Source organism: Argentina anserina, chromosome 2 (assembly GCF_933775445.1).
Source record: "Argentina anserina chromosome 2, drPotAnse1.1, whole genome shotgun sequence".
In the NCBI taxonomy this organism is placed as follows: Eukaryota; Viridiplantae; Streptophyta; class Magnoliopsida; order Rosales; family Rosaceae; genus Argentina; species Argentina anserina.
In genome coordinates, this window is record NC_065873.1 from 22819521 (window position 1) to 23079934 (window position 260414).

At 38.2% G+C, this 260414-nt stretch overlaps 34 protein-coding genes and 1 pseudogene across 43 annotated transcripts; 13 read left to right on the top strand and 22 right to left on the bottom strand.

The window, feature by feature from the left end:
• Positions 1-3741: 3741 nt before the first annotated feature.
• Positions 3742-11149, bottom strand: LOC126783321 (DNA (cytosine-5)-methyltransferase DRM2-like; annotated as a pseudogene).
• Positions 11150-11762: 613 nt separating this feature from the next.
• On the bottom strand, positions 11763-15357 carry LOC126783323 (protein disulfide-isomerase-like). The gene is made up of 11 exons (XM_050508775.1): positions 15110-15357; positions 14549-14579; positions 14153-14440; positions 13874-14062; positions 13628-13753; positions 13307-13444; positions 13089-13208; positions 12877-12994; positions 12567-12679; positions 12168-12371; positions 11763-12084 (listed from the first exon to the last, which is right to left on the bottom strand). Exons 1-10 carry the CDS (start codon positions 15280-15282, stop codon positions 12171-12173), a joined length of 1497 nt encoding a protein of 498 aa, XP_050364732.1. The 5' UTR covers positions 15283-15357; the 3' UTR covers positions 11763-12084; positions 12168-12170.
• A 968-nt stretch (positions 15358-16325) lies between these two features.
• LOC126782636 (nitrate regulatory gene2 protein-like) lies at positions 16326-21149 on the bottom strand. Of its 2 annotated transcripts, none has more exons than XM_050507929.1 (5): positions 20900-21149; positions 19085-20706; positions 18225-18418; positions 17864-18087; positions 16326-17413 (listed from the first exon to the last, which is right to left on the bottom strand). In XM_050507929.1, exons 2-5 carry the CDS (start codon positions 20598-20600, stop codon positions 16618-16620), a joined length of 2730 nt encoding a protein of 909 aa, XP_050363886.1. In that variant the 5' UTR covers positions 20601-20706; positions 20900-21149; the 3' UTR covers positions 16326-16617. The 2 variants fall into 2 exon arrangements, with proteins under 2 accessions (XP_050363886.1, XP_050363887.1); XM_050507930.1 differs by having other exon boundaries at positions 21055-21123.
• Positions 21150-43348: 22199 nt separating this feature from the next.
• Positions 43349-45723, bottom strand: LOC126783141 (uncharacterized). Of its 2 annotated transcripts, none has more exons than XM_050508550.1 (2): positions 45113-45723; positions 43349-44624 (listed from the first exon to the last, which is right to left on the bottom strand). In XM_050508550.1, exon 2 carries the CDS (start codon positions 44502-44504, stop codon positions 43491-43493), a length of 1014 nt encoding a protein of 337 aa, XP_050364507.1. In that variant the 5' UTR covers positions 44505-44624; positions 45113-45723; the 3' UTR covers positions 43349-43490. The 2 variants fall into 2 exon arrangements, with proteins under 2 accessions (XP_050364507.1, XP_050364506.1); XM_050508549.1 differs by having other exon boundaries at positions 44842-45723.
• A 10769-nt stretch (positions 45724-56492) lies between these two features.
• Positions 56493-59777, bottom strand: LOC126783568 (probable L-ascorbate peroxidase 6, chloroplastic/mitochondrial). 2 transcript variants are annotated; one of them, XM_050509055.1, is made up of 11 exons: positions 59388-59777; positions 59169-59289; positions 58979-59079; positions 58792-58879; positions 58584-58651; positions 58422-58508; positions 57936-58010; positions 57746-57823; positions 57567-57671; positions 57037-57108; positions 56493-56742 (listed from the first exon to the last, which is right to left on the bottom strand). In XM_050509055.1, exons 1-11 carry the CDS (start codon positions 59775-59777, stop codon positions 56590-56592), a joined length of 1338 nt encoding a protein of 445 aa, XP_050365012.1. In that variant the 3' UTR covers positions 56493-56589. The 2 variants fall into 2 exon arrangements, with proteins under 2 accessions (XP_050365012.1, XP_050365014.1); XM_050509057.1 differs by having other exon boundaries at positions 56493-56900.
• A 2579-nt stretch (positions 59778-62356) lies between these two features.
• Positions 62357-70321, top strand: LOC126783566 (aldehyde dehydrogenase family 3 member H1-like). Of its 2 annotated transcripts, none has more exons than XM_050509050.1 (10): positions 62357-62716; positions 67201-67269; positions 67390-67486; positions 67571-67777; positions 68333-68448; positions 68564-68668; positions 68766-68932; positions 69049-69139; positions 69547-69696; positions 69847-70321. In XM_050509050.1, exons 1-10 carry the CDS (start codon positions 62492-62494, stop codon positions 70084-70086), a joined length of 1467 nt encoding a protein of 488 aa, XP_050365007.1. In that variant the 5' UTR covers positions 62357-62491; the 3' UTR covers positions 70087-70321. The 2 variants fall into 2 exon arrangements, with proteins under 2 accessions (XP_050365007.1, XP_050365008.1); XM_050509051.1 differs by lacking the exon at positions 62357-62716 and adding an exon at positions 65526-65883.
• Positions 70322-70414: 93 nt separating this feature from the next.
• LOC126784199 (uncharacterized) lies at positions 70415-71247 on the bottom strand. Its single transcript, XM_050509680.1, has 2 exons — positions 71063-71247; positions 70415-70856 (listed from the first exon to the last, which is right to left on the bottom strand). The coding sequence occupies exons 1-2, from the start codon at positions 71245-71247 to the stop codon at positions 70415-70417; spliced, it is 627 nt and encodes a 208-aa protein (XP_050365637.1).
• Positions 71248-76214: 4967 nt separating this feature from the next.
• On the bottom strand, positions 76215-80817 carry LOC126783564 (disease resistance protein RPV1-like). The gene is made up of 6 exons (XM_050509048.1): positions 80537-80817; positions 79886-80403; positions 78667-79771; positions 78012-78491; positions 76976-77920; positions 76215-76888 (listed from the first exon to the last, which is right to left on the bottom strand). The coding sequence occupies exons 1-6, from the start codon at positions 80543-80545 to the stop codon at positions 76370-76372; spliced, it is 3576 nt and encodes a 1191-aa protein (XP_050365005.1). The 5' UTR covers positions 80546-80817; the 3' UTR covers positions 76215-76369.
• A 911-nt stretch (positions 80818-81728) lies between these two features.
• LOC126783567 (aspartic proteinase Asp1-like) lies at positions 81729-84897 on the top strand. 3 transcript variants are annotated; one of them, XM_050509052.1, is made up of 9 exons: positions 81729-82029; positions 82722-82839; positions 82932-83158; positions 83379-83609; positions 83689-83827; positions 83915-84109; positions 84203-84275; positions 84369-84456; positions 84541-84897. In XM_050509052.1, the coding sequence occupies exons 1-9, from the start codon at positions 81845-81847 to the stop codon at positions 84635-84637; spliced, it is 1353 nt and encodes a 450-aa protein (XP_050365009.1). In that variant the 5' UTR covers positions 81729-81844; the 3' UTR covers positions 84638-84897. The 3 variants fall into 3 exon arrangements, with proteins under 3 accessions (XP_050365009.1, XP_050365011.1, XP_050365010.1); XM_050509054.1 differs by having other exon boundaries at positions 81730-82029; positions 84546-84897; XM_050509053.1 differs by having other exon boundaries at positions 81731-82029; positions 84369-84897.
• On the bottom strand, positions 84678-94083 carry LOC126783565 (kinesin-like protein KIN-7C, mitochondrial). Of its 2 annotated transcripts, none has more exons than XR_007670883.1 (26): positions 93700-94083; positions 93478-93575; positions 93195-93284; positions 92952-93004; positions 92567-92632; positions 92437-92490; positions 92232-92291; positions 92072-92150; positions 91805-91872; positions 91485-91544; positions 91234-91338; positions 90763-90867; positions 90509-90616; positions 90246-90392; positions 89447-89629; positions 89116-89286; positions 88207-88449; positions 87843-87983; positions 87626-87751; positions 86967-87017; positions 86833-86880; positions 86526-86750; positions 85658-86407; positions 85370-85459; positions 85144-85219; positions 84678-85009 (listed from the first exon to the last, which is right to left on the bottom strand). XR_007670883.1 is itself a non-coding variant. In XM_050509049.1 (26 exons), the coding sequence occupies exons 1-25, from the start codon at positions 93951-93953 to the stop codon at positions 85199-85201; spliced, it is 3396 nt and encodes a 1131-aa protein (XP_050365006.1). In that variant the 5' UTR covers positions 93954-94083; the 3' UTR covers positions 84678-85009; positions 85152-85198. The 2 variants fall into 2 exon arrangements, 1 of the variants encoding a protein (XP_050365006.1); XM_050509049.1 differs by having other exon boundaries at positions 85152-85219.
• A 3429-nt stretch (positions 94084-97512) lies between these two features.
• On the top strand, positions 97513-100322 carry LOC126783569 (replication factor C subunit 3). Its single transcript, XM_050509058.1, has 9 exons — positions 97513-97776; positions 98108-98324; positions 98457-98536; positions 98625-98784; positions 98893-98974; positions 99194-99323; positions 99411-99474; positions 99552-99620; positions 100077-100322. Exons 1-9 carry the CDS (start codon positions 97584-97586, stop codon positions 100174-100176), a joined length of 1095 nt encoding a protein of 364 aa, XP_050365015.1. The 5' UTR covers positions 97513-97583; the 3' UTR covers positions 100177-100322.
• A 229-nt stretch (positions 100323-100551) lies between these two features.
• On the bottom strand, positions 100552-109576 carry LOC126783563 (protein CELLULOSE SYNTHASE INTERACTIVE 3). Its single transcript, XM_050509046.1, has 8 exons — positions 109482-109576; positions 109015-109194; positions 108587-108685; positions 105283-108352; positions 102593-105137; positions 101803-102257; positions 101450-101566; positions 100552-101009 (listed from the first exon to the last, which is right to left on the bottom strand). The coding sequence occupies exons 3-8, from the start codon at positions 108646-108648 to the stop codon at positions 100848-100850; spliced, it is 6411 nt and encodes a 2136-aa protein (XP_050365003.1). The 5' UTR covers positions 108649-108685; positions 109015-109194; positions 109482-109576; the 3' UTR covers positions 100552-100847.
• Positions 109577-115231: 5655 nt separating this feature from the next.
• On the bottom strand, positions 115232-117176 carry LOC126783570 (NAC domain-containing protein 2-like). Its single transcript, XM_050509059.1, has 3 exons — positions 116927-117176; positions 116571-116845; positions 115232-116044 (listed from the first exon to the last, which is right to left on the bottom strand). The coding sequence occupies exons 1-3, from the start codon at positions 117084-117086 to the stop codon at positions 115619-115621; spliced, it is 861 nt and encodes a 286-aa protein (XP_050365016.1). The 5' UTR covers positions 117087-117176; the 3' UTR covers positions 115232-115618.
• A 4523-nt stretch (positions 117177-121699) lies between these two features.
• LOC126782326 (E3 ubiquitin ligase BIG BROTHER-related) lies at positions 121700-122573 on the bottom strand. Its single transcript, XM_050507546.1, has one exon. The coding sequence runs from the start codon at positions 122472-122474 to the stop codon at positions 121821-121823; it is 654 nt and encodes a 217-aa protein (XP_050363503.1). The 5' UTR covers positions 122475-122573; the 3' UTR covers positions 121700-121820.
• A 554-nt stretch (positions 122574-123127) lies between these two features.
• LOC126782327 (proteasome subunit beta type-3-A) lies at positions 123128-125595 on the bottom strand. The gene is made up of 7 exons (XM_050507547.1): positions 125436-125595; positions 125162-125343; positions 124966-125073; positions 124722-124811; positions 124459-124543; positions 123866-123960; positions 123128-123420 (listed from the first exon to the last, which is right to left on the bottom strand). Exons 1-7 carry the CDS (start codon positions 125439-125441, stop codon positions 123372-123374), a joined length of 615 nt encoding a protein of 204 aa, XP_050363504.1. The 5' UTR covers positions 125442-125595; the 3' UTR covers positions 123128-123371.
• Positions 125596-127918: 2323 nt separating this feature from the next.
• On the top strand, positions 127919-133190 carry LOC126782333 (beta-galactosidase 16). The gene is made up of 18 exons (XM_050507553.1): positions 127919-128092; positions 129066-129161; positions 129287-129399; positions 129533-129599; positions 129710-129802; positions 129896-130039; positions 130178-130272; positions 130415-130523; positions 130600-130684; positions 130784-130902; positions 131010-131440; positions 131538-131629; positions 131717-131826; positions 131944-132036; positions 132138-132236; positions 132376-132521; positions 132618-132978; positions 133059-133190. The coding sequence occupies exons 1-18, from the start codon at positions 127919-127921 to the stop codon at positions 133164-133166; spliced, it is 2535 nt and encodes an 844-aa protein (XP_050363510.1). The 3' UTR covers positions 133167-133190.
• A 1767-nt stretch (positions 133191-134957) lies between these two features.
• Positions 134958-137002, bottom strand: LOC126782324 (N-glycosylase/DNA lyase OGG1). The gene is made up of 3 exons (XM_050507541.1): positions 136248-137002; positions 135934-136144; positions 134958-135728 (listed from the first exon to the last, which is right to left on the bottom strand). Exons 1-3 carry the CDS (start codon positions 136913-136915, stop codon positions 135510-135512), a joined length of 1098 nt encoding a protein of 365 aa, XP_050363498.1. The 5' UTR covers positions 136916-137002; the 3' UTR covers positions 134958-135509.
• A 4115-nt stretch (positions 137003-141117) lies between these two features.
• LOC126782311 (SWI/SNF complex subunit SWI3C) lies at positions 141118-148706 on the top strand. Its single transcript, XM_050507529.1, has 9 exons — positions 141118-141303; positions 141396-141911; positions 142745-143286; positions 145157-145520; positions 145606-145679; positions 146175-146308; positions 146646-146716; positions 146804-146988; positions 147947-148706. Exons 1-9 carry the CDS (start codon positions 141273-141275, stop codon positions 148409-148411), a joined length of 2382 nt encoding a protein of 793 aa, XP_050363486.1. The 5' UTR covers positions 141118-141272; the 3' UTR covers positions 148412-148706.
• A 227-nt stretch (positions 148707-148933) lies between these two features.
• LOC126782315 (desmethyl-deoxy-podophyllotoxin synthase-like) lies at positions 148934-150729 on the bottom strand. The gene is made up of 2 exons (XM_050507534.1): positions 149792-150729; positions 148934-149653 (listed from the first exon to the last, which is right to left on the bottom strand). Exons 1-2 carry the CDS (start codon positions 150719-150721, stop codon positions 149015-149017), a joined length of 1569 nt encoding a protein of 522 aa, XP_050363491.1. The 5' UTR covers positions 150722-150729; the 3' UTR covers positions 148934-149014.
• Positions 150730-155744: 5015 nt separating this feature from the next.
• Positions 155745-156686, bottom strand: LOC126784200 (MADS-box transcription factor PHERES 2-like). Its single transcript, XM_050509681.1, has one exon. The coding sequence runs from the start codon at positions 156684-156686 to the stop codon at positions 155745-155747; it is 942 nt and encodes a 313-aa protein (XP_050365638.1).
• A 3144-nt stretch (positions 156687-159830) lies between these two features.
• Positions 159831-164002, bottom strand: LOC126782313 (metal transporter Nramp5-like). The gene is made up of 13 exons (XM_050507532.1): positions 163712-164002; positions 163500-163578; positions 163348-163388; positions 163033-163111; positions 162749-162853; positions 162465-162574; positions 161834-162015; positions 161633-161702; positions 161349-161522; positions 161141-161245; positions 160920-161051; positions 160706-160801; positions 159831-160416 (listed from the first exon to the last, which is right to left on the bottom strand). The coding sequence occupies exons 1-13, from the start codon at positions 163841-163843 to the stop codon at positions 160090-160092; spliced, it is 1632 nt and encodes a 543-aa protein (XP_050363489.1). The 5' UTR covers positions 163844-164002; the 3' UTR covers positions 159831-160089.
• Positions 164003-172179: 8177 nt separating this feature from the next.
• Positions 172180-173513, bottom strand: LOC126782323 (pentatricopeptide repeat-containing protein At1g77405-like). The gene is given in 4 exon segments (XM_050507540.1): positions 172180-172418; positions 172421-172618; positions 172621-172840; positions 172842-173513. Coding segments are annotated over 4 exon segments (1329 nt in total).
• Positions 173514-174129: 616 nt separating this feature from the next.
• Positions 174130-175042, bottom strand: LOC126782329 (uncharacterized). Its single transcript, XM_050507549.1, has one exon. It carries the CDS (start codon positions 174997-174999, stop codon positions 174424-174426), a length of 576 nt encoding a protein of 191 aa, XP_050363506.1. The 5' UTR covers positions 175000-175042; the 3' UTR covers positions 174130-174423.
• Positions 175043-176168: 1126 nt separating this feature from the next.
• Positions 176169-179664, bottom strand: LOC126782325 (replication factor C subunit 4). Of its 3 annotated transcripts, none has more exons than XM_050507544.1 (12): positions 179531-179664; positions 179376-179454; positions 179222-179301; positions 178789-178911; positions 178612-178681; positions 178455-178528; positions 177947-178067; positions 177777-177839; positions 177546-177605; positions 176879-176992; positions 176707-176790; positions 176169-176496 (listed from the first exon to the last, which is right to left on the bottom strand). In XM_050507544.1, the coding sequence occupies exons 1-12, from the start codon at positions 179572-179574 to the stop codon at positions 176401-176403; spliced, it is 1008 nt and encodes a 335-aa protein (XP_050363501.1). In that variant the 5' UTR covers positions 179575-179664; the 3' UTR covers positions 176169-176400. The 3 variants fall into 3 exon arrangements, with proteins under 3 accessions (XP_050363501.1, XP_050363502.1, XP_050363500.1); XM_050507543.1 differs by having other exon boundaries at positions 176171-176496; positions 176879-177004; XM_050507545.1 differs by lacking the exon at positions 177546-177605 and having other exon boundaries at positions 176170-176496; positions 176879-177004.
• A 1194-nt stretch (positions 179665-180858) lies between these two features.
• LOC126782316 (cyclin-A1-4-like) lies at positions 180859-185708 on the top strand. The gene is made up of 12 exons (XM_050507535.1): positions 180859-180963; positions 181066-181293; positions 182284-182683; positions 182850-182986; positions 183562-183654; positions 183916-184049; positions 184204-184279; positions 184390-184466; positions 184557-184593; positions 184839-184988; positions 185078-185212; positions 185375-185708. Exons 2-12 carry the CDS (start codon positions 181090-181092, stop codon positions 185444-185446), a joined length of 1515 nt encoding a protein of 504 aa, XP_050363492.1. The 5' UTR covers positions 180859-180963; positions 181066-181089; the 3' UTR covers positions 185447-185708.
• Positions 185709-188921: 3213 nt separating this feature from the next.
• LOC126782318 (cyclin-A1-1-like) lies at positions 188922-191904 on the top strand. Its single transcript, XM_050507536.1, has 9 exons — positions 188922-189231; positions 189732-190149; positions 190264-190493; positions 190639-190772; positions 190901-190976; positions 191079-191155; positions 191255-191438; positions 191558-191692; positions 191777-191904. The coding sequence occupies exons 1-9, from the start codon at positions 189034-189036 to the stop codon at positions 191834-191836; spliced, it is 1512 nt and encodes a 503-aa protein (XP_050363493.1). The 5' UTR covers positions 188922-189033; the 3' UTR covers positions 191837-191904.
• A 759-nt stretch (positions 191905-192663) lies between these two features.
• LOC126784201 (uncharacterized) lies at positions 192664-195473 on the bottom strand. The gene is given in 8 exon segments (XM_050509682.1): positions 192664-193111; positions 193113-193152; positions 193155-193223; positions 193226-193500; positions 193502-193895; positions 193898-194010; positions 194012-194408; positions 195368-195473. Coding segments are annotated over 8 exon segments (1722 nt in total). The 3' UTR covers positions 192664-192783.
• Positions 195474-199452: 3979 nt separating this feature from the next.
• Positions 199453-200478, top strand: LOC126784202 (agamous-like MADS-box protein AGL92). The gene has a single exon (XM_050509684.1). It carries the CDS (start codon positions 199453-199455, stop codon positions 200476-200478), a length of 1026 nt encoding a protein of 341 aa, XP_050365641.1.
• A 2066-nt stretch (positions 200479-202544) lies between these two features.
• Positions 202545-206561, top strand: LOC126782328 (chloroplast processing peptidase-like). The gene is made up of 6 exons (XM_050507548.1): positions 202545-203080; positions 205165-205227; positions 205342-205410; positions 205593-205679; positions 206023-206090; positions 206217-206561. The coding sequence occupies exons 1-6, from the start codon at positions 202853-202855 to the stop codon at positions 206284-206286; spliced, it is 585 nt and encodes a 194-aa protein (XP_050363505.1). The 5' UTR covers positions 202545-202852; the 3' UTR covers positions 206287-206561.
• A 17334-nt stretch (positions 206562-223895) lies between these two features.
• Positions 223896-226335, top strand: LOC126782320 (amino acid permease 3-like). Its single transcript, XM_050507538.1, has 5 exons — positions 223896-224353; positions 224467-224700; positions 224806-224899; positions 225005-225219; positions 225340-226335. Exons 1-5 carry the CDS (start codon positions 224248-224250, stop codon positions 226131-226133), a joined length of 1443 nt encoding a protein of 480 aa, XP_050363495.1. The 5' UTR covers positions 223896-224247; the 3' UTR covers positions 226134-226335.
• A 6659-nt stretch (positions 226336-232994) lies between these two features.
• On the top strand, positions 232995-235005 carry LOC126782322 (amino acid permease 3-like). The gene is made up of 6 exons (XM_050507539.1): positions 232995-233106; positions 233289-233516; positions 233630-233723; positions 233816-234030; positions 234120-234262; positions 234352-235005. The coding sequence occupies exons 1-6, from the start codon at positions 232995-232997 to the stop codon at positions 235003-235005; spliced, it is 1446 nt and encodes a 481-aa protein (XP_050363496.1).
• A 1526-nt stretch (positions 235006-236531) lies between these two features.
• Positions 236532-239686, top strand: LOC126782319 (amino acid permease 3-like). Its single transcript, XM_050507537.1, has 7 exons — positions 236532-236630; positions 237511-237628; positions 237718-237951; positions 238069-238162; positions 238270-238484; positions 238589-238728; positions 238811-239686. Exons 1-7 carry the CDS (start codon positions 236625-236627, stop codon positions 239456-239458), a joined length of 1455 nt encoding a protein of 484 aa, XP_050363494.1. The 5' UTR covers positions 236532-236624; the 3' UTR covers positions 239459-239686.
• A 2085-nt stretch (positions 239687-241771) lies between these two features.
• LOC126782314 (auxilin-related protein 2) lies at positions 241772-245944 on the bottom strand. Its single transcript, XM_050507533.1, has 9 exons — positions 245132-245944; positions 244550-244791; positions 244266-244474; positions 244052-244187; positions 243872-243969; positions 243361-243426; positions 243102-243191; positions 242571-242747; positions 241772-242298 (listed from the first exon to the last, which is right to left on the bottom strand). Exons 1-9 carry the CDS (start codon positions 245695-245697, stop codon positions 242260-242262), a joined length of 1623 nt encoding a protein of 540 aa, XP_050363490.1. The 5' UTR covers positions 245698-245944; the 3' UTR covers positions 241772-242259.
• A 1686-nt stretch (positions 245945-247630) lies between these two features.
• Positions 247631-249767, top strand: LOC126782312 (probable receptor-like protein kinase At1g11050). Its single transcript, XM_050507530.1, has one exon. It carries the CDS (start codon positions 247744-247746, stop codon positions 249637-249639), a length of 1896 nt encoding a protein of 631 aa, XP_050363487.1. The 5' UTR covers positions 247631-247743; the 3' UTR covers positions 249640-249767.
• A 7199-nt stretch (positions 249768-256966) lies between these two features.
• On the bottom strand, positions 256967-257542 carry LOC126784203 (uncharacterized mitochondrial protein AtMg00310-like). Its single transcript, XM_050509685.1, has one exon. It carries the CDS (start codon positions 257540-257542, stop codon positions 256967-256969), a length of 576 nt encoding a protein of 191 aa, XP_050365642.1.
• Positions 257543-260414: the final 2872 nt, after the last annotated feature.

The following is a 260414-nucleotide window of genomic DNA, read 5'->3' on the forward strand; positions in this document are numbered from 1 at the left end:
TGTTAAAATCACGTACAATAATCTCACATCATATTGTACAAATCAAATCACATGCTCAATAGAATCACAATAAAATCATAACAGTATATTATATAGCAAACTATATATATTCGTACTTATTTACCATTTATACAATATATATATAGTCCACTATATCTTATACATGTCATATATCACCACACATGCTCAATTCACAAACTTCCGTCATCGAAATGACTATTTTTAATGAATTAATAACAGTACGTAATTTAATGAACTATATATATATGTACTTATTACCATTATACTGTATATATGTAGTCCACTAAATTATATACATGTTGTAATTCATTTGATAAACACACGAGGGTAGATTCGTAATTTAGTGAGATTTTACTCACCTTATAGACTTGAGCGTAATTCCACAATTCCCGACGATAATTCCTTTCCTTGATTTAACGATCACCTTGAAAAGATAAGAAAAGAATTTAGAATCGTTTCGTAAACCTTTAAATGCCGAAACAGTAATAATCGGTTACTGTTCAGCAATTTTTCGGTTTTACGAAATTACTGTTCAGTGTTACTGTTCACTGTTACTATTCCCGAATACTGTACAAATATGCAATTAATACGTATTTCTGTACGTATAAATATTATATACGTATTTTCTGTACGTATAAATATTATATACGTATGTCTGTACGTATAAATATTAATACGTATTTCTGTACATATAAATATTATATATGTATTCATGTACGTATAAATATTAATACGTATTTCTGTACGTATAAATATTATATATGTATTTCTGTACGTATAAATATTAATACGTATTTCTGTTCGTATAAATACTAATACGTATTTCTGTACGTATATGTACGATTTAAATGTAAATACAAATTCAGTAAATAAAATTTACTAAATTACCCTTTTACAAAATTACTTTTTACATTTACTGAAAGTAATTTATATTTACATTTACCGAAGGTAAAATTTAATTACATTTACCGTAGTAAATAAAAATTACATTTACATTTAAGTAAATTACCAAAATACCCTTCTGTCGAAACTGTTCCCACCGCCGCGCGTGGGGCCCACGCGCCGAGGCTAACCACGGCGCGTATCACGCCACCGCCGCCTCCAAAACCACCCTCTTCCTTCCCTCTGCTTTCCCACGGCCTCACACCGTGCCTAGCCCCCTCTATTCGCCCACACGCGCCGCCTAAGGCGGCGGCATCTCCCCCAAAACCTCATCCTCCGATCTTCTCCAATCAATCCAAAATTTCACCAACAATCACAACCAATCCATTAATCACATCTAATCATACCTTAATTGAAGTTTAGAACTTCGATTTAACACCGGAGAAGCTTGAATCGTCGGCAGTGTTCCATCTTTCGGAATGAAGCTGAGTTGATGCGATTTGGCCCCCCAATCGCTCGTAGATGGTTCCAAAGGTAAGAATCGGCGTCAAGGCGCCCTCCTCCACGCTCTTGCGTCGCCGGAGATGATGGGTCGTGCAGCGGCGAGTTGCAGCAGCTCGGTACGATTCGGAGAAGCTTCGGCGTGGCGCACCCCTGCGTGTCGCATCCAGAGATGGTTGCGGGAGGTCGAGCGGCGCCCTTGGGATGGGCGGTGTGACTCACGGCGCTCGGAGATGCGAGATCGGCGCTGAAGAAAGAGAGGGCTCGGGGAAGGATGTCGCGAGGGGTGAGGGAGAGAAAGAGAGGCGCGGGTGAGAGAGGAGAGGAGGGTTTCCATTTTTGGAAACCCTATTTCAGAACAAATTCCTTTTATACCCCTTTTTCCAAATCGGAAACTCACTTCTATCGTTAATAACTTTCACGTCCGACGTCCGATTAGAACGCGTCACATACTCACGAACTCGTAACGACGAGCCCTACAACTTTCGTGAAGAAAGTTTTCGCAACCGAGCGACGGAATGAAAGTCGATTTTTACGTCGCGGAAACGTAACGTTTTGCTAATTAAACGTTTCGATAACATTTCCGTTTACGATATACTGCTTCGCAAGAAATCAAAATTCGTTTATATAAATTTCACAAATTTAAAATCTTACAAACTATCCAATACTCGTTTTGAAAAATCGGGTTATTACACTAATTTTCGTCGTTAATAACTTTCTCGTACGACGTCCGATTAGAACGCGTGACACGTCCACGAACTCGTATCGACGAGCTGTACAACTTTCGTGAAGGAAGGTTTCGCAAACAAGCGACGGAGTAAAAGTCGATTCTCGCGTCGCGGAAACGTAACGTTTTCCTAATTAAGATTTCTGATAACGGTTCCGTTTCCGATTTCCAACATTGCAAAGCGAAATAAACGCGTTTAATAAATTTTACAAACTTAATAAATTCTAAAAACAATCCAATAATTAGTTTCCGAAAAATCGGGTTATTACAGTTTTACAGGAATCCTTTGAAGCTCTTACGTTCAAATTTATTCCTGCAACTAGATTATCATTTGAGAGAGAGTCAAACGGAAGTGTTGTATATGTAAGTATGAATTTGCAGAAGGCGGTGTTGGTCAAATAATTTCTCTTTTGGGCATCTCGAGGCTGACTACATTTTGTCTGTGGTTGCAGAGATGTCACTTGTGCCCCTTCCGTCAAATATCCTGCCAACTTTGGAAAATGGTGAGCCTTCAACCGGGGCCAAAAGATGAATGTATCATCTGGGGCATTAATACAGGTAAGAGTTGTGCAAATAAACCCCGCTGCTATGACCGGCCCTAAAAGCCCGTCCTGTTTTGCCATAATAATAACATATTTTTTTTCTATTTTTCACATATGTTTCTTCCATTACATATGTAATAGAACTTATCTTATTTTGATTATTGATTTTATAATTTTTATTTCTATTTATGTTTTGTTAAATAACCCTTGATTTTGAATAAAAATTCATTAAATATATGAATACAAGCACTTCGGCTTATATTTATAACTTGCTTAATCTAACTCTATCATATATATGCATGTAAAATATGATTATAAGTTAAAAAGAACAATCTTATATTACATGTATAATTATATAGTTAAATATTGAGAAAAAACATAACTTCAATATATTTATTTAGAGTTTTTTTAATAAACATAACGTGATTTCCAACATTTTAACCATATTTGGAGGGCCGGCTTGACTCGACCATACCAGCCTTTTTAGCCTTAAAGGAATGAGCTAGTAGGACTAGCCGATGACTTACAAATTAAAGTCTTAATCCGGCCCTAAATTTTGTTGACTCAGTTAAAACCCTACCCGGCCATACTCTAAACCCTAAAATTTAAGGTAGGGCTAGCCCTAGCCCGGCCCTTGACGACCCCTAAGTCAATGTCATCATACTTGTTACGATCGTAAATGGGGTAGCTTATGAGTTGTACCATTAGTCATCAGCATCTTGTAGGAAAATATGAATGGCTGCTAATGAATCATCAGAAATGTAATAATTTGTTCTCAGTTTCTACTTTCTTGTGATATACGATCCCTGTATCATATTATCTTAACTCATACAAGTAAGATCCCACAAGGATCATTCATTCTAATGTATATGCATGTACCTTATGCGATTCAGAGGAAGACAGAAAGAGATGAAAGATCAATGGCATCTGTTGTTCACTCATATAAATTAAGAGCATAATGTCACGTCCCGTTTTCGGGAGTGTCTACTGTGGGCATTACTGGTTAAATGTGCTTCATGTATATGTGGGATTGCTCTAAGGCCAGAAGTTGTGGGAGATATATGGCTGCTCTTTCCGAAGGGTTCAGGCAGGCCAACCCGGTTGAGTTTGGGAAGTTTGTCGCTAGTCGGGGACTTAACGTCGAAGAAGAGAGTTGGCCGCCCTACACACTGGTCAGGGTCTGAAGCCGATCCCCTGATGAGCCCAAGACATGGCGAAACCAGTGCATTGCCCCGTTAGATAAGGCTAGCTCCATGAGGATGGAGCGCCGCATGGACCAAGTGTGACAGCCGAATGGCTAGGTCCGTGACAATAAGCAACTAGAGAATCAAGTTTCTAGATCTGGAATTATACATGGATCAGCTGTATCTGGGCATAAGATTCTTCACTAAGTCTAATATACGGACATAATGAAAGAACAGAGACGATTCTTTTCCCCCAAGCTCATCCCTATGATGTATGTTGCTCCCGGCAAGATTGTTGCACGGGCACCAACCACAAGATCAAACCCTCCAAAGGTATTGATGTAATGCTTAAGCTGGTCTTTATTCAACTCTTGCACATCGGCAAGGTGATACAAGTTTCCTTTTTGGTTGGTTTGCTCCCACCAAGACCTTACCACTCTCCTGCTAGCCTTTGAAATCTCAACAGACACAACATTCTTCATACGTCTGCCAAGCCGATGGAGGGCTATCTCTGCACCCCCAATCCCGGAGAAAAGAGAAAGGACATGATGCCATTGGGGAACCGATCTTTCAACACAGAGAGATGATAGGCAACAGTATCAATCTGGAACGAATTGAGCTCATAAGTGAAATGTAATAGCCGAGTAGACAAAAGTTTGGAAGTCTACTACTCCAAAGCAACTAATTATCAGTAGATATGAAAATCTACACAGTAAGGCATTTGAAAGAGATTAATGCCAACTATATGTAAGGAGGTCCTTATCTTAACTTAAGGTACGAATTTTCATTTTTGACTAATTTTTCGATCGAGTTTTCATATCTCCACTGTTCAATATCTTGGTTATAACGTATAAATCATTTCCACAAAATTTCAACCGATTTCATGATCGACACTTTAACGAACTAATCAAAACCAATGGACGCATTGAATTTGTCAAACATAAACCGTTCATATTTTGAGTAGAAAATCGAAGTTATGAGTACCTTAACGGTTATGGAATCGGCTGAAATTTTGTGGAGATGATTTATACATTATTACCTAGATATTTGACAGTGGAGATGTGAAAACTCAATCAAAAAGTTAGTCAAAAATGAAAATCCGTACCTTAAGCTAAGATAAAAACCTCCTTACCTGAAAAACTTTGTATATATATATATATATATATGAGAATTTTTAGGTGTGGACGTCTGTACCTTAAGTAAGGTATGGATTCGCGATTTCGGCGACAACAGGCTGCAACGGTAGGGTGGACCAACACAGGCGCACTCCTCACCTCCCGGCGATTCCGTCTGTGTTGGTCGGAACTCCATCGGTGACCTACGGCGGCCGAAACCGCGAAATCGCCAGAATCTGTCTAGAAATTTTAGTTTTGCAGATTCCGGCCTCCGTGGGTCGCCGATGGAGCTCCGGCCAGCACAGACGGGATCACCGGGAGGTGGGTAGTGCGGTTGTGTTGGTCCGCCGCGCCGTTGCGGCGTGCCATCACCGGAATTGGCAAATCCGCACGGTGCGGACGTCTGCACCTGAAACGACATATATATATATATATATATAGTCTCTATCCGGAGTGAAGCTTCACTCTAAAATTACAGAGTGAAGTTCCAATTTTGGCACACTTTTCGGTCAATTTTTTTCACCATAAGCGATTCAATATTTAGGTATACTATTCAAGATCATTTATACAAAATTTTATCTAATTCAGACATTTTTATATGGATGCCAAGGAACCCATAAGCAAACTAAAAGCCCAGAATATCTAACAAATAGAAGTGATTTTAGTTTTATGACGTTGGGATGTGCGAGAATTGATTGTAAGGTTGTTACAAAAATAAGTCAAAAGTAAAGTTGAAACATACCCACTCAAAAAGTAACAAAACATACACACCTTCAAACCAAAATCAAACGTATCGAATTTTTCGAAGAATTCAGGAATCACTGCATATCTATCACGGATTATAAAAGCAAATGAAAGCAAACAGAACTTTACCTGGAATGAATTCCCCAGTGACTTGTATCTATCCATCGTACTTATTCCCCTTGTATAATTCTCCGCGAACCCCAACAACATTTCCACCTCATCGGGCTCCAACGGTGCAACCTTGTTCTTCCCTACCCACACAATTCCAACGGCATTCATTTAGAACATAGGGCCGAACGCTTTCTGGTGGAACCTCATCTTCATCAAAGTCCTTGAGAACCAGCCAGATCCTCTCAGTCGACTTTGCACTAGCATGGCAAGTCTGTAGGCAATTCAGCTGTCTGAGCTCGTCCCAACAAGGCCACCATGTCCTTGAAATGCATCAAAAATACTCCGCGGTGGCAGGGGAATAAGAGGAAACCTGTTCTCTATCGGGAGATTATTAACCTCTTTTCCTAGCAGCCGGACAAAAGTACTTGGAATCAACAAATTCAGGCCGGATATCATACAGATTTTGGGATATTCTGTTCCATTCTCCTTTAGGAGTTAATGCCACATTTTCATAGTAGAAAAAAGGAGGTCCTGTGGCTGCCTCTGGAATACTCCTGTGGATTTGACAAGAATGTGTTGGAGTCCCGAATCCAATCATTGGTTTTGGGAGAGGAAGTGTCTCATCATCTTCGTCAATGATTCCATTTCCAAGGCTCACCTTCTTTTTTCTTTTTGTCATAGCATATTCACAGAGTTTCCTTTTCTTTGTGTCATCAATGTGATGACGTCTAGGCTGTAAAAGTATAATCCCGCCATCACAATCCACCAACCATGGCTAATATATTAAACTGAATCTTTAGATAAGTGAACATGTCAGTAACAACCAATAAGGAAATCATACCTTCTCTTCAAGGGGAAAATGGGCATCTTCTGCTTTTGAAAACTGAGCAGCTGATATGAAATCAGTCAATTCCTCAAATGTAGAGTCAACACCTGCAATGTTTGAAGGAGGGAGAACAGAGGTAATGCAGAAGGAGGCCACAAATTTATATGGATGGCATCAGTAAGTGACTGAAATAACAATAAACCAGATTCGCTTGCCCACTAAACAGAGAATATCAGGATTTTAGAGGCCAACTAGTGTGGTAACTATCCTGGTTGAGTTTCCAGGTGTGTGTGCGTGTGTGATTCACTTTCCCTTTTGATGAAATTTTAGACCCTATATGAATAAGTTCTATATATACGTCTAGAGATTGTTTTAGTTTAAAGGGATACACTTAAAAGAGTATACTTCGCAGTTTACAGATTACCAACAGAATCCTTAAAAATAAGTCAAAGCAAAACGATAAAGCTGTACTGGAATGTGCAAAAAGAAAATAAAGCTATGCAAACTGAACACTATAGTGTAATTTAGTGTTACCGCATCTTTCTAATGCAATTGAAGCCTCCAATTCTGTGTACCCCATATTGACCAAGGACACAAGTTTCTTCTCCTCCTCAGATGTTGGAATGAACTGAAAGGAATAGTGTAATATAAATCTCTATAAAGTTAAGTACACATATGTAGATTACACATGCAGAATGGTGAGGAAATACTAGGTTTAACAAGATTGCAGAACTACATAATGTCATGTAGCTTGTCGAATAGAGCAGAAAAAGCCTCGCAAAAAGGATGGCATCTATAAGTATTTAAAAATATAAACACACACACAGACATAGAATACTCATACAAGACAAAAAGGCACTAATCCTTTGGGAAAGAAAAAAAGGACACTTGCCAGACAAAAACGACCTCATTATCAGAGCTATCGATCTGAAAATCCATCCAGAAAGCCACCCTCATAATCTGAAGAAAAGGGATCGGAGTCGATGTGTTGCTGTTGTGGAGGAGAGCACTGTTCCAGAGGAGAATCTGGAGTTGAATTTTCAAGAGCCTGCAAAATAATTGTAAAAAAAAGAAGGTTGAATATAAATATCCTCTGCTAGATGAATCTAAACTCTTGATTAACGATCAAGCAGGGTAGCCATTGATATGTCACCCAGCAGAAATCTTAAAACTGAATTGTGATGCCTATCAAATACTCATCAATATCAGAGATAGGAAAGAAAGATGGAAGGAATGACAATGTTCAGCATTAAAGAAAAAGATAAGGTAGTGCTTCCTCCAGTGGAACAAAAATATGTGACCATTAGATTAGATTGAATTGAGAAGACAGTAAAAAAAAGTACTATAAACATGTATTAGAAGTAAGAAACTGAGGTCAGATGAAACTAGATAGTAGAGAAATAAACGAGGATACCACTAGAAATATGATCAAAACAAGAGTAGCTGAAGTATAAGGTAAGAACCAAGAGGCCAACTTAAATAAAATGCGAAAGCAAATGAATGAATGAGAATATTGAATACACGTTTAATTGAAATCCTAGTCTAATACATGCATGCTCAACCTAACTGAAACTAGAATATCATTGTTTTCAACCAGGAATGCAATGGTAGATGTAAACATGTTTAAACTCAGTGTATAAGAGGAGGCTTTCCAGAATTGAATCTGTGTCATCCTCACCTGGATATTTCATCAAAGTTGTGTGTTAAATATGGTAAAACTGAAGCATTGCAAGCATAAGAAGCACAGAGAACAATATGGTACAGTGCTCTTACCGTGTTCCTTAATGGCTTTGGCAACCATTTTGTGAGAAAATCCCATTCTGACAAAATGATCAAAAACTTTGATATTGGAAGGTTCTGAACATGAGCACCTCTGTAGATTGGAAAAATAAAATCAAAATGATTGCATATTCAGGGTAGGTATTATATCTCCATGACTCCATCTAAATACCAAGCATGCTTCTACATGCATCTTTTATAAGTATATGTTTACAAGAACATCAAAACCATAAATATTAATGAGACAAAAGAGGACTTCAGTTTGCTCATGGAAATTAAATTGGCAACGTATTCAACAGACAGCAAGCCACGGTAAAGTAAAGCAGGAAATAGAGTTCTTCAGTTTGGTTGGAAAGTATATAAAATGACTCAAATGAAACTTATCACACCAAAGATTCATTTATCAATCTCAAAACAATTGAAGTCTTAAGGTTGCATAAAGTTCCCCTTACGAATTTACTAGTAATAAGCTGACCTGCATGTTTTACAAAAACGGAACATTTACCTCCCCATAACCCATATTAGCTGAAGAAGAAAATACAGTGAAATTTTCAATCTCGTCAAGTTCATCTTCAGTATCCCAGTCAAGCTTATTTCCGTTTCATCCTAGATGAATTTCCATCCTGAAAAGGTTAGAAACAAAGTTGAGCAATCAAAACAACGAGCGGTCATGTGATATTCTTTAATTTTTATAAAGAAAGAAAAGATTAATCAATCCAATGAGAATAAATAACAGCCCAGTGCCCCAGACCACAAACCAAAAATCAAAACAAAAATATTAAATAACTGCCGCGGCTCTACAAGAAAATCTTTAGATTTGGAAGACAAGAGCAAACAACGGGGAGAAGGTTTGAAACAAACTGCACTCCCACCATTTGCAGAAACCATCATTAAGCACTCCGCTTTTGAAGAAGATCAACTAGTTTCTTTTTCTTTTCTTTTATAACATCTTGCTTTTCTTTTCTTTGTTTGGTGAACTTTTGAACCTATTTTAAGGTCTGTCAACACTACCAATTTTAGTATTTTCTATGAAGAATGTTAAGGTGGGACTACGAGAAGATTAGGGATATGAAGAATAGAGCAGAAAAAACATACCATCTCTTTATAATGTAATGGTCACCCGCACAAAGGTTTACAAGCTTTCCAAGTAAAACAGGGAAGAATTAAGTGCCACACAAAAGAAAACATTAATCATAAAGGCAATAAACAATAACTTGCATATAAAGCTCTATGAAGAAGCAACTAGGAATATATAGTTAATGTCAAGATATTACTTGAAGAGTGAAGATGTATAGAAGCACAGAGTGGAGAAAAGAGTGACGAAATGATGCCATAATAGGCTCAGGTACACAGGTCTTCTCATATGAGTGTTGATGACAGAAACTCACTAAGATGCTTCAGCAAGATCAGTCTCTGGCTAGAGTATATTTCCTCAAACAGTGTTGCTGCATAGGTTAAATTTTTAATAACAAGCAGTCAGAATGCAAAAAAATAAATGATAATAATATTATACAAAATGTATTGATAGGTAAACAAACAGTAGCAACCAGTAGAAAAACAAATAAATTAGCTATAGGAACAATCCAGGAAGCTATCAACCATTTCCAAAGGGTGTTCAAGGTAAAGGGAAACATTAGTGTGCCAAATTGCTTCCGGCAGATATGCTCTGAAAGATTTCTATGTTGACTCTTTGCTTGTTTTCTTTTGTTATGTAAAAAGTTATGAATAGGCTGTACTAGCAACCAAGACAACGCTAATGGAGTCCTCACAATAGGATTCGTTGCTACTTCAAATTAACCCACAGGTGAAAACTTTCTACCGAGGACATTCTCAGATTAACATTCAACACAAATTACTGGTATAATAGCCGAATCTAAAGAAATCATTTAGAAATCTATTCAATGAAGACACATTATCTTCTTAACTTTCTTTTATTGTTCGAGATTTAGCGTCTCCTCGAAAGCTTTCTAGGCCCAAAGATTAATCCGTGCTGGGAGATCTCATCAGAACACTTTCTCCCTCCAACCACCAAGACAATTAAACTTCAATAAGCGGCAGGAGATTTTCTTAACTTAGGGGAAGACACTAGACAGCTTAATATGATACTGTCAATTGCCACCATTTGCGTACACCATCACTAAGCACTCGGCATTTCGATTTTTTCATTGATATACTAGTAATACTACAAATCCAAAGCCACTCCTACTTTTACAAGGTCTCGCCTAATCCTAAACACAACAAATCCCAAACAACTCACTGCCAACATTTCTACTACCATAACATGCATGACATCAGAAATTGAATTAAACTACACATTAATAACCTAATAAATTTGCTTCCTAAAAAAATTTCACCTATTTTCAAATTTTCGTCAGCAACAAAACCCCGAATTTAACACCAATCAACCAGCAATTCACCTATTTGCTTTTACTTGACATGAAATTTACCCGAATCTCTGAAACAAGTTTACCTCCCCGGAGTCCAATTCCGACGCCGTCGTCGTAATGCACTTCGTCTCCGTACAAAGGCCGTTGGAGAACCGAAACCGGAGGCAGTGGAATTGAATAGAAGCTACAACATATATAAGAAGGCACCGAACTTTAGAGAAAGAAAATGAGAGCGTTTTAGAGAGAGAAATTCCGGTCAAGTCTGTGATGGACTTTAAAGCTGAACTTCAGTTCGGAGAGCTCAGAGCTTGTTGGTTTCGGTTTCAACTTTCAAGCCCAGCCGCCACTGTGACACCCTCGGATTTTCAAATACTCTTGCTCTTCTACTTTAATATTGTTTTTGATATTTTCCATAAAATTAAATATAAAATCAATATAAATATTCTCGGTATTTGGTCCAGTAACACAAAGTCTAAAATTAAGACTGATAATTAAATTAGAAAAATAAATATGCAGACCACTTAACTGGAGCACACTTATAGTGTGGTCCGGTGAAGTGTTATGAGTGGTGAAATTAAGCAAGTATGTTTAGTTTCATACTCTCAAGAGATTGAAAATGAGACACTGGAAGAGAGATGTTATTAAATTATTAAGAAAATAAAACATAGTAATGTAGAATATCAATACTCAATGATGACGTCATAAGTCATAGCTTATGCACTACTCTCTCTCTCTCTCTTGCATGTATTGGCTTCGTCTGTTTGAAGAGACTCATCAAAGGTTTTCTTGCAAAGGTACGTACATTACATAAAGAAAATCCCAATTGTTTGTATATGTTGGTGATCCAATATTCCAATATTTGCATACGGTTTTAAGTTGGTTTGATTATCTGGATGACTGGATGAGCTGTGACTTGCAGATATCAAGAAGACAAAAGAGCTAGTAAGGGATAATGACAAATTTTATAGAAGGACGCTGAGAATATAGTAACTTCAAATTTGTTCAAGGATCACTACACCAACAAAACTGCACACTATCACAACTACGCTATCCCTCAAACTATTGTAGTTGTTGAAAGCACCTCCCATCTTATTCAAGTAAAGAAAAAGAACACAAACTATAACTAGTGGGTAGGACTTAAGGAGAACTTAGGGGGGTACGCCAGATATTTTATGCTCTACCAATCTCTCAAAGTCAGATTGTTTCTGCCGCCATCATATCTAACTGGTTGCCCAATTCTCCATTCTCCATTAAGGGTTGCTGTCCTGTTCAACGATAAAAGACATTCGAATTAGCAACGCCGGATAAGAGATTTGTGATTGAATTCTAAACACATAGCTGGGCTTACCTCTTAGAGCTCATCTTTTGATGATTCTTGGTTCTCAGTTTTAGTCTCAGTTTTGTCCCGATTCTTTTCGATGAAAGTAATGAGACCTTCCTTGGACTTGTCATCCTCATCATAGGGCAAAAGCTTTCCACTTGCTGTCTTGAAGTACAAAGTTGGATAGTATTTCACATCAAACTCACTGGGCACGTCATTTGCAGTAGCGTCCTGAAAAAGACAACGTAATAGATAAATAACAACAAAAACTCAATGCATCAGATCACATATCTCAACAATTTGAGGAATACAAATGGTTTGGTATCAACTCAATGCATCAGAGTACACAAGGATGGCCATTTATATTTTCTATTATTACGATGATGATCATGGAAATAAGAAGCAGAGTAGGATGATAAATCTTACAAATTTTGCAATAACAACATCAGGATCCTTCTCAAAGGATACAGCAACTTCATCCAAAATTGGTGCAAGCTTCTTGCAGTGTCCACACCATGGAGCATAGAACTCAACCAGCACTGGATAGTAAACAAAATCATATCATACACATTCTAGCATAAACACAAGGCAAGCATGTATGAAGCTTGTTTGCTTTCATTATGGTATGGCCAAAATCAAATCCCTATTTTCCACTTGATTGCGAGGTAAATCCTACCCTGTCACAATCATTATTTTTAATAGAAAAAAATGAATAATAATTTTTATCACCACGCACCATTTTTCCCGGACTCGAAAACTATGTCCTGGAGGCTCTCAGCAACTACAACTTTTACAGGCTCATCATTCTTCTCAGGGATGGGTTCAGACTTCTTGTATGGTGATACTTTCCCATCCTGCAAGTGCATATGAGTCAATAAGTCTCAACAGAAATACAGTAAAGAATTAAAATTGGAAATGGGAATTGCTAGATAGAAGTAGAAGCCTGACCTTGTACTCCTTCACCCAAACTGAGATATGGTCTGGCTCCAAATGTGGTTTCAAAAACTTTTGTCCGTCATTGGTCTGGATGATGATCAGAGGCACTTGATCTTCTCTAAGTCCAAAGTACTGTTCATAAAAGGAAAATTGACATGTAATCTAATGCATGTTGATAGATGTATTTGAGTATACAGATATATAAAGACTAGATGAGTAAAATAAATTACCTGGAAGGCACCTTGACTAGCCTCTAGATCCCCAACCAAAAAGCTTATGCCTTCTCCTTTGTATTTCTCAGCAACTTCACGATACTTTGATTTAAAAGCATCAGCAGCATCACTGCTGAAGTTCAGAAACAACATAGCCTACAAAGTTGAAAACACGTGTTAGGACGTGTAATAGTTATGATAAATTGGTTAACCTCGAACATAACAACACCACATTGTGATAAAACAGAACGTTACATTCAAAAAAAAAAACAAAGAACCAGAACACAGTAACTAATAAAGTAGGAGGAATTAAATCATGCCACAGAATATTCAAAATACCTTAGCATTTGGACCATTGAAGAACTTGATCACAAAAGGGTGGTTGTCTGGGTCATTGTTGAATTCTGTAACAACTGGCAAGCTAGATTCTTCAATGAACTTCTCAAGAGCTTCTAGATTGAACTCCTGAAAACATAGTCACCTCCTTAATGATTGCCAATCATATACATGCGTGTGTGCGCATCTATATAGACACCTATCAATTGTCGTTAAAACCCACCTAATTAAGCAGAAAGTATGCCATACCTTGAAATCAACAAAAAGTTCATCAAATGGCTTGAAAAGCCTAACTACTGGCCCAGTCACAGATGAATCCCCACGGGGTAGGTGCTTCGCATCAAGAGTGTGACCAAATTCATAATCAGAACGCAATTTCTGAGCTAGAGCCAAGAACGTCTCATACTCGTCTCCAGAAAACTTCTCGAACACACCGACCTGCAAGTTACAGAAGAACAGAAATTATACCAACTCACAATTTTCAGGAAGATAATAAAAAAATCACAACACCAAACAAGGAACACGTACAACAACTATCTTCTTTTCACCAACAAGAGTAGTTGCATCATCGGCACTCTTAATCTCAACAGAAGCTGGACCACTTTGTTTCTTCAAATAAGAAACAATGCCATCAGCTTCACGAGGACCCTTGTATTCCTGGATAATCTTCCCACCATCTCTAAAAATCTTGATTGTGGGGAAACCCTTAACATCATAATCAGTAGCAAGTCCCTTGTTTACTTCCTCATTTGCATCAACTTTTGCTAGAATGACCGGTGGCTCGTTGCTGCTCAAGATAGACGCAGCTTTTTCAAACTACACATCATTAAATCAAAGATTATAGAAACATACTCTCAGATAATCACAAAACAATTACAAAACAGCATGCAAAACAAACGCTCCTCAAATTAAACAATTCTGTACCTCTGGAGCCAGCTTCTTGCAGTGGCCACACCTATCACGAACAAAACCAAATCAACATTAAGACAGAATTCATAAACCTGAAAAGTATCACCATATACATGCCTAAAATTGCTGTAAATTACAAAATATCCCCATTCATAACTCAAAATGATATGAAGGTTTCCATTCTTCGGCGCAGATAAGCGATTACAGTTACACATGCATGAAACTCATAGTCCTATCATGTTGGTTTGGTACAAATATTTTGCAAATTTGAAAAAAAAAAAAACGCAGATTCAAGCATTTGGATTGATTTTATGATCTAAAAATGATAGTAGGCCGTATTCAATCACTGCATGCAGTTAGATATACTAGAGCTGAAATCTTGATTTTAAATCCACCTATATTCACCAAAATTTCAACAGCTAAAGCAAATCTACGATGCCAATTGCAAATTGAATCGTCTAGAAATGCATGTCAAATTTCCAGATCCATACAATTAACTAAAACCAAAGCAAAACAAACACCGATTCAATTTAAAACGAAATCGAAAGATCGAGCTGTGAGATTGTGAGTGATTACCATGGAGCGTAGAACTCGACGACGACGAAGTTGTGCTTGCTGATAGTGTCAGAGAAGTTGGAGCTGTCCAAAGTGAGGACGAACTCCTTGGAATCAGCCTCGTCGGCATGGATCGCGGTGAAGCAGAGAGCGACGAGCAAGGAGAAGCCGAGAAAAACCCTAGATGACGCCATTGCCGGAGCTCGGTGCTGGTTCGTTTTTTAGGGGTCTCTGAGAGTCTCTCACAGTCTCTCTCTCTCTCTCTCTCTCTCTGGGTTTTATGGGGAGAGAAGCAAAGAGTGTGAGAGGAGAGATCGGGTTAGAGAGAGAACGAGACAAACATGGTAGTCACACGTGACACTCTCGTGGACGATTTACGTTACTACTCGCGCGTGTGTTTCATTGGGCGGCTACTCGCTGTACGTGCCGTGGATGTTTGACGTGGAGGACTGTGATTGGTTTAGACTCGTCACGGGCTGGGCCTAAATTGGAATTGTCCAAAGTATTTAGTGGCATTTTGACTCGCGGGTTGTGGTCCGTGGGATTAGATTACTGACAGTGCTGATCCAATAAAGACATGACACGTCATAGAAATTGATCTCGTGGCCGTTTTGTATAGGGTTCGGTGTGTGGGTTGGGATGCAGAAAATTCAAAATGCTTTAAATGAGGATATATATTTCTTTCTGTTTTTGGCTTTTTGCACATTTTATTCAAACAAAACTGATTTGTTTTTCTGAATCTGTAATTAGAGAAGCTTAAAACGCTTCTCTTCAATGGATCCGGCAATGATTGAAAATTAATTTACTTCTAATATTGATGGGATGTGAATTATAGGCCGGGTAATTTCATAGTCAATTATTTTCTTGAAATTAATATCAAGATCCATTTTTAAGATTATCCTAATTCATGTTTGAGATTCATGTTTTCCAGATCTTTTTAGTGCAGTAATGCATCACCCTTTTCATATTGTCAGACCTTCAATACTTGCAACAAATGCGGACAATGTGACAAAGTTAGATATTAGGCTCTGACTGTGAGCGTACAATGTGACAAAGTTAGATATTAGGCTTTGAAATTGTCAAGCTCGACTAGAGCACTTTCGTTCGAGCTGTGGAATAGCCTACAAAAGCATAACACGAGAATAGAAAGTAGAAACCATTTTGTTAATGGAATAGCTTTCATTCAAAACAGAAACACTAATCTCAAATGCCCCCATCAACATATTTCATAACAGACCACAAAACAGCCACCTGAGAACAAATCAACCAATGAATGAATTTTTGATTTTCTGTACAAAGTAGCTATCTGCTAAAAGGGGTTGTTGGAGAACTAGAGATCAAGTCAAAATGCGAAATGAATCAACTTCCAGGCAACCCAAGGGATTCTAAAACCCTACCATTTCTTCTAATAAGCATCTTCTATATCTAGTGCCCTTATCTCTTCTCAGCTAATCTTACAATTCTAGATGTATCAATCTAAAGGAACTGAACTGAACTGAACTGACTGTACATATAAATAAGGACCTAAGCTATGAGCCTCCGACATTTTGAACTCTCACCTGCTCGTGAACCTTCAAAGCCTCTGAAGTAAAACTACCCAAAGTCTCAAATATGGGGATCAAACCCATCTGCAAACTATTGGAAGCAGCACTGTTGGCCTCTTTGATGGCATCTTTGTGCCTTCTCTTTTCCTCGGAAAATCTCTGCCTCATTGAATCCAAATCCACTTTTAGATCATCCAGTGCTGAAACTCCACTTTCAGAAGTAGACTTTGAGCGAGTAGATTTTTCTGATAATGCTTCATGGCCATGCTCCCTTCTCATCCTATCCATGCCCAGTTTCTTAAGTTGGTTCTCTAAATCCTTGGAGAGGTTTTCTGCTTTTATCCTCTGACGTTGCACCACATCCTGCTTATCCCATAACTGATGTAAGGTTGTCGCGAAATCATACATAGCATCTGCCACTGCTTGCTGTGAAATTCTTTCCATTGCTTGGAACCAATCGTTGCATATCACAAAAATTGGAGGAGCTCCCATCCGACTCGGGGAGAACGGGGCAACTCCATCGGGAGTTTCTTCAGGTTCACTACTGATGCACCTTAAGAGCCAGCCATTCAAGGACTGTACATAAGATTTCTGGGCGTTAACCCAATTATTAAAGCTAGTACACCAACTCAAAAGCTCCATTTCAAGTTCAAGAGTAGCTTTCAAACCAGAATCTTTCCGAAGGCTGGCATTCCCCTTTAGGGAACGTATTTTGCTCTCCATAATAGCTTGAAGCTGTTTCTGGTGGCAACTGAGCATGCATTTCCACATTCTTATCAATCTGCAGATGAAAAGGGTTTACCATCAATAATTGAATTGCATATAATCAAGTAAAAAGCTAGCATTACAAAAATAACTAAGCACGGACTACGCTGCAACAAAATAGAAAAGGGATAATGCTTGAAAAAGTGACATTATCAGTGTACCATATCCACTAGTGTAAGATTAAATAGGGCCTAAAAAGGAAGCATTAGCAAAACATTCAAAATGTACGTACCCTGAAGCCTTTCTATGATGACTACCAGCTTATTAATTAAACTTTATGAGAAACTCAAACTCAGCAGATGAACTCCTAAATGACTGCTCCCTATAAAAAGGGTATATGACAAAGAAATCAAAGCATGGGCATATTGCCGACTAAAACTCATCCCTTTAACTCGTGGACTAATATTCGACTGACAACCAAAGTCGTGTGCAATTTTAAAGAAAACAGGTTGAAAGAATATGTTACCCGTGAATTAAGTCCGATACTTGGGGCAGTAATTCTTCATCCCTCAACTTATGTATTCTTCTTGATATGGTATCCACAGCTCTGATACAAACATTAATCTTTGTATTCAAATTTCGTACAGAAGCCTGTGCAGCATCAATTTTAACTGACTCAGCTCCAGCTGCATCTAGTTTTTTCAGTCTCTTGCACTCCTTTTCGTAAACAACACGTAGCTTTTCTTCATCCTAAAATGAGGGACACCAATATGACTTAAAATATTGCCAACAAAAGCACGAATCAAGGCACTTAGAGAGTCAAGGAAATTGATGAAAAACACAGATATCAAAAATAAATCGAGACAGAATGACGAAAGGTCTCTTACCCTAACTTCTTTGTAAAGCTTTTCCTCCCAGGCATAAAGTTTCTCCAAAGTCGATGAAAGGTTCCCAGACTTCAGGTTAATATCTTTCCCAGGTTCTCCACGATAACCTTTGGCCATCTTTATCATCTTAGAAGACATTCTGATTGATGACTGTGATGGAGGTGCTACAACGCACAGGATCCTGGAAAAGATCACTGCATATAGGTGCAAATGTCATATTAAAGCAGCAAGAATAATCGTTGTAAAGATCATCAAAACAATCATCAACTATATTAGAATGAGATTAGCAAGCCAAAAGTATGGGATTGTCAAAGCAAACTGTAAGGCATAACTCTATTTTCCACTAAGTAACCTAGCAAAGTAAAGTGTATGCATAATAAATATACATCTATGAAATGTGACATTCGAATGGAATCTTAAACTGTAGCTCCTTTACATGTATCCTACAGACATCAGATTAACCCTGTTTTGGCACCTATGTGCAGTTCCTAACAAAAAATTTACTTACTAGTATATACGGTTTTGTACTTGTCAAAACTCAAAACCAAGGCTTTTGATTACAAAAACATATCTAATATTGAACAATTCAAAAGACATGCAAGAAATCAGTATCTTCCAAGCACATTAGTGACATTGCTTCGTAAAATATATAAATATTTGGACTAATTAAGCAAACATGTGGAATCATCTTTGAAAGTGTCATAAAGTGAATCTTTTTTCATATATGTTGATGTATACCAGACTTTTAGAAACTAAAATGTCACGAGTAATATGTGGTCAAGTAAGATAATAGAAGCAACCACAAGAAGATCCATGAAGTCATAATAAAATATCGAGACAACTATAAGCGGAAGTTGTACCTTTAAGAGCAGCAACTCTGGACTGATAAGGCAGCTTCCCCACCTCAAGCAACACAGCAACCTCTTTCCCAAAGCTAGAGGCAGTCTCAAACTCATCCCTGATTTCCTGCACAACCTCCTGAACCTCCCTCGTACCATGAACAGACAATGTGGTCAAGCTACTCCCTTTCGAAGATCCAATATCCATAGTCGATGCCTCCTCAAACTCAAAGCTCACCCTCTTTTTCTTCACCTGCTCCTCAAACATCTTCGGCACTTCCACATCAGGACTGCTCTTTATCTCCTTCTCATGAACCGAGTGCAACGAACTCTCGCTGCTGTGCAAGTGAACCGTCCCCGAGCTCCCCTCACTGCTGGTCTGCTTCGGCACACCCCTAGAAGTCCCTTCCCCCGAATCCTGCTGCAAATTCCTATTCCTAGAAGTCCCTTCACCTGCATTATAGTTCCTATGAAATGTACTATCCTCATTGGCCTTCTTCTTCTCCTTCCTCACCTCCTTCAACACTTCCAGCTCTTGCTCCGTCTCGTCCTCCAACTCCGGTATCCCCTCCCTCTCCCTCACTTCCTTCGAGTCAGGACTACTCGCCGCTGAGCTCCCATTCCTACTCCCATACTTACTCCCTGGAAAATAACTCGAGTAACCCCCACCATTGTCATAAATATCAAACACATTGAAGAAATCCCACCCGGCTGAAGCTTTCGGCGGCGAAGGCGGCTCCGGTGGAGGTTCCGACCTCCGCGGCGCATTATACGGATCCTCCCTCGCCGCCGGTGAGCCCATCGGATACCCGAAAAACCCGCCTCCTCCTCCGTAACCCGACGGCGGCCCATTTTGGACCGGAAATCTCTCCGGCTCTCCGTAATAAAACGTCTGCGCCGGTGTCTCTGATCTTCTCATGTAATACATGCTCGAATTCTGGTAAGTTCCGATATTCGGGTTCTGGTTATTCCCGAAGAACGAATTCGGGTCATAACCATACCCGGGCTGATTCGGGTCGTAACCATAACCAGACGACCCGAAACCAAACGAATTGGGAGGGTAAACATTACCGGAGGAATTCGGAGAGTAAACGAAGCTCGGAGGCTGATAATTAGAAGAAGAAGAAGACGGTACCTCCGCCTCGGGGCTACTCTCAATGTGGATATGGCCCGACTCCGAGTCCGAATCCGTATCCGACAAATGCAAGTGAGAGTCTTCAGCGTCCTCGAGGCTATGCGTGAGCGAAATCGAAGACGACGACGAGCTTTTCCCCTTCCCTTTCCCGGGCTTGCCCTCGTCGGACGGCAAAGTCAGGACGGGGGAATCCGGCGGGGAGAGCGACTCGCCGCCGATGACGAGGTCCTCGTCGACGAACTTGCAAAGCGCGTCGCCGATTTGCTTGAGAGACAGGAAATAAGTCAGGTGGGCCGCGGCCAAGGCGTAGCGGGTATCCGACGCCGTTTTGATGTAGTCCCTCCGCTCCCTGCAGAGCTTCACCAACGGCAAGTCGTCTACTTTGGAGCTGCCACAGCCCATATCATCCAACAATTAACCCCTAAACGCGACAATAAATTACCACCCAATGCCACTCCTCCACCGCCTCTGCGCTCACCGCCGCTCTCCCTCATCGCCTCCCTGCCGCCTGTAGCATTGTCAACAGAATCATGACTGATTTCCAATAATTTCCACAAACACTACTGAAAATTAAAACCCTAGATCAAATACTGAAAACGGGAAGAAGGAGTGGGAGGGTCAAAAGAGAGAAGTAATAAATGGGGGTTGTGCGAGTGAGTGAGATTTGGCAGCCATGTAAACGAGGGACGAAGAATCCTGACCGTTGAGATGGATGGGGATGAGTAACGGCTGTCCATGCGAGGAGGGGACAGAGGCTCAGAGAGCACCAGAACAATCGTCTATCTCAGATACAGAAAATTATAGAATACGAATTATGAATCGAAACACTTTTTTTTATTTTATGTGAAAGTTTAACCCAGAAAACAAAATAGGGCGTGGAGATGCGTGAGGCGGTGGAAGAAGGTTTATCGAGAGAGTTGCAGGGCCAATGGGGGTTTTGTTTATTCGGGTATTTTTCCAGAGGTGTTTGAATTTCAGAGTTTTTGAGAAGAGGAGGAAGGTGTGTGAGACTGTGGGTACCCGCCATACTGACAATAAATCGTTATTACCATTTTCAGACTCCTTTCTTACCGCTCGGAAAGGGGGTAAATATCCTGGGGCGTGTATATTTTCTGACACTTGCCCTTTCTTTATGCATTTAGCCAGCTCGTAATCTTTTTATTTATGACAAAAATTTATAGTTAATCAAGGGGAAATCTGCAGCATCTAGAATGGTAGATCTAGGGGTGGGCATAAAAAACGGAAATTCCGATCCCGTCTCGAAATTCATAGGGACGAGACGGGACGGAAGTCTAAAAACATTCGTTCCGTCCCGTTTCATAATAGTGGAATGAGACGTGGGACGAATAATTTATATCCCGCTTGGTCCCGTCCCGTCCCACATTTAATGAAAACTTAAAAATTCTTATATATTTGTATCAAAATGAAACTAATTTATGTTCTTAATAACTCCAAAATTATATCAACTCAAATAATAATGGTAAATTATAATATTTTGAACATAACTTGTATTTTTTTTGTTAAAATTTCATTATTAAATGTTATTTTGTTGATAAAAAATAAAAATATAGGTTTTTATTTAACTTCATATGAATGTGGGATTTGTCCCGTCCCGTCCCAACCGGGATTAATCCCGAATAGGATGTATTCTTAAAAACCCTCGTCTCGTCCCGATTTCGTCCCGATTCAAAAGAGTGGGACGGAACGTGGAATGAGCCTCGTCCCGTCCCGTCCCATCCCGTCCCGTGCCCACCCCTAAGTAGATTTTCAGCATCTGATTTTACTAGTAACGATTAACGAAGCACTCAATATTTATAAAACTTGTAGAGATCGTAGTGGTCATGATATTATTTATGTGAAAAAAAAATTCGTAATGAAACTATACCTCAAAATCTCACCCGGGGTCATAACGATTGCGAGTTGATGCAGATCATGAAGAGATGAGAGATGTCGGGTAAGGGAATGAGTTTTAGAGTGTGGGAGCAAATTTATAATTCACACGGGTATACAAACTCTAAATTTAAGGAAAAAGAGAAATCTGTAAAACTAAATAATGGTACTCAACAAAATTTGAACTGAACATTTTATTTCATTGATACTTTATATATGGCAAACCTCAGAATTACCTAAGAGATGATCAATGGCCCCGTCGTAATATGGTGGAAGAAGGAAAAACACATGCAATAATCCCACTTAAGATATAATTACATGAACAAGAAAATAAATCTTTTGTGTATATATGATCGAAAATCCTATTAGCTTTTGGAATTTGGATTCACATATATGGACATATTGGTCGTGTATCTAACTCATTCATATTGAGCTGGTCAAATCATCGTGTTTTCTTTCTTATTGGCTTTGGGTTCAAATTAGGAGTTAATTAGTTATGCAATGCAAAGTGAATGGAGGTCATTGTAAAACAAACGTCAACGAATAGGTCGTGATCGACTTGTTTCGGTTTGGTGAACCAGATCGAATATCTTTAATCATTTGCCACCACAAATCATGTCTAAAAAAGCAAAGAGTAAAGTGAAAGCAAACACCATTATTAACCCATGAATTTATAACTCTCACCGTGCTAATTGGGATTGTATCAAATTAGGAAAATATAATCATTATATAGCTAGTGAAAATACACGTGTAAAACCAAAATCCCCCCCCCCCCCAACAAGTATACTACTTACTGTTTTTCTTCCTATCATTTTAAAATTCTCATTCGTCATTATTTAAATGGTCATCATTCACAAAACATATAAAGTCGTAGTATATCAATATATTCCTGAATTCATATTTCTCGTTCAAACAATTTAATATTGATATCACCGCTAAACCTTAAAGGACTCCGATCCCAACGAGATGGAAGGAAATGAAAACTTGTATTAACTTTGGTGGTTGGTCTATGATAAAGACATGAACAAAAGCCTAAAAAGAGAGTTGTTAAGTTGGGCTGGTTTGGACTTTCTAAACCACCTTACTTTCGTTTATCCCTAATTTACAATACAAACTCAAAAAGGAGTTTTTTATTTCATGGGCCCACGCCAATTACCCAGAACATTGGTCGACACTTTGCTTTGGAGGCCCACCTACGAGGATGGCACGTAGGCCGCGGGTGAAACCAGGAGAGTGGGGCCCAGAAGCACAGATTCCCGCGTTAACTGAGCAAGGGCATTATCGTACTTGTGTAGAATCTGTTTACCGCGAATTTCCTTCTGCCTGTCCTATTCCCGCCACTTTTTTCCTCTCTCGGCCTTCCGGTCCTTTGCCCGCAAGAAATTTCGACGACGTAAATCCTAAAAGACGACAAGGGCCAAGGTTTAGGATCAGAATCAAACATCAAACGTCTATTTTAAGCAATGCAATAGCATATTATTTGACTTGAGAAGTGAGAACATGAAAATATTGGCTCTCCTCTTTACCTTCACGACAAATACTTATATATTAATTGACTTGATCGAAAGAATCTTTGTCAAATTTTCTTTCGTTAAATTGTTCTCAAATTGAACGAAGATAGCTATCTAGTATATACATTTCACATAGATCATGTATTTTTGTTTATGATGATTTAATGTTGCTCCATAGTTATTTTTATGCCATAGAATAGTGACGGAGTATGCTAACACTCCATACCAGACCGGGCGTAATTTACTACTGTAACCCCTCTGGCCCTCCCCAAGTAACGTTGTGCACGATTTGAGAAGACCAAATGGATCGTCCGCCCCGTTTACAGTATAGCATGCATGCTGGAGCTAGACAAATTTTATTGGCTACTGTTTTCAGTGTATTGTCACTGAGAGCTAGGTTGTAGAGATCGTGCATGTAGTTTCGACCTTTCGGACCACACTATGCTGGAAAAGGTTAATGAAGCAAAGCGATGAGTTATTACGGCGGACCTACTTTGACTTTAAATGCCGTGAACGACGGCGTAGGGTCGCGGTGGACCTCTGTCTACTCATGTCGTCTGACGGGGAACGACGTGTGCAGGGGGAAGTTAATATGACGGCCCTCCCATGGCGTCGACGACACTAGCTAGATAGTAATCCATTATTGCATGCAGTGCCACGTGTCTCATCGTCAGACTGAAAGCACCCGACTAGGGCATGATGAAGACCGATCACTGCACTTATGGCCTATCTATTCAGTCTGTACGTGGCTTTGGAAACACATGGCTCGAAGCCTCGAACTCGATCTCTAGGTTAACTATTCAACGACAGATTCAATTTATCTTAATTTGGTGTAATTTTCTTCACGAGCTAACGCTACTTGATGCTGGACTCGGTTCGTGTTTTTGAATGTTTTAGATTATTCTCGATTAATCGATAAGATAAAACGATTGATGTATGTGTTTATGAATTTGTTTATTGTTTATAATTGTTTGATTTGTGTGTTCTACATTCGCTTTCGGTTGTGATCGAATGAGTAGGTGATGCACATGTAAAGAACTTAATTGGGGTGCAATAGTCCCCCCCCCCCCCCCCTCCATAGGGCAATTGGAGATGTCACTGGTTTTGACTAATATATAGCTTAGTTGGGATTGAGAGCAAAGTTGAAAGGGACTACGTTATGTACGTGAGTAGTAGCTACTTATACTAGCAAACTCAACTTGGACAATAATCAAGTAGAAATTAACAAGATGTGACACGGTTCAATCAAATGAACAATATTGAAGAAAATTTGGAACCCAAAATGTTTTTTTTTATGCTGATCCTGAATTGATTACGAACGATGTCAATCCATGCATGATGCATGCATAGATTCTTTTGTCATCAATCCATTGTATATATGAAGCTAGGAAGCACCGAAACGTCCTATCACCCACGTTTCCCACTTTCGAAGTGGAACCACTCCGAAAACGTGACGGAAATGTCTAGAAACGTGTTTTTAGAAAAATGTGTTTTGGAAATGCGGTGGAAACGCGAGTTTCCTAAAAAATAAAGATTTTTTATGTTTTTTATGTTTTTTAAATGAATGGGTAGACATACATTCGTCGAGTCAAATGACTTATTTCGATATATTTTTGACCTCTTGCCGAGTCACCGACCCTCCTTCTCTCTTGTTGATACCTAGATCTCTCATTATATTTGTATTATTTCGAATGTTGAACACCAAGTTATTTAAGTTATTTGAGATTTTGAGTTACTTAAACTAAAAATTTATTATTATATTTATTTTTGATATAATTTATATTTTTTTTATTTCGACGTTTCCAAAACGTACTCACTTCCTAAAAATTTTGAAAATCATGTTTCTGTATTTTCAAACGTTTCGCTTTCACGTACCCGTACCCGATTCCGTGCAGCGTAGATATGAAGTATGAACGATTGGTTTTTAAAGATATATATCTCTTGAATTACTACTCATGAAGTAAAATTCGTTGGCCTGCATCAGCATACGTGGGATGAGACATGTCTATTGTTGTTGAGCAATTTTTTAAATCACCACTAACGCGTCGAATTGACAACGTTCTGGCGAAAGATGAGGAGATTTGATTAGTCCCATGATCGCTTGTTGTTTATCATATTACATGAAATGATTTTTAATTTGCATTCAGATAGTAAATCAGAAGAAAATAACTAGCTCAAGGTTAATTAAGCCCTCATAGGCTCATAGTCGACTCCATGAACAAAAGTTCCATAAAGAAAGACTTCATCCCATGAGAAAAGTTACCAAAGGGGGAAGCAACTTTAAGATATCCAGGCTTTATTCAGAAAAGGCTGAAGAAGAGCAATGATCGAGTTCATTTCACTCTAACGGAATTAAGGCTCTCCAATCTGGTGAGAACAATCATCATCGCATGGACCATTTGTGCCTCCCAAATTGAGCTCGTAACCTCACAGCTATGATTTCTTTATCTCATTCTTTGACTTTTTCTAGGGTAAGCTTTAACATCTTATTGTTACTTACCCGCGAATCTTCATAGAATTTTCATTAGGTATTCTGCAACCAGCATGGCTCAAGGAAAGTATTGGATAACACTTAAGCATTTTGTAAGCATCCGAGTGGCTTTAGAACTCTAGAAAGTTATAAAATGTTATAGAATACTTTGGAATGTCGTATAAGCCTCTAGAGAATCATAGAAGGCTCTAGAAAATTTTAGAAGTCTCTATAAAGTTTGGGAACTTTTGGACATTTATGGAACTCTCTATAATCTTGAAGAGCCTCAAGGACCTAAACCACTCCGGATGATTCTATTTCTCTTGGAGAGGCACCATTCCCATTTGGATGATGAAGAGATAGAGGCATCAAGCAAGAAGCCATCAAACATACTTATAAACACTCTTGTAAGTTTTTTTTACTTAATACAAGTTTTTTTTAGAGATATTCTATTTATCTTTCAATTGTTCTAGCATAATGTTTGCGAGAGTCGGACTGATTTAGTATAACGGAAGTGCTAAGGCCGCACGAGTACATAGCAAATGAGTAAGCTCGGGACATTAATTTCCTAATCAATTTTCACTATTTACTTTTGACTAGAGCAGACACCATGATTAATTACCATTTTCTGCTTAACAAGTGAATGAACTTATGAATGTTCACTATAAGAATGAAACAACATGAAAATGCATCATGTATGTTTCTGTTCTTTGGGTTTGAGCTCAGTCCCAAAGACGATGGATATATAACGATACTTATGTGGGTGCCCATAGGTATATGTGTCTGTTATGAACTTATGATCTTCCATTTCCTTAGTATTTGATAATAGCAATGTTCCAAAAATATGCAGTAGGCAGCGGGGGATCTTAGAGCAAATGCCTAATCGGAGCTTCTGGGCGTTTTAAGGTCTAAGTGGCGTCCAGGCGGCCTAGGCAGATGCTGGTCGGGGCTTAGGCGGTTCCAGATTCTTTTTACTTGTATGCACTTAGCACTAGTCCTTGCATAATGTCCACTTTTATACCCACTTTATAGAAGTTCTAGCTAACAAATATACTTAGCTAAGAATGTCATGCTCATGCCAAACTTTGAGAGTTTGAGTAAGAATCACCGTTTCATTGATGGCATATCGCTAGAATACTATTCATGTAGTTAGCCCCAGAGTTCTATTATTCTTCCAAGATCCCTATCCAAAAAAACAAGTTTGACGGAGTAATCATCATAATTATTACTGAAACAATACGTCAACACATCAAACTTGGAGGACCTGGCGAACTTGCGAACCAGCTCTATGCCCTTATGCATCTTATCCCTGAACAAGAAGAGATGGTAAGAGTTTTGTCAGTCTTCATGAGTCATAATTAACTAGATATCTCAGAAAAGCTTACAGAACATTTCCCCCACTATCAGATTCAATAATGTAAGTTTTTAAGAATAACAATATATATATATAATGTTTGCGCTTTTGTGGTATAAATTAAGAAATAATGAATTTAGAGGTGTTAGAGAATAGAGATGCATATAACTATATCATCCATACACCTTTGACATTTTCGTTGAAGAACCAAGATTTCATTGATTTTTTTTTTTAGAAAATGAATAACTTCATTCGATCTTAGCCAATTACGACTAAATATTGCTAGGTTAGACAAGAACAAGCTCCGATACAAGAACAATCTCATTATTAACTACCAAATTACCAAAGGAAAAACCAAAATAACCAAAACAATTCTGGCAAAAACAAAAAACAAAAAGCAATAAAAGAAATAACCTACAATTTAAGGGAATGACTTGAATTCGAATGTGTCTGCCTTTAGACCGGTGTACCTTTCAACCAACACGCACTGATGGAAACCCTATCCTAGATGAAGGGATCTTCCCTCGGGCACCAACTCAAGAGTCAAGACCTACTAGAAGTCCCCCAACTTAACTCAGCCCAATTTAGAGAGAGATAAGAAAATGGACTTGAACCCGCAGGCCCAACCCACAACCAAAACCTGCAACCCTTCACCAAAGCCAACCATCGCCGGAATACCAATAGAGATCCGTCAGAGCTGGTGCCGTTAGCAACTAATCAGGTGACCTTCCCCAATTCATCCTCCCTTAGTGAACGAAACGCCGGATTAACCCCTACTGACTCAAGATCAAGGCTACACCCAACGATGTAAGGAAGCCATGCAACGACAATATGCGATCTCGAAACCGAAATCAACACCTGCAAATCGGAGACTTAGAGATGTGTCGTCTCAGAAGAGCGACGTCACCAAAGTAGTGACCTTCGTCCTCACCAACAACCTTCTGCTACCACTCTACCAACATTGGCTCGCCCCACCACAAGAGCATCACCACCGTACTGTCAAAACCTCATGACCCGCACCGGAAGGTGCCTGCATGCCAGCAAGGAACGACCCCGACACCGCCGCTGCTATGTGAAACCCTAGGTTTGTTAGAATTCTGGTTACTTACTGACCAAGTCCTAGCAGTTCATGGATTAAGTTTGTTGTGTTTCTGTTGAATAACCCTGGTTTGTAGGGAGTAGTTGTTTGTTTTGAATTGTTCTTGTTTTATCCTAGCCACGATATAGTCTTGTAAATCGTGGATGCATCTTTGAATCATTCCTGTTTGTAATGGCTATATAAGCCACAGTCTGGTTATTCAATAAACAAGCTTTTACAGCTACAAACTCTTGCATTCTATACTAGAGTCTTTGAGTTACAAACAGTGGTATCAGAGCCCTGAAACGGGCCTGAGTGTGAGTGCAGAACAAAAGAGTGAAACACGAGAGAGAGTCGATGACTGAGAGTAGTGCTGTGCAATTGAAATTGCTAGCTGAAGGTCGTTCAGCCCTTGTGTCTGTACCTATCTTCGATGGGTACTATGACCATTGGTCTATGTTGATGGAGAACTTCCTGCGTCAAAGGAAGCTATGGAGGCTTGTGGATGAAGGCATCCCTACCACAGCACAGGTGGATCAACAGGTTGCTACCTTCTCTTCAGTCGTAGCTGAGGGAAGACAACAGACTGAGGCACAGAGAAAGAGAGAGGAAGAGCTGCATCAAAGAGTGGAGCAGCTGAAGGAGGATGATCTCACAGTCAAGAACTTCCTCTTTCAAGCCATCCATAGGACTATCATGGAAACCATACTTGATAAGTCGAGTTCCAAGAGCATTTGGGACTCCATGAAGCAAAAATATCAAGGCACAAACCGAGTGAAGCGTGCACACAGACAAGCCTTGAAGAGAGACTTTGAAGTGCTTCAAATGAGAGAAGGAGAAAAGGTTGATGAGTACATTGCTCGTACACTTACCTTGGTGAACAAGTTGAAGATGAATGGTGGAGAAAACATGTCACAAGTTGACATTGTTGAAAAGATTCTGAGATCATTAACTCCTAGATTCGATTATGTGGCTTGCTCCATAGAAGAATCAAATGATCTAGACTCAATGACTTTGGATGAACTGCAAAGTAGTCTTTTGGTGCATGAACAAAGATTGAATCGAAGCAATGGAGTTTCAAGGGAAGAGCAAGCTTTAAAGATCACCAATGGAGAGGGAAGCAGTAGAGGAAGAGGACGTGGAGCTTTTAGAGGCAGAGGTTGTGGAAGAGGAAGAGGAGGTTTCAACAAGGAGACCGTGGAGTGTTACAGGTGTCACAAGCTAGGACACTTTCAGTATGAGTGTCCTAGATGGGAGAAGAATGTTAACTATGCTGAACTTGATGAGAGTGAGGAGATGTTGCTAATGGCTTATGTAGAGGTGAACCAGTCAAAGAGAGAAGATGTATGGTTCTTGGATTCCGGATGCAGTAATCACATGAGTGGTGATAAGCAGTGGTTCATTGAGCTTGATGAGACATTCAGGCATATGGTGAAGCTTGGCAACAACACAAAGATGAGTGTCATTGGGAAGGGGAGCATCAGAATGCAAGTTCAAGAGACAACTCAAGTAATCACTGAGGTATATTATATTCCTGAGCTCAAAAATAATCTGCTTAGCATTGGTCAGCTCCAAGAGAAGAAGTTAGCCATCTTAATTCAACATGGTGCATGTAAGATCTTTCATCCAACAAGAGGTTTGATCATGCAAACAAACATGTCAGCAAATAGAATGTTTGTGTTGCTTGCTTCTATACCTACAGGTTCTATACCTACAGGATCAACGTGTTTTCAGATGACTTCTGAGGATACAAACACAAGTCTATGGCACAGGAGATTTGGGCATTTGCACATGAAAGGGTTGAGAACATTGGCATACCGAAAGCTAGTCAACGGCTTACCAATTCTCAAAGCTTCCTCCAAACTGTGCGCAAAGTGTGTGACCGGCAAACAACATCGTGATCCATTTCCAAAGAAGGGCAGGTGGAGAGCTACTCAACCTTTACAACTTGTACACTCCGACATTTGTGGGCCGATCACTCCTGAATCAAACAGCCATAAGAGGTACATAGTTACGTTCATAGATGATTATAGCCGTAAGATGTGGACATATTTCTTGCATGCTAAGTCAGAAGCGCTTACTATGTTCACAAATTTCAAAAGTGTGGTAGAGAAAGAAACAGGGAACTTCATATGTTGTTTACGTACTGATCGAGGAGGGGAATTCACATCTTTGGAGTTTAACAAGTTTTGTAGTTCAAATGGGATTAGTAGACAACTCACTGCAGCTTATTCTCCACAACAGAATGGAGTTGCAGAGAGAAGAAACCGAACCCTAATGAACATGGTACGTTGTATGCTCACTGATAAAGAAGTTCCAAAAGAGTATTGGCCGGAAGCTGTCAATTGGGCGGTGCATGTCCTCAATCGTTGTCCTACAGTAGCAGTGAAAGATATGACCCCTGAAGAAGCTTGGAGTGGATACAAACCTTCAGTTCATTATTTCAAAGTATTCGGGTGTGTAGGTCATGTTCACATTCCAGATGTCAAAAGAAAGAAACTTGATGACAAGAGCTTCAGGTGTGTGTTTCTGGGTGTCAGTGAAGAATCCAAGGCTTACAGAATGTATGATCCGGCGGCAAAGAAGATTGTCATAAGTCGTGATGTTGTGTTTGAAGAGGAAGAAAAATGGAGTTGGAGCAAAACAAAAGAAGAAGCTATTAGTGATGTGTTAGAATGGGGTGACACTGAAGATAATGAAGTAACTATAGAAGAAGAAGTAGAAGAAGAAGAGGGTCCAACCGTGGAAGAAGGTGATATTGAAGGACATAATGCACAAGGTGGTGGTGGTGGCTCAAGTTCATCCACATATACTGACTCAGGTGAAATTAATGTGAGTACACCGATCCAGGGGAGGGTTAGAAGAAGACCAGATTGGATGGAAGACTATGTGAGTGGTGAAGGCCTGTCCGGGGAGGGTCTGATCCAACAGCTTGTCATGTTCACTTCAGCAAATGATCCTGTTACTTTTGAAGAAGCTGTCAAGAGCTCAAAATGGAGAGATGCAATGAACTTGGAGATTCAGGCTATTGAGAGGAATGGGACTTGGGAATTAACTGAGTTGCCTAAAGGAGCAAAGAAGGTAGGTGTTAAGTGGCTCTTCAAGACCAAGCTGAATGAGAAAGGTGAGGTAGACAAATGCAAAGCTCGGTTGGTGGCAAAAGGGTACACTCAACAACATGGGGTTGATTACAATGAGATATTTGCTCCCGTTGCTCGATGGGATACTATTAGAGTGATTTTTGCACTTGCAGCAAGTAGAGATTGGTTGGTGTATCAGCTTGATGTGAAAAGTGCCTTTCTACATGGAGAGATCAATGAAGAAGTGTTCATCGAGCAACCAAGAGGGTATGAGGTAAAGGGTGCTGAGAACAAGGTGTATAAGCTCAAGAAAGCATTGTATGGGCTCAAGCAAGCCCCACGTGCTTGGTTCAGCAGAATTGAGTCATATTTTCTCAATGAAGGCTTTGAGAGGTGCTCAAGTGAACATACTCTCTTCGTGAAGTGTGGGGAAGATGGAGCTATACTTATAGTCAGTGTGTATGTAGATGACCTCATCTTTACCGGGAACAATGAGGAGATGTTTGAAGAGTTCAAGAGGTCAATGATGAAGGAGTTTGACATGTCCGATCTTGGAAGAATGAAATACTTTCTTGGAGTAGAAGTTATGCAAGGTTCAGGTGGGATTTTCATTAGTCAGAAAAGATATGCCAATGAGGTGCTTAAGAGGTTTAAAATGGAAGAGTGCAACCCGGTTAAGACTCCCATTGAACCTGGCTGCAAACTCACGAAGGATGAAGGTGGTGTAAAGGTGGATTCTACTACTTTCAAGCAAATGGTGGGTAGTCTTATGTACTTGACTGCCACCAGACCTGATCTCATGTATGCAGTGAGTCTTATAAGTCGCTATATGGAAGCTCCTACTGAGTTACATCAAGCAGCAGTAAAAAGAGTCTTCAGGTATCTAAAGGGAACAACTGCTTTGGGAGTACTCTACAAGAATAAAGGAGAAGAACAGTTGGTTGCTTTCTCTGATAGTGACTATGCAGGAGACACTGAGGACCGCAAGAGTACTTCAGGTTATGTGTTTAAATTAAGTTCTGGAGCTGTAGCTTGGAGTTCAAAAAAGCAGCCAGTAGTAACACTTTCCACTACAGAAGCTGAGTTCATATCAGCTGCTTCTTGTGCTTGTCAAAGTGTATGGATGTTACGAATTCTTGAGAAGCTTGGTCTCAATCAGAAAAGGTGTGTTATTTACTGTGATAATAGTTCAGCTATTAAGCTCTCAAAGAACCCTGTCATGCATGGAAGAAGTAAACACATAGATATCAGGTTCCATTTTCTTCGAGACTTGAGCAGAGATGGTGTAGTGGATTTGGTGCATTGTGGCTCTAAAGATCAGTTGGCTGACATAATGACTAAACCTTTAAAGTTAGATGCATTCTTGAAGATGAGGGATCTGCTGGGTATGTGCTCTGTTCAGGAGGTAAACTGACTGCTTGAATGACAGTTCAGTTTAAGGGAGGGTTTGTTAGAATTCTGGTTACTTACTGACCAAGTCCTAGCAGTTCATGGATTAAGTTTGTTGTGTTTCTGTTGAATAACCCTGGTTTGTAGGGAGTAGTTGTTTGTTTTGAATTGTTCTTGTTTTATCCTAGCCACGATATAGTCTTGTAAATCGTGGATGCATCTTTGAATCATTCCTGTTTGTAATGGCTATATAAGCCACAGTCTGGTTATTCAATAAACAAGCTTTTACAGCTACAAACTCTTGCATTCTATACTAGAGTCTTTGAGTTACAAACAAGGTTTTGGTCTTGGATATTTTTACTGGTTTCAGATCACAGATTGATTGGCAATACATGATTGTGTATTATTTATTTCAATATAAGATGAATCATCCAACTTGTATGTTTCTTCGGGACTTGGATACTACATGAGGTTTTAAGGTTTCATTGATCTTGGTCACACAAAAGCAGTCACTAATATACCATTCCAAACCAGTAGACATAATATATAGCAACACGAGACATTTAAATATACACCCAAAAAAGTAGACATATTTTACATTCAGCTCACCTTTTAAATTTATACCCAATTTATTGAAGGAAAAACATAATTAGTGTGACATCGTTAAAGTAAATAACATGACGTTTATGGTCAACAGACGTAACAGATCAATCACCATTATGTAGTTTTAATTACTATTGTAATTAACATTTATTTATATTTTAATCCTGACCTCTATATAAAGGGAAGTATCAATGAAATGAGTAAACCATTCCATATTTTCTACAACACGTTATCAACATTTTGCTTTACCTTTGAGTTTTCAGGCAAAAAAGAAAAGAAAAGAAAACAACCATAGTTTTTGAAAAATCCCTCCTACCATAAAAAAAATATCAAACAGTAGACGAAAAAATTTATGCCGGAAAAGAAAATAACAAGAAAAATTGCAGAAATCGATATTTTTTTCCAGTAGGGCACCCAACCATCTCCTCCGATATGCATCAGCGCCAACGTCGACCCCATGCCGGCGAGCCTCCTTGTCTCTGGCGACCAGATTGCACCTTGCTCCTCTTCGTAGATTCGACGAGGATGAAGATCGACCCATCTACGACTTCTTGCGACGCCACCAACCCAACCCATGACGTCGACCAGAGGACCCCGATCTTGACGAGGCATCGATGATCCTCACCGGCGTAGTAGTAGTAGCAGCATCAGCGATAATGGCGACCTCTGATTCAACGCTGTAACGACGACCTTACGGCCGCCCCAAAATCGGGACTCCACCTTGGACGCTATCACCTCTACACCACGTAGCAGCGAAATACTGGGTTTCGACACGGATCGTCTCCGACGACCTCTTCCTAGCCACTGCTGACGTCGCCTCTTCCTCATCGACGACCTTCGACGCTGCCGCCACAAGCTCTAAAGCCTTGATGACGCCTCCTCGTAGTCGTACCTATCACAGATCTGTGACTGCAAATTTCGACCCGGCCACCCCTAAACCGGATCTCCTAGACACGAATAAAATTTTATTACCTCTGGTAACTGGTTAAAAGAGGGGCACATACGGTAATTTTGCCTCCAGGTTTAAAGTGGTTTAACCCACAAATATTTATTTCTAATAACCTGATTTTACTTTCACTGATTTTATATATGATTAACGTAATTAAATAATTAATCATACGTTTTTTCATTTTGGTGACATTTAATTGCACGATGAATATGATCGAATGAGGAGAGTTACTTCACGACGTAGATTCGTGGAAAGAAGAGGATTATACTTTGGTAATTCAAATTTGACCTCTGACGGTAAAAAATCAAAGATAATTGTTTTATTACTTTACCAATCAATGAATCATATTTACTATTCACTATTATTGATCTACAATTTAGTAATTTTAGTGTGTAAATGGAAAATCAGAAATCCATTTTACATTCATTATATAAGCTAAATTAAAATAAAATACAATTTCATTACATATGATTAAAGTGACTAATCATGTAAATATTGTTGTTGTTGTGATTTATCACAAACAATATGACGGGCAACATGAAATCATGAGATCAAGAATCGCTCAATATGCAGTTTATTTGGCAAACTTGAAAGTAAGATCTAAATTAGTGTTGCCTTTTTTATTAAATTTCATTCATATACATGAAATTATACATGTTACATGAGCAAAGTAGTCTATGAATTTATGACATGTAATATTCTTTGCATATTTAAATTTTTAGACTTTGACTGCTTAGCATATAATTAAATCGTAATGTTATGAGTTTCAAGCATTATATTTATATATACATGGTATTTGACATGTAATACGATAATTGCCTAAGTTTTGTTAATTACTTAACCATGTTAATTGATATGCTCTATTTGTGCATATGATATGCCTAAAATTATGTTATTAAGCATATTGTATGAGCATTGTCATGATAATGAAATTTCATGAGAATTTTATAATTCCAAAACAAATAGAGGACAAACATATTACTATGATAAAGTATTTTCACGAAACATCAAAAAATGCGATCATTTCAATTCTTGGTCTTGCAATCCGATTTTTATTTCTTGGAAATTAATTAAATTGTATCTCATTATTGTGATAAATCAACTTCATAAAGCTATAAAGTGTCCATAATGTATCTTAGTATGTTTAATTTTCGTGTGAGTCTATTTAGAATTTTAGGCTGCAAAACTAATAAGTCTCGTACTCTATTTATAGTTGGTTAAACCAATGCAACATATTTTGGACTCTAAAGAATTTGAGTGCTAACCTCCCCTGAAAGCCAACTAAGGCTCAACTATGATTAAATTATGCAAAAAAGTTTCCTGCAAATAGTTTGGAAGCGTAACTAAAATCTTGAATAACAAAGTAAGGTCTCTTAGGACAAAGAAATTTTCCCAAAATGAAATTTACATAATACGGCAGTAATAACCCCAAAGCAAAGGGAAATTATTATGAACATATAGTTCCCTACAAACGGATCAATGACAATTGATACCAATGTACCGTGTGACAAAAAGGTACAGGGGACATAACATGAGTAATTAAGCATCTTATTATGAAATGAATATAAAATGATGAGAGTATGATGATTTGAAAAAGTATATTCAATATCGATCAACATGATTTAAAAAGAATCAATTCAAAACAAGCAATAAGAATCTAGCTCAATTAATGAAGTTTCAGACTTTGATTATAGTCTGCCACTAAATTTCTAAAATATATGCCTAAAATTTCATTAGACTTTGATATTGAAGTATTTTTGGATTGGACAAGACCTTGATGCAATCGTTGACATACAACCAAGGTTATGAATTTTTCTTTATGAATTGAGAATATAAGAATATTAATCGAGATATAGGCGGTTCGATTTTTAATATTTTGACTTTGCGAAGTACCGCATAAAGTAAAGCAACTTCACAAAATATTAGTATGACATGAATAACTGAATGCAAATGAATGCATCATGTGATCCCCACAGTAGTAGTATTGAAGAATAATAGTACTATATCAGTGGATATAAATAATAATATCAATAATGATCAATAATGTATAATCTTTTGGGATTCAAAATGTACATGCATTATGAGATGGAGATATCGTTTTACGATTCTATCAAATTACTCTAAAGAATTTGATTTTATATTCCATTTTCATGTCTTCACTATATACTTCATTGACACTTTATGTAACAAGAACCAACAAAAGACAATCGAACCCTCATACGTTTTAAATATTTATGTCAACGACTTTCCATGTCAAAAGAATAAGTGAGATTACAGTTTATTTCCTTTGCACTATCTCTAATGAATGCAAATGTAACTGAGTATTAGAGAAGTTCATAAATCCATTTAGCAAGTATATAAGAAATTGCTTAATGAATCCAACAACGTCAAAAGAAATTGACCTTCAGGATTTTGACATATTTGGGCTTTGACACGATTTACTAGAATACCTAGGTCGTGATATGTGTGTCTATATATTAGAGGCATCCAGGACACTCATATTTTAGATAAATAGAAGCAAGAAAAAAAATAAAGAATTGTGAAAATTCTTAAAATATAATTTTATGGAGGAATTGAAGATGTGATTTCATTTCCATATTGCATCGCTCATTTAAGAAGGAACCGTTAAATGTTTGATACACAAGTATATGCACTAACACCATATTATGCTTCTTATATCTATTGTGATTACGTATGTAAAGCTAATCATTCAAAGCTTATCGATCCCTTAAAGAAATTTGGATTGAGATCATCTTTTATGCAAAGAACATGTATTGTCACTATGTTCAAAGATTGAATCCAACGAAAATTATGTGGATTAATTCAACCAACTTGCGGACACATTAAATAATTTATGGTGTTGGTTGATGTGTTGACACGCTGGTCACGTGTCATCACATCATTCACTATTAAAACTAATGTTACTTATGTCTCACGGAAAATGACTAACGTACTAGTCTTGATATTGGTAAATGGTAATGTGCACCAACCTTTCCGTTTAGGGTGATATAATTTTTGCATACATAACTTAGTACTCACTAGTTCTTGGCTATCACCTTAATCATTGTCAAAATAATTATAATCCATAACATCGAAGGAAATACTTGAGCTTTCCAGGATTGACACGGATCTACAATCCTTGAGCTTAAACTAGATTAACCTACGTGCCAAATTGCGATGCCACATCGCATAATGGTGAAGCCAATTAATGTGAATAAGTGTTCTTGTTGGAGACGAACATCCAGATAGTCTACTATATTGCAACCTTGACAAGCGATCTTTTTTTCCGCTAGATATGTGTAATATCACTTTAGTGAGGCAGTATTCCCGTCGTTAGGGGGAGATAATAACAAAGAATGTTCAAGTGGAACGACATGAATTGTCGTGGTTTGTCCTTATTGTGTCTCATCTTGATCTCTACTATTTTATGATGAAATCAAAGATATTAGCTGCAAATATGCTTGTAAGGTTCAATGTCCTAAGAAGAGGACATGACGCCACTCAAGGGGAATTGGGCATTGCGTTGCCACCATAGATGGTGGCATGTTGACATCATAAAGTGGCATAAATGGTGTCATAGGCCGTGACTCTCCAAGGAAGAGGGGGATACCACCTTATGTTCGATATATACTCAATTAAAGGAAGAAAACGAGTTTGGCACAATTGGATCCATTGATCCATAATCTCAAATCCGCCTCATAAGAATTTCCTGGATTTTGGTTATCACTGGGAGAGGCCTCAGATGTTAGAACAAATCCTTGCAAATGCATAGATCTCTACAAATACAAACCACATGAGGATGTAGGATATTGAGTCTTGATATCAAACCATAATTCGTTGAGAAATACCAACGTAGTAATTTTGGCCTAATGGAAAGATGCGATCCAGCATGAACTAAGATTCACTAATAAAGAGATAGATATTTGGACAGGTGAAGCCGACACCGTAAGTGTAAACCCTATCATATATCTTTGTTAGGATGCGTATGAGAAATAAGAGTTTAGACTCACCTTATGACACAAGGTCTCTCACTATGGCACTAGAATCAACTATGAGAAAATATTCATTTGTATTGGACCACAATGAGATATTCTCGTATCAATTTGGTAGTTTCTGAAAAACTGACAAATGCAGCTTATGAATGTTGTAACAAGATATCTTTATGGGGATCAAAATTCAGAGATATACATGAAAGTCATAGAACAGACTTTATCCACCCAATAAATGGTTCTAGACTACGTAGTGCTACAAAATGAGTTGAAACGTACACGAAGTAAATACTTGATTTGGAATAGGGATCAAAAAAATTATGTCATTGCGTATTCAATATGGATTTGCATAGTCTTTTGTGAACTAAAAAAGATGTCGCCATTACAAATCCTAAGTCGAGAATGAAAGAAATCTTTGGAAAAACACAGACTCGAAATGGATCTCAATGACTGTAATATTGATGATTAACCATCAATTGGCTTCAAACACTCTAAAGGTTAAAAGTGAGGCTTTTATGCCTCCCATGATCAGTCAAAGTCTTTAAAGATAGATCCGTCTTCGTCTAAATGGAAGATGACGAGTAAGTGTTGGGACATGAGATTCTCTATACAAGTGCAAAGACGCATCATTGCACTTAACACAATATGTAAGACTTGATCTCTCATTCGTTGTATAGTTCTGCGCCCACGCAATAACAATACCTACAAATTTAGGCTTATTTAGTCCCTATACAGAAAAGAGAATACGACATGGTAATGATGAACAATATCTACGTTCTCGCCAGATATGCTTAAAGTAAATATGCAAAATTTATCAAAGCTCCCACGATTAATGTAAAGATCAGTGAGAGGTGCAGACATTAGGGGGAATCTAGCACATATATTTTAATCTCAAATGTAATAGGTTTGTTATACTTTTTTCCCATTCGACCAAGGTTTTATTTTCTCCTATTGGGTTTTGTTTCTTGGCAAGGTTTTTAATGAGGCAACACCTTATGCACCATTATATCTTCAATTCGGCACAAGGGAGAGTGTTAAAGTAAATAACGGAATTAGTTAATGACGTTTATGGTCAACAGACGTAACATATCAATCATCATTATGTAGTTTTAATTACCATTGTAATTACCATTTATTTCTATTATAATTCTGACCCATATATAAAGTGGAGTATCAATGAAATGAGTAGACCATTCCATATTTCTTACAACACAACTCTATTTATTAGGTTTATATTCAGCCCACTTTTTTATTTCTAAATTACAAAATATCACTATTAAAAGTTGATTTACATTAGTGATAACTCAATCATCAAATTATGCTCTCTCATTAACTACCTTAATTACTCCTTAACAGTAGTAGTTTTTATTTTACTTTTTATTATTTCTAAAATTATGGAGCATTTCCTTACATTTCTAGAATTTTGAAGATTTATAAATTAAAATTAATTCGAAATTACTTTATGTAATTTAAACTTTTTATTTAAAATGTTTGTTCATTTTCAGCAATTTATTTACAACCTAAATTTGAGGTAAAAATATAAAATTTTCCCTTATTTAGTAGGTTTTTTAGTTATAATTACAACCTAAAAATTAGGTACGTATCTATATAGTTTAGGTATGAATTTTTACATCAACCTGCTTGTTAGGTATATTCTCTCATTCCAAATATCTTTTTCATAATTTGAATTTTAAATTTATACCAATACACGTACGCATGTCCCTATTTATGAGGTAATAGTAGTGTGAAGAAAATGAAAAGTAGAAACCTAAAACAAAGGATTTACTATACGAAGAATATATCACGGTACAATGATACGAAAAGAACATAATTGAGAAAATATATATATCTCATGGGTAATATACCTTATTGAAGGATTCAAAAAATTTAAATGAACGAATGATACAGGTAAACACAACAACTTTGAAATTCTCTCGTATGATTTAAAAAAAATCGTAGTGTTTGTATTTTGAAATTTTGATAGTAACTACTCTATATATAATAAAAAATTTCTCAAAAAAAATTGAAATCAAATATTTGAGCAATTTAAAGTAATGAAAAATCAATGAAATGATTAAATTAGACATGATTTTATATGGAAGCTAATATTAAGGAAACAAAAATGATCAAAAGGGTAAAATAGATTGTTGAAAAAGAATTTAGGTGTAGATTAAAAAAATATTTAAGGGTGAGTTTAACTTCAAATGAGGCTCCAATATTGGGTCATAAACACACACATTCAAACACCACCATTGTATCGTGAACACTAATTTAAACCAACGAGTAAAGCTAACCAAATAGTTATGAGCAGACTATTTTGCTAACACGTTAATTGAATTGATTAAACTCAAAAATACACACACGCACACATATATATAACCAGATATCGATGACATAAATCTAACTGATATTGCAATTGGTAACTCAGTGTGTGATTCGAGTGGTTACCACAATATATATTCTGTTGAACAAACTGCATTTCATTCATCATCAAAGTCCGGCTTGAGCCTTTTTTTAGCTGTACTCAATCTTCAACTGCCAGAGCCAGAGCCCTTTCAACTCTCTCCATCAGCGGCTTTATATTTCTCATCTCAATGATTTCTTCCCTCACCCTCTCAAACTCTACGTACATCTTTCTTCGGAGAGATTGATTCAGTCCGAGAAGTGCGTTGATGTACTTATACTTTGTGTCGTAGGAAGCCCATTCACCAACCTTGCAGCACTCTCGAACCATCTCTGCACCATTGTTCATTTCTACACAAAAACTTTCTAGTTCCTCCTTGGAGTGCCACTTGACATCATTACTCTTTGGTTTTCCTGAGTCGTGGACTGTCACTATGAGATCCCCAAGGATGGGTTTAAGTATAGTTGCACTCTGCTCCTTTATTAGTTCAATACTCGAAAGCAGGCTCAAATATGCTGACTCTAATGAACCAAACGATTCCCCCTTGCCTTCCTCTTCCTTTCGATCCTGCACAGTTAGCACTGTTTCGGTATTTCTTAATGACAACAAGGCTTCGGACAAACCTTCCTGCTTCTCTAACATCTCCGAAAGCTTCTCTTTAACAATTAGCTGTGATAACATCTGCGCTATGACGGATTGTCTCCTGTTCATTTCAGCAACCAGTTGCTCCCAATCACGAGTTTCATTTTTCAACAGCAAATCTGATAGTTGGTTAAAATATCTGTCTAATTGAACAAGCTGGTCAGTGTAATTATATCTGCGGTGGTAGTACTTCCATATCTGAATGTTAGTGAACGTGCCTACTACCTCTATGCCCCTGCGAATTTTTTCAACCAGATCTAGACCTTCTTCATTCACGAGGTCCTCAAGTCCCTTGCAGTCTCCTTTGATCCATGGCTGGAGATGGTCAAGCGTGGACTTGAAGTTTCCGATGAGGGATTCGAACACGGTACAACTCTGCATTGCTTTCTCAACTCTCTTGAACAGAAGCTCGAACGATGGCCTGATTTCAGCCTCTGTGATCGATGCTACTGTCATATCTCTAACCGGAACTTAATTGTATGTGTTTCACTTTTATTATTATTATTATTATGTTTTATGTGTTTCACTTTGAAAGCTTGAGTCTCGGATTCCTGATATTGAAAGGGCTCACGAGAGATTTGTTAGGGACTTGATTATTGGTATGATTTATATGTCACAGGACAAACATTTATAAATACGAGATCTGAATTTAGAAAAACACGCACTTTTCCTCTTGAACGCAGGAAAACCATTTATAAGTTCCTACTCCTTAGAGGAAACGGATCCACCAATTACACATTATTTCCATCAGCATGATGTGGAATTTCCTATTTAGTAGTGGAAAACTACAATGAATAGAGTTAGGATACCGACTCTTGCTGCACCTCCTTTAAATGAATCGATTGACAAATCATTTCAAATCTGGACTTTTGCAATATCAGTGAAGGCTTTTGTTTGGCATTCAAGGAAGGTATTCTACATTTCTACTCAGATCATATCTTCACCAGACATATTCAAAAATCACAACTACCCCTCAGGCGAATCTTATTTTGATTACAAAAACATGAACTGCCGATTATCTGTAGTTATAGCAGGAGTACTAAAACTAAGCTTATAATTTGCGAGAAACTTACGGTAGCTCAAAAGGGTAGTTGTTCTAGGGGTTCTCATCTCTCATCCTAGACCTTTGTGATATGAAGCTGAAACCAAGGACCAGTCCACCAGTGTGATCTGGAAGCAAGAATTTAATCATTGTTCCTGAATTTTAAGATGGTCAAGCTTTTCCCTTACCTCTCCGGTTTACAACACCAAAAGATTATGTACAGCAGGAGAAGATGACCTTTCTCAGAGTAGTGTTTCCTCTAGCATTTTGTAACATGCTAACAGCTTCTCACTAAAAGTGACATATCATCATCACCAAACTTGTCAAAAGACAGTAAATACTACAGATTCATCTACTAGATTTTACAGAGATCAAACTATAACCCCATCCACGGGCCACTCAAAGCCCACATTTCTGTAGTTATACAGTACGGAGGCTTACAGTCGACTATGGTATTCAGATCATTTTCTAACTAGAAAGTGGTGGAAAGCCATTCATTTCCACCCCTGAAATTCATTCCCAAATAACTAAGGGTTCTTAATCGATTAGCATCAAAGTATACTCAAAAGTCACAATAAGGGAGAACAGAGTAAGGCTCGGGGCGTACAACTTTAAGGTTGGAATGCTTCCACACCATAACAATAACCAAAAACGATTTTGCAGGAATTCAGTAAAAAGGAAAACGACAATGATAAACCAAGTGAAGATGGAGCTAAAAGAACCAACCAACAACCAGATCAGAAAGGCAATAAGCAATAACTGATGTCTGATGATATGTATATAGTATATACAGAAACCATGTCAGTACATTTACAATTTCAGGATGAGCATTCACAAGGCACTAAGGCAAACAAACACAGGGTCCATAGTCACCTTAATTCTCGATATTGATCAAGTTATCCCAGAAACTCCTGCTGGAGCAAGCAGTCCCACACTGCTCACAATCTCATTCACCGCCTGCTCCATTTGCCTCGCATTATCCAATGCCCGACTCGCATTCTTGGACGTCTGCGATCTCAGAACATACACATATCTCTGCAGACACTGATTCAGCCCCAACAGCCCACCAATACACTCATCTTTTCTCTTACTATACCCCTCCCACTTCTTCGCAACCTCGTGGCTCCTCCTCACTACGCTCATCCCCTCCATCATCTCCACCACCAAGCTCCTCAGCTCCTCCTTCGGCCGGGCCAACATCCTATTACTCGCCGCCATCTCCTCCAAAAACGGCTGCAACGAGTACATTGTGCTCTGTATATCGGAAATCAAGAACCTAAACATCCACCGCCTCCTGTTCTTCTCCCCGGCCTCGCTCACCGCCTCAAACAGCCTCCGAAACACGAAAAGCGCAGCCTCCCCCTCCTCATTAGTACACTTGCTCTCCTCCTCCACCTCCTCACTAGTACACTTCCTCCCCTCCTTCACCTCCTCCGCCTCCGCCGCAGTTACCAACTTCACCGTGACGGCATCCAGCACCTTCTTGTAAGAATCAAAAAAGGCTTCCTGCAGGCGGTTGACCTCGCTGTTCTGCCGCCGCACAACCCCAATCTCCTCAATCCAAGTCCACTCCAGCAGGTCTCTCAGCTTCCTATCCAAGTCCAGAAGCTTCGCCGCGTAACCTTCCAGACACAGAGACCTCCATGACCGGAGCTTCGCCACCAGCTTCGCTCCGTTCTGCAATTCGACGACGACGGCCTCGATCCGCTCGTTTTGCTTGTACATGACATGGCGGCCTTCTTGGACCGGCTCGATGATTCGTGCTCTGAAGGAAACGAGCGTCGACTGGAGAAACCCTAGGATAGTTTTGAACTTTGCGTCCTTCTGCATCGATTGGTTGACTTGATCGCAGAGGAATTGGAAGACCGGAGCGAGCGACGCCGCTCCGATTGTTGCCACCGCCATGATTCAGAAACCCTAGATTTGTTGATTTTGGGAACCCTAGGTTCTTCAATTTCGCGATTTCACAATTTGGGGAAGAACCGATGAAGATATGGATGTTATGAACCGGGTGAATTTTCTGCTCTGTTTTATATTTGAAAAAGAAAAATGACCAGCATTTCCCGTCAGTTCAAAACAGAATATTCCGTCTACAAAATTCTAGAACATACCAGTGATCAATAGTAGATGATGTCGTGTGTAATGCTAACCATAGTTAGATATAAAAATAATAAAAGATAATTATATATTATATATGAATGAAATAATATTTTAAAATAATATAAAATTTGTTCTCACAAACCTTCAGGCTTCAATCCAAAGCACCCATGCCTTACTACATGAATAACATATATAGCATGTTAATTAATAAGACTAAAGGGCAGAAGGGGTTTGGTTTGATTATTCTGAAGAATACAGACTTAAATGTATTTCATTAGTTGGTCATCGCATCAGCTTCAATATGAAATTTTTGATAAGCAGTTCATATCCTGGTCTCCTGAGTATCTTGAAGAAAATTAATTATTTTGTTCCAGTTTTCTGCAAAAAAAATCTAGTTTATCTACGAATCTTACGGATTTTTAACTTGCCGGGTGGAGCAAGAAGAAAGAGAACCTATGTAGCACGGACTCTTGGTTGTCCGCGTATCGCGTGTCGGACACGAGCACGAACACAGACACGTTGGGACACGCTCTGATACGCCCCGACACGCATATTCAAGTTTGGACACTATGTCGACACGTTCGTATCCTCAACGAACACGCAATCAGACACGCGAACAAGAAGGTGATGGGTCTGCCCCGAACTTCTTTGATTCGGTAAATCCCAAAAACAAGAAGGTCATGAGGTTGGAAGGTTTGCTGTGGATCGATCATGGTGAGGATAAGGTTCAATTGAAGGTGGGATTTGAGGTTGGCTACAGAAGGTGAGATCTCTGTGCATGTAGGGATTAGGTTCAACTGAAGGGGGATTTGAGGTTGATTGAGAGGTGGAATCTTGGTGGTAGATGATAAGAGTAGATAAGGGGTTTTGATCACAAAGCCATCTTTCCTTTGATAATATCAAGATGGCTTTGATTCGTTTAATCGGAGAAGGAAGAAAGGAAGACAGAGAGTGGCGGTGGTCGTACCTATTGGAGGATGCTCTTGGCGGCTGAGTTTGGAGATCCAATTTGCCATGATTGGTGTTAATTAGAAGAAAGAGCAATCTTTTGGAGTAGTATCGAGGGCGTTTGATGCTATCAAAATTACAGCTACATTTGCTTATATTTTTCTCTTTATTTAGATTATACATATATTTATTTTAAATATAATTATAATTAACGTGTTTAAAACTTGTCCGTGTCCAATAAAAATTTCATTTAGCGTGTTCGCGTATCGATTCGTGTTTATACCCGTACCACATAAAAGAGAACAAATTTGTTAAAATAAAAGTGAAAATAAAATGGTTAACATGATTAAACATAAGGGAGAAAAGGACACATGGCAACAAGATTGGGCATATGCTGGGCAAATTATGGGTGGACGATAAATTTGTTTCCGTCTATGTTGTAGGAGAAAATGCAATAATATAACAATAGAGAGATGATATATTATTCATTGATAGATACCTTCATTTATAGAGTCCAAAACCATAACTAAGCAGGATTCCTATCACTAATTTGTATTAGTAAATTTTTTACTACATGAAATGCTAATTCCTTATCCTATATGAAATAAACCCAAGGCACATTTAGAAGTGAATATCCTAAAACAATCTATATGTTAATTTTATGTTATCTAGACGTACGTGATTGACCGACATAAAAATTGTGGTATGCAAGTCGTTTTAATTCGAATGTATAGGGGTGTGTTATGTGATGTCAAAGTAATTGTATTTTATTCGAGTGTATAACATTTTTTCGTGTCATGAATACGACGTCGTCTTATGAGGCGATCATATTTTAAAGCATTTTATTTGTTATATGCACACTAAAATTTATGAAAGAGTCAATTGGGACAAAAAAATGGCGTCATTTTCTTGCCCCTATTGACACTTGATTAAAGTTTCGACTTTCTATAACCTGACACATGAGAAAAATTGTGATAGTGGTTCTTGAATACAAGAATATGACTCAATTTTATGAGGTCATCGTATTGTAAGTTAAGTTATAAATACCTTAATCACACTAAAAATTGAATAAGAGTCAATAGTGCCATAAATTTCAATGTTTTTCAGGACCTAATATTTGAAGAATATTATGATGGAGGGGATTGGAGGCATGTGGTGCCAAGAATACAACACTACCATATAAGTTATTGTATTTTATGTCAAAATTATAAACGTTAAGCACGCTAAAATTTGAGTAATGTTCCGGGAGAATTACTATTCTACCCTTGTGTGTGTCTTAGCCTAATAAGTTTCCTGTTAGGAGATAGATTAGCATCTCCGTAATAGATTAGGACTCCGAATCTTATGGGATTATGGTTTTGTAATGCCTATATAGGCCCCCATATCATTCAATAATACACAATTATTTCATCCTGAAACACGTTATCAGCACGTTGCTCTAAAACCCTGAACTTTTAGAGCCCTAGAAATTTTTTCTCTTCTCCACCGCCGGCCTCCGGCATCTCCTCGTCGGAGCAGCCCCTGCATGCTGCCCCTGTAGCCCCGTGCGCAGCCCCTGCATGCTGCCCCCGCAGCCCCGCGCGCAGCCCCTGCATGCTGCCCCCGCAGCCCCGCGCGCAGCCCCTGCATGCTACCCCCGCAGCCCCTGCATGCTGCCCCCGCAGCCCCGCGCGCAGCCCCTGCATGCTACCCCCGCAGCCCCGCACGCTGCCCTGCCCTGCAGCCCCCGCACGCTGCCCTGCCCTGCAGCCCCCGCAACGCAGCCCTGCAGCCCCCGCAACGCAGCCCTGCACGCACGCACGCAGCCCCGCATGCAGCCCCTGCGACCCCCCCTGCTGCCCCTGCACGCAGCCTCCGCAGCCCCGCAGGGTATCCTCCGCATTCGCTCCGCAAAAACATCTTTTTGCCCTGAAAAACCCCGCATCAGAGGATTCAAAATTGCTCATCCCGCATATATACGAAATGAACGCAAACTGCACAAGCAAACTCTTCGCTCAAGAGAAGCTACTCCCGTCTTCTCTACCCTTTTGGGCCTTTAAACTATTTCTCTTTTTTCCTTTTTATTTTCCTATTGCTTATTAAATCGTTTATTTGCACATTTTTGTTTTCTAACTATGTTTCACGTGCTTGCATAGGAAAAGTGATCACTCGTCGTACTATGGTGATGACATTCATGCCGAGATGGACGATACTTTTGTCATCTACATATGATTTTGATCGTATCCTCCCAAGATGTTTATGTCATCGGACGAAGATCGAAAATGAATTCAACAAGCAACTTCATGCGTGACGATCGATTTGCAGAGCAATTTACTTATATGCGGTCTATTTGGCAGACCAACAAGTATGTTTTTCTTAAAGTTGCTGCTTTTGAAGATATATATATAAATTATCGGGCGCTATTAGCCTTTTTCATGTCTTCTTTTCCGGCCTTTCTTATAACGCCGATGAGACCAAAGAGGGATATGATTCCCCTCTTGGTCGACGTTTTTCGTGTGACGGTCCTGGGGGAGTCACGTTATTATTTAAAAGGAAGATATCGATTTCGTGTGGTCGCCTGAGTGCACCGCTGTTTTGGGTGCGATCATGAGAATCACCGATATGCATCGATTATTTTGTGACCATATACATCACAACCTTCTAATTCCGGTTATATACTTGAATAGTTTCGATTATTTGAAACCTATACAACCCTCGTTTCTTATGGATGCGTCGCCATCGCGACTGTTATTTGAGTGTATGAGTTTTCTTAAACTCATGTCTATAAACGATAATCTCAAGGACTACGTACTCATTTATTTGAGTTGATTCATTACTCTGATGCAGCACTATTTGCTGACAAAAAGATCCCAAATATAACGAATTCTATGGGACACACTTAAAAGTGATTTAATAAACGTCTATGACATTGTATTATCAGAGTTGACCTTGATGCATACTCCACATCAAAGAAACGCATGCCATTTTTGGCACCTGTATCTATTTCTTGAGGGAATTTTGGAGATGGAAACGTAACATTCTTCCATTCTCAAGTAAACACATTTTTGAGTCTCAGGCTAAGGCTCCGCCCAATCTGATATGCAAGATTTTGTTGCTACAGACTTTTGATTAGTCAATCTATTTTGACTATGTCTTCTGCTTACTATTTTTCAAGTATGACGTTGGCATTGCCATGATTATTGCTCGACTTTAGCTTAAGTCGTCTATTGGAATTAGAACCTTGTTTGTGTTGTATTAAATATTGGCATATTCTATAAAATTTATTGTATTTCTTGTTTACAAGATTGACTCGTGAGAATTTTATTTGCCTTGGCTTAGCATGCATGGTCGACGTTTGCAACTCACGTGGTTTTTAAATTGGCCACTTTTGGGTTACATGGGACCCCAATAGCACTACATTGTGATTTTGGACTTTGAAATTTGGAAAACGGATCTCGGAACGTCAAAATTGACGTCGTTTTTCCCGGTTACTGTTCCGGCGTTTCCGGAACGTTTTTTGACGTTTTACCGGCGTATTCGCCGCCTTCCGGCCATATTCCGGCATTTTCGGCACCGCCATCCGATTCCGGACGGCGTTCCCTGTCGGACATGAAGTTATGGCCTCCATACCGGCCAGGTCCAGCCACTGCCGACTGGATTTCCGGCAATCGGTGCCGCCGGCTTCCAACGTTTTTTTTTTTTCGTCGTTTCTCGTCATTTTTCCGGCATATCTCAGCAGTTCTTGCTGCCATGTTTTCCTAGTCCAAAATTCACCCGGTTTTGAGTTAATTTGACATGGTTTTCCGGTTAATTTTCCGGTTTTCTCCAAGTCGTTTCATAGCTCAAATGATTTTATTATTGGTGACCACCCGCACCAATTGGATGGTTTTTACCACCCAAATTGTTTGGTATTCAACTGCTCCAATACCATGTCTTTCCAACTCTTGAGTTGAAGAATGTAGTTCTATTGCCATGTGATACATTCGATGAGATTGTCATTTGTTTCAATCCCCTCTCTTACAATATCCTACGGCGTATTGTGTAGAGAAGTTCACCGCGTTGTTGAATCTCTTAATCTTCATTTTGAGAATGTCCCGCCGTGAAATCGAGTGTCTTGCTAATTGCGTAACCACCCACACTGTCCTACGGCGCAGGTAGTTGTTTTACGGAGCTCGTGCGGAGATTGTGTTGTATATCTTCGTGCCTTGCTAAGTTTTAAAGGCCATACATGCCAATGATGGATTTTCATCTTGATATTTGTGTTAAGAATGGAGAGGAATAAATCTGTCAGATTTCATTGACAATATCTTTTTCAAGTTTCGACAGTAGCTTTATTAGCTTGCAGACATAGTTTTGCTTGCCTGCAGCAGTAGCTTTATGTAACTCAAGATTCTTTGAATCATGGGTTCGGTTTTACTGTCTTCTCGGTTTTGTGATCGTTTTTTGGTCATTTTGAACAAGATATGATGATTCGAGTTCTTTCAAATTCACATTATCATCTATTTTTCATGTTCACGAAGCGATTGGAGGACCACCTCACCCATGCTCCACACGGTGAGGCCGAGCCTATCCGTGCCATGCACGGTGAGGCCGAGCCTGCCTATTTCGGCGGCTCCATGGCATTAAGGCCGTCGGTGGCGGCATCCCCTCCTTCACAGGAGCTTGTGATGCCTCCCGTGTTTTCTAATGCCTCCATGGTAATCTCTGATGCCCATCGCTCATTTTGCAAAGCTTGTTCTTTTGCTAGATTTCAAGGAAGTCCTTATTTGCTAAGGCTCCAACCGAGAACATTCCATTCTTACGAAGTATTTAAGGTGACATTAGTGGACCCTATCCAACCGAATACGGACATTTTTCGGTATTTTTATGGTATAGGTTAAGAGCATCGACGCGTTGGTCACACGTCGCTTTGCTTTCCATAAGAAACGCTGCATTCGCTAAAGTTTTTAGCTATGATCATCATACTAAGGGCTCACCACCCTTCCCATCCTCTCAAATCTATTTGATTGGATACCGTTGGAGAGTTCACCTCCACGACTTTGATGATTTCGTTTTGCATATCTACTGGGATCGTCGTTGAACATATTATTCCTCATGTTCATTCACTGCACGATCTAGCAGAGCTCGGACTTGGTTATGGGTACTAACCTACCGATTTTTGCATGGAGATATGTAATGATGTTGCATGCAGCGACACTTATTCGTTTTAGACCCACAACTTGCCAAGCGTTTAGTGTGTACCAGATGATTACTGGATACGATCCCAACGTTCTTTTCCTTAAACGCCTATTTGGTTAAAGTTGTTTATGTGCCTCTATTGTAGTTATCTCAATGGGTCTACTTGAAACGATTAAGTATTCTGGTTGGTTATGATTTATGAATCACCAACACTTGTCCGCTATTTTCAATCTACAACCGTTGATCTCTATCCTGCGATATTAGCAGACGGTCACTTTTATGAGACATACTTCCCGTCGTTAGGGGGAGATATGGAATGCTCCCATTCTGGTTTTAACGCCAGGAATTGACGTGGTGTGGCACTATGTCTCATTAAGATCCCGCACGACTCAAAGTGAGCAAATGTGCAACGCATTATCGACCTCCAGAAAGTCAAAAATTCGATGCTCAATGACTTTACCGATATTGCGAAAGTGACGAGATCGCACATAAATGCTGTGATGTGCCGGTAAGGTTGGGACTCTCAGAATATGAGAGAATTTCATATGACCTGGTCCTAGCACCGTTGGCACCATCCCTGACAGTGGGAAGGAAGCCGGCGATGGCACCATCGTACGCTGTGGTGTTGTCGGCGCCCGTGGCATTGCACCACAAAACAAGGGAGGCAAATGCAAAGATGGACTAGTAAGTGTCATAGCTTCGGTCTTGGCTCCTGCCTAGATGAGGGGGAGACCATTATTCTCTGGAATCAAAACCAGAAAGAAGCGAAGTGCGTAGGCACAAGTATTCCGCCCATCATCAAGAGATATTCTCTAAACATGTGTATCAACTAAGTTATGTGGGATGCTACAGACTCATTTTGTTGATGTTAGAGAAGAATAGAACTCTCACGAATTGATCGTATACAGCGCGCGCGTGTGTTTAATGTATTGATCTCCCATGATTGATGATGTATTCGCTTATGCTCTTATTCCGTTGTAAAGCATCAACGATGAGCAACTTGACCGAAGTGGAAAGAATCAATACAGGCTGAACTAGACTTGTTATGTTGGTCGTTGTTCGTAAGTGTAATGAGAAAGATGAAGTCATGCGATATACGCAGGACTTATGGCGCAAAGATTGTCTCATTATCCTAGTATTGAGTACGATGAGTTATATTCTCTCGTTATGGACATAATTGCTTTCCGCTACTTGATCAGTAGTAGTGTCCATGAAAACTGATTTGCAGCATATGATAGTGGTCATAGAATATCTGTAAAGGGATCTTGACGCAGATATGAGAGTGCCCGAGGGACTTTAAATGCCTCCAGACCACGGAGAGCTTATATAATTAGATTGCGATGTTCGAGAGAACGTAGTACAATCGGTTGCAAGAACTCATACCCATATGTGTTCATATGAAGCTAATTCTTGATTCTCTATTCCGTCTAAGTATAGATGATGAAGAGATTCAATGAGCTATACATTCATGCATGCTAGTGTTGTTGGGACACTATTGCTTTCATTATGACGTGATTAACTATGCGCCTATGCATTGTCATTGGACTTGCATTGCTTCTTTGACATGGGTTTAGTTCTACACTTAGTGAACCAACACAAATCCTATCCACACCAACGCCGTCAGCAGCTTCAGCAACATCAACGTACGCCTTGGTGTAGAAGTCGACACTGGTAGCGTAGACGATGCATACGGTTTCGTCTTGGACCAAAATCAGTCCTTCATTGGTCCATTCCCCCATTCTTTTTGCGAAAGACACATTAAATGTGACAAATCAGAATCTGTCTAGTTTCGTAGGTCAACTTCAACGAGACCTACAGGACAGCTCGCTCGATGAAATATGGTGAAATTGGTACCGTTGGAAAGGTCTATGTGTCTACTTTCCAGGGACACTAACCTTTCGTTCATAGCTATCATATTGAGTGAGTTATGGCCGTTTTAGCAAAGTAGGACAGTCCTGTCCGGAAATTTGCAAGTCAGTCAACTTCGACAGAGCATTGTGAACTGCTCCGATCGGATGAGGTTGTGAACCTTATGTCACTGGAAAGCCACGGGTGTCTACTTTTCAGAACATTTTACGATTCGCTGATACCTATTTTGACGAAGAAGTTATGGCCGTTTAAGTGAGTGAATGTCATTCTATCCGAGAATCTGATTTTCATTTCAAACTCTCGTTTTGAGTTGTTATGCAATCTTGTTTCCTAAGATCTAAGTTTGGCTAAGTATAGCATGTATGATCTAAGGATGTGTGGCTAGATTAATGATTAATCATTAGCCCAAGACTACGTTTGAGAAGCATGTAATGAACGTTGTATACATTGTTCTTTGTACTCCATGATTATGACACTAATCAAGGGGAGTTGTTTCGTAGACTTCAGGGGGAGTCTACCTCACATGATGCTATCAAATGTAGACGGTGCGTTGTACTCTTTTTCCCTTCGATCAAGCTTTTGTTTTTACCCAAGAGGTTTTTATTTTGCTTGACAAGGTTTTTACCGAGGCAACGATGTGTGCACCATGCAACCTAGGCATGCGACACAAGGGGGAGTGTTCCGGGAGAATTACTATTCTACCCTTGTGTGTGTCTTAGCCTAATAAGTTTCCTGTTAGGAGATAGATTAGCATCTCCGTAATAGATTAGGACTCCGAATCCTATGGGATTGTGGTTTTGTAATGCCTATATATAGGCCCCCATATCATTCAATAATACACAATTATTTCATCCTGAAACAAGTAATAGTTTTATGGTGTGTTCTTTTTGTCGTTATTAACACTTGTTCAAGTTTTAGTCTTTCTAAAGCACAACCCATGAAAAAAAAGGGTACAATAGCATTTTTTATTGTTAGGAATACGACGACATCTTATATATGAGGCGATCATATCTTATGACACTTTATTTGTCATATACACACCAAAATTTATGAAAGAGTCAATTGAGACAGAAAAATGATATCAACTTTTTGTCTCTATTGACACTTGATTAACGTTTCAACTTTCTAAGGCCTGATACATGAGAAAAATTATAGTAGCGATTCTTGAATCCAGGAATATGACTCAATTTTACGAGACTATCATATTCAAAGTTAAATTATAGATGTTTTAATCACATTAAAAATTAAATTAGAATTAATGGTGCCAAAAATCTGTGTTTTTAAGACCTAACATTTGAAAAATATTATGATAGAGCATGTGATGCCAAGATTACAACAGTACCATACAACTTATAGTATTTTATGTCAAAGTAACTGTTCATGGTGTGTTCTTTTAATCTGTTATTGACACTTGTTTGATGACGGTCGGTAGTGTTAGGAATACAACACCACTTATTCTATTTATGATGAATACCTTTCTTACAGTATTGGAGTATGCAAATGCAATATATTCGCAAGTAGATTCAAATTATTTAAGTACTCTACAGTACCAAACGTATATGAACTAGAATGCTTTGTACTTCTCAAAAGCTAGACTATTAGTAGGTATGTTAATTAATACTTCTTAGAGATCATGCATCGTCTTAAACTTTTAGTTTTCCAGCTAATCTATACTAACTAGGATGAATGGATTAGGAGTTTAGGACTAGGGCTGCTGATGCTAACTTCTGCAACCAGAATCGAATAGAAGACGCATCTCACTACTAATTAAATCATCTAAAAGCTCAACGAGGTCTACTGTTACACCATTTTGGGTGCAATCAGGGTAATTAAATATTCAAGCCAAATCTCAAACTCAAAAGTTTGATCAAATCATTATAATCAAGCAAACAAAGAACATGTACGAAACAAAACCACCTGACTAGTTTGATTCTGCACCACATCACTGCATCTGAATTCATCCATAGCCGTCACCATCACATCTATAAAAGCCAAGACCTTCCTTGCATTCTTTTTCATCAGCTCCCTCAGTTGATTCTGCGCCTGGTAACTGCTTTTGAATTCATCGGAAGCCGTATTCATGTTTTTCGGAGAAGCAAGTCATCCCTTACTTTCCTTGCCACCTCCCATCTCGTTATACATAATAGTTTTTCAAGAGATTGATCCAGTCCGAGTAGGTTGTTGATGCACTCATACTTTCTCTTATTGTAGCCACCCCACACACCAAACCCGGAGCTCTTTCTTAGTTCCTCATCTGCGCCATCAAATGCTTCTGCCTTCTGTTCCATAAAGGGTTTCAACAATATGACTATATGAGTCTGGCAAAAATATCACGGAGAAGCAAGTAAAACATCGATGGTGTTTTCTCGTTGGTCCACACTTCATGAACCGGTGTTTTCGCTCCTCCGGCCGCATAGTTTCTGGCTGGCATGCCTTTTCAAAACTATCTACGATTCTCTGAACCTTTTCATTCAAAAAGGTGTATACTTCGGAGCTCATCGGGTATTGCATATGGCCTATGATATCATTCAGTCCTTTCACATCACTTAATTCCCTCACCGACGACATCTCCAACAGACATCTGAAACGACTATCCAAATCAAGAAGTTCGAGGGCGTAATCATCCATGCAGAAATAAAGGTCCCAACGTCGGAGCTTGGAGAACTTCCCAGTTATTAGCTTTATGCCCTTCTACACTGTTATCATCAAATATTCAATTTTTGCATCTGCGGAAGTTGGGTTGGCTGAATGTAGGTCTTCTTGTAAAGGCGGGATGATTCGTTCTTTCATGGAGTTGAGCGTGCACAGCAAGTAGCCCAAGAGCGTTTTGAACTTGCTATTCTCATCCATCGATTGGCTGACTTGATTGCAAAGTTCTTCAAATACAGGTCCAAGCGAAGTCGCTCACATTGTCGCCACCGCCATGATAAGTCGCAGAATCCAAATTTAGATACACAGAACTCTATTATGTAGGAGTCAAGGTCTTGTTCTCTAAGACAGAATATCTACCCCAGTAGATTGTTCTATCCTAAAAACGGAAATATACACATTTAGTAGGATTACACATGATTTTCTTGCCTTTTATGATCAAGTTGGAGAAATGGGAGTGAACTTTAAGTTAGATCACTTAGATGCATTAGGAAAAGCACCGCGTGAATGTCAATCTTACTTGCCAAATCCTGAAGCACAACTTCCCAATAGCAGAGGGCATCATGTCATCGACCAGGAAGCAACAAAAGAACGTAAATATTAGTCATCTACTGACGGTATGTTGCAGCTGGATCAATTGGCTATCAATCTATTACAGGATAATTTAAAACTCATCATCCAACAAAATTAACTCTATATATTCGGTAACTGTATAAAGTGACTAATCAGATATTAATGTCAATGAATCATAGCCATCACTACGCGTTTATGTTACATTGCTGGTAAAAGATGTCATATATGCCCACTACTAGATTCAGAATATCAAATAGATTTCCTTGCTGCACAGTAGAATACAGGAGCAGCTTATGTTGAAATCAATGCAGAAACCACAATGACTCAAATCAGCCAATTATACTCTATTCACTTTGGGTGATATTTGTGTCATATAACCTTAAAAAATTTCCATCAACATTCTTTTGTTTTGCCATCAACCCACCAGAACATGAGTTTTATAACGAGTGTAATTCTGAGATAGCTTAACTTTCTCTGCTGTAACCAAAGAAGTGTGGTATGGCAGTTATCTACTTTTTCACAGATCGACAGTGTAAAGTATAAGTTTCAAACAACAAAGAATATTTGGCGTACTAATTTAAGCAAAAAAGATCAACCTCATGTAACCTTTGGGATCACTTCTATTTATATCAGTATGAAGTGTAAGCTAACATTGCAATTCAATTTCAATTTGTAAGAAACAGAAATCCAAAACTTAGTTCCCAAAGAGTGATGTCAAAATTGCCAAAACAGAAATCACAATAATAATATTTAGAAAATAGTTTGTCTGTAGAGGCTTATCTGGGCTTCCACCAATAGCTTGATACTCCGCCCGGATCTTCTCCTTCATAGAGTCTGAAAGCTCTCTCTGCAATTCACATAGGTAATACTATTGAATTTTTATTCCTTTCTCCTTCATTTAAGACTTCCAACTATTACATGTGAGTTTGACAGGAAATGAAATAGCTTCATCTTGTATTATTAAAAGAGATGCCACAACAAAACATGACTCTTTTTTTTTTAGTCCTGCAGAAAACCATAAATATTAAAAACCATGAAAAATTTGTACACCAAAAAAAAAAACCCACCAAAATTGTCTTAGATGCTCAATTTATAATCATTGACCAAAGAAATAAGGAGGTTAGAGTTCCATGTTTACAACCTTGCCGGATGAGTATTTAGCTGCCACAAACTTTTCTGGTACAGGTTGTGCACCATCATCAATCACGATACCCTAATCATCAAATCAAGAACAGTCTAAGGTGAATAGGCAAACTGTATGTAAATGAACATTAACATATGTGAACAAATGAATTTTTGGGTGCCATTAACTGAATGGGGACAGAGCAATATAGGCCAACCCAAAAGGAAACAAACAAACAAAAAAATTTTAGGAATACTAAAATGGACTTCAGTAGAAGAAAAAGAATACTATATGCATATCATCCAATAATTTTGAAACTAAATGTTGCTCAAGCAAATCGACATTGAAACAAATAAAAATATTGTACATCATCGTGTCTTTTTTTTCCCATTTTTTCAACAAAGACCTATGTGAGAACTGGGTTCCCCTCACTTGAGCAATAAATTAGATGTAGGGTTGTGGTAATTAAACTGGCTGTACAACTGTACACGTAGTTAATTCCTATAAATAAAAAAACAATAGTGACAGAGGACTGAAAGCTAGCAAACCTCTGGAGGATCAAACTTGGCTCCTATGTCACTGAGTTTAGCATGAGCTTCAGCATAATCCTTGAAGAAGGCTTCTTGATCTTCAGCATATTTCTCAGCAAATACCTGAAAATTATGTTAAACTTACATGTCATCACATCTGAGAATTAAAATGCCTTCCACTTCTATTTATGTCTTACCTTGAATGATGGGTCTTCAAAAAGAGCAGCATCAGTGGGCAACACTAGTAGATCTTCATCCCTTTTTTCCTTGATATCCTGTACAGAACAACAACAATAAAAATAAGAAAAACCAGTAATCAGCCCGCATCTCCATATAACCTCCTGTTGGGAGCAGTGTCAAAAATTAAGTGTATATTCAATTTCAAACCTTGAAGTATGAATTATCAAATTTCAACCATTGTGCTGTCCAAGATTGTCCTCCTGGTGCGCCTGGCCCATCTTTCTGTTATGCAAAATAGTGATAGTTAACTTGCTGGTTAAAGAATCGAAATTATTGTTCTTATTATTAGTATGTTCATCATAGCTGCTGCTACTAAGAAATATCTCTAACATATGGCCAACCTAATTCATGTTCTAAGTAGATTATCACCAACTCAGCATAAGTAGGGAGATAATTTCACCTAGGAAACAATCTCTCCATACTATTTCAAAAACTAAAGAAGGGTTATTCAAATACATGGCTAAAGAACCAATATACAGTCGTATGCACATATTTACCAATTCTACAAGCACATAATCTGGCTGTTACTATAATCCCACAACCTCAAACAAACCATTTGAATGGAAAAGGTCCAACCTAAGCAACACTTATGTTATTCATATATGAACATGATATGTAATGCTTATTCCATACCGTGTACTTTGTCTCTGGCTTGCCCCAACCACTGCGTTCAGGTCTGGACCTACCCAGAGTGTGTGCCCCTGATAATGCAACTATTTCCTACACGTCAAACAGCTTCATAAGCACATGCACATTATGATGAGCCAAAAATATGTAAACTAAACTTAAAGTCACCTTGTCATTTAATCCCATCCTGTAGAAAACCTCACGCAGATGATCAGCGGGTGAAGATGGGCCCGCATCTAAACAAACACCATATAGATATTTCAAAGAATGAATTCAGAAAACAGAGCACCAACTAATTAGGAATTCCATGTTTTCCTAGATAATGCATTTATAAGTTGCAGGATTTCCACATTAACACAACACATATCTTACTAACCCGGAAGCCTTCCTTCTTCTGGGCACTGCTCTGGTGCTGTAACATCAACTCTTCCGTACTTCATGGGAATCTTTGGGCCCCCAGCCTCCTGAGAAACCCAATCAAATAGAGCCACATTAAGAAATTTATAAACTCTCAAAAACTTCCACATTCAATTGACATTATGCAAAGAGAGAGCAAGACAAACCTCCACAGCGCTAGCGCTAGCCAATTGGAACAAGTCGGCGTATGTCACACTGGAGTACTTGTCTTTGATAGGCTGAATAAGCTTCAAAGCATTCACAAGACCTAAAATGCCATTATCATATTAATCATCATCAACCAACATTTCAAATGCTTAATTTCAATTTTAATCCAAATCAGCTATAACTAATCACCTGCATTAGCCGCGTGCTTAAGCTCGACCTCAAACCTCAAGCTCCCATTAGCTCCGCCTCTCTGCGGCCACTCCTCAATGTTCTTGTTGTATGTTCCAGAATCGTGCCATCCCAGCCGAACCTGCCAACAGTAAAAACCACTCCCTCAATCTCAACCTTTCACCACGATCGCCATCACCGCAGTAAAAAAAAATCTGTAACAAAAAGTCGATTACTTACCAGAATCGGATGGCAGAACTTAGTCCTGAGGAGTTCCCTGATGTCCTCTCTCGCGAGCTTGAGCTGCTCGGGATCGGAAGCCGCGCATTTCGGGGCGGCGGCGGCGAATCCGCGGCTGGAGGAGCAGGCCACCGGCGAGGCTTTGCGGCCGAGGAAGAGGTGAGAGATGAGCGGAGAAGAGCCGAGGCCTTTGCATTTGATAGAGGAAGGAGAGGAGCGAGACAGGGAGAGGGAGGCTCTGGAGGAGGGGATGATGCAGCGGGAGGAAGTGGCGGCGGCGCCGCAAAGAGCGACGGAGGCCATGGGTGGAGTTGGTGAAGAAGTGGGAGAGCGGGAGAGTGTAGGAGTTGTTGGGAGTGATGGAGAGAGAGGAGCGTGATAGTGTGGCATTGTGGATCACACGATTTGCTGCGGGCGTCTCCTTTTGTTTTGGATGGGCTGATATTGGGACGGAACAGATGGCCCAATTGGTTTGTTTTTGTTTGCTTTTGTCCCTATCCCACCTTCAAGAGCCAAGGAGAGGAAAATATTGAACATGTCGATCGTCATCATACTATTAGCTGATAGTAGGAATGAATACAGGATTGAATTCTACTTGGATCATAAATTCAAGCAGGTGTTCGAGTTGGTAAGATCGTAAGAGTTTACATGTGTGGCCAACACGCATAGATTCATATCCGGATTCAAATCTTTATACTCTTGATGGTTAAGGGAGACAAAGTGTACGTTATAGCAACATCCATCTCCATTTTGATGTTTTGTGGGTGGAGTAGATCATTGCAGAAGCAGATTGAAAATGAATACAGACTTCGTTTATCAGTACATTAGTTCTTTTATATGTACATAAGTTGGTCATTGAATTTGAGTATGTACTAACCATATCTTAGCTAGTAGTGCACGATTATCTAACATTGTTTTTTTAGTACCGCATTTATCTCATGTTGTGTGACAACTGATGAGGTGCTAATTACGCGTCATATGAAAGCAACTTTTTGACAGATTTGGATATTGATCTGTCACATATGCTGCCACATATAAAGTGGGAGGTATGTAGTCATGGGCGTAGCCAGCTAGGGGCGAGAAGGATCAATTGACCCATCTCAATTTCTAAAATGTTTAATTTGCCTTAAATTCTATTGAATGTTAATGAAATGATTTATAAATTGCCCATTATAAGTTTTGAAAAATACTCAATTAGATTTAAATATTTATGACATTAATGAAATGAAATACAAATCTATACCACTAAAATGCCTAATTCAATCAATATAAATCATTTCGAAGGTTTCTTGCCATATTAATATATTTTTTAAATGTTATTTAATCTAAATGGAAACAATATATTCGTTATGATATTTACATTCCAGACATTCCTTAAGATTATTTGATGGTCTCTTGTACAATAATGTTATTAACAAAAGCTAGTGTTATTTGTTTTTTTTTTCTTGTTATCGTCTCATTCTCGAGAATAAGTACGGGGAAATGATTTTGGTTTATTCATAATAAAATTTGACCCTCCTAAGTGTGATTCTTGGCTACGCCACTGTATGCAGTACCAAAAAATATCCCCTAGCTAGGTGGAAGACAGTTTTTGTGTGATATATAAGAGATGAGCCTCTTGCTGCATATTTGTTTACCAGCAAGAAGAAGCTGAAAGATCACTTTGTGAGGACTAATCAAGGACTAATGAATGATCAGTCCCATTATTTTCAGCTACTCGATCAACAGTCCAACTGATATTGCTAGCTAGCTAGGTACCGTATATAACACTTCAGTAATATAGTTTCCAAAGTTGCAAGCGTGGTTTAAATGATTTAAGGTACGGTTAGGTATCAATTCATACTAATCGATCACCATTCACGGATTCACCCATGCAATATATTCATGCATCGAGTTTGTTGGACAGGTTAGATAGGGCGTTAGGTTAGCTCTAAGTTTATAACTGTATATGCGATTATGCGTAATGTGTTGCCATTTTAATTTAAAAAAAAAGCTGGGAAATCAGTAGAGGGTACGTAGTGTATATGCTTCCGGATTGAATCAATAATTTGAGTAATTATTTTGTGTATCCAGACCACGTCACTATCATATGTCGTACTTAACTAATTAAGTTACTCTATGATATAGTAAATATGCACGTAGTGAAATGATAAAAAAATTATTTAAATATGAGTAACAAATCATAAACAAACACAATAAAAAATAGACCAATAACATTAAATAGTACGCCACGTAAACTATGTATCAGGTACACATATAATTTTTCTAGTTGAAGTTGAATACAGGTTTTCCGTTTTGTAAGTTAATCAACCAAGTCGTTAACCTAATCTCTAACCCTAGGTTATTCACTAATTTCAAAGGTCTAAACCCAAGTGGGTGTTGACTACGAAGTTGGGCCAACCAATTAACTTAGGGGGGGGGGGTGACTTCAATAATGGATTAAAACTAGACACGTACACAATTGATTAGTATAAGTATAAGTTGTCATGCATGCATGAGAATTATTTGATAAGACTAGTCCAAATAATGCAACAGTCTTCAAAGGATCAATAATTGAATCGACTATGGTACTTGAACAAACTCAAATTTACTATTCAAATGTTTTAATCCTTTCCGATCAAGATTGCCCGCAAGGACCATTCCGGTGACATCTTATCATTTCCTGATTCTCTTCCGAGATGGAGAATCATTCTGTTTAACTCTCTCTCTCTCACTCAAACACTTCAGCCTTTCGTCTCCGGCCTCCTTCAAACAAAACAAGAAGAAAACGATGAGCTTCACTAGGGTTTACACAGTAATTTCATCCTACAGAAAAAAAGAAGAAACCAAACCAATTAGCATCTTAAGCCGTGAGGCCATTATAAAAACCACTAAACGTGTCCAGCACTCGCAACTCTACCCCACTACGTCACCCCCACCTAATCTTCAAGCAAACGCACGAGACAGAGAGCAAACCCGATCTCCTCTTTCGTATCGCTTGCGGGTAACTTCTCTTATATATGTTTCCCGTATAGCCTCGCGGGTACGTCGTACTATTCGATATCATTCATATATTCCTCAAAGCTAGCTAGCCCTTTGCTTGTTTGGAATCGTTGGCTCTAGAAATGGCGACGACGGAGGTGCAGAGGGTAGTGTTCGATTCGGGAGCGGCGGCGTCGATGGTGGAGGAGCTCAGGGGGAGTTATAGGTCTGGGAAGACGACGAGCTACGAGTGGAGAGTGTCGCAGTTGCAGAAGCTAGAGAAGATCACCGAGTTTCATGAACAAGAAATCGTTGAGGCTCTCCGGTCCGACCTGTCCAAACCGGAATTCGAATCCTTCGTTCAAGAGGTTGGAAACTCGATCTCTAGCTCCTTATCTCTCTTTTCTTCTTCTTTTTTTTTTCTTATCAAGTTTTATGTTTGTTATTTCATCCGTTGGCTGTTTGTGCTTTGGATTATTATTGATCATGTGACTTATAAGATTCTGTTTCGCTGGACGGGTCAGGTTCTGTGCGAACATGAACCCGGTTCAATCCTGTTAAAGTAGTTGTATCCTCGGACGACGTCGTTTGAGGTTATCAATTTTTGTTGTGCAAGTAAATGAGTAAGTCAGTAACCATTACACAAAATATATGGAATGTTATCATGTTAGTACGTGGAACTAATTCGGCATATAGTTTTAGAGTCTACCTCTAAAATCTAGAGGTAATAGATATTGATTTTCGACTACAAAATGAAAACCAGTAGTAATTAGAGAAAACAACAAAAGCCTTGGTGATAAGTATCCGGAAAAAGGAAAAAAAAAACCCCTAAGTTTGAAGCTCAAGAGAAACAATCTGTGCAAAATCAACATACTAATCAAAATCGTAGTATAGTAGAAACTCGATTAGAAAGGTGAGTGATGTTTTTCCTCTCTCCTAAACATGATGGGAAACTGTAATGTGCACTCATAAAAAAAAACTTTAAAGTCCCTACATATTCAAAGTGTGATCCCAGAAATCTAAGCTGATAAGAAATATTTCCAGAATGATGATGGCATTATTGGCATATAGAAATCCCAACACTGATATATAAGACATGCATAATAATTGAATGAAAGTGCAATCTTGTTGCGCTAGTTTTCGCCACTTTGCTCAATCTGGCAACTCACAATGGTTGGTTCTAGTTCTGCATGACCTCACTTGTTTATGTTAAACAGCGACAAGCGTGGCTCGTGGACCAACTGTACCGATATTGTCTCAACTTAGCCACCTCACAGGTGTTGGGTTTTAATCACAAAAGGCCTCGGTACAATTGGTTATTATCCACCCACTTATAAGCTTTATTTTCTTTGTCACTTCTTAGATGTGAGATCTCTCCTCTCCAACACGCCCCCTCACGTGCAACCTAATTTTTTAGGTCTGCACGTGACAGATTAACATCCCACATACTGGGATGAAAGAAACTAAGATCCAGTAACCAACGACACTTAGTGGTCATCCAATCGGAAATCCTCCGATGGCATAACAAAGTGGCACCCAACTCGGGCCCACGAAAGATTGGAGACGCGACTGGAGAGGGACCCGCTCTGATACCATGTTAAACAGCGACAAGCGTGGCCCGTGGACCAACTGTACCGATATTGTCCCAATTTAGCCACCTCACAGGTGTTGGGTTTTAATCACAAAAGGCCTCGGTACAATTGGTTATTATCCACCAACTTATAAGCTTTATTTTCTTTGTCACTTCTTAGATGTGGGATCTCTCCTCTCCAACAGTTTAAACGTGCAAGTTATAAGTTCCGACTCATATAACATTGTATGATTCTACATTACAGATCGATATCTCTCTCGACATACATAACGTGTTAGCTATAAGAGGGATATCTCTCATAAATTAGCTATTAAGAGTAAGGTAAACCTTCATATATCTGATTTTGACACTTAGATGATGGTAGGGCAGCTCTGTTTCAATAAGAGAAGATGATTTTCCTTGGTTCTGTGGTGTCCTAACACTCACTCTTTGATTTCAACACGCTTCGGCTAAATTTTGCAATTATGATCTGATCTATCATTTCTGTTATGCGTTAGAGCATCAGTACAGTTATGACGTTTGATTGCAACACTTGAAGTCTCCTCTTATTAAAAACATTTATTTTCAATTTCAAAATATATGGGTCGTTTTCGTTATTTGATTCAAATGCATATAGCTATTGTTTTTGAGTTTGTCTACTATACATACGATGCATGTTATACATTTTATGTCAAACGGTTAATAATATATATTATTTTTATGATCTCACTCACAAAATAACGTCGACCATCGGATATGGAATTTATAGCATGCATCAATATATATTAGAATTTTCCATCATTTTTTGTTCATGACGAAATATAACCATATGCCGGTTGTCTTGTGATCTTGCTTGGCATATTCGAGTTTTCATCAAAGTTACGCAAATCTGAGTTTTTCCATAGTATTCTTTCCCAAGCATTTTCATTGTGACTTGTAAACTTTGTGGCTTTGTCTCTCTTGGTCACGCTAATCATGCAAATCTGAGTTTTTCCAGAGTATTATTTCCCAAGAATTTTCATTGTGACTTGTAAACTTTGTGGCTTTGTCTCTCTTGGTCACGCTAATCAATGTCCATTAAATTGTGATTTAGTGTCGGTTGTGATACATTATACAAATTATAGAACACTGAACGTGCTCGCACATTAGCTGTCTAGGCGGCTCATTTTTTCGTTGAAAAGTAATCAAATCACGAAAACGTGACAAATTAAACAGATGAATGAAATTATCCATATATATATATATTTTAGAATAACGAAACTGAAATCCGCATATTACTGTTCACACAAAATTTATGCTAGATTGCTAGTTTACTACACACAAACCTCTGCACGGATTCAATTTTAACTTCATCTGACCAAAATTCATCAACGTCAATAAAATTAACAAGCTGTGCTAACATGTTAGTCACGTTATTTGATTTAAGGAAGAGATGACAACACAGTAACAAACTTTTGGCATTATAGTAGTGGAGATTTAATTGTTGAATCCAAACCTTTTACCCGTACCATCCGGACCCGGTTCTTTGACCCAGGACGAGTCCGAGTTTCTCACTCACTACAACCTGCTTTGCTTTTTCTGGCTTTCTTCCCAAGTCAGATTTTCAGACCTTGATTATTTCATACACATAAATACACGCACCATTTTTGCTTTTCTCTCACACATAAGTCAAAAACCCACACACTAATCTTTCGGGCTTTCCTTCTTCTTCTTCTTCTTCTTCCTCTCCTCGTCTTTCTTCTTCTTCTTCCAATGGCGGCGAAGGTAGCTTTCGACGGAGCAGCCGCGGCGGCGCTGGTGGCGAACCTCCGGGCGAGCTTCGCGTCTTACAAGACCCGGAGCTACGAGTGGAGAGTGTCGCAGCTCAACTGCCTCCTCAAGCTCGCCACCGATCACGAGGCCGAGATCGTCGATGCTCTCAGCTCCGACCTCTCCAAGCCGGAATTCGAGTCCCTAGTCTATGAGGTTTCCCTAATTCTCCAGAATCCCACTCCTCTATTTTATAATCTATGACTCTTCACTATCAGTATCGTAGTTCTTGATTTTGTGTATTTAAATTCGTTGTTCGTTATGATTACGCTTTCGGTCTTGTTAGTTGCTGAAGCATGAAATGCGTGACGCTATCACTATTTAATCTGCAAATTAGGGATTTTCAAAGTGAGGTCAATTTTATTTGGTAATTTAGATCTTCTCTATTGGTGTAGATTCAGGCAATTAGGTAATAAGATCTTGTCGGCAATTTGGTCCAAAGAAGAAGAATGGAGAACTAAGTGGGGTATGAAAAGCTGAAGCCTGAACTACCTACTTGAGACGCTTCTTTTATTATAACTAATTCCATGGATTCATGTTCGTTCTGGTTTATTTGCACTTTCGATTCGATATTTTGGGTGTCTGACAGAAAGGGAGTTATGAGCTTTGGCTACTGTATGTTTGTTTGTTTTGTCAAGTACCAGGCTCATTTAAGTGGTCACAGGAAGAGTTTAAGAAGTAGGTGAACCACAGGAGTATTTAAAGATAGTTATACCCTTTGTGGCTTGAGACTGAGTTGACACTTGACAGATGTGAAGTCTCTGAGCTTTCTGCCTTGTTTTTGATAGGCAGGCATTTATTTTTCTTTCTATTTGTAAAAGAAGATTTGTATTTAACACTTGGGATTCATTTAAGTTCTGTGGGAATAGTTAAGAATAAAAAGGGGCGCTTTGTGTCACGGAAAAGTGAAGAATGAACTAGTTACTGACAACCAGGTGGTTTCAGAGGATTTTTGGGAGCTGAGTCTAAATTGACATACAAGTTGTGCTATATATTATTATTATTATTTTTTTGGTAATTCAGGTTGTGCTATAATATGCAGGATTATTATGAAATGTTTGTTTTCAGGAATATAGGAGTATTAAATCTGACTCCACGAAATATACTGCAGTGTTTTGCATATGTGGTAGTTTACCTGAATTGAGTAGAAGCTTATTGTTAAGCCTACTAATTATGAACAATTCATGATCACTTTAAACAAGTTTCTCGGTTGATATTTTGTTCATAGAAGCATGGGATACCGTTCATATAAACAAGCAGTTTCTCTATGAATGTATGACTACTGACATTTACAACCTGTTGTACACGAATATTTGTGTGATTCTCTCTCTCTCTCTCTCTCTCTATATATATATATATATATATATATATATCTCTGTTTTAGCGTTCCTACATATGCAACATGTAATTCTTGAAAAAACCACACTCAGTTATCAAATTAGCAGTTATATGACTGCTTCATTTGTTGTTTAGATAGGCATGCTGAAGAGTGCATGTAAATTGGCAATCAAACAACTGAAGTCATGGATGAAGCCAGAGAAGGTAAAATTGTTCACAAATTATGTTTTATATGGCAAGTTGTATTGGCTTGGGCATTTCTTTTGAGTTTCAATTTGCATTCAACCTTTTCGGATAAGTAATATTATACATTTTTAAATGAAGGTTGCAACTTCAATGACCACTTTCCCTTCGTCAGCTGAAATAGTGTCTGAGCCTCTTGGTGTTGTACTAATAATTTCAGCATGGAATTATCCTTTCTGTACGTTGATTTCAGTTGTTGTATTTTATCATTGAGAGTTCTATTTCTAAAGATTAGTGATAGCGTGACATCTGTATTTTCCAGTGTTATCCCTTGATCCAGTTGTTGGAGCAATTGCAGCCGGTAATGCTGTGGTTCTGAAACCATCAGAACTTGCTCCTGCTACATCGTCATTGCTTTCAAAACTACTGGGAGAGTATATGGATAGCTCTTCTGTGAGAGTTGTTGAGGGGGGTGTTGCTGAAACATCTGCACTATTGGAGCAAAAATGGGACAAAATATGTTACACAGGTACTTATCATCCTCACTTTATAGCCTATTAATTACTGAAAGATTTTGATCCACTGGTTGATCAATGTTCCATGTTGGTTCTCCTTCTGTATGGAGATATAATGATAATTCATAAAGATGGCATTGGAAGAAAGGAAAATGAAATCTTTAACTCAAAAGCAGAGAGCTCTGTAAAGAAGCTACTTATCGAGATGTATAACCATAAGGTCCTTTTATGATGTAGTGAAGGGCTGCTTTTGTGCTCCTCTTCGTTCTAGGGTTGCATTTTCACCTTTCTTCTGATAATGAAAAGCCAGTGTCAAAGGACGGTGCAGAGTTAGATAAGAGTGCTGATGTTCTGTTGGATGGAACACACATTTTATTTTTGTTGGATACCTGAATTGTCTTTGGCCGTGCCTGCTTTCTTAAGATCTATATTTACCTTCTTCCAGTTTTAAATTATTTTCTACATTCGCATATGAATTTTTATTTTGTTTATTCTTTTGAAATATAAGTTGAACAGTAGCATTGTACTTCAAATGAAACGTTGTTTGAACCACAATTTTACTATTGTAGGCAACTCAAGAGTGGGAAGGATTGTGATGGCTAGTGCTGTAAAGCACCTTACACCTGTTCTTTTGGAGCTTGGAGGAAAATCTCCTGTTGTTGTTGATTCTGGCATAAACTTACAAGTATGGAGATGCTGTTTCTTGCATAAGCTCAGTAATCTGTTTTTTCTACTTTCCTCATAATTGTTTTGTGAATTTCAACTTCTGTCTAATATACATTTATTACATAATTTGCTAGGTCGCATGTAGGCGGATAATTGTAGGAAAGTGGGGATGTAATAATGGACAGGCCTGCGTTTCTCCTGATTACATTCTAACAACAAAAGAGTTTGCTTCTAAGTTGGTAAGGTTACCTACTGACCTACATGCTCTATTAGAGATCTGGAACTTGAAATATTATCTGTGTGTAACTTCAACGATTCTTTATTCTCATTTCTCAGGTAGATGCCTTGAAAAGTGAATTGGATAAATTTTATGGGAAGAATCCCCTACAATCAAAAGACTTGTCTCGTGTTGTGAATTTTAATCACTATGCTCGCTTGACAAAGATGTTGGATGAGGTTTCTGATAAGGTCATCCATGGAGGTGAAAGAGACGTGAACAACTTGTAAGATACTCTCTCTCTCTCTCTCTCTCTCTCTCTCTCTCTCTCTCTCTCTCATTGTTTGACATGATTATGTATCTTACATGTGGCTAATGCTTATGTTTTTTTTTCCATACCAGGAGGATAGCTCCGACCATCTTACTTGATGTTCCACAAGACTCTTTGATCATGAACGAGGAAATATTTGGTCCCTTGCTTCCCATTGTAACGGTAGGAACAAGTATCTGATTTTCCTGAATGTGTATTTTGGAATTCGATTATCAAAAGCATATCCCAACTGATGGAAAATAGATTTAGCCTGTTCTGTATGATCCTCTGCACAAAAAAAAAAAATACAGTAGAATGAACTTGCTATGAATTCTGAACTAGCAACAGGGCATCTAACGTGCTGCATGTTGCTTGTTGGGATGATATTTATATCTACCTTATCATATGATCACTAGAAGGAGGGTACACTTAAAAGTTTAGCCACTTCTTTGGACCTTATATATTCTGGAACAATTATTACAATGCTTTAGAAATAGGAACTTTTGAAACAGAAAAATGTTTTTATGATTGAACTTCTTTTGTAACCGGCTGTAAACATTGATAGAATATGCTCCCATTGTTCACTACAGGTTGAGAAGATAGAAGACAGCTTTGATTTGATAAATTCTGGAACAAAGCCACTTGCTGCATATTTGTTTACCAACAACCAGAAGCTGAAGGATCACTTTGTCAAGAATATCTCTGCAGGAGGTTTGGTTATCAATGACACTACCATCCATGTAATAATCCTCTCTCAAGCTTCTTTAAATACCATCCATGCATGTTCTACATGTTTGTGTCATTGCGGGATATGGCATTGCTATTTCTATTTGTATATACATTGTTCAGAACTATAGTAGAAACTAATTTATATGCATTTGATTGTGCAGCTTGCGGTTCCTACCTTGCCATTTGGAGGAGTTGGGGAAAGTGGAATGGGTGCATACCATGGGAAATTCTCTTTTGAAGCCTTCAGCCATAAGAAAGCAGTTGTTTATCGAGGTTATGCTTTAGATGCTTCTGTGAGGTACCCTCCTTACACAAATGGGAAGCTCAATCTTCTGAAGGCTCTGGTTGGTGGGAGTCTGTTGGGCATAATCCGCGCTCTGTTCAGATCGTCCAAAGCTTAAAAGAGGGCTTGTTTGTATCGAAAGTCCTCTTGTGGTTCAGATGTCAAAGTTGATAAATCTTACAAGTTTTCAGTACAGTATTTTGGTTTCGTTTAGGAGTTGTGTCCCATCTGGGCATCCGTTGTATTCCTTTTTAAAGCTCTAAAGCCTGAACGCTCGTTTTAGTATAGAAACATTGGGTTATTTACCCTGCAATATACAGGACCCCAATCTATTCTGTTTTGGGTGAAAACTATCTCCTCGAGCTTCTACCTATCTCTTACAATGGGGTATTGGGTTCTATACTTCTATACATTGTGCCATGATCTTTTTACAGAGGCACTTCCAATCAAGAGTCATCTAAAATGTTAATAACTTCTGATCTTTGCTCCTTTGTTAGAGAAGTAGGGAACTCAACCAGGAACGTGACTTTGAGATTTCCTCTCTTCCTTTCCCCCTTAGAGATTGGCATACCTTGGTCTGGAATGGTCTTTTCGTAGCCCGGGTAGATGATATCTTCTATTTTCAATGTCATATTTTCTCCACCCAGAAGAGGAATAGAGATTGCGCAACCTGTAAGGGCGTGTATCAATGAGATTTCTACTGTCAACTCTAGGTCATCTCCTTCTCTTACAAACAAAGGGTGCCTCTTCTCAGCGATCACAAAAATTACGTCAGCTGGGTATGCACCAGGTCTCTCATTTCCCAATCCTTCGAATGTAATCTTCGTTCCTTTCTTCCATCCCGGCTTCACATTTATCGTCACCAGTTCCTCCTCTTGAGCCATTTGCCTACCATAAGGAAAAAATATCAATAACTTGACAAGATCATATATAATTAAGATATAAACCCCTTTGATCCAATTGTATCTCCTATATGCGCATGTTTACATTTATCACATTTTGCGGATCACATTGCTTGTCACATTTTTAATTTTAGAGCAGCACTGCATCGCATGTTAGTTAATGATACTTTTCATAATGCTATGGTGACCTACCCGGTTTCTTTGACAATCACCCTTATAACCTTCATCTTCTTACTGCATCCAAAACACAGCTCCTCCATGGTGCACTCGAGCTGCTTCTCAATAGCCGGGGGTTTCAACATCCCGGAGGAGTTGGAAAACATGATAGTAGTGCTCCTCCGGCTCTCGCTTTTCAAGAGAGGCCCGCTTTTGCACATGGGTGTACTTCTTGAGATAGGCGTCGTACTGGCTGAGTCGTTAGAGCTTTTCCTATCCGATGAGGAGGTTTCCGGTGAGGCTGGACAGCTTTTCCGAGTCTTCTTTTTGTGAGAACGTGAAGGCGTGTGACTCGCTGATCGAGTACCACATCTTGCGAGATTATGACATGACATGTTAAATAGATTATCGACGCTTGAGTGCTTGAAGAAGCTGCTTGAAGATCTAGGGCTACCGGTATCATTTCTTCCCATTGCTGGAGTTGGAGATCTAAAGCTCTGATATTGAAATCCATTCATGCTTTTCTGATCAATACCAATCCTTAGATGATCAGTTTATGTAAATATATATGTATGTCCATGCATGCATGCAAAGTAATTGAACGTTTTGACCTATCATAATCTGAACTCATTTCTCTTGCAACGAAACATATAAAGATCGGATCGATTTCTTAAGATAAAGACGTTCTTAGTTTACCTCAACGGGTACATTGTTGTCTACAACCTTGTGGACTTGATCAACTTTGAGTTCTTCATCACTGGAAGCCGATTTCTGCTTATATTTTTGCCATTTTCTGGTGATGGATATGTAAGCTGCTCTGTAGAGGTTTCGAATGGAGGCTACACCGGAGGCTACTGCACCGGTTCGCATGGATATTTTCAGGCCACCATGAAAGATAGCCAGATTGGAAGAAGAAACGAAGAAAACCAAAAGAAAGATATTACAAGTGGGAAACTCTGTCCGCAAAATGTTTACTTTTTTCTTTTGGGTAAATAGCAAATTAAGAATTCTGTGTTTTGTTTCCCAACAACTATATCCACAAGAACTAAATGTCTCTTTTGCCAAATATATATGACAGCGTTTTAGAAGGGCTTTCAATCAATTAGCTCCATCTGTTAATACTTGATAAACAGGATTAGGAAAGTTATAGCTTGTGGAATTCTGTTCTAGCTAGTTTAATTTCTACTGTTGTTACATTCATGGCCAAACCTTCTAGCCGTACGTACTAATCCAACTATAGCCATGCACGTACAACGGAGAATATGTATGATTTGAAGACTACGTTGTTCTGAATATTGATCTCAATGTCTTTGACTGTTAGTTTTACATTTCAAATTAGTTACTAAAAAAATATGGGGTATTTTGTTATACACCCAATTTTGTAGACACATTTTAAATTAAACCCACCTACAAAATTCAGCAAAACATATTAATCAGGCCGTCATGTAAGATTAATAATAATATATATTTTTATTAAAATTACAAGAATTACCACTGGAAGAATATTCAACACATATAATTACTCACGCTAATTTATCTCTTTTTAACAAAAATTAATATTTAAGAATTCCCTGATTACAACTCGTTTTATCAACATCTTAATTATAGGTTCCTAATTATATATATAGTTTCTCAATTCCGAACATTTGGACCGTTCTGATTCATCCGTTCCGACACCATTCGCGTCGTTGTTGCGCGAGGTTGGCACCGAAACAAATGAATCCAAACACTCCGGACGTCCGGATTTGAGAATTTATGTATAAATATCTATATATAGGTTATTTTTCCTTAATTTTGTTCTTGTAATTTCTGTTCTTTTTTCTTTGTAAGATTTATGTTTCTCACGTTCAGTGTACCAGCTGGTCATGTTTTCATTGTTCTTGTTTCTTAAAAGCTTGCGCAAGTTTTCTCAAAAAAAGAAAAAGAAAAAAAAAAGAAGCTTGCGCAGGCCGTAGCTTAAAAGAATTCTCAATAGATAGATCGGTCTACAATTAAGGAACACATAGGCCCGGGGAGCTTCAATTATGTATTTACTATTTAGTGTAGATTAAAAGCAAAGATTATAAGGGTTGGTTTTTTCTAAAGTTTTACAGAACAAAAGGGACAAAACGGGATTAAAGACGTAATTAACCTGATATTTTGTGAATCAAATCCAGATAGATTGGCTGCTGCTGCTGTCAAAGCTTCTCTCCACAGGAACACCTGATCCATCTTGTCCCTCAACTGTTTCTCAATAACTGCAAATGCATTTGCATAACTCCTTTCCTGTTTCCGTACATGTGAATGATGTGATGGATCTATGCCATAGAAAACGGGTATAAGATGTTGACCGTATTGTCATGAGTTTACGCTTTTGCTATGTTATTTGTGCAGCCTTAGCAAAATTTTTATGTTAATTCAGTCTTACTCCTGCAACACTTGGCTAGAACAATTGAAAGACAACTTATGCTAATTCAGCCTTACTCATGCAACACCTGACTAGAACAATTGAAATGCAAAGAGAATATCTCTAAAGAGAACTTGTATTGAACAAAGAAAACTTACAAGAGTGTTTACAAGTATGCTTGAATGCAACTTACTTGATGCCTCAAATGTGAGGGGTGCCTTGCTATTTATAAGCCTCCCCATCCTACCTTAATAATTCTAGAGAATTTTAGGACTATGTACAAGTGTATTTACTTCTAGAGAGTTCTATACAAGTCTATACAAGTCTAAGTGATACCTTGTGTATTCTAGAGACTTCCGGAGTGGTCTAGGTTCTTGAGCCTTTCCAATGTTCTAGAGAGTTCCAGAGATGTCGAAAGGTTCCCAAACCTTCTAGAGACTTCTAAAACTTTTCAGAGCCTTCTATGGCGCTCTAAGGTTTCTACGATCTTCCAAAGTCTTCAATAACCTTCTATGACATTCCAGAGGGTTCTAAAGTCTTCCAGATGCTTTCAAATATACTCAAGTGATCCCTAATACCTTCCTTGAGCCATGCTGGCTTCAGAAATTCCCAAGGAAAATTCTATGAAAGTTGGCGGGGCGTGACAATATGCTTCCTTGCATTCAAGAATATACACAAGTTCATTCATGCACCACTTAGAACGAGCATAGTGCTTCGAGAAAATGATTATGAAAGCTCGGATTACTCGATTGTTGTCAATAAGGCAGGTGCAATTTCATCTCCTCTCTCAAGTGATTTGTCATCCATGTAGGTATGGATTTTCTTCTCCTTCAAAGCAGCATAGAGATGGCTTGTGAATTTAGTGCGGGTGTCCTCACCTCGAAAACTAAGAAAGACATCATACTTGTGCTGAGGGAGGATATCTGAAGAAGCAGCAGAAGAGGAGGGAGATAAACAACACGGTGAAATTGAAGCTGCAGCCATACTTGATCAGAATCTGCCATTTAGAGGTGGCAAGTGGGCCGAAAAGCCCAAGTCCGGCACGTGACCGGTCTTGTCAAGTCCGAGCATGTTATTGTAATGGGCCGAGTTGTGCCTAGATATTTTAGCCCATGGGCTCGACCCGAGCCTATTTTGGGCCCGGCACGGTCCAAACACGATAAATTCATGGCCGGCCCGTTAAACACATAATTTTATATTGTTTATATAAATATTTAAATAATTATAATAATAAAAATTGAATGTTAGACCTTTAAATATAAACCTCTTGATATTTCATTATTTTATTTACATTATGTCACAAAAATATCATCAAAGTAATAATAAAAAGTCATAGTTTTGACATATGTAATGTTTTAGAAATAAAATTATCAAATGTGCTATTCTAAATAATCATATAAAATAAATATTTTAATAACACATTTTTTTATGTTAATTGTGTCTTATAATGCTAATGGGGCGGACTGGTCCACTTCTTGGCTCGGCCCGGGCCCGGACCTGGCCCGATATGAACTGAACCGTGGACCGAACTGAACCGAACTTAATATTTAAGCAAATTAGCCGGCCGAACTCGGCAGGAAAAATAAATAGACCGGCCCGTTTGCCACCTCTACTGTCATCCATGCAAAACCCAGCATGTTCATATGTCTTTCAAATGTACACGATCTTAATCAATTAATTATATAACTCCTTGTGTGTGTGTATGAAACTATAAAACATTCTGTATACAAATACGTACATAGAGTGATAACTAGATATTAAGAAGTTGCAGAGATGTTACTTAATAGCTAGGGCAGGAAGTTCCACAGAGATGGAAAGAAAGAATGAAGTCATATTCAGGAAGCGAAGAGCAAGAAAGAATGAAGTTGCGGAGAAATATGTGTAATCGGTCTGCAGTTATTGTAAGAAAGAAAATGTGATGGTAGCTGTACGTGTATATATAGATACAGATACGTACCCTCTATCCCTACGGGACACTCACTAAGTCACTATAGATGTACCTACTTTATGTACTCAGAATCTTAACCATTCATCTATGTTATTTTTTGTAACCAAATGTTAGTCAATAACTCAGTAATTATTTAGATGTTATGTGTACGTACACTGCTATATACTGAAAACCTTCCAGGAAATTAATTGTTCAGTACCCGACAAACAGATGAAAACTAGCAATATCTTCTATTGAAATTTTTGTGAGAAATGACTCATGTTCTAACCCATTAAAAAAGACGATTTGTTGTCTAGTGGAGGATTTCGAGTCTTCGTTAGTCACGTGAATCACTTATTTATCAAGTGAAATAAGAATGAAATTAATGATGATAAGAAGGAATAGGTACTTTTGTATTGTTTCAGTTATTATATTTACGGGAGCAATATGTAACAAATACCAAAGCAGCATCCTAGCAAGTTGATAACTTAAGGAATTTAAACAGAGGCCATTGCCGAAAGAAAGGGGTACGAGGAACACATGCTACCAAGTTAATTCAGAGTTGCACATGTTGTTTGGTTCATTAGCATGTGGTACATGTGGTACCTGAATAAGTTTCGGTTTAAACAATATAGAACACACCCGTCTTTATAGTTTATAGCGTATGCACTAGTGTTTCTGATAATTGAATGAAAGAAGGGATTTGTTGAATACGGTAATCAATCCGTTGTACTAATCAATCCATTAAGTTTCGGTTCCTAACCTGTATTACTCATATTCTAAATGATTATGATATAATTAAGCTAGGTAATTGCTCGTACAAGAATTTTGTGGGATGGATAAAACAGAGGAAGGAGTAATGACTAATAAGTTGGTTGACGAAAATATTGCTGATGGATTAAAAGGCACGAGCAGTAAAACTTTAGACGGCAGTTTCATGCATTGTGAAACAATTTTGCCTCGAATGTGCGTGCTACAAAATTTAAGAGCCGGAAAAGGAGATTCATGATAGCCGTGGCCGGGTATCATCTTACAACACGTGAATGCCACACTTCTTCACCTTTATCAATCCCAGGACCTTATTTTCAGGATCGTTGTAATATTTAGGGTAGAAGCGAAACGACGCCTCAGTTACCTTGTTGAGAGGGATGGCATCACTGCTCATGTTTCCTTTGCGCCTAAACACGAACCGTTCAAAAAACACCACCACGTGATCCTCCTTTAAAAGGAAGCCATTATTAACACGACCCCAAATATATGTGGATTCGAACTGGTAGTGATAGGCTTCCCCGTCGGTGTTGGTTTTGAGACTGCACTCACATACCAAACGAAATCCGATTGAAGGGTCATCCTGGGGGAATATTGCGCATTCGGGATTTGCAATGACAGCAGATGCAGCAAAATCCAAGTATGAGTATTTCTTGGTTGTTGTTGGATGAAGATCATGAGGAAACTGGATGTTTATTTCACATCCCTCCCCTTCATACCTGAACCATCTTGGAATTTCATTTCCCGGACAATCCACCGTTACTTGATGAAAAGAATGCGCCTGTAGGAAAACAGCATGTATATAACTATATATATATATATATTGAGAGAGAGAGAGAGAGAGAGAGAGAGAGAGAGAGAGATGTACCTCTTTTAATGATGCCATTTGCATACATCTAAGCTGTGCATCACCCATTATGTTGTTCCTTGCAGTCTCATCCAACTCGCAGCAATCAGTAAACCTAACCCTCACGAAATGGCAAGTATGCCCCAGATTTTGATGTTGTTTGCAAGGTTGCATTGAGCTTGCAACGCTCTTCAATGAAGTGCAGCCTCTCGCGTCCAAATCTTTTAGCTGCGACGGGAGCTCTGGTAAAGATTGAAGCTTCTGGCATTTGTACAAGTCTAGCCTGAGCAGCCCAGAAACATGCTTGATGCTTGCAGGTATCTTCTTAATCATGGTTCCACTTAAATCTAACTCTTGTAATGTGGATAAGCAAATGAGATTATCAGGGATTTCCAATACTTTGCAATATCTGAGCCTCAGAGTTTTCAAAGAGCTCAAACCACCGACCACTGACCACGAGGAAGGCCATCTTTTGCGATGCGAGAGGTTAGAAAGATCCAGAAATTCAAGATGATTCAAATTGTAGATGCACTCCGGGATAGACACAGCCGCTGAACAACATAAACTCAAGTGTTTGAGCCCAATTCGATTTTGATTAGTACCATACACATTCGGCTGACAACTGTTGGTGCTGCTTGGAAGATTTTTAAGCTTCCGGCAAAACGAAAGATTCAATGTCTGAAGCTTTTCGTGAGACCAAATTGATGGCGATAATTCTTCTATTCCGGTGAAACTCAAATCTAAGAATTCTAAATTGCACGGTATCTCCCGGAAGGTTTTCAGATTTTCGCACCCGTTCAGATTTAAGTAAGTAAGATTCTCCAGACTTTGGAAATAGGAAGGAACTTGAACTCTTGAACACCTACGTAGATCTATCCTTTCAATATATCGACTACGAGAGAGATCTGGAACTACAATAAGTTGTTTGGAGTAGCTAAGATTTAAACATTTCAAATTCCCAAGATTCTGTGAGCAAAAAATTAGTAACAAGATAAATTAAAAGAATAGCAAATTAAATAGAGAAGACGTAAAAGTGGCAAAACTAATCCATCCATACCTGGACACTATTCCAAAGTCGCTCGACTTGGCTATGGGGCATATGAATCTCAACAAGGTTTTCAGGAAAATATTTTGATGGCAAAGATTTCCAAGGGTATCCATCCCAATACAGATATCTGAGCCCTTCCGGGAGAGACTGTAGACCTCTAGGAAATTGCACTTTGCAGTACTTCTTGAAAACTTCATAATCATAATCACACTCCTTGCCGTAGGAACCTAGCAATCTTAAGGACCCCCAGATCCTTGATTTGGCAAGGAGACACTGCCATGCTTTGACCACAGGAAGCCAAGAAAACAAGCTCGGTTGCTTCTCCTCGATAGTCCATCTTCTCTGACGTTTACATTTCTCATGCACTTCTTGTGGCACATATAACTGTAGCAACTTCAGGTTCTGCATATCCATGAAGGCTGTAGGACTTAATTGTATATCTCGAATCTTAGACATGTCAAGGTACATGGCTTCAACTGTTGAAATTCCCTACAAATTAAGGGTAAAGTATAAACAAGCAAGCATACAATGTCAGTATAGGAGGCAATGAATTCAACATAAGATATTCATACATCTAGAAACTGAATCGGCAAAATTAAAGAACCAAAAACAATGTTTTTCTTTTTCCTAGCTAGTTTGAAAATTGTCAAGGACTATGACTAACCGATTTGTGACGCAATATTTGATAGGCATCCTTAGCATTCCACACTCTTTTGCGTTTTCCAAGCTCCACGATACCACCTTCTTCAATTGCCCTTCCCATTTCTTGCAGCAAATCATGCATCTCTACTCGGTCGTGTCTAATAGAAATAAGAGACATATCAATGAGAATTCCAATTCCTGATGAGGGAAAGAACCCACGCAATTCCAGTACTCTTTTTGCATCAGATATATTCTCCCCTTTGAGAAAACAGGCAATATCAAGAAATATTCCCTTTTCATTTTCTTCTAATCCATTATAACTCAATCTCAACACATTCTGTATATTCTGGTTTGGAAATGTCTTCATTTTTTTAAATTCATCTTCCCAGACTATTTTACTATTGCAATGAAGGAATGAGGAAGCCAAAACTTTAAGAGCTAATGGAATGCCTCCAGCATAATCTACCACTTCTTCCGACAACTTTGAATAACCTTGTTTAGAAGAGTCATCTTCAAATGCAATCGATTGGAACAGCTGAAGAGCTTCATGATTAGACAACAGATTCACCTTGTAGATATGATCCTCATGCACCCTCTTCTTCAGTAGGCGCCTATTTCTCGTTGTTATAATAATTCTACTTCCAGGGCCAAACTGAACTTGATCTCCAAGTAAAATGTCTAACTGGCTCAAGTCACTCACATCATCAAGAACTGCAAGGACCTTTGTACGAGAAAGCCTATCTATGATATAACTTGACCCTATGGATGGAGAGTCAATACATAAATGTTCTTCCTGTAGCAACTTACGAAAAAGTTCATTTCGCAAATGATTAAGGCCATGTTTCTCTGATTGTTCCCTAACATTTGCTAAAAACACACAAGCATGGAATTCAGATGAGTTTCGGTGAAAAACTGCATCAGCAAGGGTGGTCTTACCACAACCACCCATACCCCAAATACCTACTGTGCGAATGCAAATATCTTGTGCAGGAATGCATAACAACATCTCCAGTTGTTGAATGTGCTTTTTCATCCCAACCAGGCCCTTTGCAAAATATGACAATTTACCATTCATCAGTTTCATCCAAATATCCTTGACAATTTTCTCAACTAGTGCATTCTCATTCCTGGAATATAAGGATCAAGATAACAAATCATAGAGTTAGCAATCCTCTATATATCAATCAAATTGTAACTCACACTAACTACTAGAATGAAGTTACTAAGTATACGTTAACTACCTCATATCTTGTGATTGTGAATGAAATCCGGATAGATTGGCTCCTCTTGTTAAAGCATCCCTCCATGTGTGGACCTTGTCCATGTTGTCTTTGAATCTCTCTTCAAGAACTGCAAATGCATCTGCATATGTCCCTTCCTGCCACCGTACATGTGAAGGATCGATATCATAGAAAACAGGTATAACAAGCTGTCCATGATCTTGATTACATTTCATTATATGCACAAGTTCATCTAAACACCATGCAGAAGAGGCATAGTGTTCTGAGAAAGTGATTATCGAAAGCTTGGATTGCTCGATTGCTGTCAACAAGGCGGGTCCAAGTTCATCTCCTCTCTCAAGTGACTTGTCGTCCATGTAAGTATAAATTTTCTTCCTCTCCAAAGCAGCATAGAGATGGCTTACAAATTTAAGGCGGGTGTCCTCTCCTCTAAAACTCAGAAAGACATCATATTTCTGTTGAGGGAGGACACGAGCAACAGAAGTAGAAGATGAAGAAGCCGCAGCCATGTTCGTAACCTGTACATTCATGTGAGGACTAGTTTATGAAAAAGCTAGCTAATACAAAAATCTGTATGATTGATAAAAAGCAGAGGAGTGTTGACTAATAAAGTAATAAGTTAGTTGATGAAAATTTTGAGTGCGGATTTACCTCTAACATGAATCAACGAATTGCAGGAAGATTGAGAAGTTCAACTAGCAAGAACAATTCATAACCAGCTTCGGTTTCCAGGGAGATTACTTAGCAAAGATGGAGGAGTTGCAGAAAGCTATGAATTTGCAAAGATCGGATTATGGCAATAGTAGACTGATACTTGTGTGGTGTGCATTATTGTATTGGGTTGCTATTTAATCAAATAGAAAGTCTGACCTAAATTTTCCTCCGAAATAATCAATGAGCAATGGGGTAGGATGGAAATGGAGCTTAATTTTATGGTAGCTTGGAAGAAGCTCTCTGGTCCCGTGGATGACTTATGAGTCTTCTAGTATGAACTGCATTGTATGGTAGAAAGAAGAACGGTAGATGTGACTGAGCGTGTGATATTTCTTGGATGGAGAAGTCAATTCATGAATTTATCCTTATCTCATGCTAAACAATCCATCCGTTTTTGTCGATACATTTTTTTTCTATAAGACATTCTAACAAGTTTTCCCAAGTCCAGAGACTAATTTGTATCGATAGATTATATCAACTGATGAGTCATGTCAAAATCCAAAACGCTCATTGGCTATCTATTTATCTCTCTTTTATTTTGAGAGGGAATCACGTACTTACTTAGCATCACTTAGAGTTGGAAATTACAACAGTAACTCGAGGATATAGCTTAGAATACTCATGAAAATAGTAATTTTTAGAGACTGAAACTTAGGCCTTGGATTGTCACTAAACCCTACAGCCACTCCACAAAAGTAGAATTATGGAACCACAAATATGAAAGAGCATATTACAAGGAAGCATCCTAAGAATTTCCGCGTAATAACCCAAGGGACTTCTTCAAGCTTCACAGTTCAATTTGTCAAAGAAAAAAAAAGCTTCACAATTTAAAGTCTGATTTCAGGTTGCAATGTTGATTGAAGTTATTATTATTTAATTATTTTTCTTGAGAATGTATTATTATTTGATTTTCAACAGACATTGTTTTAGAATAATGTATTTCACTGTATTTGGGAGAAAACACATTTTGTGTTTGACTGGCACACCTGTTAATGACCATATTACCCTTACGAAACAGCGAGTAACTCAACGCAGTGGGGCAGTTTCGACCTTGACACCAAGACAATCAATCCGCGTTGTCTTTCTCTGCTGGCGCGGTGAAACTTCCTCAGCAAAATTTTCCAATAGACTCTTCCTCGTAGAAAACAAAGTGGAGACTTGTTCGACTACTGGAGAAGCCTCTCCTCCAACTCCCTCTTCGATTTCCCAACACCTTAAACCCCACTGTTTCATCCAAACTCACAAATGGGTCGCAGCGTTAAACCCCGATTAACATTGACGGCGTTATTGGTTCTGTGTTTGTCTGCAACGTTTTTCTGTTGCTGTCTCTGCGAAACCAATCAGCCCCAGACGAATAAGAAGTCGGCCCACTTGGACACCTATGGTTCTTCTGCTGTTTTCCCTCTTCAGGGCAATGTTTATCCTCTTGGGTATTAGATTCTTCCCACCTCTTTGCTTTTTAATTCGTTTGTGTTTTGTTTTTAATTCACAGTTGAATCTGTGTTGAGTTGTTGTGAGGGAATGGATGAGGATTTGTAGAGCTTGTTGGGAGATTAAAGCTTAATCTTTCCTTTCTTGGTTGATTATTTTGTTGACCAAGTTTTAACTGTTCTTGGATTGCTGGATGCTTTTAGTTATTGGATTATGTTTCTCTGTTTCGGTTTAGATTTTTCTGGGATTACAGTATTGTTTTTGCTGAGCAGTTGGCTTTTCGTTTAGTAAGTTGATAGAGTAGTGTTTCTGTGCTTAACTTTTGTATACCCTTTTTCTCTTTTGTATTTTTTTTAATTGTCTGATTGCTTTTGGCAACTGAACTTGATCACAGTACTTTCCCTTTGTCTTGATCAGTGTTTCTGATATCCACTATATTGTATATGTAAAAAAAGTTTCAATCTTTCCTTAATCACTTTAGAAAAGGTGCAGAATTTCCTCCTTTATATTTTCTTATAGTGATCTACTTCATTTTGTTTTCATATACGATCTCCTGTGCATTTTGGTTGATTAGATGGAAGTACATGGTAGTCTTTCTGTTTCGGCTTTTCCGTTTCATCCAAACCCCTTATTGATATGGTGTGTGAATTCCTTACAAGATTTGATTGTGAATTGTGATTTCATTCTGCAGGTACTACTCTGTGTCCCTCAGCATTGGCAACCCAGGCAAGCGTTTCGACCTTGATATTGATACTGGTAGTGATCTCACATGGGTCCAATGTGATGCTCCCTGTACCGGCTGTACCAAGGTGAAGCTTTTTATATATTATGGGACTTCTGGACCGGCATTATGACCATGTTCTTACCTAGTGCTTGTGTGTGTGTGTGTATCTTTGTATAGCCCCGCGAGCATCTTTATAAACCAAAAAACAACCTTGTTCAATGTGAAGACCCTCTTTGTGCGGCATTTCATTCACCGGCAAGTTATCCGTGCAACACTCCAAGTGACCAATGTGACTATGAAGTTGAATATGCTGATCAAGGTTCATCTCTGGGTGTGCTGGTCAAGGATTACTTTCCCCTGAAATTCACCAATGGCTCTCAGCTTGGTCCTCGTTTGACATTTGGGTGGGGTTTTAGTTGTCATCTTTTCATATCCATTACCAGCATTAGAAACTGTTGATGTTGCTCATTTTATTTTGAACCCCTTCAATTTCATAATAGTTGGGAGATGAAGCTCAAAAATGCAAGTAAACCAAATTTTATGCAACAGATCAAGCTTGAAAAGAAAGCTCATGACATTCTACTTATGATCTAAAAGATTTAATTCTGTTATTGTTGGCTGCAGGTGTGGATATGATCAAAAACATTCTGGTCTAAGTTTGCCTTCCACCACTGGAGTTCTTGGCCTTGGTACTGGCAAAGTGAGCATTGTGTCACAATTAAGTCGCCTGGGTTTGACTAAAAATGTGGTTGGTCACTGTTTAAGTGGGCAAGGAGGAGGATATCTGTTCTTTGGGGATGATATTGTCCCTTTTTCAGGAGTCATGTGGACTCCAAGGTCAAGCAATTTGTTGGAGTAAGTAGCTTCAATTTATCCCATGTTCTTTGTAATTGAGTATTGTGTCTAATTTGTATTCATCTTTGCCTATATATAGAAATCACTACTCATCTGGACCAGCAGAACTTGTCTTTGGTGGTAAGCCCACTGGTGTGAAGGGCCTCGACTTGGTTTTTGACAGTGGGAGCTCCTACACTTACTTCAATTCCAAAGCTTACGGAGCATTAGTTAAGCTGGTGAGAAGAAACAGTTGCCTGCCATTCTTTTGTAGTTAATTGTTCGAATAATCTGCAAAGAAACTGAATTGATGATCATGTATGTAGTTGAGAACTGATTTGAAAGGTAGGCCTCTGAAGGATGCAACTGAAGACACATCCCTGCCAATTTGCTGGAAAGGCAGCAAACCTTTCAAATCTGTCCGTGACGCACAAAGTTATTTCAAACCCTTCTCACTGAGCTTTACTAATGTCAAGAATGTTCAGCTGCAAATATCACCCGAAGCTTATCTCATAGTTTCAGTAAGCAGCCAAATTTTATTTCTTTACCTCCTGTTAGCAGTTGACAAACAAAAAGACCCTGAAAAGCATATCTGACAAAATTCTTCTTTTCAGAAACATGGCAATGTGTGCTTGGGGATATTGAACGGCTCTGAAGTTGGACTGGGAAGCATGAACATTATAGGAGGTATGCTGACAAAAAAAAAACCCTCATTCAGTAATTTCTTTTCTTCTCTTCTGTGGTCAAGTTCCTTATCTCTTTCTTTTCTTCTGTTTACAGATATTACTTTGTTAGATAAAATTGTGATATATGACAATGAGAACCGGCGAATTGGATGGGGTCCGGCAAATTGCAATAGGCTTCCCAAGTCCTGATCCTTACTCTTACAAATTTATTTTTTTGCCATAATCTCTGGTGAGGGTTTCTCATCAAGAAACTCTCTTTTTTCCAGTGTAGTTCGTGAATATTGTGAAGGTGTTTCCCAGCTCTATGTAGCCAATTTGGGTATCTTGGAGGAGCGTTGTCCTGCTTTTGCTTCTGATGACTAGTGATGCCATGTACAAAGAAGTCTCCGTTCCAAATAGTATATGCAGAAATCTATTGGATTTATATGTAGCAGATACTGGTTACAACTTTTTGGTGTTAAAGAAGCTTTGTCTATTTTAAGCAGAAGCACCACTCATCCGTGGTATGTTGCCTGTAATAGAAGTTACAGGCTGGGAAATGCAAGTGGGTATATATCCCAATAGATGAATGCATGTATTAACATATAGTATATAATATTCTTCAGTAACCATTTAACTTTTAAGTTACTGGACAACTGCATCACCTACAATATTGCTTCCTCGAGTAGAAGGAAGTCAGTTGATCTGGTTACTGTTACCAAACTGTACAAAGCACATTAAACATCTGCTGACTACCTGCAAGTGCAAAGGTTCATCAGTACTATCTTCTAGTTCATGGCACCCTTATTCCATGATTTTGAGGCTTTGAGCAATGTCTAATGAGCAGTTAGCAACGTGCATTTGCCAATAAAAGATCGGACAAAACTAACCTGAATACCTAACTACGTCAATCTGGGATTTCGCTAAATAAGTGCTCTCAGCTTGCTACAAGACACGATTTGCGCACTGCATATAGGAAAAATCCAGCATTATCAATCAAAGTTACGGCTCCGATACCTTTGTCCAAGCAACAAATATTCACGAACTTTTAAGGTGTAAATGAAAAAAAATGTGGATCTTCCTACTTTTCTTCCAGCATGTAGACAGAAGAATTACCTTTGCATGGCAAATCTTTGTTATAGCCTCAACATGAAGGTTCTGCAACTGTTCAAGAGTGGTGACATCAAGACCAGCAACATCTTCACCCTGAAAATACTCTTTTTAAACTCTATTTATGTTTCCATTACAGAGCTCTGTGAAAATGAACTAAAATTGAACTGATAAAAATGATTAAAAATAAATTATCACAACTACAGCTAAATGTTTTAATATAATTAGTAGATGGGGGTATTTCATAAAATAACCCACAGGATCATTTACTAGATTAGTTAACACGGAACATACCTTGAACCTGGAAATATAGGACTCCAGCTCTTTGCGTCTTCTCTTTTCTTCCATATAGCTGGCTCTTAAATCTTCAAATGTACCCATCTCATTCAAGTTTTCACTGCTTTCATTGTCCTTGAACATAGCGTATGAATGATCAATAGATGGCACATTCCCATCTCTAAGTCTCGTATGTGAACTTTCAGACTCAAGAACCCCTTGAATTGACACATCATCAGCAATATTACCAGACTTCCTCAATTTCGCAACCCCCATCCGCATATTTTCCAGCTCATTTTCCAAATCAACTTCACGTTGTTTCACATTCTCTAGTGTAATCCGTAGATCATGTTCTAACTGATCTCTTTCATATAGTTCTTTCTCTAGAGCAGCTTCTCTTAGACATCTTGCACTAAGTTCTTTCTGCAGCTCCTCAACCAGAACTACATCCTCCGACTTTTTATGGAATCCATTAGCTCGGGCCCCATTTCTGCTATTTTTCTTCATATCATATGAAGTAGACCTTTGGCAACAGTTTGATCGGCACTGAAGCTCTTTTGCGGCAGCAAGATCACCAGTCAGCTTGGCGTTTTCATAAGAAAGCTTTGTTACTTCTTCAGCCAAGTTTCTAAGCTCCACCGCTGCAGCTGAAGCCAACTCTTTGGCATACGAAGCTTCTTCCGAAAGTTTCAGATTCTGAACTTCGAGCCCCTCCTGTTCTTCAGACAGTATCACCCTCTCTTGCTTCATATCTTCTATTTTAGAAGCCTAAGAAAACAAATTAAAATGCCATTGGTGACCACATAGCAATAAAGATACAGAAACCAAAAGGAGAAAGGATAATGGGTTTCCCAGAGCTGGAGATGCAAGGAAAGCAAAGGATAACCTGTGCATGGATTTGTGATTTAAAGTATGCATCTTTGTTACACTGTTTGGAGTCCTCCAGGGATAGGATTCTGTTTAAGCTCATCACACTGGTCGGTGTATTTTCATCAGCACAGGTTTCTTCAAATGGAGCGATCCTATCTCTTTCATCATTGTTCTTTTCTTTAGAACTAAGTTGTTGCCTTAGCAGCAGAATTGTCTCTTGCATTTCTGCGTTCTCTGAACTCTGCAACAAAGTGAATTTCTAATAAAGCACTTGAAGAAAAAGAATAGAGTGCACAAAAGGAGCCACACATCTATACGAGTACCTTCATCTGTAGTTGCTCCTGAAGTATCCTATTGTCTGCTGTCTTGATCTGAATTAATATCAAATGACCAAACTGATCAACTTAGTAAATGGTTTCAAATTATCAGTGTTATGAAGATATAATCATTAACAAACCTCGAGTTCAAAAGTTTTCTCATTTAACTGAGTAGTGAGCTTGGACAAAGCCTGCATGAAAATGGAGCAAACTGATCAGAAAGCATAAAGTAATGCCTTACTAAAATATTTTAAAACGAGCTCATATTCTGCTAAATAACACTTGACATACCAATAGAAACCCTAAAACTGAGAAAAATAAAAGCTTATTACTCATTATCTTAATATAAGTGGATCATGTGAAATGTAGCTCCGATCATCAATTGATGATATGGCTAAGGTCTGTAATCAGAAAATTTCAGGTAAACATAGAGCAACACTTTTTTTCTTTGCTTTTTAAATTCCCTTGCATAATCAATATTGTTAGATTTGAATATCCAATATCCCTCAAGTAATGACATGTGCTTGTGTTTTTGTTCTATTGAAATATGCTTAACCATGTTACACAAAAAGGACCAACAGAATTTCACTTTTTTTTTGTAAGAAGAGAATTAAGGATCTTCTGATAAGAGGAAAGACATGTAGCAAGGCGACACTCTCTGCGGTAATGGTATTAATAAGTTCAATAATATAATTATTAATTTTGTAGAGGCCTAAAAGATATCTGATCCAAAAATTTTGCATAAGAAAGACATGTTCACCCAGATTCTCTTCAAATTATTAGCAAAAAGAGTAGTTACCTGAGACATTTCACTATTGTTAGACCTATGCGCAGTCATCTCAAGTGATCCAATCATGCGTTGCTCAAGAACACGTATCTGAAACTTCTTTTCACTGATTTCATCCTTCAACTTTTGCATTTGTTCCTATTTTAGCCAACATAAGCATCGAAACGTTACCACAAGGATACCAATCAGATTAAAAAACTTGGCCCTAAAAGTTAAAGTGATTTCTCACCCTAAGTTTTGAATCTTCTGGGTTGGTAGCTGTTTGCTCGGACAATCTTTTCAGAGAACTTGTACACAATGCTACCTCCCCAGCTAACATTTTAACTTGCTCACGAAGGAGATCCATTTGATCGGTTATTGTGAATCCAGTCTGCAAAAGAGTAGTATAGCAAATCCAGTTAGCATTATATCATCATGCTACAATGTAATGCAAATGCTACATATCAGACTGATATTACACTTATTAGTAATACCAAAGCATGCATGCATGCACAATTGCTTCTCATTATATCATTCCATAATCTCGTACTCACTTGGAACATATAATTATCTACTCAAATCAGAAGCTAAAAAAAGGATAGAGTTCCCCTAACTGGAGGCAAATGCCGACCACCAACTGCAGCACCAAACAAATCACCAGCTTGGGTTCTTTCTGGAAATGAGTCAATGATGGTATGATCATCTCCCCTTCTGCTGACAGACTTTCTTCGTCCATCCTTCAAATCAATGGAGTTGACTTTATTTTGAGAAGACTTTGAACAAGGTGCTGGTGAACCACTAGTAGAAGAGCTCTCACTATCAGCACTTGGTGACAATCCCATGAGAAGCTCAGGTTTCTGTCGAGAAAGCAGTTGAGTGTTGTCTGGATGAGTGTTCAATCCATATAGTATAAATCATCTTGCCACAAGTAAATATATATTTTCCTCTTGTATAACTCAATGAATCAGAGAGTTTTAGTGGTGTACATTGACAGAGAGATGAATGTATACTATACAGATAGTGGTTGAACTAACTAACTTATAACTTATGGGGAATGAAATAACAAGGCTTAACAATATAGCTGAGCTATCAACTTGATCATCTGACAACAATGCATCCCTTTCATGTTGGGCCCACCTATTTGTATGATATTATGTCAACAAGATATGCAAGTGTTTCTCCCAAATCTACAGCTAACCCTAACACTTAAAATATGCAGTCGAGACATTAGCATAACAAAAAAAAGATTAATTTTAGATATGGCCAAATCTATTTTAGAGAAGCAGTTTTTACAGAGTAGTTTATTTGACGCCTTGACTGGCATCGACCATCCGTCCATAAGTTTTATTGAAAATTCAGAATAAAGAAGAGAAACAAAGGTCTAGCTTAAAAGTAAGCACTGAATTACAAAGGTGAAGGAAAATTGTCATCGCATTATCCAAATTCTATATTTTGTCCTACAATAAACAGTAAATATCAAAGCCATACTGAAGTCAGAACTACAGAAACAAATGTATACTTACTTTCAGTTTAAACCATCCAAGCATTCCACGTCTTCTGTTTCGTTTGTAATCCTTGACCAACTCGTCAAGATTAGTGACCTCATCTCTTCCTTCGACTGAAATCTCGGAAGCATAACTTAGAGCATCATCATCAATCACATATTCCCTTTTTTTATCAGGCAGATATGCTAGCTGCATTGAAAATGGGTCAATTATTAACTTGATGAGGAAGATCACAGCAGTTGTCTACAGTTTCTATTTGAGAATCATAATCATAAAACAAGTTCCCCCTTAAAACAAATTTCAATAAATCTATATTCCATCTAAACAGCTGAACTATTTGACCACATACCTCATCTTCCCCAAATGAATGCCTCCGTCTATTGCTAGGCCTTTCAGATATGCTATGTGGTATGTTATTTTTTGTGGAGACTAAGATTAGTTTAGTCAATCGTTGTATTCTTCCCATTAAAGCTGCCTTGGCTTCTTCCTCCTCTTCCAATCTTGACCGCAATCTCACCTGTCCAGCTTCCAGCTTTTACATGCAGAAAACAAATTGTTAAAAAAAAATAAATCATTGGATGCAAAAAAAAAAGAAAGGAAAAAGACAAATGGCATTATTGATTTTTTAGAAGAAATAAAATGTAAAATAGGAGAGAGAGAGAGAGAGAGAGAGAGAGAGAGAGAGAGAGAGAGAAAGAGAGAGACTAGAGAGTATTATTGATCTAGCACCCTCATATTTTATTCCCAAACGTCCGTAAACCTCAGATTGGTGGGCTAGCTTGTCAATTTTTACCCCAAAAAAAAGGACTAGAGCATCAAGCTGTAGTGCTACTTCTCAGCTCTTTGATCAACTATGGACAGTTTGTTATCTCCTAGACGCCTTAAACCTCAGATCAATAGGCTAGCTTTTCAAGTTTTGATACTATTTCTCAGCTGTTTAATCAATTATGGATGGCTGAAAGGCACAATGCTAAGATGCATCCAAAAGTATTTAGTCTAATGATTCCGAATAGAGAAGTGCTACCTCATTTATTGTTTTGACAAAAGGATAATTTTTTATTGATTTCCCATTTAAAGCTTTATTGTTAGATAATTAAGTATTAACTCTAAAAAAAAACTTATAAGAAAATATGATCACATGCACAAACCTGAAGCTTCAAATTAACCAGGTCTTCCTGTGTAGATGCAGGTACATTTGGTGTTTCCATCATGCCACGTTTTAACAGCTGAAGCTCTTCCTTTAAACTGGTAATTTCCCTTTGATACTTTTTGATAAGAGACTTTTCATCGATAATCTAAAAGTAAACATAAAAATAAATAAAAGAACCATCAAAACAGGTAACATTAAAACAAATAAAATTGTATTTTCATGCTAACGCCACCCAGGATAAAAATTCAAACTGATATTCACCTTATTTTGGGCAGCTTTTACTTCCACATACTTGCTCCGATGTGCAAACTTCAGTGTGTTGTGCGTCTCCTCAGTATTGCTAGAAGCAGGGGTCAGAGTGCAAATGAGCTAAAATGACCATATCAAGAATGTTTTCGGGTGTTAGTACTGCGTTACTAGCAAAAAGAGACTTTGCATGACAGCTACTTGAATAGTTGAAAACAGAAAAATATGATCATATGAAGACTAGAAAGTATGAATTGAATGAGACTTACAGATATACGACCATGACCGCTGAGGGAGGACTGCAACAAACGGGTGAGTTTTGAATCTCGATAAGGAATATGAGTTGCCTTCCCATCTGTGAGTTTGGATATCACCTGCAACAAGAAACAATTATAAGATTAAAAGAAAAAATTCACATGTGTTGCAATGATTTCAAATGAGAATTATCTAATAACTAAATGCAATCATATATGCAAGTGGAAATTCATGAGCTCTACATTGTAGCATATCAGCTGTGGTTGATCAGCTCTCCAATATAAAACCATGAATGGCAATCAAAGATGAAAACCAAGTGTTTTCAGGCATATTGTGCCCTTGAATTGACAGGTATGGGTGTGGGAACTGGGAAGAACATAATACTAGAGAATAGATAAGTGTATATTTGTGTTCATAGGAGGAATTGTATGTATTGAACTAGTGGAACTGAAAATCAAAGAGACCGACAATAAGAATTATCTTACAGTGCCTAGCGTGAGCAAGCTTTTATTGATGTATGAGCCCTCCTTTCTCCTCAATCCAGTCGTTTCAGTTTTAGAACTTTCAGATCCTGCAAGATCAATTAAGTGCTGCCAAGGAATGAAGGAAATTTGAATTATATATGGCTCACTGCATAATAAAATTCCAACCATTGTTGGACACTTGGCCTGGATAAATTACACTATCGGACAACACAAATTAAACTTTGAAAAGGAACAACAATTTAAGAACTAACCAACTGGGACAAGGTGACATCTTCTTCTCCATTTTCACCTCGCGGACTGCTTTCTATAGTCTGAAAAAAAAATTATAGCAAAGGTGGAATAATGAGCAATGCAATCTATAGAATAATAATGATGAGTTAATTCGCAGAGATTCCTAAGCTCCATCATCTCTCAATTTAATCAAGCTTTTAATTGACATAGTACTCAACCAATATATCTAAAAAACAAGAAAAGACTTGTGGTAAATAATGATTGAACCTAACAGAATATGGCATTATCAAACTACAAACAGAACATATTACCAATTTAATCAAATATTAAAGGCAGTTACCAATGTGAAGATAGTATGGCTGCGACTGCTTAGTAGATTAAAATTGTTAGAACCAACGTGTCTATGCTCTGCAATCAACAGAAAAGAATGTTACCGATCAGCTGCACAAGGTACAGAGAATAAGGGGATGGGAGGGAAAAGCAACAGCAAGATAGGGAAAAGGATAATAGTGTTCCCTAATTATTATTATTTCTGAGTTTGACTCGGACACAAAGATTAATAGAGACAAGAAAATTTACACCCAGAAAAAAGTGTGTGCTTCTATACCTTCTCCAGTTGCTATTAAGGAAAGAGCATGAGCAGGAGACAAAACAACTTCCTCTTTGATTCCTTCAACATAAGTTCCCTGCCCAATAAAGTAGCACTTTCAACACAATTCGAAGGCCATAAACAATGACTTGTAGGTCTTTTATGATCATACACACACCTGAGCATCCTCTCTTATTCGTAGGTTCTGTCCTGTTGAATCAAGTAAATCGTTTATGACCTGTCAAAGAAACAGGATGAAAAGCAACTTGAGCTAATAGATACAGCAGCATAACAAAAGTGGCTTTGTTATGGTTTAAATTCTTCTTTTCTGTTGGATAAAGGCCTAAATAGAATAGTAAAAAAATCATTAAGATAAGACTAACCTCATTGTAAATTTCAAGATATGAAACACGGAGAAGAAACTCTCGCCCAGGTGTCTGACATCATAAGCAGGTTAAAGTAAGAAACTCATTATATAAATATTGCAAATTAGCTTAGGAAAGCATCTGCAACCTCTTGTATAATTCCAAACACATCCTTCACTGCCAGAGGAATAATACCAGGTGACTTCTGCTCCCCCTGGATTAAAGAATGAAACATACTCTATAACTTGCAAATACTGAAAGATAAGACGCAGAATGTCTATGACAGAAAGGTCAAAGCAAAATTTGAGCAACATACGGCCTTGAAGGGGGATGTATTATCATAATGGATTAAGAAAAACAGTCAGTAGGCATTACAATTTGTTTTTAAAGAATCTCCATTCACCATGGTGAAATGTAAAGAAAACAATAGAAGGATAAAGGCTGCATATGACATAGACTTATGTCAATGGATTACAGAAGATGTTGGCCCCCAAAATGACTAGTGCTTACTATATTCACAAATGTCAACTTACATGCATTGTATGAGTCTTCCCACTACTAGTAACACCATATGCAAATACAGTACCTGCACAAAAACAGAGCAACATCAAGCCAACATGAAATCACAAGTCTTCACCATACACATACATTCATATAGCTCACTGACTACGACTGTTAACCGTAAGCTTTCAATGTTACAGAGGCATCAAAAGACAACTAACATTGAAACAAAGTATATGTGCAGCGGTTAATTCAAGTTCAGTAAAAGTATTTACCATTAATCCCTTGCATAACACCACTGATAACATGCTGCGCCGCGATATCGTATACATGGCGCGTCGTGGTTGCTGGACCAAAAACCTTATCTGCAGCAACCACCACAAATAACATAATCAGTTACAAAACCACTCAAACATTAAAGTCCTTAATCTCGAAATGTAGCTTAAGAGTTAAATGCTTTTCTCTATATACAACTCAAAAAATTAATGAGAGTATATTAGCAACAAAAACAATTCTTATATAAAAAAATGTGAAGAAAAATTGTAAAAAATTACTAACCAAATCCATAAGCAATGTCAGCGTTGAACTCATTCCTCACTGTACAGTCACCATCAGCATACCAAGCAATCTCATCTCCTTTGTTAATCTCACGAGCACTGCACCAAATTCAAACCCCACATTTCATCCCCAAAACTAAATATTCAAAATTCAAAAATTCCAAGGCACCAAAATTTCAACACTCAAACGGTGACGGAGCTGGAGCTGAGAGCCCAGCCGTACCTGAGGGGGCGAAACCTAACGGTGACGGTGACATTCTCTTTAGCCTTGGAGACATCGGGCGGGGTCAAGCTGGAGGCGGAGGCCGGCGAGGGGGCAGAGGGCTTGGACGGCGGTCGGGAGGAGGAAGATGATGTAGAGGAAGGCGTGGCGGGACGGACGGGAGGCTTGGACGGCGGCGCCGGCGACTTGCGGGAACGGAATGGCGAGATTGAGGATCTCTGGTGGGACCTGGAGGCGGAGCCGCCGGAGAACATTGCGGCGGTGCGAAGAGAGAGAGGGAATTGAGGTGTAGAGAGAGAAAATGGGGGTGGAGAGAGAGAGAGAGAGGCGTCTGGGGTTATGGTGGAGACTCGTTCTTCGCTCTCACAGTAGTAGAGGACTCCTTTTTCCCTCCCTCCAAAAACCATGAGCTTTTTGGACTTTTGGTCATTTTGGTGCTTTGAAATTTTGTTTTTTGGCTGCTGCTACTTGGCTGTGGGAATAGATTCATTTGAGGGGAAAATGTCGGGAATGCCCCTGGAGGATCTTGGGGAATATTGTCTTCGGCCTTGGGATGGCCAATGGGGCATCTCTGTCTGGTGATTATTTTTTTGTTGTTGGGAAGAATTTGGAAGTAGAGGTCATACCGTCAATTTCATCAAGTTTGTGTTGAATTTCTAATACGAATTTCGTCCGTTAAGTAATGAGAATAGAAATTTAGGACTGTCTCCAACAATTGTTGTGTTGTGACCGGCCATATCGATGGGGGTGGAAAATTCAAATATGAGTAGTGTGTCAAGAAAACCCATTCAAGATGCAAATTCAACACATGTCAAGAAGAGATGTATGTTGAGATGAACCAAATAACAAATAGATATCCATTTTGTTGTCGCGAGGTACAAAACACCATCACTCACATATGGCTGAATTGCAAATAGTGTGAAGACGAGATTATGACCAGTCTCGTTAGTACTGCTAAGCGGGTGCTAATCGAGCTAGGCGGGAACTCATTAAACATATTTTGGGAACTCAACAATCCCTTGTGAAGGGATCTCAGGATCTTAGGGAGACATAAATGAAGTTGCAGCTTGGTTTTATTGATGAAGGCATGACTATACAACTGCTGGGCCTAGTGCCATTAAAACCATGCCCTACAGAGAAAAGAACAATTGGGATCTAGAGTATGAATTTTCAAAATCTGGTGCATTGTGGTGGAGCATCATTATCAAATAATGGTGGCTGCAGAATCACATTATATTTGTCCCAAGGCATTTTTCATATCCGTCATAACTAGCTTGATGTAAACTCGTCTCAGTACAAGTGCGGAATCGCATTACATAACCCATAAACTAATGAAACTATTTTTGAAAGACAAGTTATGGATCAGAGGCTGCTATTAAGCTCCTGCTTTGATAATCTGAAATTGCACTACCCTTGGCTTGACAAACTCAAAGATGACAGTGTCCCCAGGTGAAGTTTTGTGTTTTTTGAAAACCTTTGACAATCCCGGCCTCATCATCAGAGGCTTACCACCAAGTCCAACAACCCAGGAATTCCCAAATGCATCTTTGATCTTTAAGGTCATCCCAGCCCTGTAACCATGCTTTTTGACTACTTCCATTGGAATCCTCTGCATTGGAAAAAATTCAAATCAGGGGGAAAACTAATAAAAAGATCATGCAATCATGCTAGCCAGAACTGTTTTAATTGAAAAGTTTCAATCATTAACAAGTAATGGATATTTCAAGATTAATATGATGAAGATGTAGATTGTATAAATTTTATACTTTATATCGAAACTGTGCAATATTTAATTTTTCAAGTAACATGGAGCATAAAGCACCTATTATATTGTACTATTAATCAGAATAATAGTTGACTTGCACAGTTGAATGTATATTGGGCAACCAAGTACTCACCACCCCAAACAATGTATGTTTCCTCAAAGTTCTACAGACAAAATGATTCTCTGACTGGAATGGAATCGGTGTTTCTTCTACATGATCAACTGCTGCAGTAAAAGAAGTCATTACAAATTAGCACATAATCAAAAACTTCCAACAGCTGACAGCTGTTGAGAAGTAAAAGAGAGTATAACCCAGCGACTTACCCCTCTTTTTGTCAGCACGACTGTCACTTCTAACGGCAGCAAAACCATTGCTCTCACTTCCCCTCTTGGCTGCTGTTACATTCTTCTCACATAAAGTTTTACCATATATTGTCACTTTGAACATTGACACACCATCATAACTGAAAATCAGAAAATCCCCAACTTCTAGAGGATGATACTTCACAAAATCCTCCCAACCCTTATGGAAAAACAATCGAGGACCTCTCTTATCTAATTCCACATCCCAACATTGTCCACTTGGGCCTCTAAGACGATATACTTGCATTGAGCATCTGTTCAAGTTCTTGATGAATGTTGATGGTATACGCTACAAAAGTACAGATTTTTTGTAAGTTCTTATTCACTTAAGATCTCATATGAATCAAAGCAATGTCATTAGTCATTACATCTGGACGATGTTCGTAACCAAGGATTGGCAAAGCTATAACTAATTTCAAAACAGACAGAAAATATCTACGGACCAAATCTTTCCAAAGCATATGCAGGGTCTAACACGAAGAAGTAAAATAAATAGAATGTACTGTATGTACTTTAAATAGTGGAGTATAAATGGGATAAGTGTTGAAAGGGGAAGTGAGACACATTTCTGCTTTTTTTGTGGAGAACTCCTAATTTGGTTTTAAACATTCTCTTCGACTGTTTAAAACTGCTTTTTTTAATTTTTTTTCTAAGGATATTAACTATTTCGTTATATGCTATGAAATCTTTGGTATATGGTAATGTATTATCCTCACCCTAATCCCAGCCATTAGAAAGAATCAAATACAATTTGAAATTCTTAGCCAAAGAACATCATACATTTCAGGAAGAAGTGGACTCAAACAGTCAAAAGTTTAGCAAGCTAGTAATCATCAAATGAAGTTTCATGAGTGTCAACCAGAATCATTCACCTATAGATGAAACGAAGATCTTAAATGACAAAGGGGAAAAGAAAAGACAGCAACATACACAAGTAACAGAAATGAGAAGAGATCAGAATGATACCAGTTCCCTAGAAAAATCACCCTTAAGGGCCTTGAAAAAGGATGGTCTTCTTGTTGAAAGCTGAATCTTCCTAGCCATTTGAAGATGCTCTTGTCCAAAGTACCCAAACTTTCAGCTCTTGAATTAAAACAAACAGGAAACTGAGAAACTGGTAGGTTCAATATATAATATAATTAATAAAGAAAAACCAAATAAACTAATGAACACAAATATGTATCAAAACCAAAACTCCTACCCTACAAGGCTACAATCAAAGGAAGCAGAAACCAGAGAGAAGAAAAGGAGAAGAAGAAAAAAGATCCAACCTTGAAGCTTGAAGATGAGGAAGAATGCAGAACCAATGGCAAAGGTTGTATATCAAATGCAAGAAGTAATGACAATGGAAATAGAAGCCAATCAAAAGGCTGAAAGAACTGAGCACAGGGTCCAAGAGTAGATACACCAGAATGCAGAAGTAACCACCCTGCCATTAGCATTCATGGTTAGTGATGACTGTTTTGGGTTCTGAATCCTGAAGCTCTGGTTAACCTTCAATGAGTGTCTGCCTATTCTTGTACAAGGCTCCTCTGTTTTATCATTTATGCAAATAGCGGTAAGTGGTACTTTATGTAAATTTCACAAACTTGCTGGGCTAACACTCAAACGGTTTTATTATTTTCCCAAAAAAAAAAAAAGGCGAGCTACAAAGAAGGGCGGGATTACCTCAAATCAATCCAAGTTGGCGCCATAGTTACTACCTGAGATCACTAAAACCCTCGATTCCGACTGCCCCTAAAACCCTAGACTGACGATGGCTGAGCTCATCGCTCCCATGGACATCGACGGCGACGACACCAACCCCTCTCCTCTCAAACCCAACAACAACAAGGGCAAAAACGTCGTCGTTTCCGACCCCGTCCACGGCGAAGCCACTCCCTGGGTCGAGAAGTACCGCCCTCAGTCCCTCGACGACGTCGCCGCCCACCGCGACATCGTCGACACCAGTAAGCAACTCCCGCCCACTCCCTTAGATACTAAAGATTTAACCTTTTATGTAAATTTCAAGGGTTTTGCTTCTGGGTTTTACTGTCTGATTTTTACTTCGATTTTGGATTCATGTCAATAATGTGGGAGCTTATGTGAATATTGCATGGATAAATCTGAGAATCTTACCAGTTTCTTAGTTTCTGTGAAAAAATGAGGTGAAATTGGGGTTTAGGGTTTTGGTTTGTGTTGCAGTAAAATTAGGGGCAGAAATGTTGTTAATGTTTTATGTTTGAGGTTCAATTTAGGTTGTCAAATGATGGAAATTGTTGTTGTGGTTGTGGTGAATAGTTGATAGGCTGACTAGTGAAAACAGATTGCCACACCTCCTACTGTATGGCCCTCCTGGCACTGGAAAGACTTCCACAATTCTGGCCGTCGCACGCAAGCTCTACGGGCCACAGTATCGTTCGATGATTCTCGAGTTGAATGCATCAGATGACAGGGGAATTGATGTTGTGAGGGAACAGATCCAGAATTTTGCCGGCACACAGAGTCTTTCCTTTGGGTATGCATATCTCAGAGGAGGCCCTTTCCTTTGTTTTTTGTTTTTTTTTTTTGTTCTTTGATCCTGGCATTTTGGTTTCTGGCTTGAAAGCACTGGATTAGTAACTTATTAGCTACGATTTTGGATTGACAGTGCAAAGCCACCTGTAAAGTTGATCTTACTGGATGAGGCAGATGCAATGACTAAGGATGCTCAGTTTGCTTTGAGAAGAGGTATAAATTATTTGTTGTGCATTATATTTTGTATGTTTTAAGTTTTTCTGCTGATTCTCGTTTGTTTTCTATATTTTTTGGGGTGCAGTTATTGAAAAATACACAAAGAGCACTAGGTTTTCTCTAATCTGTAACCATGTCAACAAGATTATTCCAGCATTACAGTCAAGGTGTACACGTTTTCGGTTTGCCCCACTTGATTCATTTCATGTGACAGAGCGACTCAAACATGTTATAGAAGCTGAAGGGTAAGTACTATCTTTTCTATTTCGTTTTTGCAAAGTGCAGATATGTAAAGATGTGAGTGACTTTTTTTATTTGGTAACTTGTCTTTGACATTTTGTGCATTGGACTAGGCTTGATGTGTCTGAGAGTGGATTAGCAGCAGTTGTACGGCTTAGCAATGGAGACATGAGAAAGGCTCTGAACATTCTGCAGGTTATATTACCTCTATGAGGATGTTTCTTGTTTGTGTGTGTATTCTTCTTTCTCTCTTCACTTTGTATATATGTTAGAAATTTTATAAATAATTCACCATTTATAGAATTAATCATGAGGACCCGTAGACTTTGTAACTATTATTGGTTGTGTTTTAATGTATTTTCTATCATGTATGGATTGTAAATAACACGTCCAGTTCTGCTTCAATGAATGCAGTCTACTCATATGGCTTCACAGAAGATAACTGAAGATGCAGTTTATCTTTGCACAGGAAACCCATTGCCCAAGGACATTGAGCAAATATCTCACTGGCTTTTGAATGAGTCCTTTACAGAGAGTTTCAAACGTATTCACTACCTTTACTTTCTTTAGTCTTACAAGCAGGAATATGTCTCAGAAAGTTTTTTTTACTTATATACTTCTTCTATTGCAGGAATTTCTGATATGAAAGCAACAAAGGGATTGGCTTTGGTAGATATTGTTAGAGAAGTGACTATGTAAGTGCTGCTTTATTTTCTATAATCCCTCTGGGTGCTTATTTCATTATCTCATTTACACTGCTTTATTTGAACAGGTTTGTTTTTAAGATTAAGATGCCAGCAGATGTTCGAGTTCTGTTAATCAATGATTTAGCTGACATAGAGTATGTATCTCTGTCCCCTACCGTCTTTTCACTTGCTGACTGTTCTTTCAATCTGGGCTAAACATAAAATGGGGGACCCAGCTTTTTGGCATTGTGATAATCAATGTAATTGTGCACATAGTGAAGAATAGAGGTGGGTTTGTGCAAGCGCGTGTGTATTAACTTCCTTCTGAACGGTGTAGCTTAATCGAATTCAATATCTGGCCATGTATTATATGGTTAGATTAGGTTTATAACATTCACTAGAGAAGCACGAATCTTGATTACTGAACGGGTGAGCATATAATGCCAGTTGCAGAAGATTTTTCAGGCTAGGATAGGTTTGAGAGGTTATGGTCAATATGATTGACCTATTGTTGTTATTAGCCTTGCCAAATTCTTTATATATGGAAGTTTTAGTTGATAAAGCGTGATTAGTTTGTTTATTGATCAGCAAAAGTTGACTAACATTTGCAGGTACAGATTGACCTTTGGATGCAATGATACATTGCAACTTGGATCAATGATTGCTACTTTTACGAAAGCTCGCTCTGCACTTGTTGCTGCTGCAAAGTAGCATTGCTGTGGTCTTTTTAATGCTGAAGTCTAAGAATGTGAAGGTGTTATCTCGTTAGTTTGAAACTTTGAACTGTTAAGACTTCGGCTTTCATAATAGTTTTCAACATGTACTTTGGATGTGCACACCATTGTTGAGATATCCAATGTTTTTTCCTAGTAGTTAGTCTGCTTCTTCAAACGTTCAATCTATTACCCTCTTTTTCTCTCGCTCGATGATTCGATGAAAACGGGGCAGTTTGATAATCAGCTTTTGATCATTCTAAAGGCTTTCGAGTTCAATATAAATTCGCGTGGTTCCTCTCAAGGCATTTACATTGCTAGCTAAAACAATACCAGTGCACACGTAGTGAAAGCAATTGGTACAGAAAGCTACTCCAACTTTCCAAGAACTTCACGAATGCTAAACGCCAATCTTTGAGTATCTTTAACTTGCTAGCTAGACTGACCTGTACAAGAATCTAATGAGCTTTTATTCCCCGTGTATCGTGGGAATTTCCAATCTATTGTTTCTGCAAGCTAATGATATAATTTACACTTCCTCAAGCCGATTGATCTTTCAAACTACAAAACTGGACTTTTCAAAACATAAAAATAATTACAAGCAAACCAGGGTCCGCATGGTTGGGATTATTTTCTGGCAATCTCAGCTTTATCAGAAACACCCGATTCTCACATTTCATCATCAGGCATTCTGTTGGACCAGATAATCTCGATTTCAAGTGTACGTGAAGATCCATCTTTGTTGTTGTCATGGTTTAGGCTGAATAATCCACTGTATACTCCTTCGGACACAACTTTATCTATCTGGATAGTCACTCTCCCCAGTGTGGACTGAAAATAAGGAAAACACACCATTATCAGTGTTGCAAAACAGAGATTAACCCTAAAATAAAACTAACATTGCTGTATTAAGGCATGAGGGGTACACAATGTGTTTAAAAGTCTGAGTAAAGATCCATCATTTTATGAAGGGTGTAAATAAAAGATTGGTAGTGTTGCCTATTGTTATTAACACACCCAAATTATAACTAACACCCGGTTTTGCATTTTTTAATTTTTTATTATAAAAATAGTCAATAATTATAAGAGACCAATGGCCTTCTTTGGAAAAATTGCTTTGAAAATGAATAGGTGGTGCAACTAATAACTACTAGTCTCACAACTGTTCAGAGAAATGGTAATAAAACTCTTGTATGATGATGAGCATAGCATAGAAGATTCAAAATCACAATAATTAATTCATTGGCCTATGTAGGTGGAGAAATTATTACCTTTCCAAAGGTATTTTTGCTTTTGCAGATGATATGGAGCTTTTGTCCCTTTGGGGGCACATCAAATGCCCATGTAAACCCTTCTTTCCATTCGGGAGACGTACTGTGGCTCACTACCTAATGACCGAACATTAACATTAAAAGAATCTGTAAGTATCAACTTGATATTTGCATCATACAAAGACAAAGTAAATCTGTAATGCTCACTTGGAGGACAAAAGAAAAGCACAGGAAATATTTCCAGAAATAAAGATCAATTTTTATCCCAACACCCTTAATGTTAGAGCTGATTCAGCCAACCCTATAAGATCATGAACCAATTACATAACTACTAGTTTATGGAACTACATTACCTTGGTTTGTCGAGGAGGACCATTGCCTATCGTCAGTCGGCAAAAAGCATTTGTGCCTCCCATAGCCTGTTTAAGGTTGTTACCACGCTTGATTGTAACGGTCAAACAACCTGGTAAGCAATGCAACAGGCTGTCTGCTCTCTCATGGAAACTTGGTGGGCAAGTTTTCATAAGCATTTGTAAGATGGGAATGGCTTCAGCAGCAACAACGGCCTGAGACTTCGCAATTTCTATTGGCATGGTGGACCAAGACTGTCTCAACAAGGATAGGGTGTCCAACACAACATCCTGAGCCGCCTCACTGCCAGATTTAAGAGCTCCAATCAAATTGGGAATGCATAGGGTGGCTGCCTCGGAAATATGTAGCTTAGGAAAGTTGATGAATATCATATGTAGGGCTCTCAAGACCTCTTCATTTATAGTTGCTGCTGACCACAGTTCTCTCTCTAATGCGGCTGCATGACAAAACAATCATTGTCACAAGGAGTTTTGTATGTGTAACTTGCACCCTACATTCTAAATCACGACTTCAATGTCTACAAAACATCTCGATGCAAATTCATATCCAAAACATAAGCCTATCTGGCAATCATTTCATAAACAGACACCAATGAGACGACAATATATGGTAGATCATAAAATTAAAGGGCAGAGTAGGAACATATTACTAAAACTGCTATAAACTCGTAAAGATGTACAAGAAACGTATCATATATTTAAATTTGAAACAAACGCAATTTTATACTACAGAAGAAGAGACTAGTGCTCAAACGGAAGCAATTCTGATTACCTGTCAAAGATCTGATGAGCTCGTTTGACACATATTCTTGAAGTGTGTGATTCGAAAACAAAAGTTTGATAAGCAACGCTGCCTGCCCAGCAACTTCTGCATTGAGAGACAGTAATAGTTCTTGAATAACCAGTATACCCCCTGCTTCTGCAACAGCACGCCTATTTGTTCTGCTATTCATGACAAAATTTTGCAAAGCACAGATTGCCACCATTTTCATATCTTCTGTGGGCTGATCTTCAAGCAAGCTTACTAATGCACGACATGCAGAAACAGAGTCACTGGCTCTAGCGAGCCCTTCATGTTGGGATAGGTCTCCAAGGGCTAGAGCTACGAGAAGTTTTCCAGGTTGTGACTTGGTTTGTGAATCCAACAGATACTGTGATAAAGGCGCTATTGCATACTTGGAAACCTTCATTGCCCGTATCCTAACATTGTTGAATAAAGCTTCAAGTAACCTTCCAGATGCTTCTTCACACTGATGAGATCTTAAAAGGTCCAACAAGGCATCTATAACACCATTTTCAGTCATCTGTTCGGCACTTAGCTTATCACTCCGTTCATGTACAAGTAATGCATTGAGAGCCACCGTAATAGTGCTGTCCACTGTTGAATGCAACATTTTAACAAGAACCACCACAGGAACCTTAAAGTAGTACTCAGCATTGAAGCATAAAACATTAGAGAGAACTAAAGCAGCTGATTCCCACAATGCATGAGGTGGCTGAGGATCATCTTGTACAATAACCTTTCCAAGCTCAAAAATACCTCCAGCATCAGCAACCGCCTTCGGCCAGCTTGTGGAGATTTTTTCTAATGCCATTATCGCTGTTTGCTGTAAGTTCAGGATTCCAATTCCAGCAAGTTGCACAAGAGGAACAACTGCATTTTTAGTTGTAATATCTTGCTGAAAATGTTCTTGTGCAAGAAGATGAGATAGCAATTCTGTTCCGAGCTGCTGGATGGCTGGAGATGGGGATTCAAGAAATGAAATTAGAGGCTCAATGACTTGGCTAGGTGTAAGCTTTAAAGTAGCAAGGCTTTGTGGCTTCTCCAAAATATTTACTAGTGCTTGCAATGCACTGTGCTGTCCCCACATACTGAAATCTGGACGCAGTAAAACTAGGAAAAGGGGTTCTACAATTGTTGCAACAGCTGAACTTCTAGCAATCGCATCAGTATTTGTTAAAATGCGAAATAATTCAGCAATAGAAGAGCATAATGAACTGGCTGCAACAGGGAGTAGCTCAAGACAGTTATCAATAATCCCAGCATTGATCATATCCGATTTGCATCTGGTCCTGTCTTTGCCCAGCTTTATGAGAGAACAGATGCTAGCCTCAATGAGCTGACTGTTCGTACCAGAAACTAATCCAACAAGGAGATTGACAACATTATAGTTCACTGCAAGCTCTACCTGGTGTTCATCATCCAACAATTTTTCAAAGGCACACACCCCAGCTTCCACAGCTACATTTATACCAGAAAGCATCAAGGAAATAAGAGGCTCTATACACTCAGAGGCAATTGGATTTCCCCTGACTTTGGTACTATCAAACAGTACACAACATAGTTGTGCAGCAAGTCTCTTCAAGTCCAATGATGAAGCAGAAGAAAGGATTTTAAATAAACTCTCCAGTGGATTTCCCTCCACATCAGTCAACAAAGCTGCAGTAGAAGAATTCCCTGAAGTCAGCTTAATTATAGCAATAAGAGCAGCCTCCTGTTCATTCTCTGATGCAGCATTAAGCATGTCAACAAAAGGCTGAAGAGATTGCCTGGCTAAATCAGAATCTCTGATGTTCTCAGCATCAAATAGTTCGTGAAGAGCTCTTGCAGCACTGTATCTAGCATTTCTTGACCCCAGACGCAGAACGGCTATGAGTTGATTTAACGAACTAGCTGATGCTTCATTACGAATCAGATCAGGATGGCTAAACAATATTCTGAATAAATCAGATATTGCAGCTTCAGTCAAATCTTGTGGGCTCAAAGACAGGTACTTTGTCAGTGCATCCAGAGCTCCAGCTTCAGCCATAACTAATTTGTTTGTATCACTTCCATCAGCAATACAGGTCAAGAGTTTAAGAGCAACTGGAGGGGCACCAGGTCTATCTGGCATTGGTCTCAAGAGATCCACCAAGAGAGGTATAGATTTACGTGCTGTGGAACCAACTCTTACATCTTCAAAATCAAAAAGGTACTCCAAGACAACTTGATCAGGGTTTTGCACCAGAGAAAACTCCTCCGATAAAGTAACAAGGTTAGGTATATCAGATTCGACATAACCAATGAGGGTTATCAATCCAGCAACAGCACCTGAATTTGCAATGGCAAGAATTATTCCCTTATTACCAGTGCAAACAAGACTGGCCATCGACTGGGCGGCAAAGAACCTATCAACCACCTCATCTGATCTCAGCAGAAGTGCAAGTGAAGCTATGATGCGCATTGTTGCAGGAGATGAAACAACATTGGCTTCTTGAAAGAGAATAGCTAGAAACAGGGCACTAATCCATATACCTTCAGTATCCTCAAATTCTGCCTGTACATGATCATTACCAATTGAGTAAGTACGTAGGTTATATTTTGAGAATGACTACCAAAAAAGAAAGAACAAAAAAAAACTAGAACAGTATCAAACAATAAGAGTTAAATAAAGCAAACTAGAAAGAGTAGTTTCTGTATACCTGTGGATTGGAAGTGTGGCTCTCAAGCTTGTCAGAAAGAGCCTCAAGACCACCGGCTTCCATAATGGTGAGTTTACTCTTTGCATTACAAGAACCAATTATACATAGCAGCCACAAAGCAACAGAACCCCCCAAGACAACAGCTGGATCAGGGACATCATACTCAACCCCTTCATGGTATGCAGGTCTTTCCATAAAGACTTTAGAAGTTCGGACTTCAATTTCTAGAGAGGAGCAGCAGTTAGAATTTTTCTTCATCATATCCACTAAAGCATACATTAGTGGTTTTAAATATCCTGACACCTCAAGTACTTCCATCCACTGCTCTTTGTGCTCTTTTGCTGCACAAATGAGTAATGCAGCCCCTCCAACTCTGACTTCTAAACTGGATGAGTTCATTATTCTGTTAGCCAGTGAACCAAGGGATCTAGATCTTGCTACCAATAGATCACCAAGAACAACTGGTTGCTCCCCACAAAGCCTAGACAATATTTCTATTGCCTTATCCTGAAGCAAAGGAGGCCCTTCAGCCAGACAGCGGACAAGAGGTTCTAAGCTCAATTCAACTTCAGCCAATACAGACCATGGAGGGTAAGTGAAGTTCACACCCATTTTGGTTCTGACCAAAAGTGCTACAACTTCTAAAGCATCAGCAGCATCAGTGTCATCCATATCCAATGCATTTAAGGAATCAACAACAGCAAGGATGGCAAAACGGCAATGAGCATTTCCTGTGAGCACATCACCTACTGGAAAATGCTTTAACAGTTGATGGAGGGCACGGGATGCATTCTTTTTACCTTCTGTAGTTCCATCTCCCAGTACCCTTATCAAAGCTGAAACAAGATCTTCTGCCAGAGCTTCTGCAGCAATCTGGGGATCAGAGAGAAGATTTGCAAGTGCAACAACTGCAGTTTGAGCCGCGTCAATTGAAGAAGTTTTTGCTAGTTTAATGAGGGGTTTAACATCCCCTTCTGCAATATACGACATCTTGCTTATTGTTTTGGTCTTCATAGGACGTGAAAGAGCACCCAAAGCTCGAGCTGACTGTGTTGCAACAGCTTGCGTGCTGCTGGTCAAAAGCTTCATGCAAGGATGCACAATCTCATCAGTTGCAAGAGAATCACAAATATCTTGTCTTGTGCTGAATAGATCAGCTAGGACAGACGCTGCATACTCTTGAGTTTCTTCATTTGATGAATTGAGAACCTGAACGAGAGACTTCAACCCTTTACTAGCTGCTGAGCCCTTATGCACAAGATCCTTGTGTGATGCCATTGTAAGTACGTGACCCAACACCCTGATAGTATGGGCCTTTGAGCATGGAGAGTCACCTAGGAGCAAAGCTAACAACTGGTTAATAGTGGCAGAATCAGCTGTTTGGATAAGCTTTGTAAGGGCCATCGCTGATGCTTCTTGCCCCTTTGTTCCACCACTTTTTAGAAGCCATAAAAATGCTGGAATGGCTCCCGCACTTTCAACACAAGCACGAATATCCTCACTGTGACAACACAAGTTCCACAAAACATGAGCAGCGTCCTCCTTTGCCTTCTGAGACCCTGTCTCTAACAACTGCACTAGAGGAGGAATCCCACCAGCAGCAGTAATAGCCCACTTGCTGTCATCAACCTGGTCAGTTAAGATCCCCAACAACTGAACAGCATATTCTTGATGTTGCTCACTGGATAAGCCAAGCAATGAAATAAGTAGCTGAATTCCCTCTCTCTCGCCAATGGACTCCCAGATTCCAACACCATCACAGCATAAGCTTGTCAAAGAGAGTATTAGAGACTCTTGTACATCGGCAGCAGCCATTGTTATAAGTCCTATAAGCACTTTCTTTGCTTCTGCATGATTGAGCCATTTTGAGAGATGACTGTTGCCATAAAGACTAGCCATGGCCTCAAGGACACGCTCTTGAACAACCTTATTATCACAAGGCTTTAGCAGCATTACGAGAATATCCTCTATCTTTGTTACCTTAAAAGATTCCTTACTATCACCAGATTGTTGCTCAAATACCATTAAAGTGTATGCAAGGGATCCAATAATATCAGCAACTGGGGCAGATTGGCGAGCTGACTGTGAAAGCTCTCCAAGATAAAGTATAAGAGCAGACACCCCACCACAAATATTTGCTAAAGCCCTTGTTGAATGCTCCTGGAGGGCCTGCCCGCATTCACCTTGCATACATTCCTTGGATGGAGCAACAATAGCCCCAATCAAAACTGGAAGACCATTTGCATCAACAATAGCTTTCTTAGCACCAGTTGACTTTGAAGAAAGAGCTTCCAGAGCATCAGCAGCACTGGCACGAACAGAAACGTCATTTTCTTGACCCACGAGCCGAAGCAAAGCTTTGACAGCTCCAGAATCTATTACTTTAGGGATGCTATCACTGAAAGCCAACATGAGACGGGCCAAAAGGGACGCAGCATTGGACTGGGCAGCCGCATTGTCAGAATACAGGAGACCCACAGTGATATCTACACCACCAGCCTCAAGTGTTGCTCTCCAGTAACCATCCTTGTCACCACAAAGATTTCTTAGAGCCCCTGTAACAAATCCCTCTACTACTTTGTCCTGGTTGCTGCTCGGATTCAGTTGATTCCACAAATTTGGAACAACACCTTCTGTAATAAATATTTTCATGCCAACATGATCATCTGAAAGCCCTCCAGAAGAAACTTCATATATAGCTTCAGCTGCAGCCTTCCTGGCCTCAGTTGATTCGGATTTCAGAAGTGAAAGTAACGGTGGGATGCACCCCCCAAGAAGTACTTTAAGACGCAAGTCTTCATCTTTACACAGAACACTCAGAGTTGCCGCAACATTAACCTTTGCAACTGGGGTGCCACTCCTGAGAATATTTATGAACAATGGCATAGCCTGGGAATGTGAACCAATTATTGTTCTTGCATCCTTCCTTGCTTTGGCAATACTTAGCAGACGTGCTGTAATGACTTCTTTTTCTTTCGGTGAAGACATGCTGGCATGTAGTTGCTCAACAAATTGAGCAACACTTGCCATTGTACCTTCTTCATCATCCATGGTTGTTTCATCTACATCCCTGGGTGTAACATGAACACATATGAATATATATTGAAAACAAATAGTGAATTGTTTATATCATAACAATAGATCCCACCGAAATGACTTTAATTTTATATCTCATCTTTGATTTCAAATATTGGAGTAAAAACTTTATGGAACCCCTTTATTGGGAAGCATTTGTTTTCTAAGCTTATAATACCCATTAGTCACCCACTTAGAGTAAGGACTAAGAAGATAGAACATCGCTAACCTTGACCGAGAAGTAGACGAAGACACAGGTTCCCGTAGTTCAGGGGAGGAGGACTTCGACATTTGCACTGCACTCCTCTTTCAGAATTCTCCTTGGCACCTGGAAATCACAGTAAACATTCAGCTCACTAAACTAGTCAGACTGATGAAAAGTTTGGAGTTTCACTTCGATTAGCAAATGTTGAACCCCCGGACCAGTGGACAAAAAAAACCTCGCAAGAGAGACCTACATCCTCTGCTCCCCTCAATTTTTTAGTTCTACGTATATCTAATAATCTTACCACTCCTTCCTTCTTTTCTTTCAACAGGAAAATAAAAAACCATAACAGCACTCAATTTTCACTCCAAATTCCAAACTATGAGCACACAACGATACAGCTAAAACATTATAACTTCGTAAACAAACACATCAAGATCATCGAAACTCACCGTCACTGTTAATGCAAATGCCTAAGTCCTCCCGGCCTTCTGACTACTTCGAAATCCAGCTCCACTTCCTCAGCAGCATCCCAACCAAGCACGGCAGCACTGTTGAAAAAGTCACCGCTGCTACAGTGCAAGCTCACACAATGCCAACCTCCATCTGAGTCCAAAACAAAACCCAACTCTCTGCGCCACCAAACACAAATCAAAACCGAATCAAAACTCAGATCTCTATCTAAATCACCATGACGAATAATTGAGCACAATAATAATAATGCAGCCAGTCACAAATTTCCATTGAGAGCGAATCAACTAGAGTAAAGGACAAGTAGAGAGATCGGATCAGAGTAAACATCACAGAATCTAGGCAAGTAAAACGTCGATTTCAAGGTGTCACCGGAATTAGATAATATTATTATTATTATCCAGAAATAATAATAATAGCGTGAAAATGAAAGGAAGAAGGGAATTACCTTGAAATGGAGGGAGTGGAGCGGCGGAGAGTGACCGGAATTGAGAGTAGAGCAGCGGCGGAGATATCAGAGAGAGAGAGAAGAGTGAGAGAGAGAGTAGTGAAATGGAGGGCTGACAGAGAGCAAGCGAGTCCCAGTCTTTTCGTTTCCTTTCCATGTGTGTGCATATTTGTTTGTTCTCTCTGTTCCCCATTTTCCCTTTTTCTTTTCTTTTTCCTTTTTTTATATTTCAATTTAATAACCTCAATTACCCTAGTTAGTTGGTAACGCAATCACAGTGTCAGAGAGGTTCGCAATGGTATTTTACTAAAATCGGACTAATCCCCTCGTCCGCATCATGTGTACAAACTTGACTTAAGATATGTCGGAGGTTTTGATGTGTAATGTTATTGAAGTGGTTCTCTTTTTGAGATTGGCGTCGAGTAGGATATCGACTATTTCTGGAATCGATTTTTCATTGGTTCGGGATTTAATCTTCTTAGTTTATATCTATTGTTTCTTCCAGTAGTTTTGTGACTATTTTTTTTTAAGAATGAGTGTAGGGGACTTTATTTTTACACCGAGTGTTCCTCTTGGTGTCATTGTAATATATTTTTTGGTAAAATATAGTTTCTTTTTCTCTAAAAAAAACATACCTAAGATATGCTTGTTACGAATTAGAGTTGGGACTCAAACGCTAATATATTGAGTTTTTGAGTTACGTTGTTTTAATAATTTTATTGCACCAAGTGAGTTTTATTTTTTTGTTATTGTAATTCGGTAATTATTTAATATATTACTGTATTTAGTTTTTCCTATTGGCTAGAGAAAGTGCGCAAGTGTCAGTTGTAAGAAGAGAGAGTTGATTGGCCCCTGGCCCCCGGAGGCTCGGCTCCTGACTCTGAGCCATGTACGATCTAACCGGCTTGTTTGGCCTAGGGATTTGTGCTGGCTTGGATTTTTGTTGGGTAAATTATTTTCTTTATTTGTTAGTGGTTTTAGGCTTTTAGCATGTAGTGAATTTAGGTTTTTGGTATTCCATGTAGTCATCTTAGTTTCCCTTAGTTTTTTATCTCAAGAATAAAATGGAAGAGTCATGTTATAGTGGGAATGGATGGGTGTGAGGTAGGACGGATTTGAGTTTGCCGATCCATCGGCCTATCAATATTCATAAGGTCTTGTGATTATATATGTTGAGGTTTTCAAGCATTAAGAAGGTAGCGGACTTTTAATTAATGGTCGATGAGGAATTTATCCACTTGAAATATATATTTGTTCTAATTTTGATGAGATTAATATTAGAATATACAATATAAATGAGAAGTTTTTGCAATGTGTGATCTATAATTACAGGTACACTGTGTGTGTGAGAAATATGGACTTAATATGAATTGTAATTGATGTGATCTGATAATATATTAGTTTCTTATGCAAGACAGGAATTCTAGTTATCTTATTAGTAATGTGATAGTTACTTTTAATTAGTACGAACAGAGTATGATGGTTGCTTTTGAACCACCTAAATAATGGTGTCCTTCTTTCATTGTTCATACTAATCAAACAGAATCATTGAAATTTTCCCATTTATGATACTTTTGCCAAACATGTGAACCCAATTGTTCATAGGGTTGATCAAAGCATAATGTTATGTGGTGTTATATAACTCGAACCTAGATTCTATTAACAGTTACGATGTCCGTAAGAGATAATTTTCATTTATCAAGAAATCACAACATATAAATAAGGATAGACATTGAACTCTCAATAATTCGATATTCATCTGCTTATTGATATCATCAACTTAATTAAGTTCTTATTTCCAGCTTTCATTCAACTACATAATGAAGTGTGAGGATCAAGTAATCGATATCAAAAGGCCATGTTAACTGGTGTAATCACATCTTTAGTTGTATACTTTACAGCAAATTTTGTGAATTTAAAACTGCGGTACAGGGGCCTTGAATCTTCATCAAGCACGCTACCAAGTAATATGAAATGCGGTATAAGCTAATGGTACCACTTTATTTGATCAGTCTGCATACCAGTGAAAAATAAATTGGGTATTTGCCTGCATCACTGCATGTCTATCACATTTATTTGTTAAATAATTTATATTGGATTTCAAGTTTTTAAAATTAAATATAACCCTAAATTGTGGTATAATATATACTATTAATAACTCAAACACATTTTGTCAACCAAAATGACTGTGAAAAGACATAAGAACCCTTCGATCATATTTTATTTTTAATATATTAAGGATATATATGTAAATAATAAAATATAGAAAATAAGTACAAAAAATAATAAATAAGTATCAACAACTTTGCTCATTATCTTTATATGTGGTTAACTTTCTATTCTTTTTATATTCATATGCGTAGCTTGTGTGTGAAATCTGGTGTATATTTATAGATGTGACAAAAACAATATAACTAACAATTATATATACGTGAAAGCTTAAAAACCATGTCCATGTAATAGTTTTATGGATGTGGATGTTTATCAAACCACCCATTTGGTCAAGTATTAGGTAGAGACCCAATCTAGCCATGACCCATGCATAAACCCCGAAGAAAATATCAAGGCACATCCCACATTCCCACATAAATCAACCATTCAAGTATTCAACCCACATATAATATCCTCAAACAAAAAACCCACATATAGTTAGTTTATAGTTTTGGGTCATACTCGTACTATTGTTGATGTTTGGTTTAATTCTTTACTCTTTTTTGTGTCCCCAACGTTGTTTCGTTTTTAGTTTGATAAAAGAGCAGTGTATGTCATTTGCCCATATAGTTGTAGTTTTTGTTTTAAGAAGTCTGAACAATGTTGGATATTATACTCAAATTTTGATACATCTGTTGACACAAACCATGCTAGATCAAATTTCAGTAGCCGGATGTTCTGAACAATCTCGTAATATTCAAGAGGAATAAATTGCCCAAGTTTTTTTAGAAACAAAAAGAGTAACAATAACAATTTTCAAATGACAATGCTAAAAGTTTTGTGAAGGTAGGTTAATACGAGAGACAGCTGAGCGCAAATTTTGGAAATTAATGAAGGCAAATGCATTTTCCCACCTAAACAATCTAGTTTACTATGAAGGGATATCTTGTTTCACTTGCAGCATCATTATCAAACAGTGTTGTTTTATAGTTAGGTATTAAGTTTCAGGGCACATAAATCATCCCAGATTCTGATATGTACAGGCATGTGGTATGTCTGGTTTATTGATCCTTCACATCAGGACACCATTAATGATTTTTGTACATGGAGTAGAGAAAGCTTGAATTACATGTTTGATTCATGTAATGTGGTAATTTAACTACTGGAATAAGTGGCGTAGCTAGAAATGTCATTTAGAATGGTCAAAATTATTTAGATACATATATAGTAACAAAAAATAGCAGCTATCCATTCTCCAAAAAATATAATTTTCTACAAACAAGTGCTATATCTTGATATGTTTTCATGATAGATTTAGAATATATTGCTTATTTGAAGAGTTTTATTCATGAAAACATAAAGTAGAATAGAAAGATGATTTCCAATGAAAATGCCACTAAGATCTTGAGACAAAATCAAAATGTATAATTGTTTAAACCAAAATAAATATAGGACTAAATTATATTATTCATGTAATCCTCAACACATTATTATAATTTAATGAATACAATTGCTTTTTTATGAAAATTACATTTTAAATCTAAAAGAAGATGATTTCATTTAAGTTGATTTTGGGCTTGTGGGAATGAAATAGAACATTTATATATAATTCTTAGCTTTCCTTTTAACTTAGGAGGGTCAATCATAAGATTTTATATGATAAAAGTATGCAAATGTTCATAAATCAGCCAATCAAATAATAACACTTATAAATTGAGAAGGGTTCTGGCCCAGTGTGGCTACGCCTATGATAGCAATGATGTGCCTTATTTGTTTTAATAAAATATTTGATGTGTCTTCTAAAAATAAGAGGTATGTTGGCTAGTTTCTTCTCAATTTTATAAAGGGTTGCTGTCATATTACAGACACTAGCCCAAACACACTCAATATGTGTGAAAAATAAAATTTAGCAGTTAACTAAATGTGAGAAGAGAGAAAATTGGAGATGTAGGAGAGAGATAAACATGAAAAGTAAGTAGTTGTAGGTGTTGTAAAGTGGGATTAGATTTTTTTCTTTTTTAAATTTTTTAAATTACATGACTATCCTTGAATTTTGAAAATTATTTAATATTTTAAAAGGTTAAAAAAAACTGTTTTGGAGAGCGAGTTTAATTTGAATTATAAAAGTATAGATTAGTATATTCTTATCTACCTTATCAGTGATCAGTTATCACTGGTTAGCCAATCACTAAAAGCAATAAGAATAATGATTAGGTTGACTGATAAGGGATTAAGGCAGTGATTAACACTCGTGATGCTCAGCTTGGTTGCTTTAAGTGAGAAGTGGGGGATCACGGTCACAAACTATGAGTAAAGTCACTTTCCAGAAGTGACGCTTATATTGGATTATCTTTATGATCCTTTAGTTTATTCTTAGTTTATTGATTAATCCTTGACTTACAACGTTAACCACTGTTACACCTGCCCACCTTTGAACTTTGAAGGCTTAAAAAACTGAACTAATATGGAGTTTAGTAAAGTATCACAAAGACACAAACTCATTGCTTACATGAAATCATTGAGATTTAAAACGTGGTTCCTAAGCCCTCCGTGTTACCTTTTGCTAGGCTAGCTTGGGATAAGATTTAGATGAGTAGACTCTGATTCAACTTTAGTCGTTTACTAATAAGTAAAAAGTAAAAAAGGTAAAAACAAATACATATCCCTTCATTGCAAGGCCTGTGCAGGATTCAGAGTTGGTAGGTGCTACATTTACTTAGTTGTCGAGTTTTACATTAGGTTAGTTTTTTGTTTGTTGTGCATGCATGATACATACACATAAAGGGAAGAGATTCCTTTCCCCTCGATTTTTTTTTTCATGCAGTAGTTACTCATTTTACATTAACTACGACTAATCTTGATCAAGTTTTGAAGCGTTACCATTAACTTCATTCCCCTCTTGCTCTTGAATGAAGCTATTTCGATCATATGTTTAGAGAGGCTAACTTCCCCATCAATACATTTACTTTTATATTTGGCATTCTCTCCTTAAAATGAGATTCGATTCATTCGACTAAAATCTATGTCTACTTGAAAGTTCTTAACTTTGCATTTCGACTTTGTAAGTTCGGATAGTTTGTTATGTCGTAAATTTATTTTGGTGATGTCACTGTGAAAACTACAAAAGATGTTTGTTTGTTGTGTGAATACTTGTGCTGGATTGGACCAAAGCCCAACCAAACTTCAACAATTGGGCCATCAACCTAATTAGTAACTTTTTTAATTTTATCAAAATCTTGAACTCTTGAGTTACAAGACTATGGAGTTCTTTTTTTCTTTGTTTCTGTTTTGTTTAGGCAATACAAGACTGTCTAAAGTCTAGTGAAATGAACACAAGTTTCTAAATTACAGAAGTAGCTACAGAGCTACAGGTTAAGGACAATCCACACACCGTGAACATGGATTTGGGACTTTGGGGTATATAACTGTAAACCCACCCACAATATCATTTTTTCCAATCATTTTTAGGTTAGCAGATAACCATGAGACTTGTCACATTAGTGACATTACCACAAGCCATATTATTCCTTTGATTATCATACGGATCATCCTTATGGACCTTATCCTTCGTAGCAAACGTGTAGAGTCAACATATTCGATTGAATGTTATGAATGAGATGCTTAAGAATAGAGAAAACCCATCAATTGCACTACTAAATGAGAAAGATAGAAACAAAGGATACTTGGATTTGTAAAGGCGCCATCAAAATCATCTGTGACAACATTACTATATCTATATCGACATGCTGTACGCATACTACGTTTTTATTAACCCCCTAAACGGGCATTCTAATTCAACGGCTTCGTTTTACTCATGAATCCAAATGGTGGACGCACGAATAAAACCCCAATCGTACCCATCAAACTCTAAACGTCCAACTCAAACGCACTAGAACTCGCAGAAGGCACACTCATTGACTTGGGTCTCCTGTTGCCGTCTGATTCACCGAAATGCGTCCGACCCCATTCCAATCCAACTGTCCAAATCAATAAGGCTTCTGCAGGTACATGAATATATCCTGCAGCGGCGACATCTGATTCCCGCCCTGGAACTCCGCGCCGAAATTATTTCCTAGAGTGGCATCCCCGTAATTATAAGGAAACTCGAGGGCCTTCTCCCACTCCTTCCACTTGGGCTCGCTCTGCACCTCGCTCTGGAACTCCGGCGACACCACGTGCTCCGAGCAGCTCGAGTCCGTGTGCAGCCGCGGCACCGAGTCTGAATTCTCAAAGTAAACATACTCACTCGGGCGCGTGGAGGCCACCGCCGGCGGCGGAGGTGGGCAGGCCATCAGATTCCCCGGCTTGACATCCTCGAATTCCGATCCCCCACTTACCGCCTGCTGACTTATCGGCGGCTGTAGCGGAGAACCTTTTTTGTTGTATATGCGGCAGAGAACCCAATCATCCAGCTGTAAAACCACCATTAATAATAAATGATTAGATACTAATCACAAATAATCAAAATGATCAGATACAAATCACAATTAATGAGTTAAATATGGTCCACAAAATTAGTTATACACAACATCAATCTTATCTTTTTCAAATAATAAAAAAACATCAATCTTATCTCTGAAGAACGAAAATGACGGATATGGAATAATTTCCCGATAAGGAAACTAATAATCTACAAAGTACAAATAACTACGCCAGCTTGCTTCCATCTCCGTATAGAAAAAGAAATATCGTAATCATTCCTAAAATAGAGAAATTAACAACCCAAATTAATACATGATTAGATTAACTTTTCACGGTTCACACTACGGCCAGCAATTCATAACAACGACAGCGTGGGGTTCCTAAATCAATTCGGCAACCTAAGATAATTAAGAACGAACGAGACGACGTCGTCTCATGCGTCATGCATAGAAAACAGTAAAAAATGTCGATAATGCCCCTAGCTTATCGAGAGCAGATTATCATTTGATTACTTACCCTCAAGCTGTTCTTTTTGCGCGGAGTTCGATCCACGTCGGCGAGGCGATACTCGTGCATAATCCAATTCGTCTTCTCACCTCTAGGAGCTTTTCCGGCGTAGAATACCAGAGCCTTTTTGATCCCGACTGGCTTCGGAAGCCCAATCGGCTTATCGGCTCCGGTCGCCTTCCAGTACCCACTCCCGGCCGCCCGGTTCGGCCTTGAACCGTTCGGGTATTTCCGGTCCCTCGGTGAAAAGAAGTACCACTCTTTCTCTCCGTACAAAGCCAAACCTGCACATGGAATCAAAATTAACAAATAGGATAGATTTTGATTAAGGAATTTAGTTTTGGAGATGGTTGAAAAAAAATTACCAGGAAGCTTCCAGGGGTCGTATTTGTAGAGATCAATTTCGGCGATAATAGGCACCGAGATTGGCTGGGACTGACATTTCCGGCAGAGGTAGTGCTTCACAAGCTCCTCGTCGGTGGGGTGGAACCGGAAGCCTGGGGGTAGCTGTAACTCCGACGACATTTTCACAGCGATGGTAAAAATTTGGCAGTAGTAACTTTCTAGACTCGCTCTCTGGGCTAAGCAAGTTACTCGGCGCTTGAAACTTAAAACGCAAGGGAGAGCGACGAATATATAGGGGGAAGGGAGGGACACGTGGCGGTGAGAGTTCTAGAATACACGTGGGCGATAACGTTTTTTCTCTTGGACAAACCGTGAGGGAAGGTGTGGGAGCTGACGTCATCCATCCACGTGTCGACGGATGAAGTGCGGTGCGGTGGTGTCGATACCCTGATGTGGGGGCGGGATGTAGTCACTGCTTACGCAACATGTTTTGGACGGGCTCGCGAGTCGGTCTTTGGACCGGGCCTAATTAGCGGCTTAGGGATCCGTTTAATATTCGGCGGGTCAGGTCAAACAATTTTTTCACGGTGGAATCGAGTGTACACGTCAGCAGTGTTGCCTTACACGTGTGATGGGATTTGTCTGCTGATTAATGCGATTAATATTCCCATGGGAAAATCCGGAAAATAACACTGTTTTAGTTGGTTACACGAGACTATATGAACGACCATAATGTTATATGTGATTTCTATGTGCGAAAGCGAATCACGCACGATATTACTTAATTTTTTATGATTAACTAACCACCTACTTTTCGATCTGACGCATGTAAACAAAATTATTTAATTATATTTTTGTGGTGCCATAGGTGATATATAGCTTAAACTACTAAGTTGATGATAAGCCTTTCTTCATCACCAAAGGAAAAAAAATCAATCTAATAGTGGAAGCATGCTGCAAGTAGCGCAGATACTTCCGGTAATAAGAAGTCTTTGTTTCGAAAACCAACTTGTGAAAAACACTCCTTAAAAGATACATTAAATTGCTCTCAGCTTTAGAACCATAGTTAACCCGCAATTGTAAATAAAAAAAAAGATTCTTGAAGCCCATACGACGTCGTGGAATAGACACGAAGGTCGGGGACCAGGGAAGGAACATGGAAACCTCCAACAAAGTCAGGTTTTTTCAGCGATTCGCTCGAAAAGTCCTCGTCCATTTCGAAACAGACGCACAAGAAAACATCAGAAAAGGCGTCGATCCATATGTGGCCGCATCCGATCCGGCGACCGTTAATGGCCATCATTGCGCCAACTCCGAGCTAACTTCCCCCCAAAAGCCTCTTCTCCATTCTGATGGATAAGTCCTCTGCCACGTCATCCCTGACTCAATAGCTTTAGCCGCGAGCTTTGTCGACGACACGTCGACCACCGGAGAGCGACCGCAGTATAATTATATATGTGTGGACGTATGCCCTAATGGGCTGCCACCATGCATGCTGAGTTGCTTTTAAACCTGTCATCCATTAATATGATCTTATCTCAGTTAATTATGCATGAACCTATGATGCGTTGTCTAATCCATGGTATTGTGGAGAACTCGGAGATTGATCAGGGAATTTGAGTGGTGCTTCGTCCAACTTAGATCGACCTTTACGTTGTTGAGGTTCTTCTACTCATCTGTTTCCATATTAGGGTTTTCTTCAGTGAGTGTTATTAATGCTTCTGGATTGAGTTGCTTACTATATTTACGTGGGTTTTCTATGCATATCCATACACTATATCAATGGCAAGATACTTTTCTCGATCCATAATTCCATATTGTCCAATACTCCAATTCTGTATTAGTTGCTAATTGATATAGACGTATGGTTTCTGTCAAAGATATGACGTACATATAGAGGTAAGGTGAACTAGGGTGCGGATTATTCTTCATGATCATTATTTTTGTTTCAATGTAGTTCAAGCTCAAAAGTTAACCAGTCTGTTTCTTAATCTATGTCTCTATCCATGCCAAGCTACTGCTTATAAAAAAGATGGAACATAATTAAACCATTAGGACAACCGCAAATTATGCAAGAATGAGTAGTGAATCCTCTGGGAAATTAAAACATCGATTCATCCAATTACTTGAGTAAACAGGTCAATTTTTTCCTCTCTTTTTTATCCACTCATTTCTTAATTTGCACGAACATATGAAAAAGATCAAGGCATCGAGTATTAAGTCCAGTATGTTTAATTAAGGCTGCTTATTGCCTAAAGGAGAAACATTGCTGCTTTTCAACTCTAAAGTTAGTCGTGTGATCCTTAATCAATCTCCAAATCAATGCTTGGTAACAATAAGTCAATAATCCACACTGATCTAAGATAAACATAAACAGGTTGTCTGGGGTGTTAAACCAGCGGGAGAATGGGGCATACAAATATCATATACTAAACAAAGTGAAATGTAAAACAGAGAAACTTTGGTCCTAAGTTTCTAAATTGATCGATGGGGATCGAGAAATTAGGGCTAAGTGACCAAGTGAAATGAACACGTTTTTAATCGTTCATTTTTTTGGTTTGTCAAAACTTGACTACAGCTACCCAAATGACAAAGGGATTAGAAAGTTAAAATTAAGGGGGCCGCACTCAAAGTCAGCCGCCAATTTGTCTTATTCTTCATTCTCTTCCACACCTCCAAAGATTTAGTCGCAAACTCTATGCAGAGTTAATCCCTAGATTAATATCTAACTCTTTCTTTTGTTAATCGTTGCCGCCGGAAATTGACAACTTGTTCGTGAAGTTTCTGCAACTTGAGAATTCATGGATCTGTTAAAATACATGAGATATGGGGTAGGCATTATGCACCACTCGAACAACCTGGCTTTCAAGGATTATTAATCATCTCAATGTGATATTAAATTGTCATCCTTTCACGGGAACTCCGAAGGCTAAATAAGTTCTTAAGATCTAGAATACTCTTGTAACTTATATGATCTAAAAATAAGCTAGTTAATTCTTTTATCACTTCTCCGTGGTATCATTGGGAATTTGGGATTCATTGCTTAAAAGTAACATATGCTTGTGAAATAATACGTTAATTAGTGGACTAACCTTTTTCTATACTTTCGTAATTTTATATACAAGGTCTCAATAGTTAAAACTCATTAAGGCTTGGATGACGTGATTATGCTTACAAGAACTTAATTATGGTTTGGATCTAGGAGCTGGTTTTCAAGTAATTAGTATAGCATATGTGAGTGATGGATCGTTAATCGTACGTTGTTACCAAATAAGAAAAATTAGGTAGAAATAGAAACGGTTTAAACACTAGTTACAGATCATCGATATAGAAACTTCTACTAAATTAGCTTCATTATTTTTACCGTTGATGTAACACTCGTACACTATAGACATAAAACACAAGGACTGATTTTACATCGTCACATTATCACTCGTCTTTATGTGTGGATATGTTTTGTGAAGCACTAAGCATGCTAGCTCCACGTAAAGGACAAGAACTTCTTATCACTTCCACGCTCGACAATCTTTTTCTACTCTATGCATGTATTGTATTTACCATTTCCAATTTAGATACGTTGAACTCATTTGGGTTGTCAGATCGATCTGTTTTGGCATGTTGCCTGGGGACAAGATAAGGCCTGCCCAGAGACTACTGAGACTTTGAAACTAAGAAACTAAGAAACTGATCGAGACCACAAATGGCAGCTACACTATGGCAAAGGCGGCGCCTTTGAACTTTGAAATGTTTTGATTTTTTTCCTGGTCCTCATAAACTTCATCACCTTCTTGTTTGTGGCTTTGTGTCATCGTGTTGCAATAATGATCATATATAAGAAATAAACTTTCGTATCCTATCAAGGACTAATTTAAGATTTTCTAGTTAATTATTAATTATATTTATTTTTTAATCACAATTTTTCATTTCAACCGTTTAGATTTTAGGTCTATATAAGTTAATTACTTATACAAATTTTCAATTAATTTAGTAATAGTTAAAGTATCAAAATATATTAAATTAGTGAACGGACTAAAATTATAAAATATGAATCGTTTAAGTTTATAATGAGTAAATCTCATTTATTAATATCTTAACGATTTTCAATTTAGACAAAAATTTACATGAACAATCTACTCATATATAGATACAAACTAAAAGGTCGAGATATGAATATATGATTGAAAAGTGAGTGAACCAAATAACTGAATAAGTCTTCAACTAGTCTTGAATAAGACAATCATCATCGGAAAAACGCCATTTGTTTATGTTGGTCGTGGACAAGATAAGAAGCTTTGACAAACAGACATCTAACTTTGCTCCTTTCCTTGCTCTTCAAGATTCGATATCTTTTCTTCTTTAACTTGTATATTCTTAAAGCATGGATTCGCAGGCTGTGAAATTTGGTGGTTTCTGGGGCTTTGGCTCCTTATTAATGTTGCATTGTGCTTGCTCGTTTGGAAAATATTTTCCCTAGCTAGCTCTGAATTTTTTTATCAACACATTGTTGTGATGTTGTTAACAATTAAAATAACAAACACCCAGCATCAGGGGAAAAAATTCAAGTACACATATGAGGAGTCGACCGTTTCTATATGTCTTCAGATGACCCGTCATTGTTGCAAAGGGATTACGAATACGTAGAATTTAATCTTGAAATCTAGCTCAATGAGAAACTAGATTGTAGAAGCTTTCCTCGTTAGCAAGAAATTATTATGCTGCATCGTGTGTTTGTCTGTACATAATAAACTTACAGAACAACAATCTCAGATCAGATAATGCTCTTGGACTGAGGTAAAGCGTAAGCTATTATCTTTTATTTCTAGCATAGAGTTCAGAACAGAGATCTTGTACATGGATTTACAAGTTTTACAATCAGACGCAATAAATAATGAAATTTATAATTGTAACAGGCAGCTATACAATTTTGGTTTTGGACGACGATGATGAAACTTCTGTGCTGCAAATCGGGCAACACTTTTTGATCTGAAGCCAGTTGCTTATACACTCCAAATGATAAGGGTGCTCACAAGGCAATGCAGCCAAAGCTTCGCCATCTTCATACTCATATTGACATATCACACACTTATCAATAATGCTATTCTTGCTTTGAGAAACTGGAGATAATCTGTATGTGTGGGGATGCAGACATGTAGAAATTTCATTGCTGGGCAGACCTCTTTTCTCTTCCCCTATGAACTCTCCAAGCGCTAACAATTCCTCATAAGACAGTTCATCCACATCGAGATCACCAAATTCGTCTTCCCCCATTTCTAGGTCACTGTCGCTTCCATTTTCGTCCTCGAGAAGCTCAAAGAAATCAGCATCATCTTGATGATAGAATTCATCAGAGGAAGTAGTATCATCATCATCATCATGAATTTGATCATTGTCATCCTGGTCTTCTTCATCTTCTTCGCTTTCACTTTCAATTGTTTCTAGCATCCTGTATGCCTGCTCTTGCTCGTGCATACTCATGGCTAGAATGAAATCTGAGCTGACTTGGTTGAGCTCGGAGCGAGGGATTAAGCTCCGGGGATTTGGTTGCTTGGACTCGTCTTTTCCCTCCATTGGAAACTGAGATGATCAACCTGTTGCAGCATCACAGTGCTTATGCCACAATTCGTTTCAGGTATATGATAGAAATATGCATGTATTATTATATGAGGTTCCTTGCCAGGAGAGGTGAACTTCCATCGCAAGCAACAAGAAAACATTTATCCTGGATTTCAGTATTCCAAGATTCTTAGTTCAAACTTCAAAGCCTTGTTCAAAAGAAATATGGGAGTTCTCATCATCTGTTAGTTCTTTTCCAATATTCAAGTCGTAGATTATACATACCTATACGCAGAATTGCCTATCCTCTAGGCAAAAGGATTCCCATGTCAATTCAACCATGAGCACAACATCCAAAGTTGGTTCACATGAGGGGGGGGGGGGGGATGAATCATAGGGCTTTATTCACTAGACAAAATACAGCAAACAGCGAAGGAGACACTTCTAAAACATGACAACATCTGTATTTCATTTTTGTTGATTAGAAGGGATTGCAGATCCCAAAGTCGACAACATTTATACTCATTTCTCTGGATTAGAAGGGAGTACATATTCCTTACGGAAACAAGAACAATAAATGAGAAATGCGCAAAAGAGTTGAGGAACGAGAGTAGATGCCAGTGTCGAGAATAAGGACCACATGTGACCATGTATCAGAGAAGCAAATATATGTGTGATTTATGTGGACAAGTGCATTCTCATTAAGAAACAATTTAGATCATACCGACTGTTTTAACTTTTAAAGCACATCTGAATATCTTCCCTACAATTCCTCCAGCAAAAATCTAATTTGATCACATTACATAGTTTTGTCAACACATAACAGAGCTTTGAATCACCACGAGCTCAGAGCTACTCCTCGAAGTTAAAGACAAACATGAAAAGGAAAGGATTCAATACATCCATGCAGCATTAATCCATCCGTCCCTTCAAGATCCTCTCCTTCACCTCGGTTGGTGTCCTGCAAAAGTTAGTATACATATTAGACAACAGCAAAAACTCTCACGTACAAGGAGATTTAAAGATGAAGATGAAATCCACTAGAAGTCTAGAAGGTGAAGAAGATATCATTTCAGATGGAGTAAAAAGACGGTCAATTCTAGAAATTGATCACTGGTATAAAAAAGAGATAAGAAGCCTGAACTAATGCTCAATTCCATCACCAATTAAAAGCATGTTATGGTATTAGTCCCATCTCTTTTATATGCAAATTTACAGCCCTGTCACAGCAGACATTGCAATGAGGCCTAAGAATTCAAAACCAGACCCTGCTTCTCACATATCACTAAAGGTATTAACATTTTGTTTTCCTAACAGTGTACTAAACTGAAACAAGCCCATTAATTTGATACAATTCGTATATCAATTGCTTAATGAGAAAAAGTATGGAGCAAGAAGAAGCTTACACAACATAGATATGGCCACCCCATCCACTCAAACAGTCTCGATCCACTGATGACAGAAGTGCTTGAGATACAGTTTCAAACAATTCCTCTGGTTCCTGAATGACAATGGACAAATACCATAGATCAGAATTCATCTTGCCATTTTTTATCATCACTCAACTGTAATTCACTTCATGATATTCCAACAAATTAGAGTAACACTGATAAAGAAAGAAAAAGCCTATTGAATCCTCAGAGCAATTATTCTTATTTCTCTCCAAAAACTTGTTTCTATTATCCAGCATTTCAATGCCTTCACAAGATGGAAATATAAAGGCATAACATCAGATTTTATCTTTAGGTTATTTCTTTTGATTTTAATGTTTTCATTCTGTACCACTTCTAGAATTTCCATTCATGGCAATCATTGCAGTTAATTCATCATATATTACAATTGGTCTATGCCATTACAGAGTAGCCAAGTTATTGACAATTACTAGTTTTGAAAAATACGATGGTCTAAGGAATCAAGAACTAAGACCTCGGAGAAATATAAGAAAAAAAATACAAGCAGTTCTATAACTAATATTGATAAACTGAGTAGAGAAACAAACCATGTCAGGCTTGAACATTGCCTCACAAGCACCATATAGGGACTCTGATGCAGTGCCAGCAACAACAAAATCCTTTGCCAGCTCCCTGAATATACATAGCACGATTGACATCACTATCGGAGGCAAGTTAACGCATGTATGCATCTACACTCAAATGAGGAGAAAAGATGCATCTATACCCTATCCGGAACAATTGAAGTCCTAGCATCTAGGCAGTTCTAACACAATGAGAAACTCAAAACAAAAGAACCAAAAAAACTTACTTGGCTCCGATTGAATCCATAGTACAGATGAATGGCTTGTTTCCATCTCCCAATCCAGCAATCACAGGCTGAATGAAGTACGGACCAAATCTGTATCACAAAAGCGAGTTCACAACTGGGATGATGGCATTATGTAACATTAACATTTATAAATTCAAAAACCCTAATTTTCCCTCACTAACCCCTAAAGCAAACAATACGAATCAAATCGCTAATACCCAACAAACAGAACCAAATTACAAACCTTTTCTCATACAAAATAGCAGAAACAAGGCTAGCAAAGGTCTCAGGCTTCATAGGCCTCTCTTCCCTCAGCTTGTACAGATTGTGCTTAAACACAAGCCTCTGTTGCCTTCACCAAAAATCAACCCAAACAATTAAACCAAAATCAAAATCAAAACTTTCAAAACCCTAATAATGCTAAGACAAGAAACACTTACAGTGTCTGGGCATCGGTAGCGAGGCCGGAGAGGCCGAGAAACAGCCTGTCGTCGACTCTGTAAATCTTCTGGAAGTCGGTGGCGACTGTCTGGAGCTGAACGCCGAAACGGCGATCGGAGGCGATGGCGACGCAGTCCTTCCCGACCATTGCGATTATAGCACCTCCATTGTATTCGAAGATCTGTCAAAACAAAATTGAAAAAATCAAATCTTGCTGCGATTCTGTGAAGCTCTAAGGGCGTCGGAGAGGGTGTAATACACGCTCGGACTTACCGACATCGGAGACAGACTGCCGGGAAATTGGGTTTCAGTCTCAGAGGGTTTTGTGAGAAATTGGGAATGGTTTTTGCTCAGGTAGAAAGAAACTAATGTTTCTAATAAACAAGTTTCAGCTTTATTTCTTCTTGGCTACTCCAGCTTGTTTGGGCTGGGCCACAGTCCCGTATCTAGTCCGTCTAGCCCCATATTCAGTCTGCCTAGCGTCGTATCCAGTCCGGGGCTAGGCGTATTTGGACCCCCTAGGCTCCAACATATTCTTTCTTCTTGATTATATATGATGCCAATTCAGTAGCTGTTACTGATTATACGGTTGTATGACTTCTATCATCCATCTCCTTAACTTTTGTGGATTTCATCTGTAATTATTAGATCTTGTGCTATATTTCCTTCTTGGTTTGTATCTATTCTACAGTTTTATTTATTTATTTATTTGTATCTACAGGACTTGCTTCTTTGTTAATGCATGCATGCTACTGCTTGGAGATGAAATCTGAATAGATCATCACGCTAGCTTCACTTGTATTCAAATTTCAATCAAGATCAATGTCTAATTAACCAACAAAGACATCATTCAGCAAGAAAACTGAGCCGCCGATTGATATTATGGTTTTTTATTTTAGTAAAATCTATGTAGATCGATAAATAACAGAACATGCATTAGCAGTGGCGAACCCAGGATTTTGTACGAGGAGTGGGGGCATATTACTTATATGAACCAAGTAACTACCATAACTAAGGCCAAAATAATAGATTTTGAAGAAAAAGAGAGAGGTTGAAATAGGCTGCTTGTATACTAGAAAACCTGAAGGTAAAACATATGTGTGGGCAGCAACACCCATTAGACACTATGTAGGTCTGCTAGTGTGTGCATAAGCTGGTTGATTTTGCACATCCGTATACAAATCAAAACACAATTCAATTGCTTGCTGACATATTAAACAAGCAGCAATTCCAGTCATCTCTGGTTAAGAAGAATCTGCCGTTGAGCTAAGAGCAATAATTCCGTGACCAAAACTAAGTAATTGGCATGGCATTATAAGATGTAGGTAAAAGGAAAGCAACTAGTAATTGTAGGTCACACACAATAACTCTTATTTACGTGCCTTAATGTACAAAATCATATAGTCATCACTTTGTATATACTACTCTTATTCGACACGTTAATTTATCGATATCAAAAAGTTCACGGCAAGGCATATATATGAAGGTTGTTTCTCGCATTGTATAAAACTTGATAGGAGTATACTTGCAGCGATAAGTCCCAAATGTCGGCCAATTTTGTTTTAGAAATGATCTAACGCATTAATTCCCTAATGCAAAAAATCCATATTTCCGGAAACAAAATCACGTCTAAGTGCAAAGATAGGACAACGTCCTATAAATTGGATCCATTGAATTAATTTAACGATATTAATTGCTTAATTTAGGGGATATTATCATTACCATATTTCCTGGCCGGACTATCAGATTCTTAAACATGAAATATATATATATATATATATATATATATATATATACATACGAGTTTTTCAGGTAAGGAGGTCCTTATCTTAGCTTAAGGTACGGATTTTCATTTTTGACCAACTTTTCGATCGAGTTTTCACATCTCCATCGTCCAATATCTAGGCTATAATGTATAGATCATCTCCACAAAATTTCACCAGATTTCATCACCGTTAAGGTACTCATAACTTCGATTTTCTACTCAAAATATGAACGGTTCAAGTTCGGCAAATTCAATTCATCCATTGGTTTTGATTAGTTTGATACCTTAACGATCATGAAATCGGCTGAAATTTTGTGGAGATGATCTATAAATTATAACCTAGATATTGGACGGTGGAGATGTGAAAACTCGATTGAAAAGTTGATAAAAATTAAAATTCGTACCTTAGCTTAAGGTACGGACCTCCACACCTGAAAAGCTCCGTATATATATATATATATATATATATATATATATATATATATATAAGGCTTCTCGACTGCGGACGTCCGCACTGTCCTTACGGTGCGGATTTGGCAATTCTGACCACCGGCGAAACGCCGGAAAGAGGAGAGTGCGGTTGTGCTAGTCGGCGTCGTCGTTACGCGTTGTCGGTAGCCGGAATTGCCGAATCCGCACCGTACAGACGTGTGGACGTCCGCAGCTGATAATTTCTATATATATATATATATATATATATGCTTATGGACTCAGACAGAAACCTGCAGTGAACCACTTCGTATATATAAGTGAAAACCGGAGCTGTACGCAGTTGGAGTTCAAAAGCGTTATGGAGCTGTTAAAGAGTTGAAGCGTCTGAATTCACAGACCAACCCAGTTTTCTATTATCTTCTCTATCATCTTCTCTATTATCATTTGAAGTGTGATATATTCACAAATCAAACAGAGCTTTTCTCACAACAATAACCCGTCCTCATAGTTCGACACTTCATTTGGGGACAGAACTTGGTGAACAAGTGTCTCGTAACTCATGAAGATGGTGTGGTTTGTTCTTTGTGGTTTTGCATTGTTGTTTTTGACCCCGGCGACCTCTCTCGCCGGCGGAAACAACAACGTCACGTACGACGGCCGGTCTCTGATAATCGACGGTCAGCATATGATTCTCTTCTCCGGCTCCATTCATTACCCCAGAAGCACTCCTCAGGTTACATATATGCACTTCTTCTTCTTCGTCTTCATCATGATCATTGGTTTGTAATTCCTACTGCTTTTAATGATTCCACGTTTGTTTACGTTTCGTTTTCTTGGGATTTACTCTGTTTGACTGGACACGAAGGGTTCATTAATTGACATGATTAATTTTATCTCTGGATAGGAAGATTAATTTTTCCTCGTAGTTGTTTCACTTGATTGTATCTGTCCTAATTAGCAAGTTAGGTAAGGTAAAGAATCAACGTTGAGATCATTTTACACGTGGAAAGCTACCACTGCATGATTAATTAATTTGTGGAAATTTTAGGCCCAAACTGGGGGATATGCTTAATTTCATAAATCGAACTAATATTACGTTGTATATATAAGGCTGATAAAGAAGATTATCTACTCTATAACTATATTAGACAATAGTGCATCGTAGATAACTTGTACAATGAGCGATTGGTATGTCATGAGGTCCAGCCATACCGGCCAGGAAATGTGGCAATTTGCATTGGTATGGCTAATTTTGTGAAATGGATCTGAAAAATAATAAATGGATATTTTATAACGCATTTATCATATTTGTCAAAATGTGTTCGAATTATTATTTTTTCTTTGTATTATGACATCTTTGCTGTTAGTTTTGTAACAACTTAAAGAAGCATGAGATGTGCTGCGTACCCAATCATGCAAATCCAGTTCTTCACGAAATAGATCAAGCAACTCGACCATGTTTTAAAATGCCACCTTTTCCCTTTTTTTCTTGTTTCGTTGGTTTGGTTAACAAACCCTTGCCTTGTGCGAGAAGATAAGATGATAAGGCAAGACAAGTAACAAGCTGAACTATAGTGATATGCATACATTTTATTTGCTATTTTACTCCAAACACCATATCTTTATTACTATGTAATTAGAGAAAAAGCAATGGGGTGACAACGTTATTTTTTGTTTATGGATGTAACTTATTAATGTAATTTCAGATGTGGCCATCTCTGATAGCGAAAGCCAAAGAAGGGGGAATAGATGTGATACAAACATACGTGTTTTGGAACCTTCATGAACCCCAAAAAGGACAGGTCAGAATCTCAGAGTTTTATTCCACTCCCTCTTTTCTCAGTTTATCTAATCATATGATAATTGGCGAGAGCAATAATGCACAAAATTAGCCTACTTCTGAGTAACATATCTTTGTTTTTGGCAGTTTGTTTTCGACGGAAGACGCGACATAGTTGCCTTTATAAAGGAAGTGCACAGACAAGGCCTATATGTGTGCCTCAGGATTGGACCCTTCATTGAGAGTGAATGGACTTACGGGTAAACTTAGTCCCGATTTCTACCAAGCTTAATTAATGTTCTAAAACTTTTTTTGTCAGATTAATGTTAATCTCAAGCATTGGTTACACATATTTGGCATGACATTGTTAATGTAATGGAGTTGTTGTTGCAGTGGTTTTCCTGTTTGGTTAAGGAACATTCCGGACATTGTCTTCCGGTCTGATAATGAACCGTACAAGGTATATCTTTGTTATATATCCACACAGTACTGCAATTCAACAATGTAAATGTATGGACTAGAAGTTTACTTCAGTAGCTAACAGAGTTACCATTTTGTTAATCATGACAGGCTGAAATGCAGAGGTTTACAGCAAAAATAGTAGACATGATGAAATCAAATGAACTGTATGCTTCACAAGGCGGACCGATTATATTGTCACAGGTTTAAGTCTATCAGAAACTTGAATGCTTGTAACTTCTGCATAAATGTTTTCCAGATGTTGGGCCTCTCTTCTCATTTCTAATACGTGTACAGATTGAGAACGAGTACAAAAATGTAGAACCGGCCTTTCATGAAAAGGGACCTCCTTATGTTCTTTGGGCTGCTAACATGGCTGAGAGCCTTCAAACTGGTGTGCCCTGGGTTATGTGCAAGCAAGACGATGCTCCAGGAGCTGTGGTTAGTAATTGTCTAGTTGATATTTGTTAGATAGTCTAAGATGTTTGGACCCAAAAAAAAAAAGATAGTCTAAAGAAGATGTTATATTGCGGTCTCAATTTGGACGTTTATAAATTTTGGTTTGTTCTGATTCTGCAGATCAATGCATGTAATGGGATGAGGTGTGGAGAAACCTTTGCTGGCCCAAATGCCCCTAACAAGCCAGCAATTTGGACAGAGGACTGGACAAGCCAGTAGGTCTTTTAGTCTTTATGATCTGAATTCTGAAAACTATCTAGATTTTTCATTTTCTAAACTTTTTAAAATGAGATGTTTAAGCCAATACCTTGTACTCAGCTGATCCCTACATTTGGTTTCTGTAATTTTATTTTCAAGATACCAGGTATATGGTGAAGAACCATACCTCAGAAGCGCTGAAGATATCGCCTACCATGTTGCACTCTTTATTGCAAAGAATAAAGGAAGCTATGTAAACTACTACATGGTATGTTTACTAAAATAAAATTCCAATGAATCCAGGATATAACATGATGTTTGACTTGCATTATGTTCTGCTGTAGTATCATGGAGGAACCAATTTCGGAAGAACAACTTCTGAGTTTGTGACTACTAGTTACTATAATGAAGCTCCTCTTGATGAGTATGGTAAGATTTTTCGTTAATTCTTTTTCATTGGCAGTTGACACATACTGACATAGTTTTTTCGTATGAAAGTTTACACTGTCTACCTGATGAATTCTGTAGGCATACCAAATGAACCAAAATGGAGTCATCTGAAGGAATTGCATGCTGCAGTGAAGTTGTCCATTAGTCCTCTGCTCGCTGGTGAACAAACCGTTGTCAATTTGGGTCAATCTCAAAATGTAAGAGCAATCATGAGAATTTCTAAGCATGTTAGTACGTGTCTACGTAATTATTTTCCTTGAAGCAAACTGACCAACTTCATTTTCTTTTGTTTTTTGTAAACTAGGCCTATGTCTACAAGGCTAAATCTGGAGAGTGTGCTGCTTTCCTGGTGAACAATGGTTCTACTGATGCCACTGTCCAATTTCAGAACTCTCCTTATCAGTTGTCCCGAAAGTCAATCAGTATCTTACCAGACTGTAAAAGAGTATCTTTTAACACTGGAAAGGTAAACAAGTACTCCTCACCAGTATTCATGCTAATTCATATGCAAGCTGATACTAACTTAAAATTATTCATATGGCTTGTGCAACAGGTAAGCGCACAACATGCTACAAGATCATGGACACCAACTCAAAAGTTTGATTCACCTCAGAATTGGCAAGAGTACAATGAAGTCATTCCCACTTATGACAATACCTCTCTAAGAGAAAACATAATAGCAGACCAAATGAGAACTACAAATGATCTTTCTGATTATCTGTGGTATACTTTCAGGTAAGATCAATTAGATATCTAGAATGAGGATCAAGTAGGACGAATGTGAATACACCATGTCATTTACAAATATCCTTACAACTTTTTGTAAATACAGCTTTCAGCATGACTCTCCTAATCCAGAATCCACATTAAATGTTCAAACACGAGGACATGTCTTGCATTCATTTGTAAATGGAGTACTTGTAGGTAAGGTTTACATCTCAGTATCTGAAGGATTAGTTTACCACCAATCCTTCACCTTCTTATTCAGAGATGCTTTGCTCTATCGTATAGGATCTGGACATGGAGCGCACAGGAATTCGAGTTTTATCTTGGAGAGTACGGTTTCTCTGAATAAGGGGATAAACCATGTCTCCCTACTAAGTGCTATGGTTGGACTGCCGGTATTGTTCTATCTTAAAAGAAAAATAACAAATATATCTTAAAATCAGATTTATTTACTGGTTTTTGATCGTCAAAATCTGCATGCAAACTGAATTCGAATTGAAACTTATGTGAAGGACTCTGGAGCTTATCTAGAGCGTAGGGATTATGGATTACATAGTGTGAAGATTGATGATAAAGATTTCGGCACATATGCATGGGGATATCAGGTGATTTTCTTAAGTGAATGTATTTTCTTCATCATTCTTATTAAGCTCAACTGATTAGGTTCAACAGTCTCTTATTAAATTTGCATTTTTATTTTTTGAAGGTCGGTTTGTTTGGAGAGCACTTACAGATCCAAACAGATACAAGCAAAGTTCAATGGCATAATTTAGGAAATGCAAAACAACCAATGACATGGTATAAGGTAAGGAGGAGTGTCCATGGAATGATGGAAATGCAATGTTTTCATTCAATTGTAACTAGCTAATCAAAATAAATAGCTCTTCTCTATTGTCTGTGGCCTCCACCGTATATAACCTCTTCAATTAATGATCAATTTCCAGACTTTATTTGATGCACCAGCAGGAAATGACCCTGTTGCATTAAATCTTGGTTCCATGGGAAAAGGTGAAGTTTGGATCAATGGTCGAAGCATTGGTCGATACTGGGTTTCCTTCCACACCCCGAAAGGGACTCCTTCACAAACTTGGTATGTAGACTATGTAGTTTATATTTTGGGACAAGTTTGGTATGCTACATTGTTATTTAGACTGTTAACCGTTTATCCATACCCTTTGAATTTCAGGTACCATGTACCTCGATCTTTCCTGAAGCCTACTGGCAACTTGTTAGTTCTAATTGAAGAAGAAACTGGAGCAGATCCGGTTAAGATATCTCTGGACAAAGTTTCAGTAGCAAAAGTTTGTTCACGTGTATCTGAAACACATTTACACCCGGTGAGCTCATGGATGTATCAGAGGTCTGAGAACCTAAGTGTTAACACTACAAAGTACCCCGGCAGAAAGGCAACCGCGAAGCTCAGGTGTCCTCCAAATAGATACATTTCCAAAATCTTATATGCAAGCTATGGCAATCCTTCTGGTGATTGTAAAAGCTATGCCACCGGAAGCTGCCATTCTGAGGATTCTACAGCAGTTGTACAGAAGGTGAGCAGTTGTGCATTTACCAAATGCAGTGTTAATATTTTGAAGTTATGTGTTCTGATACTGATTTTATATATTTTCAGGCTTGTCTGGGTAAGAGGAGATGCTCAATCTCTGTATCAAGTGAGAGGTTTGGTGATCCATGCCCAAGAACCAGCAAGACTTTGTTGGTTGATGCACAATGTGCATGATACTAGTGTAATTTTGGATCACCTCATCATAGAGGAACTCAGAAAGTGATTATCTAGCTAGTTCAGTGACCACTGTAGACTAGCATTGAGCTATCATGAATCTTCAAATTATAATTTAATTACAATAAATTTTGGATGAGTGATTGGAGTGGTATGCCTGACAAGGTCAGATATCAAATTTGCGCTAACATAGTTGATTCAAATGATTCATGTGGAAAATCTTGAATGAGATACAATAACAAGCGTCAATAATATTCTAGCCACATCAACAAAGTAAAATAGACAAATATAGATTCACCAGGACGATGTCAGGATGAAGAGACTAGCTCAATCATCACTTTTCTTTTGTTGATCATCTTGGTTTTGATCTTTTGATGCATGTTTTTAGATACTACTGTAAAGATTATAAGATAGGTATTCCAACTACTGTGCATTTTGAAAGCTTTTGATATCACGCATTGCTAGTAGGCTGGGTTTGGGACCTACTTATGCAGCTTCAAATATATGAGACAACAGATGCAGACATGATATATCATATATGCCATATCTTGGTTTTCTTTCTTTTCTATAAATGGGTTTTACCTAGAAATAGGAGTAACCAAAAATAGACTGTTTCTTTTTCTTTTTTTTTGGAAATGAAAAATAGACTGTTTCTATTCATTCATCTTTCTCCTATTCTCATAAAAAGATATCGACTTTTACATGGAAAGAATGCTGTAAAAAACTAATGATATTGTACCATTGATTCATTGTAAATTAATTTCTTTCATGAAGATGGAATGCAAATCCATTTACTATTTTGATTTAATGCATTGTCATTATATCAAATATTATGCATTGATTATATTTCTTTATTCAGTTTATTGTTACATCACAACCTCTTATAAATTCCGTGTGGTTGATACCTCTATTTCATCAAACATCGAGGCAAGAAAAAAGCATCATCTGATATCTATTCTAATGGCAGCTGTCATGAAGTTCATCTGTATTGCCATCTTTTGTAGTCTTATTTTGGGAGGTAAACTTTTACCTCTATGTAATTTGTTCCCATTCTTCTGATTTCATATTCGTATGTTGCTTGTATCTTGGTACTTATTTTGCATTTGGTTCTTATTATTTGTTATGCAGGCAATTGTCAACCTTGCAGTGAGAATAATTTGAGTATTTCACAGTCAGCAACGGGAAAGTTGGTTCAAAATAAGCCGGAATGGAGCCTAACGATCACCAACAACTGCATATGTACTCAACTAAGTGTTAAACTAAGTTGTGATGGCTTTCAAACTGTGGAACAGATTGATCCTTCCATCTTGAGCAAATCTGGTACTGAGTGTCTCGTCAATGGTGGCCGACCTATCTATGGGAATAGCAACTTCAGTTTCACCTATGCATCGGCCAATTCGTTTCCTTTTAAAACACTCTCCTCTCAAATTGCTTGCTCTTGAGGGGAGTTGTGCAAGCTAGAATTAAGCTTATATTGTTTCATGGAAACTTGATTTAGTTACCTGTAACGTTTGATAATTCCTACAAGTAATAAAAAAAAAAAAAAAACAAGAGGAATTTTGACAAATGACCCTTTTATGTTGATGAAGTTAAATTTTAACCATGTTTTTTCAAACTAATGAAAAATGACCATATTCACAAGGGAAAAGTCGTAACCATCCTTGTCAGAATCTAATTCCCAAAGCTATACTGCTCATTACTCAAGAAAAAGATCAGAAAAAGCTGATGGATTGACAATAATAGTATCGAAATATCTAAGAAAAAGCTGATAATACTAGAGAATTTTGCGAGCAATGAGAACTTAATAAATCATGTATCATGGGATCAACGATCGGGATGGTTAGATAGATCCTGTAACCTGAGCCAATTCAATCTATGTCTGAGAATGGCCACATTACAGCTGCGCAAGTATATACACGAACGTACCTAGATTCAAAAATATGTTGATACTAATAATCTTGGGTGAGGGTACAATGAGGTTTTCCAATTCCTGAGTGATTCCCACAAGAATATGGCTACTGCAATGGAGATATTGGTTCAGTGGTTGTGATACAAACGTAAGAGCAAAGGCAATAATTTGCGACTCATTTCCAACCAGCAGTCCAGATACTACTTTCAGTCATCTTTAAGAATCCTGATATGCGAGGAGCTGATAATTCTGGAGAAAGCCCCGTGAATACTGAGCTTCAAAATTGGGGCTTCATATTATAGGCCGTGCAACTGAGATGCCATTTGCTGAACAAGCAATTCTACTAAACCAAGTGTGGCTCCAGATTGTAGTATCATGTGTATACGATATTAGGTCTGTTATTCACTATTTGAAGCATCTGCTACAGCCTGATCTTAGCGGCCCTTTCCCTTGGTAGATTTACTCTCTTTGGCATTTGAGAAATGGGGCGGCAGTAGAGCTTTTTGTGAAGGCAATTCAGCAACAAACAGCAGAGTTTGAGCCCATCCAGCATATTTCCCATATTTACTTACAAAAGCCTCCGCCACACGGCTGCAGAGCTTTGGTGTCAGACGAGCTCCTGCTAGCTCAGGTATGAGGTATCTTGTAGCAATCTGACTCAATCCCCAAAACAAGAAACAATCATTCACACAAACACATTTTTCTCAAACACAAACATCAGTAAGAGAACCCCAAAACTAAAACACACTGCTACAATCTATATGGCCTACTTTCTATTAGACACCATCACCCTAACAAAATCCAACTGCAGCATATCATATCATAATAGTTTTACAATTTCAATCTTAAAAGCATTACCTTCCACACATGCGTATCAACAGGAATGGCATCATGTTGATCCAGCGAAAAAAGAGCAATACATGCCGCCACCTTCGGACCAACTCCAGGCAATGTGGTAAGAGCCTCAATCACTTCTTCAAGTCCAAGTTTCCGAAGATTCAAGAGCCACTCTTCACCTCCCCCAGGTTTCGCCCGCAGCGCCTTCACAGTACCAGTCAAGTACTTGGCCCTGCCAATCACACACCCATCCAACAAAACCAAGGCTCAATCTTTACAACCAAAGACAGAAACTTTTCAACACAATGCAGTTACATAGAGCAAGAGCAACTGACCTGTAACCGAAACCGGCTTCTCTGAGCTCTTGTTCCGAGACCATTGACAACCGATCCAATGATGGAAACTGATGGAACTCAAAACCTGCGACAGAACCCAAGTGGGTCCCCAACGAAGACACAAAGTCCACCATTTTGGTGATTCTAGCAATGTTGTTGTTTGAGGAACACAGAAACTGAACCAAACACTCAAGTGGGTCTTGTCGGAGCACTCTTGCACCGGCCAAGTGTGTAGCCAGCTCAGCAAACCGCGAATCGGAAGCCGAAAAGACCTCCCAAATTCCGGCGAGGGAGATACCCATGTTGAGAAAATCGAGGAGAGCCGACTCGGCATTGGATTTGGGAGTTGAGGAGGAGTGGTGGAGGCAGTAGGAAACGTCGCCGTTTTGGAGGTGCTGAAGGGAGATGAGGTGGGAGCCAATGACGCCGGTGTACTGAAGAGGGCCGGTTTGTCTCCACCGGAAAGTTTGGCCGGTGGGGAAGGTGAGGGGGAGGGAGAGCTCAGACTGGGTGAGGTTGAGGGGGACCCAGTTGGGGGATTTGAGGAGGGTTTTGGGTCTTTTGGAGGTTAAGGATTGTGGGGTTGGAGGGGTTGGTGGGGGTGATTGGATTGGGATTTGTCTCTTCTTAGACATGATTGAGAGATGTCCCAGTTTGAGTTGGAGCATGAAATAAATTGGAGTTGGAACTTGAGGACTGTAAATTGCAATTACCTCCAATCCCAGAAAGAGGGGAAAAGAGGAGGAGGAAGAGAGTGAGGTGTGCACAGCCTGTGGGCTACATCAATGGGCCAATAAAATTTCAGATACTTCAAATAAAGAATAGGGGCACAGCCGCACAGGTTAAGATTTTTATTTTTACTAGTTAATGCGCTTTGCTGCGGCTTTGCACTCACACCCAAAATTTGGATGAAAAGTTTGATGATGAGTGAATGATATTAATTACTGAACATGAAGCTAATAGTTGGCATTAGCAGGCTGCTCCATAAATAAGCACCGAGACTGTGAAAGAAGATACCTCTTGTTTCATGCTTAGACAACGAGAATGTTAGATAAGAAACCTTGTTTGATGGTATATTAAAAGTGGTACTGCATTTCTCAAAAGGCACGCCGAACATTTAACATTTGTTCTTGCACTCTCAACAGTAGCAGCATATATTGTTTTTCAAAACATTCAATAATAGTAGAATATTTACTGTAAAGTTGAATAGTCTAAAAATGAATTAAGATTGTTATTAACCACACTCAAAATGAATATTCCACTATAAACATTCAGAAAAGCTAAATCATTTCCAAATGATAAGATCTAACATTAAGGAAGAAAATACAATCTCAACTAATTATATGAGATCCAAACTAATCTCTGGCCCCAAATAGACATGAAATAGTTGATAAAAAAAATTAGACATGAAATAACTAATTGTAAAGGTCCAAAAATTGTGTTCAACACCAAATCAAAAGGTTAGAGACTAAAGGAGTGCTTATGTTCATTCTTCTCCACTTTCCACTTAACTACCTCTTATTTCTTATCAACTATGTTCTTCTTCACTCCTTAATACATGTGGGAGATTGGTGAATTATGATATGTGCAAGAGCAAATTTCCCAATTTATGAATTATCAATCTCATATTTTCAACCTAGAAATAAAACAAACAAAATAATTTCTCTTTCATATCACAAACAAATATAAACATAAAAATATTGCTCCATAACAAAACCAAGTTGTCACAAATTCATTGGTAAATAGAGAACATATGTTAATCAAATTTGTTTGTAACTTTACAAACTTGAAAAAAAATCCAAACATTGGAGGATATAACCGCATATGGCTATGATTCTTTAAGATATCTTAACCAAAAAGCAAATAGGTTAATCATAGAAACCTACCCCAACACATATGCAGTTCAAATTGGCCTCAAAATCAGATATAAATCAAAGCAAAAAGACCAAACCCAGAGTTTTGTGATCTAAACCCAGTTACCTTTATAAATTGGCAAAGAAGAAGGAACGCAACACAACCAAAACCGGCAATTCTTTGCCGACCGAACTGTGTCCTCTTCTCCTCTTCTCTTGCAGGCTGAACTCCCTCCTCTTCCTATTCTATGTTTATACCTTCATTTTGGGTCTCTGTATATTGGAATATAACTTCGCTAAGTTCGATTTAGGCCGCGATTGTAAGTGAATTAGACTTTTTGGGACTTATTTAAGCGAACGAAGCGAGGTACAGGGAAAACACAATCAAGGAAATCAAAGAAGGGAAAGAATGAGGCCCAAAAAGAATAAGGAATTTACCAAGTAAGTATCCCAGAAAGATGAAGTTTCTAGAGACCAAAAACTTTGGCGGAGGAATATCGGGTTGAAATATGAGAGCAGTGAGAGAAGGGAAAAAAGATCGCGAGGTAGAAAAGAAGAAAAGGAAAAGACGTAGAAGAAAGTAGACCTTATGAGTAGAGCTTAAGAACAGTTTATCACCAAATGATAAGTAGTAAATTAGGATTAAGTAATTGCATTCATTCCTCCTTAAAAAAAAGTAGTTGCATTTTATTTTTCTAATAATTTTTTTTTGCATTCATTCAGGTTTCAAATAACTATCTCTCCAACATTGATAAAAAATATCAAGATGCTCCGCTCATTGTGGAGCATGTTCCCAAGTCGCAACCTAGGGTTTGGAATCAAAGTGGTAGCGTAGGGGCTTGTGCTCCTAAATCCGAGCAAGGTCCCCGCTTGGGAATGCCTTCTTTGTTGCCGACATTGATTTTTCGACCCATGAGATCCTAAGATCGGTGGATTCCATCGGGCTTCGATGTGTGGTTGCGAGCTCAAGGCGATGGGGGGATGTTGCATCTCTAATGGAGGTGTGAAGGACAACGACGGCTGCTCTGGGCTCGAGGATCGTGGTGTGGATCGGGACTGATATTGCATAGTCGGAGATGTTGTCGGGAGTGGTTGCGTCTCCTTAGGTGGTTGGGTTGTGTTTCAACTTGGTTGTGATTCAGATTGGAGGGTCTGAGTCCAAATTTGGGATCCGGGCCATCGTCGAGCCCTCGGTGTTGGAGGAAATCGGTGGAGAGCCATGGTTGTTCATTGACGTCTAGGCCTTTGGTTAACAAACTCTTGACCAAGGAAGATATTGACGACGACGGCTTTTGTTGGTGGTTACCGACCTTGGTTACTAGTTCCCTTGCGTGGGGTGCCCATAGTAGATCTGGTGCTACATTTCAAGGTTGGGCTGATGTGGGCCTGTTTGGGGGTTTGGCTTTGACTTTAAGGCCCATCCACTGTTTGGTTCGGATATGGGACCCAGGAGGTTATCACTTGATGTTTTCTCTTGTTTTTGTGTTACGTGTGGTGCTTCATTACAAGGTTTTGCAACATTGAGAGTATCTTTCCTTAGTATTTTAACATAGTTCTTCAATGGCCCACAAGAATGTTCCATGTTCATGTTGTATTCCTACATATTACACTCTTTTGTGTGACTAGCTCCTTTAGTTTTTTGGAGACGATTTATGTGACTATACTCAGAGATTCAACATAGGAGTGATTAAAGCTCTAGTAGTTAGAGTTTTGATTATTCTACACATTTTAATTATGTCGTAGTTTGCGAGAGAGGAATGTGTTCATGTTGTATTATACTTTACCCGGTTCTAATATATGGCTTTCGTCATTAAAAAAAAGGTTTCAAATAACTATATTGAATTTGCAGTGGTGGTGGATTCTATGCTTAAAGTTAAAATGCCCGATTCAAAAAACGTAACCCTAATTATCGCAATATATGAATATATGTCCGAATGAATACCATGTACATGGTATCCTATCAATAATATCGATTTCTGCTTGAATAGTCAACAAGTGGATCCAGTGATGCCAAGCCATGTGAGAAATGAAGACAAATAAAAAAAGAAACATATTTTAAAATTTAATTGAAATTATTGAAATTCATATATGAGTGAATTGAATTCGCAAAAATTTCTATAAGAATACTGAAATATCACTTACATAATGGGCATTGAAGCAAATCCATACAATCAATTCCTTCATTTTTTTTCTCTCACTCATGAAATTTTAAATTACTCTCTTTCAATTGTACAGTAAGAACTAAGAAGCAATCACCATACGCTACAATCTTAACTTTGATTTACCTATGCCAAAATCAATTTGAACGAATTCCCAACTACTCACTCTAGATCTCGCCATCTTGGAAATAACGCATAACGGTATAAGGAAAAGGTGTCCAAGTCACAATCTCTTTAGCAGCACGCGTCAAACATACGCCATGTTGCGTTTCATACTTATAGATATTTATAAGCTCACAATAAAAAGTGTATATACGTATGTGGTGCAAACATACATATACAAGCTAACGGACATGAAACAATATAATATGAAAAATTTGTGTAGGCAAATGAAAAAGAAACAAATATTTATTAGAATGAAAAACAATCCAAATTAATTACGTTTCACATGAAAATTCATAATTTTTGAGTTCAAAATGCAAAAAGACGTTATTTATGCTTAATATATATTTGTTAAAAAAATTCCTTTTACATTTTTTCTCATCATCTAATCAATAGTATTTAAATAAAAGAGCGTTATACTTTTACACATTAAAGTCTCAAAGAATTTTTAACAACTCACACTCTCGTTATACGTTATTTTTCATTTTATAAATAACTCATAAAGAAAAAGCCATCAAACCCGCAATCACTCCGGCAACACCCGTCAAGCATGCCGGAGAGGCGGAGACTATAAACATACGTAGAATACACATATACATACACACAAATGCAAACATAAGAAAAAGGAATAAGAAAAGAAGGAAAATAGCAAGAGAAAATAAAAAAAAGGGGATTTGCTGAGCAAAAAGCAAAGCAAAGCAAAAACATGACAGAGAGAGCGAGCTGAAAGACAGAGCAGGCAGAGAGAGCCCCCCTCTTACTCTTTCTCTCTCACTCTGTTCGGATTCTATTTTGCGCCAATCAAACCATCCCCACACAAATCTCCAAATCAATCTCTCTGCCTCCTAAAAATGCCAGCCTCCCCTTCCTTCCCGTCTTCAGGTAAATAATTCTCTCTATACCTAAAACCCCTCCTGCTCTATTCCTCGATTTTTCAATTTTGACCCCAAAATATAATGTTTGAATTTCCGCAGACGGGCGCGGTAAATGGCGCAAGCGAAAGCGCGACCCCCAAATCCGCCGCCGTCCCCGCGACAACGACGACGAAGACGACGACGACCCCGCCGCCGCCGACGACACCAACAACCTCGACCCCGCCGACGACTCCGACCCCGCCGCCTCCGATCCCGCCCCGCACGAGACCGAGGTCCTCGACGGCGGCGTCCGCCACCAAGATTTCCCTCCCGTCGTCCTGCGCACCGTCAACAGGCCCCACTCCTCCGTCCTCGCGATTGCGGCCGTCGAGCGGGCCAACCACATTCACTCCTCCGGCGACGGCAAGGGTCCGGTGAGCCCTCTCGTGCTGGAGAATGTGTCCTACGGCCAGCTTCAGGCCTTGTCCGCCGTGCCGGCCGATTGCGCGTCGCTGGATCAGGACCGTCCGGATGGCGCCAGCTCCAGCTACGTCGTCACGCCGCCGGCGATTATGGAAGGCCGCGGCGTTGTGAAGCGGTATGGTAATAGAGTTCATGTGGTTCCAATGCACGCAGGTATACAACTCTTGCTAATTACTTTGTCTCTCTAATAGCTCACATTGACTGTGTTTATGACTATTTCTGAGCTAGAAAATGATTAAACTTGATTGACAAAGTAATAGAATTCGTTGCGATTTTCGGTGTCTAGCTGTTGATTATCGATTGTTAATTTGAAATTTCTGTTGCGGTTACTTTGTAGTGGCAGCTTTGTCTTGAGCTCTGCGATTGAGCTTGGGGTTTATTTTCTGAGTTGCATTAATTGTATCTTTGTTTGCCTGTGGAAGTACTGCTGTTGGCTTTGTGAAGTTTATTTAGTGGAAGGATTCCAATTCTGTCAACATTTTTTGTACTGCAAACTTTTGTAATATCGTCTCTTGTGGAATCCGAGTGAGGGTGCTGATTGTTTGGATTATCTCCTATTATACACCCAAGAAAGCTGCTGAAAAGTTATCTGTCATTTCATATTTAATTACTTTTTAACTAGATTGCTTTATCTGAAAAAACTACCTTGGTACTTCTATACAACTCACTTATGTGGAATTGTAATGGTGGCTATAATTGAGCTGATCTGACTCCACACATGTAATTTGTTTCTGGGGATGACTGGAATGACATTGCAACAGTTGAATGATTATAAATGGAACCTGGTGTGTAAAACAATTTGCAACATACTTAATATGATTTCAAAGTTGCAGCATATGAAGTGCAGCTTATTGAATTTTTTTTTCCATCTGTCCTTGGGCTTTGTGATTGCTTATCTTCCAAATTGCTTTGCATGCTTCTATGCAGTTTTATGAAGATGTATATTGATGTATGGGTTTTGGTTTTTGGGATTCTTCTCTTGGCAGATTGGTTTTCACCTGGAACAGTGCATCGACTGGAGAGACAGGTGGTGCCACATTTTTTCTCAGGAAAATCACCAGAGTTTACTCCTGAGATGTACATGCAAAGTAGGAATGAAATTGTTGCCAAGTACATGGAAAACCCAGAGAAGAGGCTTACAGTTCCTGATTGCACAAATTTATCAAGCCATCTAAATAATGAAGATTTGACTCGAATAGTTCGGTTTCTTGATCACTGGGGAATTATCAATTACTCTGCTGTCACACCAAGTCCTGAGCCTTGGAACGGGAATTCCTACTTAAGGGAGGAGCAAAATGGTGAAATTCATGTTCCATCAGCTGCGTTGAAGTCGATTGATAGTTTAATCAAATTTGACAAGCCCAGATGTAGGCTTAAGGCATCTGATGTTTATAAGTCATTGTCCTGTCATGGCGATGATGACGACCCCTCTGATTTGGACAACATAATTCGAAAACGTTTATGTGAAAACCATTGCAATTATTGCTCTAGTTCTCTTCCCAGCGTCTGCTACCAGTCACAGAAGGAGGTACATCTCTTATTGCTCTTCATGCGATGTTACCTCTCTAAGTCCTTTATTTGTGAATTGGATAGATCTTTTGCAGTTACAGTTAAAATGTGATGAAACTGCAGGCAGCTAAAAGCCTAAAATCCCAATTTTAGTAAAAAAAGCTATTTTTTTGTTTGTTGTAATTGAGACAAGAGTGTTCTAGTTGGCATGACTTTCTCAAAAATAAAATAAAAATTGGCATGTTGCTTTCATCTTGATGCCACACTTACTCCTAGTGCAAGAAGTTGCTTGAATACAATACGTTTCCAACTTTCCATTGAAAATTACCTGCCTGTATTAGACATGAATGAATCTTTTTTGTCTGAAAATCCTATTGAAGTTCACATCTTATGGTGTCTAATAATGATTAGTGTTATGATACTTAAGTCACTTTCTGTTGATTGAAGTAGCTAAAAACCGTACCTGAATGGTTTTCTGGATTATGATGTGCCTACTCTTGTAATATGGTTTCGTGGTGATTCAGTTTGACCTTTGCTTTCAATTGGTGACCTTCTCTTTCTATTAGTGACCTTTGTTTGAACCTGTCTTGTAAAACGTGCGGCGGTTGTATAGGCGGTGAGGTGTAGTTGGGATGCGCAGTCAATGCTGTTCCAAAGTGCATTTTTTAATATCCTGAATTTTCGAAGTAGGTTTCATTATTTGGTAATTCACACAAACATCTCAATTCCAATTGCTTCCAGTTATCACTTTCCACTTTACCATCTTTGACTTATAATGTTATTTACATATGTGCCAGCACAACTTATTCAGTAAATGCTGTGCTAGTTCAAGTTTTTCAAGTTTGGGCATGGGTCTGTCACTATCTTCTACATGATTTGCGCCCTAGAAGTTGGGGGATGGCCAACGTAATCTTCTATCATGATTTTTGTTTGTTTGAAACTTTAGATTAGATGATATAGGATTGTTGAAAAAGATAAAACAAAGTGGTAATTTAGTTTAAGTAAAAGTATCATACTATAAGGAGAGGTCTAGTTATTTCCATAATAGGATATAGTTTGGCTAATACTCAAGGATTTACATTTTATTAGTCTTTCCTGATGCCTGATGGATGTAACAAGTGAACTCTTTACATTTCAATAGTAAGTAGTTAATACCTTACCCACAGATTTGTATATGGCATGTGTAGAATCCCCTTAGGTTGTACCTGTCCACCTGAGTTTGGTTGAGAGCAGTGACGGAGCTTAGTAGAACACCACCCGGGCTATAGCCCAGAGAGAAATTCTGAGCCAACAAAATTCGTACATGTAAACATTAGGTTTGATTATATCAATTACAGTTACAGCCCAACCAATCTTTTCCAACAAGTATTGGCATCTCTCCCTCCCCCTTTAATTCTCTCTAACCTTACAATATTTTCATTAAATTTGACTTGTTAATCAGTAATAAAGTGAACATATTGATATGTTTTTGCTTGAACTTTTTTAATTCGTTTTCACTTATAAGAGAAAAGTCTATTTGCGTATGTCTTAATTTGGTTTAATTAGTCGGCTAATCATATCTTGTACAAAGAGTGCTATGTATGTATCATTTGATATAATTTCTAGTTTTTAGTACTAAATTTTTAATTACCATTAATACATTAAACTATCTTTTTCAAAAAGAAAAGGAGCAACACCAATTTTATTTATAAAAAAAAAACTAATAAAATTTATCATTTAGTTTAGCCCAGAGCATTTTGAGTTTCTGGCTCCGTCCCTGGTTGAGAGTTATATATGCTAAATACATAATAGGTGATCTTATATGAGCTTGTTTACAGACTAATGGATTCTGGAGCTGAGTCCAACTGGTGGAGTTTATCCGTATTACTGATCATCATTCTGTACTGCAGGTTGATGTACTGCTCTGCTCCAATTGCTTCCACGAGGGAAGATATGTTGTGGGCCATTCAAGCGTTGATTTTATAAGAGTGGATTCAACTAAAGATTATGATGATCTAGATGGAGAAAATTGGACTGATCAAGAAACCCTACTACTGCTTGAGGCAATGGAAATCTATAATGAGAACTGGAATGAAATTGCAGAGCATGTTGGTACAAAGTCAAAAGCGCAATGCATTCTTCATTTTTTACGCCTGCCCGTGGAGGATGGCTTGTTGGAAAATATTGAAGTTCCAGGGATACCTTTGCCATCTAATTCGTCACATAGAGATGATCATGGAGGGTTTCATCCAACTTCAAATGGCAATTCAGCAGGTGTTCTTACTTGCTTATGGTTTACATCCCTCAAGTAATAATGGTCTTTTTCTGACATTCTGCGTCTTTTTTTATAACTTTGTAGGACCCTGCTTACAAGATGGTGATTCTGAAAGCAGGTTCCCCTTTGCAAATTCTGGGAATCCAGTCATGTCCCTGGTAGGTGACTATTCCCCAGCTTGCACATGGTCTTTTATTCAAAAGTATTTGTCTAAATAGCATATGCACGTGTAAAAGTACTATTGCAGAAATACAAGGACACCAAAATAGAACTAGGTGGACAAGGACTAAGACCATAATTTGTATACCAGAAGTTATTAAACTTTGAGAATAATTACCTTACATGCTCAAGAGTCAAGAGAGTGGTTTTGTGGGGTGGATATCTTAGGACTCCAAGCTCAAATGACAAAAAAGCAATTGAACACTAGATAAACTGATGTAGTGGGGTGAAAGGATGTGATAGTAGATTTCACAACTGGAGGATCCCTAACATGATCTTATGATGTATATATATTTTTAGCTGATTAAATAATAGCATACATTTGGATAGGGAAAAACACTTAGATATATAATTGTAGAGCTCAATAAAAGGGATAACGGGTTTTCCTTACTTCACTATGTTTTAAATAGCTTACTTTTGGAAACTCTTTATAGGTTGCCTTTCTGGCCTCTTCTGTTGGGCCAAGAGTTGCTGCATCTTGTGCCCATGCTGCCTTGGCAGTGTTGTCTGAGGACAATGGCTTGTCTACTTCTGGAAGTAACTTGCACGAAGGAGCTGGAGGACATAGGTAATTCCTTTGGTTTAATATTTTGCAGTGCAACTCATTTTTAAGTGCTTGCCTTCTTCTGTTCATTTTATCAAAATAATTTCCTAGTCGGAGGAATATTGGAGATCCACAGTTTCACTGTTGCACTATCGTGTTGCTACCCACCACCCACTTCCCCGATTTTAACTGGGGAACCAATTTCTAATATCTCCGGTAAACAGGGGTTCTCTTCTACTGCTAGTGTAATAAATGCTCTCAAGATCTCAACAGAATTTCATTAACATTGTTGTTCGGGCTTCATTGATATTGCAAACTTTGTTTTGTTTGCAGAACTAATATTTATTTTCCGTCGATGTAGGATGAACTTGGAGAGCATGCATGGTCAAGGTGGCGCTCTGGGAAATACTGCAAATTCAGTTCAGCAAAAGGGTAGGCCTTGGAGTTTTCATGTTCTTTCCATATTCACTCTCTGTTTTCCCTTTCTTACTTCCAATTATTCCATGTATCAAACTTCAGGAGAGAACTCAGCAGGTCAAGGTTCTTGGGGTACAAATGAGGCAGGGGCAACTCCAATACCTGCACAAAAAGTTAAAGCTGCTGCCAAAGCTGGCCTTGCTGCTGCTGCAATAAAAGCAAAATTGTTTGCTGATCATGAAGAACGCGAAATTCAGAGGCTATCTGCCAATATCGTAAACCATCAGGTAAAAATCCATTGCTAAATGTTGTTTTCTAGTTTCAGTATTAATGGTTTTAGTAAAGTTTCAATATCATTAATTATTAATAGCTTTTATCTTATCAATGTCTACTTGTTAGTTACTAATAGTTTGAACATGGTGTTGGACATCTTAGAAGGGCTTGAACCAGGCTAAAGGATCCTCTTAGAACCTGAGTTCAGCTTATAGAAAAAAAAAGTGGTAATTTAATGTGCGTCATTGTTTGAAAGATTTAGAGAACAAATATTGGCCTGTTTATGGTTTAGTGCTATGTGTTTGGGAATTTTCTTAGGTACCCACCTGTATATAATACCTACATTTACAAATATGACAACAAATTTTTCGTCATTGTGGTAAAACGAATCATTATTTAGGTAATTGTAGTTAATTATAGGTAATTACTTCACTTACAACATTTTACCAGTTTTTGAATAAATTGTTGTAAACACGGTAATTTTGTTCAATGATATGTAAATGTGTAAAATGAATCTGATAATTTTGTTGTCAATGTCATAATTTAGTTCAGTTAAATTGTTGTCAATGTAGTAATTTTGTTCAATTAGTTGTAAATTATTGTATGGTATACAACCCTGTACCGTAGACGACCCCATGTGTTTGACCCTTGGATCAGCGTAAAATCATTAATACAGGTCATAAGGGTATTCTTGTCAGTGTATTTAGTAGGTGACTAGGTGTCCATTCTTGTCAGTGGAAAATTCGTATAAGCTATCTGAACAGATTCAATACATCTCACCTCTCTCTCTCTCTCTCTCTCTCTCTCTCTCTTATATGCCGTTGACTGGGTTACATTCACTAGTTCACCCTGTAGTTCCCCCTAATATCTTAGTAATCAGGGTGTATTTGTTTCTCTTCTGAAGTTCATATCAAATTTAGTTGGATGAGTATTCTTACTTGGGCTCTGGTTTGTATTGTAAATTTAATGTAGTTGAAGAGATTGGAGTTGAAGTTAAAGCAATTTGCAGAAGTGGAAACTTATCTAATGAAAGAATGTGAACAAGTGGAGAAGACAAGGCAGAGGATGGTTGCTGAACGTACCCGTTTGATATCAACTAGGTTTGGACCTGGGGGAGTCGCTCCACCCATGAACTTAGCAGGTGCAGGTCCTTCCATGGCCAATAATAACACTGGTACCAATAGGCAACAAATTATGTCATCTTCAGCTTCCCAGCCAAGTGTATCCGGATACAGCAACAGCCAACCAGTCCATTCTCAAATGCCTTTTATGCCACAGCAATCGATGCTAGGGTTGGGACCGAGGATGCCCTTAGCATCCATACAATCCTCCTCATCAGCTCCAAATGCCATGTTCAATTCCTCAGGGAGTGGTCGGCCAGCCCTAAATCATCCGATGCTGAGGCCTGTCCAAGGTACTAGCTCCGGATTAGGTTGAAAGAAAGCAGGATAAATTATGGCTTTTAATGGTTATTCCTTGTGGTCGTTGCCTTCTGCACTGAAATCAAAAGGAAAGGATAAAGGATAAAATAGATGTAATTCATTCATGATCCATGTCATACTTTGTAGTGTTGTTCAATATAGGAATATCTTAGCAGTATGTAGCCTCTGTATGTGCATACCTTAATTTTTACAGCTAATTCAGTCCATAACAATTGTGTTCTGAAAGTGAGGCCACTTTGTCTCCTTTTCCATATATTCTGGTTCATAAGGGAGTAATTTTACTTCCTAAAGTAAGCAGTATGCCCGTAAGCTTAGTTTGCCTGAGCAGGATGAAAATATTTAGATAATTGGTAATTTGGAAATGTATTTGGCAATATTCTGTTAAAACGTTTATTGAAGGAGACTCATACAACACCTCAAAAAAATCCGAGACTCGTACAAGTGATACAACACCTAAAAAAAAAAAAGGAGATTCATACAACTTAAAGGAAATACACTATATAATAGTAGGCTCAAGTAAGCTACACCTGGTCACTTACCCACACGATCACTCACACAATCACTCAGTGACCCAAATCTCTTTCTCATGTGCCATATTTTAGGACTTGGTCTCGAAATGAGGGGTGGCAATGATGTACAAATCATCCCTTTTTCTACATGTTGCACCCCAACTCTCTGTCATGTCTAGTTCATCTGGTTTGATCCCATTAGCCAGTTCCCAATCAAAGTGGTAGAGCAATTGGAAAAGAGTTAGCTCAATCACTGCATTTGCAAATGACATGCCCGGACATATTCTTCGACCGGATCCAAAGGGAATGAGCTCAAAGTTACTTCCTCTGAAGTCGATTTTGGCAGTCATCGAGTCATCAAGGAACCTCTCTGGCTTGAAGGAATCAGCATCATCCCCCCATTGTTCCGGATCTCTAGCCAGTGCCCATACGTTGATGATTGCTTTCGTTTTCGCAGGCAACTCGTATCCATCTATCTCACATCTTTCCCTTGATTCTCTTGCAAGTAAGGGTGTAGGAGGGTGCAACCGCAGAGTTTCTTTTACAATTGACTTCAAGTAATCCATTTTGTGCTGAACATTGTCTAACGTGTTATCTTCACTTGTAAGCAGTACTGATTGCCGCACCTCAGCTTGGGCCGCCTTCATCACTCTTGGGTTCTTCAGCAACTCTGACATCGCCCATTCTAGGGTTGCAGCTGATGTCTCACTTCCAGCCACGAAGATTTCCTGCATGTATAAGGAACTTGTTCATATATCTTAATTTACTATTTAGAATTAATAGAGAGATTTTATCATGCATTTAAGCTAGATTGTTACTAATGTAGTAGCATGTATATCTAGCTAACAATATCTACATTTACATACCATAACGACATCTTTGATCTGGCCGGTTGTCAATTTGAAATCAAGCTCATTATTTGAATCTTGCAGTTTTAGAAGTATGTCGACTAGATCTTCTTCCTCTTTACCATCATGATCAGCTCCTTCTGGTCTATCATTTTTCAATGATCTTTTCCTCTTATGTTCATCGATGATACTGTCAAGTGCCACTCCAATCTTGTCTCGCATCTTCCTCATGGCGGTTATGGTCCCAGTAAAGAAACAGAGAAATCGAAGTGAAGGAAACAAATCAGGTATGTCGAACCCTCCACCGAGTTTCAATGCTTCATCGAGCACTGCTAGGAACTCCTTTTGATATTTGCACTTGTTTCCAAATGCTGCCCTCGATATAATGCCGTTTGTTAAGAGCAAGCTTTCCTCGCTGAAATTGATGGCTGCTGATTTTGATGATGATGTGGAAATGGATTCAACAAAGTTCTTTACCTCTTCTTCTCTTATGAACCGAAATGCCTGCACATGCTTAACGCTTAATAATTCGGAAACACAAATCTTGCGCATCTCTCTCCAGAAATCTCCATACGGAGCAAAGGCAATGCTTCCACGGCCGAAGTTGATGGTTTCGACTTGCAAAACCAGTGGCCTTTGAGCAAAAGTGATCTCATTCGTCTTCAGCACCTCTAGGGCTGCATTGTGGGATGAAATAATAACAGCAGTCGACTGCCCTAGTTTCAGGTGCATGACGGGTCCATATTTCTTGGCTAGGTCTCTCAATGGATAGTGTGGCAGTGGATGACCAGCCAACTGTAGCAAGTTGCCTAAAATAGGCAGCTTCCATGGTCCTGGGGGTGACTTGAGCACTTGGCTTTTGCCTAATCTGGAACTCTTCCAGAAGAGAACCGCTAGGGTTGAGAGAAGGAGATATGTTGAAAGAGAAAAATCTTTGATGGGTAGCATTTGTAGCATTAAGGACCACATTTTGGATAAAAGAAGGTGGATTAACTCTTAACTTGATGATTTGTTCATTGCTAGTTAGAGGTTTCTATATATAGGAACATGAATATTGTATAAGTTAATTAGTGGGGCTGCAACTTAATCACCTCAAATGTTTCCCGTGAAGATGGGTTACCAACATACTGACGATCAGCGGTGGCTAATCAGAGTTGTGCACATTCTTTAAACAGCGGTAGCTGCATGTTGTTTTGGATTTAAGGTAGAGCAGCACGTTAACTAAATTGTTGATGCATGTTTTATCATTGTGGTGCGTACAGATTCCTCTGCAACAGAAAATCATTGTTTCCGCTGGTTTGTCTTGATTCAATCAAAGTATGTGTGCGAACGATAACGACAACAAATATCAGTGTCTTAATTAGTGGACGTGAGTGAGACATTGAACTCATTATTGTGTGGGACGGCTCCCTTCCCTCTAAAGAACTAATTGCACGACAGGCTCATTTTATAATTTATTCGTTTCTATAAAAATAATCAGATTACAATTAGGGTGATGCTATTAACATAATTCTTTTTGCTTTTCACACATTTTCTTCACAATCTCCTTGAAAACGGGTGTGTATTGACAAAAAACAGGTGTGTTATGGAAAAAAGATTACATGTTTATTTAGAGACCATGATTGTTTCGTTAAGCTTAAAGTTATTAATAAACTGTTAGATTTTGTATATCATGCAGCAGCCACTTGCACTTGTACATCTTTCTATATAGTGCATGTGTGTGTGTACAGATTAGAGTTGGCACTTGAGCTAGCTGCTTTAAGTTTTGGTATAAAAATTATCTCTCGGCTGTTTTAAGTTTTCACATCTCTACCGTCTAATCCTTAGGTAATAACGTATAGATTACCTCTTATAAATTTTAGCCAATTTAGTGATCGTTAAAGTATCTAACTAAATTAAACCAATGAACAGATTAAATGTGCCGAACTTGAACCGTGAATGTTTATAATAGAAAAACACAGTTTTGATAACGATTACCAAATTGGTTAAAAATTTGTATAGGTGATCTATACATTATTACCTAAGGACTGGACGGTGGAGATGTTAAAACTCGATTGAAAAATTGGCGAAAAATGGAAATCTATACCTTAAGCTAAGATACGGACGTCCGCATAGGAAAAGCCCTGATATATATATATATATATATATAGGTAGATTATCAGGTGCGAACATCTGCATCGTGCAGATCCACCCGTTCTGGTGATCGGCGACGCGCAACGTTGGCGCAGATGGTGTTAGTCGTGCTCTCCACCTCCTAGTGCTCCTATATGTAATAACCCTAAATTTCAATACATTATTTGAATTAATTTGAGTTCTATAAAGACATGAATTTCAGTTTAAATGAATTTGATTTGTTTGCAAACATTACGAAACGGAAACGGAAACGTTCCGAGAACGTTTAATAAGAAAACGTTACGTTTCCGAACGACTTTATCGACTTTTATTTCGTCGCTCGGTTGCTAAAACTTTCTTCACGAAAGTTGTAGAGCTCGTCGATACGAGTTCGGGGATATGTGACGCGTTCTAATCGGACGACGTACGTAAAAGTTATTAACGACGGAAGTTAGTTTCCGATTTTGGGAGGGGGTATAAAAGGAAGTTTTTCAGCTAGGGTTCCCATAATTGGAAACCCTTTCGTTTCTCTCTCACCCCGCCTCCCTCTTTCTCTCTCTCTCTCTCTCTCTCTCTCTCGGTTCCCTCTTCCCTCCGAGTCTCTCTCCCTTCTCCTCCGAGCGTCGTTCCTCACCGCCGGCAGCTGCGAACTCACCACCACGACGCGACCTCCCCACGAGCAAGGCGCGGTCACCAGCGACGCCGTGAGGCTCGGCGTGACTCTCGGATACAAACGCAGGCGGTCCGAACCAACCAAGGAACTTCAACGACTTCAAATCGTGTGTTTAGGTAAGGGTTTTGGTTAGTTCGATTGTTGGATTGCTTTTTGCTGTAATTGTGATTGTTCTGGAGAGATTTTGAGGTAGATTGGGGAGGGGGAGCGGAGAAGGAAAAGGAGGATTACCGCCGCCTAGAGGCGGCGCGTGTGAGGGTGTGGGGTGGCTTGGAGGAGACGTGAGACAGAGGGAAAGAAGAAGGGAGGAAGGAGGATGATTTTGGGGCGGCGGTGGCATCACACGCGCCGTGGGTGGCGTCGGCGAGTGAACCCCACGCGCAGCCTGCTGACGGGTGGCGCGTGTACCCCACGCGCCGCCACGTGCGGCGGTGTGACAGTGTTTCCGATAGGGGTATTTTGGTAATTTACTTAAATGTAAATGTAAATTTTATTTACTACGGTAAATGTAATTAAATTTTACCTTCAGTAAATGTAAATATAAATTACTTTCAGTAAATGGAAAAAGTAATTTGTAAAAGGTAATTAGTAAATTTTATTACTGAGATTGTATTTACATTTAAATAGTACGTATACGTACAAAAATACGTATTAATATTTATACATACAGAAATACATATATAATATTTATACGTACAGAAATACGTATATAATATTTATACATACAAAAATACATATTAATATTTATACGTACAGAAATACGTATATAATATTTATACGTACAGAAATACGTATATAATTGTATATTGGTACAGTAACCGTGAATAGTAACAGTGAACAGTAACACTGAACAGTAACTTCGTAAAACCGAAAATTGCTGAACAGTAACCGATTATTACTGTTTCGGCATTTAAAGGTTTACGAAACGATTCTAAATTCTTTTCTTATCTTTTCAAGGTGATCGTTAAATCAAGGAAAAGAATTATCTTCGGGAATTGTGGGATTACGCTCAAGTCAATAAGGTGAGTAAAATCTCACATATATACGAATCTACCCTCGCGGTGATTCAAGATTTTGCAAGAGTATTTAATAATGAATTACAACATGTATACAATTTAGTGGATTATATATATATACTGTATAATGGTAATAAGTGCATATATATATAGTTCATTATATTATAAACTGTTATTAATTTATTAGAAATGATCATTTTGATGACGGAAGATTGTGTATTGAGCAAGTGTTGTGAAATATGACATGTATAAGATATAGTGGACTATATATATATATTGTATAAATGGTAAATAAGTACGAATATATATAGTTTGCTATATAATATACTGTTATGATTTTATTGTGAATGTATTGAGCATGTGATTTGAATTGTACAATATGATGTGAGATTATTGTACATGATTTTAACATTGAGATTGTTAAAATATTGATTTGTCCTCGGACGTGATTTGGTACAATATGATGTGAGATTATTGTACGTGATTTTAACATTGAGATTGTTAAAATATTGATTTGTCTTCGGACGTGATTTGGTACAATATGATGTGAGATTATTGTACGTGTTTGGCAAGTCGGAACCTAGCCTTTGGCCGGGCGAAAGTTACGATACAGTTAGAGCTCTAGTCTGTCTGCCTTAGTACTGCATGTGAGGTAACGGGTGGTTATCTGCTCATGGGTACTCAGATTGTTTGGATGTTAGGTAGCGGGTGGCTATCCAATATCGGCGGTGTATTACGAGAGGGGTAACAGATGTGTACCAGCGTTCTTGGTACCCGTATTATAAATGCATTGGGTAACCAGAAGGGTTACTTAATTTTCTCATGAGCGTTTCATTTCATATTTCTTTGGGACAACCAGATGGGCTGTCCATTGACTCATGAGGGCATTTATATTTGTTGTTTTGTGATCTTTCGTATATTTTGGTATGCGAATTATATTTTGATTTTACTCATACGAGCTATAAGCTTACCGGGTTTGTGTTTACAATCCCGGTGCACCAATTCGATGGTGTAGGGGATAATTCCGCAGGTGCTGATTAGTGGAGGTTGAGTGACGACTACAGAGGCTTGAAGTCATTCGTATCCTACTGTGGTGAGGTTTTAGCATGGATTTGTGTGCGAGAATTTGTGTAATTTTATTTGTGAGATTTGTGAATGATTTGTGAGGATTATTACATTTCCATTTTATGTATGGATTATAAATTTGGGTTGTAATAATTGGTTGTCTGAGTTGGATTGAGAACTCAGAATTGATCCGCTGATGCACTTAATAATTTCGATTTATTTGAGATTATTTTGTGTTTAACGACTTTAGAATTTTGAGTTTTTAAGCTCGAAATTTTGGGGTCGTTACACTATATGTGCCGGCCGAAGCTGTAACGCCGGCTCACGACGGTCAGAATCTCGAATTTTCTGCACAATGCCGAAAAACTTAAAATTTTCAGAAATTTCGAGATTTCGAAATTTTCAAAAATTTCAAGTTTCTCGGCACCGGCCAACACAAACAGAAGTGCCGAGAGGGGGGAGTACGGCCATAACCATCTGCGTTGCCGGAATCGCAGAATCTGCACGGTATGGATGTCCGCACATGAAAACCATTATATATATGGGGTTAAGCTTTAACCCCCAATTACTTGCATTCTTTAGAGACTGTTAACACAGGAAAGTATGTCAAAATATATGATTATCTTATTCTCATATATATAACCTGTGGCAGTGTAAAGAACAAACGAAAGAGAAGTAAATCATAGGAATATGTCAATTGTGGCTATACATAGTTCGATCAAGAGGCCTGGTATTGCTGACTTTAATGAAAGGGGGATGGAGTGATGGACCTTGAATTAGTTTTCGTAGAATCAGTGAATCTGAAGAACTAATTCGCTAGCTTGAAACTAACTTAACTCAGGTTGGAGAGTTCCTCTCACCAAAGAATCTGAATAAGTTACATATACAGAAAACCAAAGACAACTATTCAAGTATACAAAGCTCATTAACAAGAGAAAATTAGATATAAACCCATTTTTGGTGAACCTGTTGAATTATTTTAAGAGAGAAACAAAACATGCACAAGTACTTTATCCCAAAAACGAAACTGAATGAGAAATCTTGCATTCTAACGGAACTTGCTATGTCAAAATACATATATAAACTAGATAAAGCATAGAATCCATCAAACCGTCTTGTTATGGATCAGATCATTATCTTCACCATCTTCAACTTGAGAAGTTTCTAGTTGTGATGAAATTCTTGAAATACTCATGGGGTACGGAGTGTACGACAGAGACTTCTGTATTAGCTGAGAATACCGGCTCATGGAGGAACTTGCAACACCATTAAACATCATCATATTCTCAGCAGGAGACTGGATCATCTGATTCGCCCCACTTGTGTCAAAATGAGTGCTTGGATATCCAATTAACGGATTAGTCATCATCGAATTCAGATTTGAATCATATTGAAACATTTGAGAATAGCTACTAGACTGATCAGAGAAAGGCATGTGCATATCCATCATACTCATATAGCTTGGCTTTTGGTCCTCATATTCACCAAGGTAGTGTGCATAATTTTGCATGTGATTAGAGAGCTTTTGGCCAGTTGCACCGGCAACATGGTTGCCTCCTAGAAGCATTATCGGAGGTGGTATCAAATTATTTAGAGTTCTCTTACCGGATTCAATCTTTTGATCCAGCACATTCAAAAGCTCCTCCAATTGATCTTCTGAAAAATCATTGATGCGGTCGTCCCAGGTAGGGTACTTGGTCTCATACATATCACTCCTCAGTTTGGAGATTTTTGCATCCACCTTGCCCTTTTGCTCATGCAACCAATCAGACAAGGTGTACATTTTGGAGGCTGGTTTGTTATTGAGCTTGAATTTTCCAATGACGCTATTAACCTCATCTGGGTTATCTGGCCATGTATGGAATTCTGTAGGCCGCCGATCAGACTGTTTTGGGCCGTAGATTATCAAGCACATATCTACTCCACAAAGGGTTTTGAACTCAAAAGCTTTCTTGAGAATGCCTTTCTTTCTCTTTAAAAACGTAACTCTGCGAGATCTCTCATCGGCAATGAGTTGCATGTTCAATTTTCCACCACCGCGGCCCATGATATTTTGATCCAAGAAATAGAAAAAACCTATATATAAAGTTAAAGAACAAATGAGGACATTCAAACTAGAGAAAAGAGAACAGTATAATTTCTACCTCAAGAACTAACAAACGCAATTTAAAGCATCATGTATATTCTTAAAAACTAGAGAGGACAGTTAGCGCCCAGCAAACTTCACGAAGAAGTACATAAGCAGGAGGAGGCATTCTACATAGCATTCCCTTGTAATTGAAACAGGGATTCTTATAAGTTTAGATAGATAATTCAAATCCCATATGCATATGAATCCGACCAAGGATAATTAGAACAACTACGTATTGAACTGAAATTGGAGGACATGTACTGAACTACTTATTCACAAAATGCAAAGCATTTAATAATGTCTTTTCTACGTCTTTTCATTCATGGCTCTATCTCCTGCTTCTGAAATTCTCTAACAATTTTTTTTGTTGGAAGTCCACATATCTTGTAGTCCCTTGTACTCAGCATAATCATACTATCCAACTTACTAACCTAAAAACACCAATCCCGCACACACCCTATCTCTACCACCACAGCCTCGCCCACCATCCCAACCCGACTATAGATAGACATTAATCTAACAAACCCTTGGGTAAAGCTCCAATCGTACAACACAAACCCTAGAAGAACCCGAAACAAAGTATTCGATAAAAACCCTGAAACCGTTTTGAAGTCTTCAACCGTTGAGAGAATCTTGATAAACCCCAAACATTAAATTAACTCAAGAGAATTCAAATAAATGAAAACAAGAAAATTGAGAATACACACTGAAATGAAAGCAGATTTAGAGGCCACTAGCTACCTCCTGGATCTTTCTATATCAAAAAAATTGCCATGGTGAGAAAAAGAGAGAATAACACCTTTTTATTTTTGGTCACCTTCTTCAGGACGTCAGACGTCAAGGTAAGCATGTGTGAGAAGATCGAATCGAACTAAAGATAAATGGGTTTTTCTTTTCTTCCTTTGGGCCGGTTATGATGATCAAACACCTTCAAAACTCAACTTAAACTAATCGTAAACATAAATAACTAATTTTTTGGTGTTCCAACAATTAAGGGATTGCCATTATAAGAAAATCACATAATTATTGCAAGAAATCGACCAGTAATGAGGATCGAGGAAACTATAATCCTTCAATTAAGGAGTCGATCATAAAGAAGCTTCTAGTTAACCAATTGACATAACTTTCGAATTTGCCGTACTTAAAACAACTAAAATCACTAATTATTAGATATACATAGTAATTTGTGGAGTTGATTGGCACCTATATGATCGCTTTGATTGGCACCTATACCATTTTGTGATTGAAGGTAAAAAATGCATATCTAGAGCGCCATTGACTTTTCTCTAATCGTGATAAATGCATGTAATGTAATTGGCAACAAAAGGAATTACTCCAGCACTCTGATTGACTGTTGTAGATGCTGATCTCGGATAAATCATCTATTGTAGTACACTTGTACGTATATGCTGTAGCCAAATCCTATTAGAGTCTCAGTGCGTATTGTTGCTTGCTTAATCATACCTCCTAAAATCAGTGGTGGATCTGAATTGCTATACATGATGAGATGAGATGTTTGAACTTCTTTTTTGGTTTAAATTTTATTAACTTCAACTATGCTATAATTTTTTTAAAAAAATTGAAAGTCAAATTGATACATAGTAAGGGGAATGCATTGAGCTTAATCCCTCAAATGCATAAGTAGAAGAACTTAAACTAAATAAATCTAATATGTGATTTTTTTTAAACTCTCCACTCTTTAATGACCTCTAATCTCTTATGCTCTTCATTCCCTGTAAATTCAACCATTTTTTCAATATAAATTAGCAAATAAAAACCTAGTATTCCAAAATGAACAAAGCATAGATTGATAGATACATCAATCAAGCATTTAATGAGAATGAGAAATTAAAATAAACCTTAGACAAACCCAGGTTACCCAACATCAACAATTTCCAGCAAGTAATCCCAATTGAGAAATTCATCCCTCAGTCCCTCACATCATCACATCCCTCCCAACAATTTGTGAAAACTAGCCTCATTGTTGACACATGCCGGTGGTCGACGGAGGTGCATCCGTGGAGGACGTTGGTGGTTTTGGTAGAGATGGTTCAATCAGGGGGCTTTGAGAGATTGAGGTAATCGGTTGAGGAAGAGAGAAAGTCATTCGGTAGTGGTAGGAATTCAGTGTGGGGATGCTTTAGTAGAGCCAATATTAAAAATAAATTAATTAATTAACACTAGCTCTTGTTTTTTTTCTGTTGGTTGGGGGTTGCTCATGCATAGTTGTAGATCCGCCCTTGCCTAAAATGGCACTTGGGACCTTCTTCTTTTTTTTCCAAGATAGTTTTGGCTTAGTCAATCAATATGAAATTACTAAAAAACATGTAAGAATAAAAATACAAAAAAGGAAATAATTGTTAACTTACCGATTCTAAAATACAAACGTAGATTAATTTCTTATATATTTATTGCTAGCTAGAAAATCCCAAAATGGGATATCAAATTTGCATAGAATGATTTAATTGATTACTTTATTCTTTGATAAACATCATTGGTCAAAATTTTAATGTAGATGATTAACATCAATGTGAATGTAAACGATTTCTATTTAGAATTCTCATAAATTTCTATTTGAGCCAAAGAACAAAAATCATAGAGGTTAGAATATTTCATTTACGTTGATGCTATTTCTTGGTGAGTTGTATATATATATTAATGAATAAAAAAATAGTTTACCAATTTTACTATGAATTTATAAAACGAGTAGAATAGTGAATTTGTTTGAGAAGATAGTTTATGTGATTATTATGTATTTTTTGAGTTGTTTGATTTGATATATGAAATTAGATCATGAACATTTTAAAAAAACTATGGAAGTTTAAATAATATTTTAGTTATCTGTAAAAGTAAAATAGAGGTCTATGCCACTTAATAAGGATGTTTAAATACCGTTTTTGGAGGTATGAATAGAACCTCCATTTGTAATATGGCGGCCATATCTTTTTTATGTATTGATGTTGAAATTTCAATCCTCTTTAATTTGATTAAGGACAATAAAGAGTAATAACGGATGAATGTTCATGAAATTGCTCCATCTTGTCCGACGGTTGAATAAAGAACGCCAAGCTGAACGTAGATGATATCATAACTAATTAATTATGATCTCGTTAATCTCTAATATAGTGAAAACTGGGAGGTACGTACGTACGTATTTATTACATATTATACTATATTCCCAAATACCATATGAACAACATAAAGCTACGTTCACTATTGAACAAAACAGAAGAGCCCTGCTACTAGTTTAAGAGCATTGCTTTCGACTATATATATTGAAGATGCAGCATAATTAGCTGAGCTGATCTTGGATAATCCTCTATGCTGGAAGAGGAACGTCAGCCAAATCCTCTCTGAAAGGTACCGGTGGTCCATGCGTGTTGATGATCCCACTTTCCATTTGGATCTGGGCAGCTGGGTCGTTCTTTGTTGGCTCAATGAATGTTACAACAGTGTCTTTTCTGACAGTTAAGTAAATGACTGCAATGATGTAAATAGCCATCAAGGGGAACACCAAGATCCCAATAAACACAGTTGCGACTTTGGGGAGACTGCTGTGAATAATCCACCCAACGAAACCTGTGCTGAGGTAGTAAATGTTGATTCCGATGATTCCCGCCCCTAGAATCCATGAAACAACAATGATCTGCATTCAAAGAATGCCAACATGAACACATGATTTCATCGTTACTTGTATTAGTTATATAGCTTGATAAACATTGTTGCCTAGACTGATATATTGATATAATTCGAAAATCTGTACGTAATCTTAATATACACATCAACACACACACACACACAGACAACCGAGGTGGACGTACAAGAATAGCGTTCGCACTAACTTGAGCTTAGTTATGAAATGAAACTAATAGTTATTTACAGTGCATATTCGAGCTCAATGATTCTCATATTAAGTAAAGAAAACATTTACTCACGTAGATTGAATTCTTGTGAGGTCCCATCTTCGTGGCACTGCTGCTAAACTTGAGGAGTGGGATCAAAGCAAATGGAAGCTCAAAAGATAGTATCATCTGCCAAATTCCAGAATATGTTAGCTCTTTATTTTTCTGAAATTTATAGGCATGTAAAAGACAGAACAAAAAGAAGTTCATTTTTTGTATAGATATATAATCACTATATATGACGAACCGATGCAATGATAATGAGTCTCCCTGCTCCTGAAGCCCCACCGATAATGGAAACAATGAGACTAGGTGTAATGGCAATGCACCTAGTCATCAGGTTTCTGGTCCATTTTTTCATCTTAATGTCCAAGAAACCCTGCAATCATCATTAGTTTTACATCATTAGAAAGACAGGATTAAGTCATTGAAGCATGTAGGTACATAATAGATAAAAAAATGTATAACCTGCATGACAAATTGTCCCGCGTAAGTGCCTGTAATGGTTGAGCTTTGTCCTGAGGCTAATAGGGCAACAGCATAAATGACTTTGCTCGACTTTCCTAACACATTCTGTGAGATCAAAAAGTAGATTAGCAATTTGATGACATGCATGCATGGTTATGTTACTTATGTATAAATATTGAATATTGGTGCATGTGTCAAAGATTTGCACCTGGAGAAGAAAAGAAGCATTGTTGAGTGTGAGATCGCTACATGTTTTAGCGTCATTGGCAGAGAGGTCATCCGCGAAGCAAACGGTTCCCGACACAGAGATAATGGCAACATTGATTAGAAATGCTACGAACAATGCAAATCCACTCTCTATCAAGAAATATCGACATGCATCCTGCAGTTAAAACATCTTGTAAGTTAGTGATCTAATACAGATTTTATGTGCAATTGAACTATTGAAGATTGAGGGAAGCTCATGGGAGTATATGAGCAAGGTTTACGTACATTGATGCCGCGCACAGAGTTTGGGACTTTCCTTGAAAGCACAAGAGCAGAGTGGAGAAAAAGATTGTGGCTGGCGAAATCAATCAAACAAAAAAGCATTGGTACGTATGATTTAACCCTTGATATATACCTTAACATGCCTAATATTTTGACTAAAGAGATGATTAGTTACATTATATAATATAAGAAGAATGTGCTTACGGCATGACAAGGGCACCCAAAAGGGCGATAGCATCACCGGTGGCTCCTTGGCCGCTGAGCTTGGGGACAAACATGCCATTGATCACACCGGATGCAGGAGGCTTCACAATACCCATTTCACCAAAGAAACAGGCTGCCATTATAAACACCAGTACTGCGATAAGCATTTCCAGCTTCCGAATCTGCCCATTATTAATTCAACGACAAAAGTTAACTATATATTCATGATGCATTGCAAGCGATGATCGATATTTTAAGTGTACCTAGTTAGGGTTTACGTACTGATACTGGTATATAATTTATCACAGTAAAAGTTTATCTTGGCAACATTATGTTAGAGAATGGACTATCAAGTTTTAACGAATTAATCATTATAGTCTTTTGCAAACCAATGAACAGTTCAAAACCATTTTCACTCGAATTTAGTTAGAAAAAAAAGGGTAATGTTTCTCGTGAAGTACTAGTTTAGCTCTGTAATTGAAATTAGGGACAATTGTGAGAATAAGACCACATTAGGTAGAACCGTAGAAGCTAGTACAGCATGATTATGCAGAGTACAATTTTATAATTGAAGATTGATTTGTCTATATATGCATGCAGCTAATTAATTATTAATGAATCAATTAATTACCCCATATCTTTGCAGGCCAAGAAGAAGGAGAGTACTTAAACCAGTTAATAGTACCCCAGTCCAAACTGGTATGTTGAACAATATGTTTAGAGCAAACGCTGTGCCAATCACTGCATATACAGTATGTCAAAATTAAGACTTAACCACGGAACATATTAAGCCAATCAAAGTTTTATAATTCATATGTCTTGGATTCCAAAGTCTGACGTACGCGGAGGTTTCCGTCTGTCAATTATATAATACATAGGGTTAAACTGAATTATGTATATATATGTCTGGCTTACCTTCGGGTATATCAGCAGCTATGACAGCAACCTCTGCAAGCAACCACAGGCAGTACTTGACAAATGGTGGGTACTCCGCCTTGCATAGTTCCGACAAATGTTTGCCTGAAAATTTAAGAAAAGCAAACGAGTGTGTGTATAATTATTGAAAGTTAATAATGTTTACACATCAGAAGATATGATATACATATACACACGCATATATATTGAGTTAAATAATATTAAAAAGAAAACCTAACAGATTGGACCGATCTGCTTAAGCTCCTTATTGTTTGTGCCGTTACCTGTGCTGACTCCAAGGTTTGCTGCCAGAGATTGGATTATGAGAGCGAAGATCAATCCAATGAGTATCACCCAAAGCAGCTGGTTATCAAAACATATAGAAAAATAATATAAGACCGCTGCTTTAACCTTCTCCTTCGCATGTTTACAGTTTAGTCATTGAGCAAAAACAAGTTACAAGATTCTTTTAGCCTTTTAGGATTCATTTTCTTCTAAATATAATCTAGACTTCGTTGGAATCGTAATTGGCACAACGTTAATTAGGTAATATCCGCATTTGATATCTGTTTTGATTCTCATATAACATCTTATTTTACCTCGTATCGGTGATTTGCTCCAGCTTGTAGATCAGTCTCCACTGTAAGATGATGGCATATGTGTAAGATTCTATTTGGTCAGTAAACAAAAACGCGAAATACATATTCTCGATGAAGAACAGTATGGAAATGAAAAGTAGAACGAGATTTACAGTTGCCGGGGTCAAGGTAAGCCAAGGAGACGAGAAACCCAGGTCCTACATGCTCCACGAACTTCCTCCATCCAGGCTTCTAATCATACATAACATCAAACAAGTCAGATATCTTGTCATAACGTACGTACTCATCATACACGAGAATCAATCGATTCGAAAGTGCGCAAGAGAAATGATATACAAGAATATTTATAAATGAAGATGGAAACCTTGTTTTCAGAATCATCATGGTGGTGATCATCAAATTGTTTGATGTTGGAGGGTGGTGGTGTTCCGGCTGAATATATGCGGTTGCTTCCACGCTCACCAACACCTATTTTCTGCTGCTGCTGGCTTTCCATCGCTCTTCTTCTTCTTCTTCTTCTTATATGTATGTAGCTCTATGTAGCAAGCAGAAGAAAGAGAGAGCTGGTAGTAGAGCTTTGACTAGTGAAGCTTGAATATTGGAGTGAGGAGATAAAGTGGTGGATTGTGCATGAATTTATAAAGCATGGGAATTGGAAGATGGTTGCCATGAAGCGGTGAAGCTAGGCACAATGATTCCCTGCCTTCAAAGACAAGTGAGCTGTCCCTGTCTTCTTCTTCTTCTTCTTCTTCTATTCGGTCTTTGTCCATGTGTATTAACAACAGGTCGCTAGCTATATTTTTGGAAAAATTCTAATGGACATAAATATATGTTATACATCTCAAATTATTAGAGTGAAATATATCCATACACCACAAACAAATTATAATTTACACACCCTCTTTCATTTTTCCGTAATAATTTTTATAAAAACAAATAAACATGTCACTAAACGACAAAATGTATATTATCATACATAATTTTCATGAAGATTTGAAGATGTTGGAAAGCTGGCCGGCCGGTAAGTTGGTGTCTATTGTTTTCCAGATCAAATGACGAAATCTTATACTCTCTTAATTTACTTCATATCATGTGCATGTGATATTGCATGGTGCAAAAATAGTAAGATGTAATTGTAAGTTTCATGCTTTAAAGTTCAAACAATACTTATTACATCGCACCCATGTTATTTCCATTTTCTTATCTATCTAGGTCACCATCATAGAAAGAATAATAACTATCTTACTAAAATACAAGATCATGGTATGATACAAAGTAACAAAAAGGTACAGAAACTAGCTACTATCCATTAAAATTGTTACAGGAAAATTAACTCACTTTTACCTACTATGTACTACTAGAAATTACGCAATTCATGAAAAATTACGTTATACCCTAGTCTATAAAAGTACTAAATTTTTGGAAGCGAAGCTAGCGTTCGCCAAATGCAACACATACATATCTGGGAATCTAGTACAATACGGCACAACGTAATCTATGTCTCGTTAATAAGTAGCTAGCATTTAGCTGGTAAGAGAGTAGTGCCTCGTTTTTGATCTTGTCACTCAGAAGACCACTCAACGAAGTCAAGAAATGCGCTGTCTCATTAGAGCATCTATGGTACCAGGACGGCAGGACATGGATCCTCTCTGAGCAAGAATTCCCTCCTGAGCTAAAATGGATGATGACACGTGGCTAATGATATCTAATGGTTCACAATAGTCCCACGTAGTGATTTTCATCCTTCGCGTTTTCACGAGTTCAGTCTCCCCCTCTCTCATATGTTCTTGTTTACTGGTATGCTGGGCTCCCTCTCTCTCTCCACCTTGTCCACCTTTGATTGCATTCTCTAAATCCAATTGCGTATGAACTGTAGCAGAGCATCTCCTCCTTTCCTCTCATCTCTCTATTACGAAATCACCAGCAACTTTGCTTGAGATTAGAATCATTAGATGCTGATGTTGCAGAATATTATTATGGTTTGTAAAATTCCATCTGATCTGGGTTAATCAAATTTTGAGTCGTTGTTTGCTATAATACCCAGTACCCATCCAATTCTTTTCTCTTCTCAAAAACCTTTATTTTCATATTATTTCCTTTTCACTTTTCAGATTCAGCTCCAACCTCCTCACTAAAAGAAAAAATACATATCCCATAATCCAGCAACTCCAGAGCCCATTTGACAAAAACTCCAAGCTGATCCCTCCCATCTTCTTGCAGAGATCTACCAAACCTCACTACTCCCCACCAACTAAATCAAGTGGAAATTTTTAAGGGGTGCTCTTCATTTTTCTCAAATTTCAATACATTTGGTTACATGATGATTAACTGTGAAAGATAGAGAGAAAAAGAAGAGAATTGAAAAAAGGAAGGAGATCGACCAAAAAGAAGAAAGGAACGGGAGGAAAAGAAGAATTGAAGTGGAAACTTGATCCAATGGCTTACAATCTTTTTGGACACGTGTCGCAATCCTGAAAAAGATCAGGAAGGTCAACTGAAAATCTTGCTCAGGAGAAGATCCGGATCCATGGTACCAACCATGAGTCCATGACATAGTCCGACCATCTATTGCAAAACTAGTAGGAGGTTACTGTGACAGAACAACTAATAGTCTAATACCATAAACAATAAGCAACTAACACCACAACTTAAGGCACCAAAGCTCACCAACAAAGGACCAAGATTCTTGGATTTTTTAGTACCATTTCCGTCAACATAATTAACTCTTCATTTTTAATGATTCGTTCATCTAAAATATATATATGTACGTAGTGACAATCCTCCCCATGACTTCATAAAATATAGATTTTCAAATAGTAACTTGCTATAGAGAAATGGACACCACGGTGGTCATCAGTGGAAGCCATTCATTTGGAATTTAGTACAAGGTAGTGAATATTACTTGTGGCACTGCGTAGTATCGATCACTAGTATCTCAGAAATGCAGTTTGCCAGAGAGCATGCATGCCCAGTGTAGCCAGAAACATAAATTAAGAGGATCAAAGTTAATGAGTTTTACAATTGTATGATGAGAGAAAGATCCCAACTCTAAATTAATAAAAACTTAATGGGAAGGATAATCTTTTCGTATAAAAATGAAATGAAATTGAAAACATTACATATACTAGTTTACAATACACAAACTGAATAGGAAAAAACAATTGTAAAATCAATATATATATATACAATATTATAGATTAATCAATTAATGATGGTAACAAATCAATTATATATATCAATACAAATATCTGTGTAAGTAGTTTTTTTATTTTTTTCCTAATAAGTGAGTGTCGTTTTAGTTTTGAGGCACTTTGGTTATTGGTTCTTTTAGATTCACGCCATGATTTGTCAATATAGAGACAACTAAAATTAATTTTTAAGTTTAATTGTTTCATATGAGTTTTTTTTTTCTCGAAGTCTTATGGAGGATATTCCATGTTCATGTAGACTTTCATATTTTCTAAAATATGACATTATATTAAAAAAATGATGGTAACAAATCTAAAAATAGTTGAAAATTGGGTCAAAACCCAGGTCCTCTGGTCCTAGTGTTGCTACGGGCATGTGCATGCTCACTGCTATTTCCACCATCACCTCATTAATTTTGTCAATGGACAAGACATGATCCATGCCTTCATCTTAAAGATTCCGAAGTTTCGTATCTATCCGGCCGAATAGGAAGGGCATCAATCTCTCTCCTTAATAAATAGGACTGATTATAAAAGGATTAGTTTACTCTAGATGATTGCTGTGATCAGACCTTCAAATAAAAATTTACTTAATTAATAGATTTAATTCGGAGTTTAGTAAATGATGTCGATGGACGAGGGTCAATGTAAATTAAGGCTTACATCAATTCTATACTTAATAGCGTATCTGTGGAATTCAGTAGAGGCGCCTAAACTCACGAATAATCGAGTTTTGATCGAATATATCTAAGACATGGAGCTCAAGTTACCTCGTTTACAATTGATCTCTCGTACATTAACGACACGATATTAGTCTTATGCTATTAAATAAACCTGCTATTTTAAGATAAAGTCCTACTTCTATTAATGGATTGCTTTAATGTAACCACTACGTACGATCCCTGCCGTCATCAATATTTATGGATGGAGATTCAATATTGAAGTGATTTTCAGACCTGTTGTCTCGTTCATCTTGTAGTTTACCTGCGCAAGAGCATCATTACATACGAGGGATGATTGAGTTAGAACAAACAACCAATTAAACAGATCAATGGAGATTAATAAGATAGCTTTGGCAAAGTCTCGATCGACATGCATGAGCTAGCAGATGGACATGCAAGCAATTAACTTTGGTAAAAGTTTCTTTACTTATCAATTAAAAGCAGCAGGTAGATGATTCGCGAATATATACATGGTTTAGGAAGAGGAGTTGTTAGGAATTCGATCATCATGGATTACACGCTGTTGAGGAGTTCTTTAATAAAGAAGAAATAACATTAGGAATTAATTATGTTTATTATGCCCTATAAGAACCCTGCCATCTACAGTACGCAGAAACTTTTTTTTTTCCCGCATTTAAGAAATTGCAAAACCGAACCTATATATGCTTTTCCAGTCTACACGGATCGTTTATGCAAAGTTTCAACTTAATTGGATATAATACTAACAATAGTAAACTTATGCACTAATGGATTTTTTTTTGGTTAGTAATAAAATCTATTCTACTATACACTATTTGATGACAATTGTCACCTTATAGTTCACTAAACATTAGGGCCAGACATCTGAATTTCGGTTTGGGTTTGTAACAAATTCATATCCAATCCAAATTAATTGGTTTTTCATTTTATCCACATATATCTGAATTTTAGAGATCTTGATCCGGATGTTCAACCAATCCGAATTTTTGGATTGGTCTAGATCAGTTTCGGTTAAAACCCAAATGAATTTGAAGTCTATAAACTCAAATTTAAAGATATATCAAACAATTCAATTATCTAAACACTATAGACATACAAATTTTAAACATATATCTAAAGAATAAGTTTGTTACCATATTATGAAATTCATTATTGTAATCATAAGTTCAAACTTTTATTTATTAACCAATAATGAAGTGTCATGTATATTAAAAACAATATATTTGTAATTGAAGTAAATTATGATCATTTTTTTTTCGGATGGTTTAAAAGACGGATCCGTATCCAGTTCGATTATAACCAGATCGATCGGACCAGTTTTCTTTATTTTTTTAACCTAAATATTTATGATTAGTTATCCGATTAAGAAAATCTGAAGATCGATTTCAGTTATTTACCCGGCCCTACTAAACATCACATCCTCATTCTGTCATATATAATATTGTAAAGCAATCATAATGTCAAGAGGTCAAAGAGGCATGGAACTGGCAATGCTATAAATGTGGAAGGCACAACTCATAAGCTAATAAACTGCAGCAGTCTATATATTGTGTGACCCATGCAGCTCGATCATTTCTTTCAAATTTTAATCAGCAAATTATACATATGCAGACAGAACAAGGATCTTATCTATGTTAAAACTTAAAACTAGCTATCATCCAGGGGCGGATCTAGGCTTCTTTAGGGGTGACTCAAGCATCTCCATTGGTCAAGACAAGAAAAAAAATTAGGTTTTAAATCTTTTGATTTTGAGATTCTCTTTAGCGAAAACATCCAAAAATAACCGACTCTACTCATTTGTTTCCCTTCTATACTTTACTTTTTTCTTCCTCAATAGTGTATCTTCAGCCAAGTATCTCTTATTCTAAAATGCTAGATAGGTAGATATTACATCGCTAATCTATTCAATTGTGTATTAATTGTGTTGTGTTAGATTTTGACCATATACATAGTTTTTTCTATAATATATATAAATATTTTTTTTCAATGGTTATAGGTGTCATTTGGACTAAATTGATAAATTTGAGTCCAAACCGAAGCGTTCGAAAAAAAATTCTTCATGGTTTCAAAGAAATGTTCAGTCTACATTTCTCAAAAAAAAAAAAATTCTAGTCTACAATTCCAAATCTGAATCATTTTCATTTCTTATCTTTCCGAAGCTTTATTGATCAATCACGATCTTTAATTTAGTTTTCATTGATCAGTCTTTAACCTTTCAAACCGCTAATAGAATGTTCTTGTAAATGATTTTGGATTACGATATGCTATATGAATATTTGATTGGTTAATTTATCTTATTTGTATATATGCATTAGAAGAGTAAGCCTCATTACATTTACCGACTAAGTATATTGATTTTGATTTCAATTAGTAAAATTTCTTCACTATCTTTTTATAGTTAAGTTCAAGCATCTCTAATGATCCAATCCTAGATCCGCCACTGCTATCATCTTCTATATTATTGCGTATAAATTTTAAGTCGAAATGACCGCCTTGTGGCCCCAGCTTGAACATTAGTTTTTGTCGTCGTTGTTGTTGATAGCTAACATTAGATTTTTGTTTTTGCGTAAATTAAATATACACGTACCAATTCGCATTGTACAGGAGTGCAAAATGCATAAAAATATAATTAGATGAATTAGATTAAGAAACAAACCAAGTATAAATGTACAATATATGCTACTTTTTCTCTCGAGTCAAAATCTACCAATTAGCGCAATGAATCAATTCAAATCAACTCGGAGAATATAACTAGTTACAGTCTCAAATACCCTTGTCGACTCGTTGGTGAACATTGAGTGCAAGTTATTTTCGGAGAGAGCAGAACGACAGAACATAGCAAAGCCAGCCGACTACCAAAACAACATGCAAGCTATATAAGCCTATCAATAGCTTGTCAAATCTCTGGCGCAGCCACCCGGTCAAAACTCAAAACGCCGACGATAATGATACACACACCCATCATGATTCAAATCACTATGTGTGTAGATATATGGATACATCATAGGAGATATTTTGAAGATGATATATGTGTGTGTGTGCGCGCCTAAGTTACTAATTTTGAAATATTACAGGGTGGGATTAGCGATCATAATTCATATACCTTTGTTTGAGATAATGTAAACTAATAAATGATGAAGCTAAAACAATATAATACTTAGACAATCAAATAAGTCTTGGGTTAGTTAAAGAGTGAACGTCAGCCATTTCTTAAAATTCAGCATGATCGAGTAGGCAGTGGCGATGGTTCAAGTACGTACGTAATACTCTCTAATTTAATTGTCTGGCATAGTTGAGGATAATACCAATCAGCTGTCTGCAACTTCCAATTGAATTAAGAGAACTTGATAAAGTATGCAGTTATGCACAAGTTGGAGGTTGATGTATTGAACAAGAGGAAGAGGATACGGTACTAGGTGGTCATGAATTTTTTCAAGATAGGCTAGGACTATGATACGCTAAATTTGAGAATCGGTATCCTTCATCTTATTCTAAAATGTAAAAACTACTTAAACTTGGTATTATCGTGCATGACAATTACTCTAATTAAGAATTAAGAAAATTGAGTCAACCATTATCGGTCACAAATGTCTTAATTTGTTTCTGATGTTCTGAGATGGAGGCGTCACTAACAAAGTCAGGACGGAGAGGATACCGCCATACCGGAACTCTAATTAACCTGGACGTATGAGATGATACGTTTCACACTAGCTGAACCATGCAACGTACTAACAATTGTTTATTTGTGTTAAGGTTAAGACATGAACTAGAATCATAGTCACGTACTGATTCTAAATTATGCATTTAGTTTTTGTGGGATGAAGCATGGTGTAGTGATCCAGTTCATGATCACGTCAATGTTTATAGTAAATCCACAGCTCACATGCAAATCACACAGCCAAAATTCTTAGTATGCGAGTCTTGCAGTGTATTCACCAAATTAAAGTCTTGCAGTGTAGTTCATCGCTCCAATCGCCATTCCTGATCGGAGCTGAAATACAAGACTTACACTTTGAGCATTGTGGCTTACATTTCCAGTAGTTAAGCATTTACCTAGACATAGCAGCTAGAGTTTTTTATTCTCATTTGGAGATAAGTAGATAACTAATTGGCTTTCCGATAACACCCAAGTGGCTCCTTAATTTGTTAGGCAACTAAAACATCATTGCATACGAGTGGACCTGTAGCTAGAATTGATTTCTTCTAATGCTGTATTAAGAGGTAGGAAAGGATCTGTACTGGGCAGGCTTGGGTCGTATGCTAGTTCACTGTATTTGCCGGCCGGGTCCTCTATAGGACCTCGTGCTAACATTTTTCATTGTTGTATTAACGCAGTTGATGCCTATGTGGCCACGTATCTTGCTTAAACTGGGAATTCACTACATGGCCAAAAGCAGACCGATTTCCTCTAATATACATAGATACATAGAAGTGATCGATCAACTGTGAACTGTTCGTATTGACTGAAAATGACAGAAATCCCAGAATCATGTTGCCTATCTTACATAATCAAAAAAATATGTTGCCCGTCTTAATGGCAGCTCAACTAATTATAAAATGATGACAATGATCAGAAATAGGTTGACATATAGCAAATCCAACTGCTTGATGGTGAATGAAAATTGCTTCATACTAGATACATCATGCGAATCAAACAATTACTACACAAATTTATAACAGGAGGACAAGGATCACTAATAAATAATGTTATATCAGTTACTCTTTGAGATGAGATTTTCGTATGCCAAACCAAAGGAAGTGCATGAATTTCATGTTTAGTACCTTCATTTGTAACCAAAGAGGTGCAGCCGCACATTTGAGTACATGTACATAGCCTTGGCTGCTCAGTAACAAACATGAGAACTCCATCAGGGACTCTTGCCATCCGCAGGTCTTGATTGTTCTTACAGATTATTAGAGCATAACCTCTCTTAAGAAAATGATCAAGTTTCCACCACGCTATCATACCCTTTTCGAGTCATTATGGGTTTTACCTTCATTATGTGCTTGTATCTCCTCTGCATACCGTCTTCCATTCTTTTTCGCAGGCTATCATCAAGCATATTGACCTCTCCAGCTGAACTCAGTGCATTACAAACTAAGCTATAAGTATATTCTCTAGGTATTGACCCTCCATCAACCAACTCAACAAGAATATCCCGGGCCTCTGTAACCCTTCCCCCTCACACAAGGCATGAATAATTGGAGTATAAGAACTTGACGTAGCTATTCCATGTTTCATATTCTGCATTCTTCTTAACATATCCACAGCCTTATCAATCTCATTAACAGCAGCATAGTACCTAATAAACGAATCATAAGTGACCCGGTTGGGGGTACAATCCCTCTTCTTCATATCCTCAAACAACTCCAACGCCCTCAAGTCTTGCAGCAACCATTGATCAAAGCATTGTAAGTGACAACATCCGGAACAAACCCTCTAAAGACCATATTCCGAAACATATGATTGGCTTCCCACAACCGCCTCCTTGTAGCCTTCCTACACCCAGTCTCCAACCCATATCTACAATAAGAGCTTAACAAAATCGTAAACGTATCCGGGGGGCACCTAAACCCCGGCAGCTCCATCTGCTCCAGCAGAAACCCGGGCCTTCTTGAAATTTTCAACTCTACAAAGCGCGTAGATAATAGTATTGTAAGCATACACATCCGGTTTGCAATGAAACTGCTTCATTCTATAGAAAGCCGCCAATGCCTCATTGACCAAGCCCTCTTCTCCTAGGCATTTCATCAAACAGGTCATGGACTGTGTCGTAACAAGAGCGCTTCCGGCTTCGCCGCAGCTTCTCTTTGACATGTCTTTGAGAAAATCCCAGAGGGCCTTCAACCGATTGGCCTTAGCCAAAAATAGAGCCATGTCTCTGCAGGTTCGCTCATTATGGCGAAACCCGAAATGGGTTTCGACCCAGTAGTAAAAGTCGAGGGCTTTGTCGACTCCGAGATTGACCTTGTTGAGGTCTCTGTGGGCAGCTGGGCCGAGAAGGAGGATGTCATTGTGAAACTTATATGTTTCTTCCCGGAGGTTGCGTTGTGTTAATGGAGCGCGGTGGCGGAAGCCGGCTTGGCGGCCGATGGAGCGAGGGGAGTGGAAGAAGAATCTGGGGATGGAGGTTAGGACTTGGGAGACTGAGTCGGTTGTCCATGGTTGAGTTGAAAGTGAGGGGTTTGGGTCGAAAGGTTGGTTTTTGAGCATGGCGGTGAGGACTTGGTTCACTAGAGATGCGTAAATGCGGTTCAGAGGTTTAGAGGGGTTCATGGTTTACATTTTTTGGAGGGAGATTAAGATGGGATGAGATGCAAAATGAGTTATGTGAGGGGTCGAGGCTACGCATGCTGCCATTGTTGGAGTTGATGGGAGATTGGGAGGGAAGGCAGTAGCAGGTGTCTGAAATTTGAAACATGGGACGTTATGAAGGACGATGGGTTTGGTTTAGGTAACAGCCCGTCCTTGTTGGGTTAGTTTTGTAGTTTCATACTATTTTGGGCTTTTGGTCACAATTGAGATTCATGTGGATATCAAAAATCGGATTCATTTGCTTCATGGAAAACACGTTTAAATTCATAGACTTAGAATGATCTAGTAAAAATTTATCCTCATTGCAAACGTACATGCATTCTAATATGGGAAAATCTAATTGTTTTCAAATCACACAAGTTTGGGCGAGTTTTACCTGGTTGCATTATATTAGTTTGTAATTTCAAGCCTTGCAATAATGAATTGAATATCATGATTGGGTAATTTGAAGTTTGTGACCTACTGATACAAATTAAACAATTTCACACCCATGTATTGTATGATCCCCAATTCAGGGGATTTTGCCATCATCAAATGGAGACTATACTCCCTTTTAGAAGAAAAATCAGAGAGCAGATCATGAAAAAGCATATTCACATTTATTTCCTTCTGAACTTATGTAGTAGTGATACTTCAACCCTTCCTTTTTCCACACTACATTTCAAGATCCTCAAGCACTAATAGAATCTTGTCAGTTGACTAACTACAATTCTACAAAGTGGAAAATCAAACAAATACGTAAAAAGATAAGAAAATGCTTTTACTACAAGCAAGCAAGAAAGCAAAAAGTGGCCATGCTGCTTCAGAAGTACAACACAAGAACACGACTGTGAATAAACCTCTTGATCAATCAAAGGCATGCAAAAACTTGCTAAAAGAGTCCGAACCCTGCCCACTCTGCGTCACTTACGGGTCGCGGGGACGACTGGTAGGACGAGAAAGACGACATCGACGAGGGTGAGTCACGGAACGACGAAAGCAGCGACTTCCGGGAAGAAACTGACCACCGAGCCAGTGTTTCAAGGTCAGAGCTGCAGTCGGGTTCCGACTTCAGTGAGGGTTCAGGCACCGTTCTTGCACTACCACTCTTCCCCTTTTTCCCACTTATCGTTCTCCTTAGCAGAGGAGACAAGAAGCACCCGCGCGACGAAACAATCTCTGGTCTCCGGGCAAGATTATTCGGCTGCTCAAACCGCCACCGATCTGAACGCGTCCGGCTAGGAGTGCCCCAACGAAACGACCGGGTCTGTGGCTCCGGTGGTGGCACAAACACGGACCCGGATGGTGGCGGTTTTAGCCGACTAAGATTGTATTCACAAGGTTGTTGTTGTTGTTGTGGTGGTGGTGGTGGTTGCTTTTGGTGTTGGACTTTGGGTACTCCTGGGCGGATTTCCCATTGAAATGGGACTGCTCCTGGTTTTGTGAAATCATAATCATCAATCCCCATTGTTGTTGCAGTGTGACACTAGAACGGTGAAAGGGTTTATATAGAAAGTGAGGGAGAAAATTCAAAGGTTGGACCCGGCGAGATTAAAGGGAAATCAAGTGGGTGGGTCGGCCGCTAGTACTATATAGATTGGTAACTCAACCATGGTCTATAAAATTTTCTTTGAAAATTTCAATCATTCAATGAAGGACAACCATGTGGTTTGGGAGTGCAACAACGGGTTAAGACCATAACGTTTTTTGGTCCCATGATGGGGATTTTAGATGTGACATTTGCTAGTTGAGCTGTTGAGAGTAGAAAAAAGGCACTAAAAGTTGAAGTCATGTGTGCTAAGTGACTAGTTTTAGTGCTTATGTGATTTATTTGTCTAGCGTATTTGGAGGGTGATTAGATTGTGACGTACAAGAGTGTGCTTGAGACTAAAGGAGTCGAGGCCTTCAGAAGTATTCTACACTTCGGATAAGGAAGACAAGGGCGTGAGAGACGATTTCGAACTCTGATATTTCGAGTGCGACAGAAATGTCGATCATCATCGATATAACACTTATTAGTCCCTATAGGTATGAACAATTTATAAACTGAACAAAACAAAAAAATGACAATATGATCGGTGGTGGACATGAATACCTAAATTCATCACTAAAGCGTATAACCCCTAACCAATGTCACTCATTATCACAAACACAAAACCTGCTACTAGGGGAGCCGCCTCATTAGTCATTACCTCACTAGAGTTATGCACCCTACGCAAATAGCAAATGGGCGTATTTGGAGACATGCAATTTATGATTCTAAGCTTAAATGAATTACATACGGTAGCATGTACGGATTGGACTTATAGATACGATACTCGTATTCTTCATTGATCACACGCAACAACAGAAAGTTATGAACCTAATAATACTGCACACCGATAATACATTACGGCACGGGTTACACAGTTTCCCCAAGTAAGCTGCCAACTTCGGAAGGATCTCCTGCTCGTGAATTCAAATAAGTTTGAGCTCCATTCACGGAGTTTTGTCCAGAGCAGAACTCTCAACTCTCAAGCGTGTCCTTTTCTCAAATCCAAGTATAACTCGAGCCAGCAGTCTTTTAGTCTCAAAGATGGGACAAAAAGTATATATAGTACTCTAATGTTGGGTTCATTATGTCAACGTGAAAGAGACTCGATCATATTGTTTTCTTAATCATAATCATGTAAGATTAACGGTAAACCACTTACCATGTCTCCCATGCTCACTGCTTAATCCAATAAACTATTTCGCATGTTAAGAGATAATAAACATTAGCTAGTGTTCTGTCTATTTCACAAAATCATGTTCCAGCAGAAAGATATTCGAAGACTAGTTTCTCACATAGAGAATGATACAGCTGCAACCGAGTTCTGAAATGATATGCTTAAGAGAATTCTTCTTGCATGTTACAGATAGCTCGAATTGTGCTGCTTGCAACATCCAGCAGCTGCAAGTACTCGTCACTACCATCAACAAGACGCTGCAAATAACCAGGGCCAGACATAAATCTTTGCACAATAGAGCCTTGCCTTGCATGTATCGTTCTAATCAAAGTTCTGAAAGTGGAGTTGATTGTGAAATGTGAAGAGACCCATCATTTTAATTAACAGGCTGGATTCAGCCTAGACTGAAGTCAAAACTAACTTGTGACAATGGACATGCATTAAAACCTTATATATACCATAGTTACCTTATCAGCTTCGCCCAATTTCCTGCAGATTCTAGCCTTCTGTTCATCTGATACGTCATCTGCTCCAACCACAATCTCAAACAACTAGAAAAAATATTCTATTAGTGTTCATATTTATATGTTAAGCAATAAGAACTCAAAGATCACACAATTAAAAGAGAAAACATGGAACCTGTGAGAACATCTGAGAGACTGGGTATCCTTCTGCAATTACATTGTTGACTTCCTTGTTTGCCAAATCAAAGTTGCCACTTCTGCAAGCAGCAAAAAATGAATTGACAACCTCCTGCGGAATTACCTAAGGCAAAATGAAATATCAGATATTTGGACAAGAAGACTTTGATGTAAGACTAAAAATATAAGTGTTGGTCTGTTTCATGTTAAATCCTAGGAAGGGCTATTTCCTGTTTCAGCACTAAACCCAGAGATTCCCATCCATAGGCCACGCCTATTTCCTGTTTCAGCACTAAACCCAGAGATTCCCATCCATAGGCCACGCCTATTGTACCGATGTAATAGCACTAAATTTAATTGGATTAATGGCTAAAAGCGTGAAACACTAGCCATTAGGATTTGGATTAGTATTAGGAAAAGGAAGAAGAAGAGGAGGAGGAGGAGGAGGAGGACTTTTGGTGCTTATCTTGCAGAACAATGTCTTATTCCAAACTTTCTCGAATTTGTAATCAAATAAGTAGTTGAGCAGGGATGCAACTTCAACCATTAAAACACCTATCTTTTCAGAAATAGTCCTTGCCATTTTGCACTACAACATCATGATCGACCCTAACCGTAAATGACAACAAAGGAGCAAGTATAAAACCATCATGTCCTGTACTTACCCCGGAGACACTAATTAGGTCCTTTGAAGTAATGGAAGACCCAAATAAGCGAGCAGCAGACTGCAGTATTCCAAAGTACAATTTAGATATGCAGCAACTTTGAATGTCGAAATTCAATGGCCAATGACACTTAGCCAAATAATAGATCATTGGTGATTACAGATTTAATTCGTGCAAAAAAAAAAATCAATTAGGAAGAATAAAATTCTTTGTTGATCAAACACCATTTACCTGCAAATATGTGATAGCTCGACGAAGATCTCCTTGTGAGATAGAACTTAGTGTTGACAGAGCCTACAACATCAATAGCTCTTTTTATTAACATAATGTCAAAACCTAAAACAGATGCAAAGACCCAAATTCTCAACCAGCCACCATAATATTAGCAATGATATGCATACCTCTGGCTCCAGGGCGAGTCCTTCTTCTTGGCAAATGTGTTGTACACGGGTGATCATTATATCCTCTGAAAGTGGCTTAAATCTGAACTTTGCACACCTCGATGCAAGTGGCTCTATGATCCTACAAATATAGCCATACACATCAGCGAGCAGCAACACCTATCCTTCGTTCATATAAATTCCAATATCACGAAAAAAGATAAAGACAATATGTGAAGCCTCTCTCATGATGCAAATTTTGCTTTCTTCAGATGAGTGCTATACAGCAACAGCTAATTGCCTCTCTCAATATACTTTAACAAATTCTTTCCGGACAATTTGATGAAGATGATAAAATGACCAATACAATTGCATACATATCTCTCCAACCAAACCCAAATCCTTCAAATGTATGTTATCACCCCACCCTCAAATGATATGAATAATCATAATTGCAAGTAAAAGCAAGAATATAAAAACAAACCTCTATAACCAAAATCAAACAAAGAAATGATTAAAGAAGGTGTACCTGCTGATATAATTACATATAAAGAAGAATCTAGTGACTTTGGAGTAAGTTTCCATTGTACGTCTTAAAGCATTCTGCATAATGGAATGTGTGAGACGCCAAAACTTTTTACAGGGAGAAAAAAAAAAACTAGGTGAGGAAGTTTTGGCAAGCAGACCTGAGCATCTTCTGTCATTGAATCCGCCTCATCAAGAATAATGACCTTAAATGGTGGACAAGGGTAGCTCCTGAAGCAGTGAAGAAAGAGAGCATAAATGCTTAAGGAATGGAAAAGAAGAATACACATAAACTAGAAAAAGAGGATATAATAGCTGATATAATATGAGGCATATACCCCTGGCGTGGTTTGGAAGCCACAGCAAAAGCAGCAAAGTTCTTGATCTTTGTCCTAACAACACTGATCCCACGTTCGTCACTTGCATTGAGCTCCAAAACTCTATCTTTGTAGAGTTCAGGTCTGCAAAGAGAGTGTTGCTAAAATTCAAAACAAAACAACACCAACCAACAAGATTCAACTATCCAAATTTGAAACCCTGAGTAAAACGATAAAGAAAACACAACATTCACATCGATACTCCCACATAAGCACATAAACAAACACCCTCAAAACAACAAAATCACATCTTGCAATGATCAAAGTCCAACCCTAACATGTACTGTCTCAGTAACCCATGTCATTAGTTCATATATCACAGCAATTTGGGGAAAACAAGTTTACACGACTAAGAAGCATGCAATCCTATTTATTCAAGTTCATGGAGTCTGACCCGAAAAGCTGGCGGCAGATGGCGAGAGCGGTGGTGGTTTTTCCGGTGCCGGGAGGGCCATAGAACAGCATATGCGGACACTGAAAATCCCCCAGAACAATTGATGACACAAATTCCATGAAAAAATAGCAGAAGGGTTGAAGTGTAGAGTTACATTTGAGGTCTCTAGGGTGTTGGTGAGGACACGGACCACCTCATCCTGCTGAGCGACATCCTTCACTTGCTTCGGCCGACTGAAACCACCAAAATCAAACAATCAAATGAGACTAAAAGAATGAAATTAAAGAGGACTTAGATGGGGAGCCGTACTATTTTTCGACCCATGGCTGGGAGCTCTGAACCAGTGGCGCCATCGACCTCTCTCTCCCGCGTGAAACCTCAGTAGGGCTTTTTTTTTTCCCGCTTTGCTTTGGTGTTTGTGAAAGAAGGGAAGAATAGATCCAAAATAGGTCAAGCACTCAAGCCTAGACTGTTGGTCCAGTTCGGGTTGTGTGATAATTTAATTTAGTTTTACTATCTTTATTCATATCATAATTCATAAGAGAGGGTTTCATATTTTCATAACTATTTGAGTGCAGCTTTTTATTCAAATATATATCGAGGTAGTGAACAACATGGATATACTCACTCTTGGATTTTAAGGACATTGTCACTAAAATCATGAAGTTTATGAGTTTTTACATTATTATATTTATACTTAACATATAAATTGATACTTCAACACAACTTTATGTAGTTCACTTTATGATAGGAGTTTACATACCCGTGGAATACACATTGATGCCTGAACAAACTCAAGCTTGTAAACTACATCCTCATGTTTGATGACCGAAGTGGCATATCAGTGCTTACTGTCTACTTTTATTTAGAATTTAATGTTTTTGTACACTGGATAAATGACACCTCAAACAAAAACAGTTTTGTCATATTCAAAATATCCATATTTTTCTTCATGTTTAAACCTAACCAACTTATGACAAATTATTAATTTATCATATATTAAGTCTATTAGCTTACTCCAATATCTTAAAAGTCGTGTTTTAAGTATATATAGCTATATTAAGAAATGAAGATTAAGACTAAGTTTTAGTGTTGAGACTATTATGTAGAATTTAGTCATATAAAGAGCACGGTGTCATGCAAAAGGGATCGAACCCAATCTCATGCTTCCAAAGAATTAGAATGTCATGATAACAAAAGGTTTGTTTAAATGGATTGCATTTCTAAACGATTAATCCAAAAATCTTTGTATTGCATAACCTTTTCCATTCAGAAAAATAAAATATTTATATAAACTATCATCCTGCCAAGTGCTTAACTCAAGAACTAAGCTTTGATTTTACATAAAAAAAATTATATTGTATTTAAATAGAGCGTTGTTAACGACCGTTGCTAAATGTATCCAACAAATATATAAATATAGTCTAAAAACAAATTACGGTGCCATTAATAATCTCATCAGTTACGTCCAAAAGTCAACGTCATTACCCTGATATTAATGACAAAATTACTACCGCCATACACGTACGGTCTAGATTTAATTACAGAAAAATAACGGCCGAGATCTCTTTACAGCCCTCAAGTCCGTACGTTTTTCCCGCCCAGAAAGAAAACCCCCTCTTGAGTCTCGTCTGAAAACCACTCCCAGAATTTCAATCCCAAAACAAAAACAAAAGAAAGAAGCAAAATCCCTCAAGAAAACCCGACCCGTAAACCCATCACCCCCGGCGAAATCCACCAAGGTCCGACCCGATTTCCTCCCCCAAATCCCTCCTCCATTTCCCTCAATTCTCCAATCACTTTCTTGATTTAGAAACTAATCACCAACTCGTTCTTTCTTGCAGAGTAATCGGGTTAGGGTTTTGAAAATGTCGACCCGTAACCGGCGTCCATCGCCGTCGCTGTCTTCGTCCTCCGGTAATCGTGCGCCAATTCCGCAGAATCCGAACAAGAAGGCCACGGCGGCGAAGCCTCAAGTGGCGAAGAAACGAACCGCTCTGTGTGACGTCACCAACCAAAGAAATGGGTCTCAAATCGGTTCACGGAGTTCTGCTTCTTCTTCGAAGCCTATGGTGCGTCACTGTGTCTGTGTTCCTGTTTAATTTACTGTGTGGTAATCTATGATTTTAGTGGGTAATTGTTGTTTTAATCTGGGTTTTGCTATTTTTAGGTCATTCCTTTCCTCTTTTACTTTCTTGAAATCATGAATTTCTTGGAGTATTAATTGAAGTTGAATCTTGAATATTGATGCATATTTAAACCAGTAATTTATGCTTGTTCACTTGTTTCTGGGTATGGGTAAATTGAAGTGAACTAGGGTTGAAAACTTGAAATTCAATTTGGGGCTATTCGATTAGCTTCAAGCTTTTACTGTGTTGGTAATGTGTTTTCACTTTAAGTATCATATATTCAAGAGGAGCTATGTCTATAGGAATAGTAATTGACTGGTTTCTGTATTAGATCAAAATGCAGATGGGACATGCAGGGAATGTACATGTTCATATTTGTAGTTTCTTGATTCGTAAGATTAGTGGCACGTTCAGTTTGAATTATCCTGGTTTATCATTGTGAACTAGTATAGGTTTGGCGGGGCAATTTATGATGGCAACTATTATGTGATCATATAGTTTCTAGTTGTAGATAAAAAATTTATGCTATTTATTTTAGTCAGCTACACATTTATTTAGCACTTATGAATTTCCCTTGTTAGAATCATAACAAGACGTAGTGATTGATCTTTAATCTCCTATCCAATGAGTGTATATTTCACTTGTTTCAGTAGTTTTCTGACTTGTTTCAAATGATAGTAGTCACTATGTTTTATTGAGAGATAATTCTATATTTTCTTGAGCTCATTTCATATAAAAGGGTGCTATGGGTTTTGAAATTTTCATGAGAAGCTAGTGGAATGGTTATATCAACTTTTTTATTCGTTCTATTGTCACAGTAAGCATTTTGATCTTCCATTTTGTATTGACTGCACCCGAAGTCTTTAAAGGTGTATTGATGAGTATTATTATTATTTTGGAGAAAAAGATTAACTATGTTTTTCTCATATGAAGGTGCCATGTACAACAAAAGTTGTGAAGACAAAGAAGGAAACATCTAGTTTCATTAGTAATCATGGGATCTCAGGGAATGTTTTGCCTGAATCACTCAGTTCAAAGTCAAGCATCTTGGTTCCGTATGGTGACACATCAGTTTCAGGAACTCTCAAGCCTACTGAAAAAATTGCCACTAACCATTTTCCCAGTAGCATATTACACACTCTCAGAAGGAAGGATGTCTCTCCAAGCAGATCAGTTAGTGGTTCAGTTTCGTTGGATGAGAGCATGTCTACTTCCAATTCTTTGAAGAGTCCAGAATTTGACTATATTGACAGTGAGGACATTTCTGAAGTCAAATCTATTGAGAAGAAAACAATAAACAGCCTCTACACTACCGACATCCCACAAATAGAAGGTCTTCCCTGCTCCTTCTATCGCTATAGGTTATCTTATCTGCTTTAGTTCAGGATCTTCCTCCATTCAAACTGTCAAAAGTGACTTGGTGTACATCATGACAGCTAGTTAATCAAGCAATTAATACTGACCGGCCTTTCCATATATCTTTCAAATCCTTATTTCAGGAACTATTCAAAAGAGAGATATATTTACAGATGCGGTGACAGGAGAAGAAATCATTGATATCGATGACAATCTTTCAGACCCACAGTTCTGTGCAACCATTGCTTCTGATATATACAAGTACTTGCTTGAATCTGAGGTGTGACATTGACTCTTAAGTAATGAATGTTATTTATCTATGTAAATATTACTACTGATTTTGTAAATTTCTCCATTTATTTTCACTTTTCATTGTCGTGCTGATTGTCTCGATCTTTATCTATATAATATAGTATATGATGCTATAACTGCACAATTCTTAGGGTGTTGCTGATTGCAGCTTTTTGCAAAAGTTGTTTTGTAGTCGCACAAAATTTTCACCTGTCGGTATTCTATACACTAATCGTATAAATGTCTTAAGAGCCAATGTTTCACAACCATAATCCCGTACTTCTGTTGGTTACCCCACGTTTTTTTTTTTTGAGAATGTAGTTTCTCATGGGTTTGTAGTGGCAATAAAAACTTATTATTTATCTCTATTTTCTCATATAGTTTGAACCAAATTTGAAAGCTGCATATTGCTCTAAATGCACAAAGGATTTTGCTGCATGTATTAAGATATCAAAAGAGAATCAATCTTATTTGGTTATCTGTCCCATTTAATTTTTTTTTTGTCTACTATCACTCTCCTCTCATCTTCTGAGTCATCTGATTGTTCAGCTTCTCGGGTTTCAGGTAAATAGAAGGCCATCAATGGACTATATGGAAACAGTGCAGAACGACATTGATGCTAGAATGCGGGCTGTTCTAATTGATTGGCTAGTGGAGGTAAATTATGGTGTGATGATGATATTGCGAGGCTGATGCTATATAATACAAAATTATGCCGTCTCCGCTAACCCTTTTTCTAGTTTATGTTTATAGTCTATAAAGCATTACATATCTTTGTTTTCTCCAAACCAAGTGTCAAACTGTCAATAGTGGGTGTTTTCTTGCATTATTAAAAAGTCTCATTGCCAATATCTTTGAACACTGTTTGGTTGTGCATATTTTCCTTGATTGGTATCTTGACCTCTGATGAATTTATAGGTTGCCGAAGAATTCAGGCTGATACCAGACACACTATTCCTTGCTGTCAACTATGTAGATCGTTATCTTTCGGGCAATGCGATGAAAAAGCAAAGATTGCAACTGCTGGGTGTCGCCTGCATGATGATTGCAGCGTAAGATCCTAAGTTGTTTCTTATTTATGGAACAATTTTTCTTTTTGAATGATCTGCATCTCCTTGGCTATATATATGTGTGTGTGTGTGGGTGTGTGTGTAGCAAGAGTTCTGGTCGTATGTAATGAACTGAAATGAATGTCAACTTTTCCAGTAAATACGAGGAGATTCATGTTCCAGAGGTGGATGAGTTCTGTTACATTACGGACAATACATACTTCAAAGACGAGGTAGGTAATCTTTCTTTTTGTTGTTGTTGTTGTAGTTCTTGATGCTATTTCAGTTGGTTGATTGACTTGATTCTATATTTTGCAAGTCCTGAGCTATATGATTCATGCAGGTTTTGCAAATGGAATCTGATGTGTTGAATCATTTGAAGTTTGAAATGGCAGCTCCAACAGCTATGTGCTTTCTGAGGTCATCTCTAGCTTTGTAAACTATCAGTCAAACTGGAAGTTTATTTCTGTTTGTATGGATGTTGATTTCTGGTCTATGACAATTCTGCAGGCGGTTTTGTTCAGTTGCTGAAAGAACCAGCTGTGAGGTATACATCTCTGACCTGGCTGCCTTTTCTTGTTTAGTTTTTTGTACACTAATATTTGGGTCCTTACATATTTGGGTCAAAATGTCAAATTGACTTTCAGTTTCTTTGTGACGGTCAATCTGTCATTTATGAAAGCAGATACTTGTTCCTGGGCTGCTGATATATATGATGCATTTTTATTTATGTTCCCCAATTTTTGATATCAAAACAATGCTGATGCATCCCCAACCTACAACCCTTTGTAGGTACCACCAGTGATGTTCCAGTGCTTGGCCCACTACATTGCAGAGTTGTCTCTTCTAGAATACTGCATGCTTGGCTTTGCCCCATCGCTGATTGCTGCTTCTGCTACTTTCTTGGCCAAATATATACTCTCTCCTTTACAGAAGCCTTGGGTATGCATAAAAGTATTTGTCAGATTATATTTCTTGCCAAGACATTTTATTCCCTCGTGCTTGACATGGAATTCGGTTTCTGTCTCCAGAATTCTACATTAAGACATTACACAACCTACCGAGCCTCTGATTTGTGTGATTGTGTTAAAGTGCTGCATCACCTATGTTGTAATGGCAGTGGTTCTAACTTAGCTGCAGTTCGCGAGAAGTATTGTCAACACAAGGTAAGAACAATCCCTCCCTCTCTCTCTCTCTCTCTCTCTCTCTTTCTTTCTCTGAAGTAACAAAGATATAATAGCTGCACGTATGGGTCTTCTGAAATTCATAAGAACTTATATTCATGTCCAAATGGCATGTTCTAATCTGAGACATTCTTTCCACCTTAGTACAAGTTTGTGGCCAAGAAGTACTGCCCTCCGTCAATACCTCCAGAGTTCTTCCACCACCCGAGCAACTAGAAGTACAAGTTCACAGTTCGATGTATGTTGCTTTTTGTGGAGTTGCTGAGGCTCATTCCGGTCACTCCCTACGCATATTTGATTGCAAGTTGCTGCTGTGAGATAATCAGTTAGCTCTGATTTGTATAGTTCTTCAGAACTCACCAGAAGTTGGCCTTGTACAAAGATTGTCTGCGCTGCAATTGTTGTTGTATAGATACTTTGGTCCACACTATAAGAGATACATAGTCAGAAACCTTACCTATACATGCTTTTAAACCTTGTCCAACGACAAAAGATTTGTATATGCTTAAAGATCGTTATCAAGTGTTCTATCGGACGGACCGAAGGAGTAGACTCCATGGAGTGTTTAGATAAGGGATTTTGAGGTTCTAATGAATTTAAAAGTGAAGGGATTTGGAAGTGAATGGATTTCAAAATGAATGGACTTTGGGGATGGATTATTAAAATGACATGTTTTGGTCTTTTTTTTTAAATATAAAAGTGATTTAAACTTGGGATCTTGTAACATATTTATTTTATTTTAACAATGTTAAATTTTTTTTTTACTTTTGTTGTATTACTATCATAAGTAATTAAATTGAAGAACTCATATTCATAGTTAGAATTTAACATCAAGAGTAAACTATGGCACATTTGCCATATCTCTTTGTTCTTGATGCGTTGTTGAGCTCGATACTTTCGATAGTCAGCAAACACATTCATCGCTAGTCGATCACGAAATGCAGTCCACTCATTAATAGCTTCAACAGTTCTAACCTCATCTTCATTGATTTCTATTGGCCTCAACACCAACTTACGATCAACTAAATTTAAAATCTACAACTCTTCAGCTTCTAACAAAGGATCAGTATGCTTCTATGAAGTTGTGTTACACACAACAAGCATTGAGGATTTCGTAGACTATGTTAGTATTGAGCTCAGTTTACATAAGATGTGTGTAAATCAATGGAGTTTATTTCACACTTTACATGACTCAGTAGGAGGATTGAATTGAGAACAAAGTAATTGTCAACTGAAGAAAAACTAATAAAAGCTATGCCATGGACTTCCTTCTCCATTTCTTTCTAAAATTAGATTAGACCAGAAAACAAAATTCGCGTATAATCTCACAATACGTTGGAAATGAGCAAAGGAGCATTTTGTATCAATTTCTTTCTCATTCAAACTTCATGTTACAGTAGAATTTAGACGGGTCTAATAGTGTGTCTCAACATAATGTTGACCAAAATCCGCAACAATGTATTATGAGATTGTTTAAGCAACTACCAAGCTACTCTGGCAACAAACACATGTGACGACAATGTCGAGGACATCTCCAGCAAGTACCTAGGATGGGGTGTGACCAAGGAGTTTCTTGAGCTTCTTTTGGATGATCAGATGCCCTTGGAATAAGTACTCTACAACTATATTAAGCACATGTGTTAAAGGAGTAGCAAGTCCAATTAAGAAAATCAAATTTTAACTTTGGCAAATCAAAGAGAGACATAAGTCATAGAACTAGTGCAGCATGATCACAAAACATAATACTGGAGATTCCAACTAAAGCGCTGGAACTACAAAATGAGCATGGATACATATTGATTGATTGACAAGCAGAAGTTACAAGCCACCGGCTTGCATACATATCAAGGTATTTAAATTGGATCACAATCAACCTGGGATGAGAAGGAAATCCAGAAACGACTTATGCAGTTAGACAGTGTCCTTCCAATTGGAACATTATCCAATTTTAGAATCTAGACAGGGATTAAACAAACTTTGTTCTCCTCTCATACGGAAGTAACATCCTTCTTTTGTTAACAAATTTCGCCTTATTCTTCTTTTGTTAACAATCTAGACCTAGAGCTTTAAGCCCAGAAACCCCATAGCTAAAGTCTACGCACACTGTAAGTAGCAACTCTATTATGAAAATAGTCATTCCCATTTGAAGATACAAGTCTTTGTCTTCACCAATTTGTTCACTCATTAAAGAGCTATTTTGACTACTTACAATATTCATTATTACAGCCTAAACCAACCAACTCCTAGTGTTTCTCCTCCATCTCTATATTTTTCATCTCCTATAGCAAAACCATCCTTACATAAGATCAGGGCATGAGAAGTTTTCTGGTCCATAAACTGCTCATAACTAGATTGAAATTTCAAGGTTACAAGCAACAAATTATGCACAGATAAATTGATGATTAACTCATAAGCTACAGACCCTTTCTACCACAACCCTCAAAACTCATAACAAGTTATGTACCTCATAATCAAAACCCAGAATCTAGAACAAGACTGAAGAACACATAAGATAAATCGCCTAAATTGGAGATCTGAACACGCCAAATTCATCGATAGAACCCTAGATTACAAAGAGAAACACAAGCCCATGAGTATAGAACAAACCTGAGAAGAAGCGATTGATGGAGATGAAATCGCAATAAATTAAGCTCGTTTCGGTGGCTTGTGGAATTTCAAAGTGACACCTCTCGAAGTGGAATTCAGAAAAGGGACTCTCCTTCGTTAAAATCCCTCGATATATCCTCTCTCAAAATCGCGGGTCATTGATAATCATTTCTATATTTTTGCCAAACGAGGGACACGTGGGAAGAGATTTTAAAGCCTCTTATAAATGTCATCTCCCTCCTTGAAATACCTTACCCAAACACACCCTAGAGTAGGCATGATGCTACTTGGTAGTTTGTAGCTGGATTTTGGAGTAAACTTCAAAATTATTTTTGAGATTTTACTCGTTGAGTCTACAATTTCACTACAATCCCAAGTAACCTATTAGTGTCTCTTATAAAGAAACATAAATGACTTATGTGTAACGACAAAGGAAAACAAGTAATGAGTAATGAAAAAATCATAACAGTACATAAGGGAGATTGGAAGAAATATATGTGTAAATATTAAGAATAGTAAACTTAAATATAGGTTTTACATACCGATTAAGTGTGACATCGGATAAACATGAAATCTCTTAAAATAAAATCAAGTAGTCAGATCCCTGGCACAGAGCTTTTGAATTTTTTTCGGAGCACATTTTTTATGGTAATAAAATTCAAAACATTAATTTGATAAAAGATTCTGCCATCCTTCCACTTTTGTCTCCTTCCAAAATAGAACCCCTGGTCTATACGAATGTACGACTACGTCATACCCTAAACTGACCGTAGAGGGAGTAAAGACAGAGAGTCGCGGACCGTTTGAAATTTGAATTCGAAAGCCCAAAGAAGCAAAAACCTAACCTCACTGCCTGTGACCCAGATCCCTCATAACAAACTAATCAACTTCACCCCAGACAAACACAAGTCCACGCTTTTTAAAACACGTGGTCCCCACCCATGTCCGCTCCTAACGATTTCCGAGCCCAACCAACGGTCCGGATCTCGTGCAAATTCAAAATGTCCAATCTCCCCGCCTTAAAAGTATAGCAACCTAATTTATTAATGTCACCCCACAGTCACTCTAACACAGCCCTCTTCTCTCTGCTCGGAGCTTAAGAAAGACAGAGCCTTTTGTGTCTTTCACACTCTCACTCAGTTTCAATTTCTCTCTTTTTTTGGACGAGGAATTTGAATTTGGGTTTTGGATCCGGAATGTCGACCCAGAACCACCGCCGATCGGCTTTTCCGTCGTCGTCGCAGGCCAAGCGGCAGGCCTCTTCGTCGTCTGCTTCGAACTCGAATGTCGGGAAGTTTGCGGTGGCGGAGCCCAGATTGGCCAAGAAGCGTGCGCCGTTGAGTAATCTGACTAATCGGAGCAATGTGTCAAGTAGTGCTTCCAAGAGCTCGTTGGTATGCTCCAATTGGGTTTCTGTCTTCTTGTTCAGGGTCATGACAGTTTGTATCTTTACTTGGTTTGGTTTGGGTGTTGATTCTTGGTTGTTGTTTGAATGTTGAACTGGGTTTTTATTTTGGTCTTAATGTGAACTTGAAGATTTGGTTTTGATGTGCTTAATGTATTCGTAGTTGAGCTTGTTTATGTTAATATTTATGTTTAATGAGTAGCCGTCTCATACACCTTCACAGTGTTATAGCTGATGAGGCATTACATATATGCCTCTAATTTGTACTACTCTATTCGATACTAGTATGGTTCTTTGAGCTGAAATTTGGCTTGTGGGTGCAGAAATATATTCAATGCTAGAATAGTAGTACTTAATCGGCCAATGTGTGGTTTTATTTTTGGTTTCGGTCTCAGTTACTCAACTTCATTTGGTGTATAATCTTAAGGTTTACTCTTGTGTTGTTAATTTGAAGAGATGTGATTAATTGACTGAACGTCATATCTGAAGGTACCATGCGCAAGTAAGATTGCCAAAGTGAAAAAGGGATCTCCTGCTAGCACCAGCAAAAGAGGAATCTCAGGGAGTAATGTAGCTGCTCCATTCAATGCTAAACCAAGTACAGTTGTTCTACCCAAAGCTACTTATATCCAAAGGAGTGATGAAGTTTTCCCCAAGTTCACGTCTGTCCAGAGGAGAGAAGAACCTGCCCCTAGCTCGGTTGTCATACCTGTCCGCAGTAACATGGATGATTCTCCAAGTAAATCGGATGGCGATTCTGTTTCTATGGATGAGACAATGTCGACTTGTGATTCGTTTAAGAGTCCACAAGTTGAGTACATAGATAACAATGATGTTCAAGCAATCGATTCTATTGACCGAAAGACATTCAGCCACCTCCACATCTCAGACCACTCAGAAACAACATGTAGCATATTTCAACATACTATTCTATTTCACTTGTGTTCCTAGTTTTCATGGCTTTGAAAATACTTCAATTTTGCTTCAATTTGAGGTATAACTTTTATTGATATGAGTGCAGGGATCGTCTGCAGTAGGGAACTACTTGTGGAATTGGAAGGAAATGGTAGTGTTGCCGATATTGATAATCGTTTTATGGATCCACAGCTCTGTGCAACCTTTGCTTGTGATATTTATAAGCACTTGCGCACATCCGAGGTGAAGAGAAGGCCTTCCACTGATTACATGGACAAAATTCAGAAAGACATTAATCCAAGCATGCGCGCAATACTTGTTGACTGGCTTGTGGAGGTATTTGATCTCTATGGTAGCTTAAACATAGTTATTAGTATGTTACTTTGAATAAATGATCAGTTATTTGTTCACTCCGTAGTGTAAATTCTTCAAATGGTTTATGTGCAATGCTAGAGAGGCTAATTTCATGTTGCAACTGCAGGTGGCTGAAGAGTACAGGCTTGTACCTGATACGTTATATTTGACCGTGAACTACATAGACCGATATCTTTCAGGGAACCCTATGAATAGACAACGGTTGCAATTACTTGGTGTTGCTTGCATGATGATTGCATCGTAAGAACATACACCCTTCTTTGTTTGCAGTGTTCACATATGCAATGATTGTTCAGTTTTGTTATATTCTCTTTTACACTTGACAGTTGACACATGATGTTGACAAATCAATTTCTCTATACTTCCAGAAAATATGAGGAGATCTGTGCACCCCAGGTTGAAGAGTTTTGTTACATTACCGATAACACGTATTTTAAAGAAGAGGTAAAATTTAATCCTACTTTGAGTAAAATGTGGGATGTCAGATTTTTATTGGCTGATAAAGCCATATAAAGCTTTGATTAACTTACAGATTTAATGTGGCAGGTTTTGGAAATGGAATCTTCTGTTTTGAATTACTTGAAGTTTGAAATGACAGCCGCAACAACAAAATGCTTCTTAAGGTGATTGCTGGCTTATGATTATGTATATTAGACATATTGTACTGCTATTGACATAGCAGATCTGGTACTGTTATTGACCTTCCTTGATATGAATTTTAGGCGATTTGTTCGTGCTGCTCAAGGGGCCATTGAGCTTCCATCAATGCAGTTGGAGTGCTTGGCAAACTACCTTGCAGAACTATCTCTTCTTGATTACAGCATGCTTTCATATGCTCCATCACTTATAGCTGCTTCTGCAATCTTCCTGGCCAATTACATTACAATCCCCTCAAAGAGACCATGGGTACGTGGCCCATTTAGATTTCTATAAATGGCTTACTCATTTGATTTTGGTGTAATACTCTTTTGCAACATACACCTGAATCAAACCCTTATGTTTTTATATGCTGTTTTTGGATGCAGAATGCTACATTGCAGCATTACACACTTTACCAGCCTTCGGATTTGCGTGAATGTGTGAAGGATCTCCATCGGTTATGTTGTGATGACCAAAATTCTAGTTTACCAGCTATTAGAGAAAAATACAGTCAGCATAAGGTAAATATAGATATCTCGCTCTCTCTGCAAAATTCCTATAACCAGAGTTATGCCTAATCAACATTTTTCTTTTGTTAATTTCAGTACAAGTATGTAGCCAAGAAGCACTGTCCACCAAGAATCCCTTCAGAGTACCAAGCATAACCAGGGAACTGTACTACTACTCCAATACTCTGTTGGACTTCTGGTAGCTTAACTTTTAGCGGCTAGTTAATGTAAAAACCCCAATAGTTTTGTGCTTGCTATTGAGGTTTCTCTTAGGACCATGTAGTAAGTTATTTAGTCAACAAAAAAGCTCATCGAGTTGATCAAGTTAATTATCAGGAGCATGTTCTCATCTTTATCTCGTTTGTACTTGGGTTGAAAATAAATGGATAGAAAAGAAAAGAATTACAAAGAATAACACTGAGAAAAGACTCTAACTCACATTCACATTCTACATCAGCTTTCAAACCACTCCTTTCAAACCCAAAACTCAAATGCACCAGGCTAGCTTATAAAAGCTAGAATTCTGCAGTCAGCAATAAGGCCCTGAGACTACTTCCTGGTCTGGTGGTTACATTTGAATGTTTAATATAACTGCTCAGTGAAATTTTAGGGTGTGCTTGCCAGCTTGGCCAAAGATGAAAGGTTTTCGATTAATTTCAGTTCCCGGCAAGTTACAATGAGATGGCAATTATGTAGCTGTTGAGAACAAAACTGTACAATCAAAGTTCCTATTTCAGTATTGCTTATGGTTTATAGTAGCTGTTTTACAGTATTGTCATGGTTTATAGCTGCTAAGTTTTACAGTACACATACTTCTGTATGCTGCAATGCTGCATAAAAAAACTAGCCTTGCGTTTATCGTTGAAGAGCTAGCAAGATTTCTCAGTCTTCTCAAGGCCCAGAGACTACTTCCCTATCAAACTTTTTTTTTCTTGTGTGAGTAGATTTACTGAAATTGATACATATATTTTACTATATATATGGATATTAATTAAGCATAGTAATACTGATACATTATCCCATGACATATATTTGTTAATTTGTACATCAAATATAATACATCAAATACAGTATTAGAGTATTTAAGCAGTACAAGTAAAGTTCTAGGCACCACGTTGAGGCTTACTTGAGAGCCAAGGCAGAACGTCACCATAGCTAAAAAAATTACTGAGGCAATGCAAATCACCAAAGCTGCAGCTAGCCCTATCAATTGGCCACTCCACATCCGACGGCCTGATGAAGCTGTTGACCCACACCGGCGTTCCATCCTCGAACGAATTCTGCGTCAACCTCGTCACATCGGAGCTGTCCAGTTTCACCGTAAAAATCTCGCCGTAGGGCCGGTAATGATGCGGGTTTGAAATAGGCTCAGCTGATATGGCCCCGTAATCCGAAGTGAAAACCAAGCTCTTCCCATCCGGGCTGAACCACCCGACCGCTTTTGATCACTTTTCTCAATCCTGTTCCGTTAGGTGGATCACGTAAAACTCGAAGCTCCCACTCCCGGGGCTCTCCCGGTCGGAAGCGAACGCGATCCAGTCGCGTCCGGTGTCCAGTTACACATCGTGTCCGTCCATGGACCCTCCGTCAGTCTCGGCAGCCCAATTCTCTCACCTTCCTCGGCGTCCATTATGTACAGATTCTTATGACCAGACCTACCCGACCGGAACACGATGAGTTTCCCGTCCGGCGAAGGTGAAGGAAAGGCGTTGTTCTTCCCGTTTGTGCTCAACCTCTTGACGACGAGTGTGTCAACGTTGATGGAGATGATATCAACTTCAGTACTTTCCAGCGCGAACTAAGGTCCGGCGCCGGTGTATAAGGCCATGTTGAACTGGGTCCCACGAGGTCGCGAAAGCATTTCCAGGGTAGACTTCTTGCCGGTTCGAACCGTCGCGGTTGACGACGTAGACTCCCGGTAAGTTCGTGAAGGCAATACGATGACCTGAGGGTGAGAAAGACGGGAAGGTACAGTCAACTCTGAGCACCGAGAGGTTCGGAATCGAGCTGTGGATGTTTTGAAGAAAAAGCTTCGGGCTTTTCTTACCGTTGGAGTTGCCTCTGCACTTGTGGTACCCGACCCGAGTGGAATCCGGAGATATAAACGGGTTAAAGTGGTGGGTACTCGGCGAGACCAGCCGAGTCACCTCCTTGAACTCGCCCCACACCAAATCGAACAGCTCCACGTGGCGGAAGATTGTGTTGGGTCTTCTGTGGCCACGGCGATGAATTCGTGGTTCCCCGGTGACGTGGCGGGAGTGAAAGCGTGTAGACCCGGCGGCGTGATTCGCTCCACCATGACTGACGCCGTGGAAATCGGCCCCTCTCGATAAAATCGCGCGATAAATACTCCACCACTGATCCTCGCCTCCTCTGTGAAAGTAAATCGTTGACTCGTCAACCCAGCTCGGCCAGCCGCCAAGCTCGACCACCTTGACTCGGCCAGACCCGTCCTGAGTCGAGAACACGTAGATGTTGGTACTGAGCTCCTCGACCTTGCCGTCCCAGCCTTTTGGTCCGTAGGACGCCGCCGCCGTCCAAACTCCGGAAGGTGACACCGCCGGGCTGAAGTCCGCAACGCCGCGAGGAGTCAGCCTCCGAGTCTAACCCGAGCTCAGTTCAGTGGAGTACACCGCAGCTGAACTCGTCCTGGGCAGGGCCGGCCATGGGGCAGTGCGGCTGGTGCGCGGGCACAAGGCCCCAATCCGGCGAGCCCCCAATCCGGTAACTTATACTGTTGATATATTAAATCAAATGAGTAAGTCAATATTTCATATGGTTTCTGCTAGCCCAGTTGGAGCAAATGAGATCTTGGGTTTAATTCCCAGTTCTTACGTTTTTATTATTATTAATAACTCAGCAATTTTCCACCTCAGTGTGACATCACTCAACTTCTTCTCTTTTAGAATTAAAAATATCTTTGGTTTTTATTTACAGCAGAGAGATTAAACTCTTTGGATGAAGATAAATTGAACACAAGATGCGTCAATCTTCAACAAAAGCTACAAAATGACCAGGTATCAGATGTAGATAGTGAAGATTTATTTTATGAATTGCAACTCTTACAAAAGCATTTACTTAATGAGAAAAACACAGTCATTACAATATTAAATTTTCTAAAAATGAAAAACTGTTATCCATATGTGTCTTCGATATAGAATATTGTTGATAGTCCTTGGCACCGTGGCTTCATCATAAATGAGGTTTTCAAAATTGAAGTTATTGAAAACCTATTTGCGATCAACCAAGACACAAGATAGATTAAATGCATTAGCTATGATTTCAATTGAAAGCAAATTTCTAGAAAAATTTGATTACGAAAGATTGATCGATGATTTTGCTGCTAAAAATGCAAGAAGATTCGTCTTTATCAAGTAATGTTGCAACTGTTGTGTTATTCTTTTTTGGTAAGGCCTAGTGAGTGTGAAAGTTCTTGAAATTTGGATGGGATTGTTGGGAAAGTTCATAAGCAGATAAGGTCTTTTTTATTTATATTCTTTTTGATAAAAGAAGGTCTTTTGATTTCATTGTTCATATGATTGTCATGATGTATGTAAACAATGATAAGTTATATATGATATAGAAGTACTTATTTACACTATTAAGATTGATACGGTTACAATTACACAATATACTTGTACGTCAACTTTATCGAGAACATCATGGGGCCAATTTTAGATTTCGCACAAGGCCCTGATTTCTCAAGAACGGCCCTGGTCCTGGGCACGCCTGAGTCTTCGCGAGTAGAGACATAAACCAAATACTCCCCGACCAAGCCGGGTTTGTCTTTCATCGAAACCCGGTCCAGTCCCAGCAGAGGGACCTGAACCCGGTCAACGACTTCAAGGGCGGATCTTTTTCTGAAGCTCGACAAAGAGTTGAAGTAAACGGTGTCGTAGAAGATGTTGGAGAAGTCGTCTCTCTCGGTGACGTAGATAACTTGGAGAGAGGGGTCGGGTCAGGTGGATGATGAGAGTCCGGTTTGGTTGGGGAAGAAAGTGGAGGAAGGGAAGTGGCCATTGAAGTTGACAGACCGGCCGTCGGTAATTCGGGTTTTCGGCGATTAGGTGAGGTGGGTGAGTGAGGGGGGAGGGTGAAAATGTCGAAGTTGTAATCTAGTCTACCGTTGGTGGTGAAGACGATGCTGGAAGGGCTATAAGCACCAATACATGAAGCAGAAAAGACAGAATTGAACTGGGTTTCATGTTGGGTTTGGTTTTTCTGATTCAGTCTTTGGAGCTCAGTGAGGAACTGGTAGTGATTTGCATGAGATTAATGAGAAGAACCCTTACTTCAATTCTAGGCACTACCGAATTAAATGAAATTTTGTTACCACCCAGAAATACGAGAACTTGACGGATTCGATGACCACCCAGATGTTGAGTACCGCTAAAAGTAATGACTCAAATGCTATATCGCACTTGTCACACCACGTACATCTCTATCAATATTAACCAAAGTTCGAAAAAATGCTAGGCGGTATGCAGGCGGACAACCACCTTCTAGCGGCTAGGCAGATTCGAATTATTAAATATTTTTATATTTTTATACATGTATTTAAATTATTTTTATGATTAAAAATATATAATGATGTTTAATATTAATTTTTGAAAATAGTCTAAATTTACAATAACTTAAATGGAAAATCCATACAAAAATATTAGAACAAAATACAAATTATAAAAACAAATGCATACCTAAATCTCAAGTTCTTCATCTCCAAATCATTCCCTAACTTATTCGGTATCAGACACAAACTCAATGTCCATATCTCCTTCCTCATCTTTTGTGTCCTCATTCGAAATAAAATCTTCATCATGAAGTTCTCTTATTTCCACATTCGTAGTCCTAGGCCGGGTAGACGCATTATCCACTCCCAAAGTTTCCCCCTCCACACTAGTAATATCCAACTCTTCTTCTTCTTCATCATCACCACCATCAACAATCCACTCTTGAGCCTTACTAGCTTCCTCACCAAGTAATACATATACTCCCAACTCTTGTATTCTTCTCTTTTTGTTGATTATCTTAGCATTAAATTGAACATAGACTAAATTGTTCAATCTAGAAGCATCTAGTCTATTTCTCTTTTAGTTTTTTTTAGTCAACTTTATTATTGACCGCCTAGGCGGCTGCCTAATTCCCAGAATGCCGAGGATGGCCGCCGAGGCAAAAATCGTGGCGGCAACTGACCTCCTAACGCTTAGGCGCCGCCTAGGCCGTTTTTTAGAACATTGATATTAACTGATTAGTTTTTTTTACTTTCATAGTTAATCGAGATTATTTTATTTGTAATTTCAATCGTACATACGTGGCCAATATTTTTATGATGTTAATCGACGTGGCAAATAATTTACAGTATTTATACCAGGGGCGGAGCTAGCCTACGGGTTGGTAGGGCTCAAACCCAACGAAGACTTTTGTATTATATTTGTTAGCACAGTTTTCTATCCAGATTGAAACTTCATTTTGAAATTACATAGTGAAGTTTCAATTTTGGCACACTTTTCGATCAAAATGTTTTCACCATAAACAATTTAATATTTAGGTATGTTATCAAAGATCATATATACAAAATTTCATTTAATTCGAACATCGTTAAGGTATTGAAATTAGATTAAATCAATGAATGAATTAAAACTGTTCAACATGAACCGTTCATGTAAATCTCAATTTTAAAAGCTCAAACCATTGTTGAATTAGATGAAACTTTGTAGAGATGATCTTGAATAACATACCTAAATATTGAATCACTTATGATGAAAAATTTATGACCGAAAAGTGTGCTAAAATTGAAACTTCACTCTGAATAAAAACTGTTTGTTAGCATGTATATAAAATAGATAGTTGAAGACTTTGTCAATTTGGTTTAGTGTATTAACTACATGCTAGCCCACCCAAGTTTGATCCCCAAATGGCCACATTCTCAACTTCTTTCATCTTTTTTTGTTGTTGTTGTTTATATCTCAATACTTTATAGTTTCTACACTCAAATATCCAAATTTAGACAATGCGCTTCCATTTTTTGTGGCTTTTTAAATCCATTTAGAATCTAGCCGTGGTTTTTTAGGTTAGCTCTAAATCGTAAAGTAAATTATTAATTTTAGTTTTCTCTATGTTTGTGTTACTAACCTTATTCAATACCGAAAACAAATTAAATTATTTTCTCATTAAATATAGTACGAAAAAATATATTTTTCTAGTTACCTATACATCATACGGAGTTTATGATGGTTTTTAAGTTTCAAAGATGTAAAAAGTTTATATATAATATACTTTTTAATTAGTATTGACATTAATGCAATAAATTTTGTAAGTAAAAATTTCAAGCTTACCCAAACATTAAATCTTAAATCCGCCACTGATTTATACGTGAGTGAAGACAACAAACATGACCTAATTCCTTTTCTATGCATCGGGCAAGTCTCTTCTTTCTCGACTACTTGAGTAATTTCAAATCATAACCTGATGGTTGCGCTACTGGGGAACTACAGGAAAGATGGTCACTTTTTTTTTTCTTCAATTTGGTCCCTTGTTTGTCAATGAAAAATGAGAAAATTGGTATCATCATCAATTTTCATTTTCAATCTTCAATTTGTTATGTGAATTGGAAGAGAACCATGCATTATTGAGTATTTTTCTTCAACAAAATACAATCCATCCTTAGCTAGTTCAGTAATTCGATACAAGTCTTTCCCCCCTTTCAACAAAAAGAAAATACAAGCCTTTTCCATCTCCCTAGTTTGGAATAGTTTTCAGACTATGATATAACAAAATTTGTTTCGAATTGTTCATGATTTGTACATATTTCATGGTCAACCTTTCTCATTAGCTCTAACTGTACCATTATCATAACTCTAATTCATTTCACATGTAATTTTGTTGGTTTTTTAATTTCTAGCTCGAACTCATATGATAAAAATGAGAATTTGTCTTACTTTTAGCGTGATAGCTAGCTAGTGTTGGCCGGGATTTCTTATGGTATGGAATGTGTTCCTTTGTTCTTATCCAACACCCGTTTCAATTTAATCCATGGTGGTGCATGTCACGGCTAATATTTGAAGAACAGCACGGTAAAATCATAGAAAGCTTTGAATTGTCAAACCATTAATATGGCCGGATTCACTTGTAACTGATTCTTTCTCAAAGATGGAAACAACAACTGAGTTTGAATTGAAAAGATGCAATTCAGGAAAAAGCTATGCTTTTCTGCATGTATGCATTCTATAGCTAACGGAATTTATCATGAAACTGAAGGCAGACCAATATAGAAAACAATTAAAATCAAATTTATTTATAAAATGCATCTAGACAACACGTCATTACAACCCATATTATCTTACAACTCACCCTCTAATCCTCTCATTTTTATAAGATTTGGACAACACGTTTTCTTATTCATTTTTGAAAATCAATCCAATACTGCCCTATTCTCACTGAATGTTAATTTCCATTTTAGTTGATAATAATTAAACCACCATTGAAAATGATAAGCTGGTCTCATTAATGCATGCATAAGCCATCATTCAATTTTACAACCCAGGCACACTCTCAGAGTATATCTGTCTGATTTTAACAATGGATAAAGTTTTCGAATCAGGACACAACTATATCAAATTTTGATTTAGGTTCCTTAACCAGCGCTATAAATAGCAAACCCTGTAGTTCATGCCTCTCCACTCCAAGAAAGCAAAGCTCTTTCTTCCTTCCCTAGCCTTTGATAGATCCCTAGCTTCTGTCTATTTTCATTTGCTGGCAAGCTATAGCCAGCCATGGCTAGAAGGAAGGTGAAACTGCAGTTCATTGTTAATAACAGCAACCGAAAAAGCTCGTACATGAAAAGGAAGGCGGGATTTATGAAGAAGATGGAGGAGATCTCGATACTCTGTGATGTCAAGACAGCGGCGGTCATCTACAGCCCCTATGAGCGCGAGCCGGTGGTCTTCCCAAATCATGAGGCAGCAACAAAACTGTTGAATGAGTACCTAAATATGCCGGACATGGATAGATTTAAGAATATGGTCGATCAGGAAATGTATCTTAAACAACGGATCGCGAAAGGCAGGGAGCAGATACGGAAGCTGAAAATAGACATCAGAGAGAAGGAGATGAGCGACATCATCTTCAAATGCCTGGACCAGAGGGAAACCGATAATAACCTCTCCCAGCTTGAGCTCAAGGACCTGCATGACCTTACATTATGCATCGAACGCTACCACCGGGAGGTCAAAATGAAGCTGGAGAATGCCCGTGAGAGGAATCGGGTGGCAACTCAATCAGCTGGGACTGAGGACATAAGCGAGCTGACATCCATCATCGAACGCCAAATCCGGGAAGTCAATATCGGGAAGCAGATTGCCCATGAGCACTATCAGATGGAAGCTCAACCGGCTGCGGTGGAGCTTGGACCGGTGATGTTTAGTGCATTTGGAGAGGGAACCAGCAGAGGCTTGGAGCAGCAGTCTCAGCAGCAGCAGGCCGAGATAGATACCCGGAGGATGGAGGAATTGCAACAGCATATGATGCAGGTTAGAGCAAGGAGGCGGCAACAGATGAGGCAGTTTGTACAGCTGAGGAGGCAGCAGGAGATGATGCAGATTGCGGCACCACAGATGCAACAACTGGAACAGCAGGAGCCACCGATGATGTTCCAGCAGAAACCGTGGTTCGAGAACATCATGAACCCTCCGAAGCCGCAGACGATGGACTTCATGGAACCGCTACTACCGCTTCCGCCAGGATTGTTCGGAGACCACAACACTGCAGCGGCAATGCTTCATTCCCATTTCCGTGAATAATCTATGGTTCGATCCAAGTTTACCTTCGGTGTGTGCGCTTTTTTTTTTAAATAAATTCCGGACAATTTTCTTTTGCTTTGGTTTCTTGCATGGACTTTGGACTGCTTAATTTTGTGGTTATTGTTTCTGGATTGCTTCTGTTTTTGAACTGAATTTGGTTTCTTAATTATTATTGGTTTCGTTTGGTTATTTTGGACAATATAATATTGGTTTTGGTTATTATCTATTTCATAATTGTTGGTATCTCTTTGTGATGTGGTTTAATGTTGCATCGTTGATTGTATAATTCATGCATTTTTATCATTTACCAGATGTATTGTCCGATGGATCTATTTGCTTGTTTTCCGGTGTAAAATAGAACAATAGTTTCTTTTAAGATATGTATCTGTTGATTTTCAGATGTAAAAAACAACACTAGCTATGCTAGCTTTGTATTTCAAAGACTGACTCTGTAGAGATCCTAGCTTCCAAGTCCGATAAGAGGACCTTGCAATTTATTTAGAGGTACCATATTGTTTTGAAGTTCAATAATAAAGTCAGGGTTTTTCCCATAATTTGATCTCAACTCTTTAATCTTTATCATAGCATTTGAACTTTGAAGGCAACAATTAGGTGAGAATTAGAGAACGATGATCGGCAAAAGAACCTAATACCAACTGATACACCAATAGTAGATTCCAATTATTGTCATCCTTTTAGTGAACAGTTTTCTAAATATCGGATATATCGGCGATATTTAGAAAACGATACGATATCGCCATATCGGTTGACTATATCACTCAACGGCCAAATACTGGTCAAATCCCGATATATCGGTCAAATATCGGTCAAACCCCGATATATCGGTCAAATATCTGTCAAACCCCGATATATCGGTCAAATATCGGTTAAACTCCGATATATCGGTCAAACTTTGATTTTTTTTATTTTCTCAATTTTTGTTTAATTTTTTAATATTTATTTCCTCTTCTGTTTTTGAAAAACTTATTTTTTTTTTCATTTTTTCATATATATTTTTACTTTATATATATATTTTAAATATATATGATGAATTTCAAGTCTAAATAATCATTCTTAAATGCCTATTTTTATTATTAGATGTCGTTCGTGTACTTTAATTGTCATTAAATCAAGTATTTATTTTCTTTAGTTTACTTAATACCGTTTTTTTAGTTTATTTGATACATATTGAAGTATAATTTTATAAATTTTATTGAAAATAAGCAAATTCGATAAAACCGATATATCCCCCGATATATCGTTTTATCTCTCGACTGATACGATACCAAAAACGATATTTAGACCATTGATAGTGAAAGAGGAGAGGAAGAATAAATGCATGAAGTAAATAGTTATAGATATCCAACGACAAGCTCCTTCGGGCACAACATACTAAATAATAATACGTTAGCATTGCATGAATAAATATGGAGCGGATGCAATATTATGGGGTGCGTAATTAATATATAGGGCGCGGAATAAATATATAACATGTCATTTGCATGTATGACTAATTATGACATGTGCATAATATAGTACATGATAGTTTTGGAAACAAACATAGTGACGTAACCGATGAACCTTCCAATATCTTGAGTCTAATTAAAGTATCGCTCAACTTTATTTCTTTCTTCTTAGTGATATTTGGCTCTTAGGTTGAACCATTTATTGATCCATGGAACAATACTAATCTACCTACACAAGCCACTGAAATTCATTACTGATAGATTTAACAAGAACTGAATTGTCTGTTCCTTTTTTCTTTCTTCTTATACCAAAGAAGGCTAGTTGCCTAATTGGACAATATCTGAGATGGGGACCATATATGTAACCTAGCTAACTGTATACACTAATGTAGCAAATTCAATTAGCTACAAAGATTCAGTCGTTAATGGCTATATTGTGCCACCAAATACCCAAGTACTATTTGCCTATTTGGTCGTTGGTCGTTGGTAGAGTCCAGGACAGTTAAAGTGGTGGGGGAGCTTAGCTCCACAGTACCACCATCTCAACATAGCTAGCTGTCTCTCTCACAACCTAGCAACTTCTTCTCCAAGAAGATACCCAGACCCAGTCAGATTTATATATTCCATTTCCACTTAATTTTCTTCATTTCTTTCTTCTCTGCCTCTCTCTCTGCTGAAGCTGAAGCTGAGACAATAGTCTTTCATGGGCTACATGGCACGGCGACCACAATCAGTTAGATTACAAAAACGGTGCGGTTCGATCACAACCCACAATCACTAAGCTTGTTTCCCCTTCTGCAAAAGATTGAAGCTTTTCCCCTTTTCCACAAGCTCACTTTTTTTTCTTAATTCTTGCTCTTGTTGTTGTTGTTGTTGTTGTTTTTTGTGTGTGTTTCAATCTTTTCGCCATGAGCTTCTTGCGGCCTTCTGCTCTGTACCAGTGCCTACTTGCGTGCCCTTCGCTGCGTTGGATGCCATGTCAGAGTTGGGAGTTTCTCCGGTGGCCGGGGCTCGATGGGTTCTTGAGACTCTTGGTTGTGGTGCTTCTTTGGACTATTTTTTCGGAAATCCGGTTCATTCCATCATCGTCTATGTACCCGACTCTTCGTGTTGGTGATCGTGTCCTGGTTGAAAAGGTGAACCCTTTACTTTTCTGAAATTTTGCTTTCGAAGTTCTTATACACATTATGTGTTCGTTTTGTTTGGATTATCCTTTTGTGTTGCAAGAAATGACAGAAAGCATAAACTTTCCTCTTTCGGTTTTCCGTAATAATGTTGATGTATTTAACTTCTTTGACCGTATGAATCTGTAATGTTGCAATGAATTTTAGTGTTCATCCAGTATCTCTGTCTGATTAGCCAATGTTTTTAATGATAATGATTATAATTCTAATATATACATGTAGGAATATCGTACTTATTCACCAGTGAGTAGATTATATCTGGATCCTGTAGTATTGAACTATTGATGTACTTTTAGATTATTGGAGCAATTTACCTCTAGTAGTGTGAGGACATAATGGCAGACGGTAGAGAGTGGCCCCGTTTGATTGCATTGTGACCATGGAACTCTTTCTTAGATGACAATCATGACATTGTATTCTGGGTGCTTGAATGGGTGTATTCATGATGACTATTTCTGTATATACTAATGGTTTAAAATTAAGGGGCAAACCAACAACATTTTTGAAAAACCAGGAAACCCTGAGTTCTAGAATTTATATTGTTGCAATTAAAATATCCAATTATAACATTTATAAATTATAAGTATAATTCCACATGGTTGGGTTTTTATGGATCTGACTATCTGAGATTAGCCTGGTTGTGAGGAAAATTGAAAAAATAAGGAACATTGGCTAACCAGTCTATGGTTTACTAACAGATAGATTGGTTAACTTTATTTTATGCTGGCAATTAGGAGAAAGGCTCATTCAAGCAGTTGATTTGATTTGGATTAAAGGTGGTTATCAGATTAGCTTCATTCTGTAGCAATTTTTAATTTATCAGGAATCAATTTTCATTCTTGTTTTTTTTTCCCAGCTTTTAAACTTTAAAGTACTTAGATATGTTGTTGGCACATCACAAAGTGAGTTTTCATGAACTCCATAGTCCACACCTATCTGCATCCCAATGGCATTCTCATAGCTTGGGTAGTTGGGCTGCTTTTAGTTGAGTTGATACTGCCCTCTTGGCATCACAGGTTGTAGTATATCATACGCCAAGGAATATATATTCTTTAAAAATGATATTTCAAGCCTCAAACTGATCTGAAAGAGTTTTTGAGCTGCATTAATTATGTTATTTGTTCAGCACGTACTATACGGGTACTGAGGGTTTTGTTTGGTGATTAATGTATGGTCCCTGGTTCCTTAGGTTTTATTGGTAAATCATCTGTTTTGATCTTTTATGTCTTAATTTGTTGTCATAAACAAGCCATAAATGTCTTATGTTAAATAAATAATTATAATATAATTGTCATTCATGGTAACTATCATTGTATATAAGCTAGACCACTCATTATATTTTGGGGGAGATCAATAGACCTGGCTTTGTTCATCTTTCTTCTTTCTTGATTTTTCTTTTCTTAAAAGTTGTTGCGGAAATTATTGTTCAGCATCTGCTGAGTGCCAAGATGATTAGTAGTCATTAGCAGTCTCACAGTATAACAATAGGAACATACAACTCATTTTATCAATGTATTGCACAAGAGCCTTTATCTCAGTGAGTCGTTTATTCAGTATGTGAACAGTGAAAATCCAACAAATTTTCGTTTGAGAAACAAAATTTTGATTTCTCCCCCTGTAATACAAAACAAGCATTCCTATACTTTACTGAAATTATATCAGTTTGAGCTTAAGAGAATATACAACTCAGTACAGTATATATTAAAGTTGGCACAACTGCTGCAATTACCAATTCAATCAGCTTTTCTTAGGTCATACCGGTACCCTTAAAGATGTTCTATCTGCTATAAAAAGCTCTCGAATTCAGTCCCTGGCTTAGCCTGAGGTCTGAATGATAGTCAAATGGTGATACTACGTAGACACCAGAAGCTTTGTTTCCCCCATGACCCCTTTTCATCACATAATTAATATTATGCATGTGTATTTGACGTTTCTGTTGTTGATATATTTGATTCTTTGAAGTTCTAATCTACCAAGAACTACCATTTGTACTCATAGTTTTGATTAACAGTTCGGTGACTCGGTAACTTTTTCAGGCCTCATATTACTTCAGAACCCCTGCTTTGCATGATATTGTTACATTTCGAGATCCAACACAGGTTAGTTCATTTAGCAATGGGCCTACAGTAGCTCAAGTCTCTTGGAGTATGGTTTAACTCTTACTCAAATATCTTGGCCAGAAAAACTCATTGATGTTACTTCTTTTCCTGTAGGAACCAGGTAACTTGGAACAGATAGTTTTCATAAAGAGGATTGTTGCAAAAGCAGGAGACTTAGTTGAGGTATACTATTTGTTTAGACTTTTTATATGTTTCTTTAGATGTCATTTGTTCCCTGATGATGATGGACTCATATTCTTGCTTTGGTACATGGGCTGCATTATACTCTTACTTATTTAACATGCATGATGCATCAAGTTCAATTGACTAGACATGTTTACATTTCCCTTCCAACTCCTTTGTAGGTTCGTAATGGATGGCTCTACGTCAATGGTATTGCACAGAAGGAAGATTTTATCGCCGAACCACCCACCTATGTACTGAACTTAACTGTGAGTATTATATCCTTTACTACTTTCTGTTTCCATTTACTGAACTTCTCACCGCATTTTCTAGCTGACTGTTCATTAACAGAGTTATGTGTATGAATTGTTCTGACAAACTCTTCAGAGAAAAAAAAAGGATCATCACTAATGTTCCTTTACTTTTTACCTTCTCATCCCATTTCATTTTTCAATTTTGGGTTCATCACCTTTTATGATGTAATACTACTTCAGTAGACTAGTTACTTGTTTCAATCACTACTAATTTTCACGCTAAATAGTCTCTCTTGAGCCTGTAAGTTACAATTTCTGTTGGATCAACACATAACTTTAACGTCTGGGGAACTTGCAGTATGTGCCTGAGGGCCATGTATATGTGCTGGGCGACAACCGTAACAACAGCTATGATTCTCATGTTTGGTTAGTATTTTCGACATGATCTATAATGCCTCTTCTCAACTAGCTAGTTTCATGAACTTGAAACTGTTTTTTTCTCACACTTCCTTCTCTCACTCGATTCATCTTTTCCGTGTCTTCTATGATCAGGGGACCCCTTCCCATGGGAAACATCTTGGCAAGATATGTCACGTGTTGTCACAGACCTCTACGCAGTTAGCTCAATATTTGAAAAACTGGCTAGAAGTACGTGAAGCTAATTAGGATATGACATGCGGTAGCGTAGATATATGCGTCGAATGCAGTCATTCTTACCCCGATTATGATCTGTGATTCCATTTAAATCATTCAATCAAGGCATGCAACTTGATGTTGGATGCTGTCTGTGTATTTATCTGTACTGTAGTACAATGCCTGGAACTTGCTTGTAGACAATTGACAAGAAACTAAATTTGTTGTCAATTCTCTATCACAAAAAACTCCATTTCGCTGTAATATTGCATCTTTGGCTTTGTGCGTGCTCTGTTGTATGATGGTGTAATAACCCGAATTTTTAGAAACTAAATGTCGAGTATTTTTTTTAAATGTTAAACTTGTGAAATTAATTCAAGACGACAATTGGAGGTTTGCGACATTTCAAAACAAAAACGGAAACGTTCTCGGATCGTTTAATTAGAAAACGTAACGTTACCGCAACGTATAGATCGACTTTTATTCCGTCGCTCGGTTGCAAAAAACTTCCTTCACGAAAGTCGTAGAGCTCATCGATACGAATTCGTGGACACGTCATGCGTTCGAATCGGACGTCGGATGCAAAAGTTATTAACGTCGGAAGTTCGTTTCCGATTTTGGAAATAGTATAAAAGGAAGGAAAGGAGATTAAAAATCAGATTTTTCTAAAAATCAGCTCGGGTTACTGTTCACCCGAGCTCGGGTACTGTTCACCCGACCCAAAAAAACTTCTCCGGCCGATTTCTCCACCATCCGACGTCGCCTCGTGTCGTGCCACCTATCAAACTGACGGGCTCGACGAGCTCCATCTTTTGGGCTATGCCTTGCACTCCGGCGACAACCACACACGGTGTAGCAACCGCCGAAAGTTACTGCTGTGGCGGCGCCGCCTCCTCCGGCCACCATGGCTCGAGATTCTTGGGGGGTTTTGCTTGTCTCAGTCCCAGCAACATTCCCACAAAAGGAATCGAGCCAAATCGAAGTGTAAGTACCCGAATCAAAATTTCAATTTCTAGGGTTTGTGAATAGTGCCGAATATATGTTCTTCGGTGTTTGGACTGTTTAGGCTCGGATTTAGAACTTTGTGTCAACTAGGAAGTTGTTGGAAATGTTGTTTAGGTTGTGGTGATGAAATTTGGTGATGATTGGTGGCGGTCGGTGAACAGTAACGCCGCATGAATAGTGACTGTGAATAGTACCGGTGAATAGTACCATCGCATGAATAGTGGTCTGTAACAGTAACTGTGAATAGTAAACTGTAACAGTAATTTGAACAGTGACATGGTTAACAGTAACTGTGAACAGTGTTTTGGTAAAACAGTAACGGTGAACAGTGTTTTGGTAAAACAGTAACTGTGAACAGTGGTTTAGTAAAAAAACAGTGATTAGTAAACATGAACAGTGTTCCGTGAACAATGTTTTATGAACAACATTTAGCTGTGCTGAACTCGTCACCTGATATTTTAAGTATCATTTTCTAAGCATTTATCGTGCTATTAGGTGACTGACGAAACGAGTGAGGAAATTACTTTCAGGGTCGTGGAAGTTGCACGCAGGAAAAAAGGTGAGTAAAATCTCACTTATTTACGAATCTACCCTTGCGGTGATTCCAAGATTTTTTGCAAGAGTTTTTAATATTGAATTACGACACGTATACAATATAGTGGATTACGTATATATCGTATAAATGGTAATAAGTACATATATATATAGTTTGCTATATTATATACTGTTATGAATTCATTGGAATTGGTCATTTCGAATGACGAGAATTAAATGTTGAGCATGTGATGTGATTTTTGTACAATATGAGGTGTGATTATTGTACGTGGTTTTAACATGAGTTTGTTAAAATGTTTTGTCTTCGGACGAGTTTTGTCTTCGGACGTGTTTATGAAATATGACATGTATACGATATAATGGATTATATATATATTGTATAAATGGTAAATATGTACATATATATATAGTTTGCTATATAATATACTGTTATGATTTTATCGTGATTTATGTCATTTCGATGACGAGATTTAAATATCGAGCATGTGATTTTGATTTGTACAATATGATGTGAGATTATTGTACGTGATTTTAACATTGAGTTTGTTAAAATGTTGATTTGTCTTCGGACATGATTTTTGGTACAATATGATGTGAGATTATTGTACGTGATTTTAACATTGAGATTGTTAAAATGTTGATTTGTCTTCGGACATGATTTTTGGTACAATATGATGTGAGATTATTGTACGTGATTTTTAACATTGAGATTGTTAAAATGTTGATTTGTCTTCGGACGTGATTGGTACAATATGATGTGAGATTATTGTACGTGTTTGGCAAGTCGGAACCTAGCCTTTGGCCGGGCGAAAGTTACGATACAGTTAGAGCTCTAGTCTGTCTGCCTTAGTACTGCATGTGAGGTAACGGGTGGTTATCTGCTCATGGGTACTCAGTTTATTTTGGATGTTGGGTAGCGGGTGGCTATCTAATATCAGCGGTGTATTACGAGAGGGGTAACAGATGTGTACCAGCGTTCTTGGTACCCGTATTATAAATGCATTTGGGTAACCAGAAAGGTTACTTAATTTCTCATGAGCGCTTCTTTTCTTTGGGACAACCAGATGGGCCGTCCACTGACTCATGAGTGCATTTATATTTGTTTGTTTTGTGGATTTTCGTATATTTTGATATGCGAGTTATATGTTTTCATTTTACTCATACGAGCTGTAAAGCTTACCGGGTTTGTGTTTACAATCCCGCTGCACCAATTCGATGGTGTAGTGGATGACTCCGCAGGTGTAGATTAGCGGGAATTGACGGACCGCTCAGAGGACTTGAAGTGATTTACCTCCAGCTTGTGTGAGGATTTTGTGTGACTATTTTGTGAGAGATTGTGAGGATTATTACATTCCAACTTACGTAATGTAAATTATAAATTTGGGTTGTAATAATTGGTTTTCTGAGTTGTATTGATAACTCAGTGATGATCCGCTGTGCACTTAAATGATTTCGATTTTATTGAGATTATTTTGTGTTTAACGACTTTAGAATTTTGAGTTTTTAAGCTCGAAATTTTGGGGTCGTTACAGTTGGTATCAGAGCCTAAGTGCGTATTTGGTGATTATCAATATCATCCGGGAGCGATGATCCGACTGCAGGCGGGCACCCATCACATGCTCCTCGGTATTGATATGTCGCCGGGTACGCGAGAGTGTTAGGAGCCATACATTATGGTTTGGTCCTGTAGAGAGTATTGTGACGATACTCCGATGATTCACCTTCTTCTGAGATTTCATGATTGATATTAGTTGGATCTATTTTTTCGAATCCGAGACTTCACATGTATGACTGAGTGTTAATTGTTGAATGGTGATGAATTTGGAAAAAGGGCCGTGAACAGGGCCGAGGACGGACGATAGGTCGCGGCCGAGGTAGGGTTGCAGGCCGAGTTCGCAATGTGGAGAACCTTTACGAGGAGGCTGCTCCACGGGCAGAACAGGTTGACCGTGCTACGGTCGTTAGAGACGACGATAGTCGTGTGTTAAGTTGATCAAGGACTTTAATCGTCTGTCAACGTCTTATTTCATAGAGGCCTGGATCATATGGTAGTGGACCACTGGATCGAGGGCATCATAATCTACTTTGAGATGATTGAGTACCCTGAGAAAGAGAAGAAGATGATATCGACACTTATTAGTGATAGTTCGGTAGAGGAGATGGTAGGATTGACTCTTTATGTGTCACTTCGCATTTGGAGTGTTCCTCGAATTGGAGACAATGAAAGGCTTGTCCTATTGTGAGTGGAAGTGGAGAGTTCTCTGCTTATTTGATCGTGATTCCGGATCACACCTATGATGTGATCATAGGAATTGATTGGTTGAGTACGCAGTACACGGTGATTGATTGTTTTGACATGGTGGGTTCATTCGTAGACCCAGGAAATCAGAGTTTCGTATCTTTGACTCGAGACGGATAATGTCATGAGAGTTTGAGTCATGGCATATGTTGAGTATGTGGATCTGAAGTAGCTATCACATACATCGTTGTGATATCAGAGTAAAGTGAGACGTTTCAGGAGATACTGTGTTATAGCCCCTATAACGAAGACGACGTATGAATGAGACAAATGAATTCAAAGACTTAATGACTGGTGCGATCAGCTTAGAGAGGCTACAATACTCCCTGAGTTTGACATGCGATCCAAATACTGGAATGCTAATAGGTTTGAGTATATAGTTTCCTATCAGGGCAGAGAACTATCAAGGAGTCTTGATAGAGAGCGTTGACCCTATATTGAGGGATGTTCAGTGTTTAAATGTTAAGGACTAGATTTTAGTTATGCAACTAATCTAAGTTGAAGCCTAACAAGGTTGAGATATTACGTTCAGGTAAGAGATGTGTAGACCATAGGTTGGAGGTGGTTAACGAAAATTTTCGTGACTAGCATCTCTAACGCTATTGCTAACAGAGTGGTAGGGCGTATGATACGTCCATAAAGTGGTAATACAATTATTGAATTGAGATTCACATTTTGTCGATGTGACATTCCAAACTTGTTTTGGTTCGGCTATAGACAATTGATGTTACACATTGTTCTTGGCTGAGCAAGAAATATAAGGTGATGGAGAAATCTCAATGTGGCGATATGAATTAATTATTTGCTAGATGAGCATTTAAATGAGAACGCTGGTCTTTCAGGATTTATTTATTTTGGTGTTGGGGATTGGAACTTCACAATGCCACTGGTCCAAATGAGACGCAATGGCGGTGAAGTAACTCTATTGAAGGTAAGGTATGAGATGACCTTAGCTTAGTGGTGTTTTAACGAATTGGTCGTGACAAGTACCTTCTAACTGGTAAGAAAATGGTTGAGGACTAAATCTTCTTTTCAAGTGCAAGTGGTGTTAGTGTTGGAGACTTAGAGTTTTTTTCCCTCTATGCATCAGATTCTTTATTGTTGGATAAGGCGAAGTTGACTGAAGTGTTCAACAAGGGATAAATTTTACGATAAAGAGTAATCAATTATATTACTGCTTGCAGAGAAGTTATTTTGGCCGAATGCGTTGGCCATGAGGGTTCTTAATGAAAGTAAAGAAACAACTGTTTAGAGTGGTGGTATATCGATCATTTTGGGTTAGTTTTGAGGAGATGGTGGACCTAATATTGGGTTCTGTTGAAGTAATTACTAAACTTATTAGTACTACAACGGTGGGAGGAACCAATATCTTAGATGATGCACTGGGGCATTTGTGTGGGACCGTATGTCATGCATTTGAGGCATGTATGAACCAGGGGTAAAGTATATCTCGGTTGTGGTCGTGTTGGATTTTGCGCTGTAAAGTTCACCTAATTTTTCATGTTCCACCGTTGGGAGATAAATACATTCTTTGTTTGAACCCCAAATTGTGGCATACCACTCATGGAAGCAGGAAGCTGTAATTAATTTTCGACGGTAAGTTTTGGTGAGTGTGATGGGATGCGTGATGCGTCACTCTTGTGGTGGCGGTAGAGGTTCTCTACTGCCTTGTGCGTATATTAGTCAATTCTCTGGTGAATTTTTTTAGAGTAATTCTTAATCCAATGTGGTGTTCTGTGGTGGTTGTGAACTCAATGAGTTAAGATTTCTTTATCGTGTTGCCGATACAAATATGGTACTTGAGTGGGTATCATGCACGACAACTTTTTATGGTTATAATAAGATGATCATGAAAGGAGATTATTTTGTTGATTGGAAGGAATGGTAGGTTCGTTATTCTAGCGATGCATTGTGGTGAAGTCATGAAGGTATTGTCATGATAAAGCACGTTTATTTGAAAACCACTATGTGTGATGAAAGTAGTATGCATGTGTTAATCATTGATTTGACTCATGTTAGATGTTGAGAGTTTTGACCATGCTTAGTGGTAGGAGCTAACTCATGACGTGAGGATAGTCTGTCAAATCGCAAGAGAGTGGTGAACTAGACAAAAGAGGGCGTCGACGCCTCCATGCTGAAAACATCATTATGTTTCGGGAGGATGATTATATTTTGAGTAGCTCACATTCGACTATGATTGTTATGACATGTGACAGATTGTCTGATGGAGGAAGTTTGAGGTAACAAAAGATAGGTTGAGAGCTTGTATGCTGGATTTTAAGGTAGCTGTGAAATCATTTGAGATTGATTGAGTTCGCCTACAACGACAGTTACCCTTCCAGCATCGGCATGGTACCCTATGAGGCACTTAAGGTAGACCATGTCGATCACCTATCTGTTGGGCCAAAGTTGGGTGTAGTGAGATTTGACAAGAAAAGTTGGCCGAGGTATGTTGGGCATTTGAGATTCTCGAGAAGGTGGGAAAACTAGCCTTGCCTACTAGCATGTCGGACGTTCACAACGTCTTCTACATTTCCATGTTGAGGAAGTATGATCCTGATGTGTCGCATATGTGATCGATCATAACACCATTGAAGTGAAGGAAAATACCACTTTTGTTTTGAGCCGGTTTGTATTTTGAATAGATCCACAAAGAAGCTTTGGAGGAAGGAAGTGGAGCTAGTCAAGGTATTGTAGAGCCATCATGATGAAGGTGATGCATCATGGAAGCTAGGGTCGGATATGAAGACGGGATACCCACAGTTGTTTATTGAGTGAACTTGAATTTCGGGACGAAATTCCTTTTAAGGGGGGTAGAATGTAATAACCCGAATTTTTAGAAACTAAATGTCGAGTATTTTTTTTAAATGTTAAACTTGTGAAATTAATTCAAGACGACAATTGGAGGTTTGCGACATTTCAAAACAAAAACGGAAACGTTCTCGGATCGTTTAATTAGAAAACGTAACGTTACCGCAACGTATAGATCGACTTTTATTCCGTCGCTCGGTTGCAAAAAACTTCCTTCACGAAAGTCGTAGAGCTCATCGATACGAATTCGTGGACACGTCATGCGTTCGAATCGGACGTCGGATGCAAAAGTTATTAACGTCGGAAGTTCGTTTCCGATTTTGGAAATAGTATAAAAGGAAGGAAAGGAGATTAAAAATCAGATTTTTCTAAAAATCAGCTCGGGTTACTGTTCACCCGAGCTCGGGTACTGTTCACCCGACCCAAAAAAACTTATCCGGCCGATTTCTCCACCATCCGACGTCGCCTCGTGTCGTGCCACCTATCAAACTGACGGGCTCGACGAGCTCCATCTTTTGGGCTATGCCTTGCACTCCGGCGACAACCACACACGGTGTAGCAACCGCCGAAAGTTACTGCTGTGGCGGCGCCGCCTCCTCCGGCCACCATGGCTCGAGATTCTTGGGGGGTTTTGCTTGTCTCAGTCCCAGCAACATTCCCACAAAAGGAATCGAGCCAAATCGAAGTGTAAGTACCCGAATCAAAATTTCAATTTCTAGGGTTTGTGAATAGTGCCGAATATATGTTCTTCGGTGTTTGGACTGTTTAGGCTCGGATTTAGAACTTTGTGTCAACTAGGAAGTTGTTGGAAATGTTGTTTAGGTTGTGGTGATGAAATTTGGTGATGATTGGTGGCGGTCGGTGAACAGTAACGCCGCATGAATAGTGACTGTGAATAGTACCGGTGAATAGTACCATCGCATGAATAGTGGTCTGTAACAGTAACTGTGAATAGTAAACTGTAACAGTAATTTGAACAGTGACATGGTTAACAGTAACTGTGAACAGTGTTTTGGTAAAACAGTAACGGTGAACAGTGTTTTGGTAAAACAGTAACTGTGAACAGTGGTTTAGTAAAAAAACAGTGATTAGTAAACATGAACAGTGTTCCGTGAACAATGTTTTATGAACAACATTTAGCTGTGCTGAACTCGTCACCTGATATTTTAAGTATCATTTTCTAAGCATTTATCGTGCTATTAGGTGACTGACGAAACGAGTGAGGAAATTACTTTCAGGGTCGTGGAAGTTGCACGCAGGAAAAAAGGTGAGTAAAATCTCACTTATTTACGAATCTACCCTTGCGGTGATTCCAAGATTTTTTGCAAGAGTTTTTAATATTGAATTACGACACGTATACAATATAGTGGATTACGTATATATCGTATAAATGGTAATAAGTACATATATATATAGTTTGCTATATTATATACTGTTATGAATTCATTGGAATTGGTCATTTCGAATGACGAGAATTAAATGTTGAGCATGTGATGTGATTTTTGTACAATATGAGGTGTGATTATTGTACGTGGTTTTAACATGAGTTTGTTAAAATGTTTTGTCTTCGGACGAGTTTTGTCTTCGGACGTGTTTATGAAATATGACATGTATACGATATAATGGATTATATATATATTGTATAAATGGTAAATATGTACATATATATATAGTTTGCTATATAATATACTGTTATGATTTTATCGTGATTTATGTCATTTCGATGACGAGATTTAAATATCGAGCATGTGATTTTGATTTGTACAATATGATGTGAGATTATTGTACGTGATTTTAACATTGAGTTTGTTAAAATGTTGATTTGTCTTCGGACATGATTTTTGGTACAATATGATGTGAGATTATTGTACGTGATTTTAACATTGAGATTGTTAAAATGTTGATTTGTCTTCGGACATGATTTTTGGTACAATATGATGTGAGATTATTGTACGTGATTTTTAACATTGAGATTGTTAAAATGTTGATTTGTCTTCGGACGTGATTGGTACAATATGATGTGAGATTATTGTACGTGTTTGGCAAGTCGGAACCTAGCCTTTGGCCGGGCGAAAGTTACGATACAGTTAGAGCTCTAGTCTGTCTGCCTTAGTACTGCATGTGAGGTAACGGGTGGTTATCTGCTCATGGGTACTCAGTTTATTTTGGATGTTGGGTAGCGGGTGGCTATCTAATATCAGCGGTGTATTACGAGAGGGGTAACAGATGTGTACCAGCGTTCTTGGTACCCGTATTATAAGTGCATTTGGGTAACCAGAAAGGTTACTTAATTTCTCATGAGCGCTTCTTTTCTTTGGGACAACCAGATGGGCCGTCCACTGACTCATGAGTGCATTTATATTTGTTTGTTTTGTGGATTTTCGTATATTTTGATATGCGAGTTATATGTTTTCATTTTACTCATACGAGCTGTAAAGCTTACCGGGTTTGTGTTTACAATCCCGCTGCACCAATTCGATGGTGTAGTGGATGACTCCGCAGGTGTAGATTAGCGGGAATTGACGGACCGCTCAGAGGACTTGAAGTGATTTACCTCCAGCTTGTGTGAGGATTTTGTGTGACTATTTTGTGAGAGATTGTGAGGATTATTACATTCCAACTTACGTAATGTAAATTATAAATTTGGGTTGTAATAATTGGTTTTCTGAGTTGTATTGATAACTCAGTGATGATCCGTTGTGCACTTAAATGATTTCGATTTTATTGAGATTATTTTGTGTTTAACGACTTTAGAATTTTGAGTTTTTAAGCTCGAAATTTTGGGGTCGTTACAGATGGAACTTAACTTCTACCGACTGCTCTAACCATAGACAGCTGTGCTGTGCTTGCTTCTGTTCGATTGAGCTGCAATTCATACTTACATAGATAAGAGATTAATTCTAACTCCCCTAACCCACCACATTAGAGATAGAACCTTATAAAGGCAGATGATTAAGTTTTCTTCGGTTCATGATTGAGATAATTATGTCATAATCTGAGCTGTCTGTTTGTGTGTGGTCGTCCTATATATGAATCCTAACAAAGGCTTTCTCGAAATTGAGTGGGTTGGCTACAGCACAAAGAAAGTAAACCAACTTGGATGTGTGACAAGTTCTTAGAGTGGCGTCATGTCCATTTCAGATGTGTGCAAAAGGTTTCTCCAACTTTTTGGAAGGTAAGATTATTGCATTATGGTCCGTTTCTTGGGATATTATGTGAATCGAATCAAATCAGTACCCGCCAATAGAAAGCTAAACTTTTAACCTTCATATAGTTCAGACTTCAGAGTTGGAGTGTTGCCCAACTTTCAAAGTCCATCATGAACAAATCATACAGATATTAGTAGTTTCATATATATATATATATATATATATATATATATATATACATACTTTTTGGTATAAAAGATAAACAACATTCCAAATGCTTCTCGAGCCCCCCCCCCCCCCCCTCAAAAAAAAACTCCAATGTTCAAACTTGCAATGAGGCATTGAGGCTAATTTCATAACCCGGACAAAACATCTCATTCGAAAAATCAGCCATATATTACAGAATAAGATTGCCAGATCATTAGTTTAGTTGGCAAGATGCAGTCCTTAGATTTTAATTTTAGCTCTAGGTTGAAAACTCGAAATTCCCTTTATGTGTTGGGAATATATCTCACATTAGAATTTGAGACTTAATATGTAAATTTATAAGAGTTTGGGTCACTATATATATTAACAATTGGTTTTTGATATGAATCCTAGATCATTTTATCATCTTATCAAAGCGGGTTACTCACGTTTGAAGTTCAAATGAACATACAAACTCTACGTCACCCAAAATGACAACCACGTGTATGACTTAAGTTTGGGTCACTCTATTTATTGCCAATTAATTTGGATATGAACATCATATCACTTTATCATTCTGCATATAATTTAGCTAGCCAATCCTCAAATTTTGATTTTACATACCCAAAAAATTGATATCTCAATGAGATTGCCAATTAATTTTGAATATGAACCTAATATCACTTTATCATTATGCATTATGCATGTAATATAGTTAGCCAATCCTCAGATTTTGATTTTACCCTCCAAAGAACTACCATCTCGATGAGCGGTGTATATAAAGTATAATTCTTTTTGGAGGGTTGAGATCAGATTTAACCATATTACCCGCTTATTTGGTTCAGTAATGCGTTCGTGATCGATATATATCATGAGAAGGACACCACTGATAAGGCGGCCTGCCAAGAAACACGAGTCTTTGCCAGTCCATAATCATCCAAATTTATAGAGTCGTCCACCAGGCAGATCGAGATATCCATCGATTCGCCGCGTGATCGATCAAGTTACCGCCAGTCCGCCACCACTACCATTTGTACTCTCTCTTCTCTACACTAAGTGATGGTCAACTACACTCTAAACACACGTAGCCTACCCGGCCATGCATAACGTTAATTAGTTCAAACCTTACACTGCAACAGTGGGTAGCTATGGCTATCCATATTATCAGTAGCGGGTACTGGGTGGTGGAGCTGCGGTGGTGTCATTCCTGTGTCACAATCAACTAGCACTCGTTGCAACTTGTTCTTCATTCACAACCAACTTATGATCGATCTTTTGATAAATATTATGTGATGGAAAAGACATGGAAGAAAAATGTGCAAAGCAATCATGGACTGCCATAGTTGACCGCCGTGTATATCTTCCATCATTTTTTTTTGGAAATTGGGACCTATATTACATACTCGTTGACTCTTCGATCACCCTTCAATGAGGTCGAATGGTCTATTCCTATACTTTTTTCTTCCTTTTTTTTGAAAGACATATGAACTATGCTATATATGCCTAAACTGAATTATGATATTGTTCTCTCGGCTCACTATTTGTCAACATATATACGCGGAAACTTATAGCTATTCATCACTTAGGTAGTGTACCTAATTCCTTGCGATCACATCGTCGTAATATATATTGCCTTTTTGACCTTAAGTGATTCCAATATATTCAAAGATGAGAAAACTAGAAACAACACAAGTTCCCTACCCTAACTAAACCCGAAGACTCATTCATTATACAGTTTTCATTTTAATCCTGAAGACGTACGACTGATTTCGGCCTCTCAAATCCGATCATAATCGACTTTAAGTAAGTCTGTTATTACTTAATACTGCATGGAATGTTTCAGACATGATCAGCTCAATTAGATTCTAACTAAACCCGACGACTGAGTTCATCACAAATGAACTTCAATGAAATAAAACAGCAGGGGATCGAACAACGTAACAGACTGATCAGTATTGAACTATGTCGCAATAGATTCTAAACTCCAATTGTGTTCTGGGAGCAGTTGTGCGTCTTCTTCCAAAAATTACAAACCATTAATTTTAGACCATTTATTTGATTTGGAAACAACATGTATACAGTCGATCTTTATGAGTGTGTGGTTATATACATGCAAGAGTCTTTTTAACCACTTGAGGTCTAAAATGACATCACAACACAGCTACTTTTTCTCAAAGTCCACATACTTCCAGACATTTGTTCTGAATGTCTTCGATTTTCAAGTGAAACAATAATAGAGGACATATCGGTAAGACGGTAACTGTAAGTTAATTAGACAATAGGTTTGTAGTCTTCATCGATGCGAAACAATATATTTTCCTGGCGTCCCAATTTAAAAAGCCTAATACATGCAGACTTAACAAGGTCGGGAAATGTTATATATCCGGGTAATGTGGGAAAAATATAGATATATAATCTTGTGTGCCATCTTGTGTTGATATTGTTTTAATATTCGTCGAACCAACCACGAATTTAGTATTCAAAAGTTGATAGTTTTTGATATAATTTATTCGTCGTTTTATTTGGAAAAGAGTGTGAGGGTATGAAACGCCACTCCTGCATGCAGGCTAGGGCAGCACTAGATATATATACTCGATCTCTTATCTAGATCCTTCGTGATTGTAAATAGATTGGGATGTATACATTGCATTTCCTTTAGCAGCGAGCTTATGGACGCACTATAATCATGTGCTCGAAATCATTAATTGATGCTACATGCTAGATATCAATGCACCCAGGGATTAAGATACATCATGAAAAGAAATGGAAAGATAACTCATATGTACATAGGATAATCATTATCATATATGGATTAACACCTTTTAGGTTTTAGATAAAGAACAAAATGTATAAAACTATAAAGATCCATGCATGCGTCGATGTTGTTTAGGCATGTGGATGTGTCGATGGCGCTCGAGTTTTAATAGAATGTTCCAAAGAAACTAGCGATTAATCTACAGGTTTAATAGAGCTTAAATTGCAGCTGGATTAGTTACTAAAACACTAACTAGTTCAAGATCGAATACAGATGATATACTTTGATCACTTTGCATCTAAATCATCAAGGAAAATCTATTTTCTCGACGTTAAGCAGTGTATATAGTAGATTAAATAGTCCTCAGGAAACAAAGGCAACTTGTCAACCAATGTTGAAATACATTATAGTGATTAGTATAAGGGAATAGAGGGAGGACAGTTGGGTATATCCGTATATCTATATATATCGATCTTAGGTGGGTGGGCTATAGTGATGATCAATGTTTAGAAAGTCTTGCCAAAGATATTTACTTCTTGGATTTTTTTGACACAATAAGGCATCTAGAGAAGTAGAGGGATCGATAACTAGCAGCCACATCTAATTTTTGTACTTTAAATAGAGCTATCAAAATAATATGGATTGCATGCCATGCATATTAATTAAAAAGTCCCGTATGATTTTTCAAAAGATCAAACTCACATACACTTTTAAGTCTTACCAGTCATTAATTATATTGAAGTACATTAAGGTTTAAGATCAATATATCACTCAATCATTCATTTGAAACTAAGTCATACTGGATTATATAAGAGGAGATCGAGAATAATGATCTTTGATCTTCACATCACAACAATGCAACCTTCTTTTGGTATATTTCTTAGCAAAGATAAGGGGTTTGGCTACTGTGCAGTGCTGCATAACATACATACCGAATCAGACGGTGAATAGAGGGTGTCTTGAAATGCACGCGAGATGTGTGGGGTGTATGGACGGTGAATTAGCGATGCAGCGTAGAATTCTCTAAAGATAAGTGCAAGAAGAAAATTGGCTAATGCATTTATACATTTGATTGCATTATTTGCATATCCACGTGCTTTGAAAGAAGAGTTCAAACTTCAAAGAGAATAAACTTTAGAAATTGATGACCACAACTTGGTGGTACTTTGTAGAAAATTTGAAGTACATGTTTTGATCGATCGCTTGACGAGTGAGTGCTTGAAATCGCTTTTGAGTTTGAGATCGATCGACTGTGCTTTCTTTCTTTATCAGCGGTTTCGAAAGAGAGCGAAACATGCAAAGCACTTAAGAAACTTACACCCACGTACTGTGCTAGCTTTTGCAGATTTAGAAGGTCTTATATATTCTCTACCTTCGGAAACCTTCCAATAGATAAATGACATCGATATATATATATATATATATATATTTGATCGATCCCCAAAATTCAGCTGTCCCTGGAAGACCTTTGACTAGTGTCGGATTAGGTTTTAAAATATCTGATGTTTAAACAAAAACTGCAGCTGTTGCGCGTATTCTACCTTTCCATGCAAGCAAAAGTTTCACTTTAACTTTGAATAGTGATCGACGCAGTATCAAAGCTCAGTTCACAACTTCACATCGCGACCATCAGTCTCCTCCGACGATTCTTCATTTTCAACAATCTGCAGAACCTTTCTCCGTCGAATACTCGAATGTACGCTACACTCGTATTCGTATATATCCATAAAGTTGTGCGTGGGATGCTACTTCAATCATACAGGAATAGACACACTAAATGCACATATTTAGTCGGTAATGAAGTGAAAATATTAATTTTTAACGAGCCAACGTATAAAATTAGCAATAAGCATCGTGATGAACGTACTCCTACGTACACATGCAAGTAAAGAGTTGATTAACGTATATGAAGATCGAACAATACCGTACTCTTCATATTTTCTATTTTAAACTTGGAGCAAATTAACAAAAGCTATACTACAAATCTACAATAATATAGAATGACAAAAAAGAGTATAATACATTTATACTATCGCCTAGTACGTAATATTAATCAAATAATTGCAACTCCTCCCGAGTGCTTTTTGTTTTCTCAAATTAACTCGATGAATGTCTAGCTCATCTATACTGAGTTACATTTTACCAGGGTCAAAGCGCTGAACTGATGAATGGTATCCAGATAAAGTTGCTAGTTAGCTAGCAGCATCAAACCCTTTGCACACTGGTGATACTGCTATTCTACAAACATATATTTACTTTCTGTATAAGTATTATTCCCTATCTCAATCAGGTTCCGTGATCATTTCCAAAATTCAGACTAATCACCATCAAACAAAATTTCAGATCATTTTAGTAATATAATGGATATATGCTGGACTGACAATAACTTATTTGTCTCTAACCAAAGATACGACATAAAAAATTATTCCCCATTGTTTTCTTCACATGTATATAGATGACAATTCATAAGCATCAGGAGATCGAATAGCTATATATATACCAAGCAGACCACAACTCATCGGTACCAAATTAATTAGTAAACATCGGATGCCATGATAATTATTCGAAAATTATTTTCAGCGATTACAATATATATATATATATATGTATTTATATTGAAAGCTTATTATATACATATTGATCGACGATGATGTTCTGATTCATAATAAAGATCTATATTCTGAATGAACACCAATATATGCTCATTTATCTTAAATAAGGGATCACTATTTAGAATTTGGATTCCTCCTGCCTCCCTGGGACATTTCCGAAGCTTTTGTTAGTCCCTTACGAGTTACAACTTTGTAATCCTTTTCACGTATTCAATATATACACTACTTAGTGGGTTGGTCAAAGCTTGAAGCTTACTTCTTCGTCCTTCGTTACCTGTAAATCAATGTATGTGTAACACGCTAAAGCCTATATAGAGGTAGCCAGCAAGTGGTCCTGTGATTATATGCCATGATATCTGCTAATTAGGTAATACTAATCTCATCAACCAGTTAATTTATAACTCATCGTAGCTTTTTGGATAGAATCTAACAATAATATACTATAGGCACCTTCATATGTTCTACATTAGGTTTAAGTGTTTAACAGTAAAATGGTTAATTAGTGGTTTCTTTAATAATGTAAAGCAATAGGCACAACAGGTTGATGAACTCCGATCCTATGATTTGTGAAAATAACCTTTATTTGCTTCAATGAGTAGTTTGGGTAAAAAGGTAAGAAACAGATAGTGGCTTTCTTGTATACCTCTCGTGTGGATATTACTATATGATTTATATGCGGTGTTAGCAGTGTAATTAGTGAGTGCAAGTTTACTATTTGAGTTGCATGAAGATCATTTCGAATATAATTCGTGTTTCGATTTTGATTTCAATATTGAGTATAAAAGCAGATAGAACGTATCTTGAACAACTATACTTAGTTTGGATCCAAACTCATGATCGACCTTGAAGTAATACGAATCAAGGACATATGAAATTCAGATACTATAGCTTATGGTACGTGTGACTAAAATAGATCCGTCATTTTGATATCTTTAGCTCTATTTGACTGAAATGTTATCACATAACCTGCTCCAAACCTATGGGTTAATAAAGGGAATGAACATATGAAAGAACCAAATTCCCTTCAGATTTAAAGGGACGGCTGATATGCCATGTTAGCTGTCAGAATTTAATGTGTTCAAGCTTGAATGTGGAAAAGTGAGGCCCATTGCAACAAATATGAGCATTAGTAATCACATGCTAGCTAGTGACCAACCTGTAATTAGTGGTTAATAGATACAATTAGTGACTAAACATTAGTGAGTGGTCACTAAAGTAGTTGGCGCTCTAAACTTTAAGATACCCGCCTAAACATTAGTTAGTGGTCACTAATTAGTTTGTTCGAATTAATTTTGACATAGACGATTTACTTGTGATGTTGCAATTGCTTAGTATCTTAGAAACATAATTATAGTGTAATATACACCACAGTGAACACTTCTTACAAGATGCAACTTTGTAGTAGAAAATAGATTTTCGGAATTGAACGGTACGGGTTTTGGATAATTTTATATTTTGTTAAAAACAATACTTATCGGTATGTAACTCACGTATCATGTGTAAACTTGCATCAACTAATATCTTATTTCCATTATTGACATATTGTAATATCAAGATTACATATTTATTGATCGGTTAGGTTCTTAGATGACCGTTTACCTTGGCTAAATTTTGACTTGAAAATGGCTAATGTTGGTATAAATTTTTGTTAAGCTAATTTTTTTTTAAATGTTTACAAAGGTAACAGTACCGTTAATTCCTATATCCCAGATGCTCTAATTGGTACGTGATTCTCATTCATCGAGACATATTACACTGAATGCTTCACAGAGTGATTCCTACAGAGGCTACATTAACCGTTACGTTCTATAATATGGTGGATGACTTTAACTGTCTACAGAGTTCCGGTAACTCAGGACGGTGACTGTTCTGGCCAAACATTAGAGAAGGACGGTGACCCTTCTGGCCAAAAGTGAAAATAGACGGTGACCGTTACCCATCTGAGACTTCGCCGACGGTTCCCAGCAAACGAGAAAATACGTAGACGGTTGAAAAGGAAAGCAGTGAGAAAGTTCAGCAGGTTAATATAACATATCAGAGGTAGGAAAAGATCTTGAAATCTTTGCTAAAAAACAGGAGAGAGAGAGAGAGAGAGTTGAACGATGATGGGTGTATATGGTCGTTGACGTACGCTCCCTTTTGGGTCTCTTTTACACCACATTGTCCAAGACTTTGGTTTCTTCCTCCTTATAAACGGTTATAAATACCCCCTCTCATTCCAATTTCTATACACCATTCAATTTCACTCTCTGCCTTCTCTATTCTCTCCTACATTTGTTCTTGGGCATCTCTCTCACTGTTTAATAGAAGCAAACCCATCTTGCATTTGGAAAGTGAAATCATTTGGGTTTCTGTGTTTCTTGGTGTTTGTGCGCGCGCTTAATATCAGTGTCAGCGACTCATTAGTTGCAGCAGTGAGATTTGAACCACCTTCTTCGTAACCTGGCCTCCTCCCATTAAGGACGAAAATCCTTCGTTTTCTCTCCTATAACTATCCCCGGATTCTGAGTATCTATACACATTAAAAACTTTCAGACTTTTTTTTCTGTACTAAAGGCTTGTGCCTTAATCACAAAAAATGGGCACTGTTCTTCCTCAACACCAGGCTTTTGATGTTTCTATGGACATGCCACCACAGACCGGCTCCAAGTGCTTTGATGACGATGGCCGTCTCAAACGAACCGGTAAAGTTTAGTCTTTAGCTAATTGTGGGAATTCCAAGTAGAGATTTCATTTGGGTTTGGCCTTGAACTCATGTGAAATGGACACTCATTGTTTGTGGTGTTTTCTGGAACAGGAACTGTTTGGACGGCAAGTGCTCATATTATTACTGCTGTGATTGGTTCTGGTGTGCTGTCTTTGGCTTGGGCCACAGCTCAACTTGGCTGGGTTGCTGGTCCTGCCGTGATGCTCTTGTTCTCTTTTGTCACTTACTACACTTCTACTCTTCTCTCTGCTTGTTACCGTACTGGTGATTCTGTCACCGGCAAGAGAAATTACACTTACACAGATGCTGTCAGATCCAACCTCGGTAAATTTTCAAGCTGTAAACTTTTGGTGTGTGATCAAGAAGTCGGGTCTTTCTTAAAAGTACTGAAGTTTGAATCTTTGTTTTGTTTTACTTTTAATCTTGTAGGTGGGTTCAAGGTGAAGATATGTGGGTTTGTTCAGTACCTGAATCTTTTTGGAGTTGCCATTGGTTATACTATAGCATCATCTATAAGCATGGTGTAAGTGGTGCTTTTCATTCATGGATTAAGATCTTGGTGATGTTTTATTATGTAGTTTTCTTTGGGGCTTTCGGCTAATGGGATGTTGTCCTTGTTAATCTACAGGGCTGTAAAGAGGTCTAACTGCTTCCATAGCAGTGGTGGAAAAAGTGAATGCCATGTGAACAGCAATCCTTATATGATTGCTTTTGGCGTTGCAGAAATCATATTCTCTCAAATTGAAAACTTTGATCAGCTATGGTGGCTCTCCATAGTTGCTGCAGTCATGTCTTTCACTTACTCTGGAATTGGACTTGGTCTCGGAATTGGCAAAGTTACAGGTACAAATATGAAATAATGATTTCGTGTTATGTAAATCTTATAAAATTGAACATGCATGGTTTCTAGTATTCAATTGAGATTAGATGACTGAAGCTTGTTCTGTGTTTGTTAATTATCAGGAAATGGAACTATTAAGGGAAGCATGACGGGAGTAGACATTGGAGCAGTGACTGAGACTCAAAAGATATGGAGGAGCTTCCAAGCACTTGGTGACATAGCCTTTGCCTACTCCTACTCTCTCATCCTGATTGAAATTCAGGACACTGTGAAATCTCCACCATCCGAAGCCAAGACGATGAAGAAGGCCACTTTTATCAGTGTGACAACCACAACCGTTTTCTACATGCTGTGTGGATGCATGGGATATGCTGCTTTTGGTGATGCAGCCCCCGGAAACCTCCTCACCGGTTTCGGTTTCTACAACCCTTACTGGCTTGTGGACATTGCTAATGTTGCCATAGTTGTTCATCTCGTTGGTGCCTACCAAGTCTTTGTCCAACCCCTGTTTGCTTTTGTTGAGAAATCAGCAGCAGAAAACTTCCCAGATAGCCAGTTCATCTCCAAGAACATCAAAATCCAAATTCCTTGTGTTGGTCTCTTCAACCTTAATATGTTCAGATTGGTTTGGAGGACACTCTTTGTGATCACAACCACTGTGATATCCATGATCCTTCCATTCTTTAACGATGTCGTTGGACTTCTTGGCGCTTTGGGATTTTGGCCACTCACAGTCTACTTCCCTGTGGAGATGTACATTGTTCAGAAGAGGATTCCAAAATGGAGCACCAAATGGCTTTGCCTCCAAACACTAAGCGGCGCTTGCCTCATAATCACCATAGCTGCTGCTGCCGGCTCAATCGCCGGGGTGATTTCCGACCTCAAGACCTACAAGCCATTCAAATCCAGTGACTGATTCAACAAAACTTTAACAGTCATCATCACTCATGATATAGTGCTTCTTGCTTCTGTGGTAAAAAGTATTTACCCTCAAAGTTCAACTTTTGTAACAAAACAAAGAGAGAATTGGTCACTAGGATTTCAATTCTTGTTCAGGTTGATAATGATGTTTGCATATATAGAGTTGTTTTAAGTAGAGCCTTCTATTGGTTTGGTTTCTTTCTGTAATAACCCTAGATTTCAAATACATTATTTGAATTAATTCGAGTCTATAAGACGTGAATTTCAGTTTAAATGAACATGAATGATTTCAAAAGTTACGAGACGGAAACGGAGACGTTCCGAGAACGTTTATTAAGGAAACGTTACGTTTCCGAACGTTTTTATCGACTTCTATTTCCATCGCTCGGTTGCGAAGACTTCCTTCACGAAAGTTGTAGAGCTCGTCGATACGAGTTCGTGAGTATGTGACGCGTTCGAATCGGACGTCGTACGTAAAGATTATTAACGACGGAAGTTGGTTTCCGATTTTAGGAGGGGGTATATAAGTAAATGGTTGCAACTAGGGTTCCCATAATTGGAAACCCTTTCACCCTCAACCCGCCGCTCTCTCATCTCTCTCACTCTCTCGGGTTTCTCTCTCTCTCCCTTGGTTCTCTCTTCCCCGACCTCCTCTCCCTCTCGACCCCGCCATCTCCCATCACCCACCTTCCATCTTCGATCTCCCTCTCCCTCTCGACTCTCTATTCTTCCTCACCTTTTCCCCGATCCCACGCAGAAGCTCGAAGCTCGGGGGGGGGGGGGAGGGGGGGGGGCCTCAACGCCGTGCTTCCTCGTCGACGACGAGCTTGGGCAAGCTCGCCACCACCCCTTCCTCACCCCGGAACCCCCGTGCCGAAGGATCGAGCCTCGAGTCGCCGTATCCATTGCTGCTCGACCTCCTCCACGTGCGGCGGTGGGACAGTTTTGACAGAAGGGTATTTTGGTAATTTACTGTGTACGGTAAAAGTAAATGTAATTTTTATTTACTGCGGTAAATGTAATTAAGTTTTACCTACGGTAAATGTAATTATAAATTACTTTCAGTAATTGTAAAAAGTAATTTTGTAAAAAGGGTAATTTAGTAAATTTTATTTACTAAATTTGTATTTACATTAAATCGTACGTATACGTACAAAAATACGTATTAATATTTATACGTACAGAAATACGTATTAATATTTATACGTACAGAAATACGTATTAATATTTATACGTACGGAAATACGTATTTAATATTTATACGTACAGAAATACGTATTTAATATTTATACGTACAGAAATACGTATTTAATATTTATACGTACAGAAATACGTATATAATATTTATACGCACAGAAATACGTATTTAATATTTATACGCACAGAAATACGTATTTAATATTTATACGTACAGAAATACGTATATAATATTTATACGTACAGAAATACGTATTAATTGAGTATTGTACAGTAACCGTGAATAGTGAACAGTGAACAGTAACTTCGTATAAACCAAAATTGCTGAACAGTAACCGTATATTACTGTTTTGGCATTAAAGGTTTACGAAACGATTCTAAATTCTTTTCTTATTCTTTTAAGGTGATCGTTAAATCGATGAAAGGAATTAGCATCGCGAATTGTGGAATTACGCTCAAGTCAATAAGGTGAGTAAAATCTCACTGAATTTACGAATCTACCCTCGTGGTGATTCAACATTTTGCAAGTGTGTTTATCAAATGAATTATAACATGTATATAATTTAGTGGACTACATATATATAGTATAATGGTAATAGGTACATAATATATATATAGTTCATTAAATTACGTACTGTTATTAATGCATTAAAAATAGTCATTTCGGTGACGGAAAATTGAGCATGAGTATGTGAGAATATTGTACGTATTTCTTCAGGTGTTTATGAAACATGACATGTATAGGATATAGTGGGCTATGTATATATTGTATAAATGGTAATAAATACGAATATATATAGTTTGCTATATAATATACTGTTATGATTTTTATTGTGGTGATATCGTGAAAGTTTTAAAGCGTACAATATGATGAGTGATTATTGTACATGATTTTATCACGGAGAATGTAATAAAATTGTGATTTGTCTTCGGACGTGATGTGTGGTACAATATGATGTGTGATTATTGTACGTGTTTTTAACATTGTGATTGTTAAAATGTGAATTGTCTTCGGACCTGATTTTGGTACAATATGATGTGAGATTATTGTACGTGTTTGGCAAGTCGAAACCTAGCCTTTGGCCGGGCGAAAGTTACGATACAGTTAGAGATCTAGTCTGTCTGCCTTAGTACTGCATGAGAGGTAACGGGTGGTTATCTGCTCATGGGTACTCGGTGTATTTGGATGTTGGGTAGCGGGTGGCTATCCAATATCAACGGTGTATTACGAGAGGGGTAACAGATGTGTACCAGCGTTCTTGGTACCCGTATTATAAATGCATTGGGTAACCAGAAGGGTTACTTAATTTCCTCATGAGCTTTTTATTTCATATTTCTTTGGGTCAACCAGATGGGCTGACCATTGGCTCATAGGGGCATTTATATTTGTTGTTTGTGATCTTTCGTATATTTTGATATGCGAACTGTATTGTGATTTTACTCATACGAGCTATAAGCTTACCGGGTTTGTGTTGACAATCCCGGTGCACCAATTCGATGGTGTAGGGGATCATTCTGCAGGTGCTGATTAGTGGGAGTTGAGTGACGACTACAGAGGCTTGAAGTCGTTCTTATCCTACTTGTGGTGAGGTTTTAGCGTGGGTTTGGGTGTGAGATGTTGTGTAATTTCATTTGTGAGATTTGTGAGTGATTTGTGAGGATTATTACATTTCCATTTTATGTATGGATTATAAATTTGGTTTGTAATAATTGGTTGACTGAGTTGTATTGAGAACTCAGAATTGATCCGCTGTTACACTTTAATGATTTCGAGTTATTTGAGATTATTCGGTGTTTAACGACTTTAGAATTTTGAGTTTTAAAGCTCAAAATTTTGGGGTCGTTACACTTTCTCACTTGTCAAAGTTGTGATGGTGTTGGTCTCTTCCAACCCTGCTAGAATCCATGACATGAATTAAATGAGAACCCTGAAGAACCAATTTTAATTGAAAATGGTCAATCACACATGCCCCTTGCTACTACCAAGAAGAGAAATAGAAAAGGAAAACATTCTGATTCAATCAGAGTCTCATTGAAGTGGGCTAAAACGACATCACAACCGAACCAACTTGTGGTTTAGTGATTTGCTCCAAGTTTTCAATGGTTTATTTCAATTATTGCAGCTTGAGGCTATGAGAGAGTTCTCTATGGATGAGTTGTTGAAGAAAAACCGAAATCCATGGACGGCCACAGTTGACTAACCATATGGACTAGCATATATTATCCCTTCTCACTAGACTTCTGTCATTCCGGAGAAAGTCTTATGACGAACTCCGATATTGATAACACAGACTTTTGTATGGGAGTAAAGTACTCTGATATCATCGGAAAATACAAATTGTTGTATCGGACCTTTCTGCAGAGATTTGAGAATAATTTTTTTTGTATATGAATAAAGCACTTTGTGCGAGATCATTTCACTTACCATTTAGACTCCGATATCATTTTAAAATGTTACATCTATATCGTAGTAAACAAGACAAGTGTATATGAACTTTGATGAGACCAACTTCACTTGACAGAAAACAACAGGAGAGACAATGAATGTGAATGCCATACTGCGAGCTTGTGAGGCCAAAATTTTCAGATAATTACATGCAAACTATAAATCCAATTAGTAAACAGTAATGTATTATATTCAAGAATCATTTCATGATTTCATTATATAAAGTTGGGTTTTTTTTTATATTAGCTAGTCATTATCGATGTTTGTCAGCCTATGCTGAAATTTATAGCAGACGCCTAGTTACTAGTTAGTACCTAATTCTGACTTCTTCTGCATTGAAATGTACTAATTTAACCTCTACTACTGCAATCTAATTCTATAATCCACATATTAATTAAGGAATTTCAATTCTAATCAAGTGACTCCGTTTTTCAAACCATTTTACTGCGTGGTATGTTTTAGACGCGACTTATTTGAAGCTTGAACTAATTAAGTAGCTTTAGGTTCTATCACAGGACATTACAGAAAAGTTCACTACAATTGTTTGATGTAATGTAATAAGCTGAATTTGTCCATTATTGAAGAGGAACCTTATCAAGAATGAGCTGCTTGACTTAGTTCGATTCCTCGTCAATTATTTTTCGTTCATGTCTTCTTCCAGAAACCAGATATTGGCATGTAAAAGCATTCTTATCATATCAGTTATGTTTTATTCTTAAATTCTTCCATGGGAAAATCTTTAGTTCTGGCATGATAAATTCTGACATTGATATTTTATACAGTATACCGCATTGGCTGAGATTAGGCTTATTTATCTCACTAGGCTTGTGGCTTCTTTATCTTGCTTTATTGATTTCCTTTGTGGAAGGCTGTGGGATTCCGGCCCAATATAGGCATTTTACTATGTTACGGACTTACGGTTGTGTGCGGAATATATTTTTTTTTTTGAAAGGGCGGAATTGATTTCATACAGGCGTGGCCGCGTGAATGAAGATAATAGAAAACTAATAAGCAAGGAGTGATAACAGAAATCAGATCCATATATAATTGATTATAGCGTGTTTGATGATTACAGAAATCACATCCATAATATGAGCTCGTTATCTTAATTGTTTAAAAATAATAATAATTCAGAGTGATATTTGCTGATACAATAGAGCCTCACATAATTTGGTCAAAGCTAATTCAAATTCAATAGACCACAAAACTTGATCACATACGTAGAATCTAACGAGACTCCTAATTGCTTAAGAATAGTGTCGGATAAGCCTAATTGGATAGAGTTACCACTAATTGGATAAGCGTTTCAACAATCACCATGGATGCTTCGTATTTAAAGGGGGGAAAATCTCACTAGTTTTTCCTAAATGGTTTGGATACTGTGAATGAGTTCCGTGCTATTAATTACGAGGCTTATTTCCTTCTTCGTTCCAAACCAATTCAATTCACTTATTCAATGGCGAATCGAAACCACAGAGGCACAGATGCACAACTCCAAGAACAAGACTACATTAAGCACAGTTCTTAGTATTTCGATTTGTAGTGTACACATCACCTCAACCAGTTTCACGCTTCGAAGAGGCTTTCAGTTCATGGTTTGTGTCAATCAGTTGAGGTATGAGATACAAAATAGTGTATTTAGCATAGGGGATGTTAGCTTCATGATTGATCGCTCAAATTCCTTTAACATTTATAATTGCATATCTAGGTTTTGATCTCCGGCCATATGATCTTATGATTCTTATATAACTTAGAATGTTATTTAAATGTGATTGAGTGATTTGTAGGTTATGATTTAGCCTTGGAATTTTTACAAACAATTGTTTTTTTAATATAATTTTCATATATCCTATACAATGGCCAAAAGTCTTATTGCATGAATCAGCAGTATCACAAACTGTGCTTTTGCGTGCAGATCACACAAGAGCACATTCAAACATCTTTGAAGGCAATTCGTCAAGCAACAACAGTAGCCTCTAATCGAGCGTACCAAACTTGGTGAGTGAAAAAAATATTGCTATTTTTTTTTTGAATGACGATCTTCCGAATGATATAAATTCTAAGTACATTCCGAGTCTCGGAGCTACATCATTCACTTCTGGAATTTTATTATTTGAGTTGACTAGGCATGATTTCGGGTGATGCATGTGTAATTTGTGTATTCAATCCATTTTAACCAGACCTGCGTTTTTAAGTCGTGAATGTGCAGTTCGAGGATGAAAATTAATGTGGTCTAATTCCTTTCTTGAGCTTTACTAATTTTCCCAGTCTGAAAAGGAACATCTTTACCTCTCAATGATGTCATGAATTGGTTCATTGAATCTGGTTTAGATTGATGTTCACACTCTCTGTTTATGGAGAATATGTACAAATTGTATGAATATACTTTACAGCCGGTAATTTTGGAGTCTAACGCTGTCACCATAATGAGAGAGATTCTGTATTAATTACTAGCCTTTGTGGTAATTCACAATTGTAACATATATGCAGGGGCAGGGTTATTGCTAAGTAGAGCAAATTCCTTCAATCCCTGAGTCACAGTCTCTCTTCTGAAGAGAGGTCAATCAGATCATCAAACAGGGAGAAATTTTATACAGTGAATATCGAAATAGATCGAAGAGAAAGAACTGCAGCAACTAAGGTAAGGTTTTTTTTTCCCACAAAATTCTGTTTTTCACTGCCACTGTTCATTACTTTCGTGAATTTGTTTAGTTTATAAGATTTTATAATGCTAGGATAGATTTAAGCAAATCCTAGCACACAAGGCTCTTTTCCTTCATGTTTTTGAACTTTGAAGGCACTGAGATAAAAAGCAAAGATTTGAGAGTCATTGAAAATCTTTGACTGAATTTTACATTTACTGATGGTTGAAAAATCTCAGTTTTCTAGAATCAATGAATGGTAAAAACCATTTGACATACTATTGATTTTTTGGGTCCTTATTTATGTGATCACTGATCATCCTCACTATATTGTGGGTTTCTGTTACTGACATATTAGTAATTACTAGGATCAGATCCATCATGATCATATGTTTATTTTTACTTAATCTTCTTCATAAATTGTTCCTACATAGTTTTGGTAAAATAAATGTTGCCTACATGCTAGCACAAACTCTGAGATTACATATGAATTGCTGCAAGAATTGGTTGAGTATGACTATGTACAAGAGGCTAATTATGTGTTGTTGTGGTTGGTCTCTGTATAACAAAGATGGGAGATAACACTGCTTCAAGGGACCATATTCATTCCAACCCAGCTTTTGATGTTGCTGTTATGGAAGGAGGCTCCAAGCTCTTTAATGATGATGGTCGTCCCAGGACTGGTAAGTTTCTCTTTGTACTTATATATCTAATGTAGCATGTTAAATTTAGAGCATCCAATTCATAATCATAAGAAAATAAGTGAAGATGCCTGAGCTTTATAGAATGTGACACGATCATAATTCACGATTTGGGATTTTGTTATTAGACTCCTACTCTTTACTTTTGTTGTTTTATGGATCAGGAAATGTTGTGACTGCAACTGCTCACATAATCACTGCTGTGATTGGTTCTGGGGTGTTGTCATTGGCTTGGGCAATTGCTCAGCTTGGCTGGGTTGTTGGTCCTATTGTGATGGTCATGTTTTCTGTAGTGACCTACTACACTTCATGTCTTCTCGTTGCTTGTTATCGTGACCCCGTCTCTGGCAAAAGAAACACTACTTACTCTGCTGCTGTTCGAAACCACCTTGGTAAAATTCTGCTAAACACTTTTATCTTTTAACCATATGACAATGTTGTGTCTTCCTCAGAATTTCTGTTCTAAATATTGTTACTATTAATTGTGTTTGTTATGATCTCTCAGGTGGATTTAAGTACAAAGTTCTTGGAATTGTTCAGCGCGTGAACCTTTTCGGAACTACCATTGGCTACACCATCACAGCATGTATAAGCATGGTGTAAGTTTCATTGTTCAAATTCAAATGAGTGCTAGGAATTGGTTATTACATGTTCTTTGGCTAATAAAGGATTTTGGTATGTGATTAATCAGTGCAATACGAAGGAATTCCTGCTTGCATAAGCATGGTGCAGCTGCACCATGCCTGGTAAACAGCAACCCCTACATGATTGCTTTTGGCATCACTGAAATTATATTATCTCAAATTCCAAATTTTCACGAGTTGTCGTGGCTATCTACTATTGCTGCAATCATGTCATTTACATACTCAGGGATTGGACTTGCCCTTGGAATCGTTAGAGTTGCACGTACGAACCTACTAAACTGAAATTTTTTCAATTAAGATTCTTAATACTAAAGTAACTACAACCTTACTTTTTCTGCTTTAAAATCTCAGAAACTGGAACAATCAAGGGAACTCTTTCAGGAGTAAGCATTGGACTTCATGTGACTCAGGCCGAAAAAGTATGGAGGATCTTCCAGGCACTTGGTGATATAGCTTTTGCTTACTCATTTGCTATCGTCCTCATTGAAATTGAGGTCTGTTTATCCTTTAAGATCCCCATACAAAGTTACTTCCTTTTGAACCGTGAATCTTACACTAAACATGTTGTATGTAACTATTGCAGGACACGGTCAGATGTCCTCCAGCAGAAGCCAAGACAATGAAGAAAGCTAGTACAATTAGTTTATCAGTGACATCCGTTTTCTACATTTTGTGTGGTTGCTTTGGTTATGCTAGTTTCGGAGATTTAGCCCCTGGAAACCTCCTCACCGATAAAGGCTTCCTTAACCCGAGTTGGCTTATTGACGTCGCCAATGCTGCCATAGTTATCCATCTTATTGGAGCATACCAAGTTTTCGCACAGCCCCTTTACGCATTCGTTGAGAAAAAAGCAGCACAGCTTTTCCCACATAGTCATTTCATCACCAAAGAAATCGACATCCCTATCCCTGGTTTCAGTTACTACAAGCTTAACCTCTTCAGACTGGTCTGGAGGACACTTTATGTGATTTTAACGACTTTGTTATCCATGATCTTCCCGTTCTTCAATGGCGTGGTTGGATTTCTCGGCGCTTTGGGGTACTGGCCTATGTCAATATACTTCCCTGTGGAGATGTACATTGCGCAAAAGAAGATACCAAAGTGGAGCACAAGATGGCTTTGCCTTCAAATTCTAAGTCTTTCTGTGCTGGTTATAGCTTTACTAGCTGCTGTTGGCTCGGTTGCTGGTGTGGTTGAGAGTCTCAAAGATTACAAGCCATTCAGGACCAGCACTTGATTTGTTTAAATTTTTACTCTTTAGGTATGCATGTTAGTCACTAAGATCAGAACCTATGTATGTCCCAGTGCAAAAAAGAATGGTTGCAGAAGACCCTATTAAGTTTAATGTTTTGAAATAGGTTTGATGAACATGTGTTGATTGCTATGGTACCTTGCTAAGAACCATTGATAGTGCAGATTGTCAATCATCCACTGACAGAGACAGAGTCTACACCATCCGATGATTGCCTAGCTACGAGTTAGATCTAACAGAAAACGATGCTTATATGACCAACTAGTGTCATACGCGCGCTCAAATCATTTCTCTCATGAAATTTGTATGATTAGAAATCGTGTGGATTCCACTATTAGGGAAGTTGCTTCCCAGCCACAACTCTTTGACACTTTCTAATTCAATCATGTTCTTCGTGAAACAAAACTTGCGGCAGAGCAATTTAGTTTCCGATATCAAGATGTTGAGAATTCGAAATATTTATGTTTAAGCAAGAACGTACTTCGTTTTACTTCAATTGTTTGATTTATGGGGTCTTTTGATTTTCATATTTACTTATTCCCTCACATTAACAAAGTAATTGGTCCAATGTTGAATAATGTAATGCAAATTATACTTTATCATTGTGTAGAGTGTATATTTAGTAAGAAGTAGGCCTTCTTGAATTTACATGTACGATAAAAACCTACATACATAAGCTATTCTTTTGCTTTGTGAAATGCGTAAGTTCTTTTATCATGATCTTTTTTCTTCTTAATCCAATTGTGTTTTTGTTTTGTCTTGTTCCCTTTTATGAAAGTTGGACAAGTATCAATCGAGAGGAATTAAGTTCTTAAAAATGGTCCCTTCGGGGACATCCGATAAAAAGTTCTTAAAAATGCCCATACACACAACTAGGCTCACAAAGCTGAACTATTGACAATGATCATATTGCTATCTGGGTAATCTCAACTCAAGACCCATGAAAATTCCTACTTACTGGGTTCGCCTTTATATCCAAAAACCATTGAGACTGACTTCTGATAGTTACATTCCTTATGCCAGTCAATTCTGAAACATATTTTCCTTCAAGACTCGAAGAAGTTCATTGTATTTTTAAAGATCACTTATATATAGAAATATTCTGAAATTTAGTCCCTGGTATATTTTCACCTGTCCAATAAGTTGTCAAAATTCCACCCCAAAAATCGAGCGAGTGTGGTTGATTACCCTAGTTAGTGGGGTCTTGGTTCCAACACTATGAGTATGTGTATTTTAATATCACCATCACTGAAAAGACCACCTTGACTGGTAAATAATATGCTCTGAAGCTTTCTATGGTGTTCTGGGAATTAGTATTATGAATTACGGGAGAGAACCATATTCATTATTCTCTGGTGCAGTAAGGGATGGACGTCAAGACTCACACGTGGGAGTTCTTATATTCTGATTTGTAAGGTGGTCTTTTAAAGAAGATTGATTAAACTAAACCACTGGTTTAAGTAGCTCTCAGCTCTACTATATAAGGGAGGCTGGTTCATCCAAGAGAAGCACAGCAACAAAGTAATACCCATCTCTCCTATTTCCTCTAATACAGTTGCAGCTGTGGCTTAATTTCATCACACAGAGGAAATCATATCCAAATAATGACGGTAACGCTCTTTACTGTGCTTGGTTATTTCAATACGTACTAGTCCTTTAAATTTCAGCTACTATATGACATGCATGCATGCATGTTAATGTTATCAAACCTATCAATCATTCGTAAACGAATTCGAAGACGAGTTCTTTACATCGAACGTTCTGGTAGACATGCATGTAGTTTTCATCGGCTAACATTTGGTGGACGCTCAACTTTCTAAAACCAAAGGCATATGAGTTGTACATGCAAAACTTTTGAAGTGTCACTACACGTACCAACTTATCACTTATCACCAAAACAAAGCCATCCCTAAAAAGAGGCTCGGCCTACTAATCTGGGGCTCTACCTCTCATTTTCAGTACAGTATAGAAATTACGTGTTGGTGTTGAAAAGGAGAAAACGGTGTGAAAGTGGGTGAGTGGCGGGTCAATAAAAATCAAAGGTAGGGGAAGATCTTGGAAATCTAAGAAAGAACAGAGGAGACTAGACTAGTCAAGTTGGTGATGAAAATGGGGGAGGGTACAGGGCCAGAAGAGTTGGGGACATCGATCGGTGCCTTTTTGGTGATTAAGCCACGTGGAGGTTCTTGCCTCAAAGGGCTATATAAACCTCTGTCTCATTCCTATTCTGCACATCGTATTCAATTTACTAAACGAGCATTAAACACTCTTACTGACTCTCCCACTGCCATTTTTGCTTATAGCAGAAACCTCATTAAGGTTCTCAGTATATCTGTGGTTCTTGTTTTGTGTGTGGTGATCAAAGCTCATAACTAGGCTCACTTTCATTGAGGAACAATACCCCATTTCTTTCTTTAGCAGTAGGTCTTTGTTGGCTCTGCATATTTAAAAACGCTTGTATTCTGTGTTTGGTGTCTCTCTCTGTAAAAGATGGGTGATAACAAGAACCAGATTCTGCAACACAACCAAGTGTTTGACGTCTCACTCAATATGCCGCCGCAGGGAGGCTCCAAGTGCTTTGATGATGATGGCCGTCTCAAAAGAACTGGTAACTTTTGCTTCTGCAAATGTGAATATGCTAAGTTTTAGCCTATATGTTAGATTGGGTGGTGATTCTATGGGTGGTTTGTGAAACAGGAACTGTTTGGACTGCAAGTGCTCACATTATTACTGCTGTAATTGGGTCTGGTGTTCTATCCTTGGCTTGGGCAATAGCTCAGCTTGGATGGGTGGCCGGCCCTGCTGTCATGTTCTTGTTCTCTTTGGTGACTTACTACACTTCAACTCTGCTCTCTGCTTGCTACCGCTCCGGCGACTCCGACACGGGAAAAAGAAACTACACTTACATGGATGCTGTTCAATCCAACCTTGGTAAATATTTAAACAGCAGTTCTATCTTTTGGGCCATGTAAATTTTGGGAAAGGTCTAGCCTTTTTTCTCAACAGTTGTAAAGGTCAAAGATTTATTGTGGTAATCTCATTTTCCAGGTGGATTTAAGGTTAAGATTTGTGGATATGTTCAGTACTTGAACCTTTTTGGAGTTGCCATTGGATACACTATAGCATCATCCATTAGCATGATGTAAGTGCCTCATTTATATCATGAACTTGGTGATGTAATCTGGTTTAAATTAAGGATTTACTGTTTTACTTGGGCTAATGAGGATTTGGTGTTGGTAAATAAAACAGGGCAATCAAGAGGTCTAACTGCTTCCACAAAACTGGTGGAAAAGATCCATGCCTTGTCAACAGCAACCCCTACATGATTGCATTTGGCATAGCAGAAATCATTTTCTCACAGATTCCAGACTTCGATCAGCTGTGGTGGCTTTCCATTGTTGCGGCAGTCATGTCCTTCACTTACTCAACAATTGGACTTGGCCTTGGAATTGCTAAAGTTGCAGGTACAACATCTAGCTCTATGATTTTAAATCTGCAATGAGTTGCTTGTATGATTACTTTGTACTTGTAAGGCTGACTCTAAACACAATCTTTTTCGTATTGTTAGAAACTGGAACAATCATGGGAAGTATGACTGGAATAAGCGTTGGAACTGTGTCTGAAACCGAAAAGATGTGGAGGAGCTTCCAAGCTCTTGGCGACATAGCTTTTGCCTACTCTTACTCTCTCATTTTGATTGAAATTCAGGTAAATATATCCTTTACATAGGACATAGTTTTTAAATTTAATAGTGAATTATGCATGTAACTAACCAATTAGTGCATAATAGGACACAGTTAGATCTCCACCATCTGAAGCCAAGACAATGAAGAAGGCCACTATAATTAGTGTTGCAGTGACAACCCTTTTCTACATGCTATGTGGTTGCATGGGCTATGCTGCTTTCGGTGATTTGTCCCCTGGAAACTTGCTCACCGGCTTTGGCTTCTATAACCCATACTGGCTCTTAGACATTGCCAATGTTGCTATAGTAGTCCACCTTGTTGGTGCATACCAAGTCTACTGCCAACCTTTATTTGCTTTTGTTGAGAAAGCAGCAGCAAGAAAGTACCCCGATAGCGAATTTATCTCAAGAGAAATCAAAGTCCCAATTCCTGGTGTTGGCCATTGCAACCTTAACCTCTTCAGATTGGTGTGGAGGACTGCCTTTGTGATTGTTACCACTGTAATCTCTATGCTACTCCCATTCTTTAACGATGTGGTTGGACTTCTTGGAGCTTTAGGATTCTGGCCATTAACTGTTTACTTCCCAGTTGAGATGTACATTGTGCAGAAGAGGATACCAAGGTGGAGCACAAGATGGCTTTGCCTCCAAATCCTAAGTGTTGCTTGCCTCATAATAACCATAGCTGCTGCTGCTGGCTCAATTGCTGGGGTGATTTCTGACCTCAAGACCTATAAGCCCTTCAAGAGTTAGCCAGTTCCACCATTAATTAGCATTCCTTGATCAAGGAAAGAGACTTGGTCATTAGGGTCAAGTCCTCATGTTCATATAACTAAAGCTTCAATTGGTGATGTTGTTAGTTACTTTCTGTATGCGTCGTTTTCACTGTCTTCAAATGAAGGAAAGGCTTTGGCCATGTATGTATGTATTTCTCCAAATCAATGAAGAGTATTTCCCAAGTTACTTACGTTATTTTCTCCACATATTAAGAATCCATTTCATCAATTAGATTACTCCCCCACTTCAAATTAGATACATAGAAAATTGTTTCATAGGAACCACTAAGAGTGCATAGTCTTAGACACTTATTACTGGAACTAAAGAAGGTGAATGTGAGCCGCCCAATGAATCAAACACCAAGTGCTGCCATGGTTGATGAGATAGCATAGTTAACTTATCAAATGGTTTCTATTTCTCAGCTTGAGACCCCAGCTTCCTAGACCTAAGTGACACTATTGTGAAAGTCCCCTCTGCTTTTGATACAGAGAATAGGAAGAGATAAGTTGGTGTTACAACTTTCATCCAGTAACAGCACTAAAGACCGATGAATCAATGACTCACACAGTCCCACTAGATATTAAAATGGTTAGTATAAAAACCCATTAACTTAATACCAAACCAAACCAAACCAAATTACCTGGCTTTGGCCCATTAAAAAGTAATTATTACTTGTGTGTCAAGTAAATTCTCCAACCCCATGACTATAATGTGTAGGTAGAGAAAATATTCAACTGACCACAATTGTGGGAATTGATCCTGAAGTTGCATCATGACGATAAAGATCTGAATGAGTCCCACACGAACAGAACCGCCGTGCAAGAACTTCTTCCATGTTTCCCAGATGTGCTTTAAAAATGCAATGAATTAGCAAAAGTTATATGCAGATTGCTATATTAATATACACAAGTGTACGCTTTCCTTCAAATTCTGAGATTGCACGTTTTTAATGAACAGAAAAAGGGATTAACTCAACTGAAAGTTGGATCTGGATTCTGGACGCATATGGATTCTTTTAGAAAATTCACAAGGGCTAGACAAAATGTGGAAGTTTTATAATTGCTGTGATCATGAAAATCTTGGCTTTTTCAAGTCGGAAATATCAAAAGGGTGAGGAGACATCCTTCTTGGTGAAAATGATGATGCATGACCCCTAGTGCGCTGCCCATTCATCTATACTGTCGATGGCTGAATGCCTAAACTTCCTATGAAATGGAGATGTAATTTGGTATATGTTTTAGTCAGTCCAAAAATATAACTTATCATTAATATATTTCAACAAAATCATTATTAACACAAGAACACACTATGTACGTGATCGAAGTTAGTGGGAAGTTGGCTGCTCCTGGCTGCCAGCTGAGGAGTGTGGACGGGAAGTGGTAGGACCTCTGCTTTACCATGGATGTGGATTGGATGCTGCTATACAGTGCTGATCGAATTTCACTTAATTTTCTGGTAAGACCTGCAAGCTAGTTTTGAACTTTAGTGAGTTGCCGGTGGGCGAAAACTAAAGAAATATAAAGTGCCCCTTTGTTTTCTAAAAGAGTTAGTTCTTTAATAGCAACGGGGAACCAGAATATAATTTCTAAGATTCAGGAGAGATTCTCCAACTTACTGTAAGCCCTACTTACTGATATTTCTAAGTCGAACTCAATGTTCATGCTGCAAAACTATGTCTTATATATGCCAAATGGGTATACTACACTAGTTTACTTCATATTGGAAAACTTGTGTGACAAGGATTGATGCGGGAGGAGGTATAGAGGCCAACAAGCCTTCAACCCTAGAATGACAGTTCACAAGCAATAATCACTTGGATAGAGTTTTCGAGTCCACTAGAAAATAAGAGAAAACTCTCACAAATGAATATTCTACAGTACCAAATGTACATGATGGAACACATCCAGAGCCGAGGCAAAAGAAATCTACTTGCACAGTTACACATATCTTCCTGCTACTGTGAGTTCGCAAAGTGCTTTGATTCACATCTGCCGCTTCTTGCAACTGAATACTGTCAAATTGGGCCAGGGCTCAGGTATAAAAGATTAAGCCAATGTTTTATCAAGTCGACAAACACATCTCCACTAAAATATATATTTTTATATGTACTTGAACCGAAACCTATTATTACTCTGTAATTGATGCAAACAAATTGATATGCTGCTAAAATTTTCAGGTAACATAGGTTAAGAAACCCTTACTCAAGAATACATTGAAATTTGAAAGGAAAAGGAAATTTAAGAAACATAACAGACATAAAGGTTAACTTGTACTTGCATACACAAAAGATTCAAAGAATATGAACTATAAAGACTTTTCTATTCCAAAAGAATTATCATACAAACGTACATACAGGTTCCAAGTTTTGATTCAGCTTCATCAACGGTACAGCAGTGAAACAAGATACATATAACGTGACGATGATCATCAAAATAAAGTAGGAGAGGGGGAAGATGCCAAAGGTGGGAAGAAAATACTGGAGCAGGTTACAGTATAAGGAGCCTCCCTGTTTCCACTCTAAAAACAATCTCCGTGTGAAAACTACCAATAATTTACAGAGCCATGAACAAAAATAGTATTCTTACTGATGATTTTTCAGAAAAAATAAATGAAGTCTTTTTTTATTTCTAAAAAGACACAAGCAAAATTCATCACACGACGCTCTAAAGCTTCAGACCAGTATTTATATCACACAACGATGGATGGATCTTCCTTCCCAATGGGGAAGCCTCATTTATGTTACACGGAAGCTCCAAAGAATAATTTGTCACAAAATACTATGAAAGTTCCTCCTTGTTGAACTTGGTCCAAGCTTCCTGTTTCAGAATGAAATCATTTTTGTAAAGATGAAAACAATTACAGAACGTCAACGTAACAACACTTAGAAAGAATATCAATTTGTTATAAGTCTTTCCTTTATCGAGTAATGAAGGCAGCGTGTAAATATACAAGGACAATGTAAAACATTATAAGATTATTTTGGAATCTTGCAAGCAGACAAGTACTTGAAGAAGCCGTTAATGATGAGGTCTCTAAATAACAAAACATGATACTGCTACGATATAGTTGATGAGATCATAAGGGTTACCTTAAGAATATCAAAAACCTTCTCTGCAGTATATTTTTGTTGAAGACTAGCTCCTTTCTGTTGAACCTTATCTGGATGAACACACAATGTGGCCTTTCTATAAACTTTTTTAACTGAACCAGAAGTGATCAAATCTGTGAGTGAAACTGGCTCCCATCCACAATCAGGCCAAAGAACCTGTACATCATACCAGAAATGAAAGAAATTAGTTGACAGCGGATATGTTTATGTTGAAGATGCAAGATATGCAGCCCTACACTCTAAACCAATTCAGAAAATAAAGGTAAAAACCTATATGAGAAAGTTATGGCAATCTTTTGGTGAAAGAAGTAAAAATGTTTGATTATGATTTCACTATACAAACTTCGATTTCTTTATCTGATCAAGCATCAATTATTACAAGAGACTGATATTGGGAATCAGTTCCTTGGCCAAATTGGTATTTATAATTTGGTGACATCTGGTGATTGAAGATGGGTATGAGAAGGGAGAACAATTTTAAGGGGGCAAAAGCGGTTCAGAATAACATACAGATTGTAATGAAGACAACAATGCACGCATATTCCCTTCTTTCCCTGCAGCCCATCCTTTTATTTTAGCATCCATAATCTCGGCGATTCTCTGCAGAGAAATGATAATAATTAAGTTTAAAAGAATACAAGGTTATGATGACATACAGAAAGTCAGACAACATGGATTAATTAGAAAACATTTTCAGTTTTGGAATAGAATCATCATACATCCTGAAAAATACATAAACAGCAAAGGGAACATAAGAAATACTACTCACACGCCTCTCTTCCTGCTCCTGCTGAGTACGCATATCACGTTGATTCATATCTGCCACTGCTTGCAACTGAAAAATGACAATTCAAACTGTCAAATTGTGCAAGGTGAACATAAATAGAAGCCAGAAATTACATCAAGATTAATAGGGTAAGACACCTATCCACAGAAACATTGTCTGTTTTCTAGAAATATAGCACCAAAGTAACTATCAAATGGTTAAAAAGCAGTCACCTGCTTGTCATATAACCTATATGACTATGTAATAGATGCTAGCATTATGTTAAGTTGCTAACATTTTCAGGTCACATAAGCAGTGGAGGAACATATAATAGTGAAGGGACCCTAGATTGCTAGATTGAGGGCAAAAAACAAAAGAAGTCGTTTACAGTCAGATGACTTTAAGATGTACCAGTACAATATGTATTATTGGCTCTTTACAAACATACAGAGAAATAATAAAGAATTAATAAGGCAGCCTGGAAAAGTAAAGTGAAAAAAAAAAAAACACGAACCGCGCGCTCCTTTGTTCTCTGGTATCGTCCCAATCTAGCTTTTCGTCTTTCTTCACTTTCACCTTCAACTTCCTCAAATTCTGCACCCATTGGGGAAGCTGATGCAAACAAAGGACATCATAAATCAGTACAAAGAAGGTATAATTGCAGGCTCTGAAGTTGAGTTGAATAGTCAATTACCTCCATCCAGCGAAAAGAGGTCATCAAAAATACCACTTGCAGAAGGGGACTTCTTCATGCTACCTGAGGTCCTAGAAGAAGTCTTCTGGGGCGTAGGCCCTCCTCTATTGTCCGTCGGTGCATCAAACAATGGGTCCTGGAAGTTGCATCAGTTAGTAGCGAACACATCCACTAGTGTGCAAAAGTAGCATATTTACAAAAGTAGGGTGCTCACCGCATTTTTAACCCTTGACTTTGGTACACTACTGGATCGAAAACCGGGGCTGAACATGAAATCTAGATCATATCCACTTGGTTTACCATTTCTGGTGGCTGAAGATTTTACCCCTTCGTTACGAGAAATAACTCTGGGAGCGCTACTTGGCACCCTAGCACTGGCAAAATTCTCAAGATCATCTATAGAAGAAACACCAGGACTCCTTTCTGCAAGTTCATGAAAATGTCATAAGATAGAAGTAATTTCCTTCTAACTTGAGGCAGCATAAGAACCTTTCTCACCCTTTGAAACTTGTGCTGCTTTTGGGGGTGCTCTCAAATTTGTAGAACTATTTGACGAACCACCCTGTTTTGCACCTCCAGAATTACTCATCTTACCAAACTGTTCCAGTCCCGAAAGATAATCTAAGGAATCTGCCGCCGTTGAACTTGAAACTGATTCAAAGACCCGAAAGGGATCGTCCATAGTTGAACTGAAGTGTGCTGTAGTGGATTTAACAGTTGATTGCGGTGTACGACTTTCCCTGAGAAACTCTGTATCATTAGTCACGCAGATGACAAATATAGAAACACTTCAACCACATCATAACATCCCTATACAAAAACCTTCCTATAAAATGCAAACCTGATCACACACGTCTTATAAGAAATCAATACACCTATAACCACATTGTAACAAGCTACATTTCCATAGCTCACCAACAATCACAGAAAATACATGCAGTATGCTGAGACAAGATTCGGACCAAAAGACACATCTTTATAACTAAAACTGAACTAGTAACAAAGCTAGAAAACTAAATTCTACACATAAGTGATCAAACACTTCCATCAAAACTAGCATAAACATAAATAACACCATACTTGGAAGCAGTGCTAACACCAAACCCAGGTAACAAATCATCAGAAACAGCTACATTCCTCGCCGCCGCACCCTTCCTATTCCCACTGCTATTACCAGTGTTCATACTCTGCAATCTCCTCCTCACTCCTCCCAAATCACCCAGCAGATCATTACCCTGAGCAGCACTCTGTTTCGGCGCCGCCGCAAACGACCCGAAAAAGTCATCTTCCCTCGCATTACTCTTCACCTCCCCGCCGGAGCTCCCAAACACATCAAAGCCGTCGCCAAACGGCGCCGTATTGGAACCCGAGGCCGAAAACACGGAATTCAAATCAAAGTCGGAGACTTTAGTGGCTCCGGTGAGGAAGTCGTCGAAGGCGTTGAATCCGCCGGAGCCGGAGGAGGAGGATTGGGAAAAGAAGCCGTTTTGGTCGTCGAGAAATGAAGCGTAGGAATTGGAATCGGAGGAGGACGTCGTTTGGGGGTTGGTGGAGGTGGGGGGTGGTCTTCTGGAGGCGGCCATCGGAGCCGATTTGCCTTGGGGTTTGAGGCCGAACCTCTCCGTGAGAACGCCGAATTCGTCCATGCTGGGATGAAGGTGGGATTTTTGGCGGGAGGGAAGAGGGAAAGATGGGAGCTTGGGATCGGAGAACGGGGATGAAGGTGGAGATGGGAATCTGGGTCGGTGTTAAATTTGGAGCGAGAATTCTAAGTGGCGGACCACGACCATTGACACGATGATCAATCGAGGTTTTGGTCTCTCTTTTTTTTTTTTATGGAAATAAAATTAGCTGGTGTGTTCTAATTCTTTGTCGGTGAGAAACTCCAATCAGTACTCTGCTGCAGAATGGCAATGGAGTACATTTTGGTTCTTCACTGATGAAATTATTCTATTGCCTTTCTTTTATGGTGCTTTGTTGAAAATTTTACACGATGAAAGTTTTGCCACGAATTATGGCTTTCAGTTCTGTGCATTAAACATTATCGATCAGTGAAACAAAGGAAAATTAAACCAATATATGATTCAGTAGTTCTTGTCTAATTGGGTTTGTTCGGCAATTTATTTAAATTTGAATGTAATTACTAATTACACGGTTGAATTATTTTCATATTGGCTCGTCATGACGAGATGTCATAATACATGCCACTAACGTACTTACATTATTCGATCAATTTTTAATAATGGGAAAATTCTAGTATACATCAATGTATGTTATACATCATATATCTGACGATCGATATTATTTTATGAGGGGGTCAAAAAAATAATATCCGTTGTCAATCGTTAAATGTGCGATGTATAACATACATTGATATATACTAAATTAACTCTTAATAATGCAGTGATATATGATAATATGAAAAAGGAGCAAGTTGTATCCCATTCATACAACTCTAGATGACTAGCGTTCCAGTCCATTCACAGCTGAGCCTGAGAGCATACTTTAGTCGCATCAGTCTTTTTTTTATACATGGTGGTTTTAGTTCTATAATTTCCCAACCTATAAATCCCAGATTAGAGTGTCATTATGAGCAAGCTGGTGAAGTGCTGCATGATGCCAATTTCGTCCCAGATTAGAGTATCAATGGGACAGTGTTTTTTTTGGTAATGAAAGAAACTTCATTAAGGGACCAGCCCGATCAATGGGACAGTTAATTCTGTCATCACTAATTGGAATTTGGTGCAGTTGTACGTGGCTTCTAATTTTATTATCCGATAAAACTTTTTCTTCATGGCAAACGCCTCTGAAATATAACTACGTGGGAACAATTTTGATCAAGTTCGAGTAAAATTATTTGATTAAATAATTCATCAATCCATTGGCGAACACTTTTGATCGAGTTCCAATAAAACTTTTTGCTTTTATGAACTAGGTTGCTTAGTTGGTCTATCAATTTTAATTTCCAAATATCTGCACAACGCTACAAATTTAATGTTCTTAGAAAATCAAATGAAAACCATATTAGCTATGGCTTAATACGAAACTGACCAATTTCAACCTTGTTAAACAAAAATCATGTCAAACGAAAACATACCATAGATCTAGATAGAATCAACCTTATCAACCCAACGGCAAGATATCAAGCACAACCTACAAGCCTAAATAATGAATTCGAATTTTGTTGACAACTGAAAACTGAACCCTTTAGTCAAAAGCCATTCATCTCTCATATTATAACTCTCAAAATCCCATCCATAAACAATGTTCGAGTTTTATGTTAATAAACAAATTCAAGAACAGTAGTACTACTCAAATTTTTTTACCATAATAATATCGTTAAACAGCTTACCACATACACATTTAACTAATTTTTCATGGAAGAACAAGAACAGAGTCCACAACTTGTATTATAGTACTCTCATTGAAGTGTCAAACATTATTTTAGAGAGTTCCACATGCCAGAAATGCTAGTTTATGACTTAATTTGTTTTCATTAGTGGGAACTGGGTTATTTTGCAGTTGCTGAACTCCATTAACAACACAGTTTACCAATATAAGAACTCCTAAACAAAAACGTGCATGTTTGATTCTTGACCGATCTAGCAGCCAAGGTTGAACCTTTTCACTGCTCAAATATCCAAAAATGTCCAACGCCATTCATTTTCAGACAAACAAGCACATCAACCAAGATGTGCGGCACCACCAAAACCTTCACATTCTGCTTCATCTTCTTCATCTCCATCACTCTCAACACAGTTGCAGCTGCTTCATCATCATGCCCCATTGATCTGAGCTACGTCGAAACCTTCCCATGGGACACCTCCCTCTGCCTCACCCCAAACGCCACACACTGCTGCCAGACCCTCCTCAGCCTCTTCGGCGTCGGCCTCTCCCACCACCTCAACCAAACCTCCACCTTCCAGCTCCCCAACTCCACCGTCTCCGCCGCCTGCCTCTCCGATTTCCAAACCAAGCTCTCATCTTTTTTCCTCGTCCCCACCTTAGTCTCCTCGTGCTTCCAGAACGCCACCCAGTTCGTCGCCAGCTCTTCCAGCTGCGCCGGCATCCTCACCGTCGACGACTGGAAGGAGAAAGTAGGACCCATCAGCGCTATAGACACGTCATGCAAGGGAGACTTACAGGGGCTCACCAGGTGTAGCTCTTGCCTTGATGCAGGGATGGATGTGAATAACCGGTTAAGTGCGTTGGGTCCAAACAACACCAAGTGCTTCTACTTTGCTGTGTTGTATGCTGCTGGGATTGTCAACGAGTTTGGTCCAGAGGATCCCAGAACTGCGGCTTGTATTCTGGGGCTGCCTCTGTCCAGCTCAGCCAACAAGAAGAGTGATGGTCAGGTGAGCAAGAAGACACTGCTGAAGTGGGTGTTTGGGGTTTTGGGGGCTATTATTGGGATTTTGCTTGCTGTTGGGGTTATTGTCATGTATAGAAGGCATGACAGGAAAGGGAAGCAAAATGCTAGGCATGAAGAGTATGTGAGTGGCTTTAGAGCTAGTTTGTTGCCTAATTCTGGTGCTAAGTGGTTTGGGATTGCAGAGCTTGAGAAGGCCACTGATGGGTTTGCTCAGAAGAATATGATAGGCCAAGGAGGGTATGGGGTTGTGTACAGGGGGTCACTTGCTGATGGGACTCTTGTGGCTGTGAAGCAGATTCTTGATATGGAGGCTTTGGATTCGAAAGGCGATGAGGAGTTTTCGAATGAGGTTGAGATTATAGGGAAGATTCGGCATAGGAATTTGCTGTCGCTTAGAGGGTGTTGTGTTACTAGTGATGATTTTAGAGGGAAGAGGAGGTTCTTGGTTTATGATCTTATGTCAAATGGGAATTTGAGTGACTATTTGAGTAATAGTAAGAGGAGACTGAGTTGGCCTCAGAGGAAGAGTATCATACTTGATGTTGCAAAAGGCCTTGCTTATTTGCACAATGGGATCAAGCCTCCTATATATCACAGGGACATTAAGGGGACTAATATACTCTTGGACTCGGAAATGAAGGCTAAAGTTGCTGACTTTGGTTTAGCCAAGCAAAGTTCAGCAGGGCAAACTCACTTGACTACTAGAGTTGCAGGTACATATGGTTATTTGGCGCCAGAGTATGCTCTCTATGGACAGCTTACGGAGAAGAGTGATGTTTACAGCTTTGGTATTGTGATTCTTGAGATCATGAGTGGGAAGAAAGTGCTGGACACATCGAATTCCAGCACGAATATGAATTCGGTTGTTTTGATCACAGATTGGGCGTGGATGCATGCGAAAGCGGGGAGTGTGGAGGAGGTGTTTGATGAGACATTGAGGGAGGAAGGGCCAAAGAGTGTCATGGAGAGGTTTGTGAATGTTGGGATTCTCTGTGCTCATGTTATGGTGGCTTTTAGGCCTACCATTTCAGAAGCATTGAGGATGTTGGAGGGTGACATTGATATTCCTAAGTTACCAGATAGGCCAATGCCACTTGGGAATGAGTCTTATAGATCTTCTTTCGGGTTTTCTAGCATTTTGGAAAGTGAAAGATCAAGACCCAGCTTTAGTTCCAGCATTATTACTTCAAGTCCCCAACATAGATTGAAATAGGACACTGGGTTGTTTGGTACATGTGTTAGTATCATCCTAATCTTCTGTTTATCTGGGATTAGGCATTCTTTTGTACATCGTTGAATGTTGACTGATGCAAGAAATTGATGAAATTACAAATTTCTTTTCAACAATGTTTCGAACTGTCAAAGTCTCCATCTTTCTTTTGATTTCTGCCAACCCTCTGTTGATGCATAAGGAGAACTAGAATTGCCTAAAGGAAAAAACTAAATCAAAGCCTTATGGTTGGCCTCTGGCCATGATATGTTTCTTCAAAGACAGTAGTAGCTCTAAGATAATTTGCAGGGGAAATTAATTAGTTAGTGTTTGATCAATCACCAACTTGGAATCATATTCAGAGACTGACTAATTGACAAGTAGCGGCTAAGAAGATGCCTACATGATTTGATTAATTAGTTGAAAGCAGCTAGTAAATTAATGAAATGTATGTCTTGCTAATCGACGACTTTGTTGACCACAAATGGTTGAAAGCAGCGTGCTCAATGCCGACGACGATGAAGTCATATGCAGAGCAAGGGGGTGAGGTCGAATTCGTAGAGCACCGCCTTATCCATATCAACGAAGGGTAGTGGCGGGGTGAGGATGATGGAGAGTGTCTGCGATTACGAAAAGTGACTTGAGGGATTGGAGGATGTGGGTTTTGGTGAGTGATTTGGGTGGGGATGGAGATTCAGAGGGGGAGCTACTCAGAAATCGCTTTGGCCGCCTAAGAAAGAGGAGGAGATAGGGGATATGAGCCCATGATTATGTTACCTATAGCAGGGAGATGCAAAAAGTTGCAGACCTCGTTTCCAGAAAGAGGGAAGCTTAAGAAAATGAGAATATTTCTTTTATTTGGTTTGGACAAAAATGAGATAAGGTCTTGTCTCGGGTCGTGGGCATGGGTTGTGGCTTGGGTATCGGATTTAGAGTTTAAATTTACAGTGTTGTTTGTGAATAGTTGCATTAATTCGTTTTAATTTTCTATTAGTGATGTCTAGCAATTTAATTTAAATTTCTGGATAAAGTTTAAAATTTGTATGTAGAGAGTTCGCCACGTTGCACAATATGCGGTTTTTTCTATTCGTATGCAAATAAAGTTTCCCACGTGCCACAATGACGACCACATGGCACAATATGCAGTTTGCAAATAATTCAATTATTTCTGACCATATAAAAATTATTCGTCAATAGCTTCGACGACGTCCGTAAAAATCACCAAAACTTATTTTACATCCAATAATTAGCTCAATCCATCCATTAAAAAAAATTGAAATTTTTACCTCTGTGCGATACCAGTGCCCTTAGGTAGAAAGATATATGTGGTTGACAGGTTTGAATAGGGCTCGTCAACAGGCCGGGTCTTAGTACATTTAAATAAGTGACGTACCGGGTCGGATCGGGTATTTTCACAAATATGAATATTCAAGCATGCCCACCTATAGCGGGCCTTGCTGGTTTTTACGGGCCAAGTCTTGCGGGATTGTATTAGAAAAAAAAACATAACACTCTTATTTAAGGGTTTAGAACAATAAAAGAATTATTAGAAAACATTCTAATAAAAGTCACAAATAAATTATAGTTTTGAAATATTGTCAATCGACACTAGTAGATGTGATCGATATAAATATTTATGGACCATGTAAAATTTTCGTCCATTTTGAACATGGTTTAACCGTCCGAACCTATTATCAACAACAAAAAAGGCGTTTTAACATAATAAAACCTCATTCACGGGGGATTTTCCAAATAAGTTTCCTCGTTGCGACCACGTAGGATCGGTGACAAAAATTAGGTGATTTCAAATGTGTCAATAGTTTTCGACATTCGCATATTGGTAATGAGTCATCCCTTAGGGCATATTAGTGGTGTTTTTGGTTTACCAGAAATTCCGACGTTCAAACGAGATCCGAATTAGATGAAATTTTTATAAGATTAATAAATATATACCGATCACATCGGATGGTATCGATCGATCCCGAGAAGTTTTCTTCATATAGTGGCTTTATAATGCAATAGTTTTATTATAAACCTAATATAAATTTTATGATACATTAGTGGACACTTCGGCGATCGACAATTCCAGTTCGAAATATGGTTGATCGACACCAGCATATGTGATCGGTATATATATTTAGGGAACCCGTAAAAATTTCGTCCATTTTGGACATGGTTTGACCGTTTGTATCTACGGTCAACAAAAAATGTGTTTTGACATATTAAAACCCTCATTGACCGGGGTTTTGCCAAATGAGTTTCCCTGTTGCGACTGCGCATGATTGGTTACAAAAATTATGTGATTTCAGATATGCAAACAGCTTTCCGTGTTCACATTTTGGTAATGGGTCTTCTCTTAGGGCATATTAGTGGTGTTTTTGGTTTACTATAAATTCTGACGGTCAAACGAGGTCTGAATTGGATGAAATTTTTACAAGATCACTAAGTATATATATCAATCACATCGGATGGTGTCGATCGATCCCGAGAAGTTTTCTTCATAAAGTCACTTCATAATGCGATAGTTTTATTATAAACCCAATATAAAGGTTATGATACATTAGTTGACACTTCGGCGATCGACAAATCTAGTTCGAAATATGGTCGATCGACACCAGCAGATGTGATCGGTATATATATTTAGGAAACCCGTAAAATTTTCGTCTGTTTTGGACATGGTTTGACCGTTCGTATCTACGGTCAACAAAAAAATGCGTTTTGACATATTAAAACCCCAATTGACCGGGGTTTTGCCAAATGAGTTTCCTTGTTGCGACCGCGCATGATCGGTTACAAAAATTATGTGATTTCAGATATGCAAACAGATTTCGATGTTCGCATTTTGGTAATGGGTCTTCTCTTAGGGCATATTAGTGGTGTTTTTGGTTTACTATAAATTCTGACGGTCAAACGAGGTCCGAATTGGATGAAATTTTTACAAGATCACTAAGTATATATATCAATCACATCGGATGGTGTCGATCGATCCCGAGAAGTTTCCTTCATAAAGTCACTTCATAATGCGATAGTTTTATTATAAACCCAATATAAAGGTTATGATACATTAGTTGACACTTCGGCGATCGACAAATCCAGTTCGAAATATGGTCGATCGACACCATCAGATGTGATCGGTATATATATTTAGGGAACTCGTAAAATTTTCGTCTGTTTTAGACACGGTTTGACTGTCCGTACCTACGGTTAACTCAAAAATAGGTGTTTTGACATATTAAAACCCCCATTGACTGGGGCTTTGCCTAATGGGTTTCCTTGGTACAACTGCGCACGATCGGTGACAAAAATTAGGTGATTTCAGATATGCAAACGGGTTTCGGTGTTCGCATCTTGGTAATGGGCATTCCCTTAGGGCATATTAATGGTGTTTTTGGTTTACTGGAAATTGTGACAGTCAAACGAGATCTTAATTGGATGAAATATTTACATGGTCACTAGATATATATACCGATCACATCGGCTGGTGTCGATTGATCCCGATAAGTTCCCTTCATATAGTTGCTTCATAATGCGAATAGTTTTATTCTAAACTTAATATAAAGGTTATGAACTTATGATGCATTAGTGGACAATTAGGCAACCGACAATTTCAGTTCGAAATATGATCGATCGACACTAGTAGATGTTATCAGTATATATATTTAGGGATCCCGTAAAAATTTCATCCGTTTTGGACATGGTTTGACCGTTCATACTTACGGTTAACAAAAAAAGAGGTATTTTGACATATTAAAACCCCATTGACCGGGGCTTCACCAAATGAGTTTACTCGGTTTGACCACGCACGATCGGTGACAAAAATAAAGTGATTTTAGATATGCAAATGGCTTTCAGTGTTCACATCTTGGTAATGAATCCTCCCTTAGAGCATATTAGTGTTGTTTTCGATTTACCAGAAATTTTGACTGTCAGACGAGGTCCGAATTGGATGAAATTTTTACATGATCACTAAATATATATACCGATCATATCGGCTAGTGTCGATCGATCCCGAGAAGTTTCCTTCATATAGTTGTTTCATGATGCCATAGTTTTATTCTAAAATAATAGAACATGTATGTATAATATTTTTTTATTTGCCGAGCTATTACAGGCCGAGCCTTGCGGGCTTTTGGCGGGTTGGGCCGGGTTTCACACCTCTAAACTATGCTCGACTCTCTACCCACAGAAACCGGCTTTGGTGTGCTTTCTCGCGGGTTGAACTGGGTAAAAGCTCATCGGGTTTGCGGGTCTCCGCGGGCTTTTCGGATCTACGGGTTAAATGATTAGGCCTAGGTTTGACCAGTGTTGAGACAAGGGTAGACCGTGTTAGTATTTTCACAAAATATCTCGTTAGTACATTAGTAACGTCAAAATTATTATTTTTTATTTTGTACTTTTTATTCAATAATATCAAATTTTATATATGATCAAATAAAATTATTGTCTCCTTACTAATATTGTTGAACTTTTTTCAATGGGTATATGAATAACTAGACAACCTAACACCAATGTGTGAAACTTTTTTTTTGTCTAATCACACCGTTTGATGTCCTATGCAAGGCATAATTGACTACACCGTTTGATGTCTTATACAAGGCATAAGACGTTCGTTGTATAAAATTCACATGTTCTCATCGTCATTTGACTATAAGTCAACTCTATATAACCTAAACACCCACTACAAGGATTCACGCCACAAATAAAATAAATGTATGATAGATAGACATTATTCTAAAGTACATGGCATCATGAGTGTGTGGGAATTTTCAGAACATTTTCTGGGCACCTGAAGCATATATATATTACGAATTTTTAAAGGCTACCAAAACTGTTCAAAGGCTACCAAAACTATTTAAGACCTTGAAGATTTAAACCCTCTTTATCATCCAACCTACGTAAGAGTAGCTGTTCCACCCGAAAATAAAATTCTGAACATTTTTTGACGGGTGAATAAAGAAAATTATTTTGAGAGTATAATAATCTTAGATGAATTTTTTAAACATCAAAACTATTTATAAATAATTTTTTTGGTGAGATTAATTGAAATAATTTGAAAACGGTTTATGTGGGCATCATAGTGACACATGGAAATCTTTTTGTCTGCAAACAATTGTTCTAAAAATTTATCCAGAAAATTTATATTTAAATCAAATTGCTAACATCAATAAAAGAAAATTATAAACTTATAAAGTAATTGGGTTAAATTTTATAAACAAAACCCTAAACTAAAGCCCAAACCCTAAAAAAAAAAACCCATAGCATCAAACCCGATACCCGACCCACTCCAGGCCCAACAACCTACCATCCAAAACTAAATAACCATACAATTAGAACCATCTCATCACTTTTCCCTTCCCTCATCTTCGATTCCAGAAAGAGGGACTGAGGGTCTGCATCATGGCCTCTATCTCATGTTCCTCCTCATCTACAATTCTTCTCCTCTTCCTCCTTTGAATATTCCCACCCAAATCACCCATCGAAACCCACATCCTCAAGTCCCTTTTCGTAATCGCTGCCACTCTCCCTAATCCTCGCCACTCCGCCACTCGCCGCCGAGATGGAGAAAGCGGTGCTTTATGATTCAACCTCACCCTCCAGTTGCTCCCTTCGACTTCGTCTCCGTCGTCCCCATCGGCATGGAGCACGGACCCGACGTCGACAACTCTATTCTTCAGCAATTTAGGCCGTTATGGTGCCCGATTTTGTGAAGTGGAATAACCGGAAACCATGGAAGGATATGAAGGTGATTAGTACCGACGAATTAAGGAAGATGATGGAGGTGTTTGATGTTGAGGGTATGAAGGAGAATTTCACCCCCACTCGCCACGCGCTAATTAAAGCCCACGTTAGCCGATCTCTACAAAACAATTGACGTGTCAAAATACACGGTCTAGATGCCCCGCCCATATGCACGGGCCGTGTATGGAATAAGTTTCGCCCAAACAGACAGTAACTAACAGATAATATCCCCAAACAGAAAAGCAATAAAACTCAGACCAAACTAGGACCTCCACCAACTGCATCAGCCGGCGGGCAAGGAAGGCCGTCATTTTGGAGAACAGAGATCAAGGAGAGTGGTGGCACTGAAGCCCATCGCAGAGGACCCACATTCCTAGAAGCAAGCGCGGCAGCTGCATGAGCAGCTCCATTGGCTTCTCTCGGAGCCCAGTCCAATTGCACTTCTCAAACTTCGACTCTTCTCTTTGATTCTGAAGATGAGAGGGAAGGTTTTCCAATTTTTTGAGATACCAGTCAACTCTTCAATCAAACTCTTTGAATCTGATTCCACTTCAGTTCTATGTAAATGCAGTGACCGAGCCAGATCGAGACCCAGATCGATAGTTGCCCATTCCGCCGACTCAGAAAACGGCTGGCGAAGCTACTCCACAGATCAAAATTCCCTAGTGGTTACGAATTATAACACCCAAAGCAGCGATGGATGGTGACCTCCACGAGGCATCACAGTTGATCTTGTGATTGTCGAGACATGGTGGACTAAATTTCTTTGCCAGCAATGAAACAGGTTGGGGGATAGAGGGGAGCGTGCCAAAACTTGTCTGAGCATCCAAAAACTCAGAGGGTGCCTGATTCACCAAGGAAAGCGTAAAGGACAGGGAGAGCTGTTTTCCCGTGTACACAAAATCGCATCTACACTTCCAAATCCACCACATTGTAAAGCTGCAGTAGGTTGGCTTTATTGCATGTGATTGGGAGTCTTTTGTAAATGTCTATGATCCACTCATCTAGAGTAGTAATGGTCTGTTTTTGTATGAGAATATTAAAACTGGAGCCAAACCAAACAGAAAGCACCCATGGACACAAGAGTAGGATGTGTTCAAAAGTCTATTATTCTTTTCCGCATATGGGGCATAGAGGGGTAGTAGTTAATTTCCTTTTCCACAAGTTGACCATTATTGGCCCAACATTGTTTAAAACCCGCCACAGGAAAAGCTTGATATTTGGAAGGGTTTTGATACTCCACACCAGATTCCATACTCTACTGTCAATACTCAATACTATGGGAGGTAGAAGTAGCAGTGGGGGGATGAACAACATTCTTGTTATGTAGCCAGTAGTAACTCGATCTGGGCTGAGTAATTCCCATCTTTATTCCATGGCCATAAGAGACAATCCAGAAGAATCTAATAAGCTTCATATCCTCCTCTCTTAAATAATGAGAAATATCCCCTAGTTGCCATAAACCCAACTCATTATCAAATAAAGTAGAAACTTTGTCTCTAGGCATAGGACCAGGGAGAATAGACTGAAATAGCCCAATTTGGTGATTAGGGAGCCACCTATCATACCAAATTTGAATCTCATTACCATCTTACACCTGCCACCTGCTACCAACAAGAATAGTCCCTAGCTGCAAGCAAACTAGACCAACTCCAAGAGGCACGATGGCCTCTTTTAGCTGGAAGAAAGAACATTTAGGGAAATATCGAGCTTTCATAGTCATAGCCCATATAGAGTCGGGGAATTGGAGAAGTCTCCAACACTGCTTAGCCAATAGAGCAAGATTGAATTCATGAAGATCATGAAATCTCAAACCTCCATTGCTCTTGCTTTTCCCTAGATCAGCCCATTTTTTCCAATGAATCTTCTCATCACCCCACCAGAACTTGCTCATACCCGAATTGATAGAATCACAAACTGCTTTGGGGAATAGGAAACAAGACATAGGGTAAGCTGGGATAGCCACTGCCTCAGACTTTAAAAGAACCTCTTTCCCTCCCAGAGACAGTGTGTTTTGTTTCCAGCCCTCCAGTTTTCTTTTGACCCTGTCAACAATGTACCCCAAAGCCTCCTTTTTGGATCTACCCCATAAAGTAGGCATGCCAAGGTAAAAGCCAGGGTCATTGACTCCCCTGAAGCCCAACAATTCACTAAACAAACCTGCCATCTGGTTTGGGGTGTTCGGTGATCAGTAGATACTGGACTTCTCCACATTAATAAGTTGCCTTGATGCCTTGCAGTACTCTAAAAATAATTGCTTCAACGCCCAGAGGTTAGATAGAGTAGCTTTCATAAGGTAAAAGAGCATCATCGGCAAAGAAGAGATGAGATAGAGTGGGACTCCTCAGACCAATCTTGATTCCCAAAACCTGCTTTTCTTCCACTGCTTTGGTTAAACGTAGAGAGAAAACCTCACTGACAATCATAATTAAATATGGGGAGAGGGGGTCCCCTTGTCTGAGCTATCTGTTAGGGTAGAAGAACTTGCTGGCCTTACCATTGATGACAATGGAAAAAGAGACAGAAGTAACACATGCCATAATGACGTTCACCCAATTTCTAGCAAATCCAAAAGCTAAAAGTGCAGCCTCAAGAAAATCCCACTCTACCCTATCATAGGCTTGTTCATGTCAACCTTTAAACCAAGCTCATTATTGTCTCCACCCTTTTCATCTTTAGATAATGGAATGCTTCATGTGCTAGTAAGATATTATCTTAGATTTGTCTTTCAGGTACAAAGGCATTCTGATTCACGGGGATTAAGGAAGGGAGGCAGACCTAAAGGCGATTAGCAAGAACTTTCGCCAGAATTTTGTATGAATTATTGCATAAATTGATGGGTCGAAATTGACCAATTTTTTCCGGGTCTGGGACTTTCAGAATAAGGACGACATGTGTCCTATTCATTTGTTTCAAACTGACACTTCCAGCCATGAAATCCCTGGTTGTAGTAGTGATTTAGGATGCATGGAATCAGTTGAGGTTACGTGGAAGCGAAGCATTTGGAAACGCGAAAGCGATTTTTTAAAAAAATTAAAGAAGCGGGTGCGTTTTTGAAACGTCTGAATAATAAATATATATTATATACTATTTTTATCTTTTATTTTTTAATTATTTTATCCAATTTTAAAATAATTTTATTATTATTAATAATTTCTTTTCTAAAGCATGATTATCCTTGGTTATAGCAATATTAAAGTTTTCTTTCAAAATTCAAACAGAAGAATGTCTAATACAGTGTGAAGTTATTGGCCACGTGCAAGTCAAAGAGATATCACTAGATAAAATTGAATAAAAAAAGTTCGTCTTATCTCTGTTTCGTCAAGATTTTCTTCATATCTCTCCCCAGTTCTTTCTCTTTTCTCTAACACATTAGATCAATTTATGTTATTCATCTTTAACCGCTTGAAGAAATTGAAAGAAGATAAGACGACAAGAAGAGACTCCAGATATTGATTAATGAAATAGAGGAAGGGAAGGAATCACGCTTCCACCGCGCTTCCAGTTTGGAAGCCAACGCTTTTGCTGCGCTCCCAAACCCTCATTTTCTGGAATCGTGCTTCCGTCGCGCTTCCGCTCCTGCTCCCGTTTCCGCTTTCGAAGCGGGAATCGGTCGTCAAAGCAAGCTTCCGTGCTATGTAGGTAGTGATGATTTCTTGAACAATAGACCAATATCTAGAATAATCCAGGGAAGCCATCTGGCCCCAGTGCTTTAAGAGCACCCAATTGGTGAGCAGCACCTTTAACTTCCTCAAGTGAGACCGGAGCTAGTAGATCATGGTTGACAGACTCAATGACAATACTTGAGACCCCATGTAAAGCAGATCCCCAAAATCTAGGACCATCGGAGGAAAATAACTTGGAAAATTGGGACTCAAACTCTCTTCTAATATTGGCTTCACCAGTAATCCAACCATCAACATCATTCTGAATTCGTAAAATACGATTACGACCACGTCTTTGAATCGTTGAAAGATGGAAAAATTTTGTGTATAGTCCCATTCCGTCAACCACTTGACTCTAGAGCGTTGTTTCCAGTGTAGCTCTTCCATTTTCCAAAGGGTGGATATTTTTTCTGATAGATCTCTCTGATTGGTCAAATGGGTCGGCACACTGAGCCTCTTCCAACTCCAACAAAGACTCTTTTGTCTCCACTTTGATACTGTTTGGGAATCTACTTTTACTCCACCTTTTCAGCTTTGCCCTGCAACGATCCAAGGAGCTATTCCAATTTGCAACAGCGGACTTATTACTGCTAGGAACCCAACGCTCCTCAACAACATTCCGGAGCTCCGGTTCCAAGGCCCAAGAAGCTTCAAATTTGAAACTAGGTCTGGATTTGGCTATGGCAAAGAGAGTAGAAAATAAAATAGGAGTATGGTCGGATCCTAATCTTTTGAGATGGGTTAAAGTAGAGTTCGGCCACTGGAAATACCACTTCTCATTGATTAAGGCACGATCTAATCTCTCTTGAAGAATAATCACATCATTTTCAGTTCTAGCTCATGTGTAGTTTTGACCCTTGAAACCAATATTTAATAAGGCCAAACTGATTAATGAAATCACTTAGATGTCTCATCCGATTAGAATTCCAATAAACTCCTCCTTCCTTCTCATTGGGGCTGACCATTTCATTTAGATCACCAATTAATAGCCAAGGAACTGAATCATCAATAGCACTCAGATATTCTTTCAAAAAAGACTCTTTATCAGACACCCATGAAACCCTAACCTTATCAGTGGAGGTAGGTAGGGTGACATAAGTATCAATACAGTACTTGTTAAAGTCAATGAAATTCACTTTAAACTCCTTCTTCCACCAAAGACTAAGACCACCAGCCGTACCTTCTGGGTCAACATTGAAAGTTTCATCTAAGCAAAATTGATCTCTAATACTATTAACAAAATCACTATCATTATGGGTCTCTGACAAGAAAATAAAATCAGGGCAGTGGGAGTGGGTTAGCTCCCTAAGTGCATTAATTGTCGAAGACTTCCCTAAGCCTTGACAGTTCCATGAAATTCCAATTATTGGGCAC

What these genes read in the sequence shown, in the direction of transcription:
- LOC126783323 (XM_050508775.1), bottom strand. Translation starts at nt 15,282, where the DNA reads ATGGCGTCATCTAGGGTTTTTCTCGGCTTCTCCTTGCTCGTCGCTCTC. An exon ending in CTAGTCAAGGTGCCTTCCAG is followed by an intron (nt 13,209 to 13,306) that starts GTAATTTATTTT and finishes TTTTATGAACAG; the next exon opens with TACTTTGGACTTAGAGAAGA. An exon ending in TTTGGGTGAAGGAGTACAAG is followed by an intron (nt 12,995 to 13,088) that starts GTCAGGCTTCTA and finishes ATGCACTTGCAG; the next exon opens with GATGGGAAAGTATCACCATA.
- LOC126782636 (XM_050507929.1), bottom strand. Translation starts at nt 20,600, where the DNA reads ATGGGCTGTGGCAGCTCCAAAGTAGACGACTTGCCGTTGGTGAAGCTC. An exon ending in AGCTTTACAAAGAAGTTAGG is followed by an intron (nt 18,088 to 18,224) that starts GTAAGAGACCTT and finishes CCCTCATTTTAG; the next exon opens with GATGAAGAAAAGCTACGTGT. An exon ending in GTATCGGACTTAATTCACGG is followed by an intron (nt 17,414 to 17,863) that starts GTAACATATTCT and finishes TTTCATCTGCAG; the next exon opens with ATTGATAAGAATGTGGAAAT.
- LOC126783141 (XM_050508550.1), bottom strand. Translation starts at nt 44,504, where the DNA reads ATGGCGGTGGCAACAATCGGAGCGGCGTCGCTCGCTCCGGTCTTCCAA.
- LOC126783568 (XM_050509055.1), bottom strand. Translation starts at nt 59,777, where the DNA reads ATGCCACACTATCACGCTCCTCTCTCTCCATCACTCCCAACAACTCCT. An exon ending in AGTTCTGCCATCCGATTCTG is followed by an intron (nt 59,290 to 59,387) that starts GTAAGTAATCGA and finishes TACTGTTGGCAG; the next exon opens with GTTCGGCTGGGATGGCACGA. An exon ending in TTGATAATTCATACTTCAAG is followed by an intron (nt 57,824 to 57,935) that starts GTTTGAAATTGA and finishes TGTTCTGTACAG; the next exon opens with GATATCAAGGAAAAAAGGGA.
- LOC126783566 (XM_050509050.1), top strand. Translation starts at nt 62,492, where the DNA reads ATGGCGACGACGGAGGTGCAGAGGGTAGTGTTCGATTCGGGAGCGGCG. An exon ending in TCGAATCCTTCGTTCAAGAG is followed by an intron (nt 62,717 to 67,200) that starts GTTGGAAACTCG and finishes TTTGTTGTTTAG; the next exon opens with ATAGGCATGCTGAAGAGTGC. An exon ending in AGCATGGAATTATCCTTTCT is followed by an intron (nt 67,487 to 67,570) that starts GTACGTTGATTT and finishes TGTATTTTCCAG; the next exon opens with TGTTATCCCTTGATCCAGTT.
- LOC126784199 (XM_050509680.1), bottom strand. Translation starts at nt 71,247, where the DNA reads ATGTGCAAAAGCGGGCCTCTCTTGAAAAGCGAGAGCCGGAGGAGCACT. An exon ending in GTGATTGTCAAAGAAACCGG is followed by an intron (nt 70,857 to 71,062) that starts GTAGGTCACCAT and finishes TCCTTATGGTAG; the next exon opens with GCAAATGGCTCAAGAGGAGG.
- LOC126783564 (XM_050509048.1), bottom strand. An exon ending in AAATATTGCGTCACAAATCG is followed by an intron (nt 78,492 to 78,666) that starts GTTAGTCATAGT and finishes CTTAATTTGTAG; the next exon opens with GGAATTTCAACAGTTGAAGC. An exon ending in AAATGGCATCATTAAAAGAG is followed by an intron (nt 76,889 to 76,975) that starts GTACATCTCTCT and finishes GTTTTCCTACAG; the next exon opens with GCGCATTCTTTTCATCAAGT.
- LOC126783567 (XM_050509052.1), top strand. Translation starts at nt 81,845, where the DNA reads ATGGGTCGCAGCGTTAAACCCCGATTAACATTGACGGCGTTATTGGTT. An exon ending in GGCAATGTTTATCCTCTTGG is followed by an intron (nt 82,030 to 82,721) that starts GTATTAGATTCT and finishes TTCATTCTGCAG; the next exon opens with GTACTACTCTGTGTCCCTCA. An exon ending in AAGCATGAACATTATAGGAG is followed by an intron (nt 84,276 to 84,368) that starts GTATGCTGACAA and finishes TTCTGTTTACAG; the next exon opens with ATATTACTTTGTTAGATAAA.
- LOC126783565 (XM_050509049.1), bottom strand. Translation starts at nt 93,953, where the DNA reads ATGTTCTCCGGCGGCTCCGCCTCCAGGTCCCACCAGAGATCCTCAATC. An exon ending in GAATAAGAGAGGATGCTCAG is followed by an intron (nt 92,151 to 92,231) that starts GTGTGTGTATGA and finishes TTTATTGGGCAG; the next exon opens with GGAACTTATGTTGAAGGAAT. An exon ending in TGGTTAATTTGAAGCTTCAG is followed by an intron (nt 89,630 to 90,245) that starts GTTTGTGCATGT and finishes TGCATGTAAAAG; the next exon opens with CTGGAAGCTGGACAGGTGAG.
- LOC126783569 (XM_050509058.1), top strand. Translation starts at nt 97,584, where the DNA reads ATGGCTGAGCTCATCGCTCCCATGGACATCGACGGCGACGACACCAAC. An exon ending in ACACAGAGTCTTTCCTTTGG is followed by an intron (nt 98,325 to 98,456) that starts GTATGCATATCT and finishes TTGGATTGACAG; the next exon opens with TGCAAAGCCACCTGTAAAGT. An exon ending in AATGATTTAGCTGACATAGA is followed by an intron (nt 99,621 to 100,076) that starts GTATGTATCTCT and finishes TAACATTTGCAG; the next exon opens with GTACAGATTGACCTTTGGAT.
- LOC126783563 (XM_050509046.1), bottom strand. Translation starts at nt 108,648, where the DNA reads ATGTCGAAGTCCTCCTCCCCTGAACTACGGGAACCTGTGTCTTCGTCT. An exon ending in TCGTCTACTTCTCGGTCAAG is followed by an intron (nt 108,353 to 108,586) that starts GTTAGCGATGTT and finishes TGTTACACCCAG; the next exon opens with GGATGTAGATGAAACAACCA. An exon ending in GCAAAAATACCTTTGGAAAG is followed by an intron (nt 101,010 to 101,449) that starts GTAATAATTTCT and finishes CCTTATTTTCAG; the next exon opens with TCCACACTGGGGAGAGTGAC.
- LOC126783570 (XM_050509059.1), bottom strand. Translation starts at nt 117,086, where the DNA reads ATGTCGTCGGAGTTACAGCTACCCCCAGGCTTCCGGTTCCACCCCACC. An exon ending in CGACCCCTGGAAGCTTCCTG is followed by an intron (nt 116,846 to 116,926) that starts GTAATTTTTTTT and finishes TTCCATGTGCAG; the next exon opens with GTTTGGCTTTGTACGGAGAG. An exon ending in GCAAAAAGAACAGCTTGAGG is followed by an intron (nt 116,045 to 116,570) that starts GTAAGTAATCAA and finishes GTGGTTTTACAG; the next exon opens with CTGGATGATTGGGTTCTCTG.
- LOC126782326 (XM_050507546.1), bottom strand. Translation starts at nt 122,474, where the DNA reads ATGGAGGGAAAAGACGAGTCCAAGCAACCAAATCCCCGGAGCTTAATC.
- LOC126782327 (XM_050507547.1), bottom strand. An exon ending in GCTATTTTGTATGAGAAAAG is followed by an intron (nt 124,812 to 124,965) that starts GTTTGTAATTTG and finishes TTTGTGATACAG; the next exon opens with ATTTGGTCCGTACTTCATTC. An exon ending in CAATGTTCAAGCCTGACATG is followed by an intron (nt 123,961 to 124,458) that starts GTTTGTTTCTCT and finishes ATTGTCATTCAG; the next exon opens with GAACCAGAGGAATTGTTTGA.
- LOC126782333 (XM_050507553.1), top strand. Translation starts at nt 127,919, where the DNA reads ATGAAGATGGTGTGGTTTGTTCTTTGTGGTTTTGCATTGTTGTTTTTG. An exon ending in GTGCTATGGTTGGACTGCCG is followed by an intron (nt 131,827 to 131,943) that starts GTATTGTTCTAT and finishes ACTTATGTGAAG; the next exon opens with GACTCTGGAGCTTATCTAGA. An exon ending in GGGACTCCTTCACAAACTTG is followed by an intron (nt 132,522 to 132,617) that starts GTATGTAGACTA and finishes TTTGAATTTCAG; the next exon opens with GTACCATGTACCTCGATCTT.
- LOC126782324 (XM_050507541.1), bottom strand. Translation starts at nt 136,915, where the DNA reads ATGCTCCAACTCAAACTGGGACATCTCTCAATCATGTCTAAGAAGAGA. An exon ending in GAAGCCGGTTTCGGTTACAG is followed by an intron (nt 136,145 to 136,247) that starts GTCAGTTGCTCT and finishes TGTGATTGGCAG; the next exon opens with GGCCAAGTACTTGACTGGTA. An exon ending in TTGATACGCATGTGTGGAAG is followed by an intron (nt 135,729 to 135,933) that starts GTAATGCTTTTA and finishes GGATTGAGTCAG; the next exon opens with ATTGCTACAAGATACCTCAT.
- LOC126782311 (XM_050507529.1), top strand. Translation starts at nt 141,273, where the DNA reads ATGCCAGCCTCCCCTTCCTTCCCGTCTTCAG. An exon ending in TGTGGTTCCAATGCACGCAG is followed by an intron (nt 141,912 to 142,744) that starts GTATACAACTCT and finishes TTCTCTTGGCAG; the next exon opens with ATTGGTTTTCACCTGGAACA. An exon ending in CCAATATCGTAAACCATCAG is followed by an intron (nt 146,989 to 147,946) that starts GTAAAAATCCAT and finishes AATTTAATGTAG; the next exon opens with TTGAAGAGATTGGAGTTGAA.
- LOC126782315 (XM_050507534.1), bottom strand. Translation starts at nt 150,721, where the DNA reads ATGCTACCCATCAAAGATTTTTCTCTTTCAACATATCTCCTTCTCTCA. An exon ending in AGATCAAAGATGTCGTTATG is followed by an intron (nt 149,654 to 149,791) that starts GTATGTAAATGT and finishes TTATACATGCAG; the next exon opens with GAAATCTTCGTGGCTGGAAG.
- LOC126784200 (XM_050509681.1), bottom strand. Translation starts at nt 156,686, where the DNA reads ATGGGCCGCGGTGGTGGAAAATTGAACATGCAACTCATTGCCGATGAG.
- LOC126782313 (XM_050507532.1), bottom strand. Translation starts at nt 163,843, where the DNA reads ATGGAAAGCCAGCAGCAGCAGAAAATAGGTGTTGGTGAGCGTGGAAGC. An exon ending in TTACCTTGACCCCGGCAACT is followed by an intron (nt 163,389 to 163,499) that starts GTAAATCTCGTT and finishes ATCATCTTACAG; the next exon opens with TGGAGACTGATCTACAAGCT. An exon ending in AGCTGCTGATATACCCGAAG is followed by an intron (nt 162,575 to 162,748) that starts GTAAGCCAGACA and finishes CTGTATATGCAG; the next exon opens with TGATTGGCACAGCGTTTGCT.
- LOC126782329 (XM_050507549.1), bottom strand. Translation starts at nt 174,999, where the DNA reads ATGGGGATTGATGATTATGATTTCACAAAACCAGGAGCAGTCCCATTT.
- LOC126782325 (XM_050507543.1), bottom strand. Translation starts at nt 179,574, where the DNA reads ATGGCGCCACTGGTTCAGAGCTCCCAGCCATGGGTCGAAAAATA. An exon ending in GCTTCCAAACCACGCCAGGG is followed by an intron (nt 178,682 to 178,788) that starts GTATATGCCTCA and finishes TCACTGCTTCAG; the next exon opens with GAGCTACCCTTGTCCACCAT. An exon ending in ATATGTAATTATATCAGCAG is followed by an intron (nt 178,068 to 178,454) that starts GTACACCTTCTT and finishes CTATATTTGTAG; the next exon opens with GATCATAGAGCCACTTGCAT.
- LOC126782316 (XM_050507535.1), top strand. Translation starts at nt 181,090, where the DNA reads ATGTCGACCCGTAACCGGCGTCCATCGCCGTCGCTGTCTTCGTCCTCC. An exon ending in AGTACTTGCTTGAATCTGAG is followed by an intron (nt 182,987 to 183,561) that starts GTGTGACATTGA and finishes CTCGGGTTTCAG; the next exon opens with GTAAATAGAAGGCCATCAAT. An exon ending in ATACATACTTCAAAGACGAG is followed by an intron (nt 184,280 to 184,389) that starts GTAGGTAATCTT and finishes TGATTCATGCAG; the next exon opens with GTTTTGCAAATGGAATCTGA.
- LOC126782318 (XM_050507536.1), top strand. Translation starts at nt 189,034, where the DNA reads ATGTCGACCCAGAACCACCGCCGATCGGCTTTTCCGTCGTCGTCGCAG. An exon ending in TCCCCTCAAAGAGACCATGG is followed by an intron (nt 191,439 to 191,557) that starts GTACGTGGCCCA and finishes TTTTGGATGCAG; the next exon opens with AATGCTACATTGCAGCATTA. An exon ending in AAAAATACAGTCAGCATAAG is followed by an intron (nt 191,693 to 191,776) that starts GTAAATATAGAT and finishes TGTTAATTTCAG; the next exon opens with TACAAGTATGTAGCCAAGAA.
- LOC126784202 (XM_050509684.1), top strand. Translation starts at nt 199,453, where the DNA reads ATGGCTAGAAGGAAGGTGAAACTGCAGTTCATTGTTAATAACAGCAAC.
- LOC126782328 (XM_050507548.1), top strand. Translation starts at nt 202,853, where the DNA reads ATGAGCTTCTTGCGGCCTTCTGCTCTGTACCAGTGCCTACTTGCGTGC. An exon ending in ATCGTGTCCTGGTTGAAAAG is followed by an intron (nt 203,081 to 205,164) that starts GTGAACCCTTTA and finishes TAACTTTTTCAG; the next exon opens with GCCTCATATTACTTCAGAAC. An exon ending in AAGCAGGAGACTTAGTTGAG is followed by an intron (nt 205,411 to 205,592) that starts GTATACTATTTG and finishes ACTCCTTTGTAG; the next exon opens with GTTCGTAATGGATGGCTCTA.
- LOC126782320 (XM_050507538.1), top strand. Translation starts at nt 224,248, where the DNA reads ATGGGCACTGTTCTTCCTCAACACCAGGCTTTTGATGTTTCTATGGAC. An exon ending in GCATCATCTATAAGCATGGT is followed by an intron (nt 224,900 to 225,004) that starts GTAAGTGGTGCT and finishes GTTAATCTACAG; the next exon opens with GGCTGTAAAGAGGTCTAACT. An exon ending in CGGAATTGGCAAAGTTACAG is followed by an intron (nt 225,220 to 225,339) that starts GTACAAATATGA and finishes GTTAATTATCAG; the next exon opens with GAAATGGAACTATTAAGGGA.
- LOC126782322 (XM_050507539.1), top strand. Translation starts at nt 232,995, where the DNA reads ATGGGAGATAACACTGCTTCAAGGGACCATATTCATTCCAACCCAGCT. An exon ending in TGCTGTTCGAAACCACCTTG is followed by an intron (nt 233,517 to 233,629) that starts GTAAAATTCTGC and finishes ATGATCTCTCAG; the next exon opens with GTGGATTTAAGTACAAAGTT. An exon ending in TCGTCCTCATTGAAATTGAG is followed by an intron (nt 234,263 to 234,351) that starts GTCTGTTTATCC and finishes TAACTATTGCAG; the next exon opens with GACACGGTCAGATGTCCTCC.
- LOC126782319 (XM_050507537.1), top strand. An exon ending in TGCTGTTCAATCCAACCTTG is followed by an intron (nt 237,952 to 238,068) that starts GTAAATATTTAA and finishes CTCATTTTCCAG; the next exon opens with GTGGATTTAAGGTTAAGATT. An exon ending in TCATTTTGATTGAAATTCAG is followed by an intron (nt 238,729 to 238,810) that starts GTAAATATATCC and finishes AGTGCATAATAG; the next exon opens with GACACAGTTAGATCTCCACC.
- LOC126782314 (XM_050507533.1), bottom strand. Translation starts at nt 245,697, where the DNA reads ATGGACGAATTCGGCGTTCTCACGGAGAGGTTCGGCCTCAAACCCCAA. An exon ending in AGAGAACAAAGGAGCGCGCG is followed by an intron (nt 243,427 to 243,871) that starts GTTCGTGTTTTT and finishes GTCATTTTTCAG; the next exon opens with TTGCAAGCAGTGGCAGATAT. An exon ending in TGTTGTCTTCATTACAATCT is followed by an intron (nt 242,748 to 243,101) that starts GTATGTTATTCT and finishes TATGATGTACAG; the next exon opens with GTTCTTTGGCCTGATTGTGG.
- LOC126782312 (XM_050507530.1), top strand. Translation starts at nt 247,744, where the DNA reads ATGTGCGGCACCACCAAAACCTTCACATTCTGCTTCATCTTCTTCATC.
- LOC126784203 (XM_050509685.1), bottom strand. Translation starts at nt 257,542, where the DNA reads ATGGCAGGTTTGTTTAGTGAATTGTTGGGCTTCAGGGGAGTCAATGAC.